The sequence below is a fragment of the Bufo gargarizans genome, unplaced genomic scaffold, assembly GCF_014858855.1.
Source record: "Bufo gargarizans isolate SCDJY-AF-19 unplaced genomic scaffold, ASM1485885v1 original_scaffold_1808_pilon, whole genome shotgun sequence".
NCBI classification, from domain to species: domain Eukaryota; kingdom Metazoa; phylum Chordata; class Amphibia; order Anura; family Bufonidae; genus Bufo; species Bufo gargarizans.
The window spans coordinates 9,469-268,371 of NW_025334526.1; the positions used below are offsets into that span (position 1 = coordinate 9,469).

A 258,903-nucleotide genomic window follows, 5' to 3' on the forward strand; every position below is an offset into this window, starting at 1 on the left:
TGACCCCGATGATCTCATAGAATGAACTCCGGCCATGAAGGGTCTAAAGAAAAGTTGAACTTTTTCTGACAGTACAAAAGCCATCTTGGGGTGAAGGGCTCCTTAGCCTACCAGCCAGCTCCATGCACTTCCTCCTTTGAATACAAATTAGCGATGCATAATCACGGCATATTCATAAGGCCTTTTACCTCTTTTTCTCCAGTGAATGCTGTATAATTCATTGCATGTGCCCCGACCCCGGCGCGCTCCTGTTCTGACAAATCATACTTGATTAAGACAAATCTTTATTAGCTAGCTAGTCAACTTTCTCATTTATCACTTGCAAATCTCATTCTGTGTTTTTTTATTCATTTATATTTTTTGTTCCGGGTGTAATCGGAGCAGACGGCGAGGGGGGGGATTGAAAAATGGCTTGTTACAAAGGAGGGGTGCAAAGTGGGGCAGGACGGCCCGTAATAGATGATAAAACGCCGCTTTAATAGGTAGAAATGACAAGCGGCCGCAGCAAACAAAGCAATTACACCAGACGGCTCAGAAGACGTTAATAAACCACAAATATTGGGATTGCATTTTTCAATGGTTAACCGCGTTCAGCGCTAAAAAGCTAAGAACGAGAAAAATGTGTATTTTTTTTTAAATGATTAAGAAGTTTGATTAATAGAAGAAAAACAAGTTCATTTTGAAAAAAAGGCTCAAATCATTATAAAAGAATAAAATATGTGACACCGATCCTCCGCCGCTCCCTTCTTGATGCTTCCTGGTCTCCCACCGGTTTCTATTTCCCGATCCCTCTTGACACACAGGAAATGACCTCTCATCCAATGACGGGCTGGGATGGGTCACTGCTGTGGCCAGTGATTGGCTGAGTGGCCACTTCCTGGGTGTGAAGAGGAACCAAAAAGTATGACTTGTTTAATACCGTTATGAGATAAAAAAAAAAAAAGAAGAATCATCCCAACAACCCCTTTAATACAGGTGGACAAAGTAATTATATGGAAACAATAATTTATTAAAGAGTTTTTCCAAGAAAAAGGAACGTATCACATGCATTTTGTGTCTATTAGAAATCGACCTAGAAAAAGTTTTCTTTTCTGTTTTTATGCTATTTTCAATATATATTTTTTTCATGTTGCTTGAATTGCTACACAAGAAGATTTGCTTTACATCAGGAAGACAAAAAGAAAATGAACCAAAGAACAGTGGAACGCACAGATTTCTACAGAATCGAGAAACGATAGAGGAGGGAAGGATGAGGCGTCTGAGCCGCGTCTCCACATAACAGCTCAAACCCAGCTATGGACCCTCAGATACCCCGAGAAGAAAGCAATGCTCACAAAGCTTGAGATGACGCGGGACAAAAGACTGGTTAAAAGAAGGAATCATGGACACGTCACTGAGACCCAGAAGATCCAAAAGAGAAATCAGAAATATTGTTCTCATATTCTCTGGGAAACAACTTCAATTTTACATAAAATTGGCCATGCACATGAAAAATAATGCATGCATACTCATCTCTGGCTAGCATGCATGTTTATTTCAAAGAGGCGAGGGGAATAAGCTGCTGTCAGACCCTTCTGTCTTCGCCAGAAACCTTTGTTCTTCTCCAAATCCCTCTGTCCTCCTCCAGACCCTTCTGCCCCCTCCAGATTTCTCTCTCCCAACCAGACTCTTCTGCCCCCTCTAAATGCCTCTATCCCCTCCAGACTCTTCTGGCCTCCTCCGGACCCTTCTGCCCCCCTGCAGATTCCTCTCTCCCAAGCAGACTCTTCTGTCCCCTCCAGACCTCTATGTCCCCCTCCAGACTCCACTGTCCCCTCTAAACTCCACCATCCCCTTCTATCCCCGTCCAGACCTCTCTGTACTCTCCAGACCCCTTTTCTCTGTGTCCTCCTCCAGACCCCTCGTCCCCGTCCAGTGTCCTCTATTACCCTCCAGACCCCTCTGTCTATACAGACTCTTATGTTCCCTCAGATACCTCTGTCTTCTTCTAGACCAGTCTATTACCCTCCAGGCTTCTCTGTCCCCCTCCAGACCCCTCTGTCCACTCCAGACAGTGGCTTATCTTATCTGTATAGGGGTAAGTTGATTCTTCCCTGATGTACACCCAGCCGAGCATGCATATGGGACAGTCAGGAGAACAAGCTGTAGAATGAATGAGCTTTCTGATGACATCTATTGAAGGCGTGTGGGCTCCTTTAACTGCAATATCTACTGGAGTCATAGTTACTCTAAAGTTTAAACACCTCCTTCTGATTCATCACAGGCTTGTGTATTGTATCCCTTTAAATTCTTTATACTGCAGCTCTTCTCATTCTGGTTGGCTCCTTTGTATCAGCAGAAGCCCTGCACCCCTTCAGTGAAAGGAGATTTTGATTATACCAAGAAAAGCCACATGATCAGGGAGCTGCTACACAAAGACTGGCCCCTAAAGGGTTAAATGAAAATATCCCCATTTCCCATTATGACCAAGGCGAAAACAAAATGAAACTCTTGGCCTCACTTTTTCTGCCGTCGTCACCTCTCCAGTTCTTTTACAAATGTGTTAAACCAATACCAGCGCCGTCGTAATTTCCCCAGTTTAAAACAGTTAAGAAAGATAATGAGAGTGCCCTCCCTGATGAAAGTCTTCACACTCCTGATCACAATCTGACAGTCAGATCAAAGATGGCACGCTAAATCTCTCTTCTAATTGCGTTTATAGCGCCACACCTCAGGCCTATCTTTCTATCCCCCGCTTTTTTTTTTTCCAAGTCGAATTCTGCTTAAGAAAGATCTAACGCTCCTTAACAGTTCATTATCCAATAAAACTATTCAAAGCTTGAAAGCAATCTACACAATTAGTCAAGACCTCGGGGAGCCGCCTGTATAGTGTCTATTACAGGCCTTCAGATTAAAACACCTTAATTACATCTGTCAAAAGGATTTCATTAAAACATATCAGTCTCGTCATCCTCCAAAATAGTCCCAAAAATAAAATATAGACAAAGAAAAAACATATATACATTGTATCAAATAAAAAACACGCCAATGCCTGCCTCCTTATTTTCTGGGCTAATTGAGTCTAATTATGTGATAATTGAAGGCATCTAACTGGAATCCCGATCCTTCATTCAGGATATTTATCTCTGTCACCCACAACGGAGCCCCCGATACGGCACAGGAAGAGATGACACAAAATCAGCAACCAACTCAACTTACAGCCTATGTCAAAAAACATACTGAAAAAAATACATAAAATATAGAAGTTAATAAAGAAAAAGAAAGTATACGATGGCAATATAAGGGGAAACACAAAGGGTTAAAAGAAAGAGACAAAAACAACAATTCCTCACGATCATCTGGTCACGATGATCGTGATCAGAAAAGAAAACACAGAAAGGGGGCCACGGCCACCAAGTGGGTTCCCTGTGTTCTCATGAGCAGCTTGAGCATCCGCGACCCCACTCCGGCTGCCACTACAGAGAGATCCCACCACAGTGACTGCAGATCTGCAAGGCTCGTCTTAGACAATGACTGAGAAGAGGTTTCAAGTTTAATGCCTCATTCACACGTCAGTGTTCGGTCAGTGATTTCCATCAGTGATTTTGAGCCAAAACCAGGTGCAGCTCTAAACAAATAAAAGGTGCAGAACTTTCTCTTATTCCTTACGTCTGTGGAGGCTCCAATCACTGATATATGAACGAGGCATAAGACGTCACCAGTCCGGGACAGTTGTGTGCAGGCAACAATCATCATTAGGAGCTTTGTGGCCAACCAAACGGTGGCTCATGTGACAGGCGAGTGCAGGCCTATCATAAGGAATGCCAACCAGCTGCCCGAATGCAGAATTGCCCTATTTCTGCAACCCTGGCTCCTATAGAAAAACAGGCTTATTCCTTAAAGTCCTTAAAGAGAACTTGTCACCACAAAATGCAGTGCAATCTGCGGGCAGCAGAATATAGAGCAGGAGGAGTTGAGCAGATGTAGAGTTTTATGGGGAAAAAATTCAGAATAACTTGTAATTTACACATTTATATCTCTGCTTTACTAATTTGATGATATCAGTGATTGATAGCATTCTCTGTGTAAGTGTGTATACATATATAGCTGTCAGTCACTGATAATTGTACATAGGGAGATGTTATCAGTGATTGATAAAATTCTCTGTGTGAGGCTACATGCACACGACCGTATGTGTTTTGCAATCCACAAATTGCAGATCCTCAAAAAAAAAAAAAATTGATGACGTTCCGTATGGCATCAGTTTTTTTTTGCGGATTAGTTTTTTTTTGCGGATCCATTGTAATAATGCCTATCCTTGTCCGCAAACTAGAAAAAAATAGGACATGCACTATTTTTTTTGCGAAGCAACGGAACGGACATACTGATGCGGACAGCACATTGAAATGAATGGGTCCGCATCATATCCGCAAAAAAAAAACAAACAAAGAACGGATCAGACACGGAAACAAAATACGGTCGTGTGCATGAGGCCTAAGTATGTATAAATAGATAGCTGTCAGTCACTGACAGTTGTACACGGGGAGGTGTTATCAGTGATAATATTCTCTGTGTAAGTGTGTATACATAGATAGCTGTCAGTTACTGATAGTTGTACACAGGGAGGTGTTATCAGTGATTGATAGCATTCTCTGTGTAAGTGTGTATACAGAGATAGCTGTCAGTCACTGATAGTTGTACATGGGGAGGTGTTATCAGTGATTGATAGCATTCTCTGTGTAAGTGTGTATACAGAGATAGCTGTCAGTCACTGATAGTTGTACACGGGAGGTGTTAGCAGTGATTTATAGCATTCTCTGTGTAAGTGTGTATACAGAGATAGCTGTCAGTCACTGATAGTTGTACACGGGAGGTGTTAGCAGTGATTTATAGCATTCTCTGTGTAAGTGTGTATACATAGATAGCTGTCAGTCACTGATAGTTGTACATGGAAAGGTGTTATCAGTGATTGATAGCATTCTCTGTGTAAGTGTGTATACAGAGATAGCTGTCAGTCACTGATAGTTGTATACAGGGAGGTGTTATCAGTGATTGATAGCATTCTCTGTGTAAGTGTGTATACAGAGATAGCTGTCAGTCACTGATAGTTGTACACAGGGAGGTGTTATCAGTGATTGATAGCATTCTCTGTGTAAGTGTGTATACATAGATAGCTGTCAGTCACTGATAGTTGTATACAGAGAGGTGTTATCAGTGATTTATAGCATTCTCTGTGTAAGTGTGTATACATAGATAGCTGTCAGTCACTGATAGTTGTACACAGGGAGGTGTTATCAGTGATTTATAGCATTCTCTGTGTAAGTGTGTATACATAGATAGCTGTCAGTCACTGATAGTTGTACACAGGGAGGTGTTATCAGTGATTGATAGCATTCTCTGTGTAAGTGTGTATACAGAGATAGCTGTCAGTCACTGATAGTTGTACATGGGAAGGTGTTATCAGTGATTGATAGCATTCTCTGTGTAAGTGTGTATACATAGATAGCTGTCAGTCACTGATAGTTGTACACAGGGAGGTGTTATCAGTGATTGATATCATTCTCTGTGTAAGTGTGTATACATAGATCGCTGCCAGTCACTGATAGTTGTACATGGGAAGGTGTTATCAGTGATTGATAGCATTCTCTGTGTACAACTATCTATGTATAAACACTTAGGGTTCATTCACACGTCCGTAGAATGGGTTCGGATCTGTTCTGCAACGTTGCGGAACAAATCTGGACCCATTAATTCTCTATACGGGCAGTAGAGATGCGGACAGCACACAGTGTGCTGTATGCATGTGCATTTCCGGAGCGAGGCCCCGATCTTCCGGTCCGTGGCTCCCGAAAAAAATATGTTCTATTATTGTCCGCAATTGTGGACAAGAATAGGCAGTTCTATGGGGGTACCTGCCGGGTGTATTGCGGATCCGCAATACATGTGAATGGACCCTAACACAGAGAATACTATCAATCACTGATCACACCTCCCCATGTACAACTTTCAGTGACTGACAGCTATCTATTGTAAGGGATCACTCTCTTTCAGGGGGTTGCAATCACAGACTTCTCCTCTGACAACGGCTATCACACACATAAACACATGCCCGTCTGGGCTCTACCTAATACATCAGGCTTCCTCAGCCTTTCTCCCCAAGTCATACACAGAGGGTTGTTTTATCCCTCCTCGATTACAGCAGCAGGCCTCACCTGCGATCACCTCCAGCAAAAGACAATACATGTAGTGGCAGATCCCACTACCAAACCTATCCCCCAGTCCACATTAAATCCAGCCCAGAACAACATCTAAACAAAACTGTCTCAGCAAACTACACTTTGTTGAAACCACTGCAGCTTTCTGGATTTCAGTTATTTCCCTCAGCTGAGGTATCTGGGTGGGATATACACACCTCCTAGCACTTATACTGCACACATCACCACACTATGTATACACACTTACACAGAGAATGCTGTACACGGGGGAGTCTCAACTTCAGAAAAAGCAGAGATATAAATGTATCAATTACAAGTTTTGCTAAATCTTTTCCCTCCTGCTCTTTGCTCTAACATGATGCCTGCAGATTGCATTTTATTTTGTGGTGACAAGTCCTCTTTAAAGGAGTTCTAGGGGATTTACATATTGATGACCTATTTTAAGGATACGCAATCAATCTGAGAATCCCACTGCCTCCGCAGTTAAGCTGTGTAAGGAGGCCGCACTGCTCCGATGAGCGCCGCTGCCTCCTCATTCCTTACCAAGCACAGTGCCGTACATTGCATAGTGGCTATGCTTCGTACTGCAGCTCAGCCCCATTCACTCGAATGGGACTGAGCAGCACCTAGGCCATGTGACTGATGAATGTGACATCACATGGCACAGGAAGAGGCTTAAGTGCTAACCGAGCGGCGCAGCCTCTTTATGCAGCTGATCAGTGGGGTCCTGGGAGTCAGATCCCCGACGATATCATTTTGATAATCAATACTGAGGACATTTCCATATGTAAATCTTGGAGAAACCCCTTTAACAACTTCTGGTACAACTGTAATGGCGATCGTATACTGTCACCCATATTTCTGAAGTAGTCATTTGTCTAAACCTGGCCATACACTAGATATTGTTTACAGGCCTCATGTGAAAAACTCAATGCTAACAGCATCTCTGTAAAGGTGGTTGTTTTAGACGACACAACTAAAGTTAAAATGGGCTTTGCTTCCGTCTCTATCCATGTCCTGTGCTTGGCTTCTTCTTGTATCTCTGACCTGGGCTATTCCCTGATTTTATCTCTGACCCAGGCTGGTCTTCTCCTTGTATCTCTGACCTAGCCTGGCCTTCTGCTTGTATCTCCAATCTGGGCGGCCTTCTGCTTGCATCTCTGACCTGGGCTGGCCTTCTTCTTGTATCTCTGACCAAGGCTGGGCTTCTGCTTGTATCTCTGACCAAGGCTGGGCTTCTGCTTGTATCTCTGACCAAGGCTGGGCTTCTGCTTGTATCTCTGACCAAGGCTGGGCTTCTGCTTGTATCTCTGACCAAGGCTGGGCTTCTGCTTGTATCTCTGACCAAGGCTGGGCTTCTGCTTGTATCTCTGACCAAGGCTGGGCTTCTGCTTGTATCTCTGACCAAGGCTGGGCTTCTGCTTGTATCTCTGACCAAGGCTGGGCTTTTGCTTGTATCTCTGACCTAGCCTGGCCTTCTGCTTGTATCTCCAATCTGGGCGGCCTTCTGCTTGCATCTCTGACCTGGGCTGGGCTTCTGCTTGTATCTCTGACCAAGGCTGGGCTTCTGCTTGTATCTCTGACCAAGGCTGGGCTTCTGCTTGTATCTCTGACCAAGGCTGGGCTTCTGCTTGTATCTCTGACCAAGGCTGGGCTTCTGCTTGTATCTCTGACCAAGGCTGGGCTTCTCCTTGTATCTCTGACCAAGGCTGGGCATCTGCTTGTATCTCTGACCAAGGCTGGGCTTCTGCTTGTATCTCTGACCAAGGCTGGGCTTCTGCTTGTATCTCTGACCAAGGCTGGGCTTCTGCTTGTATCAATGACCAAGGCTGGGCTTCTGCTTGTATCTCTGACCAAGGCTGGGCTTCTGCTTGTATCTCTGACCAAGGCTTGGCTTCTGCTTGTATCTCTGACCAAGGCTGGGCTTCTGCTTGTATCTCTGACCAAGGCTGAGCTTCTGCTTTTATTCCTGACCTGGGCTGGCCTTCTGCTTGTATCTCTGACCAAGGCTGGGCTTCTGCTTGTATCTCTGACCAAGGCTGAGCTTCTGTTTTTATTCCTGACCTGGGCTGGCCTTCTGCTTGTATCTCTGACCAAGGCAGGGCTTCTGCTTGTATCTCTGACCAAGGCAGGGCTTCTGCTTGTATCTCTGACCAAGGCAGGGCTTCTGCTTGTATCTCTGACCAAGGCAGGGCTTCTGCTTGTATCTCTGACCAAGGCAGGGCTTCTGCTTGTATCTCTGACCAAGGCAGGGCTTCTGCTTGTATCTCTGACCAAGGCAGGGCTTCTGCTTTTATCCCTGACCTGGGCTGGCCTTCTGCTTCTATTTGCGAACGGGCTTGGTCTTGTGCCTTCATCCTTGACATAGATTTACAAATGCCTAATTAGGCAATAGAAACCTATCTTGGCCCAGGTTACTTTAATACTTCACTTTTATTGAACACATTGTTAAAAAGTATCACTAGACATAGTGAACCACATTTGTAGTAACACAGACAAAACACAAAATAACTACTAGAGTGTTAAAAACACAGTAGTGGCCCACCACAAAAATGCTATATGTGTCAAAAGGAAGTGATATACTGGATTACTCACTCCAAAAAAGAGAGGGGAAGAACAGAATCAGTTTCATATACCCACAGGGAGTGATATTGGATACTGCCGGCAAAATTTATTTGATGATGGCAAATGTCAATAGTGGGAGACTGATGTCATCATGCCACTTATATACTGATAGACTATTTGCCAGTTTACTATTTGCCAGCATAAAACACTACCCTGAAAGGGTGTATGGACCTGCTAGTACCAAAGAATTGCCCGTAAGCCAGACACAGCCACTATTATTTATTGACAAAGTGGCTGACCACGTGTCTGTGTGCTGTTAACAACACCACATTTTTGGCAGCAGTAGGCGACAAATCGCACTGATTAATGGCCCTTGAAAGTATGGAGGGATTTTTTGACATCCACCCACCATACACTGAACATACTCAAGGGACACTAGCATATGAATGATGGCATTGGCTATGGTAGATGGAACATGTACACTGCTGGTAAATGCCAAACCTGTCCAAACCAGCACTATAAATGCTCACTGTCGATACAGAAAAGTTGTCACTAGACAGGCCAAACCACTACTGGTTGCTGGCTAGATGCGTGCCAACATATCAAAATGCTATTATCAGCGGATTTGCCTAATAGCACCTGAAGTGGCAAGTGACACACAGTGCTACCCTTTATTGAGGAGGATTTATGATATCCACCCTCACTGTAACCAAAACGCCATCACTGTGCAGTTTGTCCCTAAATGCAACCGATCGCTGTACTGTTTGGGCATTCAACTGGTGTATGCAGGACTAGCAGGATTGCTGTTCTCCTAATATGCAACTAATCGTATAAAGAGACTAAGTCACTGGTAGTGATTAGCAGATGGGGGCCACTTGTCTGCTAATTAAAACCTAGAACTGCCCCCCAACATGTTTCACCAGTCTCGCTGGCTTCATCAGGGGTAACGGGCAGCAATGAATGAAAAAAGTGTACCGGAAGGCTAAATGGTGTCCTCGTGATTGACAGAAGAGATTGGCCAATCACCAACGGAGGCGGAACATTTCGGTGACCAATCAACATGTGAGGAGCCGGCTGGCGTCATCACCCTGTGCCAGGCCTCTCCATTAACGTCATCACAGGCGTCACAATATCGCAGAGGGCATGCGCCAGAACTCCGAAGTGAGATCTAAACTGAAGCGGCATAATGCGCATGCGCTGCGCGGCAAAAACATGCGCGCAAACTCAGAATGAAAACGGAACTTTCTGCAGGGTCCAACTTAATAATATCTACTGACACAGAGGTGAGACATAACTGTTCTTATAATCGTGAGAAAGATGGACATAATTCTCTATTAGATATAGGAATAAAGATATGTTATTAATTAATATCCATCATAGACATAGGGAATGTTTCTGCTTCTATCTCTGACCTGGACTGGACTTTTTTCTGTATCTGTGACCTGAGCTGGACTTTTACCTCTACCCTTGACCTGGGCTGGGCTCCTGCCCTTATTCATGAATTGGGCTATGCTTCTGCTTCTATCCATGACTTGGGTTGGGATTCAACCTATATCTGTGATATGGGATGCACTTCTGTCTCAATCCATGACCTATCCGAGACGGGTTTCTGACAGTGGAGTACACATCTATCATAAGACACAAGCAACTTTCCAAGTACTGCCAACAAATGCTCCTGACAAGAGGCAAAGAAGCCCCAAGAACTCAGATGGAGTTTTTCACCAGTCTTTAGTGTCTTGGACAGTCTTTTGTTTCACAACAAGAGATCAACAAATGGCAATAATTGGTCATAAAACAGTCAAAAATCACTAGTGTACAGCCAGCTTTGTGTTAAAGACACCATTTTCTATTAACGACATCTATAAGCTGAAAGGGTCCAAAAGCTGTGTCACCATTGGTTATTTATGTATCTGGATGCACAACCCCAGCAAAATACATGGTATACATTTATAGTTTCATGGTTTAGAGAAAAAATTCCAGTGGAAGTCGGAGAGGAAAAAATCCAATTAGCCGGTTTGATTAGAATGCATTTTTCTTATATGGGACAATAAAATAGGGGGTCACCTGGTCTTCGGAGTAATTATGAAAAACAAGGAAATATTATACCCCAGTTATTCTTTATGACTGGCTGTGAGCTGTGCCGTGGTCGCAAACACTCGCCCAGAATGCGATCATATAAAATAACAATTTATTAACACCTGAACGGAATGGAAAATGCACAATGGTGGAGCCGCCGGCATTACGAGTCCTGTGGTTTCTGCAATGTGTTAACCACACTCCACCTCTCCGCACGCAGGTCCTGGGGGCACACAGAGGCACTTAGCCCGTCTGTGCAGGGCTGGTAGGCTGGACTCTTTACAGCTCTCATGGTAAAAGGTAGCTCCACCAATGACGGAAAAGGTAGACATTTTTGGTCCAGACTCAGACTTATAGAAATGTATTATTGCATGGAAGGTTTCATAAAATGTTTATCGCTGCATAAAAAAAAAAAAGTTAATGCCCAATCAGGGAGTGTGGAGCAGCGGGCACATGGTGCAACGCTCCAAGACACAAAGGGAGTATATGCAAGAGGCTCAAACATACAGATCATAATTATCTGCCGTACATGTCAAGATCCTCGATAACCAGTGACTGTGTTTGCCAAAATCTTAGCACCCTTAATCCTGGCCTACTATTTACCATGTGGTTTTCTGGTAGGAGAGATCTTGGCTCTACAGTCCCAGTGCCTGGACTGGTGCAATGTAAGCATTGTAGGGCATCCTTGTCGGTGATCCGTTACCTGCACAATCTCAATCTGGATTCCGTCTCTTGAACCCAACAGATCCTCATTGGTAGTGAGTTGTGCCAAGCCGGCCATATTTGCTGAGATGGTTCGGTAACATCTCTCGTTCTCAGACCTGCAGCACTACGAGGAGGGATACAATCCATGACCGTGAGGAATATTCCAACATAGTGGAAAATCTCCTTGTGCAATCATTGGAAGAACCTGACATTCCCCATAAATGGTGGCATTCTGCCTATGACCGAAATACGACACTGAGCACAGGGAGCAATACACGTACATATACAGAGACGACCACGAGATGGAACTTATTTTCTGGGAAATCTGAAGGATTTTCTTTTTGATTTGTTCCTCAGTTCCACCCTTGGTCCATATCTCTTTTCATAGTTAGCCCATGATGGACTCCAGCAGTGATGGCCACCAGGTGCTGTCCCCTGAATGCTCGTTTGGCTGAAAGCTACCTTTTATGACTTGGCTGAGTGTCTATGGGGAGAGAGGAGAAAGATGCAGCCAGTTGGGTCAAAATTCCCACCTATTGGCATCTTCAAACAAAAGTTTCTGTAGATGCAGCAAATTTTAAAAAGTGGTGTTCCCCCACAAGTGGTCTCCTAGGGTGGTGACAGCTGCACTGGTTATTAAGGCAGCCAGTTATGGAGCCTTGTTGGGTCAATGTGGTCTACAGAACAAGACAACGTAAATGGCAGCAGGAGACAGCAGGCTGGCTGCTCGTCAGTGAAGAGTCTAACGCTAGTCTTGACTTTTTCTTATCTCTTCTTCCACAATGCGGGTTAACACCGTCTGTTAGACCTAATGCAGCTCTTGTACAATGGTTGGAGACCTACAGACTGTGGAGACTCATCCACTTCACGTTCTTGGGTCTCATCAGTGCAGGTTAGCTGCTTAAAGACTTAATAGCATTGAGCATGACTCGTTGAGAAAAGGTCCCGAAATGTTTCATGTCAGACGCCGCGTCTCTCATCCAGACTGCCTGATTTGTACACGTTTACCATAGCTGGTCATTATACGAGCTAAAACTAACGAGAACCTGGAAGAAATTGGTTTCCGTGAAGAAAGTTTGTATCAATCAGTAAAAGAACATAGAAAGCTGATGAATACACTGTGGTTGGGTCGGCTGATCATAGCTACGCTCTCCAGAGATTCACATAATTTCCTATCCCTGGTCAAGGCAGGTTGGCCCGCCGGCACCCACCACGGGCACCCATGGCACATTCTCAGCCACAGTGACTCAGTAGTCAGGACTTGGATCCCAATTCAACCAAGGGCAACATTCGAGTTCTCCTGGGTTTCCTTTCACAACAATGATGGTAGGTTAGCTTCCTATGACACTGAATGTGTGTGAGCAGGATAGGACTGGGAACCCTGCTGGGGATGAGACGCATGCCGTGTACTGCACTGGGGGCTATGTCAGTGCTATATGTGCAATGTAAAAAGCAATAGATAAAGAATGAATATTCAGAACTGATGATGCAGCAGCATTCTCATCCCTCTGCCTGTGTATATGGGAATCTTGTAGAAGACGTCTGTTGATTTTTCTATATTTCGTCTTTTCCTCTTCACCCGTGAAGTGTTGTAAATCCTCGCGCAGCTGAGAGACTCTCCGCCTAACCCTGGCCCTTCCAGTGAGGAGCCACGAGCCGCTTTATAACCCATCATCATATTTGTTAAACATTATTTTTTCATCGGCTGTAATCCCAGGAGCTCTCAATGTTTAAAGAGCTCCCTCCCCTCCTAAGCTGTGCACTAATATCGATCCTCGCAGACTGACACATACCAAGAGGCATTCTCAATAATCAGCCCAGCTGTTCTGAGCCACTTGGCGCTGGAGCCTCTAACCCTTAGGTAAACAGCCGAAAACAGGGCGACTTCTCCCTTGGCAAACGCATCCTTGTAATCTCTTGTTTAAGCTCTTCTGATTTATTCCTCTCCAAATAAAGAACTTAATTCCTAATTGAAACCGCGCGTTCTAAATTAAGTCACTTAGCTTGAGCCCTTCCAGCAGCCGTGCTGCGGACCACATATAGGTTACTGCCTATAGATAACCAATCTGAACGATGCCTCTTAGGTTACTCATTTAGCAAGACGCAAACATAGAAGAATAATTGCCCTATATCAGCCCGGTGTACTATGCGCAGCGCTGTCAGAGGCGCCTGAATAATTCATCATTGTCTTCCTATTGATTTGCAGCTGTGAGTTTTCCCTTCTTTTTGAGAAGCTGCCGTTATTTATAGAGGGACGAGGCTTCTTGTTTTACGCCTAGATAATTTGGTTTTACTTCTCCGCACAATACACTGCACACAGCACCTTGTGGACTTGTACTTAACACCTTACTCGCTAATGCTCGCTTGTACCTGCAGCCGCTATGACAGCAACTTGATATTGTCAAATTAAAAATCATAAAAAATCCAGGGATAAAGTAAGACAATTAGCAGATGGGCAGAACAGAGGGAGAAATATACAGAGGATAGACAGTGCCAGAGTGCAGTGAGGATAGACCGAGGGCGAGCGTACTGAGGACAGAGTGGGGGTGTACTGAGGACAGACAGAGGAGGGGCATACTGAGCATAGACAGAGGAGGGGCATACTGAGGATAGACAGAGGAGGAGTATACTGGGGATAGAGAGAGGAGGAGCGTACTGAGGATAGACAGAGGAAGGGTGTACTGAGGATAGAGAGAGGAGGAGCATACTGGGGATAGAGAGAGGAGGAGCATACTGAGGATAGAGAGAGGAGGAGCATACTGGGGATAGAGAGAGGAGGAGCATACTGGGGATAGAGAGAGGAGGAGCATACTGGGGATAGAGAGAGGAGGAGCATACTGAGGATAGAGAGAGGAGGAGCATACTGAGGATAGAGAGAGGAGGAGCATACTGGGGATAGAGAGAGGAGGAGCGTACTGAGGATAGACAGAGGAAGGGTGTACTGAGGATAGAGAGAGGAGGAGCATACTGGGGATAGAGAGAGGAGGAGCATACTGAGGATAGAGAGAGGAGGAGCATACTGGGGATAGAGAGAGGAGGAGCATACTGGGGATAGAGAGAGGAGGAGCATACTGGGGATAGAGAGAGGAGGAGCATACTGAGGATAGAGAGAGGAGGAGCATACTGAGGATAGAGAGAGGAGGAGCATACTGGGGATAGAGAGAGGAGGAGCGTACTGAGGATAGACAGAGGAAGGGTGTACTGAGGATAGAGAGAGGAGGAGCATACTGGGGATAGAGAGAGGAGGAGCATACTGGGGATAGAGAGAGGAGGAGCATACTGGGGATAGAGAGAGGAGGAGCATACTGGGGATAGAGAGAGGAGGAGCATACTGAGGATAGAGAGAGGAGGAGCATACTGGGGATAGAGAGAGGAGGAGCACACTGGGGATAGAGAGAGGAGGAGCGTACTGAGGATAGACAATGCCAGAATGCAGTGAGGATAGACAGAGGAGGAGCATAATGCACCATAAAGCAGTGAGGATAGACCGAGGAAGAGCACAGTGAGGATAGACCGAGGAGGAGTGTACTGAGGACAGAAAGAGGAGGGACGTACTGAGGATAGAGAGGAGGAGTATACCGAGGATGGACAGAGGAGGAGTGTACTGAGGACAGAAAGAGGAGGGACGTACTGAGGATAGAGAGGAGGAGTATACCGAGGATGGACAGAGGAGGAGCGTACTGAGGATAGACAGAGGAGGGGCGTACTGAGGATAGAGAGAGGAGGAACGTACTGAGAATAGACAGAGGAGGGGTGTACTGAGGATAGACAGAGGAGGGGTGTACTGAGGATAGACAGAGGAGAGGTGTACTGAGGATAGAGAGGAGGAGTATACAGAGGATGGACAGCGGAGGAGCGTACTGGGGATAGACAGAGGAGGGGCGTACTGAGAGTAGACAGAGGAGGGGCGTACTGAGGATAGAGAGAAAAAGGGGGTACTGAGGATAGAGAGAGGTGGAGTGTACTCAGGACAGAGTGGGGGTGTACTGAGGACAGACAGAGGAGGGGCGTACTGAGGATAGAGAAAGGAGGAGCGTACTGAGGATAGACAGAGGAGGGACATACTGAGGATAGAGAGAGGAGGAGCGTACTGAGGACAGACAGAGGAGGAGCGTACTGAGGATAGACAGAGGAGGAGCGTACTGAGGATAGACAGAGGAGGGACATACTGAGGATAGACAGAGGGGGGATCGTTATGAGGATAGAGGAGCGTACTGAGGATAAACAGAGGGAGGAGCGTACTGAGGATAAACAGAGGGAGGAGCGTACTGAGGATAGACAGAGGAGAAGTGTAGTGAGCATACACAGAAGGAGAGCACACTGAAGATAAACAGAGGAGTGTACCGACAGACAGAGGAGGAACGCATTGAGAATAGATAGAGGGGGGAGTGTAGAGGATAAACAGAGAGAGAGCACACTGAGGATAGACAGAGGGAGGAGCATACTGGGGATAGACAGAGGGAGTAGCATACTGAGGATAGACAGAGGGAGGAGTATACCAAGGATAGAGGAGCAGCATACTGAGGATAGACAGAAGAGGAACATATTGAGGATAGACAGAGGGGGGGGGGCACACTGAGGATAGACAGAGGGAGAATCATACTGAGGATAGACAGAGGGAGGAGTGTACTGAGGATAGACAGAGGAGGACCGTACTAAGGATCAGTGATGGCCAGTTCGCCTTGTTTGCCACGATGAAGGCCCCCGGCGGCTGTTTTTGGAACTGCCTGCTCCCTGTGACCGCATTAGTTTAAGACCTGCTCGCGGCACAGGTAAGGGCTTACCCGTGCATCGCCGGACTTGTGAGTTAAGATGGCAGCCCGCATGTGTTCGCGGGCGAACACGGCGTACTGGCCAGCACTGCTAAGGATAGATAGAGAGGGATGGTGTGTACCGAGGATAGACAGAAGGGGAGCATAGAGAGGTAGGTACTGAGGATAAAAGGAGAATACATTTGAAGAAGGTGAGTGAGGGAAGACTATTGAGGATAGACATGTCATGGGGCTCATTAGCAGTGGAGTTTTGGGGCTATAGTGTCCCTTCATTCTTGCAGTTACTGGCTATATGTCCCTATTTACTAAATAGTATAGTTTATAAATGAGAAAATTTTCTATTTCTGTTACTGAGTCTCGGAAATAACAAGCAGGCCAGAGGCAGCGACTCTCATTAGCTCAGGCTCCCTGCACGTTGTCCTGTGCCGCTTCTGCCAGGCTTCAAAGCCTCCTCCTCAGACTTTCACTGGGCCTTTTGCCCTCTGCTGTCAACTGGTTTACACAAAGCCCAACATATGAGAAATGTGCAGCAGCCTGGAGTGCAGCCGGTACCCAGGTATGTGTATTAGGCCTCATGCACACGACCGTTGTTTTGGTCAGCTTCCGAGCCGCAGTTTTTGCGGCTTGGATGCGAACCCATTCACTTCAATGGGGCCGCAAAAGATGTGGACAATACTCCGTGTGCTGTCCGCATCTGTTGCTCCGTTCTGTGGGCCGCAAAAAAATGAATAACCTGTCCTATTCTTGTCCGTTTTGCGGACAAGAATAGGCAGTTATATCAAACACTGTTCGGCTATCTAGATAGTGTGTGTCTAGTGGAATATTAACACTGCTACATCTGTGCGTTAGACTGTGTGAAAGAATGATGGATGCTTGAAATATAGGGAATTAGGAGCATATCCAACCCATCTATTATAGGAATTTTCTATTTATAAGCGACCATCTGGACATCACTGATTCACCATCAGGGGCCATACCATAGAGTCTAACACATAGTAAGCTGCGGCGCTATTACACAACCCATTATCTTTCTAGTGGATCCACAGTATCTAGCACCTGTTGATCAATACACTGCTAGCAATGAAGTATTTGGTTGGCCCACTACCCTTTAAACAGAGTGTATAGCCTAGTGACAGAGACCACTTCAGATAGACAGGGAACATATCCAAGCCCTTACTGTCTCCTGATAGTTTTAAACCACTCAATAGTATTGTTTTCTCCGAGTAGCATTTTAATTATTCAATAATAAAGTTTGTAGTTTTATTATAAACCCTCCTAGTAGTACATGCTGGATCTGTGTGTCTCTCCCAGTAATACATGCTGGATCTGTGTGTCCCTCCCAGTAATACTTGCTGGATCTGTGTGTCCCCCCCAGTTATACATGCTGGATCTGTGTGTCCCCCCAGTAATACAATCTGGATCTGTGTGTCCCTCCCAGTAATACATGCTGGATCTGTGTGTCCCTCCCAGTAATACATGCTGGATCTGTGTGTCCCTCCCAGTAATACAGGCTGGATCTGTGTGTCTCTCCCAGTAATACATGCTGGATCTGTGTGTCCCTCCCAGTAATACATGCAGGATCTGTGTGTCCTTCCCAGTAATACATGCTGGATCTGTGTGTCTCTCCCAGTAATACATGCTGGATCTGTGTTCCCTCCCAGTAATACAGGCTGGATCTGTGTGTCCCTCCCAGTAATACAGGCTGGATCTGTGTGTCCCTCCCAGTAATACAGGCTGGATCTGTGTGTCCCTCCCAGTAATACAGGCTGGATCTGTGTGTCCCTCCCAGTAATACATGCTGGATCTGTGTCTCTCTCCCAGTAATACATGCTGGATCTGTGTGTCTCTCCCAGTAATACATGCTGGATCTGTGTGTCCCTCCCAGTAATACATGCTGGATCTGTGTGTCCCTCCCAGTAATACGTGCTGGATCTGTGTGTCCTCCCAGTAATACATGCTGGATCTGTGTGTCCCTCCCAGTAATACATGCTGGATCTGTGTGTCCCCCCCAGTTATACGTGCTGGATCTGTGTGTCCCCCCCAGTTATACATGCTGGATCTGTGTGTCCCCCCAGTAATACAATCTGGATCTGTGTGTCCTCCCAGTAATACATGCTGGATCTGTGTGTCCCTCCCAGTAATACAGGCTGGATCTGTGTGTCCCTCCCAGTAATACATGCTGGATTTGTGTGTCCCTCCCAGTAATACGTGCTGGATCTGTGTGTCCCCCCCCAGTTATACATGCTGGATCTGTGTGTCCCCCCAGTAATACAATCTGGATCTGTGTGTCCTCCCAGTAATACATGCTGGATCTGTGTGTCCCTCCCAGTAATACATGCTGGATCTGTGTGTCCCCCCCAGTTATACATGCTGGATCTGTGTGTCCTCCCAGTAATACATGCTGGATCTGTGTGTCCCCCCAGTAATACATGCTGGATCTGTGTTTCCCCCCAGTAATACATGCTGGATCTGTGTGTCCCCAGTAATACATGCTGGATCTGTGTGTCCCCAGTAATACATGCTGGATCTGTGTGTCCCCAGTAATACATGCTGGATCTGTGTGTCCCCCCCCCCCCCCAGTAATACATGCTGGATCTGTGTGTGTGTCCCCAGTAATACATGCTGGATCTGTGTGTCCCCCCCAGTAATACATGCTGGATCTGTGTGTGTGTCCCCAGTAATACATGCTGGATCTGTGTGTGTGTCCCCAGTAATACATGCTGGATCTGTGTGTGTGTCCCCAGTAATACATGCTGGATCTGTGTGTGTGTCCCCAGTAATACATGCTGGATCTGTGTGTGTGTCCCCAGTAATACATGCTGGATCTGTGTGTGTGTCCCCAGTAATACATGCTGGATCTGTGTGTCCCCAGTAATACATGCTGGATCTGTGTGTCCCCCCAGTAATACATGCTGGATCTGTGTGTCCCTCCCAGTAATACAATCTGGATCTGTGTGTCCTCCCAGTAATACATGCTGGATCTGTGTGTCCCCAGTAATACATGCTGGATCTGTGTGTCCCCAGTAATACATGCTGGATCTGTGTGTCCCCCCAGTAATACATGCTGGATCTGTGTGTCCCCAGTAATACATGCTGGATCTGTGTGTCCCCAGTAATACATGCTGGATCTGTGTCCCCCCCCCCCCCAGTAATACATGCTGGATCTGTGTCCCCCCCCCCCCCCCCCCAGTAATACATGCTGGATCTGTGTGTGTCCCAGTATTAGATGTTTTAGAGCACTCACACAAACTGTGCAGATGCAAATTGCTAGGAATTTTTTAATAATTTAGTAAGTTGGTTCACTGTGCATTTAGGAAGCAAGTGAACAATAAAAAGAAATCAGCGTTAAGGTGTCTATAGCCTTTAAATATCGGAGAAAACCTTCCAGGCTTAGAAGGTGAGGATCGTTTTGTAATTTTTCTTATTTTTTCTTAATTTCCTGGTCTTTAACCCAAAGTCCTGGCCAGCGGTGAAGGAATTGGGTCCTGCAGTCTGAAAGGGAGTGTGTATTACGAGATGGAGATATTGCCGAGGAAATCAGCATGCCTGATTAAGGAAGATGAAAGCGTTACTAAGCCGCTCTATGATAGTACATCCGAGAGGAATGTCTCCATTTCAGCAGAGACAGCCTATTACAGGTAATATTAACATATGATCAATTATTTACCAGCCCACCGTTCCTACAGAGGAGATTTTATTTTAATTAGCACAAGCATCTGTCTTTAATTTTCCAGGTGAAAGTATCGAGGCAAAAGGATTTCCTTGGGGTGCAAGATATTACCATAATCTAATGCTGGGTCTGCGCCCGTCTGGAGACGGTTTACTATCCTCCAAGTATGATGATGATGAGGAGGGCTTGGCCCTGGTCTCATCGCAGCTATCAGGACAATGGCTGACTTGCTGGGAGTAGTAGTTGCAGGTTCTTACAGGTGCTGCCTGTGCTCTGGGGGGTGTTGCTGGGAAAGCAGCGCCGGTTACTGGTGAGGGACGGATGCTGCTGGGTGCTGTGGAGTTACTCAACACTAGGACTGGCATTCAGAAGTCTGGGAAAGCTGGATGCAACGGCAGCCATCATGATTGTCACCCAGTGGCACCAAAAGGTACGGTATAGGAACAGATCGTGTTCTCAGTCGTTGACACAGGGTATGCGTCTTCTCCAGTCAAAGTATTAGAAACCATTAATTGTGGGGAAGACGGAGGACAACCAATATGGCCGCTATTAAAGGGGGGGGGGGGGAAGGGGGGCGATGTGATCTCCACTGATTATTAGGAAAGCACCACCAAAAGAAGAAGTGGCTGCCGTTTCATTCTAGCGATAGGGGGGCAGGGATAAATGCATCGGGCCTCAGACATTGGCGCCACATACTGGTTATTACCCCATTAAGGCCGTAGCCGTGTTGCGTCAGTTTTTTTTAGGACTATTGAGCATTTTTCGGCCAAGAATAGGACATGTTCTATCTTTTTGCATAACATACACATGAATGCAGACAGCACACGGATGCGGACCTGTAGAAATGAATGGGTCTCCGTGCAATCCGCAAAAAGTGTTGCTGCTCCGGCCACTGCTGAATTACTAAAAGAAACTGCAAAAAATTCAAAAATATTGGACATCAGGTTATATAAACCGCTCCTTTCTGAAGGTTGTGTCCCTTTAAAGACACAAAGTACAAAAAAAGCTAAAGAATTAAGCTAAAGAGCGAGCTGGCCGGGAACATTCTCAGGTCAAGTAGGAAGGGTCTTATACCCCGCAGGTGGGGGGCTCTCAAGGTTTGGTTGCCATGATATGTGGAGCTGAGCTGTCACAAGCCCTGGGAGCCACTATGCAAACGCAGCAGCGGCCACGGCTCAGACGGGGGGCTTCCCTGCATCCTAACATGTTACCTGCAGCCGTCCAGCATGGGGCAGTCACCCAGACTGATGGGGCAGCTCTCTTGGGTGCTCAGCTTGTAGCTGACAATGGGCCACATCTTCATCCTCCAGGTTCTCCATTCTCCTTGTATGGAGCCTGAACAGCAGCGCATGGGACTGTACGGCCTCTGTGCGCTGCGTGTGCGTGGCGGTATTATCCCCATACGAAATCCAATGGAGCGCGAGGCAGAAGTAATACCACCATGGTCACCCTTGATGCATCTAATGTAACCCTCAGCAGTACAGAGTCAGGCCTCGTTCACACTTGCGTATTTTAGTCAGAAAATCTTCTCAGCTTTTTCTCCACTCCAAAAAAGACGACTCAAGACGTAACCGAGAGGGTCTCAATGGCTCTACATGACATATAGTAGCATAAATAGGATTACTTATGGAGACGCAGGGGCCGTGCTGGAACTTGTATTTCTTCAGCAATTACAGAGCTGGTTCTGCAGCATATGGAGGAATTCAGATGGTCAGCGTGACGATCAGGGCCCGGCAATCGCTTCCGTGCACGAGTCTGTTCTCCGATGCAAAAAAAAGATAAATAGTTCCCAAGTGACTTTTCCCAAACTCCCTCCAGTTTATTGGAAGAGGCGAGAGATTCTTCTGTCACCCCGGTGAATGATGTGGACGCTCTGCTCCTGGCGCGCCGCCAAGCACATGGTTACTGGTTAAGGAGAAAATGTAATAAGTGGTGTTTTTATTGCCAAATGCCTTGTGAATGAGTCATGAGCATTTCCTCTGCCTCCCCAAAGTCTTAAATACTATCACTCCCGAAGAATCCCCCCCCCCCAAGGATTCTTCTACAGGACTTAACGGTCTAGAAGGGTGCGAATCCCCGGTGTCACAGGACGGTCATCAGCACGCTGCGGGAAAACCTTATACAAAAGGATAACAAAAATAAAGATCCTGCTAATATTCATAGATATACAGTATATATAGCAAACAACCCCGCTTTATGGGCCAGCACCTGGTCAGTCCACCCTTAAAGGGGTCGTCCATTCTTGCCAATTCCACAGAGAGATGGAACTAAGCACCAACCTCAGGAAGCCAGGCACTGACCAGCACGACCGCGCTCCCATCGCAGTGAACTGGAGCGTAGCAGAACAATCTACACCGCTTCCGTAACGCCCGAATTTCAGAAACCGCCTCGCTTTCTCTGCTCCGCTCCCATTCACTGCAATGGGAGTTACGGAAACAGCGGAGCGCCGTCCTGCTCAGCAGCTTCCTTAAGCCTGGCTACCTGCGGTCGGTGCTTGGGCCTATCCTGCACTTTCCAACCTCTTTTTAGCTTTTTGTTTTTATTTTTTACTCCCTGCCTCCGCGGAGTCATAACTTTTTTAATTTTCCGCTCATCTAGCCGTATGAGGACTTGTTTTTTTTGCAGGTCAATTTGCACTGCATACAATGTAGTGGGAAGCTTGAAAAAAAAAAATGGAAAAAAAAGCTATTCTACCACCTAGTTTTATGGGTTTTGTTTTTACGGCGTTCTCTAGGAGACAAAACTGACCTGTTCCCGTTATCCTCCTGGTCAGTACAGTTACAGTGATACCACATTTATATCGTTTTTCTTGTGTTAATACTGAAAAAAAAGTTTAAAAACATTTTTTTCTTGCATTGCCATATTCCGACCCCTGTATCTCTTTATATTTACGTCTGTGGGGCTGTGTGGGGGCTCAAGTTTTGTGGGGGCGATCTGTGGTTTTTGTGTATGACTTTTTCATCACTTTTTATTTAACTTTTTTGGGATGTGAAATTTTATTTATTAAACTTGAATACAGTTTGCGCAAGTTTATTGGGCAGACTAGATGGGCCGAATGGTTCTTATCTGCCGACACATTCTATGTTTCTATGAGCAAACAAGGGGGATTTGAATCTTTAGATCTTTTAATTTTTTTATATTTTTAAAACCTTTTTTCACTTTTTACACTCCTTTTTAGTCCCCCTAGGGGACTTTAACATGTGATCGCTTCGCCTATAGTTTGCAATATTTAACACTGTAGCCTATGGGAGTTTCAGTGCCACAGGCAGGCCCTGATAGGAACTACACTATTACAGGTCTCAGAGCCTTCAGAAGGCCATAGCAACCAAACTGCTCCCTCGCTCTTGGCGAAGGGGAACCATTTGGTCCTCGGGAGCGCAGCTCTTCCGGGAAACAACCACTCAACTGCCATGAGCACAACCGACATGGCGTCTAATGGGTTAAATGTCCGTGATCAGCATCATCACCTCCAGGTGTCTGCTGTGTAAAACAGCAGGCCCCCTATGGCTATGACGACCACTCACCTCCTGAGTGGACACCAACTATAAAGTCCCCATACATGTACAGCACAAGTCTTAAAAGCGTTAAAGGACGTCTGTCGCCCCCAAAATCGGTTTCAAACTAATTATTCTGCCATGTAAGGTAGGTAACTGTACCTTTCTCGTGGACATCCTCTCCACTAATCCTGAGATATGCTTTACTTTAATGTAAGGTTTTTGGTGCACCGTGGGCTGCCATGTGTGGTGCACCATCGCTCCTCTATAATGCTGCTCAGCACCTACCATCGGGTTTGACTGACGGCCCCTGAGATTTCAGAGCTGGTAGCAATGATAAAGGCGATGCCAGGTGCACCAAAAAGAACAGCCCTGCCCATGGTGCACCGAAAACCCTAAAAATCTAAAGTAGTAAGGATTACAAGGGCGGATTTTCACAAGAAAGTTTACATGGCAGTATGCTAATTAGAAACTGATTTTGGTGCCTTAGGCTTCTATATAAAAAAAAATTCTATTGGAGGCATCTATCATATCTCCCCCTCCTTCCTCCTGGGTGGGGCTTATGCTGCCGTTTCTCTGGCTGGGAGGGAGTAAACACATCCCACCTTTATGTATAAACTCCACCCACTCTTTAGCAGGGACAGAACCAGTGGGTGAATGACTCCTGACAGATTTGAGGCCCCCGCTCACTGAATAAAAAATTTATATAAACGCAAATTTTTTTTAAACTTTGTTTCTCAGGACGCTGGATACAGCCTGCAGTATAAAGAAGGGAGGTTTACATTCTGTTGGTCATGGCTACGTCCCGGTTTCTGTATATCACTGCACTCATCACACAGTGGTTTTATACTGTATGGCCTTGTCTTAGGGTTCAGCTGCAGAACTCTGGTCTGGGGGGCTGTAGCACCGGGGGGAAGGGGATTCGAGACCCCTTTAAGTTTTAAAGTGATTGGATTAAGTTTGAATCAACTTCTGGGGAGTTGGCAGAGGTCGCTGCGCTCACAGCTGCTTCCACTACTCCACACAGGCGGACATTTTTTCCTTTTCTGTATTTACAGCGTTTTCCACCGGCGTGCCGTACATGATATGGAAATGTGATACAATATGATTTCCAACCATCTGTTGTACTGGAGGGAGCCGCGAGCCGTCAGAGCGGAGTTAACCCTTTCCTTCGGGGAGGGGATAAAACGCGGCGGGCAGCATCCATTATTATCGGCGATGCCGTCTGCTCCCTCGGGAGAAGGCAGCTTTTCAGCTCTCTTAAGGATTGCCTCATTAGCAAACGTGACAGCAGATTTTCCGATTGTCCTGAGCCGCTACAAATCCCTTATGTGTGTTTAATTGTGGTTTTCCTCCATGCTAACGCGCATTAGAATTGCGGCTTTTTTTGTCAGACAAATGATCGGGCCATCAGCAGGGACGCCGGGCCCGGGAACAGACTTCTCTGTATTTCCACTGGTTTCAATTAGGAAGACGGCAGTTCTGGGTTCTGCCGGCCTCCTGAGATACATCAAGGGTAAAATATGCAGATTATTATACGTGTTACCTATATATCAGTGGAAGCCAGGCGCGGCTGCTGAATACATAACTTGACCCATATTCCTGGACTTGTTTGAATTAGGTTTGCCTGCAGTAGAGCAGAAGTGCCGCGCGCTCCTGGTGGGAGCCATTCATTTCAGGAATACAAAGTCCGCTGCCGCGGACGGAGCAACCTCCGCACAGTGTCTGGCGGACAACTCACCGAAGGACGGTCCTGCTGTAGTCCCTGCTGATGTGACTCCAGAGAGGCCCAAAACATCAGCCGGACCACTGTTAAACCAGCAGCGTGCAGGTTAAGGGTACGCCCACACTGAACGTAATTTATGGCGGGGTAAAATCACTACGAAATCCGCATCACTTACATGAATTTTTCCCGAATTTTTCAGTTTGTGGATGAGATTTCTGGAAATCCCCGGTGGCAAATCTGCAGCGTTTCCACAGACACTTCCCAGTTTAATGTCAATAAAATGTAATTAAAAAAATTTCGGAAACCACCTAAAAGAATCGGAGCTTCCGTCTCTCGGCATTTTCAAGACCTCTGCTGGCGGCCAGTGAATATTGTTCTTTCCATCTAGACTCTTACATCTGAGTGTCCTATATAAATAACAGGAGGAGCGGCTGCGGAAAGGTGCGACACTGACCGTAATAAACTTAAAGGCGTTGTCCGACCCCCCAGAAACGGAATGAGCTCCTGAGACACTGTGTGAACTGTGCGCTGTCCGCGGCGGAGGCGGACCGGAAGTGATGACAAAACAATCACTTGTGTGGCCCTGACCAGAGCCAAGCCGATCGTACAGAAACGTGAGCCACTCGGGGACACGTCACAAATAATAACCCTGCTTGCTTTGGGCTACGACTCGCCCATATTTTTCTATTACATTTGCTTCTGCACATTTCAGCAGGCGTGACTTTTCTTTCCGTTTATCGACTTGTGGAATTCATATCAGCTTTTTTGCAACACAAATATCTAAACAGTAATTTGCGCCATTTTTTATACTGTTCATATTTCTAACCTGTTGACGTGATCCTTCAGGTGATGATCGCCGTGATGACCCCTAAGAAGTGAAGGTTTTATGTTTTTAAATAAGGCTACATCCACACCAGCGTTTTCAATTTCGGCTATTGAGATCCATCAGAGGAAAACCAGAATGAATTCCGTTCCGTTTCATTGCATTCCCACAACGCACACAAAAGCGCAGCGATTTTCAGAGCAAGACGGATCCGTCATGACGCGCAATGAAAGTCAATGGGGACGGATCCGTTTTCTCTGACACAATCGAAAACGTCTCCTATTGACTTTGAGTGGAGTTCATGACGGATCCGTCTTGGACATGTTACACATAATACAACCGGATCCGTTTATAATGGATGCAGGCGGTTTTATTATCATAACGGATCCAGCAAAAACACTGGTGTGAAAGTAGCCTAATGTGTGCGCAAGAAAGTGTAATTTACACCAAACCATTGCAATCTTGCTACATTTTTTGTAAATGTTTTTCTTTTTTTATTGGACATTTTATGCTGTATCCGCACACAGTCGCTACGTGAAGAGTCGGCTCAGGGGTCATTCTAGGTCCCCAGACTTCGATCCTTTGCTCATGTCACGGTCACTCTTGAGTATGGCAAGCAAAGAGTTACCTGGCTAGTAATGGAGGGACCATAAGATACCCGAGCACCCGCCCCGGACGGCACAGAACACCCGTGCAGGGCATATATAGACACATACTGGGGGCCATTCAGGGGCCCAGTCCACGTATCCAATGCAGACAATCCTCTGTGAGATGAACTCAGCAGCGGCACAAACAGTTTGTTACAATGTGTTAGGGGAAATGTATCAGCCTGGCGTTCGGGCTGTTTACGTCCCTTATAATAATCTAGACTGGATATAATTGTAACAAAGCCTCAGCTGTGAGACCTATAACAGTATAACAGTCACATAAACAGGGGTGGACGTCTTCTACAATCTCCCTTCCAAACCCAGACAGGAACATGGCGGCACGTTTTTCCATAAGGAGGCAGATTGTGTCCACGGGAAAGAATGGCACAACAGCCGTCGGTGGAGAGAGCCGGCCGGGACGGGGCACAGTGCAATGTACCATGGGCCCCCTCTGGACGGCTTTCTGGGAGGGTGGGAGGAGAAGAATTGGCCGCCTCATTTCTTTTTTTGCTGGATGCGCCTGTGTTTCAAAAAAGAACCAAAAACAATTTCCCAAACTAACGAGGAGACACTTTACAAGCCGAACCCAAGTCTCCTGCGCAGGAACTGTCACCGAACTGCTTTTAATGAAGAAAACTCAGCTTGCAAAGTAAGCGGATTGAGGGGGAGAAAAAAAACTCGGATACCCAGCGAGGAGTCAGCAGATGCTTTTCCAGGCGCCGAGAGATGAGTCTAATTGAGGCTGACGCATGACAGACTCGTGTGTACAGCACTGCCCGGGCTGCGAGCGAGGACGCTGACAAAGGGCAAACGGTGCGTGGCAGCAGGTCCTGCCCTGGTCTGGCCTGGCATGGTACGCTCGCACCGCCTGTCAGGAGGCATCATCAGGGCTAATGAAGGGCCGGCAGATCAGACCGTGCTCCATGGAGCCTCCTCCTCCTCCTCTTGCTGCTTGGTTAAGAGTGTGTGACACGTGTTTAAAAATTAATGCGCTCTAATCAATTTAAAAGTTAGACAAGTCTAGTCCTCTATGCAGGGAGAGGATAATCAGCGGCGCCTGCAACTCCATCTTAGCGCAGGCGAGTGAGATTTGTGGCAGGGAGACGTCAGCCCTTCACGCGGCAGACGCCTCATTAAACAGAGGCAGACATTACTGGCTGCGGCACGGACTTCATTGTGCGTAGCGTCATTGTCTGGTGGAAGGAGAATCTTCGGCCCAGTCTGAGGTCCAGAGCTCTGGGTCAGGTTCTCATTAAGAAGATCTCTGGACTTTGCTCCATTCAGCTTTCCCTCCACCCTGACCGGTCTCCCCGTCCCCCCAGCATGATGCTGCCACCGCCATGCTTTACTGGAGGGATGGTATTGGGCAGAGGATGAGCGGCGCCTGGTCTCCTCCAGACATGATGCTGCCCCCACCATGCTTTACTGGAGGGATGGTATTGGGCAGGGGATGAGCGGCGCCTGGTCTCCTCCAGACATGATGCTGCCACCACCATGCTTTACTGGAGGGATGGTATTGGGCAGGGGATGAGCAGCGCCTGGTCTCCTCCAGACATGATGCTGCCACCACCATGCTTTACTGGAGGGATGGTATTGGGCAGAGGATGAGCGGCGCCTGGTCTCCTCCAGACATGATGCTGCCACCACCATGCTTTACTGGAGGGATGGTATTGGGCAGGAGATGAGCGGCGCCTGGTCTCCTCCAGACATGATGCTGCCACCACTATGCTTCACTGTAGGGATGGTATTGGGCAGGAGATGAGCGGCGCCTGGCCTCCTCCAGACATGATGCTGCCACCACCATGCTTCACTGTAGGGATGGTATTGGGCAGGTGATGAGCGGCGCCTGGTCTCCTCCAGACATGATGCTGCCACCACCGTGCTTTACTGGAGGGATGGTATTGGGCAGAGGATGAGCGGCGCCTGGTCTCCTCCAGACATGATGCTGCCACCACCATGCTTTACTGGAGGGATGGTATTGGGCAGAGGATGAGCGGCGCCTGGTCTCCTCCAGACATGATGCTGCCACCACCATGCTTTACTGGAGGGATGGTATTGGGCAGGAGATGAGCGGCGCCTGGTCTCCTCCAGACATGATGCTGCCACCACCGTGCTTTACTGGAGGGATGGTATTGGGCAGGTGATGAGCGGCGCCTGGTTTCCTCCAGACATGATGCTGCCACCACCATGCTTCACTGTAGGGATGGTATTGGGCAGGTGATGAGCGGCGCCTGGTCTCCTCCAGACATGATGCTGCCACCACCGTGCTTTACTGGAGGGATGGTATTGGGCAGGGGATGAATGGCGCCTGGTTTCCTCCAGACATGATGCTGCCCCCGCCATGCTTCACTGTAGGGATGGTATTGGGCAGGTGATGAGCGGCGCCTGGTCTCCTCCAGACATGATACTGCCACCGCCATGCTTCACTGTACGGATGGTATTGGGCAGGTGATGAGCGGCGCGTGGTCTCCTCCAGACATGATGCTGCCACCACCATGCTTCACTGTAGGGATGGTATTGGGCAGGTGATGAGCGGCGCCTGGTCTCCTCCAGACATGATGCTGCCACCACCATGCTTCATTGTAGGGATGGTATTGGGCAGGTGATGAGCGGCGCCTGGTCTCCTCCAGACATGATGTCGCCACCGCCATGCTTCACTGTAGGGATGGTATTGGGCAGGTGATGAGCGGCGCCTGGTCTCCTCCAGACATGATGTCGCCACCACCATGCTTCACTGTAGGGATGGTATTGGGCAGGTGATGAGTTGCGCCTGGTCTCCTCCAGACATGATGCTGCCCCCACCATGCTTCATTGTAGGGATGGTATTGGGCAGGTGATGAGCGGCGCCTGTTCTCCTCCAGACATGATGTCGCCACCGCCATGCTTCACTGTAGGGATGGTGTTGGGCAGGAGATGAGTGGCGCCTGGTCTCCAGACATGATGCTGCCACCGCCATGCTTCACTGTAGGGATGGTATTGGGCAGGTGATGAGCGGCGCCTGGTCTCCTCCAGACATGACGCTGCCACCACCATGCTTCACTGTAAGGATGGTATTAGGCAGGTGATGAGCGACTCCTGGTCTCCTCCAGACATGATGCTGCCACCACCATGCTTCACTGTAAGGATGGTATTGGGCAGGTGATGAGCGGCGCCTGGTCTCCTTCAGACATGATGCTGCCCCCACCATGCTTCACTGTAAGGATGGTATTGGGCAGGTGATGAGCGGCGCCTGGTCTCCTCCAGACATGATGCTGCCCCCACCATGCTTCACTGTAAGGATGGTATTGGGCAGGTGATGAGCGGCGCCTGGTCTTCTCCAGACATGATGCTGCCACCACCATGCTTCACTGTAAGGATGGTATTGGGCAGGTGATGAGTGGCGCCTGGTTTTCTCCAGAAATGATGTTGCCACCACCATGCTTCACTGTAAGGACGGTATTGGGCAGGTGATGAGCGGCGTCTGGTCTCCTCCAGACATGATGTTGCCCCCACCATGCTTCACTGTAAGGATGGTATTGGGCAGGTGATGAGCGGCGCCTGGTCTCCTCCAGACATAACACTTAGAACTGAGGCTAAAAAGCTCCATCTTGGTTTCATCAGCACAGAGAATCTTGTTTCTCACAGTCTGAGGGTCATTTAGGTGATTTTTTACAAACTCCGGGCGGCTTCCCTGTGTCTGTTACTGAGCAGAGGCTTCTTTCCGGCCGCTCTGGAGGAGGCTGCAGTGATGGTTGACTTTCTGGAAGTTTCTCCCATCTACACACATGATCTTGGGTCATCCCAAGGCCCTTAGTTTGGTGCGGTGGACAGCTAAAGCTAGAGTCCAGGTTCTTCTTCTTCTTCCATATAATAATTATGGAGACCACTGTGCTCCTGGACACTCTCAGTGCAACAGAAATGTTTTGTCCCTTTCTCCAGATCTGTTCCTCCACACAATCCTGTCTCTGAGCGGTACAGGCAGTTCTTTCCTCCTTGGCTTGGTTTTTGCTCTGATATATATATCGTCAGCTGTGAGATCTTATATAGACAGGGCCGTGTCTTTCCAAATCATGTCCAATCCATGGAATTTGCCTCGAGTAAAGGGGCCGAAGACTTGTGTCCCGAGTAAAGGAGCTGAAGACTTCTATCAATGTGAGATGTCAGTTTTGCCTTTGCAGTAAATTAGTAATGATTTCTTCTGTTCTTTCTGATTATGAGGTGTTGAGGGAAGACTGATGGGGGAACTGATAGCACAAGGAGCAAGAGAACAAAATAGGAGAAAAGTGAAAGGGTGCGACGACTTTCCGAATGTATTTTATGTTACAGCGCAGCGACCCATGACCAAAAGACAATCAATCAATGTCGATCAATGTGAGGTACTGATGTACTAAATGGTAAAACACTAGCGGATACTTCCACTGAAAGAGACTCAAGGACACTGGTGAACAGGAAACTTAACTTTAGTGACCAATGCCAGGCAGCTGCTGCCAAAGCAAATAAAATAATGTGACAAGGGCAATCTAAACGTACAAATCTATGAGCGGACAGCACAAAGATCTTCATACCGATTGTATTATATCTTCACCTGTAACCAGGACAAAGGGCGTCCTCAACATCTACAGGTGTGAATCATCATTGACAGGATTCTTTACTGTAAGAGCAGTGAGGTCATGGGTCTCTCTGACACGGCAGCTGGTGGTGGCCAATTCACTGCACAAGGTGTAGAGGGGTCTGGAGGTTATGGGTGCTGGGTTTCTAAGGATTTATTATGATTTGGCATCTGGAAGGAATTTTTTCCCTCATATGGGGCCAATAGCGACCACCTCAGAGCGGTCTCTGCCTTCCTCTGGATATACAGAATGGGATTATAGATGGGACTTGGGTAATATGATGGACCTGGATCTTTTCTTAACTTCTTAGGATACTTGGGGAAGGGACTATGCGGCCATGGCAGCGTTCTGCTCAGTGCAGACTGTCCGCCCCCGTAAGATATTTTATCTCCAAGCTCCCTACACATATCTTTTTTTTTTTATCAGTTAATTTTTTTGACAGAGAAACTGTAAGCATACAGCAAAAATACTTACATCGAGGTACAATAAAGTATAAGTACTACAACGTGCAATAAAACATTCCCTACACAGATATTCAGTGTCGGACCGGGGTATCTAGGGACCACCAGTAAAATGTATTTTGGGGCCCACCGTACGGATACATTTAAATATAAAAAATAATCTAACAAGTTTTTTATATGAACATAAGCTGGTTGAGGTGCTGTACATTGTATATATGTATGTAGTGTACTAAGGCTACTTTCACACTTGCGGCAGGACGGATCCGACAGGCTGTTCACCATGTCGGATCCGTCCTGCAGCTATTTCGCCGTGCCGCCGCTCCGTCCCCATTGACTATAATGGGGACAGGGGCGGAGCTCCGGCGCAGCACGGCGAAAGGCCGCCGGACTAAAATTACTGCATGTCAGGCTTTTTAGCCCCTGTCCCCATTATAGTCAACGGGGACGAAGCGGCCGTCCGGCGGCACGGCGAAATAGCCGCAGGACGGATCCGACACGGTGAACAGCCTGTCGGATCCGTCCTGCCGCAAGTGTGAAAGTAGCCTAAATCTAATGTGTTATGTGCCACTTGTGCAAGGGGTGGGAGACTAGGGGCCCACCTTGCTCAGGGGCCCACCGGGGGATTCCCCTGTACACCCTGTGGGCCAGTCCGAGCCTGCATATATTCACCTCTCTCCACCCTGAATACATCGCTCCCTTCTGATGGTTCATTGTGGCCTGGTTTCCCCCGAGCAGCAGGTTTCTTATATTTTTTTTATCATGACAGATATTTATGACACGCCTTAAAGGGGTTGTCCGGGTTCAGAGTTGACAATATTTAGGACACGCCTTAAAGGGGGTGTCCGGGTTCAGAGTTGACAATATTTAGGACACGCCTTAAAGGGGTTGTCTGGGTTCAGAGTTGACAATATTTATGACACACCTTAAAGGGGGTGTCCGGGTTCAGAGTTGGCAATATTTAGGACACGCCTTAAAGGGGGTGTCCGGGTTCAGAGTTGACAATATTTAGGACACGCCTTAAAGGGGTTGTCTGGGTTCAGAGTTGACAATATTTATGACACACCTTAAAGGAGTTGTCCGGGTTCAGAGTTGACAATATTTAGGACACGCCTTAAAGGGGTTGTCTGGGTTCAGAGTTGACAATATTTATGACACACCTTCAGAGTTGAACCCGGACATACCCAGAATTTCCCCCAGGCAGCCCCCCTCGGATGTTGGCATCAGAGCATTTCGTACCCTCCCTTGCCGAGCGCTGGATTGCACAGGGCAGGTTTGTTTACTTTGCTACACTGCCAGGTGGAGGCTTCCGCCCAGAAGAGTGCTCGGTGACGTCACCGTCTCTGATGGGCCGGCTTTAGCGCTGCCCTAGCCGTTTTACAGGCTAGGGCAGCGCTAAAGCCCACCCATCAGTGCGGTATGTCACTGGATCTCCTAAAAAATGCCTTTTCCCTGCGAGATTCAGCGCAGGGCAAAGGAGAGCATCACATGCTCCAATGCCAACATCAGGGGGGCTGCCTGGGTGAAAATATGGGTATATCCGGGTTCAGCTCTATACCCGGACAACCCCTTTAAAGGGTAATTCCATCTCCATCAAAAATACACAGAATAAAGCTACAGGTGACCTATACTAAAGAGCCAAGGAACCTGACGACTTTTGTATGGATTTTGTGTCATTTACATAAAGAGCTGCTTCACATTCCTGCTGGTGGTCACTGGAGGCCGACTGAGGTTTAAGACATGTGATCTTCTGGCTAAGCTCCCACAATACACTGCTCTATGGTAACAGTAAAACAGCGAGTCAGCATTTAGCTTTAGGTGTGAATGGAGAAGAAGTAACTCAAAACCAGAATAATATACAGTGGATATAAAAAGTCTACACACCCCTGTTAAAATGTCAGGTTTCTTTGCTGTAAAAAAAAAATGAGACAAAGATAAATCATTTCAGAACTTTTTCCACCGTTAATGTGACCTATAAACTGTACAACTCAATTGAAAAACAAACTGGAATCTTAGGTGGAGGGAAGAAAAAAATATTGTGGTTGCATAAGTTTGCACACCCTCTTATAACTGGGGATGTAGCAGAATAAAGCAATCACATTCAGAATCCTGTTAGGAGTCAGCATACACCGGCCATCATGTAAAGGGCCTCTGATTAACCCCAGATAAAGCTCAGCCGCTCTAGTTGGTCTTTCCTGAAGTTTCCTTAGTCGCATATCACAGCAGAAGCCACGGTCCACAGAGAGCTTCCAAAGCATCAGAGGGATCTCATTGTTAGAAGGTATCAGTCAGGAGAAGGGGACAAGAGAATGTCCAAGGCATTAGATCTACCATGGAAATATGGCCCAACAGTGACATTACCAAGAACTGGACGTCCCTCCAAAGCTGATGAAAAGACGAGAAGAAAACTGGTCTGGGAGGCGACCAAGAGGCCGACAGCAACATTACAGGAGCTGCAGGAAAATCTGACAAGTCCTGGCTGTGTGGTCCATGTGACAACAATCTCCGTATTCTTCATATGTCTGGGCTATGGGGCAGAGCGGCAAGACGAAAGCCTCTTCTTACCAAGAAAAACATCCAAGCCGGGCGACATTCTGCAAAAACACATCTGAAGCCTCCCAAAAGCTTGTGGGAAAAGGTGTTATGGTCTGATGAAACCAAGGTTCAACTTTTTGGACATAATTCCAAAAGATATGTTTGGCGCAAAAACAACACAGCACACCCCCCCCCCCCCAAAAAAAAAACATCCCCACAGTGAAGCATGGTGGGGGCAGCATCATGCCAAGGGGCTGCTCTTCTTCAGCTGGAACTGGGGCCTTAGTTAAACTAGAGGGAATTCTGAACAGGTCCAAATACCAGTCAATATTGGCCGAAAACCTTCAGGCTTCTGCTAGAAAGCTCAACATGAAGAGGAACTTCATCTATCAGCAGGACAACGACCCAAAGCATATATCCAAATCAACCAAGGAATGGCTTCACCAGAAGAAGATGACAGTTTCGGAATGGCCTGGCCAGAGCCCAGACCTGAATCCGAATAACAATCTGTGGGGTGATCTGAAGAGGGCTGTGCCCAGGAGATGCCCTCGCAATCTGTGGGGTGATCTGAAGAGGGCTGTGCCCAGGAGATGCCCTCACAATCTGTGGGGTGATCTGAAGAGGGCTGTGCCCAGGAGATGCCCTCGCAATCTGTGGGGTGATCTGAAGAGGGCAGTGCCCAGGAGATGCCCTCGCAGTCTGTGAGGTGATCTGAAGAGGGCTGTGCCCAGGAGATGCCCTCGCAATCTGTGGGGTGATCTGAAGAGGGCTGTGCCCAGGAGATGCCCTCGCAATCTGTGGGGTGATATGAAGAGGGCAGTGCCCAGGAGATGCCCTCGCAGTCTGTGAGGTGATCTGAAGAGGGCAGTGCCCAGGAGATGCCCTCGCAATCTGTGAGGTGAGCTGAAGAGGGCTGTGCCCAGGAGATGCCCTCGCAATCTGTGGGGGTGATCTGAAGAGGGTAGTGCCCAGGAGATGCCCTCGCAGTCTGTGAGGTGATCTGAAGAGGGCAGTGCCCAGGAGATGCCCTCGCAATCTGTGAGGTGATCTGAAGAGGGCTGTGCCCAGGAGATGCCCTCGCAATCTGACAGATCTGGAGGGTTTCTGCAAAGAAGAGTCAAAATGTGCCATGCTGATAGACTCCTACCCAAAAAGACTGAGTGCTGGAATAACATCAAAAGGGGCTTCAACAAAGTATTAGGTTTGTGCAACCAGATTATTTTATTTTTATATTTTCTTCCCTCCACCTAAAAGATTTCAGTTTGTTTTTCCATTGAGTTGTACAGTTTATAGGTCACATTAAAGGTGGAAAAAGTTCTGAAATGATTTATCTTTGTTTTTTTACATCACAGAAACCGGACATTGTAACAGGGGCGTGTAGACTTTTTATATCCACTGTAAATGCAAAGTGACTCCACGTATGCTATGGATGTGAATTTGAGGAGCTCTCCTTTAAAAGGGTTTTCTGAGATTTTCATATTGATAGATCATCAGTATCAGATTGGGGGGGGTCTGACTCCCTGCACTCCTTTTGATCTGCTGATTGAAGCAACTGCAGCACTTCGGTGGGTGCCACGGCGTCTTCCTAGGCCACGTGATGTCACACTCATCGGTCACGTGCTCTAGGCGCAGCTCATTCCCATTTAGTGGGTGGGGTCGAGCTGCAATAACAAGCACCGCCACTTTACAATGGACGGCGCTGTGCTTGGTGAGGGCCCTGGGCCAAATCCATTCAGTGACACTTTGGGTCCACACTCCTACGTACACTCCACCTTTGTCCGTGGACTCTGCGACGTCTTGACTCACTGCTTCAGATTATTTTTCTAAATTTGGCAGAAAAGATTGTGTCGTAAATCGTTTGGTGACTGAACGCAGAGCAGTCCGCTAATGGAAAACATGCCGGCAAATTAAAGTCAAATAGCGTTAAGAACTAATAATTTCACAGAATATTGTACGACGACACATAAAATGCAGCATGTTGGGTTTTTATGTGATTTCTATAAAAAATTTGTGGGGCGTCAGGCAAGCGGCATGGAATGCGGATTATCATTTTATAAAAGAAACAGCTACGTAACAGACATAAATGGCGAAAAATCTACTGATGTCCAACCGACCACTGTGCCAGGCATGAGGTTCTGCGCCAGGCACGAGGTTCTGCGCCAGGCACGAGGCTCTGCGCCAGGCACGAGGCTCTGCGCCAGGCACGAGGTTCTGCGCCAGGCACGAGGCTCTGCGCCAGGCACGAGGTTCTGCGCCAGGCACGAGGTTCTGCGCCAGGCACGAGGTTCTGCGCCAGGCACGAGGCTCTGCGCCAGGCACGAGGTTCTGCGCCAGGCACGAGGTTCTGCGCCAGGCACGAGGCTCTGCGCCAGGCATGAGGTTCTGCGCCAGGCATGAGGTTCTGCGCCAGGCATGAGGTTCTGCGCGCCTCCTGTCTCAGGGCCATCCCTGGTTACTGGCGAAATGATAAACGGACTAACCTGAGGTTTCTCGGTCCTTATGCACAATCTGATCCTGTAAACCTTAGACAAAGAGGACCAATCACAAACAGACCGCTGGACACGTGACTTCTCATAGTTCAGGAGAAGACGCCATCAGGATTTTTGGTCAGAGCCTGTGACGAGGGGAAGCAGCCATGGCGTCCAAGCTGTTTCCGCTCCCATTTCCTGTGAAGATTAGCACCTGCCGCTGACCTAAAACTGGCACCGGTTACTGAAAGCTGCGATGAAAATAGCTCGCCCTCATCGGTGACGCTGCCAAGAAAGAGACGTCGACGCGAGCCCCCGGCAGAATGTGACTGCGGCACGGGCGGATTTGTTTCTGGATAAACGCGCTGCCACCGAGACTGAGTCACTTGGAAAAATAATTATTTTTAGGGGGATGAGGCATTCCCTTCCTGCAATTACAGTAAAATTATTGGGACGTGCTATTTAGAATTCTACAATGTTACTTTTAATTATTTACTAAAAATATAAATAAAATATTGAAATTTAAATAAATAAAGTCCATAAAAATCCATTATCACATGCGGAAACGTGCAGATACTAGACGGAGGCAGCACCAGGGGACAGGTGGCAGTGGGCGGACCCTTGTCATCGGCAGGCTCACTTCTTGTCACGTGACCATTAAAGGGGGCGGCTCTCTGCCAGGGACTGGGTTGGCTCCCTTTTTCATCACATGGGGGGGGGGATAGTTAAAAACAGTGGAGTAACCAATGAATCCAAATCAAACCCACTACATGCACGACTGATACCATTTTCCATGATTGCAACAATGTTTGGAAATCGGATACCAATAAACTCCATGTGTTACAAAACAGTTGATACATTGTTTAGGAACTCATTAACAGGGAAATCATACAAATATTGATCTCTACAATCTTGGACCGCTGCTGACTGCCAAAAACTACGGTGACCCACAACTTCCCTGAGGCCACCCATGCCAGAAAGCCCCTTACAGAACAGACTGAACAGAGTGATGGTCAAATCAGCAGGACTTTGTTAGGAATCCAGGGGTTGTATCATTGTATGGAGTTGTGTCTATGGCTGGACTTCCCCTTTAAATAGTAAACAGGCATAAAAGGCAAGAAATGACCGTACCCAGCGCCTGTCGCCTCTGATACCGAGAAAACATCCTTCATTTTATGTACTACAGCAGACATTTGGCCAGAGCCGCCCTCCCCCATGGGAGCTCTACAACACGACTAAGGAGGGATTCACCACACAAAGAGAATTTAGGATTCTACTCAAATAACCCTCATCGCTCTGCTCCTGAGAGACAAGGGGGTGAAAGAGGAACGAATCAGAGAAAACCCAAATCTGAGACCTCCGACTCCCAGAAAAGGCAATCTGTGCCCCCGATTCTGGAGGATTATCTGCAGTATTACATGGGTAGTCCTGCAGATAAGGAGTCCAGATAACTTTTATTTTGGCCCCGGATCCCTCGAGGTTAACTCATAGCAGCGCAGAAATACATTGTGGGGACTGCAGAGCACGCGCACAGATTGGAGAGGACTCATGTGACGCATGCACAGCAGTCCTCACAATGTATTTCAGCGCAGGACGCAGTGATCTGGACTCTTTATCTGCAGTACTTCAGCCCCAAAACATGGTGATTTCATTTAATAGGGCACCAGCCTCCAAAACAACCTAAGGGTACTTTCACACTTGCGTTTTTCTTTTCCGGCATAGAGTTCCGTCACAGGGGCTCTATACCGGAAAATAACTGATCAGGCATATCCCCATGCATTCTGAATGGAGAGTAATCCGTTCAGTTTGCATCAGGATGTCTTCAGTTCAGTCGTTTTGACTGATCAGGCAAAAGAGAAAACCGCAGCATCCTACGGTTTTATCTCCGGTGAAAAAAACTGAAGACTTGCCTGAATGCCGAATCCGGCATTTTTTTTCCATAGGAATGCATTAGTGCCGGATCTGGCATTCAAAATACCGGAATGCCGGATCCGTCCTTCCGGTCTGCGCATGCGCAGACCTTTAAAAAAAAAAAAAAAAAAAAAAACGGATCCGTTTTGCCTGATGACACCGGAAAAACGGATCCGGTATTGCAATGCATTTTTATGACTGATCAGGCATTTTTCTGACTGATCAGGATCCTGATCAGTCAGAAAAATGCCTGATCAGTCAGAAAAAATGACATCCGTTTGCATACAGTTTGCCTGATCAGGCAGTCAGTTCAGGCAACGGAACTGCCTGCCGGAATCAAACAACGCAAGTGTGAAAGTACCCTAAGGCAGTACTATAGACCGCTCATCAGTGCCGGTGACGTCACCAGGGGTGCACCTAGACTTTCTGCTGCCTGAGGCGAAAACTGACACGGCGCCGCCTTCCCCCTAAACCCTTTACCACAATGAAAGCACTCATTGCCCATGGCCCTTCCGCTGCCCCCCTCTTGGCCCTGCCTGGTGCTGCCTGAGGCGATGGCCTCACCTGGCCTCATTAATGGTGCCCCCCTGGACGTCACCAGACTCGCTGCTAGGCGGAAGTCTCCACTTCCTATAGTGATGTGAAGCCCGGTACGTCACCGGCACTATACAAGCACAGGCTTGTTGCGATGCAGCACGTCAAAGGGGAGCACCGGAACAAGGAAATGCTTCACCCATATATAGTGAAAGGATAAAGAAGATCCTACATGCCTGAACCCCAAGAACCCCTTTAATATTTACTGGTCAATGACCCCTGGGAACTGGTCGGGGGCATGAGTATTAAGGTTTCATTACTGGGCTCTGTCCTTTACTATGACACATATGAAATCCACAGGCAATACCGCACCATTGTGTGCCTCATCCTAAAGTACTGGATTCATACGGCTTCTAACAAGAGAAACAAAAGTGCAGATTGATGAAAACTGTCTGAAAGAACAACTGTCTTTCTTGCCGATAACAACCAATCACAGCACAGCTTTCATCCTCTGCTCCTGAAAAATGACAGTTGTAGTGCGATTGGTTATTTTGGGTAAAAAAGACAGCCCCATAGAGTCCAACATAAACCGTCCAGGACACAGTAGTTCAAACACCCATGGAATTCATGTGGTACTTATAGGGCACTAATATATAGTTATACTCCTGAATATCGGAGCAGTATTATAGTAGTTATATTCTTGTACATAGGAGCAGTATTATAGCAGTTATATTCTTGTACATAGGAGACAGTATTATAGTAGTTATATTCTTGTATATAGGAGCAGTATTATAGTAGTTATATTCTTGTACATAGGAGGTAGTATTATAGTAGTTATATTCTTGTACATAGGAGCAGTATTATAGTAGTTATATTCTTGTACATAGGAGCAGTATTATAGCAGTTATATTCTTGTACATAGGAGACAGTATTATAGTAGTTATATTCTTGTATATAGGAGCAGTATTATAGTAGTTATATTCTTGTATATAGGAGCAGTATTATAGTAGTTATATTCTTGTACATAGGAGCAGTATTATAGTAGTTATATTCTTATACATAGGAGCAGTATTATAGTAGTTATATTCTTGTACATAGGAGCAGTATTATAGTAGTTATATTCTTGTACATAGGAGCAGTATTATAGTAGTTATATTCTTATACATAGGAGCAGTATTATAGTAGTTATATTCTTGTACATAGGAGGCAGTATTATAGTAGTTATATTCCTGTACATAGGAGCAGTATTATAATAGTTATATTCTTGTACATAGGAGCAGTATTATAGTAGTTATATTTTTGGACATAGGAGCAGTATTATAGTAGTTATATTCTTGTACATAGGAGCAGTATTATAGTAGTTATATTCTTGTACATAGGAGGCAGTATTATAGCAGTTATATTCTTGTACATAGGAGCAGTATTATAGCAGTTATATTCTTGTACATAGGAGCAGTATTAAAGTAGTTATATTCTTGTACATAGGAGCAGTATTATAGTAGTTATATTCCTGTACATAGGAGGCAGTATTATAGTAGTTATATTCTTATACATAGGAGGCAGTATTATAGTAGGTATATTCTTGTACATAGGAGCAGTATTAAAGTAGTTATATTCTTGTACATAGGAGCAGTATTATAGTAGTTATATTCTTGTACATAGGAGCAGTATTATAGTAGTTATATTCCTGTACATAGGAGCAGTATTATAGTAGTTATATTCTTGTACATAGGAGCAGTATTATAGCAGTTATATTCTTGTACATAGGAGCAGTATTATAGTAGTTATATTCTTGTACATAGGAGCAGTATTATAGTAGTTATATTCCTGTACATAGGAGGCAGTATTATAGTAGTTATATTCTTATACATAGGAGGCAGTATTATAGTAGGTATATTCTTATACATAGGAGGCAGTATTATAGTAGTTATATACCTGTACATAGAAGCAGTATTATAGTAGTTATATTCTTGTACATAGGAGCAGTATTATAGTAGTTATATTCTTGTACATAGGAGGCAGTATTATAGTAGTTATATTCTTATACATAGGAGGCAGTATTATAGTAGGTATATTCTTATACATAGGAGCAGTATTATAGTAGTTATATTCCTGTACATAGGAGGCAGTATTATAGTAGTTATATTCTTGTACATAGGAGCAGTATTATAGTAGTTATATTCTTGTACATAGGAGGCAGTATTATAGTAGTTATATTCTTGTACATAGGAGGCAGTATTATAGTAGTTATATTCTTATACATAGGAGCAGTATTATAGTAGCTATATTCTTGTACATAGGAGGCAGTATTATAGTAGTTATATTCTTGTACATAGGAGGCAGTATTATAGTAGTTATATTCTTGTACATAGGAGCAGTATTATAGTAGTTATATTCTTGTACATAGGAGCAGTATTATAGTAGTCCACTGACACACGAGGCTGGCACTACTGCAGCTTCACTTTCCTCTCCACTGCTTTGTGAACCAGGTTATGAATGCACCGCAAACACTATGTTGTTGGTGCTCAATGATGTAAAGTCACTTGTAACATTGTATGTAAAACGAATGAAAACTGTATGGCACTTAGTTAAAGGTTAAAACACCTCCTACAAGCCTAATAAAAGTAGATGTTTTAACCTTTGTGAGTGCCATGTAGTTTTCATTCCTTTTACATAGAATTCTTTAAGTAATGGTTGTAGGACAGCAGATTTGGGAAAACTGACTTTAATGCACTAAAATAATTTTTTGGGTGGATTGAGAAACTAACAAAAAACATTAAAAAGAAATGTCAGCATTTGCCAGAAAAGAAACCTAAGCCGAGCCTCTTCTGCTGGATGTGCCAGCCTGCATCTTGGAGCCCAGGATCGGGCCCTCCGCTTTCTTAAATAAATGCGTCCACTGCTCGTTTGGTGTAAGTGCCAAGGAATCTTTCTGTGGTGAAGCCAGTTTTCCCAGAACTATAAATCCGTCGCTCAGCTCGTTCCCACAAGCTGTTAAAAGCGTTCACCGTCTTGATGCTCAATGACGGTTGTAAGCCAAGGAAGCGGAGCATTAGGATCTTACATGGGACTGGCGGGAGCAGGAAGGATCACAGCACGAGCAGCAGAACATCACTAGAAGGATAGGTAAGGATGGGGGGGGGGGGGGTATTTACACTTTTATAAATAAAGCTGGTTAATTAAAAAAGCATTATTTTTATCTCCAAAGACTCACAATGAGTCAGGACTTTTTCTAGAACAATGCAATTCCGACAAAAAGAACTGGAAACCTAATGCAAAACAGGAGTGCGAAGAAAGCCCATTATAAAGTCTACTTCTATATCCTTCTGTCTTCAAGTTGTCTCCATGCAGCCTGCGGTATAAAGAACGGAGGGTTTTATTTTGGTTGCCATGTCCTCGGTTAGAACATAGGGTTCCCATTGTTCAGCATGCCATGGCTAGAGACGCTGTGTGCGCAGCTCCATGGTGCCTCCGTATAGCACTGTACGCCCCTCGATCCCTGTGGATGCCATATGACGGAGCCGTACACCATAGGTGCACTATATGACTGTGTGCATGAGCCGTAAGAGGAAGGAAAAAATAAAAGAGAAGAAAACACTGGACTCGTGGTAATAAGAATGAAGAGTAACACATGCTGAACGCTCGTGGCCGCGGCCTCCACTGCCCCTATAATAAGACCTGCCGGGATTCCTGATAGAATTGTCGGCTCGAGATGCGGATCGGTTAATCTTCATCCACGTTGGTAGCGGTCTTTTATTGCTGCATGTTGAAGCCAATTGTAATCTGATTAGCAGCTCCGGGAGCTCATTGTTAATCACTGTCTACATTCATTTACTTGTAGTGTACGCCTCTTGTACTTAGAAATGAAATGCCACCGAGGTCCCCGGCAAATTAAACCGCTGACTGCTCGCTGCGTCCCAGATTTAACTTCAAGTGATGTTTGTCCCACAATGGGGAAGGTGCATCAAATGCTGCGGAGCGGCTCTCCGGCGGCACGTGCACCAGGCGGCCTTTTATCTCGCTGCAATGAGATTCCGACAGCCCCCCGCTAACGGACAGGTTTTAAGCACGCAGCTCTTCAGGCGGCAGAGCGCGCCATTCTTTACAATAAGCTGCATTAACGCAAGGGGAAAAGTGGGGCCGCTGACTGGATAAAGGCTGCTGCCTTGTGGGTTCAGGGTGGAGGGTTCGATTCCGAGCACAGGCAGGAAGATTCCAGACTTGATTACTGGACAATGAACGGAAGGGATATTCCCATGTTTTACAGCGAAGATTCCATCACGGATTGGAAAAGCCTCGACCTCTAGACCACCAACGGGGGCTGCAGTTTTCCCTTCACAGAGGCGCTCCTGGCCATTCTTTTGGCTTGGGTATGGTGTGCAAGAACAAAGACCCCCAAATCAGCACTGAGGCCCCCAGATAGTGAGGGTCCGATCTCTGGGACCTCCGAGTGATATGTCATCACTTTACAAAGTGGGAAAACCCCTTTAAATCCATTTATTTATTTATTTACTAAATAAAACTCTAGGCAGAATATGTTTCTATTCTATTTACAGGACTATGAAGTAGTGAGCAAGAAGCCGGACAGAGGGCGGCAGAAGATGGAGTATACTGGGACCATCACTGGACCGATATTACAGGGGTCTGTACTGGGACCATCACTGGACCGATATTACAGGGGCCTGTACTGGGACCATCACTGGACCGATATTACAGGGGTCTGTACTGGGACCATCACTGGACCGATATCACAGGGGTCTGTACTGGGACCATCACTGGACCGATATTACAGGGGTCTGTACTGGGACCATCACTGGACCGATATTACAGGGGTCTGTACTGGGACCATCACTGGACCGATATTACAGGGGTCTGTACTGGGACCATCACTGGACCGATATTACAGGGGTCTGTACTGGGACCATCACTGGACCGATATTACAGGGGTCTGTACTGGGACCATCACTGGACCGATATTACAGGGGTCTGTACTGGGACCATCACTGGACCGATATCACAGGGGTCTGTACTGGGACCATCACTGGACCGATATCACAGGGGTCTGTACTGGGACCATCACTGGACCGATATTACAGGGGTCTGTACTGGGACCATCACTGGACCGATATCACAGGGGTCTGTACTGGGACCATCACTGGACCGATATCACAGGGGTCTGTACTGGGACCATCACTGGACCGATATCACAGGGGCCTGTACTGGGACCATCACTGGACCGATATTACAGGGGTCTGTACTGGGACCATCACTGGACTGATATTACAGGGGTCTGTACTGGGACCATCACTGGACCGATATTACAGGGGTCTGTACTGGGACCATCACTGGACCGATATTACAGGGGTCTGTACTGGGACCATCACTTGACCGATATTACAGGGGTCTGTACTGGGATCATTACTGGACCGATATTACAGGAGTTTGTACTGGGTTAAACATTTGCTATAAATGTCCTAAATGGTGATTATGGAGTAAATCTACGTGAAGTTTGGGTGTAATCGTGGATAACATATTATTGCCCTCAATGCCCGTCTGCTGCATTAAAAGCCCACAAGATATTGTCTTATATCAGGAAAAGATACGACTTCTAGAGAAGAAGGCATTCATTTCCCATCTGGAGGATACGGCCCAGGGTGGAGCACCAGTTAATGGAAAGATATTAGAAAGTGTGAGAGCGCACATCACACGAGAGATGGGAGATATGAAGGATATGGAGCCTTCAAGCTATTCTTTTCGTGGACCCCGCAGAGAGAACGGGGTCTCCGACTATAAATCATACAGCATTTCTTTACTGTCCAAACCTACTTACGAATCCCAGTCCCATAGGATTTGGTAATGGCTGCTTTATACTGGAGAAAGGGTCGGACATCTGCCCTCTGAAGTATAACACCCGGTCACTGGTATTAATGTGGACCGTGGACCTATAAGAAATCATGAAGCATTGACCACTACAGGGGGGATTGTGGGCACGCTTAGTGACATGGACGGTGGGACAGGGCTCAGCAGCCGCCATCGCCTGTGCTATACACGGTGCAGCCTGGCAATCAGCTCAGGCGTTACCGCTCATTGTTACCTGATGATAATAAAACGCCTGCTACACAAGCTGGAACATAAAGGTTGTCTCTCCGTCTCTCCTGCAAGTGGTTAACATGTGCCAACCGGGTTAGGGGTCTTGTGGAGGGGCCATTTCTGTCCGATGTAATGTTATAGGGCATATCTAATACAGTATCATATACATATGCCAAGGCCACAGGAGGCGCCGGTACAGGTACTTGTGCCTCTGAACATTTAGGGTGACGTCCATTATTCAGATAACGAACCGGTGACTAATTGGCGGGCAGCGATAGTGGGGGACATTAATAAACAGGCGCTGTAATCAGAAGCTAGCCATATAGCAGGGCATGAATATTTCAGCGAGTTGCCATGTCAGGAGACATGAATGTTTAATCCCCGTCACCCCTGTCACTACAGGTTACAGACATCACCCCGCACCCTCTGCACATATGGACCACATTACAATAAAGGAGAACACCCCCTGTACAAATGGCCACAGACCGGGTCTATAATCTGCCGCTGACTGAACGCAGGTAACTCAAGGCTCAACCAGTGTCTAATGGGATTATTCTCTCCTATTGTATAATGCGCCCATAACAAACGCTAACAGCCCGGCACGCGGCGGACGAGATCCGGACAAATCTCAGGAGCTTGTTATATGGGGATATTTAAAGTAAAACTAAATGGGGGAATCATTTTTTCCATTCACATGGCGAATCATGTGGACTAGGGGGTGATGGATTCTGATTCAATTGTGTAAAATGTAATTTTTTAAACCATACTTTGCACTGCAGCTCTGCTCCATAAAGAAAACTGCTGCAATGAGTGACTCCACCGCAATTTCTGATGGAGTCTCAGGTACTCAAAAATAGATAAAACTATGTTTCCTAAGTTAGGGAGCTACATGTCCTTCTAATGGTAGTATTTCACTCAATGTATAAACCCCCCCCCCCCCCAGAGCAAGCACAGCCAATCAAACACATTATTTGACTCCTCATGGGTGGTATGGCCCATTCTTTGCTTGTCATGGGTGGTATGGCCCATTCTTTGCTTCTCATGGGTGGTATGGCCCATTCTTTGCTTCTCATGGGTGGTATGGCCCACTCTTTGCTTCTCATGGGTGGTATGGCCCACTCTTTGCTTCTCATGGGTGGTATGGCCCACTCTTTGCTTCTCATGGGTGGCATGGCCCATTCTTTGCTTCTCATGGGTGGCATGGCCCATTCTTTGCTTCTCATGGGTGGCATGGCCCATTCTTTGCCTCTCATGGGTGGCATGGCCCATTCTTTGCCTCTCATGGGTGGCATGGCCCATTCTTTGCCTCTCATGGGTGGCATGGCCCATTCTTTGCTTCTCATGGGTGGCATGGCCCATTCTTTGCTTCTCATGGGTGGCATGGCCCATTCTTTGCTTCTCATGGGTGGCATGGCCCATTCTTTGCTTCTCATGGGTGGTATGGCCCATTCTTTGCTTCTCATGGGTGGTATGGCCCATTCTTTGCTTCTCATGGGTGGTAGAGCCCATTATTTACTTCTCATGGGTGGTAGGGCCCATTCTTTACTTCTCATGGGTGGTATGGCCCATTCTTTACTTCTCATGGGTGGTATGGCCCATTCTTTACTTCTCATGGGTGGTAGGGCCCATTCTTTACTTCTCATGGGTGGTATGGCCCATTCTTTACTTCTCATGGGTGGTATGGCCCATTCTTTGCTTCTCATGGGTGGTATGGCCCATTATTTACTTCTCATGGGTGGTATGGCCCATTCTTTACTTCTCATGGGTGGTATGGCCCATTCTTTACTTCTCATGGGTGGTATGGCCCATTCTTTATGATATTCGGTGGTCGCAGCTCCCGGATCTTCAAACCGTGCAGAGACATGCCTCTTCTACATGCACGGCACATTACTGGGGTGCAGTGGCTCAGAGATTAGCAACACTGGACCAATGGTCTCCATAGATTTGAGATGCTCTCCAGCTGCTAGTCTGGACTTCCCCAGAAGCTACATATCCCCCATACACACTAGTACAACAGAAATGGTGTCCTATGGATCTGCGTGAGTGTGTAAGAGGGATTATGATTTGAAGATCAGAATATGTCACCACCATATAAATGAAATGAACACAAATTGTCTATGACAGGACAAACTGAATCATTTATGGCTGTCTGGAAGTGGAGCAGGTAATTGACACGGCTTGTCTGCTTTGTATACAGTGCTGTGGCTTTGGTTATGGGTCCAGCGCTGCACTTCCCTCTGGCGTAAATCCTGGACACTCGGGGCATTTACATGTGCTTACCGGATGCTGGAAGGTGAGTGACTCGTACTGCGCAGATGCTTCACTTATTCAGAATCTTCTCAGCTACTTAGCATCTATCAAGGGTCATTCTGTTCTCTATCATCCCTTCTCGTAGTCGCTCAGGGCACAGTCTGCAGTGTGAAGACCCAGACTCCACACACCCTGCACAATGTATACACCGGCTTCCATCAACCATGCAAAACCACCATCGAGATAAAGGGAATTTCTGCATTTACAAGCCCAGAGCTCCGTCGTCTCCACATTATAATACACCAGGAGAGATGGACAGGCTGATCCACAACTCTACAGATGCAGATTATGTAGGATTTGTTAACATTGTGCATATGACATAAATTATCCATGAGACTCTGAGGTGCGAAGCGGATAAGAGAACAAGGTGCAAAAGAATAGGACCCCCATTAAAACTAATTTTACATTTTATCGGAGTAATTACTCCACATGAAAAATGCTAATTGCAAATGCATTACATGATGTATCCTCTACTGACCCTGAGTTACATCCTGTATTATACTCCAGAGCTGCACTCACTATTCTGCTGGTGCAGTCACTGTGTACATACATTACTTATCCTGTACTGATCCTGAGTTACATCCTGTATTATACTCCAGAGCTGCACTCACTATTCTGCTGGTGCAGTCACTGTGTACATACATTACTTATCCTCTACTGACCCTGAGTTACATCCTGTATTATACTCCAGAGCTGCACTCACTATTCTGCTGGTGCTGTCACTGTGTACATACATTACTTATCCTCTACTGACCCTGAGTTACATCCTTTATTATACTCCAGAGCTGCACTCACTATTCTGCTGGTGCAGTCACTGTGTACATACATTACTTATCCTGTACTGATCCTGAGTAACATCCTGTATTATACTCCAGAGCTGCACTCACTATTCTGCTGGTGCAGTCACTGTGTACATACATTACTGACCCTGTACTGATCCTGAGTTACATCCTGTATTATACTCCAGAGCTGCACTCACTATTCTGCTGGTGCAGTCACTGTGTACATACATTACTTATCCTGTACTGATCCGGAGTTACATCCTGTACTATACTCCAGAGCTGCACTCACTATTCTGCTGGTGGAGTCACTGTGTACATACATTACTTATCCTGTACTGATCCTGAGATACATCCTGTATTATACTCCAGAGCTGCACTCACTATTCTGCTGGTGCAGTCACTGTGTACATACATTACTTATCCTGTACTGATCCTGAGTTACATCCTGTATTATACTGCAGAGCTGCACTCACTATTCTGCTGGTGCAGTCACTGTGTACATACATTACTTATCCTGTACTGATCCTGCGTTACCTCCTGTATTATACTCCAGAGCTGCACTCACTATTCTGCTGGTGCAGTCACTGTGTACATACATTACTTATCCTGTACTGATCCTGAGTAACATCCTGTATTATACTCCAGAGCTGCACTCACTATTCTGCTGGTGCAGTCACTGTGTACATACATTACTGACCCTGTACTGATCCTGAGTTACATCCTGTATTATACTCCAGAGCTGCACTCACTATTCTGCTGGTGCAGTCACTGTGTACATACATTACTTATCCTGTACTGATCCGGAGTTACATCCTGTACTATACTCCAGAGCTGCACTCACTATTCTGCTGGTGGAGTCACTGTGTACATACATTACTTATCCTGTACTGATCCTGAGATACATCCTGTATTATACTCCAGAGCTGCACTCACTATTCTGCTGGTGCAGTAACTGTGTATATACAGTTGCAAGAAAAAGTATGTGAACCCTTCGGAATGAGATGGATTTCTGCACAAATTGGTCATAAAATGTGATCTGCTCTTCATCTAAGTCACAACAATAGACAATCACAGTCGGCTTAACTAATAACACACAAAGAGTTAAATGTTACCATGTTTTTATTGAGCACACCATGTAACCATTCACAGTGCAGGTGGAAAAGTATGTGAACCCTTGGATTTAATAACTGGTTGAACCTCCTTTGGCAGCAATAACTTGAACCAAACGTTCCCTGTAGTTGCAGATCAGACGGGCACAACGGTCAGGAGTAATTCTTCACCGATCCTCTTTACAGAACTGTTTCAGTTCAGCAATATTCTCGGGATGTCTGGTGTGAATCGCTTTCTTGAGGTCCTGCCACAGCATCTCCATCGGGTTGAGGTCAGGACTCTGACTGGGCCGCTCCAGAAGGCGGATTTTCTTCTGTTTAAGCCATTCTGTTGTTGATTTACTTCTATGCTTTGGGTCGTTGTCCTGTTGCAACACCCATCTTCTGTTGACCTTCAGCTGGTGGACAGATGGCCTTAAGTTCTCCTGCAAAATGTCTTGATAAACTTGGGAATTCATTTTTTCCTTCGATGATAGCAATCCGTCCAGGCCCTGAAACAGCAAAGCAGCCCCAAACCATGATGCCCCCCCCCCCACCATACCTCACAGTTGGGATGAGGTTTTGAGGTTGGTGTGCTGTGCCTCTTTTTCTCCACACATAGTGTTGTGTGTTTCTTCCAAACAACTCCACTTTGGTTCCATCTGTCCACAGAATATTTTGCCAGTACTGCTGTGGAACATCCAGGTGCTCTTGTGCAAACTGTAAACGTGCAGCAATGTTTTTTTGGACAGCAGTGGCTTCCTCTGTGGTCTCCTCCCATGAAATCCATTCTTGTTTAGTGTTTTACGTATCGTAGATTCTCTAACAGGGATGTTAGCATATGCCAGAGACTTGTAAGTCTTTAGCTGACACTCTAGGATTCTTCTTCACCTCATTGAGCAGTCTGCACTGTGCTCTTGCAGTCATCTTTACAGGACGGCCACTCCTAGGGAGAGTAGCAGCAGTGCTGAACCTTCTCCATTTATAGACAATTTGTCTTACCGTGGACTGATGAACAGCAAGGCTTTCGGAGATACTTTTATAACCCTTTCCAGTTTTATGCAAGTCAACAATTCTTAATCGTAGGTCTTCTGAGAGCTCTTTTGTGCGAGGCATCATTCACATCAGGCAATGCTTCTTGTGAAAAGCAAACCCAGAACTGGTGTTTTTTATAGGGCAGCTGTAACCAACACCTCCAATCTCATCTCATTGATTGGACTCCAGTTGGCTGACACCTCACTCCAATTAGCTCTTGGAGATGTCATTGGTCTAGGGGTTCACATACTTTTTCCACCTGCACTGTGAATGTTTACATGGTGTGTTCAATAAAAACATGGCAACATTTAACCCTTTGTGTGTTATTAGTTAAGCAGACTGTGATTGTCTATTGTTGTGACTTAGATGAAGATCAGATCACATGTTATGACCAATTTGTGCAGAAATCCATATTATTCCAAAGGGTTCACATACTTTTTATTGCAACTACAGTCATGTGAAAAAATTAGGACACCCTTTGAAAGCATGTGGTTTTTTGTAACATTTTTAATAAAAGGTTATTTCATCTCCGTTTCAACAATACAGAGAGATTAAAGTAATCCAACTAAACAAAGAAAACTGAAGAAAAGTCTTTTCAAGATCTTCTGTAAATGTCATTCTACAAAAATGCCTATTCTAACTGAGGAAAAAGATAGGACACCCTCACATGTATTCCCTCTTAAATTGGCTCAGATCTCACACAGGTATATCACACCAGGTGCACATAATTAGTAGATCGTTACTCTGCATGTTGAATGAGGCTTGCCCTATTTAAACCTCAGACATTTAGTTTGGTGTGCTCCTGACTGTTGAAGTGAGAGTGAGCACCATGGTGAGAGCAAAAGAGCTGTCAGAGGACTTCAGAAAAAAGATTGTAGCAGCCTATGAGTCTGGGAAGGGATTTAAAAAGATCTCAAAAGATTTTGAAATCAGCCATTCCACTGTCCGGAAGATAGTCTACAAGTGGAGGGCTTTCAAAACAACTGCCAACATGCCCAGGACTGGTCGCCCCAGCAAGTTCACCCCAAGAGCAGACCGCAAGATGCTAAAAGAGGTCTCCAAAAACCCTAAAGTATCATCTCGAGAACTACAGCAGGCTCTGGCTACTGTTGATGTAGAAGTACATGCCTCTACAATCAGAAAGAGACTGTACAAGTTTAACTTGCATGGGAGGTGTGCAAGGAGGAAACCTTTGCTTTCCAAGAGAAACATCGAGGCCAGACTGACATTTGCCAGAGATAAAGTTGACAAAGACCAGGACTTCTGGAATAATGTTCTTTGGACAGATGAGTCCAAAATTGAATTATTTGGACACAACAGCAGAGGACATGTTTGGCGTAAACCAAACACAGCATTCCAAGAAAATAACCTCATACCAACTGTGAAGCATGGAGGTGGAAGTGTCATGGTTTGGGGCTGCTTTGCTGCAGCAGGACCTGGTCAGCTCACCATCATAGAATCCACGATGAATTCTACTGTGTATCAGAAGGTGCTTGAAGAACATGTGAGACCATCAGTTAGAAAATTAAAGCTGAAGCGGAACTGGACCATGCAACATGACAATGACCCAAAACATACTAGTAAATCAACCAAAGATTGGCTGAAAAAGAAGAAATGGAGAGTCCTGGAATGGCCAAGTCAAAGTCCAGATTTGAATCCCATTGAGATGCTGTGGGGTGACATGAAAAGGGCTGTACGTGCAAGAAACCCCTCAAACATCTCACAGCTGAAAAAGTTCTGCATTGAGGAGTGGGGTAAAATTTCCTCAGACCGATGTCGAAGACTGGTAGATGGCTACAAGAACCGTCTCACTGCAGTTATTTCAGCCAAAGGAGGTAACACTCGCTATTAGGGGCAAGGGTGTCCTATCTTTTTCCTCAGTTAGAATAGGCATTTTTGTAGAATGACATTTACAGAAGATCTTGAAAAGACTTTTCTTCAGTTTTCTTTGTTTAGTTGGATTACTTTAATCTCTCTGTATTGTTGAAACGGAGATGAAATAACCTTTTATTAAAAATGTTACAAAAAACCACATGCTTTCAAAGGGTGTCCTAATTTTTTCACATGACTGTATATGTGTAGTTTTATATTTTTTACTACTTTTATACAGGAATCATTTATTTTTGAGCAGATGTCACTGTGTGAAGCTTTATTTCTGGGGGTGCGAGATGTAGATTTCATTTGGGCAACTTTTTGGGGGTTCAGGGACTTCTTGATTGACATTTATTGTTTTTGGAAGGCGGGTGAATAGGAAAAATCTATTTAGTACTTTTTGCCTTTTGTTGATGGCTTGATTTAAATAATGTTATCTTTATTATACAGATTCTGTGACACAGTGTGTGGGGTTTTAACCAATTCAACACAATAAAAACACATTTTATGGTGAAATAAAAAAGTTTTTTTTTTTAACTAAACTATATTATTCCAACTATTTTTAGACATCACTTTTCTAATGCAGTGGTATTCTCACATATCCCAAAAGAGATGGCAGCGCAGCACAAGGCAGTGATACGACGCTGTAGTTAAAGTCCAAAAAATTGATCGATATTTCCCTTTTATCACAACGCTGCCTGATCAATGGCTGGATTTACGTAGAAGACCAGTCAATACCTTTATCTGTAAGGACTAAACTATTACGTAATGTAACATGTTATTGCATGATATTACACCCCTCCTCTGTACAATATCTATTCAGTGTCTGCATGGCATAAATAGCTGAGGGCTTGCTGGACTTTGTAGTGCATTTAAGGCTACAGGTTGCTTCTTTAATATTAGCTTCTTGCATGATGCAAACACAAAGCATCACCTGCCTCAAGCAGTGACAACCCTATGTCAGCAGCCAGGGTCATGCACTGCAGGCAGTCACCCGCCCTGAGTAAGGGACAAGTAAGCGTACAGCAAGTCACACTAACCTGAAAACACTGCACATACCGGTGGTGTTAAGCCCCTCCCCCAATGCACTTATGACCAATTAGCGGGCCTCTTAGTACATGAGACAAGCACTGGGATTGTCCGGAATCAGCTGCCTGAGGGACTGGCAATTTACCGATACTGGTGATCCGGGGCGCTGTATCCGTTCCCACCTGGAATAATGGTGCCGGCAGCAGGGACTGAGCAAACATGCTGCAATGATACAGCGTTCCAGAAGAAAGGCTAATGTGTAGAGATACACATGAAACTTTTTTTGGGGAGTAAAATTGCCTGCACAGGAGTCTATGACGCTTGTACAGGCGTTATTGCGACCTCTGTCTGAGGTGAAGAGAGTAGACTCTCGGGTACTCGAGGAGAACTTTGATGCATCTCTTCTTGTAAAGAAGTGTCTGCTTAGATACGGCCTGAAGATGAGGGAGCATAAAGGAGGGGGTACTGTTAGGTCAGCGGTCCGAGCCCACCATGCAGCCGCCCAGTGTTGCAGTCTCTGTCCCCTTAAGATGCACATGCCAGTGCGCGCACCTGCTAATCCTTCCCAAGCCAATTACCTGGGTAATTAAGGCACCTTCTCAGTCAGGGGGTGCCTGAGCTTTAGGTTCCCTGGTGACCAGTAAATGTGCAGTGTAGTCTAGTGCCTTTATACTGCGTTATCTCTGCTTGTACCAGTCTCTGGTACTATCCTAGGAGGCAGCACTTAGGGTCAGATCTACACAAAACCAGTTAGTTGGCACAGTGGGTCCACACTCATTGATCCGTAACACTTATTCAGTACTGATCCTGTATTATACTCCAGAGCTGCGCTCATTACTCTGCTGGTGGAGACTGGAAACAGAAAGATTATGGACACATCTGAGCTCTTCAAATGCAAGTTGTACACAAGCACAAACAAGCAGGGGATGCTAGAGATTTCAGCTCTGAAGCTTGCAGAATTGAAGCTAGTCTAGGCTGTAATAAAGGGCTGTGCAGAAATGTTGAAGCTAATAGACTTCTAGGGGGAGATTTATCAAACTGGTGGAAAGTAGAACTGGCTTAGTTGCCCATAGCAACCATCCAGATTCCACCTTTCATTTTGGACAGACCCTTTGGAAAATGAAAGGAGGAATCTGATTGGTTGGTTGGTGCTATGGGCAACTAAGCATTTTTTACTTTGATAAAGGACCCCCAGAGTTTCTACAAAAACAAAAAGTACATTAGGAAAATCTTCACTTGGAGCGAACATCATGTTTTGAGTGATACATTTATAAACTGCTCAAGAAATTTTACAAAAACGTTGTAGGTACCATCAGGTCCAGCGGCAGGACCTACACGCAACCAAATGAGGAATTTCCAGGCTACGATGAAAGTGATGGACGGGCAGAGGTGCAAAGGGCTGCTGGGTAGATGACTAACATATCCTAGGCAAGGTCACCAATGAAGGCCATGGAAGACTGGAACATGGAAGGCCATGGATGACTGTCTAGTGATACCCGAGGAATGTCCGGAGCTCATGAAAATGGCATCAGGACCCCACAAAATAAATGAGAAGAAACAAAGGATATAATCAACAAATGATAACAAAATGAAGAAAAATCCTGAAAAATTTCAAAAACAGACAAGAAATGGGTCAAAAGGTGGAAAGATTGTAGAAGGAAACTCTATAATTATTGCAAAAATATGTTTGAGGATGGGAAAAAAGGCGCACTATAGATAGTAGCAAGAGGGGCAGGAGAGAAAAATGACAGCATGTGGGGTAAAGACTACATGCAGCGAAGGTTCAAGAGGAGATCGGCCGGCGAGTGCCTCATTCGTCTAAGACTGGCGAAGATTAATCGAAATGTTGGAGGAGGTATTTGTGATCAAGAGGTGTAAAAATGGGGCCTCTCTGCATGTTGTCTCCACTTTGCCCCCTGAAATAATGAGTGAGGTTTTGTGGTGTGGTGGGAGGAGCGGGGCGCGCACAGAAGCAGCACATGAAGAAACTTTAAGATTGTCAAGAAACTGAACGTTATCACAGAGGCGAAGCTGCTCTCCTCGAGAAATAAGACTCTTATAGTTCAAGCGAGGAGGACGTGGGAGGTGGCACCACAGTGGCTTCAGACACAAACAACTACCCAGTAGTATATCCGCCCTTTCATGGCCCCAGCGAAGGGATCTGTCAGCAGGCATGAGCGCCTCTGGCAAGGTGACTACTACACCAGCGGTGGGTTTGAACAGTGATCTGAACCTTTAAGAAGATTTTGGAGTTTGGGGAGTTGTTAACAGGGCACAAAAAGTAAGTGATCCAAATCCTACCACTAAAAAAGCTGCGAAAGTTTGTGAAATTCTCGAAATTTCTCCATAGGTTTTAACAAAAATAGTCCACCTATGGCTCATGGATCAGTGGAGACCCGGGTCGTGTAGCCCTCCCAGGGGTGAGAAAAGCTACTCACTGAAAATAGAAATGTCCAAAAAGTTTCCATGCTGGAGTCATCCCAAAACTGATGAGGATCTCAAGTTGTCCAGGGGTATTGCTTCTCATTAAAGAGACGCAGGGTTATTTTTCAGGCAATGTTCCATGGGAAAAAAGCATGCAAATTAGTTTATACCAGTCAACGTGACAGGCAGATTTGTCACAGATTTATCCGCTGACTTCACCCTGTGCCGAGGCCGAGGGTCCGAAATCTGCAATGCTGCAGAGAGATGGAGGCCATTTCTTAAACTCTCACCTGCTTTGCTGCTATGGTAAAACAATGCTGATTTTTTGCACACGTTTCAGTCCTGTGTGGACAAACCCTTAAAGACAAACATTTCTGTATTAGCTGGAATCATTAATTTCAAACAACTTTTGTATAAAGTGTATGGCCAGCTTTAAAGGCTATATACACCTTTGGGGGCAATTTTTTGTATTATTGCATTGTACTAGATTTGAGCTAATAATCGTTTTTTACATTTGGTCTTTATTAAAGATTTTGAACCCCTGTCTCTGTGCAGCCTTGAGTTTCTGTAGTGGCAGGCTTTGAATTTTATTCCTTATCTCTGAACTCCTAAACACTCATTATAGCTCAATTCTTATCTTACTAAGAATGTGGCTTAAATAAGTGCTTATGACCTTTTAGTAATTTAGAGATAAGGGTTATTAAATGACGGCACAAAGTGAAAGTACAACTAACAAAGCCAGACCAACAGATAATCCTTTGTGACAGAACAGCTCAATATTTTTAATGAAGGCCAATTGAAAAAATTATTTTTAGTCCAAAAACAAGTAAATTGCAATTGTAAAAAATTGCCCCTAAAGGTGTAGCTTGCCTTTAAGTTCCCCAGGAATTGATAGTGGACTTTATATGGACTCTATCACTTTCCTCCTCAGAGATCACAACCTGACAGGGGATCTACCTACAGAGCCTCAACTGTATGCACACTACCTTGTCAAGGCTTCCAGCAGTACAAAAGAGTTGTCATCTCTGGTCCACTAATCATGAGAGGACTCTGCTCATCCTATCCCAGTCTATACAGCAAAGCTGGCAAAAGAAAAAGTATATAATTAATCTATGACAGGGAGAACAGGGCTAGGACAGTGTCCTCAATCTCAAGGGCTTTATTTTAAGAATTGGTTCAGTTTCTGCCTTGAGGTGGGCAGTACGGTCTCTGAACACTCTGACAACCCTGACAGACACACCTACACAAGGTTAACTTTTACTTTCTACAGGCAGACATTTTTATAATAGTATGGAAGGAGTTTCTCACTGTGATTGACTGCCAGAAAGAGCTGAGAGAGGGAGACCAGGAGACTATGAGTGTCTGAAAAATTAACCCCATGGGAGCCAATTAGACTGATAGTGGTAACTACCTCCATATAAGAGAAAGACTACACTAATTCACCCCACAGAAAGCCTAAAGGTACAGAGGAGTCTGGCCAGAGACAAAAAACCTGACCTCCAGAAGTGGTGCCAGAAAGCAGAGATACTGTGCTGGTGCCAGTCCAGAACTGCCAAATACCGCCCAGGAAACAGGGGTCTGAGATATGGTTCTTAAGGGGGCCATATACATTAGATTGTCGGCTGAACCCGAGGTGAAGGGCCAGCATTAGCCTGGTGTCCACCTGCAATGATGTAGTCAGGCTAGAGCAGAATACAGTATGCTGCTGCCTGCCGGGGCCAAAGAGGTCACAAGAATAAAGACCTTAAATGAGAGACTTGCACATGGTCACAAGAAAAATGCACTTTCGCAATACCCAGTAAACAAGCGGCAGGCGCTCGCCCCTTCTCCACACCACAAGCTTCACTGACGCCACAAATATATTTTGCTTCCCCTCCATCTCCTGCCAAAAGAAGACATCATTTAGAAGAATAATTACAAAAAACATTAAGGCGTGCGCCGTGCCGGTCACAAATAGCCGCCAAGATATTTCTGCTCTTGCCGGCTGTGGTTTCTCTGAGCCTCATTTCATGTGATTTGCCTCTGTGCACTGTACACCGAGGACTGACCATGACTCCAGGGCGGCCAACCCAAAGTCGTCAACCACATCCTCTGCTTCCAAATAACAGCGAGACGTCTTCAAAAACAGCAGCCCCTCCCTGAATCTGCACACTCCTTACAAGAAGCCATTCACACCAGCCTAGTCACTTACAGGTGAACTTCCCCATGTGTAACGAGAGACACAATCTACTATACGTCCAGCACCCAGAATGCGTCCTGCAGAAACCAGAAACCCCACGAGCAGAGGAGCAATGTTATATAACTCTGAGTCATTTGTGCAGGAGAATACAGTCTATTGCCCCCTGTTATCAGCCATTTCAGGGGAGAGGATGACTGTAGGACAGGAGAATACAGTCTATTGCCCCCTGTTATCAGCCATTTCAGGGGAGAGGATGACTGTAGGACAGGAGAATACAGTGTATAGCCCCCTGTTATCAGCCATTTCATGGGAGAGGATGACTGTAGGACAGGAGAATACAGTCTATTGCCCCCTGTTATCAGCCATTTCAGGGGAGAGGATGACTGTAGGACAGGAGAATACAGTGTATAGCCCCCTGTTATCAGCCATTTCAGGGGAGAGGATGACTGTAGGACAGGAGAATACAGTCTATTGCCCCTGTTATCAGCCATTTCAGGGGAGAGGATGACTGTAGGACAGGAGAATACAGTCTATTGCCCCCTGTTATCAGCCATTTCAGGGGAGAGGATGACTGTAGGACAGGAGAATACAGTCTATTGCCCCCTGTTATCAGCCATTTCAGGGCAGAGGATGACTGTAGGACAGGAGAATACAGTCTATTGCTCCCTGTTATCAGCCATTTCAGGGGAGAGGATGACTGTAGGACAGGAGAATACAGTCTATTGCCTCCTGTTATCAGCCATTTCAGGGGAGAGGATGACTGTAGGACAGGAGAATACAGTCTATTGCTCCCTGTTATCAGCCATTTCAGGGGAGAGGATGACTGTAGGACAGGAGAATACAGTGTATAGCCCCCTGTTATCAGCCATTTCAGGGGAGAGGATGACTGTAGGACAGGAGAATACAGTCTATTGCCCCCTGTTATCAGCCATTTCAGGGGAGAGGATGACTGTAGGACAGGAGAATACAGGCTATTGCCCCCTGTTATCAGCCATTTCAGGGGAGAGGATGACTGTAGGACAGGAGAATACAGTCTATTGCCCCCTGTTATCAGCCATTTCAGGGGAGAGGATGACTGTAGGACAGGAGAATACAGTCTATTGCTCCCTGTTATCAGCCATTTCAGGGGAGAGGATGACTGTAGGACAGGAGAATACAGTCTATTGCCCCCTGTTATCAGCCATTTCAGGGGAGAGGATGACTGTAGGACAGGAGAATACAGTCTATTGCCCCCTGTTATCAGCCATTTCAGGGGAGAGGATGACTGTAGGACAGGAGAATACAGTCTATTGCTCCCTGTTATCAGCCATTTCAGGGGAGAGGATGACTGTAGGACAGGAGAATACAGTCTATTGCCTCCTGTTATCAGCCATTTCAGGGGAGAGGATGACTGTAGGACAGGAGAATACAGTCTATTGCTCCCTGTTATCAGCCATTTCAGAGGAGAGGATGACTGTAGGACAGGAGAATACAGTCTATTGCCCCTGTTATCAGCCATTTCAGGGGAGAGGATGACTGTAGGACAGGAGAATACAGTCTATTGCTCCCTGTTATCAGCCATTTCAGGGGGAGGATGACTGTAGGACAGGAGAATACAGTCTATTGCCCCCTGTTATCAGCCATTTCAGGGGAGAGGATGACTGTAGGACCGGAGAATACAGTCTATTGCTCCCTGTTATCAGCCATTTCAGGGGGGAGGATGACTGTAGGACAGGAGAATACAGTCTATTGCCTCCTGTTATCAGCCATTTCAGGGGAGAGGCTGACTGTAGGACAGGAGAATACAGTCTATTGCTCCCTGTTATCAGCCATTTCAGGGGGGAGGATGACTGTAGGACAGGAGAATACAGTCTATTGCCCCCTGTTATCAGCCATTTCAGGGGAGAGGATGACTGTAGGACAGGAGAATACAATCTATTGCCCCCTGTTATCAGCCATTTCAGGGGGAGGATGACTGTAGGACAGGAGAATACAGTCTATTGCTCCCTGTTATCATCCATTTCAGGGGAGATGATGACTGTAGGACAGGAGAATACAGTCTATTGCTCCCTGTTATCAGCCATTTCAGGGGGGAGGATGACTGTAGGACAGGAGAATACAGTCTATTGCTCCCTGTTATCAGCCATTTCAGGGGAGAGGATGACTGTAGGACAGGAGAATACAGTCTATTGCCCCTGTTATCAGCCATTTCAGGGGAGAGGATGACTGTAGGACAGGAGAATACAGTCTATTGCTCCCTGTTATCAGCCATTTCAGGGGAGAGGCTGACTGTAGGACAGGAGAATACAGTCTATTGCTCCCTGTTATCAGCCATTTCAGGGGGGAGGATGACTGTAGGACAGGAGAATACAGTCTATTGCCCCCTGTTATCAGCCATTTCAGGGGAGAGGATGACTGTAGGACAGGAGAATACAATCTATTGCCCCCTGTTATCAGCCATTTCAGGGGGGAGGATGACTGTAGGACAGGAGAATACAGTCTATTGCTCCCTGTTATCATCCATTTCAGGGGAGATGATGACTGTAGGACAGGAGAATACAGTCTATTGCTCCCTGTTATCAGCCATTTCAGGGGGGAGGATGACTGTAGGACAGGAGAATACAGTCTATTGCTCCCTGTTATCATCCATTTCAGGGGAGAGGATGACTGTAGGACAGGAGAATACAGTCTATTGCCCCCTGTTATCAGCCATTTCAGGGGAGAGGATGACTGTAGGACAGGAGAATACAGTCTATTGCTCCCTGTTATCAGCCATTTCAGAGGGAGAGGATGACTGTAGGACAGGAGAATACAGTCTATTGCCCCCTGTTATCAGCCATTTCAGGGGGGAGGATGACTGTAGGACAGGAGAATACAGTCTATTGCTCCCTGTTATCAGCCATTTCAGGGGGAGGATGACTGTAGGACAGGAGAATACAGTCTATTGCCCCCTGTTATCAGCCATTTCAGGGGAGAGGATGACTGTAGGACAGGAGAATACAGTCTATTGCCCCCTGTTATCAGCCATGTCAGGGGAGAGGATGACTGTAGGACAGGAGAATACAGTCTATTGCTCCCTGTTATCATCCATTTCAGGGGGGAGGATGACTGTAGGACAGGAGAATACAGTCTATTGCTCCCTGTTATCAGTCATTTCAGGGGAGAGGATGACTGTAGGACAGGAGAATACAGTCTATTGCCCCCTGTTATCAGCCATTTCAGGGGAGAGGATGACTGTAGGACAGGAGAATACAGTCTATTGCCCCTGTTATCAGCCATTTCAGGGGAGAGGATGACTGTAGGACAGGAGAATACAGTCTATTGCCCCCTGTTATCAGCCATGTCAGGGGGAGGATGACTGTAGGACAGGAGAATACAGGCTATTGCTCCCTGTTATCAGCCATTTCAGGGGAGAGGATGACTGTAGGACAGGAGAATACAGTCTATTGCCCCCTGTTATCAGCCATGTTAGAGGAGAGGATGACTGTAGGACAGGAGAATACAGTCTATTGCCCCCTGTTATCAGCCATTTTAGGAGAGAGGATGACTGTAGGACAGGAGAATACAGTCTATTGCCCCCTGTTATCAGCCATGTCAGGGGAGAGGATGACTGTAGGACAGGAGAATACAGTCTATTGCCCCGTTATCAGACATTTCTGGAGGAGGCTGTTTTGCAATGTGTAGAACGCCTTTGCCCCCCCCATGACAACTACTGCATTTTACAAGGGTTTATTATAATATTAGCCCGGGTTTATTCCTGGTGTTTAACTGCCAATACTTTCATTTACTATGTATTTATTTTGACTTGCATTATATCCATGCAGAAATGCATTGTGGGAAGTGTGGTGACCTCTCATCTCATTACAGAATAGTGACTGGCATACATAGCCCATGATGGACTCCTGCAGGCTATGCTTTGTGAATAAAGGGCGAGGTGTCTAATGCACAATGCAGTAAGAGGCAAGTAATGTAAAGTAACTGATTTAAGCTGTGAGGATCAGAAGCCGAGACGCACTTGTTGCTTCATATTTTACTCTCTTCTTAAACACAAAGTCGGCACTGTTTCTTTAATGTGTTTGGAGAGGGAAGGTCAGAGGCCGCTCGGTGTGGACGCTCCTCCTATAAAGTGGACCCAGGTACTGACAAGAAGCCCCCTCATTAGTGTGAAGCCGGATCTCTCCGCACATCTCCATCCCTCTCACATTTGAAGATGTGGATCACGGCTTATACTTTCCAAAAAATGTTTCTGCGAGTGAATGAAGAACTGAGCTGTGTTCTGGGGTCACCTCCAACTCCAAGGGGTAAGACATTTAAAGAAGTATTTCAAGTCTGGATATCACAGCGGAGCCTTCACTTTAAGGCCTGGTGCCCCTGTAAGCGCCGCGCCGATCGCCTATCTCCGGATGATGGACAAAAACCTCTAAGTTAAAGGTACCAAAACCAGGAGTCTCACCATGTGAGGACACAGTGTCTACCATTCATGGTCATGAGCAGAGCATGGACAAAGGGAATCGTCAGACGTTGGGTAATTTCCAGAAGTGGGGTAATTGTCAGACATGAGGTAATTGATTCCGACGTTTTTTCCTAATTCTTGGCCAATAATATGTCAGGTTCTTTTGACAACCATCTCCACAAGCAATTGACAGTCTGGACTGGTCGTCGGTCACAATGCAAAGTTTAGGTAACGAGTGGCCAAATTCTGGATAATCAGACATTAATTAGCCATTTTGCGGGAGGGAAAAGGAGAAGAATGTACTCCAATGGAGGCTAAAGCACCAACCACATGGGGCACCTTTCACACTCCTGCATCCGACTGTTCCCTAAAGAATTCAATTTAATAGATGGAATTAGGGTTCAACGTGAGATTCGACAGCTGTGTACCGAATAGAAGAGAGGAGTAAACCGCTGCCGGACATCATCAGTGGAGGCTTATATGCCTGGAGAATAAAATAATTGGGCAAGATTATATCCAACGGTGACCAAGCCTTTTTCTCCCCAACATCTGCCATTGGGGTTGAGCTGTGTTTCCCTTCAAAACATTAGATGGTAGGCTGGTCCAGCCAAAATCAGCAGGTTCCACCAACATGTGTACGGCCACCTTTAGTGGCCCTTGAAATAAAAGTCCCATGTAGGTTCTCTCCAATTATTAGAAGATGATGGGTCCAAGTGTGGACACCTCTTCTCCAGGGCATGGACCTGGGACCCTCACGTCTCGGAACAAGGAGGCGAACTTCTTTATTCCTAAGGAAGAGGTGACATCCATGGCACCTCAGTAACTACTTACAGTATATAAGTCTTCTGCTCAGTAAATAGAAATATTATTTCTGAGCTTTTCTACGCAAAATAAATAAATAAACTATCACAAAAAAATCCCTGCAGGTCCATTTGTGGCAATGTCTACACTCGCATGTCTCTGACAGGCTTCAGAAATGTGGATGTAGCCTTCAAAGAGCAAGTCAAGGCAATCTCTGAACGGGGTTATCCAGCGGCTGCACAATCTAAATAGTAATCTGGACATTATCATATCAAAGACTGTACTGGAGAATACACCTGACACGGCAGAAACTGATATGGCCATCCAACATAGGTCTGAAAAAAACACCCAGCGGCCGGGGGCAGGTGAGATCTACATTGAAACACATCTCATAGACTTCAGGCCTCTGGTTACATTGTAACACATCTCATAGACTCCAGGCCTCTGGTTACATTGTAACACATCTCATAGACTCCAGGCCTCTGGTTACATTGTAACACATCTCATAGACTCCAGGCCTCTGGTTACATTGTAACACATCTCATAGACTCCGGGCCTCTGGTTACATTGTAACACATCTCACAGACTCCAGGCCTCTGGTTACATTGTAACGCATCGCACAGACTCCAGGCCTCTGGTTACATTGTAACACATCTCATAGACTCCGGGCCTCTGGTTACATTGTAACACATCTCATAGTCTCCAGACCTCTGGTTACATTGTAACACATCTAATAGACTCCAGGCCTCTGGTTACATTGTAACACATCTCATAGACTCCAGGCCTCTGGTTACATTGTAACACATCTCATAGACTCCAGGCCTCTGGTTACATTGTAACACATCTCATAGACTCCAGGCCTCTGGTTACATTGTAACACATCTCATAGACTCCGGGCCTCTGGTTACATTGTAACACATCTCACAGACTCCAGGCCTCTGGTTACATTGTAACACATCTCATAGACTCCAGGCCTCTGGTTACATTGTAACACATCTCATAGACTCCAGGCCTCTGGTTACATTGTAACACATCTCACAGACTCCAGGCCTCTGGTTACATTGTAACACATCTCACAGACTCCAGGCCTCTGGTTACATTGTAACACATCTCACAGACTCCGGGCCTCTGGTTACATTGTAACACATCTCATAGACTCCGGGCCTCTGGTTACATTGTAACACATCTCACAGACTCCAGGCCTCTGGTTACATTGTAACACATCGCACAGACTCCGGGCCTCTGGTTACATTGTAACACATCTCATAGACTCCGGGCCTCTGGTTACATTGTAACACATCTCACAGACTCCAGGCCTCTGGTTACATTGTAACACATCTCACAGACTCCGGGCCTCTGGTTACATTGTAACACATCTCATAGACTCCGGGCCTCTGGTTACATTGTAACACATCTCACAGACTCCAGGCCTCTGGTTACATTGTAACACATCGCACAGACTCCGGGCCTCTGGTTACATTGTAACACATCTCATAGACTCCGGGCCTCTGGTTACATTGTAACACATCTCATAGTCTCCAGACCTCTGGTTACATTGTAACACATCTAATAGACGCCAGGCCTCTGGTTACATTGTAACACATCTCATAGACTCCAGGCCTCTGGTTACATTGTAACACATCTCATAGACTCCGGGCCTCTGGTTACATTGTAACACATCTCATAGTCTCCAGACCTCTGGTTACATTGTAACACATCTAATAGACTCCAGGCCTCTGGTTACATTGTAACACATCTCATAGACTCCAGGCCTCTGGTTACATTGTAACACATCTCATAGACTCCAGGCCTCTGGTTACATTGTAACACATCTCATAGACTCCAGGCCTCTGGTTACATTGTAACACATCTCATAGACTCCAGGCCTCTGGTTACATTGTAACACATCTCTTAGACTCCGGGCCTCTGGTTACATTGTAACACATCTCACAGACTCCAGGCCTCTGGTTACATTGTAACACATCTCACAGACTCCGGGCCTCTGGTTACATTGTAACACATCTCATAGACTCCGGGCCTCTGGTTACATTGTAACACATCTCACAGACTCCAGGCCTCTGGTTACATTGTAACACATCGCACAGACTCCGGGCCTCTGGTTACATTGTAACACATCTCATAGACTCCGGGCCTCTGGTTACATTGTAACACATCTCACAGACTCCAGGCCTCTGGTTACATTGTAACACATCTCACAGACTCCGGGCCTCTGGTTACATTGTAACACATCTCATAGACTCCGGGCCTCTGGTTACATTGTAACACATCTCACAGACTCCAGGCCTCTGGTTACATTGTAACACATCGCACAGACTCCGGGCCTCTGGTTACATTGTAACACATCTCATAGACTCCGGGCCTCTGGTTACATTGTAACACATCTCATAGTCCTCCAGACCTCTGGTTACATTGTAACACATCTAATAGACGCCAGGCCTCTGGTTACATTGTAACACATCTCATAGACTCCAGGCCTCTGGTTACATTGTAACACATCTCATAGACTCCAGGCCTCTGGTTACATTGTAACACATCTCATAGACTCCAGGCCTCTGGTTACATTGTAACATCTCATAGACTCCAGGCCTCTGGTTACATTGTAACACATCTCATAGACTCCAGGCCTCTGGTTACATTGTAACACATCTCATAGACTCCGGGCCTCTGGTTACATTGTAACACATCTCATAGACTCTGGGCCTCTGGTTACATTGTAACACATCTCACAGACTCCGGGCCTCTGGTTACATTGTAACACATCTCACAGACTCCGGGCCTCTGGTTACATTGTAACACATCTCATAGACTCCGGGCCTCTGGTTACATTGTAGCACAACTCATAGACTCCAGGCCTCTGGTTACATTGTAACACATCTCATAGACTCCAGGCCTCTGGTTACATTGTAACACATCTCATAGACTCCAGGCCTCTGGTTACATTGTAACACATCTCATAGACTCCGGGCCTCTGGTTACATTGTAACACATCTCATAGACTCTGGGCCTCTGGTTACATTGTAACACATCTCACAGACTCCGGGCCTCTGGTTACATTGTAACACATCTCACAGACTCCAGGCCTCTGGTTACATTGTAACACATCTCATAGACTCCGGGCCTCTGGTTACATTGTAGCACAACTCATAGACTTCAGGCCTCTGGTTACATTGTAGCACAACTCATAGACTTCAGGCCTCTGGTTACATTGTAGCACATCTCACACTCCAGGCGTCATGTTACATTGTAACACATCTCATATACTCCAGGCGTCTGGTTACATTGCAACACATGTCATACTCCAGGCGTCTGGCTATTTATTTAGGAAAATATTTGGTATGATATAATACTGTCAGGAGTTCAATTTAAAGAGAACCTGTCACCAGCAGCCGATAGTTCTGCTCTTCAAGTCTTAGGAGACGTTCTTTATTGCCCAATCAGATGTCTTATTTTTTCCCAAAAAATTAACATTAATCACTGTATATGGTGAAGGCACTGAGAAGTCAAGTCAAACTCCGGACATCTAAGTCCTGGTCCATCTGTCTTGACTGACATCCCTGAGGACAGGGAACACCAGCAATCTTGCCAAGATCTCAGCGCATGCGCAGTGAAGCTGGGTGCACTTGTCCAGGCTTCATCAGAGGACGCCACAAGCCAGAGCAAGAACACCCTGCACACGAGTGAAGACTAGAACTGTGTGAGATCGCAGCAAGGCTGTAGATATTGTTCCCAGTCCTCGAGAACAATCAATGCAAAAACAGTTTATCAATCATGAAAATCGATATCACAGCAAAATTGGAAAGTTTTTTTTAATATTTACCTACAGTAGTTTATACAAAAGATTATGTAAAGGAACCGTGTCATCAGAAAATGACTGATTGTTTAAATAAAGTTTTTACGTTAAATAATTGTTTTTAGAAGTTTTGGTGATAATTTAGTTAACTTTGTATTTCACTATAGAACAGGATTGGTAAGACCTTTATTAGAATTAGTGTCCAGAGTAGAAAGGATTTTAGGATAAAAAAAAAAAGAATATATAAATATATATATATACACAGTACAGACCAAAAGTTTGGACACACCTTCTCATTCAAAGAGTTTTCTTTATTTTCATGACTATGAAAATTGTAGATTCACACTGAAGGCATCAAAACTATGAATTAACACATGTGGAATTATATACATAACAAAAAAGTGTGAAACAACTGAAAATATGTCATATTCTAGGTTCTTCACAGTAGCCACCTTTTGCTCTGATTACTGCTTTGGACACTCTTGGCATTCTCTGGTTGAGCTTCAAGAGGTAGTCACCTGAAATGGTCTTCCAACAGTCTTGAAGGAGTTCCCAGAGATGCTTAGCACTTGTTGGCCCTTTTGCCTTCACTCTGCGGTCCAGCTCACCCCAAACCATCACGATTGGGTTCAGGTCTGGTGACTGTGGAGGCCAGGTCATCTGGCGCAGCACCCCATCACTCTCCTTCATGGTCAAATAGCCCTTACACAGCCTGGAGGTGTGTTTGGGGTCATTGTCCTGTTGAAAAATAAATGATAGTCCAACTAAACGCAAACCGGGTGGAATAGCATGCCGCTGCAAGATGCTGTGGTAGCCATGCTGGTTCAGTATGCCTTCAATTTTGAATAAATCCCCAACAGTGTCACCAGCAAAGCCCCCCCACACCATCACACCTCCTCCTCCATGCTTCACGGTGGGAACCAGGCATGTAGAGTCCATCCGTTCACCTTTTCTGCGTCGCACAAAGACACGGTGGTTGGAACCAAAGATCTCAAATTTGGACTCATCAGACCAATGCACAGATTTCCACTGGTCTAATGTCCATTCCTTGTGTTCTTTAGCCCAAACAAGTCTCTTCTGCTTGTTGCCTGTCCTTAGCAGTGGTTTCCTAGCAGATCTTCTACCATGAAGGCCTGATTCACACAGTCTCCTCCTAACAGTGGTTCTAGAGATGTGTCTGCTGCTAGAACTCTGGGTGGCATTGACCTGGTCTCTACTCTGAGCTGCTGTTAACCTGCGATTTCTGAGCCTGGTGACTCGGATGAACTTCTCCTCCTCAGCAGAGGTGACTCTTGGTCTTCCTTTCCTGGGGCGGTCCGCATGTGAGACTGTTTCTTTGTAGAGCTTGATGGTTTTTGTGACTGCACTTGGGGACACTTTCAAAGTTTTCCCAATTTTTCGGACTGACTGACCTTCATTTCTTAAAGTAATGATGGCCGCTCGTTTTTCTTTACTTAGCTGCTTTTTTCTTGCCATAATACAAATTCTAACAGTCTATTCAGTAGGACTATCAGCTGTGTGTCCACCTGACTTCTCCACAACGCAACTGATGGTCCCAACCCCATTTATAAGGCAAGAAATCCCACTTATTACACCTGACAGGGCACACCTGTGAAGTGAAGACCATTTCAGGTGACTACCTCTTGAAGCTCATCAAGAGAATGCCAAGAGTGTGCAAAGCAGTAATCAAAGCAAAAGGTGGCTACTTTAAAGAACCTAGAATATGACATATTTTCAGTTGTTTCACACTTTTTTGTTATGTATATAATTCCACATGTGTTAATTCATAGTTTTGATGCCTTCAGTGTGAATCTACAATTTTCATTGTCCTGAAAATAAAGAAAACTCTTTGAATGAGAAGGTGTGTCCAAACTTTTGGTCTGTACTGAGAATTTATATAATTTTTTATTTTTTGGTAAATCCTAAAATCCTGCCATTTTCTACACCGGACACGAAGCCTAATAATGGACTTAAAGGGGTTTTCCAGGATTTTAATACTGGATGACCTATCTAGGTCAACAGTAACTGATTAGTGGGGGTCCGACACCCAGGACCCCCACCGATTAGCTGTTTGGGAAGTCACCGGCTCCTGTGAGAACCTAGGCCTTCTCACAGCTTACGAAGCACAGCGCCGTAAATTGTAGGGTGGCCGTGCTTGGAATTGCACTCAGCCCCAATCACCACAATTCATAATAGGTGATGGTCACAGCTTCTCTACTCCCCCTCCCTGCACAATGGACTTTGCACAGATCTTACAGCATGCCAAGAAAACTCTCCCTCCTGTCCATTGTGACTATTGCCCATGATGGCAGCTGTATAGCATCTCTTTAATTGCCATTAACAGCCCAGGCAAGATGGCCACCCTCACAATCATGTTCAGGAAATAGAAAAAAAAAATCTCTTATCAGAAAATAAAAACAGATTAGAAAAATGTGTCATTATGCAGTTTTAATGGGCAAAAAAAATAAAAATAATTATATGACACATTTCCTTAAAAAAAAAAAAAGTAAATACGCTGCAGGTTCGGCCCTTTTATCACAGGAGGATTCTAACGCTCATCATTTCACTATTCTAATTTATGTTACTTTTTGACCCGAAATAAGTACACTGAGCCGATCTGCTACAAAACCTCCGCGTCCTCACTGACGGATCAGATGCCGATTTATTTATTATTATTTTTTAAATGGACCTGTTTGGATCCACAGTTTATATGAGAAAAGGTCACAATGGCGCGAGGTAAATGCCCCAGTCACGGGTGCAATCACATTTGCAAATTATGGATCCATATTGATTCTATTTTTAAATTGAAAAAAATAAATAAAAATTCTGCCAATCCACATAAATGGTTTATTCACATTTTACTTTTTTGTCTGCAGGTTCCAATGGATCCACACTGGTACCGTTTGTGGGGGAATTTGTCAAGCCCCTGCACCAGAAAAGTGGCATCAAAAAGCTGAACATTTTTACATATCTGCACCATTTTTTTTTTCACCTGCATTGCCGTAAAACAGCAAAAAAAAAAAAAGTTAATCCTGTAAAAAGAAAAAAAATTAATAAAAAATTGATGAAAAACAGACAAGTAGACTTGTATTTCACAGGAGAGTGTGAATGAGGTGCCTATAAAGAGAAGGCTAGCGTCTGTCCTATGTGCGGAGATCAGCGGCGAGCCCTGGCAGCGCCCTCAATCCCATGCATACGCTGCAATCAGGAGACGCCACTCTCTGCGCTTGTAAATTACCCGTCACTTCCCCCGCGATTTGCATCTCATTTCTCCTAATGACTGTAATTTGTAATGCCGGGTTTTGGAGGCTCAGTTAACCCCTATTATCCTCACATTACATAAGGCCGAATGTAGTGTAACATGACATTAAACCGATTAATGGAGCCTTGTGAGTGAGGCGCGAGGTGCCATGCTGACATCGGGCCAGCCACAAAGGTTGTTCTACTGGGATGATGGACATCTCATGCGAACCTATGAAATTAATCTCACATCGCTTATACACCAGGCTCCGATGGGCAGACAGTTCTGTTCATCCTGCACTTCCTGTTTCATGAGTAGAATGTGAGAATACAGTGAAGACCGACAGTGAGACGAGCACAGAAGGACAGACGGAGCTGGGAATAATATTTGAGGCTCAGTGGAAAGCTGGGGTCACCGGTCCTTGGGATCTCCTGGCTTGGTGGCTGCTGAACACCTTGAGGTTCGCCCCACAAACCCCCCTTGATTACCCGTAATTCGCCTGTAATAAACGTACCGGTCTGAAGTTGTGTGGAGCAGCCGCTTCTCCTCTGAAAATCCCTTACCAGGTCTCCGGCCTGGACTACGGAGGTGTCCAGAACTATTACTCCCCCCTGCGCATGCGCAGATGAGGTGGGCCCAGGAGTTTGTGCCTGCGCCAGGGAGGGACAGTTCTGGCCCCGTCCACAGCAGAAGTGACGTCCCGTCCATAGCCCAGGCCGAAAACCTGGTAAGGGACGTGAAGTGTCCAGCGAGAGGCCGATATTACTGAGCCATGTGTAATTAGGACGGGCCTGAGGGACTCATCAGACAGTAATAATAAATCTGCCCCATAGTGTTACACCGCCAGTACACCGCATTCTGGGACTGAGCTAAGCTGCACAGGGTATTAAGTGGCAGTGTTAGAGATGCAGCTTGGGATGTGACTGGAGTATAACTTCGCAGATCAATACAGGATGAGACACGCAAGGTGTGCAGAAAGTCACGGGACATTAGAAGGACAGATGAAGTCACATCTCGCGCCCTCTTGTGACAAAAGCCATTGAAAGAGTTAGTTAACCTTTTTGTGCCATTTTTTACTTAACGTGTTACCATCAAGTTTAGCTCTGCTGCATCTGTAGATTAAACTGGTGCATGCTGGTCCCGGCTGGTATCAGTAGTCCGCCTCAGACAGCTGAGGGCCCGGCCTGCTTCAGTGTCACACACAGGGGGCCACAAGACAGCGCAGGTGCCACGTCTAACCCGCTATTTCTCTTGTGGAACCGCTCATTTTATCATTACTCTAACTGGACGCAGAGTACGGGATCCTGGGCAGAGACGATCAGCAGAGGAACAGGCGGCAGGGGCTGATCCGCCAGGACACGGACTGCAAGACAATGCGAAAATCACAAGCCCCCAAGCAACACATGCAGGAGGGGGGCGAGCAACGAAAACACCTAAAACTATATGTACACCGTCATAGACAGCAGCACAGCGTGTAGTGATGTCTCCGATGTGCAACTATCCTGCCCATAGAAAGATAGACAGATAGTAGATAGATATAAGAGAGAGAGAGATATTAGATAGATATGAGAGAGAGATATTAGATACCTATGAGAGAGAGAGAGATAGATAGATATGAGAGAGAGAGATATTAGATAGATAGATAATATATATGAGACAGACAGATATTAGATAGATAGATATGAGAGAGAGAGAGATAGATATGAGATAGATAGATAGATAGATAGATAGATAGATAGATAGATAGATAGATATGAGATAGATAGATAGATAGATAGATATGAGATAGATAGATAGATAGATGATAGAGGGATGATAGATAGATAGATAGAGAGATAGATAGATAGATAGATAGATAGATAGATAGATAGATAGATATGAGATAGATAGGAGATAGAGAGATAGATAGATAGATATGAGATAGATAGATATGAGATAGATAGATAGATATGAGATAGATAGATAGATAGATAGATAGATAGATAGGAGATAGAGAGATAGATAGATAGATATGAGATAGATAGATATGAGATAGATAGATATGAGATAGATAGATAGATAGGAGATAGAGAGATAGATAGATAGATAGATAGATATGAGATAGATAGAGAGTAGATTGATATGAGAGAGATAGCTACAACAAATTAGAGAGAGAAAGGGGAAAAATCGGGACAGAGAAAAAAAAAGAAAAAAAAAAAAAAAAAAAAAAAAAGAGACAGGCGATGGAAATTCGAAAAAAGAAAAAAGTGTGAGAGAAAAGAGAGGAGAAAGAAGAGAGAAGGAAAAGAGAAATGGAAGAGGGAAATTAGAGAGAGAAAGACAGAAAGATATAGAGAGAGAGATAGAAAAGAAACATGATAGAGAAAAAGAGAAAACGTTAGAGGAGAGTGGAGAGGGAGAAAGAGGACAGAGACATGGGGGAGAGAAATGAGAATAAGGCCTCATGCACACAAACGTTGTTTGTTTCCGTGTCCGTCCCGTTTTTTTGGGCATAGGATGCGGACCAATTCACTTCAATGGGTCCGCACTGTGTGCTATCCACATCCGTATGTCTGTTCCGTAGCCCCGCAAAAAAAAATAGATCACTTCACATTATTACAATGGATCCGCAAAAAAAAATAAAAAATGGATGGCATACGGATGTCATCAGTTTTGTTTTGTGGATCCGCAATTTGCAGACCTCAAAACACATACGTTGTGTGCATGTAGCCTAAGGGTCCATTCACACGTCCGTGTGTGTTTTGGGGATCCACGGACACCGGCAATGTGCGTTCCGCATTTTGCGGACGCACATCGCCAGCACTTAATAGAAAATGCCTATTCTTACAGACAAGAATAGGACATGTTCTATTTTTTTCGGGATCGGAATTGCGTTTTAAAACTTTTTTTTTATTGTTTTATCAGCAATAAAAACATACTCATTGACACTCGGATGTAAATGACATAAGTCTGAGACACAGATACCAGATGTCGTAATGCGTATCAGAAATAATGGACATACTCCACATTCCGGTAATATATCCAAGTATAAGAAATAGGTCATCACGTAAATTCAGAACATTCAGTTAACATCCACATACAAAACAAGTAGTAGCGGACAAACACAGGTAAGCGGGGTGAGGTAAGATAAAGGGAAAAATAGCGGGGGGGGGGGGGGGTAAAACAAGTAGTTGGTGCGTGAGATATTCCCAATAACCTTGGGACCTCGCCATATTAAGGCAGTCAGATGGTATAAACTCGGAATTGCGGACCTGGAAGTGCGGTTCTGCATTTCCGGATCCCGGCAGCCCCATAGAAATGAATGGGTCCACAATTCCGAATTGCAGATGTACGAATGGAGCCTTAGAGAGAGAACGAAAGAACAGTATATCATCTTAAAAATCGGTATGGCCATAAATATGGCGGTTATCAGTGGCGCGGTCGGACATGATGCTGACTTGGGCATTTACTCTAGATACTGCTCCCTGGCTGCTGGGATCCTCCTGAGGAAGGCGTCCATTAGATTGTCACCAGTCATACAAACCGCTGATTATTCACTGGTCAGAAGAAGACATGGCGACCCCTCACATCGCTGGGGGTCGGCGCTCGCCAAGCGCCATTTATATGCCACAATCTTCATAGGGATGAATGATCGATATAATTGTTAGTTCATTTTTGGCAATACTTCCCCCGATCCCAGGAGCTCACAATCTAATCTCAATGCCATATCTGTATAAGAATCGCTCCAGGCACTGGGACTTGTTCTGCGTCTTCTGGACACGACTGGGATGTTTCCTTGAGACTTCACAGAAGACGCTGCGCGGTGTAATTGTGCGCAGTGTGAGCGCGGCCACAGACCTCCAGCCGCCTCTAATAGATGCACTAGGATGGGTTATTCCCCAGAACCCGGGGTCCGGGGCTGCGCGGGTATATCACTTTAAGACTACACAAGGGGTTCACTCATCACCGGGAGGCCTGTAATATAATAGGGTTATAGCGTCACGTCTCGCAGGAATAAACGTTACAGTGTTTGTGGGATAAATCCCCGGACTCTGTGCATTTTATGTGTCATATACAGAAGTATTCGCTGCAGATGGCGGACATGTCCCGGACACAGGTTTGACACCTTCGGTTGCAGGTCAAAAACATCAGAAAACTAAAAGTTCTCAGTTTACGGATTTAGTGAAGCACTTCTGTCCCATAAGGTCTCTGGGCTGCGAAAGGCTCCGGTAAACAAGAAGACGCTTTGCATTTCATCTGAACTGATTTTCTGCTGCCGATAAGCGTCTGGTGGCTCAAGAGCGCGGCCTGTGTGTGGAGCCGGGTACTGCAGGCGGGAGGCTGCTGACCAGGCCTCATCAGTCAGTCTCCTGCACAGGACCATCTGGTGCACCAGGACTAATGATAATGGAGTCATCACCGGCGTCCGCCTGCAATACTCCTGTCTTCTGCTCAAAGCTTCACCCGACAATAACACAGAAAACAGCAGCCGAGGAGCCGCAGACCTTCATTCCCATCACTGGTCCTGCACCCCCTGATAATGGGAAGACAACCCCCAACTTCTGTCTGCACCCCCAAAATGCTGAAACTGTAAGCTCCTACTGAGTATAGCTGGAGCCTGTAATCTAAAGACTGAACAGGTCAATGACCCCCCGACACTCGGGGGACCGGACAATGACGCCGACACTCGGGGGACCGGACAATGACGCCGACACTCGGGGGACCGGACAATGACGCCGACACGCGGGGGACAGGACAATGACGCCGACACGCGGGGGGCAGGACAATGACGCCGACACGCGGGGTACAGGACAATGACGCCCCGACACGCGGGGTACAGGACAATGACGCCGACACGCGGGGTACAGGACAATGACGCCCCGACACGCGGGGTACAGGACAATGACGCCGACACGCGGGGTACAGGACAATGACGCCGACACGCGGGGTACAGGACAATGACGCCGACACGCGGGGGACAGGACAATGACGCCGACACGCGGGGTACAGGACAATGACGCCCCGACACGCGGGGTACAGGACAATGACGCCCCGACACGCGGGGTACAGGACAATGACGCCCCGACACGCGGGGTACAGGACAATGACGCCCCGACACGCGGGGTACAGGACAATGACGCCGACACTCGGGGTACAGGATAACGACATTGACACTCGGGGTACAGGATAATGACATTGACACTCGGGGTACAGGATAATGACGCTGACACTCGGGGTACAGGATAATGACGCTGACACTCGGGGTACAGGATAATGACGCTGACACTCGGGGTACAGGATAATGACGCTGACACTCGGGGTACAGGATAATGACACTGACACTCGGGGTACAGGATAATGACGCTGACACTCGGGGTACAGGATAATGACGCTGACACTCGGGGTACAGGATAATGACGCTGACACTCGGGGTACAGGATAATGACATTGACACTCGGGGTACAGGATACTGACATTGACACTCGGGGTACAGGATACTGACACTCGGGGTACAGGATAATGACACTGACACTCTGTGTACAGGATAATGACACTGACACTTGGGGTACAGGATAATGACATTGACACTCGGGGTACAGGATACTGACACTGACACTCGGTGTACAGGATAATGACACTGACACTCGGGGTACAGGATAATGACACTTACACTCGGGGTACAGGATAATGACACTGACACTCGGGGTACAGGATAATGACGCTGACACTCGGGGTACAGGATAATGACACTCGGGGTACAGGATAAGGACGCTGACACTCGGGGTACAGGATAATGACGCTGACACTTGGGGTACAGGATAATGACGCTGACACTCGGGGTACAGGATAATGACGCTGACACTTGGGGTACAGGATAATGACACTGACACTCGGGGTACAGGACAATGACGCTGACACTCGGGGTACAGGACAATGACACTGACACTCGGGGTACAGGACAATGACGCTGACACTTGGGGTACAGGATAGTGACACTGACACTTGGGGTACAGGATAATGACGCTGACACTTGGGGTACAGGATAATGACGCTGACACTTGGGGTACAGGATAATGACACTGACACTCGGGGTACAGGACAATGACGCTGACACTCGGGGTACAGGACAATGACGCTGGCACTTGGGGTACAGGATAATGACGCTGACACTCGGGGTACAGGATAATGACATTGACACTCGGGGTACAGGATACTGACACTCGGGGTACAGGATAATGACACTGACACTCTGTGTACAGGATAATGACGCTGACACTCGGGGTACAGGACAATGACACTGACACTTGGGGTACAGGATAGTGACACTGACACTTGGGGTACAGGATAATGACGCTGACACTTGGGGTACAGGATAATGACGCTGACACTCGGGGTACAGGATAATGACATTGACACTCGGGGTACAGGATAATGACACTGACACTCTGTGTACAGGATAATGACACTGACACTCGGGGTACAGGATGATGACGCTGACACTTGGGGTACAGGATAGTGACACTGACACTTGGGGTACAGGATAATGACGCTGACACTTGGGGTACAGGATAATGACGCTGACACTTGGGGTACAGGATAATGACACTGACACTCGGGGTACAGGATAATGACACTGACACTCGGGGTACAGGACAATGACACTGACACTCGGGGTACAGGACAATGACGCTGGCACTTGGGGTACACCTTTTCTGAGAACCAGCGACATCACTCTGGGGGTAGTTTGCTCTACAATTAACAAGCTGCTATTATTGATGATTATGATCTCCAACGCAGAACCTGAAGTGGGGGTCCTGCTGTGTGCTCCCCCGTTGCTCCCCGGCCCTGGACGATACTCCCAGAGATGTGCAGCTCTGAGGACAATTTCCAATAGAATCTAAAGCTGTAATAAGAAGAATTCCTGAAGACAACTATGGATGGAGCAGTGCCACCAAGTGGTCGCATCAGGAAGTGCAGCACTGAAGAGGCACTGGCAGGAGGCGGCATGCTAGAGGACAATTGGGGTACAGATTGCAGTGTATTAGGGATCGCCATCCCCAAATTCAGACACGTTATGTACTAAGAGCTGGGCACATTATTCTGAGGTGAGCTGGCGTGGAGTCATATTGGCGTACGCATTTAATTATTCAGCTCAGTTAACTAATATTTGGTGCTTCTCACTAATGGGGGAGGGGTGATATATATAGTACCCCACCCCCCATAATTCTGCAGGCCGCTACTATACAGAATATAATAGGGTGTAAGGTCACCCTGCTGCGTATTATCTGTATAGGGGCCCAGGGCCGAAAAATGGATGCCTCCTTTTTAAAGGGGTTGTTCACCTTTTATTAAGTAATGACCTATTATCAGGTGGGGGTGCGGGATGTCGGACCCCACTGGTCAGCTACTGATGGTCTATCCTGAGAAGAGGACAATATGTAATGAAAGGTGGAAGAGAATTAAGGGGGCTGCCCGGCCGAGGAGCTGACAACGCCAAGGGACGGAAACTGTGTCCAGTGAAAAGGCCTTACCGTCCCCACACACCAGCCACTACTACCCCCAGCTGGAACGGAAGTGTCTTTGCCCCATGACCGCTGTGCCAATCACTGTCCTCAGCGGCCACATTGGCTTGAACGGCACTAGCTGGGTCCCGGATCCGTCCACTACGGTTGTCGGTGCTGAGGCCAGAGAAACCCTTTAAATCCACTACATGAACTACATTGTGATTCACCCACAACTGGGTGACATACATGTGCGGGGCTTGGCCATTACTTGGTTTTTAAATTTGATCTAAAATATACAAAGACGGTGTGCGACAGAACGAAATCAAAGACGACCGGTCCCCGTATGGTGAACGATGAAGGCTACCGGCGGTAACATGGAGCTCGCATCTTCCAGATATTGTACTCTGAGGGCCGACTGCAGCGTCCCGGATCTCCTGGGGCCGCCACACTTCTCTATGACTGGTAATCCAGAACATGTAAAGACCGGTCTAAGGGACTGATGCTACTGGCCACAAGATTACACAGAGGTCACCTGAGCATCTCCGCACTGGGGGCACCCCACGAATGAGTAATGGCACAAGGAGACCCAGCCGTTCTCTACCTTGTGTGCCGCCAAATGGTGCTCCATATTATGTGTGCCGCCAAATGCTGCTCCATATTATGTGTGCCGCCAAATGGTGCTCCATATTATGTGTGCCGCCAAATGGTGCTCCATATTATGTGTGCCGCCAAATGGTGCTCCATATTATGTGTGCCGCCATATCACGCTCCATTTTTATTTTTTTATGTTGGATTTGGTGTGAATCCGTCATCAGAATTTTCTGCATGGAGGTTCAGTACGGACCTATAGACCTCTATGTATTCTGGCTCTGGAGAACCCGGTGTGTGCATGAGGCTCAAACACGGAGAGCTACGTGATGCACCTGCAATGGTTTCATGTCGCTTTCAACCATTCCTTGCGAGTCCAGGGGCTGAGCTCGCAGTGTGTTTGACTAAGTCTCCATTAGGCGTATGTACCTGATGCATTTGTCGCTAACATATCCGTAGGCTCCACTCACCCAAATCCTGTCCTGTTGGCCCCATCAGGCGGGTAGAGTTCTGCATCCATTTTCTTAACATAATGGAATAGTGTAGTTGACTGCACTATTCCATACAGACGGGCCCAATGAGAAAAACGTATACAGCGCGGTATACGGCTTTTAACACGGGAGCCTGTGAATAGACTAACGGATCTGGTGATATGTGCTCGGGTTTTACCAAACTATTGCGCCCGCTTAGAGCGCCATGTTCCCCGCTGCACAGGCACCATTATTCTTTTATAGACCTGCAGATACATGGGCCCCGCGGTGCATCGCTGGTTATTGTAACTGACGGCTGTTTGGAGACAGAAGGGGGGACCCACACGCCTGGGGTAGAGCCCTGCACCCAGCGGTCTTTGTTTGCCATTTTAACGAGGAGCTGCACCTTAGCGACCGCAGTTCAAGCGGAAAAAGACTTTGTTTGCTGCACTAAATAGTATTTCCAGTGACCTCCTAAATCCTTCAACCAACTGGCCCGGCTGTTGTCTCTGCAGATAAAGCCGAATTATTGCGAGTGCCTGTGCGGTGGGTTGATTTTATTATAATTTTTTTTTCCTTGTCCTCATTTTTTAAACTGATTAAAATTAAGCCGTAAAACACGTGACGGAGGAATTAGCACATTGAGAAAAAAAAGGGGGGGGGCAGTTTTCCCTAGATCCCATTTTTTGCGCTGGTTGCGGCTGATCCGTATACGCGGGTGAAATTCTAATGACTTTCCGGAGGTTTTTGATGTCGGTTATGAAAAGGCAGAGTCTGGCGTTTGTGGGGAAGGTAGATAGGAAGGGGCTGTGAGGAGCGCTGATTGAGGACGCGGTGACATCGCCTCTGTTTTTCCGATAGGATCGGTGTCATTTTCCTCTCAAACGATAAGGCGCCACGCTGACAGAGCACGATTAGGGGAGAAGAAATGATTAGAAAATGCACTTTTTTTATTGAACGGGGACAGGAGTGATAACAGTTCAGCCTTGGGGAGAGTGAAGGGAGAGGACTCCGCATACAGAGTCGGGGAGAGGACTCCGCATACAGAGTCGGGGAGAGGAAATTCTTACAGGGGGGAATCTGAGAATAAAATAAGCACCAAGAGATGGATCCAAATGTAACAGAAGCGCAGATGTAAACCGCATCATAGCCTTCGTGCGGGATCATCCTGTGCGGTGCGGCACATTAGCGGGCGGACACTTCAGACGAGGGATCCTGGTACACGCCGCGCAGGCTGCAGGGTAAACACAGTAACAATAAAAGCATGCGGCCGTCTCGGGCTTGACGCTGCATAATGCTTGGAGGGAGAGCATAAAACAAATATTGATTTCTGCTTTTTAATGTGCAGACATCTTAGCCTCTGTGTTTTCGGAGTTCACAGAGAAGACCTTTCACCCGGCCTCTGGTGCAAAAATACAAGTTAGATTCATCCGGATCTGAGATTTTATCCCCTCAAGTTAAAATACAAAAAAATATATAGAAATAAGAAAGAAAAATATTTTATTGAAAGACCAAAAAAAAATAAAAAATCTTCCTGACTCTGCACGCGTAATCTGTGCTCGCTAACCGCGCGGAGACGCCGGGGCGCAATTAACCATATAACTGCTGAAAATGCATTCAGAGGGTAAATAGATCTGATAGTAAAGTCTATTAGATTAACCTCCTAATTACCACAGGGCACAGAAAAAGCCCAAACATGTCTAATCTATCTATGTTATCTAACATCTACCTTTCAGCCAGACAGAAAGTTGTGCACGAAGAGCTTTATGTCTGGCCGAATTCTGGCACGTATTCCGTAAAGCTCCAGGGCCCCTGTGAGATCAATCGGGATCCAGTGGTCGGCGGCATTAGGGTTAGGCAAACAGATATAGAGAGATATGAGATAGATGGATAGATAGATAGATATTAGATAGATAGATAGATAGATAGATAGATAGATAGATAGGAGATAGATAGATAGATAGATAGATAGATAGATATTAGATAGATAGATAGATATGAGATAGATAGATAGATAGATAGATAGATAGATAGATAGATAGATATGAGATAGATAGATAGATAATAGATAGATAGATAGATATGAGATAGATAGATAGATAATAGATAGATAGATAGATATGAGATAGATAGATAGATAGATAGATAGATAGATAGATAGATAGATAGATAGATACAAATTGTGTGTAGTAGTAATAATAATGTGAAATCCTAATACTGCCCTAAAGTGGCAATTGGATGGTCAAGCAATTTAACATAATAAAATATTTATTTTTACTACATTTCTTTGTAACTACATATTGTTCACTATATTTTATTTCTTTACTTCTTATTTATAGTTTTGTTTTATTTTATTATTTTAATCTTTCTTCTCCTAAACTACATGTCTTATTTTTCACCATATATTTTATCTTTTCTACTACATATCTTATTATTTACTACATATTTTAGTATTTTTTTGCTACATTTACTTTATATTTTTTTATATATTTTACTATATACTGTATTGTATTATTTTTCACAAGACATTTTATTTATTTTTTACTATGTATTCATTACTTTTCTACTATTAGAAGTTAAATATTCTTTTCATTATTTATTTAGGCATTTTTCACTACAGCTTTTTTTTTAATTTAATATACTATATTTTATTATTTTTAACAAATTTCTTTTTTTTTCAGACTACCCACCAATTATTGTAATAAATGTCAACACAGATATCATGATCCTGCGGTTTCTTTAATTCCGCATTCATTTACCTATTTCTTGGCCACTGCTCCGAGGGTATAAACCTCATGAGCCATGACAAGTAGTGTTTTGGGCCACCGACCCATTGCCCACAACCACAAGCGGGGAGTGGAGGAACAATGTGCGGGCTAAGCCCCCATCCCCGCCACCGTGCTGCCCCTCTGACAGTCCATTTTCCCCAGGTCAGTTGTTCCTTTCTCTGCTGTAAGACAATATCAGAACTATTCTTGGTTCAGTAATCGGTTAGAAGGATAAAGATGCTGAAACCTTTCACTGGTGACTTTCTGCTCCTCGGCCATCTGCTGAAGCCTGGATACCCACAGACACGGCAGGAAAAGAGCAAAGAACAAGTGCTCGTCTGGCCCCATTGGATTCGGGGTTTTTGTTTTTTTGAAACCGCTTAATATTTGCTTACTGTTGTATTTAACACTAAATGATCCAGACATTCAGTCCACATGTGCAGTGGTCAGCCATAGTAATAGCCTGGGTTCAGATGCTGCCCTATCGGGTGGAGATCGCCTTATATCCAGTCCTGGACCTTTATTACCATAAAAGAATCATTCGTCCAAGACATTCCAGCAAGATATCAAAAATAGCGGAGAGGAAGGAAAGATAAAAGAAGCAAACACTGGAGACATGGCGAAATGTTAATTGTATCGATGCTATACTTACTATAGGAAAAATAGAAGCTCTTTGCCATTTTTGGATAGATAGATAGATAATAGATAGATAGATAGAAAGGAGATAGAACCGCAACACTCCGAGAAGAAGTTTAAATGTGTTTTCCTTTATTCACCAAAAACTGCAACATTTTAAATCTCTTACTGGGACTTTTCTCCAGGACTATTAGGACTGAAACATCACAGTTTCTAATGAATAAAAGACACCACATTGGAATTACTTCTGGGAGTGCGGCGGTATTTCTTCTATCTTCATAGCTTGTGGATGTTGGTCATGTCCTAGGCTGCGGGCACACCATCACTTCAAACTTTTGGTTGGGCTGCTCAAATATTTTTATTCTGTTAGATAAATAGATAGATAGATATGAGATAGATAGATAGATAGATAGATAGATAGATATGAGATAGATAGATATGAGATAGATAGATAGATATGAGATAGATAGATAGATATGAGATAGATAGATAGATAGATAGATATGAGATAGATAGATAGATAATAGATAGATATGAGATAGATAGATAGATAGATAGATAGATATGAGATAGACAGATAGATAGATAGATATGAGATAGACAGATAGATAGATAGATAGATATGAGATAGATAGATAGATATGAGATAGATAGATAGATATGAGATAGACAGATATGAGATAGATCGATAGATAGATAGATATGAGATAGATAGATAGATATTAGATAGATAGATAGATATGAGATAGACAGATAGATAGATAGATATGAGATAGATAGATAGATAGATAGATAGATAGATAGATAGATAGATAGATAGATAGATATGAGATAGATAGATAGATATGAGATAGATAGATATGAGATAGATCGATAGATAGATAGATATGAGATAGATAGATAGATATTAGATAGATAGATAGATATGAGATAGACAGATAGATAGATAGATATGAGATAGATATGAGATAGATATGAGATAGATATGAGATAGATAGATAAATAGATGGATAGATAGATAGATAGATATGAGATAGATATGAGATAGATAGATATGAGATAGATAGATATGAGATAGATAATAGATAGATAGGAGATAGATAGGAGATAGATAGATAGATAGATAGATAGATAGATATGAGATAGATAGATAAATAGATAGATAAATAAATAGATAGATAATAGATAAATAAATAGATAGATAATAGATAGATAAATAGATAGATAATAGATAGATCTTCTGGAGCTTTTACTTTTAATTAGATAAAAAGTAGGACTGGAGGAGAGAGAAGTAAAAAAAAAAAATAATATACAAAGAATAAAATTGTATACAAATCTATACCCAAGGGGAATTAACATAGTAACCTTTCTATTACACTTATGATATAATCCGACCAATGAGGTCACCAAATTAATGAAAGATGTAATGTTTCTATTTGTCGGAATACGACAGCGGAAAAGAACCAGCTGACCCTAACAACGTGGCCGATTTCTGCAGCCAATCGTGACTGCTTGTTGATGACATCATGAAGATATTGTTTAGGTCACAGCCGATGTTTGGATTACTGATATCGTTACCACAAGAAATTATTACAATTGGATGGTGTTTGGCCGGTAAAAACGCTGTCGCCTTGCGTCGCTACTGGCAAATGTCACTGAAGTGTCACAAAGGTGACAAAATGTAAACCCTTCTGTGCAAGAATAAACAGAACTCTCAAAGCGTTCCAAAAATAATCATCCTTCCCCTCAAAACAAGCGGAAAACAGACGAGCAATAAATGCAATTTCAGCGGAATTCTATAACTGGGAAGATCTGTTGTCACAACGTCACGACACGAGCCGTCAGGGAAATCCCCCGAAAGACCGAAAATCATTTTGGGAAAAGTAAGTATGGAGATAAAAAAAAATAATAATGTTCCTGTCAATATTAGCGGATTCCAGATGAAATAAAAAAAATAAGCTTTATTAATCTGTGATCAGATAAAGCAGCTAGCGCCCCCCTCCACATGATAGCGTGTTCGTGCACCAGTGTAATTGCGCACACTCGAGCGCCTGACGTCGGGAAACGCGGAGCTGGAGACTTTGACACAGGCGGACGGTTTGACAGGAGAACAGTACCTAAGTTAATGCTGGATCAGAGTGTGCCAGCTACAAGAGCACTGACGCGCCCATTGGCACAGCAAGACTCAAAGCTCTGGTTGGCTTCAAAGGGCTGATTATTTTTTCTTTATTTTTTTTATTTTTCTCCCCTTTCCAGAACTGTTCTGCTTTCTAGTAAATCTGTAACCATAATGTTCGCTCTCTTAATGCCGCCATCAAAAATCAAAACACTTTAAAACAAATTGATGTCCTCTTTAATACAGTCATCACAGGACGGATGCGCCCTGCGTGGGGACGGCCGAGGGGATGCGAGCCGCGCAGCATTGCCTTTGTTGCCTTTATTCAATGCTGGAGAGAAGAAAAAAAAAAAAAGGGGGCTGACAATTGAGATATTGGCACCTTTGATTGACAGGACGTAATCAGCTTATCATGGCACTAATAAAGTTGGTCGCCTGTGGAGAGAGTGAATATCTTCGGCTGAGTGAACTTCCACTAGCAGCAGCCTTCGGGGCTGGCATTGAGAATTGCTGCTTATCTGGGGGGGGGGGAACTTGAATGAAATCCCAAGTGGACAGTTTCAAAAACGTGTTTGGTCTATGAAGACACAGAAGACACAGCCCAGTGACCCGGAAAGGGCTTCTCTGCCCTAGGAGATGGCAGTGTGGTGTGGATTAGAGAGAAAGGGGGATATTTAGCATAAAAGGTTATATGTCCGTGAGGTGCTTAGCAGAGGAAGAAAGTAAAAGATACCAAAATATAAATAAAATATATAAATAGGAAGAAAAAAACTGCAAAATGTGAAATTCCTGAACTGCAGAATTTCTCACCTTTAAAAATCTATACAAATGAAAATATATAAGACTGTAATATATAACTATGCTGGTCGGTAAGGGTGTGATTTGGGCATGCTGGGCGCCCGGGTGGTTACAACAGCTGGAGATCCAGTTACAACAGCACACCCTGGACAGATGAGGACAGATAAGTTCCTGAAAATGTAACTTCCTTGCAGGGCTGGACGAATAGCTAATTTCTCATGGCGGTTTAATCATACCTTGTAGTAACTAAACCCTTGAATCCTGGGATTTCTACACTGGACCAGTCCTTTAATTCTGGTTTCACAGGGCAGCGGTGGGGACTTTGCATTCCCCGCAGCTGTTTAGATAATTACTGAAAATGTATGAAAAATTTGATACATAAAAAGTAAAAAAAAAAAGTTTGAAAATATTCTGAAGTTTACAGATGTTAGAAAACCTTCTATTAGGTTCTGTTTACATCTAGGTTGTGGCTTCCAATTTATCTTGAAGCAACGTTACTCTACCAAGTCCAATGTTAAGGAACCCCTGCAGGACTCAATTAACCTACAAAGGGATCAGATAAGGTTCTGCAACTGGAGTCATCGTTTTAGATGATAGATAGACAGACAAATACACAGTAGAGTCCATTATTCTGGGCAGTAGCTAATATCCAGAGTAACCTCCGTGTGCAGCACAGACAGCAGCTAGACGGGGCCAGAGTGACTCCATAAGGTCCTGGTAGGTTGTCACAGGGATCTGAAGCCATGCTGACTGCAAAGCAACCCTCCAGCTGCTGGAGGGGACGCGGTGGAGGATCCATAGAGCGAGCACGACCATCAAGGTGGTCCCACAGATGATCAACTAGTTTCAAGTCTGGGGAATTAGTGGACAGGGGTAGTAATCGGAACTCTTGGTCATGCTCTTCCCACCAGTGACAGACATTTCCAGCCATGTGACATGTTGCATTGTCTTGCTGGAAAATGCCATCTGCCCCAGGGGAGACAATCAGCATGTATGGGTGTACGTGATCTGCAAGGATGGATTCATACAAAATTGGCTAAGAGTGCCTTCCACATGGATGAGTGGCCCAGAGATTGCCACAAAAACCTTCCCCCGACCATAATGCTGCCACCATCAGGTTGTGTTCTTTCAGCAGTGGCTGAGTTCCCTCTCCTGACACGCCAATGTCCATCCGTTCCATGAAGCAGAAAATGTGACTCATCAAAGACGACAACCCTTTACCAATCTGTGAAGTCCAATACTGATAATGCCGCCAAAATGGAAGCCTTTTCTGCCGATGTAGCTTGGTTATCAGAGGAGCCGTGACCGTCCGTCTGATCCGGAGCCCAATAGGCAGGAGGGTCACTGCACTGTAGTCTGATAGCCCCCTGGTTCATGTTGGCAGTGAGCTTCTCCATTGTAGCGTGTAGTCCAAAACGGAGCTCCGCCGTTTAAAAGCCGCTTATTCACAATGCCGCCATTTGTCCACTTAGAATTAGTGATGAGCGGCAGGGGCAACATTCAAATTTGTGATATTTTGCAAATATTTGGGCGAATATTCGCCATATAGTTGCAAATTCGTTATCACCAGTCATTATTTTCCTGATTGCGGAAATCGGCAATTAAAATTCGCATTACGAAAATTCACAATAAATACTACTCCTAAAGTCAAAGATATTGCAGCCTTCTCATTGGCGCACAAGCTAGAAGCAGGGAGGGATCATGTGTACTGATTTAAAAAAAAATCTCGAAATTAAGAATATATATATCATTATATTCTAAATATTTGCGAATTCTCGAAGTGCCGATATTCGCGATAAAAATTCGCAATTCGAATATTCGTGATCAACACTACTTAGGATACACCTTCATCACAGTAGCACGAAAACAGTTCACAAACTGTCATAGAAATATCGCCACCTGAGGCCAGAAAACCAGTATCATCCCTTCTTGCAACTCTGATAAATTGCCCCTTTTACCCATGAGAGCACCGAGGGATATGTGTGCAGATAGCCTATCACACACCTTATATACCCACCGAGGGATATGTGTGCAGACAGCCTATCACACCTTATATACCCACCGAGGGATATGTGTGCAGATAGGCTATCATCACACATATCCCTCGTTGGGTATATAAGGTGTGTGATAGGCTATCTGCACACATATCCCTCGGTGGGTATATAAGGTGTGATAGGCTGTCTGCACACATATCCCTCGGTGGGTATATAAGGTGTGTGATAGGCTATCACACATCTTATATACCCACCGAGGGATATGTGTGATGATAGCCTATCAAACACCTTATATAACCACTAAGGTATATGGATGCAGACAGTCCATCACACACCTTATATACCCACCGAGGGATATGTGTGATGATAGCCTATCAAACACCTTATATAACCACTGAGGTATATGGATGCAGACAGTCCATCACACACCTTATATACCAACTGAGGAATATGTGTATAGAAAGCCTATTACACATCTTATATAACCACTGAGGGATATATGTGCAGACAGCCTATCACACCTCATATACCCACCGAGGGATATGTGTGCACACAGCCTGTCGCAAACCTTATACACCCACTAAAGGATATGTGGCAAATAGCCTAGGACACCTAATATACCCACCGAGATATTTGTGTGCAGACAGCCTACCACACACCTTATATACCCACAGAGGGATATGTGTACAGAAAGCCTATCACACATCTTATATACCCACAGAGGGATATGTGTACAGAAAGCCTATCACACATCTTATATAACCATTAAGGGATATATGTGCAGAAAGCCTATCACACCTTATATACCCACTGAAAAATATGTGTACAGACAGCCTATCACAAACCTCTGCACACGTATCCCTCAGGGGGTATATAAGCTACACGATAGGCTATCTGCACACATATCCCTCGGTAGGTGTATAAGGTGTATGATAGTCGGTCTGCACACATATCTCTCGGTGAGTATATAAGATGTGTGATAAGTTGTCTGCATACATATCCATTGGTGGGTATATAAGGTATGTGATAGGCTGTCTGATCACATATCCCTTGGTAGGAGTAAGGTGTGCGATAGGCTGTCTGCACACATATGCCTCAGTGGGTACATAAGATGTGTGATAGGTTTTCTATACACATATCCCTCAGTGGGTATATAAGATGTGTGATAGGCTATTTGCACACATATGCATCAGTGGGTATACAAGATGCGTAATAGGATGTCTGCACACATATCCCTCGGCGGTTATATGAGGTGTAGGATAGGCTGTCTGCACACCTATCCCTCATTGGGTATATAAGGTGTGATAGGTTGTCTGCACCGATATCCTTCAGTGGATGTATAAGGTTTGTGATAGGCTGTCTGCACACATATTTCTCAGTGGGTATATAACATGTGTGATAGGCTGTCTGTACACATATCCTTCGGGGGGATTATAAGGTGTATGATAGGCGGTCTGCACACATATTCCTCAGTGGGTATATAAGATGTGTGATAGGTTGTCTGCATACATATCCCTCAGTGGGTATATTAGGTGTGTGAAAGGCTGTCTGCATATATATCCCTCGTGGGTATATAAGGAGTGTGATAAGAGATCTGCACACCTCTCCCTCGGTGGGCATATAAGGTGTACCATAGGCTGGCTGCACAGATGTCCCTCGGTGGGTATATAAAGTGTGTGATAGGCTGCCTATACACATATCCCTCGTTGGTTATATAAGTTGTGATAGGGTGTCTGCCCATATATCCCTCGGTTGGCATATAAGATGTATGATAGACTTTCTATACACATATCCCTCGGCTGGTATATAAGGTGTTATAGGCCGTCTGCACACATATCCCTCGGTGGGTATACAAGGTGTGTGATAGGGTGTCTGCACATAAATCTCTTGGTGGGTATATAAGTGTGAGAAATTGTCTGTCCGCATATCTCTCTGTAGGTATAAATGGTGTGATAGGCTATCTGCACACATATCCCTTGGGGGGTATATAAGGTGTGGGATAGGCTGTCACACCTTATATACCACCCGAGGGATATGTGTGCAGACACACACCTTATATACCACACCTTATCACACACCTTATATACCCACTAAAAGGATATGTGATCAGACAGCCTATCACACACCTTATATATCCACCAAGGTACATATGATCAGTCACCCTATCCCACACCTTATATACCCACTGAGGGATGTGTGTGCAGACAGCTTATCACACACCCTATATACCCACAGAGGGATATGTGTGCAGACAGCCTATCACACCTTATAAACCCACTGAGAGATATGTGTAAAGACAGCCTATCATACCTTATATACCCACGAGGGATATGTGTGCAGACAGCGTATCACACACCTTATATACCCACAGAGGAAAATGTGTGCAGACAGCCAATCACACCTTATACACACACCGAGAGATACTGTATGTGTATAGAAAGCCTATCACACATCTTATATACCTACAGAGGGATTTGTGTGCAGACATCCTATCAAACACCTTATATAGCCACCGAGGGAGAAGTGTGCAGACAGCCTATTACACCTTATATACCCACTAAGAGATATGTGTATAGAAATCCTATTACACATTTTATATACCCACCGAGGGATATACAGTATGTTCAGACAGCCTATCACACCTTCTATACCCACCAAGGGATATGTGAGCAGACAGCCTATCACACACCTTATATAGCCACCGAGGGAGAAATGTGCAGACAGCCTATTACACCTTATATACCCACCGAGGGATATGTGTGCAGACAGCCTATTACACCTTATATACCCACCGAGGAATATGTGTGCAGACAGCCTATCACACCCCTTACATACCCACCGAGGGATAAGTGTGCAGACAGCCTATCGCACCCCTCATATACCCATCAATGGATATGTGTGTAGACAGCCTATCACAAGCATTATATACCCACTGAGGATTATATGTGCAGACAGCCTATCACTCACCTTATATACACACTGAGCCAGCTAAGCACATGTGGCTTCCTTCATGAGCTACACGCTGCCGACGGCAAAAGCAGGAAGTGGGCAGAATAATGGGACTCCACTGTGTAACAGATAGATATATGGAAAGACAGAGAGTCTATGAGATAGATGGATAGATAGATAGATAGATAGATTTCATGGATCACATAGCGGTGGCACATTACCTGTGTGTCAGGCTGGATGTGCAGTAATTACGCTGCATGTAATCATCTCTTAACGAGGGTGATACAGGGATTAGTTGACCCCTGAGAACTGGTATTGACCTTGTTGGGTATTATCTTTGCAGATCGATGTTTTCTACTATTGGATTGAAGACGAGTCCAATCTTAATTGCTAATTTGCAAATTGCTGCAGGACGGATTGGAGTTTGCAGGGACTGTCCTCCACCTTTTGCTTCTGCATTACTAATGTAATGTGTATGAAGGGGGTGAAAACAACCATAACAATAGCGCAACCAGAACCACAACATACCACGTACAGCACAGCATAGCTCTCCAGCCACACAACATACCCCGTACAGCAGAGCTCTCCAGCCACACAACATATCCCATACAGCAGAGCTCTCCAGCCACACAACATATCCCGTACAGCAGAGCTCTCCAGCCACACAACATATCCCGTACAGCAGAGCTCTCCAGCCACACAACATACCCCATACAGCAGAGCTCTCCAGCCACACAACATACCCCGTACAGCAGAGCTCTCCAGCCACACAACATACCCCGTACAGCAGAGCTCTCCAGCCACACAACATATCCCGTACAGCAGAGCTCTCCAGCCACACAACATACCCCATACAGCAGAGCTCTCCAGCCACACAACATATCCCGTACAGCAGGCTTCTCCAGCCACACAACATACCCCCTACAGCACAGCAGAGCTCTCCAGCCACTCCACAAGCAGAATAGTGAGTGCAGCTCTGGAGTGTAATACAGGATGTAACTCAGGATCAGTATAGGATAAGTCAGGGCTCGACAAATCCCAGGCGCCAGGTCGCCATGGCGATCAGGAATTTTGTCCTGGCGCCTGGGTATTTGCCCCTGCTTGAAAATAGGCCCAGCACACCAGCAGCCGGGCGCAGTAGCACTTTAAGTTTAGAGTAGACGCAGCGTCATGCAGGAGTCCGCGTCTACTCCCGTCACGCTTCCCGCCCCAGACTACAGTGAAGAGGACCGAAACTGGCTGAGGCTCCTCATCGCTGCGGCGCCTCTCCTTCTCAGAACTATGGCGAGTGGCGGTACGATAGGGGCGGCCTCCCCCCATCATTGGTGGGCAGTGCGCCATCCCCCTCCCCCCCCCCCATCATTGGTGGCAGCGGCAGTTCCGATCGGAGTCCCAGCAGTGTAATGCTGGGGCTCCGATCGGTTACCATGGCAGCCAGGATGCTACTGAAGTCCTGTCTGCCATGGTCAGTTAGTCAGCAACATACTTACATGCACTGTGGCCGCCCGGCGCTCCTTATGCTTCTAGCAATGCGCCGCACAGACCTGTGACGAATTACAAGAAGAAGGAGCGTCGGGCGGCCACAGCGCATGTAAGAATGGTAACCGATCGGAGCCCCAGCATTACACTGCTGGGACTCCGATCAGAACTGCCGCTGCCACCAATGATGGGGGGGTCGCACTGCCCACCCATGATTTTAATACAGGGGAGGGGGGGTGCACTGCCCACCAATGATTTTAATACTGGGAGGGAGGGCGCACTGCCCACCAATGATTTTAATACAGGGGAGGAGGGGGGGCTCTAACTTTTATAGCTGGTTCCTAGATTCCAAAGGAAAAATGTCAAGCCCTGGGATAAGTAATGTATGTACACAGTGACTGCACCAGCAGAATAGTGAGTGCAGCTCTGGAGTATAATACAGGATGTAACTAAGGATCAGTACAGGATAAGTAATGTATGTACACAGTGACTGCACCAGCAGAATAGTGAGTGCAGCTCTGGAGTATAATACAGGATGTAACTCAGGATCAGGACAGGATAAGTAATGTATGTACACAGTGACTCCACCAGCAGAATAGTGAGTGCAGCTCTGGAGTATAATACAGGATGTAACTCCGGATCAGGACAGGATAAGTAATGTATGTACACAGTGACTGCACCAGCAGAATAGTGAGTGCAGCTCTGGAGTATAATACAGGATGTAACTCAGGATCAGTACAGGGTAAGTAATGTATGTACAGAATGACTGCACCAGCAGAATAGTGAGTGCAGCTCTGGAGTATAATGCAGGATGTAACTCAGGATCAGTACAGGATAAGTAATGTATGTACACAGTGACTGCACCAGCAGAATAGTGAGTGCAGCTCTGGAGTAAAATACAGGAAGTAACTCAGGATCAGTAATGTAATATATGTACACACAGTATAAAGCATACAACTCGTGACAGCTGCGGCCAGTCACTATCCTCGGTGTTCTAATGCTGTATACTGGATTATCACCACTAAAGTTTGTAAAAAGGCAGCGACAGGAGGACCAGGCGAGAACTGCAGTGGACAATGTCGGAGAATGGGGTGACTATACTATGATGTTTTATTTTGGGTTATTGGATATTTTTAATTATCTCTGGCAACATATTTAATCTTCACGGTAATTTAATTACGGATATTTACAGTTATTTAATTATGGGTAATATTAGGGATTATTGAGAGCCTCTAATTAATATTTAGTGATGTTTAATGATTGTATGGGGGCCGCCACACATGGCAGACATATAATAATTAGTGCGACCCTGTAAGAGGTGTGCGATTAATGAGACCCTTTAATCACTGTATCTATGATTAGGCGCACCCAAAGACTATATCAGTGTACGGACTATATTAGTGAATGGTGAGACCTTCTACGGACTATATTAGTGATTGGTGAGACCCTCTATGTTAGTGGTCACTGACTTCCTGTATGTAAAATCTTCCGCTTTCTTGGCCTCTCTTTGTGCCAGTGAAAGGCCCTCTGTTTTTATTCTCTTCCTTTAGTTCCTTCCTCATCCAGATTGGGAGTTTACCGGCTTTGATTCTCGCACAGACGGAGTGTTTCTGAGTCGGCCTGATGTTCACATTATTGACAGACTTGTCTTTGTCGGGGGCCACAGCTTCACCTCAGCTTGATTTCACAGCAGGTCAGGACTGGCTGCATCTTTGGTAGAACTTCCGACACTACGCCTGGGCTTTCACAAACGCACATTTTTCCTCCTTCTATCTTTTGAAGCGCGAGGCTGCGCTCTCTGCCAGGAAGCAATGTTGTCTCCCAATTGCACGAAGGAACAAAAGAAGCATTAAAAAATAATTCTGACTGAAGAACCGCACGCTCCAACTTATGACGATATCAAAACGAGCGAGAGGCAAAACATCACTGGAAGAACATCAGGATGACCCACGGCACCAGAGGGTGCACAATCCGGACTGCAGACACGTTACAAAATGGAGCGAAAAAGGAGGAACCGTTCTCCTGACCGGCGGCAGCCTGGGCTCCGAACAAGGTTATTACTTTATTTTAACGCTGTGTCATTTGCATATTTCTGTCAGGGGAAGGTTAAGATGCAGGAGGAGAGAGTACAAAGATTCTGGAATCTTCAATGTGGGGGAGAAACACAAAAAATCATCACCGATCACTAATGCAAAAATCAACGTAATTCCACGGAAACTGATGGAAGTGTGGTCCGGTAACAGGAGACACCGCTGCCATGAGGCACTTCCTAAAAGGTTTTCCCTCTAAGATATTCTGCCATCACCTGTGAGCGGTATTATTGTAAAGTGGAAGGAACTGAAGCAACTCAACCACGAAGTGGAGACCACGCAACGGGGTCGGCCTCAGCACCTCAGTTCCAGTGAAATGAAACCTTAATCCTTCAGCAGACGTCATCATGGACAGTTGAATGGTGACAACTTTGTGGGAACAGTTTGGTGAAGGGCCTTTTCTGTTCCTCCATGAGTGCGCCCCAGTGAACAAGCTCCATAAGTATAGGAATCCCTCAAGATACAGTGGCCTCAGGATACAATATTTTCAACACACAATGGTCTTTTCTACCCCATCGTAAGTTGAAACTAGACTCAACATACAATGCCTCGGACTCCGATCCAACCAATCGAGGCCACTTCTCTGATAAAATAGCTGGATTAGTTGCTAGTTAGCTATTATATGTAAGGACTTTTTGCATCCGTCTTAGTTATCTGCTTATTTTTCTTAAATCTTAATTTTCTCTCATCTTGGATGACATTTTAGGGCTTTGGAACCAATTACTCTACAATGGTTTCAACTTACAATGGTCGTCCTGGAACCAATTCATATTGTAACTTGAGGGACCACTGTACATGGTTAGGGGGAGTCTAGAAGACAAGAACCCCGACCACAACTTCATCCAACACTAGAACAGAGACTGCAAGTCAGGCCCTCTCCCCCAACATCAGGGTCTGACATCACAAATCAACTTCTGGATGAAGAGGCAAAACTTCCCACAGACACCATCCAAGATCTTGAAGAAAGCCTTCTGAGAAGAGTGGAAGCGGTTTTAGCTGCTCCTGTAGCTGTACTGTGTAGGTGTCCCAACACTGTTCTCCATATAGTGTACATACAAACATCTGCAGAGACTTCCAGCTCCCCTTCAGTCACGGGCGCTCCTGGTGAGGAGGCTGCCTGCACTTCTATGTATCCTTTCACAGCCATGTGCTCAAGGACCTGATAATTAAATCACAAAACCAGAAGGTCCTTGAGCAGCAGACAGGTAATACTATTATCAGGACATTTGGTGACAGCATAACCCAAAAACGGGTCACAACATACATATTAAAAGCACAATATATCCACAGGGAGCTTCTCAATATTCCCAGTGGTCACTTGGAACATCTATGGATCGAGCAAAGAATTTCCATCACATGCTGCGCGTCAATATGCAGTGTCTGTGCCCAGAGAGCGCGTCATCCTGATGGAGTCGTAACATCTGTGGTGTCCAAGTGGGCGATTCCTCAGCAGCACAAGACCCACATCTCACACATGTAACAAACACATATAACACCTGACATACTATCACTGCAAGCTGCTTGGCACACTGAGGTGGTCCACAGATAAATAACCGCTGAGGAAGGTCCTGCTGGACAGAAACGGTCGGAATATAAGGTGGTCTCTGGTGAAGTTATTTCCTAAATCGGATGAATAACTCTGGATATAAACCTACAAAATGAATTTATGTTTTGCAATTGCAAGTCATAAACCTGTGTGACGCATATTTTTGATGTATATAAGTGACGGCTGAATTCTACTCAGGCATCAGAGCAAAGCCAGCGAGCGGAACTCCATTAAAATTACACGTACACAGTGACTGCACCAGCAGAATAGTGAGTGCAGCTCTGGAGTATAATACAGGATGTAACTGGGGATCAGTACAGGATAAGTAATGTATGTACACAGTGACTGCACCAGCAGAATAGTGAGTGCAGCTCTGGACCAGCTGTTCCTGAGCTGCGATTACCTGTGGGTGTGGTCGCCTGTGGCTGTGTGTAGCTGCTGCTGCTGCTGCTGCTGCTCCTGAGCGTTTGGAGGAAAATCTATCCACCTGAGGCCGGCTCTCTCCTCCCCAGGGGGAGAGTGGGTTCTCAGGCATGAGCGAGGGAAGCAAGCCCCAGGCTCCTGTTCCCAGCGGCAGGCCTTCAGGGGACAGGAGAAGCCAGCGTTTGGCCTGCATGGAGGACTCAGGGGTAAGAAGATCTGGCAGGAGTCGCAGTAATGTGGCTTCTGTCTCCCCTGAGTCTGAGGGTAGTAGGAAGAGCCGCAAGGCTGGATCCGCTAAGGAGGACCCGAATGCCAGCATGGGTGAGAGTGGCCCTTCCGGGGCCCAGCAAAAGCCGAGTGTTCACGGAGGTGAAGCAGATCTTGAGGAGGAAGGCTGGGGCGTACTGAGGGCCCGGGAGTCCATTTCCACCTACGGATCCCGGGTCATGAGCCACCTCCGTGAGTACGAAGACGCGACTAAGACCCTGAGGAGGCTCCGGGAGGAGCTGCGCGGCTTGAGGTCTTGTGTTGGAGTGGCCCCAAAGAGGAAGAAGCAGGGGCTGGAGAGCCAAATAAAGCAGCTACAAGCTGACATTGGCGAGATTGAGCAAAGGCGGACTGTACTCCGAGATAAAAGCGGCCCGTTTAAGGAAAAACTCCTAAACGAGGAACGTTTTCGGAAGATGGCGGAGGAGAAGGGGCAGATGGGGCAGCAGCCTGACAGCCAGGTGGAGAAGGAACCAGTCGTGCAGGAGGAGGATGATGATGATGACCAGCAAGATCCACCTGGCAGCCTGCAGGAGCAGATTCCGTACAGTGGGCCCCCTGCACGCCAAATAGCAAGGTCACCCAGCTGCGGCTCGGGGATGAGTATGAGACCTGCGGCCCGGGAGGGGCCCTAGTGGAGGAGATCCAGCTCCTGGAGTCCCCAGTGCGTTTCCAGGACTTATGCTTTGGTGATGAGTTGCCACCGGAGACGCCTGGGGAAGGAAAGAAAAAGGCTAAGAAGACCAAGCTCCAGGAGCAGGTAAGATATGTATACACCCCCCTCCCTGGGACCCCCGGGTCGACCGCAGGGCCGGCTCACTGTATTAGCCCCTCTTCTCAGCCCAGCCCGTGTCCTGCAGTGGACTCGGTGCAGGAGAGAGGGGAGAGCGAGGTATCCGATATGGTGGTGAGCTCCGTCTCTGTTTGCAGTAACGGGGATGGAGCTGGTGCGACACCGGCTGAAAAGCCGGACAGGAAGGTTACTGCGGAGGATAAGAGAAAAATCTCTGGCGCTGGAGTTTGCTCCCTGATGGGAGGAGGGGGTGGCTCCACGCCACAGATGGCTGCAGGAGCTCCGATGGCTCCAACCGCTGATGACGCTGTTCCCTCGGGCCAGCAGAGGCATGAAGGAGCTGTCGGAGCTATGACGGTTACGCCTCCCAATGAAGGTCAAGAACTGAGGCCAAAGCCTTTGTTTTGTATTGGCGCTGCTGGTCCAGATGAGCGGCGCCATGAAAGAACAGATCAGCAGCGTTTGGATCAGTGGCGCCCGGTAATGGATCAGCGGCGTCCAAAAGTTGTAAATGGTAGTACTGAGGAAGCGGAGGGCAATGATAAAAGTGGGGTTGGGGCTGTGGTCTGTCTTTTGGGGGCAGCTCCGACCCCAGGGCCCAGTGATGCTGAGGTACCAATAATTACACCAAAACACACCGGTTCAGCCAGTATGAGTGAGGGAGCAGGTGGGGGGCAGAAAATTATTTTTAATAAAAATATGTCTGGGGGTTTGGATGGTGGAGTGAATGGTGTTAGGAGGGAAGGAAGGGAGGTCGCAGAATCTGTTGTAAGTAAGGCTGGTTTGGGGATGGAAGATATGGAAGTGGGTGGTGGAGGGTCTTTGGTAAGCGGGGAGGGTGTGGAACCTGGTCCGGTTGCCCCCCCGGCTGTGGCAGCCCCTGTGCGCAGTTTTGCTACTGTCACGGCCGGGGTGAGTAGGAGACCCTCCTTGTCCTCTGGCTCTGGGGACGGCGTTTTGCAGCGGCGTCTTCTGGAGGCTCTAAAGAGAGGGGAGAGCACAATCAATGTAGAGGGGAGGGAGGTTGATCTATCCTTTTGGATAGATAGGCATGGCCTCTCAGCCTTCCGAGAGCAAAGGAGCGGGGAGACCACGTGGTCCCTCCCGACAGCTGGGCAGGGTGCTCTCCGTAGGAATGTGGTCCGTCTGAGGTGGAGGGGCAGTGATACATGTCCTTCAAGATCAGAAGTTGTTGAGCTCCTTCTAAAGATGGGCTTCAAGGCGACAGACATCTACGCCTTGATACATCCCTATGGGACCCCTGAGTTCGATGTCAGCTTTGTTCGGCCGGAGGGACTTGAGCTCTTCTGGTCGAACTATGAGATGGCAAAGGACGAGCCCAGCTGGCGAGATTTTGCCGTCCAGGCAGTGTCTCGTCAGAACAATGTGAAGAGGGTGACCGTTCTAACCCGTAACGAGTCACTCTCGTGTATTGACATCATGACGTGGCTCGGCCGATATGGGGAGGTGGTGGAGGTTCCCAAGAAGAACAGGGATGAACATGGCATCTGGTCTGGGGCCTGGACGTTCATGGTAAAACTTAGGCTTTTAGGAAACACAGTTACTCACATACCATCTGCCACCTTCCTTGGAAGGGATCGCATCCAGATTTTCTACCAGGGTCAGCCGAAGCTCTGTCACAGATGCGGCAGCCCCACACACTTCAGTGCTAACTGCACTGTACAGAAGTGCGCGCTGTGTGGGGAGATTGGCCACCTCGCTGCATCATGTGCAGAGATTAGGTGTCACCTGTGTGGTGACTTAGGTCACCCATTCAGTCGCTGCCCTCATTCCTTTGCCAATGCGGTCAATGCCCCGGCGGGAGGAAGCCGTGAGGCCAATTCTACTGGGGCAGGGGCTGGCAGAAGTGAAGGAACAGAGGGGCCAGGGAAGAAAAGTAAGCAAAAGACGCCTGCCCAACTGAGGCGTCAGGAAAATCGCCGAAGGGAGAGGGAGATGGGTGAATCCCGGGAACCTCAGGCAACTGGGGAAGCTGGGATGACCCCTGATCTCACCCCTGAGACTGCTGCTACTGCTGAGGCCCAAAGGGACAGTGAGCTGGATGAGGAAATTAGGAGGATCCAGGAAGAGGAAGGTGCCATCTCCTCATTATCCCCCCATGACGGGGGAGGTGGGGGATGGCAAAAGCAGGGTAATAAACGTACAGGGAAAAAGGGAGATTTAAGATCTTCTCCCACCCGCCAGATGCCAAAGGAAGGTACAACCAACCCCCCTCTGATTAGTCTCTCAAACCGGTTCCAAGCCATTGGTGACACCTCCCCCTCCTCAGGGGAGGGAGCCGGTGGGGAGGTTTCGGGAGTCGCGGTGACACCTGGGCCTGCGGGGGACGCCGAGCCTCCTTCTACTGGGGAAAACATGTCCTCAGGGGTGGGGGCTGGCTTGGAGTCAGAGCACAAGGGCAGAGGTGAAATGGACACATCTGTTTGTTTGAAGAGGGGTAAGCCATCATCTGATAAAAAAGTTGGTGGGGGCAGTGGGAAAAGAAAGCCATCTAATTCAATCACCCATGATGGCGGCACTCACTCCGTTGACGCTGGCGTCCATTAATGTCGCCAGCATTAAGTCAGATACGGCTAGATTTGCGGCCTTTGATTTTTTCAGCCGGGTTGAAGCTGACATTTTGTTTTTGCAGGAGACCAGGCTGCCAGATTTGGCATCTGTATTTAAAGCTAAAAGGGAGTGGCGACGCGGATCCTCCTACTGGTCTCTTGCGGCCGAGCCGTATAGCGGGGTGGCAGTCCTTTTTACTGCACCGGTAGAATGCCGACGGGTTATTGAATTAGAAATGGGGAGGTGCCTGATCCTGGATGTCCTCATGAGGGGACAAGAACTTCGTCTAATTAACATCTATGGTCCCCAGTCCAAGTGGGACCGTAAGTGTCTCTTCATGAGGATCAAGCCCTATCTTTTTACAAGTCGGCAGGTGGTCTTTGGAGGGGACTTCAATACTGTCACGAGGCCCCAGGATAGGGGAGGTTCCAGGGACAAGCTGACTTACGACAGCATTGCGCTTAATAAAATAGCTAGTGAGGCTCGTCTGGTGGATGTCCACATCCGGCACACCCCAGGCCACCCGGGGTTCACCTATCATAGGGCTAGTTGTAGGTCTAGAATAGACAGGTTTTATTTAAAGGAGGAAGCCGTCTCTTCAGCCGTGTCCGCTGTGGAGGTGGAGTTCTCCGACCACTGTATGATTTTGTTTTCTCTGAATGTTGCAGAGACCCCCCGAATGGGAAGGGGCTACTGGAGGCTCAATTCGTCTCTCTTGGAAGAAGCGGAGATAAGACAGTCCTTTGAGGATTTCGTTCAGAGCCAGGTACCATTGCTGGATCTCTGCGGCAGTAAGTCTGAGTGGTGGGAGATCTTCAAGGAAAGGGTGGGGAGATTCTTCCGCCAGCTCTCGAGCCTCAGGAGTCTGAGTAAGTATCGCCTGTATCAGGGCCTGAGGAGGAAACTCGAACGTCTTGTCTCGACTGGGGGTAGCCGTGAGGAGATCTCCAGAGTGAAGTCTTTGCTTATGAGGTGTCAGTACGATAGGCACGCATCTTTGGTTTTTGAGAGGGATTACGGGAAATACCGCTCGCCCGACCCTTACAAAAACTGCAGGATGTCAGTGAGTAGTAAGATTGTGTCAGGACTGATTGATAGTACGGGTTCTCTGAGAAGGTCCAGATCAGGGATCCTGGAGGTTGTCAGATCCTTTTACTCACATCTCATGGCAAGGAGGGATCTTGATCGTGATAAGATATCGGCTTTCCTGACTGAAACTGTCCCTGAACCAGGGGTAGACCCCTCTCTTGACGGTTTGACGGAAATGATCAGTGAAGAGGAAGTCAGTCTGGTGATTGAGGGGCTTGCTCCCAAAAAATCACCTGGTCCAGATGGCTTAACATCTGAGTTTTACAAGACCTTTAAGGACACCTTAGTTCCCCTCTTGACTGAGGTATTAAATGAGTGTCTCTCCTCGGGTACTCTACCAAAGTCAATGAGGAGGTCGGCCCTGATCATCCTGTCAAAGGGTAAAGATCCTTTCCACATTGAGAATTGGCGTCCCATAGCGCTCCTCGGTGTGGACAGAAAGATTTTGGCAAAGGTGCTATTTAATCGGCTGGTGAAGTTTGCACCCCAGCTCCTTTCTGGGGCCCAGCATTGCTCTGTTCCCGGCCACAGTACTTTTAGTGCTGTGCTCAGTGTCCGGGAGGCCGTGGAGCAGGGCAGGGCAGGTCACTGGAAGGGGTACATGCTGTCCTTGGATCAGGCAAAAGCATTTGATCGTGTTAACCACGAGTACCTCTGGTCTGTCCTTCTGAGATATGGCCTGCCCGGGGGGTTTGTTGATTGGCTTAAGACCTTGTATGCAGGGGCAGAGAGTTTCCCGCTTGTGAATGGTTGGATTGGGCGTCCTTTTGGGGTGGGATCTGGGGTTCGCCAGGGTTGTCCTCTGAGCCCGCTTTTGTACGTGTTCGCGATCGATCCCTTCCTTAGAGGGGTTGATCGTGGGCCGTTGGCGGGCATCGGGATGGACCGGGCGGCTCCGGAGACTACACTGAGGGTGGTGGCGTATGCTGATGACGTAACTATCTTTGTGTCTTCGAGAGGGGAGGCAGAGTGGGTACTGTCTGAGGTAGAGCGCTACTCAGAGTCATCTGGGTCCAAGATCAACCGAGATAAGTGTGAGAGTCTCTGGCTGGGAGGTGGAGATCCTGGTTTTGATCTCCCGGACACCCTTCCAGAGCCCCAGGAATCTACAAAAGTCCTCGGCATTGAATTTGGCCAGGGGGATTACCCCCATCAAAACTGGGATAGCAGGCTTAAGATTGCCGCTCAGAAGGTGGACCAGTGGAAGGGTTGGTCTTTAACCCTCAGGGAAAGGGTGAACATTATCAAAACCTACCTGATCCCTTTGCTGTTATATCTGGGCAGTGTGTGCGTCTTGCCGGAACCTTTCTGGACTCGGGTCTACAGTCTGTTCTTCCAGATGTTATGGGGAAACAGACTGAACCTTGTCAAGAGGGAGGTTACTTACCGTACGAGGAGACTAGGAGGGTTGGGTATGGTCAACCCTGTGGTGTTCCTGGTGAACACCTTTATTAAGATTAATCTCTCGAACCTCTGGCAAGAGAGGGCTCCTCTGTGGGTAGCCTCCTGTCGGGGATGGTTTCGGCCTTTCTTCCAGGAATGGGAGACAGGGGGGCAAGTGAAGGATCTCCGCACACCACATGGGCATCTCCCGGCTTATGCTGCCCTGGTTCTGAAGGTATTACGTCGGTGGGGTCTGGGGATGTGGGAAATCAGGACTCAGTCAAGGAGACTCCTTGACCAGAGGGTTCTGTTGACCCATTTCCAGAAACCTCTGGCCCTCAGGGACTGCCCAGGTCGGGATCTGAGGGTTGGGTTACGGCTTTTAAATTCCAATAGGATCCCCTTGAAGTTCTTTGACTTGACTTGGCGCTGCTTCCATGGGAAACTGTGTGTGAGGGACAATCTGAAGTGTAGGAGCTCTGAGGACAGGGGGTGTCCCCGTGAGGAGTGCGGTGGTGTGCTGGAAAGCATGGACCACTTCCTGCTTCATTGTCCCTTTAACACAGAGGTTTACACCAGGGTGGGGACCTCCATTGGCTGGCCTAGGCTGGTCACTCTCTCCTATGCGGAATGGGCCTATGGAGCATTCAGACACCTGGGTGGTAGGGACCTTTGCACTTTATTCCTAGTCAGCTCAGTGGTCAGGTACTACACGTGGCATGCACGGTGTTTAGTTTCGACGCAACGCAAAATCCTCCCCGAGGATGAGGTGGTTAGGAACATTCTCGGAGACCTGGTGAAGGTGCGCTCTCTGGAGTACGAGAGGTTGGGGGCGGGTAGAGCCTCTCTCCTCTGGAGGGGTTTTGCCTTTAGGGTACCCTAGCCTGTTGTCTCCCCTCCCGGTGGTGGGCTGAAGCTGACACTGTAGATTTTTGTTTTGTTTTGGTGGCTGTATGAGGACATAGGGCTTGCAGGCGCCAAACTTGGGCTTTAATGGGTTGTGTGTGGCTGAAAAGCCTCACGGTGGGTGGTGAGGTTAAGGTCTACTATGTAATGTACTATGTAATGTAGTTTATATGTCTTTATGTCTATATATATTTGTATATTTGTATAGGTTGAGTTGTCGGGTGTAGTGTTAGGTTGGGTGGTGGGTAAATGGGGGGAGGGTTCCATGGAACATTGGGGACTTTGGGACATATAAGAAAATCCTGGGCTGGTTCATGGACGTCTATTATCATGTACTGGGGGCATGGGATGCGGGACCAGCTCAGGGACCCAAAAAAAAAAAAAAAAAAATAAAAAAAAAAATATAAATATATATAATATAAAAAAAAAAAAAAAAAAAATTTGTGTGTTGCATTGGGGTGGTGGTGGGTGGGCTTTTTGTAAGTTTAACTTCTGTATTTGTTAAGTGTAGGTAGGTGCAACCGGATCAGGAAGGTTAGTACATGTACATAGATATTGTAAATATTGTACATAGCTGGTGTTCTGTGGCGAGTGGGCTGGACCGGTGCTGTCTGCGCCGCGCTGAGGAGCATCATGTCCTGTATGGTTGGTTTGGTCTCTGTTTTATATATTTATTTATCTGTTTGTTTTAAAATTTTAATAAAAGAAATACAGGATGTAACTCAGGATCAGTACAGGATAAGTAATGTATGTACACAGTGACTGCACCAGCAGAATAGTGAGTGCAGCTCTGGAGTATAATACAGGATGTAACTCAGGATCAGTACAGGGTCAGTAATGTATGTACACAGTGACTGCACCAGCAGAATAGTGAGTGCAGCTTTGGAGTATAATACAGGCTATACGGTAACTCAGGATCACTACAAGGTAAGGCAATACCCTTATTAATGAAAATACTCAATCTGACAAAATCAGACTTTTCTTAAACTTTATATGTAACTGTCTAGTGATATCATTGAGACATAAGCCTCTTAAACAACCTCTCCCACTATTCTTTTGTTCTGTGACCTGTTAGAAAGGTACATTATGTAAACTGTAGTGAAGGTAACCTTATTACCAGTGACTGTATTTATGAGTTATAACCTCCGTTCTGATCCTCAGCTGTGTCATGTGACCAGCACTCTGACTCTCCACATAACCCAGCAACAAATGTGTGGAAAGGTAGTCAGTTTCTCTATGTATTCCTATGGGACTTTCAATGTCAGTCTCATAGGAATGAGTAGAGAAGTAACTGACTTCCTGTCCTGTGTCAGTTAGAGATCAGAGTTCTGGTCATATGATACAGCTGAGGATCAGAAGGGAGGGGATAATTCACAAATACAGTCACTGGTATGAAGATTACCTTCACTACAGTTTACATCATGTACCTTTCTAACAGGTCGAGAATAACATTTTTTTGAGAGTGCGTTGCTTTAACCAAAGCACGGATTCTACTGTTAAAGAAAAACCATAACCTCCCAAGTAAACACTACATGGTGACATGAAGACGACAAAACCACCCTGACGAGTTAATAACAGTTATCCAAGAGACAAAAAGACACAGTGTAACAAGTTGAGGATAACCACAATCATTAGTAGAAATGTATCAGTGAGCGCCTCATCCTCCATGTGAAACGGTTGGGAGAGAAGCAGATAGGAGTCACCTCGGCCACCTATTACTCCATACCTCTTGACATGCAAAAGTTTAAAAGGGAAATCTCATGCATTTCGAAGTCTTGATAAAGCCGACACGTCTGCTGAGAACAGAGCTTTGTCTTTTACTCGACCACATCAAGAAACTCAATTCTTCACACGAAAACATTTGAAACGCGCGGTTTCAAACAATGATGCTAAAAGCCAGAGGTGTTAATCCTTGATGTTGTCCCGAAATCTACCAAACTACATTGTTAAGGCCTCCGACTACAATATTTACAATGACATGAAGAGGGAAGAGAGGTGCGCGTATCACAGGAGGACTAGCGCGCCCGCCACATACATCCGAATACGAGGGGTTGTTGTGTTGTGATCGGAAACAGCAATAAAAGGAAAATCAGCTCGGCACAGAAAGTAAGAAGATTCCCTTATGGAAGATGTCAAAGATGATAAGAGAAGCGGGTATTATGTACGGGGAGAACAACGCTTATGTTTCATTGACATGAGAAGAGCTTAAATACCGTACATTGTTCTATCCGGAAACAAAGAAAATATTCCAGACTTGTACAGTATTATAGCAGTTATATTCTTGTACATAGGAGCAGTATTATAGTAGTTATATTCCTGTACATAGGAGCAGTATTATAGTAGTTATATTCTTGTACATAGGAGGCAGTATTATAGTAGTTATATTCTTGTACATAGGAGCAGTATTATAGCAGTTATATTCCTGTACATAGGAGCAGTATTATAGTAGTTATATTCTTGTACATAGGAGCAGTATTATAGTAGTTATATTCTTGTACATAGGAGGCAGTATTATATTAGTTATATTCTTGTACATAGGAGCAGTATTATAGTAGTTATATTCTTGTACATAGGAGCAGTATTATAGTAGTTATATTCCTGTACATAGGAGCAGCATTATATTAGTTATATTCTTGTACATAGGAGCAGTATTATAGTAGTTATATTCTTGTACATAGGAGGCAGTATTATAGTAGTTATATTCCTGTACATAGGAGGCAGTATTATAGTAGCTATATTCTTGTACATAGGAGCAGTATTATAGTAGTTATATTCTTGTACATAGGAGCAGTATTATAGTAGTTATATTCCTGTACATAGGAGGCAGTATTATAGTAGCTATATTCTTGTACATAGGAGCAGTATTATAGTAGTTATATTCCTGTACATAGGAGCAGTATTATAGTAGTTATATTCTATTAGATAGGAGGCAGTATTATAGTAGTTATATTCTTGTACATAGGAGCAGTATTATAGTAGTTATATTCTTGTACATAGGAGCAGTATTATAGTAGTTATATTCTTGTACATAGGAGGCAGTATTATAGTAGTTATATTCTTGTACATAGGAGGCAGTATTATAGTAGCTATATTCTTGTACATAGGAGCAGTATTATAGTAGTTATATTCTTGTACATAGGAGCAGTATTATAGTAGTTATATTCTTGTACATAGGAGGCAGTATTATAGTAGTTATATTCTTGTACATAGGAGCAGTATTATAGTAGTTATATTCTTGTACATAGGAGGCAGTATTATAGTAATTATATTCTTGTACATAGGAGCAGTATTATAGTAGTTATATTCTTGTACATAGGAGCAGTATTATAGTAGTTATATTCTTGTACATAAGAGGCAGTATTATAGTAGTTATATTCTTGTACATAGGAGCAGTATTATAGTAGTTTTATTCTTGTACATAGGAGCAGTATTATAGTAGTTATATTCTTGTACATAGGAGCAGTATTATAGTAGTTATATTCTTGTACATAGGAGCAGTATTATAGTAGTTATATTCTTGTACATAGGAGGCGGTATTATAGTAGTTATATTTTTGTACATAGAGAAAGTATTATAGTAGTTATATTCTTGTACATAGGAGGCAGTATTATAGTAGTTATATTCTTGTACATAGGCGGCAGTATTATAGTTGTTATATTTTTGTACATAGAGGAAGTATTATAGTAGTTATATTCTTGTACATAGGAGGCAGTATTATAGTAGTAATATTCTTGTACATAGGAGCAGTATTATAGTTGTTATATTTTTGTACATAGAGGAAGTATTATAGTAGCTATATTCTTATATATTTTGTATTTGCATATAAAATAACGTCATGTGAAATAAACTGCAGTTTTGTCCAACAGCTCAGAAAAAGTAGTAATTATTAATTATTAGCAGATAATGATAAATTATTTAGCTGCTGCTAATATTATCACCATCCGTTCATCTCTCGGTTGCTCTGAATGCCTCCATCATGGCTTTTTCTTGGCTACTGCAGGTAACTCATTAAGTCTATAGAAATCCTCACCTGAATATGTCTGATGTGCCCCCGGGGGTAGATGTAGCACAGGTGGAGAATCTAGGTTGCCGACAAATGGCAAGTGTCTAAATATAACAACTCTGTAGAAGACAGGTGGGTAATGTGCGGAATGAAAGGGAATGTGTTAGGATGACACATGTAGGTAAGAGAACTGTGGTCTCCGAGCGCCGGGGAGTCATAAAACGATTAAACAGCAGTTTACACAAAGCGAGCGCTCAGCGCCAGGGGCGCACTCCTAACTTCTGCGCAATCGCGGACATCTCTCTCTGTAAGCGATGCCCCGACAGCTGCACATGTCACTCAGTGGATACAAAAGACAAGGTATCAGTGAGGAGTTATTAGGAAAATAGGTCATATTAACATAAAGCCTTAGTTCACACCGGTGATTCGCTCTGGTTATACCGCCGCAGACGGAGAACTGAAGTCATCCTGCTTGGGGGCCCCTGATATTTCACTCCGCAGAGAATTCCTCCCTTATACAGCACTAAGAAAATGTTGCTAAAACTCCTAACAAGACGATTTTGATCTATTGTGATCTCAATATTCACAACCGCCTCCTCTGCTGCGGTGGCCTATACGCTTCTAATGGTCCGGGGTCTATAAAGTAAATGGGGGGGGGGGGGGTTCAGTCTATGTCAATCTCCAATTCTGGGACAATAAGGACTGGCAGCTTCTCCACTTGAAGGCCAGCATCCTGGACCAGACCTGTACCCCCTTCTCTTTGCTTGCTATTATGGGGGGTAATGAAAAGCTATTAGGCATGCGATGGGGTCAGCACAGGTTAGTTCCCCTCATTTCTTACCCCCCTTTGCAACGGCACAATCTTCAATATGTTTAATAGCGAAAGCAAAAGTTTCATTTCAAGTAAGTTCAAAGTGAGGAGAAGAAGGGAATCATACCCTGGACACGGTCCACCTGTCATTACTTGCTTCTCCTGCAGGAGGCACTATAAGGAACAAGAAAGCTGCTGATAATGTAGATAACGGTATGTGGCGACAGGGGGTCATCATCTATAGGGGACAATTCCAGAGCACACAGGATGACGTGGACTGATCACACCTGCGAGGAAACTATAGTCAGAAAAACCAGTAGCGGCCAAAGCCAGGGGAACAGAAGACGGACTTCTCTAGAGATTAAACATTTCTGATGTAAATGAATCACGGGAAACAGGGATCACATGTAGAACAATGAAAAGGATGGTGGGAGTATATACAGTATATATAGGGCAGTGATGGCGAACCTATGGCACGGGTGCCAGAGGCGGCACTCAGAGCCCTCACTGTGGGCACTCGCACTCTGGAAAAAGTCTATGGTCTACCAATATGCCTTGGACTTTTCCTGCCATTCATCACCGCAGGCGCACTATGAACAGCACAGGCAGCGCACTGAATGTAGACAGGCTATTATAGCTAAATGATAAAGTACATAGAGGATATACTATACTGGACTGTAGTATTCAGGGTAAATTGCCGTGCTGGCACTTTGCTATAAATAAGTGGGTTTTGGGTTGCAGTTTGGGCACTCGGCCTCTAAAAGGTTCGCAATCACTGATATAGGGTATGTGTGAAGGGTCAGATGGACAGGGGAGGGGGTATAGAGCAATATAACAGTCATTGGGATGTCAATATGTATATTTACATGCATGTGTGGATATGTTAATGTATGCTGATATATATTAACACCGGTACATGGGAGTATATAATATATATACAGGTCCTTCTAAAAAAATTTGCATATTGTGATAAAGTTCATTATTTTCTGTAATTACTGATAAACATTAGACTTTCATATATTTTAGATTCATTACACACAACTGAAGTAGTTCAAGCCTTTTATTGTTTTAATATTGATGATTTTGGCCACAGCTCATGAAAACCCAAAATTCCTATCTCAAAAAATTAGCATATTTCATCCGACCAATAAAAGAAAAGTGTTTTTAATGCAAAAAAAGTCAACCTTCAAATAATTATGTTCAGTTCTGCACTCAATACTTGGTCGGGAATCCTTTTGCAGAAATGACCGCTTCAATGCGGCGTGGCATGGAGGCCATCAGCCTGTGGCACTGCTGAGGTGTTATGGAGGCCCAGGAGGCTTCACTGCGGCGTGGCATGGAGGCCATCAGCCTGTGGCACTGCTGAGGTGTTATGGAGGCCCAGGAGGCTTCAATGCGGCGTGGCATGGAGGCAATCAGCCTGTGGCACTGCTGAGGTATTATGGAGTCCCAGGAGGCTTCGATAGCGGCGTGGCATGGAGGCAATCAGCCTGTGGCACTGCTGAGGTGTTATGGAGGCCCAGGATGCTTCAATGCGGCGTGGCATGGAGGCAATCAGCCTGTGGCACTGCTGAGGTGTTATGGAGGCCCAGGATGCTTTAATGCGGCGTGGCATGGAGGCAATCAGCCTGTGGCACTGCTGAGGTGTTATGGAGGCCCAGGATGCTTCAATGCGGCGTGGCATGGAGGCCATCAGCCTGTGGCACTGCTGTGGTGTTATGGAGGCCCAGGATGCTTCACTGCGGCGTGGCATGGAGGCCATCAGCCTGTGGCACTGCTGAGGTGTTATGGAGGCCCAGGAGGCTTCGATAGCGGCGTGGCATGGAGGCAATCAGCCTGTGGCACTGCTGAGGTGTTATGGAGGCCCAGGATGCTTCAGTGCGGCGTGGCATGGAGGCAATCAGCCTGTGGCACTGCTGAGGTGTTATGGAGGCCCAGGATGCTTCAATGCGGCGTGGCATGGAGGCCATCAGCCTGTGGCACTGCTGAGGTGTTATGGAGGCCCAGGATGCTTCAATGCGGCGTGGCATGGAGGCCATCAGCCTGTGGCAGGTGCCAGGTCGTGCTGAAAAATGACATCTTCATCTCCATAAAGCTTTTCAGCAGATGGAAGCATGAAGTGCTCCACAATCTCCTGATAGCGGCTGCATTGACCCTGCCCTTGATAAAACACAGTGGACCAACACCAGCAGCTGACATGGCCCCCCAGACCATCACTGACTGTGGGGACTTGACACTGGACTTCAGGCATTTTGGCATTTCCCTCTCCCCAGTCTTCCTCCAGACTCTGGCACCTTGATTTCCGAATGACATGCAACAGTCCAGTGCTGCTTCTCTGTAGCCCAGGTCAGGCGCTTCTGCCGCTGTTTCTGGGGAATGCGGCACCTGTAGCCCATTTCCTGCACACGCCTGTACACGGGGGCTCTGGATGCTTCTACTCCAGACTCAGTCCACTGCTTCCGCAGGTCCCCCAAGGTCTGGAATCGCTCCTTCTCCACAATCTTCCTCAGGGTCCGGTCACCTCTTCTCGTTGTGCAGCGTTTTCTGCCACACTTTTTCCTTCCCGCAGACTTCCCACTGAGGGTCCTTGGTACAGCACTCTGGGAACAGCCTATTCGGTCAGACATGTCTTTCTGTGTCTTACCCTCTTGCTTGAGGGGTCAATGATGGCCTTCTGGACAGCAGTCAGGTCGGCAGTCTTACCCATGATTGCGGTTTTGAGTAATGAACCAGGCTGGGAGTTTTTAAAAGCCTCAGGAATCTTTTGCAGGTGTTTAGAGTTAATTAGTTGATTCAGATGATTAGGTTAATAGCTCGTTTAGAGAACCTTTTCATGATATGCTAATTTTTTGAGATAGGAAATTTGGGTTTTCATGAGCTGTGGCCAAAATCATCAATATTAAAACAATAAAAGGCTTGAACTTCTTCAGTTGGTGTGTAATGAATCTAAAATATATGAAAGTCTAATGTTTATCAGCACATTACAGAAAATAATGAACTTTATCACAATATGCTAATTTTTTGAGAAGGACCTGTATACACATACACACACGTTGGATGCATGTGTGGCTGTAGGACCATATTCAAGGATGCACCACTAATGAGGCCAGATCAGGCAGGGGCAAGAGGGGCGCAGCTGAAGGGCCATGGGCAATGAGCGCTTTCATTGTGGCAAAGAGTTAGGTTAAGAAATTGGCATTCGGGGGGAAGGGAGCCGTTTCAGCTTTTGCCTCAGGCAGCAAAAAGGCTAGGTGCACCCTTACCATATATATGTGTATATACACACTAGCAGAAGCACTGACCGTATCCCCCATAACAGTGACCTCTACAGCACCCCGCCCCACTGTCTGCTGAGCTGTGTATCTAATCCTATGTGATACTGCCTGCTGAGCTGTGTATCTAATCCTATGTGATACTGTCTGCTGAGCTGTGTATCTAATCCTATCCTGTGTGATACTGCCTACTGAGCTGTGTATCTAATCCTATCCTATGTGATACTGTCTGCTGAGCTGTGTATCTAATCCTATCCTGTGTGACACTGTCTGCTGAGCTGTGTATCTAATCCTATCCTGTGTGATACAGTCTGCTGAGCTGTGTATCTAATCCTATCCTGTGTGATACTGTCTGCTGAGCTGTGTATCTAATCCTATCCTATGTGATACTGTCTGCTGAGCTGTGTATCTAATCCTATGTGATACTGTCTGCTGAGCTGTGTATCTAATCCTCTCCTGTGTGATACAGTCTGCTGAGCTGTGTATCTAATCCTATGTGATACTGTCTGCTGAGCTGTGTATCTAATCCTATCCTGTGTGATACTGTCTGCTGAGCTGTGTATCTAATCCTATCCTGTGTGATACTGTCTGCTGAGCTGTGTATCTAATCCTATGTGATACTGTCTGCTGAGCTGTGTATCTAATCCTCTCCTGTGTGATACTGCCTGCTGAGCTGTGTATCTAATCCTTGCTGAGCTGTGTATCTAATCATTTCATGTGTGATACTGTCTGCTGTGTATCTAAGTCTATTGTGCGATACTGCCTGCTGAGCTGTGTATCTAATCCTTGCTGAGCTGTGTATCTAATCCTATCATGTGTGATACTGTCTGCTGTGTATCTAAGTCTATTGTGTGATACTGTCTGCTGAGCTGTGCATGTCGTCGTGTAGCCCTAGCCTATGGCCTCATGCACACGACATACACCAATGAAAGTCTATGGGGCAATTCGCCGTTCTTTTAACGGCCAGTGAATAGCGTCCGTCCAAAAATAAGACATGTCCTATTTTTGGCCATTTTCACGGTCAGGCGGACCCATTGAATTCAATGGGACCGTTTTTAACGGCTGATTGACAGGAGTGCAACCGTCTAACGGCTGTTAAAAACGGGTACACTTTACCCAGGCCATTTAGGGGTTAAAAAAAAACCTCACCTCATCCACTTGCTCGCGGTGCGGCAGTCTCTTCTCTCTTCATTGAGCAGGACCTGCCAAAGGACCTGCAATATGCGTGGTGACATAACCACATGGGAGCGCGCAGTGACGTCACCGCGCACTTTCGGCAGGTCCCGTTCAGTAAAGAGAGAAGAGACTGCTGCAGTGCGAGCAAGTGGATAAGGTACGTTTTTTTTTGGGGGGGGGGAGGGGTTTTGCTGTGGGACACTATGGGGGCATTATTTAAACCATGGGGGACATTATAAAGCTGGGGTCGTTAAAAATAAAATAAAAAAATCACACACTATGGGGGACATTATTTAAGATAGGGTCCTACATTGGGGGCATTATTAAAGCTGGAAGCGATAAAAAATAAAATAAAAATCATACACTATGGGGGACATTATTTTATCAAGGGGCCTACATGGGGGACATTATTAAAGCAGGGGACAGTAAAAAAAAAAAAAATCCTACACTATGGGGGACATTATTTTAGCTGGGGGCCTACCATCCTGTGGGTGTTCTGAGAAGGGTGGGTCTAGAAATTACTGCCAATCAAATTCATCCATTTTTCATGTCTGTTTTAACGGACATTAAAAACAAACACATGGCCAGAAAATGGATGCACACACTGATGCAAAATGGCCATGAAAAACTGGCCTAAAGCTGACCTACAGCAGTGAAAAAAATGCCTGGGTTGTTATGGAAACCTGGAGTAAAACTGTGTGTATGTGGAGACTAAGAGCCTGCGAGCTTTTATTAGCAGTTGGGATATGAGTGAAAGACTTGCAGGCTTCTATTGGCTAATGCAGGTAATTATTTGGGAATATCTCAAGAACGGTACGTCTGAGAGAGATGAGACCTGCTCTAAAACCTTCCCGGACACCTGATGTACCTGTGGGCCAAATTTGGTGAAGATCGGTCCAGTCGTTTGGTCGCGCACAGAGAACAGACATCCAGACAGACAAACTAATTTCCTGAAATATTCCCAAAAAATGACCTGCATTAGCCAATACAAGCCCCTAACTGCCATACACACGGTCACATGTCCCTTATCGGCCAATAGAAGCTCAGCTCGCAGGCCCTTAGTCTCCACATACACACAGTTTTACTCCAGGTTTCCATAACAACCCAGCCATTTTTCTTCACTGCTGTAGGTCCGCTTTAGGCTAGGGCTACAGGACGATAATAAGTCGCACGACACATAGGCCACAGCTACATTGCTACATGCATCCATCTTGGATGGATTTTTTACGACTGTTGTGTCGCAGTCGCAGTATGTCGCAGTGCAACTTCATAGCCTATCATTATAAAAGTTGTTGAGAGAAAATGTTGCGCAACACGTCATCGTGTAGCCCTAGCATTAAAGGGGCAGGGCACTGCGGAGGTCACTGTTAAAGGGGCGGGCACTGTGGAGGTCACTGTTAAAGGGGCGGGTACTGTGAAGGTCACTGTCAAGGGAGTAGGGTGCTTTGAAACTCACTGTTAAAGGAGCGGGCTGCTGTGAAAGTCAAAGTTAAGGGGATGGGCTGCTGTGGAGGTTCCATTTTAAAGTGGTGGGGCACTGTGGGGGGGGGGGTCAGTGTCAAGGGGTGGGGGCTGTGGAGTTCATTGTTAAAGGGGTGGGGTGCTGTAGAGGTCACTGTTATGGGGGATACTGTGTATATCTTTTAACGACACACACAAAAATAAAATTAAATAGATGAAATATACCGGTGCGAAGCTACGTCATTCTGCTAGTAAGAGATATATACATATGCACACACACACACGCATTGTGTACGTACAGTGTATGGCTGTAGATAAGTGTAGGTATGTGGGTGTATATGTATGTGCAGATATACTGGTATATATATATATAAAAAAAAAAAAAAAAAAAGAAAAAACACAGGCGGCACCACCCTTAGTATATGGGTGCAAAATCCAAGGACGGCAGCAGGTGCTTACCCCACGTTTGTAGATACAAAAAATTGGACTGCACTCCCAGCAATTCGTGAAGAAAATCTGAGTTTATTCACCCATCTGTGGCAAAGCGACGTTTCGGCTCCAACTGAGCCTTTCTCAAGCTGGTATATATATATATATATATATATTATTTTTTTTAAGGTCTACATATATGTATTCATCCAGCCTAGAATATGGCCATATATGAGAATGTATGACATGTGGAGCAGGTGTGCCCATGAGTCAGTGCAGTATATGGCGCATGCAGTCGGTGACAAGTTTCTGACACCCATGAGTGGGGATGAAGCCCTTCCCAGCTGGCGTCCCCCTCGGAAAGGCTCGGGAGCTCCGGCTCAGCGGGGATATGAATATTGCTCTCGTCCTTCTCACTTACAATTTCCAGGCGAGGCAGACGTTCCCTTCCCTCCCATCACACCGACCTTTGAAATGCGGAGCCTGCCATGCTGCTACCTGTCAGATGTAGTTTTTCTATCAGAATCCGGGCAGAAGTTTTTTCTTTTCGCCTGTTACTTCAGACGCTGGTGCGATGGGAGGGGAGCTCCAAGACCATCTTTGAAAACTGGTTTCAAAGTTAGAGGAGGCATAAAAGGAAGGGGAAGGAGCGATGCCTGCGCTGTAAAGCCGCAGCCATGTACTAAAGACTGAAGTTCTGCTCAGGAACACAGTCCAGGGGGGTGAGAGGAGGGAGTAGGAAGCCACACGAGCATGCCTGCACCTAACATATAGGAGAAGGAAAGGTATGCATAGTGTGTTTACACTGCCGAGCAGCTCAGTGTGGGAGGGGCTACAGTGATTGACAGCTCTGCCCTGCCATGCCACAGTCCTGTGCTGAGCAGAATTTCCAATGATATAATGGAGATGAGTGAGGGGATCCAGAAGGCAATGTGCACCCTCATTCTAGGGCACTGAGCCTTCTGCCCCCTGGTGGCCAACTGTGCATCCAGTGTGAACTTGGCCTAATAAGTACAGAGCCAGTCATCACACGGTGCATGCAGCTGCTCGGGGCCTTCATCAGAGCAGGATGTGAAGACCATGGCTCTAAAGAGGTCAGGTGTAGGGGTGCCAGCAAGGTGAAGGATACGAGGGCGCCTTTATGTAAGAAGACCTCCATGCACACCATTATCTCTTACATGACGGCCTGCACCGCTCTCTTCAACCACGCTGTGCAGTACCTGCTTTTGGCCTGTAGGTGTCACTAATCTTAATAAATTATTATAATAATAATAATAATAATAATAATAATAATCTTCTTGATAATTATGCGTTTCATGAAATGGTTAATGAGTTTGGGATTAGTCGCAGTTCCGACGCTTCGGGCGCACTGACCCTTCAGGCCTGAGATTGGGTTTTCCCGCAATGTAAGAACATAATAGCCGTGCCCGGATGCATAAAATGAGCATTATCCTCCAAATGAAATCATCTCAAGCGTTTTCATGTGAATATCTTAATCCTAATGTAAAAATAACCGCCGTCGCCAGGCTTTACACCCTCGCCGTACGCGCATGGCGTCAATGTGACAGGCGGGCCGCGAGCGCGCTATTTATGAACACATCAGTGAACGCACCGTCATTAGACGCCAAGAGCAAAAATCGAGTGTCAGGCAACTCGCTAATTTCCACACCACGGAACTAAACTGCTCTGCACGTTACCCAGAACCTGCGCATCGGTGACAGCTGATTAGTGAGATGATGGCGCCGGGAGACGCAGCGTGGAAGCGTGCCCAGCGACGGGCGCAGGAGCAACATTTGGTCAATTAATTCATTATAAGCTCCAATTTGGTTCCTCGAGAGGAAGGAATTCAGAGCTCAATCACAATGCACGCTGCTGGAATCATATCATGTCCTATGCTCTAGTCACATCCAGAGCTGCATTCAAAACCTGCCTAATCCGCTGTTTATCTCCCACAATGCAATGTCCCAGAGTGCAGTGTACTGCAGCTGTAAGGACTGTGAGCTCTCATGGCCGACGCAGCAATCAAACTACAGCTTTGGATGTGACTGGAGCAGAAGACTCCATAGAACTCTGTGCAATTTGCATGCAGGATTTAGAATGTCGCTGACTGATATATATATATGTAGATTATAACAGTGATAATCTGCATAAGTCTGTGCCCCCCGGATACCTGGAATATCTGCAGTATGTGTAATTGCACAGTCGGGAGCCATCGCAGCTCAGAGGATTCGCCTTTGTTATGTGCTGGTTTGTTAAAGGGGTTCTCCCATGAAATACGGTATATTCTGCAGATTTCAAACCAGCGCCTGGATCTAAATACTTTAGGAATTGCATGTGATTAAAATTTTAGTATAGCCACTGAGTTATTCAATACTATGCATTGCTAAGGTGGACGCACATGCTCAGTTCCATTCTTCAACTACCTCCTGAGCTGTTAAAGGGAGCAATCTGAAGCAGAAAGGACACGCCCCTGAGGTGCAGAAGAAAGGACACACACCCTGAGCTGTGATAGGGAGAGATCTGAAGCAGAAAGGACACGCCCCTGAGGTGCCAGCTAGATATACATTTATCAAAGCAAGTGGAGCAATAAATGGGGAGATCTCTGGGTCCATATGAGATACAGACCGGCATGTACTATATGATGTCGTATTATCATTATAAGTCAAGGAGGGTCTTCGTGAACACGGGTTCACCTCATACCTAATACCGCCGAGGATCACATACTGAGGCTGTTATGAAGGAACCCATCAACATGCAGGTCATGGCGAACACGCCGGCCTTGTGACACCTCTATTCCCCATACAAGTATTCACTGATGAGCAGCACGTGTCGCTCATCTCATGCACAACTGGCGCCGTCAGGACACTTACCGGTCTCCACGGCTATCTGGTACCCGGCTTCCAGCCTCCGTGATGACCTCTCCAGCCTCTCCGTGTTATCCAACAGATGAGCCCTCTGCAAAAAAAAAAAAAAAAGGGAAAAAAAAACCGTAAGAAAATAAAACACAAATTTTACAAGGATCAAACAAAGGTGTCAGGTTGTCAGGTGGAGGTTCACCAAAGTCGCTTCTCTAATTAATCAATTAAAATGTTAGAATGTAAAACTCCGGAAGGAGGCAAAGCCTTTCATGTGCTAAGCCAGAACAAGTCCCCCCCGCGGGTGCGGGCGCCTCTGATCGATACAGGAGGTGGGTGAGGGCCTCCGCTAGGTAGGATTTAAACCCTTTGGCTTACTTTAAAGCTGCAAAAGACTTTCAATGCCCAACGCTTCTCGGCGGCAAATTATCGTATTTTTTTTATCTTGATTCTTATTAATTAGGATGCCAGATGAAGCTTCCATGTCTGACACTCCCCGGCTGATCTGAGGCATCGTTATGTGTCGCCCGTGCCTCGCCTCTGAAGGGTTCATACATTAAGAGGTCAATGTAAGAGAGAAAATCAGAAGGCAGGCTCCAGAGGTCCTCCACTTCGCGTCAGTGCCATATCTTCATAGGCGACGGGGGGCAATTTGGATTTCTCCTCTCCAGTTAAAAAAAGAAGCTGCCCCTGTGCTTCTTGCCCGTATGTGTAGCATCTCCGTCCTGTACGCTGCCCGAGTGCTCGGGAGTAGCTGCCACCTACTATGTCAGCCATACTAGTGCTCAAAGGACTGCTCACACCGTCACTCGGCCATCCATAGGTCCCTCCTCCTCACCTACTAATGTCAGCCATACTAGATTACACAGGACTGCTCACACCGTCACTCGGCCATCCATTAGGTCCCTCCTCCTCACCTACTAATGTCAGCCACACTAGATTACACAGGACTGCTCACACCGTCACTCGGCCATCCATTAGGTCCCTCCTCCTCAGCTACTAATGTCAGCCATACTAGATTACACAGGACTGCTCACACCGTCACTCGGCCATCCATAGGTCCCTCCTCCTCACCTACTAATGTCAGCCATACTAGATTACACAGGACTGCTCACACCGTCACTCGGCCATCCATAGGTCCCTCCTCCTCACCTACTAATGTCAGCCATACTAGATTACACAGGACTGCTCACACCGTCACTCGACCATCCATAGGTCCCTCCTCCTCACCTACTACTGTCAGCCATACTAGATTACACAGGACTGCTCACACCGTCACTCGGCCATCCATAGGTCCCTCCTCCTCACCTACTAATGTCAGCCATACTAGATTACACAGGACTGCTCACACCGTCACTCGGCCATCCATAGGTCCCTCCTCCTCACCTACTAATGTCAGCCATACTAGATTACACAGGACTGCTCACACCGTCACTCGGCCATCCATAGGTCCCTCCTCCTCACCTACTAATGTCAGCCATACTAGATTATACAGGACTGCTCACACCGTCACTCGGCCATCCATAGGTCCCTCCTCCTCACCTATTGTCAGCCATACTAGATTACACAGGACTGCTCACACCGTCACTCGGCCATCCATAGGTCCCTCCTCCTCACCTACTAATGTCAGCCATACTAGATTACACAGGACTGCTCACACCGTCACTCGGCCATCCATAGGTCCCTCCTCCTCACCTACTAATGTCAGCCATACTAGATTACACAGGACTGCTCACACCGTCACTCGGCCATCCATAGGTCCCTCCTCCTCACCTACTAATGTCAGCCATACTAGTGCTCAAAGGACTGCTCACACCGTCACTCGGCCATCCATAGGTCCCTCCTCCTCACCTACTAATGTCAGCCATACTAGATTACACAGGACTGCTCACACCGTCACTCGGCCATCCATTAGGTCCCTCCTCCTCAGCTACTAATGTCAGCCATACTAGATTACACAGGACTGCTCACACCGTCACTCGGCCATCCATTAGGTCCCTCCTCCTCAGCTACTAATGTCAGCCATACTAGATTACACAGGACTGCTCACACCGTCACTCGGCCATCCATAGGTCCCTCCTCCTCACCTACTAATGTCAGCCATACTAGATTACACAGGACTGCTCACACCGTCACTCGACCATCCATAGGTCCCTCCTCCTCACCTACTAATGTCAGCCATACTAGATTATACAGGACTGCTCACACCGTCACTCGGCCATCCATAGGTCCCTCCTCCTCACCTATTGTCAGCCATACTAGATTACACAGGACTGCTCACACCGTCACTCGCCATCCATAGGTCCCTCCTCCTCACCTACTAATGTCAGTCCATACTAGATTACACAGGACTGCTCACACCGTCACTCGGCCATCCATAGGTCCCTCCTCCTCACCTACTAATGTCAGCCATACTAGATTACACAGGACTGCTCACACCGTCACTCGGCCATCCATAGGTCCCTCCTCCTCACCTACTAATGTCAGCCATACTAGATTAAACAGGACTGCTCACACCGTCACTCGGCCATCCATTAGGTCCCTCCTCCTCAGCTACTAATGTCAGCCATACTAGATTACACAGGACTGCTCACACCGTCACTCGGCCATCCATAGGTCCCTCCTCCTCACCTACTAATGTCAGCCATACTAGATTACACAGGACTGCTCACACCGTCACTCGGCCATCCATAGGTCCCTCCTCCTCAGCTACTAATGTCAGCCATACTAGATTACACAGGACTGCTCACACCGTCACTCGGCCATCCATAGGTCCCTCCTCCTCAGCTACTAATGTCAGCCATACTAGATTACACAGGACTGCTCACACCGTCACTCGGCCATCCATAGGTCCCTCCTCCTCACCTACTAATGTCAGTCATACTAGATTACACAGGACTGCTCACACCGTCACTCGGCCATCCATAGGTCCCTCCTCCTCACCTACTAATGTCAGCCATACTAGTGCTCAAAGGACTGCTCACACCGTCACTCGGCCATCCATAGGTCCCTCCTCCTCACCTACTAATGTCAGCCATACTAGATTACACAGGACTGCTTACACCGTCACTCGCCCATCCATAGGTTCCTCCTCCTCAGCTACTAATGTCAGCCATACTAGATTACACAGGACTGCTCACACCGTCACTCGGCCATCCATAGGTCCCTCCTCCTCACCTACTAATGTCAGCCATACTAGATTACACAGGACTGCTCACACCGTCACTCAGCCATCCATAGGTTCCTCCTCCTCAGCTTCCTTGTCACCTACTAATGTCAGCAATACTAGTGCGCAAAGGACTGCTCACACCGTCACTCGGCCATCCATAGGTCCCTCCTCCTCACCTACTAATGTCAGCCATACTAGATTACACAGGACTGCTCACACCGTCACTCGGCCATCCATAGGTTCCTCCTCCTCAGCTTCCTTGTCACCTACTAATGTCAGTCATACTAGATTACACAGGACTGCTCACACCGTCACTCACCCATCCATAGGTTCCTCCTCCTCAGCTTCTTTGGTACCTACACTAGTCAGCCATACTAGATTACACAGGACTGCTCACACCGTCACTCGGCCATCCATAGGTTCCTCCTCCTCACCTACTAATGTCAGCCATACTAGATTACACAGGACTGCTCACACCGTCACTCGGCCATCCATAGGTCCCTCCTCCTCACCTACTAATGTCAGCCATACTAGATTACACAGGACTGCTCACACCGTCACTCGGCCATCCATAGGTCCCTCCTCCTCACTTACTAATGTCAGCCATACTAGATTACACAGGACTGCTCACACCGTCACTCGGCCATCCATAGGTCCCTCCTCCTCACCTACTAATGTCAGCCATACTAGATTACACAGGACTGCTCACACCGTCACTCGGCCATCCAAAGGTCGCTCCTCCTCACCTACTAATGTCAGCCATACTAGATTACACAGGACTGCTCACACCGTCACTCGGCCATCCATAGGTTCCTCCTCCTCAGCTTCCTTGGTACCTACTAATGTCAGCCATACTAGATTACACAGGACTGCTCACACCGTCAATCGGCCATCCATAGGTTCCTCCTCCTCAGCTTCCTTGGTACCTACTAATGTCAGCCATACTAGATTACACAGGACTGCTCACACCGTCACTCAGCCATCCAAAGGTTCGTCCTACTCAGCTAGCTTGGTACCTACACTAGTCAGCCATACTAGATTACACAGGACTGCTCACACCGTCACTCGGCCATCCAAAGGTTCGTCCTACTCAGCTAGCTTGGTACCTACACTAGTCAGCCATACTAGATTACACAGGACTGCTCACACCGTCACTCGGCCATCCATAGGTTCCTCCTCCTCAGCTTACTTGGTACCTACACTAGTCAGCCATACTAGATTACACAGGACTGCTCACACCGTCACTCGGCCATCCATAGGTCCTTCCTCCTCAGCTTACTTGGTACCTACACTAGTCAGCCATACTAGATTACACAGGACTGCTCACACCGTCACTCGGCCATCCATAGGTCCCTCCTCCTCAGCTTACTTGGTACCTACACTAGTCAGCCATACTAAATTACACAGGACTGCTCACACCGTCACTCGGCCATCCATAGGTCCTTCCTCCTCAGCTTACTTGGTACCTACACTAGTCAGCCATACTAGATTACACAGGACTGCTCACACCGTCACTCGGCCATCCATAGGTCCTTCCTCCTCAGCTTACTTGGTACCTACACTAGTCAGCCATACTAGATTACACAGGACTGCTCACACCGTCACTCGGCCATCCATAGGTCCTTCCTCCTCAGCTTACTTGGTACCTACACTAGTCAGCCATACTAGATTACACAGGACTGCTCACACCGTCACTCGGCCATCCATAGGTCCCTCCTCCTCAGCTTACTTGGTACCTACACTAGTCAGCCATACTAGATTACACAAGACTGCTCACTCCGTCGCCCATTGGTGAGCCTTCAACTTCTTTATAGTGAGAAGATGGAAGGAAGGATTGCTGAAAAGTGTGACTGGGCAATGCTTTTCAAGATAAACACGTTATGACCTGAGATTCACACTCACAAACGGTACGACCTGGGGTTCATACTCACAAACGGTACGACCTGGGGTTCATACTCACAAACGGTACGACCTGGGGTTCATACTCACAAACGGGACGACATGGTTCTCATACTCACAAACGGGACGACATGGTTCTCATACAAACGGTACGACCTGGGGTTCATACTCACAAACGGTACGACCTGGGATGTACACTCACCAATTGGCACAGTAACCCTGTCTGTGCTAAACAGTTTTTTTGTAAATGTCCTGAAAAACTATTTTAGATGAACGTTGCAGAAAACATTAATTAATGGCGAGGTTGCTTATGTAGCATTTCCATTAGTCTCCCTCAGGGTTTGCCAACATACAAACCTACGGGTACAAGTGGCGCAAACGGTGTGGATTCTCTGCAGTGGAATTATGTGCCACATTTTACGTAGCACTACCACTATTCTCTATCCTGTTAGAAAGGTGCATGATGTAAACTGCAGTGAAGAAAATCTTCTCACCAGTTACTGTATTTGGGAGTTATAACCTCCTTTCTGATCCTCAGCTGCTTCATGTGACCAACACTTTGATCTCCAAGGACAGGAAGTCATTTACTTTTTCTTTGATTCCTATGAGACTGACAGTGAGGACCCCAGAGGAATAGAGAGAGAAACTGGCTTCCTGGCCGCACATAAGATGCTGTGTTATGTGGAGAGTCAGAGTACTCGTCACATGACACAGCTGAGGATCAGAAGGGAGGTTATAACTCAAAAATACAGTCACTTGTGAGAAGATTTCCCTCACTACAATTTACATCATGTACCTTTCTAACAGGTCGGAGAATATAATTTTTTTGTGGGAGTGCTACTTTAAGGTTTGTCCACATAGGGGGGTACAGTGAGGGGTAGCCGCTGCTTCCAGCAAATTGCCCGGTGTTTTACAATAGCAGATACTTTAAGAAAGCTCATTTACATCCTGCAAAAAGAAAGCCTGCAGCATAAACTGACCCGTGTGCGGATTGTAAATTTTCAGCAGTCAATTTACGCTGCAGATTTCCACACAGGGCAAAACCCGAAGCAAAGCTGCAACAAAATCCTCATGTAACTCATGCCGATTTTGCTGGGGATTAGTTGAGGGTTTTGCTGCAGATCGATCACAGAATTCTCAGCAAATTGTACCAAATGCCATTCTGCACAGCAGCAGCAGCAGCAGCAAAGTGGGTGAGATTTTCCCACTATAAATCCGCCCATACCTGGATACAGTCTGGACTTTTAATCTGCACCCTGCAGCGTCTATAATTACACATTGTTAAAAAAAGCCAAGAAATAATTTGTTTTGATACAATTTTATAAAATGTATTCATTTAATATATAACGTATTCACTTCCATCTTTGTAGCCATTGAAATGATTATTTTTTTCCCCCTCTTTAAACACATTTTCGGTCTTTCAAACGATCCCAAGTTTCAGCGTCAAAACGCCATTTAAATAGGTAAAATAAAATTTTGTAATTAGCTGTAAATCTCTGCCAATTTTACGTGATGTGGCTGAGATTTTAGTCCTTGCGACTGCAAAAGAAGCAAATAAAAAATGCCCGGAATATATCGAACACTTGAGAAGTGCAAGCTCTTGTGCCAAGTCTTCCCTCTGCACAGCTGCAATATGCAAAGAAAGGCGTAAATCCTAACGCTTCTCAGCATTTCCATTAGTCATGTGTCTTATTGTCTCCGTACTGCGCTCCCTGCTGCGGGATTGAGCGCAAGCTCTGCGTCACAGCCGTGGTCAAACGAAATGCTCTGAACCTCCTCGTACCGATGCATACTAACAAATGCATTAGAAAATGGAAGAAGAAATCCGCATCTTGCAGTCCGTCCCCAGCGCCCCCTCCCCTCTCCTTCTGCTAGGTCTAAAAAAAATGGAAATAAAACTTGTACCGCGTGACAGATGCCATTTCAATGCAAACGATTCCCCCAAAAAAGGCTGAATTCTAATAAATAATAACAATAACTGTAATGACGATGATGAAAAAGGAGGCGTTGCGGATTTAATGTGAGTGGATGTCTTGTGAAGCGAGACCCCCGGCTCTAATGAGCCCCTGCGGATGGCAGGCATGCGAGCTGTATTGACACGCACACTTAAGCTAATACACCTAGACCAGTGTCTCGGAGCTGTAGCAGCTGGGGATGCTGACAGAATATCTCGCTTCCATCTTCAAAGGGAGGAAGTGATTAGTATGTTATCATTACCATTCAAAACGTGATTTCCCCGATTCCCTTCTGGCATAGGTGACACATCTCTGAGATGCAGGCCAGAGCAGGGAGGTAACTGCAGCCACATCAAAGCTCTCCTTGATATTCCTCTGCCGGCTCGGGGTGCCTGTGTGTTGGCTGGGGAGTGGGCGAGAGAAGCAAATCATTAAAACAATGCATTTACATCAGCACAGATAAAATCCGCGCTGAAGGTCAGGAAGCTGCCACAACCGGGCCGGCGTAATTACTTCAATCACCCGAGACAGGTCTATAGTGACGATTGGGAGATACGGGGTCCGTTTATTGGCGCTGAGGACGGTGGTGGGGCTGCAATTAAAAGCAATCATCTCCTAATAACAATTATGTGACCTAATTCATCTCATTTCTCTTCATTGGAAGCGAAGGTGCCGCAGTCATTAGGTTTCATTAGACACCTAAACGCTAACAACTGATACGAGCGATTCCGACGATGACACAGAAGAGTCCAAACTATCAGACGTCCGATAAGGCCTCATGCACACGACCGTTGTTTTATTCCGTGTCCGTTGCGACGTTTTTCTGCAGACCCATTGATTTTCAATTGGTCCGTTGAAAACTCGGCTAATGCACCATTTGCCATTCGAATCTGTGATCCGTGGTTCCAGTTCGTTAAAAAAATATAACCGGTCGTATTATTTCTGCGGAAAACGGTTCGCAGACCTATTCAAGTCAATGGGACCTCTAAAAAACACGGAGGCATACGAGATTGTCATCCGCGCATCCGTTTTATCCCTATCATTTGCATGGTAAATCTGTCTTAGACTTTTTATAACATTCCTTTATGTCTGGTGGTCCTCTAAAAATAACGGAAGACACACGGAAACGGATCACGGAACAACGGAACCCCGTTTTACGGACCACAAAAGTACAGGATACAGGATAATGACGCGCTGACACTCGGGGTGCAGGATAATGACGCGCTGACGCTCGGGGTGCAGGATAATGACGCGCTGACGCTCGGGGTGCAGGATAATGACGCGCTGACGCTCGGGGTGCAGGATAATGACGCGCTGACGCTCGGGGTGCAGGATAATGACGCTGACACTCGGGGTACAGGAGAATGACGCTGACACTCGGGGTACAGGAGAATGACGCTGACACTCAGGGTACAGGAGAATGACGCTGACACTCGGGGTACAGGAGAATGACGCTGACACTCGGGGTGCAGGATAATGACGCGCTGACACTCGGGGTACAGGAGAATGACGCGCTGACACTCGGGGTACAGGAGAATGACGCGCTGACACTCGGGGTACAGGAGAATGACGCGCTGACACTCGGGGTACAGGAGAATGACGCGCTGACACTCGGGGTGCAGGATAATGACGCGCTGACACTCGGGGTACAGGAGAATGACGCGCTGACACTCGGGGTACAGGAGAATGACGCGCTGACACTCGGGGTACAGGAGAATGACGCGCTGACACTCGGGGTGCAGGATAATGACGCGCTGACACTCGGGGTACAGGAGAATGACGCGCTGACACTCGGGGTACAGGAGAATGACGCGCTGACACTCGGGGTACAGGAGAATGACGCGCTGACACTCGGGGTACAGGAGAATGACGCACTGACACTCGGGGTACAGGAGAATAACGCGCTGACACTCGGGGTACAGGAGAATGACGCTGACACTCGGGGTACAGGAGAATGACGCTGACACTCGGGGTACAGGAGAATGACGCTGACACTCGGGGTACAGGAGAATGACGCTGACACTCGGGGTACAGGAGAATGACGCTGACACTCGGGGTGCAGGATAATGACGCGCTGACACTCGGGGTGCAGGATAATGACGCGCTGACACTCGGGGTGCAGGATAATGACGCGCTGACACTCGGGGTGCAGGATAATGACGCGCTGACACTCGGGGTGCAGGATAATGACGCGCTGACACTCGGGGTGCAGGATAATGACGCGCTGACATTCGGGGTGCAGGATAATGACGCGCTGACATTCGGGGTGCAGGATAATGACGCGCTGACACTCGGGGTACAGGAGAATGACGCTGACACTCTGGGTACAGGATAATGACGCTGACACTCGGGGTACAGGATAATGACGCTGACACTCGGGGTACAGGATAATGACGCTGACACTCGGGGTACAGGATAATGACGCTGACACTCGGGGTACAGGATAATGACGCTGACACTCGGGGTACAGGAGAATGACGCTGACACTCGGGGTACAGGAGAATGACGCTGACACTCGGGGTACAGGAGAATGACGCTGACACTCGGGGTGCAGGAGAATGACGCTGACACTCGGGGTACAGGAGAATGACGCTGACACTCGGGGTACAGGAGAATGACGCTGACACTCGGGGTACAGGAGAATGACGCTGACACTCGGGGTACAGGAGAATGACGCTGACACTCGGGGTACAGGAGAATGACGCTGACACTCGGGGTACAGGAGAATGACGCTGACACTTGTAGATGCTGGCCTTGGTCGGATTCAAACCTGGGACCCCAGCGTTATTATATTGGTGTGCGGTGACGCTGATGATATGGCGGCACGTTCCCCGCTCTGGTGACACAGATTACACACTGGCGGTGAGACGCTGTACACTGAAGCACTAATTGTAGAATTCAGGAGAACTGTCAAAGAAGAATCTGCTCTGATAATGAAGAGATGCGCGCGGCTTGTGCTCAATTTTATGCAAATCTGCAATTAAATTATAATCTGCAAACAATCCCAGAAGATGAAACGGAGGCAGATCCGCCCGGCGCAGATAATGGGAGTCTTATTTGTATTTTTCTATGTACAGATATAAGGTATTACAGGACATCATCCGGCGGCCGAAGGTCAGGACCCCAGAGGAATCTGTAATAACACCCGGACCCTAAGATCAGTCACATTACAGCGAACGCTCAGCCGGGAGAAGTGCCAGCCTGAGGATCGGAAGAGAAAAATCAGGGGTTAAAACCTAAAATAGGTAAACAGAGAAAATGAAGAATTAGGGTTGATTACGGAAGGTGCAGGAACATAACCTCACGAGCAGCGACTGTCATGGAGAAAGTAAATCCAGTAAAGAGCGGAAACCTGTCTGCAGCCAATCCTCAAAATCAGCCGCAGGCGTCGGATGAGGTGCAGGTCTGCAGCCCGCACCGCCACGGATCGGCACACCGTCATTCAGTGGGGGCGTTCTCCCTCGGACATGCCACAAATTTCTGCCCAGGCGCTGATGTGGAAACTTTCCCATGCGCATGAGCAGGGTTGTGGAAACCCCTTCACATGCAGCGGATGCAGAATGTGTGCTCGTCAGACCCCTTATTGAGCCCTCCGTGAGGGGCTTAGCATGAGGTTGAGCCGACAGCTGTTCTCCCCGAGATCCCAGTACACATGTACACTGGTCCCAGCGATGTCTGGGAATAAACCACTGCCAGACCCCTCCATCTTCTTCAGGGTCCTCAGTCGCAGGTCCAGATGCCTTTGCCCTCCTCCAGGTTCTTCTATCACCTCTAGACCCCTGTATTCTCACTCAGGCTACTCTGTCACCCTGCAGGTTCGTCTGTCCTCTTCCGGGGCCGCGCTGTCCTCTTCCGGGGCCCACCGTTCGCCTCCAGGCTCCTCTGTACGCGTCCACTGGGCAAACTGAAATCCTTTCCCTCATCATCTACCAGTGGGGGGGAGAGCCTGGACACCCCGATACACACAGAGGGTCAGCCGACCGCACCGACACTGAGCGGGTCTGTGATTGGCAGGGCCAGGCAGTGTTCACGTCATCCAGTTTGGCCCTGTCAATCAACATGATTAGGGCGTGGCCAGAGGAGGGATAACGCAGCCTCTAGGAGGCTCATTTGCATAAAGTAAACGTTTATTTTTCATATAGAGAGAAGGGACAACGACCGTCAGCGTCAGCTGCCATTAGAACATGTCTAAAGTCAGAAGCCCTTTAACACGGTCTCAGACGCCAACACCGCCGGTATATGCCCAATGTGAAGACGTGTAGGAGAAGCTCCGTCCTGCAGGAAGAGTTTAAGAAACTTCAAGAATTCTCTTGAAGCTGGGTCCGGGTCGACTGGAAAGGGGGGGGGGGGTTAAAAAAAAGCAGGCTGCTATTGGGGTGGCAACGAAGACGTCCGACTACGTGTAAAGACAATGATAAGGAGGGAACGGAGACGTCACAAGATGGGTTCATAAACTGTACCTATTAGTTTCGTCGTTTTTGTTTTACAGTAGAAAAGCGCCAAACCCTATTAGTAAAAAGTAATAATATGAAGTGTAGCCAATCAGGTCCAAGTACTAGGATAGTCGGTAGATATTGTTACTGCAGAGTAATGTGGGTTATAATAGTTCTCCACCGTCCTACGTCAAAGACAGGTTTCCCATAGCCGATAATAAACATACAAAATATAAAAGGATAAATAAATAAAATTAGTAACTCACTGCACTGGGGGGTGGCCCCTAGGATAAACTCCAGCCACCTGCGGAGCCCGATACCCCCCGTAGCCCTCGTCTGTCTTGCAGTTTGTTTTAATAATTATTTTATTGCTCCTTAAGAAGGGGGATCCTTATACCAATCCCCCGAAACGCGTTGGAAAGAATCTCTAAATAATGAAATTGATCTGAAGCCACCACTGATTGTGCTGCCATCGATATCTACCATCTTACGGGCTCCGCAGGTGTCTGGAGTTTATCCTAGGGGCCACCCCCCAGTGCAGTGAGTTACTCATTTTATTTATTCTTTAATATTTTGTATGTTTATTATCGGCTATGGGAAACCTATCTTTGACGTAGGACGGTGGAGAACTATTATAACCCACATTACTCTGCAGTAACAATATCTACCGACTATCCTAGTACTTGGACCTGATTGGCTACACATCATATTACTATTCTTTACCAATAGGGTTTGGCGCTTTTCTACTGGGGGTAAAACTAAAACGGAAATGACAAAACTAATAGGTGCAGTTTATGAACCCATCTTGGAACGTCTCGACTGGAGGGACAGACAACATTTAACGCAAAAAAGAAAAAAAATTCCACCTACAACGAGAGGAACAAGAAATGCTGGTAGAAAAGAAAAATAATCACCACCCGACTCAGGGAGGTAAAGCGAACAAACAACGGGGGTGTTTTCAGGTGATTACGGAAGGCGACTGCATGGGGGATATCTTCAAGCCGCCGGCACACTCCTTACCTGCGCACACCTACCCGCCTGTCTTTCATTAAACAGAAACAAAAGGAGAAGGCAGACGAGGCGGTGGCGGATCTGGAGGGAGCGCGGCTTTTCTTTCCCCAGATGGTTTGTGCGATGCCTTTGTACCGGCAGACAGGGAAGGTGATTTACTCTCCAGCTGAAGCTTTACACGAAGCTACCGGGAGGAAGTTCTGACGACCAGTTTTTGCACAGTGAAGCATTTGAGATTTAAGTCAGCCAACAAGCTCCTTCCATGAAGGTCCCTCTGTCAGGATTCAACCTAGATCTTAAAATGAAAGGCCGCGGCGACGCTGTGCACATGGCGCTGGCTGCAATAGGCTCCCATTCCTAATGATGGGATTTCTCGCACAAGCCCCATCGGTCCGTAGCGCCGCATGAACGCGGCTGTTAGCACAATCCGGGTTCCCGACACCTGCGATCCACGCTGATGATTTCTGCACTTCGTACGCTTGTTCCAGGAGCACCATTTAGTGAGAGATGGGTGAACGAACAAGTGGTAGACGGGCTGAGGATGAGCGCAGCCATCGGAACGAAGGTGGCGGATACCCTGAAGGTGCAGCCACACGTCGCGCCTCTGCTCTTTTGGATGAGGCAAAAAAACTTATGTGGTTTTTATAACAACTTATCTGTGGTGACGGTTCCCGTCCTTCCACCGACAATAAAGGCTAATTTGGTAGCCCCCACCCGCTGACATTCAAAACACTTTTTTGACATAAGCGAGAAGTACGAGCGGCACAGCCACAACTTCCGGTACTTTTAGCACCAGCCAAAATCGCCCACCGTACCGCCTGAATCACAACACAGGATCGGTGGTGCACGACTCTGTATCACATTTTTACAGGAATCCACTGAAATCGCTCCAGTCATTCAGGCCGAGCTGACCTAACGCTGCAGTGCGTATTATCCACGCGGCTTCTTTTTGTAATAATAGGCGGGGGATTAGGGTACTTTCATACTTGCGTTGTTTGATTCCGGCAGGCCGTTCCGTTGCCTGCAAACTGTATGCAAACTCATGTCATTATCAGGATCCTGATCAGTCTGAAAAATGCACTGCAATACCGGATCCGTTTTCCCGGTGTAATCCGGCAAAACGGATCCGGTATCTATTTTTTCAAATTTTTAAAGGTCTGCAAATGCGCAGAACGGAATACCAGATCCGTCAATGCAGCAATTTGAATGCCGGATCCGGCACTAATACATTCCTATGGAAAAAAATTGCATTCAGGCAAGTGTTCAGTTTTTTTTCGCTGGAGATAAAACCGCAGCATGCTGACGTATTATCTCCGTCCTGAAAAGGCAAAAAGACTGAACTGAAGACGTCCTGATGCATCCTGAACGGATCGCTCTCCATTCAGAATGCATGGGGATATGCCTGATCAGTTATTTTCCGGTATTGAGCCCCTAGGACGGAACTCAGTGCCGGAAAAGAAAACCGCTAGTGTGAAAGTACCCTTAGGCACCAGTTCTAAACCTGCAAAAGTCTGTGTCTCCACATTACCCCCATGTGTCTCCCCCATGTGCTCTATGAGTCTTGGGCAGCCCTTCCCAGACTTTATGGAGTGTTCTCGGACCCGCTCTATAGTGGCCGGGATTGGCTCGGTGACATTATATTGATCGGCTCCTAAGACCGTTACTTGATAGCGCTCCTGCTTGCATTATGGACGCCAACGATTTCCTCCTGGCGCTGAAAGATTTTCATTGGCAGGAGGGATATCAGTTGGTGTCCCTAAATGTCGAGAGCCTCTACACCCGCATTCCACACAGGGCAGGTGTGATGGCGGTACTCGACATCGTCAAACATGCAGGCAGGGGCGCTCATTTCTGGGACTTCATTCAGGAAGCTTTGATGTTCATCTTAACCAATAACGTGTTTAAATTTGGGAATGACTGGTACAGGCAGAAGTTTGGTACTGCCATGGGGACCCCTGTGTCATGTACATTTGCAAACATGTACTTAGCTAGGTTGGCGGACAGGTTCGTGTTCACAACCAGTAATCCATATTTGTGTCATATAAAAACTTTTCCTGCGGTTTGTGGACGACGTTTTCTTGGTGTGGTCAGGGACCGAATCCCAATACTCGGATTTTGTGGAGCACCTGAATAAGGCTACTTTCACACTTGCGTTCGGGGCTCCGCTTGTGAGTTCCGTTTGAAGGCTCTCACAAGCGGCCCCGAACGGATCCGTCCAGCCCCAATGCATTCTGAGTGGATGCGGATCCGCTCAGAATGCATCAGTCTGGCAGCGTTTGGGCTCCGCTCAGCAGGCGGACACCTGCCTGGCCGTGCGGAGGCAAATGGATCCGTCCAGAGTTACAATGGAAGTCAATGGGGACGGATCCGTTTGAAGGTGACACAATATGGTGCAATTTTCAAACGGATCCGTCCCCCATTGACTTTCAATGTAAAGTCTGGACGGATCCGTCTGAATACAAATTACACTTAGACTGCAGACGGTTCCGTTCTGAACGGATATCATCGTTTGCATTATAGGAGCGGATCCGTCTGTAGAGATACCAGACGGATCCGCTCCGAATGCAAGTGTGAAAGTAGCCTAAGACTAATGATATGGGCATGAAATTCACTTCAATTTTGGTGGATCGCGCCTGGAATTTTTGGATGTAGCTGGCGTGGTGGAAGGCGATGGGTTGGTTATGGAGGGGTTTCGTAAGCCCATGGCGAACAACTCCTCGCTCCACCAGGACAGCTTCCATCCATACAGTGTTAAAAAGTGGGTCACATATGGGCAATTTATCAGAAGGCTATATGAACAGGCCCTCGAGTTGAAGCAGCGTTTGGTAGAAAAAGGTTACCCTGAAAAAATGTTGGACACAGCCATGGAGAAGGTGGAGGGTTCTTCTCAATATGACCTATCGGTTGGAGGAAGCAGAAAAGGGCAGTAGTGAACCTGCTAGAGGGTGCGACGATCAGAAAAGGTTCGCTTTCTCCTGTAGATACAGCCCGATGGGTGATTTAATACATAAAGCTATACATAAAAATTGGGATACTTTAAGGAAGGATGCCGGCTTCTCAGGTTATGTAGAACACAAACCTTTGATAACTTTCAGAAGAAGTCACACTATTAGGAACAAAATAGTTAGAAGCCGGATCACAGGGGAGAAGAGGAGGAATTGGTTTACGTGAAAGGATTCCTAAAAGGAAACTTTAAATGTGGCAATTGTTCCTTTTGTAAACATAATTCCCAGAAAAGGGTCCTAGAATTTGGTGGGTTTATTACCTGCAGGAGCAGCTTCGGAGTTCACCTATTGATGGGCGGCCGCTTTTATATGGATAAAACCACAAGGTGTTTATTTGAGAGGGTCAGAGAGCACTTTAACTCCATAAAGTCTGGGAAGGGCTCATGCACATGAATGTTTTTTTTTCCCCGTTTACGTTCCGTTTTTTGGGTTCCGTATACAGACCGTATACGGAACCATTCATTTCAATGGATCGGCAAAAAAAACAGAAGGTACTCCATATGCCTTCCGAATTTCTGTTCTAAAACAGAACATGTCCTATTATTGTCCGTACTGTTCTATCAGGGGCCAGCTATTCCGCTCCGCAAAAAACGGAATGCACACGGACGTCATCCATAATTTTTGCGAATACATTTTTTACGGACAGCAAGATACTGAAAAGGCCATACGGTCATGTGTAAGAGGCCTTAGAACTTGGTGCCTAATCCCCTCAGGGCGGTGACAGATGCCGCCTATTATTACAAAAAGAAGCCGGGTGGATAATAATACGCACTGGAGCGTTAGGTCAGCTCGGCCTGAAGGACAGGAGCGATTTCAGTGTATTCCTGTAAAAATGTGATTGCGTCTTTGTTTTTTAATGTTGGCATAAAAAAAGTAAAATAAAATAAAATAATTAACTAAAAGTTAAAATCACGCCCCTTTCCTTAAAATAAAAATACTAAAACAATTTAAAAAAAAAATAAACATCATGGGCATCACCGCGTGCGAAAATGCCCGTATATAACAATATTAATGGCATACGGGAAATAGCGTAACTGGAAAAAAAAAAAAAAACAGCCAATTTGCCATTTTTTGTCACTTCAACTACCTAAATCACTGCAAAAGGTGCACCACAAGGATCTGCAACTGACGACACTGACGAATCCCTCAGGCTGATGTTAAGAACTGAGACTTTGGCCAATGTATTCCAGTCAGGAAGTTGTACCTTCGCGCCTCTCAGGCCGTGTTCACACACCGTAGGCAGTCCAGTGGTGGGACCCAGGCCACAATGAGACCTTGACGGTGGAGCAAAAGGGCTCCGATGTGTTCCTGACAGGAATACATTGGCTGAAGTCTCAGTTCTTAACATCAGCCTGAGGGGTTAGCCAGTGCTGTCCGTTGCATATCATTGTGGTGCACCTTTCGCAGTGATTTTTGTATTTTTATATTTGCATCCACACATTATTCCATCTTGTGTAGGATGCCATTGTGGTGCATGTGGTCCGCTGCCGGCGTCCTCCATTGTATGCATTTTTGCTGAGGATTGCATGCGGAGGAATTGCTCCGCCGGTTATAAACACGCCACAGTGTTTGGGCTTTTTGAGCATTTCCTCCCATTTAGGCCACTTTATTTCAGTTAATTCACTTCAACTACCGAATATTTTTTTTATAATCAAAAAGTCGCACACACTTTAAATTGGAATCACTGAAAAGAACAGATGGTCCCGCAAAAAATTTGACCTCACAGGCCCCGTACACATAACTATAAAATGGTTTTATAAAATAAAAATGTCTCAAATTTTTTATTTTTTTTAGTATTAAAAGATTTTTTTCAAGAAAAGTGGCATTGTTGTAAACGTACTGGAGAATGAAGATAACAGATCAATTTACCGCATAGTGTACAGCGTAAAAAAATGAAAATAAAAAAAGTAAGGATTGCGTTTTTCCAAATTCTAACCCATTTTGAAATTTTTCTCCGCTTCCTATTACATGGTATGCAAACATAAATGGTACCATTAGGCTACTTTCACACTCGTGTTTGGCGAGGATCCATCATGATCTGCACAAACGCTTCCGATCAGATAATACAACCGTCTGCATCCGTTCTGAACGGATGCGTTTGTATTATCTTTAACATTGCCAAAACGGATCCGTCAAGAACTCCACTAAAAGTCAATGGGGGGAGGGATCTGAGAAACAATCGACTTACATTGTGTGTCAGAACGGATCTGTGTGGCTGCAGGCAGTGTTTTGGTGTCGGCCTCCAAAGCAGAAAGGAGACTGATCGGAGGCAAACTGACGCATTCCAAGCGGATCCTTGTCCATTCAGAATGCATTAGGGCGAAACTGATCCGTTTTGGACCGCTGAGCCCTGAATGGATCTCAGAAAAGGAAACCAAAACGCCAGTGAAAGAAGCCTTAGAAAGTACAACTTCTCCCGCAAAAAAAAGTCCTCATAAGGCTATGTGAATGGAAAAATAAAAAAGTTAGGACTATGGGAAGGCGGGGAGTGAAAAACGAAAATGCAAAAATGGAAAATTCCAGGATCATTAAGGGGTTAAAATCCAAACATGTCAGGTAAATTCCGAGTTCATATTTGGAATCCGTGCGCTCATTTTAGTAAAAGGCCTCATGCGCACGACCGTTTTTCGGGTCCATTCACTTCAATGTGTTCAACTCCGTGTGCTGTCCGCATCCGGTGCTTCGTTCCGAGACCCCGCAAAAAAAATATATCATGTCCTATTCTTGTCTGTTTTGCGGACATGAATAGGCATGTCTACAATGGGCCGCCCGTTCCGTAAATTGCGGAAGGCAAATGGGGGGCTTCCGTTTTTTGTAGATCCGCTGTTTGCGTACCGCAAAAAACTGAACGGTCGTGTGTATGTAGCCTAAATCACGTGTTTTTATCTCAGTAGCAAAATCATCGTTGCGCAATGTAATAGGACATGTTCTATTTTTTGCGTAACGGAAACACAGACATACGGAAACTGAATGCACACGGAGTAAATTCCATCCTTTTTGCGGACCTATTGAAATTAAAGGTTCCGTATACAGTCCGCAAAAAAAAAAAAAAAAAACGGAAACAAAATAGGTTTGTGTGTATGAGGCCTTACTGGGACTTTAACAAATTCCAGTCACTGTTCATTAGAAGATGAACCATGAAGGAATCTACCCTCCTTCCATGGTAATGACAATTTATAGAGAGAAAAATTAAAACCACCCAATACAAGAATATAACTACTATAATACTGCCTCCTATGTACAAGAATATAACTACTATAATACTGCCTCCTATGTACAAGAATATAACTACTATAATACTGCTCCTATGTACAAGAATATAACTACTATAATACTGCTCCTATGTACAAGAATATAACTACTATAATACTGTCTCCTATGTACAAGAATATAACTACTATAATACTGCTCCTATGTACAAGAATATAACTACTATAATACTGCTCCTATGTACAAGAATATAACTACTATAATACTGCTCCTATGTACAAGACTATAACTACTATAATACTGCTCCTATGTACAAGAACATAACTACTATAATACTGCTCCTATGTACAAGAATATAACTACTATAATACTGCCTCCTATGTACAAGAATACAACTACTATAATACTGCCTCCTATATACAAGAATACTAACTACTATAATACTGCTCCTATGTACAAGAATATAACTACTATAATACTGCTCCTATGTACAAGAATATAACTACTATAATACTGCCTCCTATGTACAAGAATATACTACTATATACTGCTCCTATGTACAATAATTAACTACTACTATAAATACTGCTCCTATGTACAATAATATAACTACTATAATACTGCCTCCTATGTACAAGAATATAACTGCTATAATACTGCTCCTATGTACAAGAATACAACTGCTATAATACTGCTCCTATGTACAAGAATATAACTACTATAATACTGCTCCTATGTACAAGAATATAACTACTATAATACTGCTCCTATGTACAAGAATACAACTACTATAATACTGCTCCTATGTACAAGAATATAACTACTATAATACTGCTCCTATGTACAAGAATATAACTACTATAATACTGCTCCTATGTACAAGAATATAACTACTATAATACTGCTCCTATGTACAAGACTATAACTACTATAATACTGCTCCTATGTACAAGAATATAACTACTATAATACTGCTCCTATCTACAAGAATATAATACTGCTCCTATGTACAAGAATATAACTACTATAATACTGCCTCCTATGTACAAGAATATAACTACTATAATACTGCTCCTATGTACAAGAATATAACTACTATAATACTGCCTCCTATGTACAAGAATATAACTACTATAATACTGCTCCTATGTACAATAATATAACTACTATAATACTGCCTCCTATGTACAAGAATATAACTACTATAATACTGCTCCTATGTACAAGAATATAACTACTATAATACTGCTCCTATGTACAGAATACAACTACTATAATACTGCTCCTATGTACAAGAATATAACTACTATAATACTGCCTCCTATGTACAGGGATATAACTACTATAATACTGCCTCCTATGTACAAGAATATAACTACTATAATACTGCTCCTATGTACAAGAATATAACTACTATAATACTGCTCCTATGTACAAGAATATAACTACTATAATACTGCTCCTCTGTACAAGAATATAACTACTATAATACTGCTCCTACGTACAAGATTATAACTACTATAATACTGCCTCCTATGTACAGGAATATAACTACTATAATACTGCTCCTATGTACAAGAATATAACTACTATAATACTGCTCCTCTGTACAAGAATATAACTACTATAATACTGCTCCGATGTACAAGAATATAACTACTATAATACTGCCTCCTATGTACAAGAATATAACTACTATAATACTGCCTCCTATGTACAAGAATATAACTACTATAATACTGCTCCTATGTACAAGAATATAACTACTATAATACTGCTCCTCTGTACAAGAATATAACTACTATAATACTGCCTCCTATGTACAAGAATATAACTACTATAATACTGCCTCCTATGTACAAGAATATAACTACTATAATACTGCCTCCTATGTACAGGAATATAACTACTATAATACTGCCTCCTATGTACAAGAATATAACTACTATAATACTGCCTCCTATGTACAGGGATATAACTACTATAATACTGCCTCCTATATACAAGAATATAACTACTATAATACTGCCTCCTATGTACAGGAATATAACTACTATAATACTGCTCCTATGTACGAGAATATATCTACTATAATACTGCTCCTATGTACAAGAATATAACTACTATAATACTGCTCCTATGTACAAGAATATAACTACTATAATACTGCCTCCTATGTACAAGAATATTACTACTATAATACTGCTCCTATGTACAAGAATATAACTACTATAATACTGCCTCCTATGTACAAGAATATAACTACTATACCCTAAGAAATGTGCTCAGTGGTTTCATAGTACACATGATTCTGCCAGCAGGGGGGTTAGAATAGCTGTGCATAAATGCCTTCCCTTTAAGCACGTGGCCAACTCGGCAGACCCCGAGGGTAGGTACATTTTTGTAAAGGGGGTACTGGGCGATTCCCCAGTGACTTTTGCCAATTTATACGCTCCCAATAAAGGCCAAGTACCATGGCTCGTTCAGACCCTTGCTTTATCATCCTCCTTCTCAGAGGGTTTATTAGTTTTAGGGGGCGACTTCAATGTTGCCCTGGAGCCAGCGGTGGACACCTCGGTGGGCAGACCTTCTGTGTCTTATAAGCTCTTGAAAAGGCTAAAAATCTCCCTGATAAAACTTAAAGTCTTGGACGTCTGGCGGACCCTGAACCCCAATGGCCGAGATTATACATTTTACTCGCATGCCAAGCTGTCCTTTCACAGACTGGATTATCTGTTCCTGTCTGATTCGCATATACGTAATGTCTCTGGAGCCCGGATAGGTAACATCACATTATCCGACCATGCCCGTTATTATACACTTCTCCCTGTACGGTCCTCAGAGGAAAGAGCGCCTATGGCGTCTCAATGATACTTTGATCTTAGACCCTAAACATGCTTGCAAAATTAAGGCCTCGATTTCGGATTTTTTTGCGCTTAATGACACTCCAGACTCCCCTCCTTCTCCTTCCATATTATGGGAATCCCACAAGGTAGTCCTAAGGGGGGAACTCATTGCCTTAGGGGCTTATGTGAAAAAGCAAAGGACGCAAGCTTTAGATGCCTTACTGGCGACTATTGCTCGCCTTGAATCCTCCCACAAGGAATCACAGGCTATACACACCCTAGCAGAACTAACTGAAGCCAGAACGCGCTTAAAAAATTTATTGAAGGTCACCTCTGCGAAGCTGGTCCTGCGCTCACGATTTAAAGCCTATGCCCATGGGAATAGAGGAAACAGACTGATGTCGGCCATTGCCAAAAAGCAGTTTTCTGACTCCTTTGTTTCCTCTATTAAGGACTCCAAGGGTAAGGTGCATAAGTCCACCCCAGATGTCGCCAAGTCATTTTGCGCCTTCTATGAGACTTTGTATAATTTACCCCCTCCTAGTGGGACTACCCCCGGGGATCTCTCTGAAGCCACAGATAAATTTTTGCAGTCCTTGAACCTCCCTTCCGTATCCTCATCCAAGGCTTCCCTCCTAACTAAGCCCATCTCTGACTTGGAGATTCGGAAAGTTCTCATGTCTATTCCATCAGGTAAAAGCCCCGACGGATTTTCCATCGCGTATTATAAATCCTTTCAGGATGTTTTAATCCCCCCGTTTCAAGAATTTGTGCAACTACCTTCTGACTGGGGGCTCCCTTGCTCCTCACTCCTTATTGGAGCACATTACTGTCCTCCATAAGGAAAACAAGGACCCGACATGCTGCAGTAACTATAGGCCGATATCTCTGCTTAATAATGATGTGAAATGGTGGGCGAAGATCTTGGCTACCAGGCTTCAGGATGTTCTCCCCGACATTGTTCATGAGGAACAAGTAGGTTTTGTCCATGGCAGACAGGGGTCTGAAAACACGGTGCAGCTTCTCCATCTTGTAAATTGGGCCAAGAGATCCTCTAAGCCTTTGGTCTTGGTGAGTACAGATGCGGAAAAGGCCTTCGACAGGGTCAGCTGGCTCTTTATGTCGCGGACCCTGTCAAGGTTTGGCCTCCCAGACCAGTTTATTAGTGCCATTAATACCTTATATTCGGCCCCCTCTGCCATGGTCAAAGTCAATGGAGCATTATCCCCACCATTTTACATCACCAATGGGACTAGGCAGGGGTGTCCTCTCTCTCCTGCATTATTCATATTGGTGATGGAGACACTTTTGTGTAAAATTAGAGAGGACCCGGTCATTAGAGGCCTCCAGGTTGGCTCCTATACTCATGTTACTGCAGCAATCGCGGATGACCTTTTAGTCATGACCTCCAACCCCACAGAAGCCTTGCCCAAATTGTTGAACATATTTGAGGATTTTGGATTCGTATCCAATTTTAAAATAAATTATGGGAAATCCATGGCACTTAACATTTCCTGTCCCCAAACTGTGGTCAATAATCTTAAGTGCAACACCCCGTTTGCCTGGGCCTCCAGAGACATTACGTTCTTGGGGACGCATATTTCGGCTAATGTCCAAGACTTGGCCTCCCTTAACTATGTGCCGCTCTTGCAAAATGTCCGCACCCATCTACAAAATCTGAAACTCCCATTTGTTTCATGGATTGGGAGAAAGAATTACCTTAAAACTTTTATCCTCCCCAAATTTTTATATTTGTTGCAATCCCTCCCTATTTGGCTTCCAAGCTCATACTTCACAGAAGTCCGCCGAGTGTTCACACGCTTCCTCTGGAATGGCAAATCGCCGCGCATTGCTTATTCTATCCTCACAAGAGATAGGAGGTTCGGAGGCTTTGGGGTGCCAGATGTAAAGTCATATTACACGGCTGTTCAGTTGTGTAGATGTGTGGCTACTCTATCCTGTCAACCTAGTTCCCTTTGCTCACGTCTTGAGTCTGTACTGCTCACCAACCAGGACCAGCTTACTTTGTGGGGTGTTAGGCCCTTCTCAGCCAATCACTACGCCTCTTCTCCGGTCTGGAAGGGAATGCTGGTAGAATGGTCCAAAATGGTCCAATCCCAGCTGTTTAGCTTTCCTAATCCCTGTATGTCTCTCAAATTGTTGCAAAGCTATATTTACCCTTCTGTGTCAAACCCCTCTGGGATTTGGTCTAAGCTCGCTGACTTGTCTCTGCGGGATGTCCTTCTCCCAGATGGCAGTTTGCAATGGGACTTAATAATGGACCGTCCCGAGGTTAAAGCTGCTCCCTTTTTCCATCTGGCAGATTTCAAAAGAGATTCTAAATTATGTATTGGATCCTTGGCTGGCAGTAGTTCTCCCTCCTGGCTTGAGAAGAAGGTCCTGGCTGCTAAGCCCCCCCCTTAGACCTTTGTCCCAGATGTATAAGGAAATGCTTTCCTCCTTGCCACCGGAACTCAGATATTTGAACTCATGGGAACGAGAGCTTTCTTTGACCCTAACGGAGCCGGAGAAGGCCTTTGTCCTGGCTCATTCACACGGCTTCAGCCGTTGTGTGAGGATTCAGGAGAATTCCTTTAAGCTCCTTAGTAGGTGGTATAAAACACCTGAGTTCTTACACAAGCTTAACCCTGAAATCCCTGTAGCATGCTGGAGGTGTGGCATAGAAACTGGATCATTGTCACATATCTGGTGGCTCTGCCATAAGATCCAGCCGTTCTGGAAGTTGATAGAGTCCCTGATTAATAGTATATGCAGAACCAAGATCATCTTGGATGCCAAACTTATCCTATTGTGGTGCCCTAATAGCACCCTAACTCCCGCCAAGAACAATCTCCCAACGATGTTGCTCACAGCGGCTAAATTACTTGTCCCCTTTTTATGGAAAACTGATTCCCCTCCGACTCTTCCTATGTGGACTGATAAAGTAGATCAGATCTACCGCTTTGAGGAGCTAGCGCACTGGGAAACCGACTCACGCCGCTGCTTCTTAAAGCTGTGGTCCCCATGGAAAGTACATAGGAATTTTGCATGATAGAGCAGGAATCCTCCCTTCCTTGGTTTTCTACCCCTACCTCCCTGACTGTCCCCCCTCTGTACCCTTTCTTTTCCTTTTGGTGTATATCTCTGATAGATGGCGACCATCACTTGTATCGTTTACACATGATATGTAAGCTGGATGACTATTTTGAATCTTACTGCTGCTGTGTTAATGTCATGTGTAGGCGTGTGGCCTTGATTCTTACCTCAATAAAAATAAATATGGTTAAGAATATAACTACTATAATACTGCTCCTATGTACAAGAATATAACTACTATAATACTGCTCCTATGTACAAGAATATAACTACTATAATACTGCCTCCTATGTACAAGAATATAACTACTATAATACTGCTCCTATGTACAAGAATATAACTACTATAATACTGCTCCTATGTACAAGAATATATCTACTATAATACTGCCTCCTATGTACAAGAATAAAACTACTATAATACTGCTCCTATGTACAAGAATATAACTACTATAATACTGCCTCCTATGTACAAGAATATAACTACTATAATACTGCTCCTATGTACAAGAATATATCTACTATAATACTGCTCCTATGTACAATAATATAACTACTATAATACTGCTCCTATGTACAAGAATATAACTATTATAATCCTGCACCTATGTAGAAGAATATATCTACTATAATACTGCACCTATGTACTGCAGTATAACTAGGGTTGTGGAGTCTGTAAGCTTTAGGAGGACCTGTCATGGGTCCAAACATTATAAAATAAGTGGCACTTTAGGTGGGCTGTGAAGCTCTGGGCTGTGATTGGACAGTGCTACAGCCAGAGAGAAGGAGACGCCCACAGAGAAACCCTGGTGTCTCCTCCTCATTGCACCGATACTAGTAATTAACATACCAGGCGCGAGAATTAACAGGGGCCACAGCGGGCGAACGGAGCGGCGCCCAGGAATAATAGTAAGCTCTATTAGATCCCTGTTTGGTGCCCCACCTAAAGTGCCACTTATTTTATAATGTCTAGACCCATGAAAGGTCCTCTTTACGTTCTGTCTCCTTCATAAATGTCCCATAATTTAGTAATTACAGATTTCTGTACTAAAATAACATTTCGCTTTTTCTCACCATCATGTAAGTAATTAGGCTATTTAGATCAAACATAAGCCATATTTATTGGAATACAATTTCTGAAATTCTAAATTTTAAAACTGGAAAACACTTGAAAATTGCAAGAAATATAGGGATTTGTCCTCAGATACAGTTCAGCTCTGTATGCGTTCTGGAAATATAGAGAATCCTGTGCAGGTCTAAGGCTCCATTTACACGTCCGCAAATAGGTCCGTATCCGTTCCGCAATTTTGCAGAATGGGTGCGGACCCATTAATTCTCTATGGGAACAGAAAAGAAACAGTGTGCTGTCCGCATCTCCGTGCCGCAGCCCCTAACTTCAGGGCCGCAGCTCCGCAAAAAATAGAACATTGTCCTATTCTTGTCTGCAATTGCGGACAAGAATAGGTAGTTCTATGGGGGGTGCCGGCCGGGTGTATTGCAGATCCCCAATACACTACGGACGTGTGAATGGACCCTAAATGGGAATGAAAGAAACCCATAAGAATTGGAGCTGTGATATTCAGTGCTGACATAAAACAATTGTCTGGGAATCCGTAGCCTCCACTATGGAAGGATTGACACTTACCTGCCACCCGTAGTTCTGGTCCTGTGCACTGGCTTCAGTGTGTCCAGGACCAAAGTGGCGGGAAGCAGGCAAGTATGGATTTTTCCATAGCAGGAGGCAGACTAAGGGTACCTGTGAAAAGTTACTTATTCCCTGAAAACCCCTTTAATGCTGTCTTCCTGTTCTGTCTAGCAGTTCTGAGATGACTGCAGACATGTTCAGTGGTGAACTTTCTCCTTTGGTCTTTAGAAGAGGAACTTACTACTGAGCATGGGCTGCACAGATTCAGGCATTGCAACTAAGGGCCTTGGAGCAGCATGAAGATACCCAATATAAAGGACAGGAGAAAACAGAGGAGAAGTGAGAACTGATTATCTATCACCACTAGAACATCCTGCTCATCACTGTGTATAGTATAAGAACAGGAGGAGAATTGAGTATCTATCATCACTAGAACACCCTGCTTATCACTGTGTATAGTATAAGGAGGGAAGAGACCACAGGAGATGGAAGAACTGATTAGCTATCATCACTAGAACACCCTTCTTATCACTGTGTATAATATAAGGACAGGAGAGAACATAGGAGAGGTGAGAACTGATTATCTATCACCACTAGAACACCCTGCTTATCACTGTATATAGTATAAAGGCAGGAGAGAACACAGGAGAGGTGAGAACTGATTATCATGACTAGAAAACCCTGCTTATCACTGCTTGTAGTATAAGGACAGGAAAGAACATAGAAGAGGTGAGAACTGATTATCTATCACCACTAGAACACCCTGCTTATCACTGTGTATAATATAAGGACAGGAGAGAACATAGGAGAGGTGAGGACTGATTATCTATCACCACTTGAACACCCTGCTTATCACTGTATATAGTATAAAGGCAGGAGAGAACATAGAAGAGGCGAGACCTAATCGTCTATCACCACTAGAACATCCAGCTGCTTATCACTGTTTTTAATAATTATGGGCCTTAGATTAATATTACATAAAATATATTTATTATTAAAGGAGTATTTCCATCTCAGACAATGGGAGCATATCACTAGGAAATGCCCCAACTGTCTGACAGGTGCAGGCCCCACCTCTGTGACCTGCACGTATCTCGTAAACTGAGCCAGGAAAGTGAAGAAGGACGCACTGTGCATGAGTGGTCACAGCTTCCATTCACTTCAATGGGGCCAATGGAAATATCCGAGCCAGCTATTTTCGGTGGCCCCATAGAAATGATTGAAGGGCGGCATCACATGCGCGGTGCGCCCTCCTTCACTTTGCTGGCTAGGTTTACGAGATAGGTGTGGGTCCCAGTGGTGGGATCCACAGCTATCGGACAATAAGGTCATATACTAGCGATATCCCTCTATTGTCTGAGATCGGAATATCGCTTTAACATTTCCGAAATTTTATTGAAAGTTATTAAATTATTTATACAATATTAATAACAGATAATATTTTTTCAAGCTGGAGTCAGAGTTGTTACATTTCTATCGACCCCGACTCCACAGCCCTGAACATAACTATTATAATACAATGTCTGGATCAGAAATCCTATTTCAGAATTCCCTATTGTAAGTTTTTGAGCCAAATTTTTTGTTCAAAGTCTCTATTATCTAGGCAGAAGAGCAGCTATTTCCCTGTGGGGGTGTCACAGAACAGAAGACTTGCTGACTGAATCCCCATAGATTTCAGGTATGGGGGACTCTTCTACCAAAAAGGTAATGTCCAAAGCAGAGAACCCCTTTAAGGGTCAGGAGTATAAAGAAAATTAGGGGATACTGTCCTACCCCAGGCTCACTGTGCAGGTCCTGGCCGGGGCATCAGGGTAACTTTCCCTGCTGACAATGTAACAAGCAGTAAGTACATTGTATTAAAGCCGTCAGGTTCTAAAACGCAGCGGTAAGAATAGGAGGAATTCCTTTTTGTTCCTTGTAATTCTCATTAGAAATCATAATAGCGGCGTCTGATTACATGAAGCCGGCTCCTGTTATTTGTATGAGATGAAAGCTGTATCCATGTTACAAAAGACAATGGAGATATTCCTTCTGCTTTTAACCACTTTCATATTGCAAATGATGGAAGACTTTAAAGGACGAATTGTGGACTCCGTTTCGACCATATAAAATTAGATAGGGGAAAGAAACGGAATATATTACTCCAGGAGGAGATTTCAATATCAAACCCAAGTGAATATCTGAAGAAAATGAAAGGAGGACGAGGCGAAATGAGGTGCTGACAACTCCAGTGTCAGGTTCTGCTGGGTTCTGACCCAAAAATGACACAAGTCAGTGGGACAAAAATATCTGCTCTGCAGTCAACTAGGACTGTGTAATATATACTGTGATATTCTGGATAGTGTATACTATGCTGTGTAATATATACTGTGCTATATTCTGGATAGTGTATACTGTGCTGTGTAGTATATACTGTGCTATATTCTGGATAGTGCATACTATGCTGTGTAGTATATACTGTGCTATATTCTGGATACTGTATACCGTGCTGTGTAATATATACTGTGCTATATTCTGGATAGTGTATACCGTGCTGTGCAATATATACTGTGCTATATTCTGGATACTGTATACTGTGCTGTGTAATATATACTGTGCTATATTCTGGATAGTGTATACTGTGCTGTGCAATATATACTGTGCTATATTCTGGATACTGTATACCGTGCTGTGTAGTATATACTGTGCTATATTCTGGATAGTGTATACCGTGCTGTGCAATATATACTGTGCTATATTCTGGATAGTGTATACCGTGCTGTGTAGTATATACTGTGCTATATTCTGGATAGTGTATACTATGCTGTGTAATATATACTGTGCTATATTCTGTATACTGTATACTGTGCTGTGTAGTATATACTGTGCTATATTCTGGATAGTGTATACTGTGCTGTGTAATATATACTGTGCTATATTCTGGATAGTGCATACTATGCTGTGTAATATATACTGTGCTATATTCTGGACAGTGTATACTGTGCTGTGTTATATATACTGTGCTATATTCTGTATAGTGTATACTGTGCTGTGTAATATATACTGTGCTATATTCTGGATACTGCATACCGTGCTGTGTAATATATACTGTGCTATATTCTGGATAGTGTATACTGTGCTGTGTAATATATTCTGGATAGCGTATACTGTGCTGTGTAATATATACTGTGCTATATTCTGGATAGTGTATACTGTGCTGTGTAATATATACTGTGCTATATTCTGGATAGTGTATACTGTGCTGTGTAATATATACTGTGCTATATTCTGGATAGTGTATACCGTGCTGTGTAATATAAACTGTGCTATATTCTGTATAGTGTATACTGTGCTGTGTAATATATACTGTGCTGTGTAATATATACTGTGCTGTGTAATATATACTGTGCTATATTCTGTATAGTGTATACTGTGCTGTGTAATATATACTGTGCTATATTCTGGATAGTGTATACTGTGCTGTGTAATATATACTGTGCTATATTCTGGATAGTGTATACCGTGCTGTGTAATATATACTGTGCTATATTCTGGATAACTTATACTGTGCTGTGTAATATATTCTGGATAGTGTATACTGTGCTGTGTAATATATACTGTGATATTCTGGATAGTGTATACTGTGCTGTGTAATATATACTGTGCTATATTCTGGATAGTGTATACTGTGCTGTGTAATATATACTGTGCTATATTCTGGATAGTGTATACTGTGCTATATTCTGGATAGTGCATACTATGCTGTGTAGTATATACTGTGCTATATTCTGGATAGTGTATACTGTGCTGTGTAATATATACTGTGCTATATTCTGGATAGTGTATACTGTGCTGTGTAATATATACTGTGCTATATTCTGGATAGTGTATACTATGCTGTGTAATATATATTGTGCTATATTCTGGATAGTGTATACTATGCTGTGTAATATATATTGTGCTATATTCTGGATAGTGTATACTGTGCTGTGTAGTATATACTGTGCTATATTCTGGATAGTGTATACTGTGCTGTGTAGTATATACTGTGCTATATTCTGGATAGTGTATACTGTGCTGTGTAGTATATACTGTGCTATATTCTGGATAGTGTATACTGTGCTGTGTAGTATATACTGTGCTATATTCTGGATAGTGTATACTGTGCTGTGTAATATATTCTGGATAGTGCATACTGTGCTGTGTAGTATATACTGTGCTATATTCTGGATAGTGCATACTATGCTGTGTAATATATACTGTGCTATATTCTGGACAGTGTATACTGTGCTGTGTTATATATACTGTGCTATATTCTGTATAGTGTATACTGTGCTGTGTAATATATACTGTGCTATATTCTGGATACTGCATACACGTGCTGTGTAATATATACTGTGCTATATTCTGGATAGTGTATACTGTGCTGTGTAAATATTCTGGATAGCGTATACTGTGCTGTGTAATATATACTGTTGCTATATTCTGGATAGTGTATACTGTGCTGTGTAATATATACTGTGCTATATTCTGGATAGTGTATACTGTGCTGTGTAATATATACTGTGCTATATTCTGGATAGTGATACCGTGCGGTGTACTATATACTGTGCTATATTCTGGATACTATACTGTTGCTGTGTAATAATTCTGGATAGTGTAGACTGTGCTGTGTATATATACTGTGCTATATTCTGGATAGTGTACTGTGCTGTGTATATATACTGTGCTATATTCTGGATAGTGTATACTGTGCTGTGTAATATATACTGTGCTATATTCTGGATAGTGTATACTGTGCTGTGTAATATATACTGTGGCTATATTCTGGATAGTGTATACTGTGCTGTGTTAATATATACTGTGCTATATTCTGGATAGTGTATACTGTGCTGTGTAATATATACTGTGCTATATTCTGGATAGTTATACTGTGCTATATCTGGATAGTGCATACTATGCGTGTAGTATAGACTGTGCTATATTCTGGATAGTGTATACTGTGGCTGTGTAATATATACTGTGCTATATTCTGGATAGTGTATACTGTGCTGTGTAATATATACTGTGCTATATTCTGGATAGTGTATACTGTGCTGTGTAATGTATACTGTGCTATATTCTGGATAGTGCATACTATGCTGTGTAATGTATACTGTGCTATATTCTGGATAGTGCATACTATGCTGTGTAATATATATTGTGCTATATTCTGGATAGTGTATACTATGCTGTGTAATATATATTGTGCTATATTCTGGATAGTGTATACTATGCTGTGTAATATATATTGTGCTATATTCTGGATAGTGTATACTATGCTGTGTAATATATATTGTGCTATATTCTGGATAGTGTATACTGTGCTGTGTAGTATATACTGTGCTATATTCTGGATAGTGTATACTGTGCTGTGTAGTATATACTGTGCTATATTCTGGATAGTGTATACTGTGCTGTGTAGTATATACTGTGCTATATTCTGGATAGTGTATACTGTGCTGTGTAATATATACTGTGCTATATTCTGGATAGTGTATACTGTGCTGTGTAATATATACTGTGCTATATTCTGGATAGTGCATACTGTGCTGTGTAATGTATACTGTGCTATATTCTGGATAGTGTATACTGTGCTGTGTAGTATATACTGTGCTATATTCTGGATAGTGTATACTGTGCTGTGTAATATATACTGTGCTATATTCTGGATAGTGTATACTGTGCTGTGTAATATATACTGTGCTATATTCTGGATAGTGCATACTGTGCTGTGTAATGTATACTGTGCTATATTCTGGATAGTGTATACTGTGCTGTGTAGTATATACTGTGCTATATTCTGGATAGTGTCTGTGTAGTATATACTGTGCTATATTCTGGATAGTGTATACTGTGCTGTGTAGTATATACTGTGCTATATTCTGGATAGTGTATACTGTGCTGTGTAGTATATACTGTGCTATATTCTGGATAGTGCATACTGTGCTGTGTAGTATATACTGTGCTATATTCTGGATAGTGTATACTGTGCTGTGTAGTATATACTGTGCTATATTCTGGATAGTGCATACTGTGCTGTGTAGTATATACTGTGCTATATTCTGGATAGTGTATACTGTGCTGTGTAGTATATACTGTGCTATATCCACTTACTGGACTGGCTGGGCCTTTCCTGGTATTTCCTGTGTTCCAGCCAAAGCCAGGAAGTAGAGAACAGTGAGAACCTGTAAGACTCGGAGGGTCGCTGACGGGGAGTATTGCTTATCTTTTAACCCACTGTGAATCATAAAGAAAAAAATGTAACGCTGCTGAACAACCCCTTTAATTAAAAGTCATGGGAAAAAAGTATTTTTATCCACAGCAAGTTCAGAGCTCCCTGCGCATTCCCTGTAAAGCCATTCTCTGTTAAGCTGTGGAGCTGAAAGTTCAGAGCATAACAGGCATTAAATGTGACGTTGTGGAGCTTCACATTCAGAACCCACTGGGCATTCCCTGAAATGCTGCGGAGCTGCACATTCAGAACCCACTGGGCATTCCCTGAAATGCTGTGGAGCTGCACATTCAGAACCCACTGGGCATTCCCTGAAATGCTGTGGAGCTGCACATTCAGAACCCACTGGGCATTCCCTGAAATGCTGCGGAGCTGCACATTCAGAACCCACTGGGCATTCCCTGAAAAGCTGTGGAGCTGCACATTCAGAACCCACTGGGCATTCCCTGAAATGCTGCGGAGCTGCACATTCAGAACCCACTGGGCATTCCCTGAAATGCTGCGAAGCTGCACATTCAGAACCCACTGGGCATTCCCTGAAATGCTGCGGAGCTGCACATTCAGAACCCACTGGGCATTCCCTGAAATGCTGCGGAGCTGCACATTCAGAACCCACTGGGCATTCCCTGAAATGCTGTGGAGCTGCACATTCAGAACCCACTGGGCATTCCCTGAAATGCTGCGGAGCTGCACATTCAGAACCCACTGGGCATTCCCTGAAATGCTGCGGAGCTGCAAGTTTAGAGCTCAGTGGGAATTCCCTGGGAAGCTGTGCAGCTGCAAGTTCAAAGCTTAATGGGCATTCCCTGAAATGCTGTGGTGCTGCAAATTTACAGCACCGTAACCGTGGAAGTTCACTGTAAAGCTGCAATCTACAGTGCCTTGCAAAAGTATTCACCCCCCCCCCCCTTGACTTTTTTTGTATTTTGTAACATTACAGCTTAATATTCAATGTTTTGTTAATCTGAATTAAGTTGGTGAAGTGAAATTAGAAATATATATAAATAAAACTATTGTTTAGAAATATAAAACAGAAAATTGGCCTGGCCTATGTATTCACCCCCTTTGTTAGGAAGCCCATAAAAAGCTCTAGTGCAACAAATTACCTTCAGAAGTCACATAATTAGTGAGATGATGTCACCTGTGTGCAATCTAAGTGTCACAGGATCTGTCATTACATATACACACCTTTGTTGAAAGGCCCCAGAGGCTGCAACACCGAAGCAAGAGGCATCACTAACCAAACACTGCCATAAAGACCAAGGAACTCTCCAAACAAGTAAGGGACAATGTTGTTGAGAAGTACAAGTCAGGGTTAGGTTATAAAAAAAAAATACCCAAATCTTTGATGATCCCCAGGAGCACCATCAAATCTATCATAACCAGATGGAAAGAACGTGGCACAACAGCAAAACCTGCCAAGAGACGGCCGCCCACCAAAACTCACGGACTGGGCAAGGAGGGCATTAATCAGAGAGACCTAAGGTGACCCTGGAGGAGCTGCAGAGTTCCACAGCAGAGACTGGAGGATCTGTACAGAGGACGACAATAAGCCGTACGCTCCATAGAGTTGGGCTTTATGGCAGAGCGGCCAGAAGAAGCCATTACTGTCAGCTAAAAACAATAAGGCTCGTTGTGAGTTTGTGAAAAGGCCTGTGGGAGACTCCCGAAAATGTATGGAGGAAGGGGCTCCGGTCTGAGGAGACCATCAAAGAAAACGCTATGTCTGGAGCAAACCCAACACATCACATCACCCAAAGAACACCATCCCCACAGTGAGACATGTTGGTGGCAGCATCATACTGGGGGGGGGGGGACTGGGGAACTGGTCAGAGTGGAGGGAAAGATGGATGGTGCTAACTACAGGGATATTCTTCAGCAGAACCTGCCCCACTCTGTGCGTGATCTGAGGCTAGGACGGAGGCTGGACCTTCCAGCAGGACAATGACCCCAAACACACGGCTAAAGCAACACTTAAGTGGTTTAAGGGGAAACATGTAAATGTGTTGGAATGGCCGAGTCACAGCCCAGATCTCAATCCAATAGAAGATCTGTGGTCAGACGTAAAGATTGCTGTTCACAAGCGCAAACATCCAACCTGAAGGAGCCGGAGCAGTTCTGCAAGGAGGAACGGGCAACAATCCCAGCGGTGAGATGTGGCAATTGCTCATAGAGACTTATCCAAAGCGACTTGGAGCTGTGATTGCCGCAAACCGTGGCTCTACAAAGTACTGACTTTAGGGGGGTGAATAGTTCTGCACATTGACTTTTTCTGGTATTTTGTCCTATTTGTTGTTTGCGTCACAATAAAAATAAATAAATAAAAAAACATCTTAAAAGTTGTCGGCAGGTTCTGTAAATTACATGATGCAAATCCTCAAACAATCCATGTTAATTCCAGGTTGTGAGGCACCAAATTACGAAAAAAGTCAGTGGGGGTGAATACTTTTGCAGGGCACTGCATCTCCCACTCTCAATTTCGCATACTGACATGGCTGTGCAATCTGTGAATTCTCTCTATCACAACTCAGGGGGGTGTACTTTCTGCTGCAATCCTCTCCCTGTCACTTAGGGGGCTTCCTGCTGCAGCTCTCTCCACATCACAGCTGGGAAGGGGGGGGGTGCATCCTTCGTGCTGCAGCTCTCTCCACATCACAGCTCTGGGGGTACATCCTTCCTGCTGCAGCTCTCTCCACATCACAGCTCTGGGGGTACATCCTTCCTGCTGCAGCTCTCCCCACATCACAGCTCTGGGGGTACATCCTTCCTGCTGCAGCTCTCTCCACATCACAGCTTTGTGGGTACATCCTTCCTGCTGCAGCTCTCTCCACATCACAGCTCTGGGGGTACATCCTTCCTGCTGCAGCTCTCTCCACATCACAGCTCTGGGGGTACATCCTTCCTGCTGCAGCTCTCTCCACATCACAGCTCTGGGGGTACATCCTTCCTGCTGCAGCTCTCTCCACATCACAGCTCTGGGGGTACATCCTTCCTGCTGCAGCTCTCTCCACATCACAGCTCTGGGGGTACATCCTTCCGGGTGCAGCTCTCTCCACATCACAGCTCTGGGGGTATATCTTTCCTGCTGCAGCTCTCTCCACATCACAGCTCTGGGGGTACATACTTCCTGCTGCATGTGGGTACATCCTTCCTGCTGCAGCTCTCTCCACATCACAGCTCTGGGGGTACATCCTTCCTGCTGCAGCTCTCTCCACATCACAGCTCTGGGGGTACATCCTTCCTGCTGCAGCTCTCTCCACATCACAGCTCTGGGGGTACATCCTTCCTGCTGCAGCTCTCTCCACATCACAGCTCTGGGGGTACATCCTTCCTGCTGCAGCTCTCTCCACATCACAGCTCTGGGGGTACATCCTTCCTGCTGCAGCTCTCTCCACATCACAGCTCTGGGGGTACATCCTTCCTGCTGCAGCTCTCTCCACATCACAGCTCTGGGGGTACATCCTTCCTGCTGCAGCTCTCTCCACATCACAGCTCTGGGGGTACATCCTTCCTGCTGCAGCTCTCTCCACATCACAGCTCTGGGGGTACATCCTTCCTGCTGCAGCTCTCTCCACATCACAGCTCTGGGGGTACATCCTTCCTGCTGCAGCTCTCTCCACATCACAGCTCTGGGGGTACATCCTTCCTGCTGCAGCTCTCTCCACATCACAGCTCTGGGGGTACATCCTTCCTGCTGCAGCTCTCTCCCTGTAACTGTCACAGCTTCTAACAGTAGATACAGTTGGTGGCAGTTGAAGGATGGAACTGAGCATGTGCAACCACGCTCATCCAGCTCAGTAGGTGGGTGTGTACCTTACTATACAGATTAAACACCAGAGGGCGAAATTATAATGTGCATAAAATAAATACCGTATTTTTCTCCCCGTAAGACGCCCCCCCCCAGAGTCTTTACTCCGCTTACACTGATACATCTGCAATGTATCAGTGGGGAGGGAAGAGAGGCTGGAGGCCCAGTCACTGTACTCTATTACACTGGGCCCCGCACACACCAGTATTCATATGTAAACTGTAGGCAATCGATATGTAAACTGCAAGGTAGCGCAATTCACATAGTACTCACTATGAAAAGCCCGCAGGCAGGCTGGCCAGTCACTTACGTCCTCACGCGCGGAGCAGGCGCGTGAGAAAGTGAGTGACCGGCCAGCCTGCAGTGCCTGCTAGTACGGGAGTTTCATAGTGAGTACTATGTGGATTGCGCTACTTTGCAGTTTACATATGAATACTGGTGTGTGTGGGGCCCGGTGTAATAGAGTACAGTGACTGCAACGGGCCCCGCCGAGATTTCAACACCAGTTGCCAGCCTTCACCCCCTGTATTGGGGTCACTATTTACTATACACAGGGACACTGTTATGGGGGATATCTGTGGATGACACATATATAGCATAAGATGCTATATACAGTATGTGTCATCCACAGATGCCCCCTATAACAGTGCCATGCACAGATGCCCCCCATAACAGTGCCATCCAAAGTGTCATCCACAGATCCCCCATAACAGTGCGTCACCCACAGATCCCCCATAACAGTGCGTCACCCACAGATCCCCCATAACAGTGCCATGCACAGATGCCCCCTATAACAGTGCCATCCAAAGTGTCATCCACAGATCCCCCATAACAGTGCGTCACCCACAGATCCCCCATAACAGTGCGTCACCCACAGATCCCCCCAGAAATAATGTCATGCACAAACTACCATTAGTTCAAAAGCCACCAAAAGCACACCTTTTGGTTCAAAATATTTTTTTCTTATTTTCCTCCTCAAGAACCTAGGTGCATCTTATAGGCAGGTGCGTCTTTATAGGGTGAAACACACAGTAATAAAATAATAGTAAATAAATAATTAAGTGAAGAGAATTTGTCACAACTGGAGCATTTATGTAACAGAAAGTAAATGACAAAAGTAATTAGTTTTTCATGCTGATTTATATTAAAATAAAATGTAAGGTCTCATGCACACGAACGTATTTTCTTTCCGTGTCCTTTCCGCTTTTTTTGCAGACCGTATATGAAACCATTTATTTTAATAGGTCCACAAAAAAAACTGAAGCTACTTTGTGTGCATTCGGTTTCCGTATGTCCGCATTTCCATTCCGCAGAAAAAACAGAACATGTCCTAATATTGTTCGCATTGTGTACAAGGATAGTACTGTTCAGGGGGCCGGCTGTTCCGTTCTGCAAAATACGGAATGCACACGGACATCATCCGTATTTTTGCTAAAAATACATACGGTCGTGTGCATGAGGCCTAGGGTTGACCCCTTTGATCCATGCAAAGACATATTATAATGATTGATACCGTTCTCCCACAAGCAAGCAGTAAGATGTACAGTTGTGTCACTATATTTTGGAAATGATCAGGGATTAGAAAGTTGGAGTCTACGGCCCAATGAAACACCATATTATCAATCAGACATGCTGTGGGCCTTGGTCATATTGGATCTATAGACGCCCCAGATTCTGCCACTAGCCCGAACCCCAAGCCTTTCCTCACTTCCGTATGCCAACATCAACACAGCTCTATGGTTTGCATTGGAGAAAATGTAAAAACACCTGGGAGGGAGCAAACATTGGCGGGTGGGATGTCATTTTGTGTAATCTCTGCTCCTTGATGCAGCATACCCCCTTTCAACAACCTGAATGAACAAAGTCAAGTTTTTGCAAACGGAGCTTTGAAAGTCTATGAGTGAGTAGTGGTGGAAAGGGGGTGGCGAACATTGAGCTCGGAAGCACTCACCTCTTCCCGTAATTTTATCAACTGCAACGGGAATGCACAAAGAGAGATAAAAAGGAAAGAGAAGGCAAGAGAGAGATCAGTTGTGTGACAGGATACAGAATTAACACTGACAATTCATCTGTTTACATGTTTAGCATTTACAAAAATCACAGACAAACACATTAAACGGAGCTAAACGTTCACGACGTGCCGGGCGCCTTTTTTTTTATTTTTTTGCCTTTTTTTTGTGAGTGACTAAAGATCAGTTTCTCATACTGTCACATTAAACAGAAAAAATGGTTTGGGATTCTCTTTTAAAGCCACATCTAAGACGCAATCATCAAGTAGAGGGGAATGGCTCGGTGGAAGTCGGTTACAAAGGAGGAAAAAAAGAAGGTTTTAGCCTCCGAATTCTTTATCCTCTAGACTTACACCCAGGCGCCCCGTCTCATGGAGACAAAACCGCTGCTATTCTTGGTGGTGCCAGGGATAAGTCTCTGGCCTGTCCCACAAAAACAAACTGACATGAAGTGGGCATAGCGGCCACGATGAGGTGCCCAGTGGCATATAAAAGCATTGTTCCGGCGCACAGCGGTCACAGTGTAGCGGTTAAGTGGTGCAATAGTCTGTGACACCACAGTGCCGTCAGGATGCTTAGTCCAACCTATAAAATCAACTTATTTTTTCATATTTTTTTATTTATTTTTTGCCTCTTTTTGCATGTAGTTCCGGCTCAGCCTATTCCTGCCAGGTGCTTGTGAACCAAATCCTGGTATTCTCAGATTACCCTCTGCAAATAAAGCCTCGAGCGAAGCACATTTATCCAACTTCTTTCTCATACAGTTCATTCTCGTCTTAATGACGACCAATGGGGACAAGATTGAGGTTTTCAGTAAGCAAATTATTGCAGCTCTGCTGCTCCAAAATAGACTTTAGGTCAGGAGATGGCAAGCAGCTCAGCTGGAGTTTTAGGAGCAGCAGTCAAAAAAAAGAAGAAAAAAAAAAAAAAAAAAAGCTACAATTCCCGTAATGAGCGACCAAATGGAGTGAAGATATCGCGGCGTACAAAATACAACCTCGACTATCGTATCAGTCCGTCAAGGTCTTAAAATCCTCAAATTCATTTTATGTCAGAATTTCTGAACAGAATGATCTCTATATAAAGAGAAATGTAACAATGTAAATCTAAATGCAAAAAAAAGTTAAACAAAAATCTGATTTTGACAACATAAACCGACAAAGCTTAAGATTATGACTTGGAATGAAATATCAATTTTAAATTATAATGATAATTACAGAATTAAATATAAAATTTTGTGCAAATCGATGTACAAAAAAAAACTAAATAATAAGTCTTAATAGATCAGTAAATGTAGCCTACAATATAGAACAGAACACATGTTACAAAAGTCAACTTTACTGAACCAATTACATTACAGAAAATTATTAGAAAACCAATAGAGTTGACAGAATTTTTATCTGCTAACTATATATAGATGGTAGATACCGGAAAATATTTTTACTTTTACACAAATCTGAAAATTCGAGCTACGATCAGTTTCCTTTGTTGTTTTTAACACTTTTTAAGCCACGCAGTCGTCGCCCCACAGTTATGAACCGATCTCTATCTCTGTCCTGCATTCACCAGACTCGAAGAATGAACTGCATTTTGTCATTTTACAACCCATTTCAAATATTATATTTTCTGGGGAAATTCTTCTAAAAAGGGTTAATAAAAAAAATGGGTATTTTTTTCCGGCGATGGCTTCATGACACTGAAGTCTTGCAGGCGCAGGCTCCGCGCCTCAGTCCTGTGCACACAAACGTGTCTCACGTTTTGACAGATATTTATTTTCATTTTTAAGAAATGCTAATTTTCCGGCGGCAATGATCATTTTCAGAGCGATACGGGTAAACGCTGGGTACGGTCTCACTCATCAGCGAGACAGCTCGCAGTGTTTACATCGCCATGCCTTACTTGGCAACACATATTCAACCACATTCAATGGTCTATAAGAGACATCAGGATGTTTTCCAGACACCCCCTCCTCGGAGAAAAAAAATCTTTATCTTATTTGTGCTGGGTGGCTGAATTTAAGCCTTTTTTTGCGGGATTTGTTACTAAGCAAAGTAGCAGAATGCTTCTCCTTTATCATTGTAATCAATGGCACATACAAATCGTATACGAAAAAATAACACATGCAAAAACAAAAAATCTGTATTTTTGTTTCCCATGGTATCGAATGCAAAGTAGTCGCCACTAACTTAGATAAAAAGCCAGAAGGTTCATTTTGCTACTTTTTCCAATATAAAGGTTTTTTTAATTTTTTTTTTTATTCCCGTTGACGCGGAACTTGATGCAAGGGGTAATCTGTTTCTTTGTAGACTTGGGGAGAAGAAGAAAAAAAAAATCTGGTTTGCGCTGGTTTGAGCCAGTAGAATCTCTGGTGGTTAAGCCGTCTGCTGTGACTAAAATCAAAACCTGCCGCGGCGTGTGCGTTGGGGTTGGAGGCGCACGCACGTGACTCCCCAAACCACCGAAAACACATAAAAAAATAAAAAAACTGATAATGTGAGGAGCATTCCTGCCTGCATGCTGATAACAAATAAATGCTGAACTCCATTAAACGCCCCTTCCTTATTATCGCGGGTCGAACAGACAATTTTCTGAACTTATGATGGCTGTCTATTTACTTCTCTATAAACCCTCGCCGTGCGTAGAAGAGATTTGAGCTGGCTAATGATCTTCTCTGCCGGGGCTATATGAGATGATACCGGCCTTCTTCAGATCTCAGGGAATTAAATTGACCAACTTCACCCGCCAGCTCTGTAGCTGAAGACTGGCGTACTTTGTGCTCAGCGAGCCAAATCTCACACCAAAAGAATGGAGCCGGCAAAAATTAAGTATCTTGTGCGATGGCAAATGTGGGGGCCCCTAATCTGTATCTGCTTTAAATATTTGACAATCACAATATCATGGTATTTGTTAAAAATAAATAAAAATTTAAAAATTTGCTGCAGCCAAGAAGTAATTGCAAAAAGGCCATTTCCAATCTTAATTAGTATTTAATATTTGGCAGGTATTAGTCTTATTTTATCATCGCTTTTAGTATTTATGATTCACATGGCTTCTCAAAATTGTTTATTTTTGACAAATACAGAAATAAAAATTGCCAGCAAACGCCATGAAAACTTACTGATTCTATACATTCTTGAAGTTATGACTTTTCCACATTCTCATAATGTCACATAGTTAATATGGTTGAAAGAAGATAGAAATTCATCAAGTTCAACTAAGGGATGAGGTGGGGACGCGAATTAATAAATTGATTTTAGATGTATTTTCCTATTTTATTTCTTTCAAAGAATATTTTTGGCACTTGGAAAAATATGATCTATGGTATAAACATTGAAATGATTTTAGTGTGTGTGTGTGTGTGTGTGTGTGTGTGTGTGTGTGTGTGTGTGTGTGTGTATATATATTCTCCATAAACTGTAATTAAATAAATAAAAAATTGCAGTCAAAATAAAAATAAAACCAATAATTAAAAATGTTAAATTTACTGACTATAGGGATTGTAACCGGATGGACCAATCTTGCAGAGCGAGGGGCTGAGGCACCCGCCATCTCTATTTCTGAGATACGTGGAAGAGGAGCTGCCGTTCGCTTTATAGAGAATATGTCTGAAAAGTCTGAAAATCTCCCAGGTTTTAGCTGTAAGGACATTTACATGACTTTTATGTAATCGATATGGATATGATAATTAGTATAGACAAATGTACATGTTTTTTTTTTATTATTATTTTAGATTTTTTTTAAATGTTTAAAGTAAAAAAAGATTTAAAAAATGAACAAAAAAAAAAGAATGGAAATCAGATTTTTTTTGTTTCTTAACAGTAAAAATGTAATAATACTATATAAATATAATATATATATATATATATATATATATATATACACACACACATACACTTCCCTAAAATACAGTATGTAATTTATAATTTACGGAGACACCCTAAAACATGATCTATCATTTATAACACAGGGATAACTTCACTGTAATTTAATACATAAACTTTAGTATAGATAATGCTGAAATAATATATAACTTGTAACGAGAGTCTCCTAAAATATAATAAATCATTTACGATATAGGGATGCACCAATGCAGTATAATATACAACAAAAAAATGAATATTTCCCCATCCTATAAAAATATTAGACATCTCACTATAATAATCTATAAAAAAGGGATTCTTCCCTTTAACATATACAATACTGATACTCCAATATAACACAATTTATGATATGCAGATACTCCCTAAACTATAGAAAAACTGTCCTCCAATTTATTTTATAAAAATGATACCTGTACAGTAAATAATTTATGGTATAGTAATACAACCCTATAATGATATACACTACAGTGATACTGACCTGCAAAAAATCCAATCTATAATCGGAAGACAATCCCCCATAATATAATCCATGCATAGAAAAGCGATTCTCCCTACTCTGCATGGACCCTATGATACACACATACCTATAATAATCTATATTATAGAGATACCATACAATAATATTGTAATACAATAGAGAACTATTCCTCTATGATATATTAATACTCACCTATAGTATAATTTAGAATGTATTAAAATATATCATCTGCAATATACAGCTAGTACCCTATGATATAATTTATACTAAAGTGATAACTCCCTGTAATATAATTTGTACTATAGTAATATCCCAGCTATAATATAGAGATACTCCCCTATTATATAATCTGTACTATAGTAATACTGCCCTGTAATATAGTCTATAATATACAAATACTCCCGTATGATATAATTTATACTAAAGTGATAACTCCATGTGATATAATCTATAATATAGTTATACTGGTTTATGATATAATCTATACTATAGCAATACTATCCTGTAATATAGTCTATAATATAGAAATACTCCCCTATGATATAATCTGTAATATACTAATACCATCCTGTAATGTAATCTAAAATATACGGATACTCCCCATAATATAATGTATACTATAGTAATACTTCCCTGTAATATAATGTATAATAGAGAAATATTCCCCTATGATATAAATCGATAGTATAGTAATACCTCCCTATAATATAATCTATAATATAGAGGTACTCCTCTATTATATAACCAATACTATAGTAATAGTTCCCTGTAATATAATCTATAATATAGTGATACTCCCTATGATATAATCTATACTACAGTAATACTTCCCTGTTATATAATGTATAATATAGTGACTCTCCTATTATATAATCTATACTATAGTAATACTGCCCTGTAATATAATGTATAATATAATGATACTCCCTTATTTTATAATCTATACTATAGTAATACTGCCCTGTAATATAATGAATAATATAGAGATACTCCTCTATGATATAATCTATACTATAGTAATACCTCCCTGTAATATAAATGTATAATATAGAGGCAATCTGCTATGATATAATCTATACTATAGTAATACCTCCCTGTTATATACTGTATAATAGAGGCACTCGCTCTATGATCTACCTGTATGATATAACCTATACTATAGTAATACTGCCCTGTAATATAATGTATAATATAGTGATACTCCCTTATTATATAATCTATACTATAGTAATACTGCCCTGTAATATAATGTATAATATAGAGATACTCCCCTATGATATAATCTATACTAGTCTATAGTAATATAATAGAGATACTTCCCTATGATATAATCTATACTATAGTAATACCTCCCTGTAATATACTGTATAATAGAGGCATTCCCCTATGATATAATTGTTACTATAGTAATACCTCCCTGTAATATAATGAATAATATAGAGATACTCCTCTATGATATAATCTATACTATAGTAATACCTCCCTGTAATATACTGTATAATATAGTGATACTCCCTTATTATATAATCTATATTATAGTAATACCTTCCTGTAATATAAAGTATAATATAGAGGCAATCTGCTATGATATAATCTATACTATAGTAATACCTCCCTGTTATATACTGTATAATATAGAGGCACTCGCTCTATAATCTACTGATATACCTGTATGATATAATCTATACTATAGTAATACTGCCCTGTAATATAATGTATAATATAGTCATACTCCCTTATTATATAATCTATACTATAGCAATACCTCCCTGTAATATAATGTATAATATAGTGATACTTCCCTATGATATAATCTATACTAGTCTATAGTAATACCTCCCTGTAATATAATAGAGATACTTCCCTATGATATAATCTATACTATAGTAATACCTCCCTGTAATATACTGTATAATATAGAGGCATTCCCCTATGATATAATTGTTACTATAGTAATACCTCCCTGTAATATACTGTATAATATAGAGGCACTCCCCTATGATATAATCTATACTATAGTAATACCTCCCTGTAATATAATAGATACTCCCCTATGATATAATCTATACTATAGTAATGCCTCCCTGTAATATACTGTATAATATAGTGATACTACCCTATGATATAATCTATACTATAGTAATACCTCCCTGTAATATACTGTATAATATAGTGATGCTACCCTATGATATAATCTATACTATAGTAATACCTCCCTGTAATATACTGTATAATATAGAGGCACTCGCTCTATAATCTACTGATATCCCTGTATGATATAATCTATCCCGTCGCCACGCTCAGTCACACGTCACATAACCCGTTCTGGGGTTCGGTCCTGGGAAGGATTTTTACACCCGACGACTAATAACTGAACATCTAGTGGGATCCGCCTCCCTGGGCGCCGAACGCTTTGTTCCGTTGGATCCCTGCTGGATTATGATGGAGATGAAGCCTCAATATAATGGTTATTACACACAAGAAAGATCCTCATAAGAAAAAGAAGAGATTCCTCCTCATATTACAAGGCTCCATCATCAGAACACTAAATGAGGGAATTGCCATTTAAGCAATAAGGAGATGTAGTAATTGTCCTGCCTGTATGGCAGTGGTCCACAATCTGTCCTGAGACTACAACTCCCAGCATGGCTGCAGATAATGATTTAGCGACCCTATCACATCATAGTAAATAATCCAGGGGGCTGACATCTCTGCGCTATAAACATTACCAGGGGAAATCTGCTTCTATTTAGCGGTGATGTAGCGTGTGCGTGATGTGTTATGACATGTATGTAAATCTATGAGGTCACAGTGTGGGTCGGGGGGCGCCGTGCAGGGTGGTGTGGGTGCTGTGCAGCGCAGTGCATGTGATGAAGCCGATGGGCATCTGCATGCAGAACTCGGCACAAATCTAGATTAGGGAATTGCATTATGATCTATTACCTAACTGTAATGACTGGGAGGCAGAGGATTCGGGAATTGCACAGTATCTTCCCTGCAGAAACCAGACACTGCCACAAGCCCAGAGAGGAATATTTAGGGAGCTGCTCCGCCATTTCTAATGCAGTATTATTGTAATATGCCTGCAATAAACTCTCTGGTGGCGCCCCCTGCTGCTGTATTCATAGGTGGACACACATGCTCAGTAGCTTCCCTGCTCCCTTCCCCCGTCAGTGCAGGCGTAGTGATCTCACAGTGAAGGCACCTTTCATTCACCCCCATTTCAGGGCATTACAGGCCAGATGCATTCCTAGGGTGTTGTGCATACGTGAGGGACACATTTCTATGTGGTGAAGAACATGCAAAGAGGTATCGCCCAAGGAAGAGATCCATCTCGCCAGCGCCACCTCTTGGAAGCAGCTCCTGACGAGTTAAAATTCAACTTTCTGACAAGCTTTGGCATTTGACAAGGGAATATGTCCGGACCAGAAATCCCTCTGCTGTCAGATGTCTAGAGGTCCCCCTATATTCCCTTGTAAAGTCGTATTTTAACTCGTCGGGAGCCACTTCCGATAGGTGGCGCTGGCGAGATGGTTCTCTTCCTTGGGCGGTACATCTTTGCATATTTGATTCCCATGGCGCATTCACCTCCATACCCCGGAGAACTTCCAGTAAGACTCTTCAAGAAGATTCAGCACCCTGTCTATGTGGTGAAGGAAAGGGTTAACAAGAGCTAACTGCAAAGAGTCCCGATGCTTGATGAGCTACTGCCCACCCATAGAAAGGGAAGCGAGTCCTGCAAATAAGCAGAGGAGTAAAAACGTTGTCCATGTGTGGGAGAACCCCTTTAAGGATATGCTGGTTGTGTCACTTTGTAATCAGGCCCACAGGGAAGTTACTGCACTTTATTTACCCTCGAAGCAGAAAACGCTGCAGCTAAGGGTCAGTTCGCTTGATGCCGTCGATAGCAGTTTTTGCTGCAGATTGTGACAATCAAGTCAGAACAGGATCTGACTGCAGGGTGTGAATAATAATCTGGATAATTAGTGCTCTCATCTGGGGTGACTGGAGGTGCTGCCAGCAATGCCAGGGAGGCAGTGGGCATCACCGTCCAATCACCGGGATCTTTACAGAAGAATAATTTACATTGTAGCAAACACTGATGTAAACAAGTCAGAATGTAACAAAGTATCGAAAAACAAGTGATAAGAGACATTCCAGCGACCTCCACTGGGTGAACTCACACTCTGCAGATTTCTGTCTCACCACTGGGAATCCAGCAGGTACAACCCCATTCACATGTAGGCAACAGATCTTCCCATTACAGAAATCTGCCGTGTGTGAACACACTCTTGGAGGCCTTGGTTCACAGGCTGATTCATGATGGAGGAGAAGAATAGAAAAATCATTCTATACACAGAGAAGGGCATCCAGAAAAGATCCTGCGCCCTCCATGGTGGCCGCTATGTAAGCGAGCGGCGGTGAGGAGAGCCATGGATTACTATAGGGAGGGTGTGAGTGATGAGGACGGGGATCAGGAGCAAGAACTGTGGAGGAAACCTGCACTTCATCTCCACAGTGGATCACAGATTCACCTGCTCCACCGGAAGCTTAGACAATACTAAGATGAATTCACAGATGAACAGAACATTGTGTAACGTCATGTCTTATCTGTTCTGTACAATCTTGTATATGAAATAACTGTACTGTGTATCAGCGGGTGTTCTGGAGGACGGATCTGATGATCCACCACAGTATATAGTAACCACTGAGCCATCTAAATAACACGGTGCATGTGTCTAATTCTAAATGTATATATGTCTATATATCTATACATAGATGTGAGAGAGATAGATATGAAACAGATAGATAAATATGAGAAAGATAGATCGATAGATGATAGATATGACATAGAGAGATAGGAGATGGATAGATAATAGATAGATAGATGATAGATATGACATAGAGAGATAGGAGATAGATAGATATATAATAGATAGATAATAGATAGATAGATAGATGATAGATATGAAACAGATAGATATGAGAGAGATAGGAGATAGATAATAGATAGATAGATAGATAGATAATAGATAGATAGATAGATATGAGATAGATAGATAATAGATAGATATGAGATAGATAGATCGATAGATGATAGATATGACATAGAGAGATAGGAGATAGATAGATAGATAGATAACAGATAGATAATAGATAGATAATAGATAGATAGAAATGAGATAGATAATAGATAATAGATAGATAGATAGATAGATATGAGAGAGATAGATAGATAGATAGATAGATAGATATGAGATAGATAATAGATAATAGATAGATAGATAGATAGATAGATAGATAGATAGATAGATATGAGATAGATAGATATGAGATAGATGGTTTTCTAAGAATTTATTTCATTGTATTCTTACAGAATACACGCAGCCGTGAAGTGTGAGATCTTCTTTATCGTTACATTATATTACGCGGTATAATACACGGGGTAGCGGGTAACAGACAGTACATCTGATGTAAGACACAGATGGCGGGCGTCTCGGAGGAGTTTCCACTTTTCCTTCTAATTTTCCTCTCTTTATTATTGGGGGGAATAACTCTTTTTACACTGAAATGCAGACACGTGGGGTGTGGGTCTGACACTGGGGTACGTCTATGTGCCGGGCATCTACATGAGAATATATCAGAAAGAATACAGGACGGCCGAGAACATGAAACTAACGGCTGGACGGGCTCCTTTCAATGTGGCGCTACCCCCCGTCGATCTTCGAGCATCTACTGGTTGGCGGCGTCGCCCTGTGTTGATTTAATTATGATATCAAAGTGCATTTCGGGGTTATTAGATCTCTTTTTTATTACATGTACGTGGAGCGAGGCGGTGGTCTTCCTCATCAAATTGTGTCCTAGGTGGCAACTCCAAAAATAGGCCGAGCAGATGGGGGGCAGCGGTAATGAGACTGGGCACTGAAGGGTTAACGGCAGGGGTTTGATGAAAATCTCAGCTTTGCATTAAATAACATCACTTCCACATGAGCTGCTGCTAATGCGGTTATCCCGTGCGCCAGCCCTTCCGTCCCCGGCCGTCGCCCGCTAGCTCTGGCAGATTAGCGTCCTACCTGGCTCTCTGAGGAGCTGCCATCGTCCCCCAGAAGCTCGTTCCGCACTTCGTCACTGTAGGCGATCCGTGACCTTTTCTGCAAAACAAAACAAAAGGAGAGAAAAAAAAAAAAGTGTTAGGAAAAGAAATCTTGGAGTGAAATGTGAAGAGGAGCGGGGTGTTTCCGACCCTGGAGGGCCCCCTAATGGATGTCTATCGGATGCAATCTGAGAGATTGCGCCTGCTAGGAGCGGACTGATTCATGTCTGTCCAAAACCAGCGGGACGATTTGGTGCTACAGAAGGCCGTGCCATTCAAAGGTATGCCTGCCAGCAATGCAACTGTTGTTGGGGAGGCTGTTCAAAGCGCCGGCTCCGGCTTAACAGCTTCCCCTGGAATATTAACCTCACGCCTCACAAAAGAACGCTGCACTGTCCAGCCGGCCCGGTGCTGGGAGCGGCCGACCGGCAAGACTGTCATCTCAGAACACATTGCTGAAGATTCTGACAGTATTCCACAGCGACATGTAAAATAACTTCTCCGATACTTCTGCTGTCCTCCAGTCACAGCCAAAGCCGCAAAAACTGCACCACTCCTGATCACAGGTTGCTGCTGCTCTACCTCATTTATGTCAATGGACCTGAGCTGCAATGCCAGATACAGCCTACTTGGGGGCGCTGTTCAGCGAAAAAGGATTGGAGTAATAGGTCTACTAACGGATCCGGAAAAACATATTTCCGTTCGCTAGTGTGAAAGTACCCTTAAAGGCTACGTTTTGGAGGCAATTATTGTGTACTATTGCATTTTACTAATTTTTGCAAAAAAAATGATTTCCAATTGGCCTTTTTTTGTAACTGTGTGACTGGTACTATCACTTTCTGCTGGCCATCTAATAAACCTTATCTCTAAACTACTAAGAAGTCAAAAACACTTTTCTAAGACACATTCTTAAGATAAGAACTGAGCTTTGATGAATGTTATGTCAGAGAGCAGAGATAAGGAGCCCGTCAGCTCCCCAGATGACGGAAAAGATCCACAGGCTTCTGCTTCAGCATCTCAGCTCTGTACAGAAAAAGGATTCCATGTTGTTAATAAAGACCAATTGAAAAAATGATTTTTAGCTTCTCAAAATAAGTACAATAATAAAAAAAATTGCCCCCAAAGGGCTACATAGCCTTTAAGAGCAGTAAAGCCAGGGTAACATCCTATCAATCAGTGCCTCGTGCCTCAACCTGCTCCTGGATTGCTGCTTTCTTACTGAAGTATGATTGGATGATGCGCCTCCTGTGACTGGTTTCTTATGCCATTACACATTTACCTGCACACATTAAGGGGGAGAAGGGTATGTGAGCAGCAGAGTGATTTCTGCTCCCCCCCCCCCCCCCCCCCCCCCCCACTGTAAAATTACATACAGGGGGTGGCACCGTCACTGGAAAAGATCTCACCCCCATATAACAGACTGGAAATGTTGTGAAAGACACCCAGGGATTAACAGTCAGAAAAGTTTTGGGGAAGACGAATTGCATCATGTGACTTTGTTCTCTTGCTAAACCAAACAGTATAGAAGTAACCGACGCGACTTCAAGTGATTTACACATGATTGACTCCTGCAGTGCATCAAATCATGTCACTGGAATGCACCAAACGCAGCAGCTCTCCCCCCTAGCAGCAGCTCTCCCCCCCTAGCAGCAGCAGCTCTCCCCCTAGCAGCAGCAGCTCTCCCCCTAGCAGCAGCAGCACTCCCCCCCTAGCAGCAGCAGCAGCTCTCCCCCCCTAGCAGCAGCAGCAGCTCTCCCCCCCTAGCAGCAGCAGCAGCTCTCCCCCTAGCAGCAGCAGCAGCTCTCCCCCTAGCAGCAGCAGCAGCTCTCCCCCTAGCAGCAGCAGCTCTCCCCCTAGCAGCAGCAGCTCTCCCCCTAGCAGCAGCAGCAGCAGCTCTCCCCCTAGCAGCAGCAGCAGCTCTCCCCCTAGCAGCAGCAGCAGCTCTCCCCCCTAGCAGCAGCAGCAGCTCTCCCCCCCTAGCAGCAGCAGCAGCTCTCCCCCCCTAGCAGCAGCAGCAGCTCTCCCCCCCTAGCAGCAGCAGCAGCAGCTCCCCCCCCTAGCAGCAGCAGCAGCAGCTCCCCCCCCTAGCAGCAGCAGCAGCTCCCCCCCCTAGCAGCAGCAGCTCCCCCCCCCCCTAGCAGCAGCTCTCCCCCCCTAGCAGCAGCAGCAGCTCTCCCCCCCTAGCAGCAGCTCTCCCCCCCTAGCAGCAGCTCTCCCACCCTAGCTCTCCCCCCCTAGCAGCAGCTCTCCCCCCCTAGCAGCAGCAGCACTCCCCCCCTAGCAGCAGCAGCTCTCCCCCCCTAGCAGCAGCAGCAGCTCTCCCCCTAGCAGCAGCAGCAGCTCTCCCCCTAGCAGCAGCAGCAGCTCTCCCCCTAGCAGCAGCAGCAGCTCTCCCCCTAGCAGCAGCAGCTCTCCCCCTAGCAGCAGCAGCTCTCCCCCTAGCAGCAGCAGCAGCAGCTCTCCCCCTAGCAGCAGCAGCAGCAGCTCTCCCCCTAGCAGCAGCAGCTCTCCCCCTAGCAGCAGCAGCAGCTCTCCCCCTAGCAGCAGCAGCAGCTCTCCCCCTAGCAGCAGCAGCTCTCCCCCCCTAGCAGCAGCCCACAACTGACCAATTTTTCGTTAGATAATAGTTAATGAGCATTCGCATGAACGCTCATTAGTGATCATCTGGCAGTGTAATACTGCCGCCGATTGCCCGGAGCGAACACTTGATCATCGGACAATTCAAATCTTTTGACATGTTTAACAATTATCGTTTGCCGGCGGCAGATCGTGGTGCCTAATAATAATCTGCTGCCAGCAAACCACTAGACAGCATGGGGACGAGCGGTGGCCTAGTGATCACTCCTTCCCATGCTGCGGAGGAGATCGCTGCACGTTATAGCAGGCGATTGCTGGGAAGGAGCGCCTCACTCCCGATAATCGCCTGCCACATCGGGCTGTGTAATACTGGCTTATCGTAGGAAAACCTTCATCACTGCACAGTGCTAAGATCTGCAACTTTCAAATGTAATTTGTGTTTTAATCCCTTAACATAGTTAGTCCTCTGCTTGCTCCCAGTGAATAGAAACCATTGTTTACTTTCAGAGAATGAATCGCAGTCATACCACGATGACATAGCTGCTCTACAATAGTTATTAGAGATCTGTGCCTTAATGAGTTGTGAACCCGTGTGACATTACAGGACGGAGTTTCATCCCCCTGGAAATGAGCAATGAAAGTTTTCATTCACTGACAAAAAGCAAAGATCATGAAAACTGAGCAACTAATATGTGTTACCAAACAAGCACCAGAGTGCGTTATCTGTGGTGTTACATAGGACTGCAGGTACTTGGAGAGTTATTACAGCAGGGCTTATGACAAACACGGCACCGCTATCCCCGGAACTGATGGAAATAAGGATAAATTGATGAATTCTGTCTCAGGACTAATAATATGATGGTAAGGAATGAAAATTTGATAATATTTCTGTTAATAAAAAGGGATTTCTATCGGATTCCCTCGCACACACGTGTTACGTTCCTGCACGGCTAATTTAAAGGGACAATGGCGAGTTTTTCATGTGACGTTTCCTGCGGCCTATTTCTCACTAACTGCGCCAGGCGCGTCTATTAAAGGCTATAAAGCCCTTTAAACAGGCGGCGGAATCAGAGGCGCCTTTAATTATTCATTTCATCACGATGGGAGGCTAACACACCCGGCAGTACGCAAGAACATCATATGGAGATTGTTTTTGTTTTCTGCCTTTTCTCCAAAAAGCGAACAAATTGGCAGCGACTTCTCAATTATACGAATCCATTTCATTTTTTTTCTGTTTCTGGAACATGAAAGGAAAAGGAGAAATTACAGCGGCATTCCCGGGTCAATAAAAGGTAATCAGCCAGAGAGTCGTCCTCCACAATAAAGATAAGAGCTCTGCTGCAGAACATGAATGCGGCCTCCAGACGGAACCGGTACAGCCCCTAATACGGCCGGAGAGGTCTCGTCTGATGGGGCAGGAATTAAAGGGCCGATATCGGTCCAGAATGAGACAGACGCTGGGCACTGACAGGAGGAGAAACAGCTGGAAACATCAGGAACGCAGAGGAAATCACTGGGAGGAACGGCCGGGTGACGGGATGTGGGTGTGCGGGTGCATGTGTGGACAGAGGCCGACACGTCTGTGCAGGGTGTGTGGTATATATGAGGTTTATACACGTGCGCACGCATCTCCGGTAACATGCGTCCGGTAACGCAGACGGATATTTATCAGGGCGTACAGTGCACGTGTCTGCCGGTGGGTTACATACAAATACTTCACACACGTCTCACACAACATATGTACATAATATATATTAGGTGATATATAATACAGTGTATAAAGTATATAATAATGTATATACAGTGTATATAATGTACAGTATATAATGTAACACATAATGCATATACCGCACCTTATATAATGTATATAACGCTCCATATATAAAGTATATAACGCACCGTATATGATGTATATAACGCACCGGATATAATGTATATAACGCCCCGTATATAATGTATATAACGCACCATATATAATGTATATAACGCCCCGTATATGATGTATATAACGCACCGTATATAATGCACCGTATATAATGTATATAATGCTCCGTATATGATGTATATAACGCCCCGTATATAATGTATATAACGCACCATATATAATGCACCGTATATGATGTATATAATGCTCCGTATATGATGTATATAACGCCCCGTATATAATGTATATAACGCAATGTTTATAACGCACCGTATATAATGTATATAACGCCCCGTATATGATGTATATAACGCACCATATATAATGTATACAACGCACCGTATATGATGTATATAACGCACCGTATATAATGTATACAACGCCCCGTATATAATGTATATAACGCCCCGTATATAATGTATATAACGCTGCGTATATAATGTATATAACGCACCGTATATAATGTATATAACGCCGCGTATATAATGTATATAACGCCCCGTATATGATGTATATAACGCACCGTATATGATGTATACAACGCACCGTATATGATGTATACAACGCCCCGTATATGATGTATATAACGCCCCGTATATGATGTATACAACGCACCGTATATGATGTATACAACGCACCGTATATGATGTATATAACGCACCGTATATGATGTATATAACGCACCGTATATAATGTATACAACGCCCCGTATATAATGTATATAACGCCCCGTATATAATGTATATAACGCTGCGTATATAATGTATATAACGCACCGTATATAATGTATATAACGCCGCGTATATAATGTATATAACGCCCCGTATATGATGTATATAACGCACCGTATATGATGTATATAACGCACCGTATATGATGTATATAACGCACCGTATATGATGTATATAACGCACCGTATATAATGTATACAACGCCCCGTATATAATGTATATAACGCCCCGTATATAATGTATATAACGCACCGTATATAATGTATATAACGCACCGTATATGATGTATACAACGCACCGTATATGATGTATACAACGCACCGTATATGATGTATACAACGCACCGTATATGATGTATATAACGCACCGTATATGATGTATATAACGCACCGTATATGATGTATATAACGCACCGTATATAATGTATACAACGCCCCGTATATAATGTATATAACGCCCCGTATATAATGTATATAACGCACCGTATATAATGTATATAACGCACCGTATATAATGTATATAATGCTGCGTATATAATGTATATAACGCACCATATATAATGTATATAATGCTCCGTATATGATGTATATAACGCCCCGTATATAATGTATATAACGCACCGTGTATAATGTATATAACGCACCATATATAATGTATATAACGCACCATATATAATGTATATAACGCACTGTATATAATGTATATAACGCCCCGTATATAATGTATATAACGCACCGTGTATAATGTATATAATGCTCCGTATATGATGTATATAACGCCCCGTATATAATGTATATAACGCACCATATATAATGTATATAACGCACCATATATAATGTATATAACGCACTGTATATAATGTATATAATGCTCCGTATATGATGTATATAATGCTCCGTATATAATGCACCGTACATAATGTATATAATGCTCTGTATATGATGCAGAATGTATATAATACACTGTATATAACGCACTGTAGGCTACCTCACCGCTCTCTTCCTGTGCAGCTATTACTTTCACACCATTTTCTAGACATCAGGAAGATAATAAAATATCAACACAACCAAAACTAGAGACCGAACGGGACTACACTTACATCATACACTACTATATATTATACACTTACATCACACACTACTATATATTATACACTTACATCACACACTACTATATATTATATACTATTACATCATACGCTGCTATATATTATATACTATTACATCATACGCTACTATATATTATATACTATTACATCATACACTACTATAAATTCTACACTATTACATCATACACTACTATATATTATATACTATTACATCATACACTACTATATATTATATACTATTACATCATACACTACTATATATTATATACTATTACATCATACACTACTATATATTCTACACTATTACATCATACACTACTATATATTATATACTATTACATCATCACACTACTATATATTATATACTATTACATCATACACTACTATATATTCTACACTATTACATCATACACTACTATATATTCTACACTATTACATCATACACTACTATATATTATATACTATTACATCATACACTACTATATATTATATACTATTACATCATACACTACTATATATTCTACACTATTACATCATACACTACTATATATTATATACTATTACATCATACACTACTATATATTCTACACTATTACATCATACACTACTATTCTGAGCAGCAGCTAATATCCAGAGTACCCGCCATGGGCAGCACGGACAGCAGCTAGACGGGCCCGGAGTGACTCCATAAGGTCCTGGTAGGTTGTCGCAGGTCTCTGGATCCAGGCTGACTGCAGAGCATCTCACAGCTAGTGGAGGAGGAGTGGGGGGATCCATAAAGCGAGCAGGACCATCAAGGTGATCCCACAGATGATCAATTGGGTTCAAATCGGGGAAATTAGAGGTCAGGGTAGCACTTGGAAGTCTAGGTCCTGTTCTTCCAACCAATGTCGGACATTTCTAGCCGTGTGACATGTTGCATTGTCTTCCTAGAAGATCCCATCCGCCCCGGGAGACAATCAGCAAGTATGGATCATGATGTACGTGATCTGCAAAGATGTATTTATACCGATTGAGAGTGCCTTCCACATGGATGAGTGGCCTAGGGAATGCCAGGAAAACCTTCCCCCGACCATAACAGCGCCACCGCCAGCTTGGGTTCTTTGGTGTTTCTCTGATACCGCAATAAAAACTGAAGCCCTTTCTGCCGATGCAGCTTTGTTATCAGAGGCGCAGTGACCGTCCGTCTGCTCCGGAGCCCCATATGCAGTTGTTGTGTTAGACACCTGTCTGGTGCCCCCTGGTTCATGTTGGTGATGAGCTGCTCCACTGTAGAGCGTCAGTCCGCCCTCGCGCACCTTCATAGCGTATGTGCCATTTGTCCACTCAAGATACTTTCACCACAGCAGCACGAGAACAGTTCATAACATGCGCAGTGTCAGAAATACCAATAATCATCCCATCCTACAACTCTGATAAATCTCCCCAGCAATGAGGATATGTGTGCAGACAGCCTATCACACCTTATATACCCACCGAGGAATATGTGTAAAGACAGCCTATCACACATCTTATATACCCACCGAGGGATATGTGTGCAGACAGCCTGTCACACCTTATATACCCACCGAGGGATATGTGTGCAGACAGCCTATCACACACCTTATATACCCACCGAGGGATATGTGTGCAGACAGCCTATCACACACCTTATATACCCACCGAGGGATATGTGTGCAGACAGCCTATCACACATCTTATATACCCACCGAGGGATATGTGTGCAGACAGCCTATCACACATCTTATATACCCACCGAGGGATATGTGTGCAGACAGCCTATCACGCATCTTATATACCCACCGAGGGATATGTGTGCAGACAGCCTATCACACATCTTATATACCCACCGAGGGATATGTGTGCAGACAGCCTATCACACACCTTATATACCCACCGAGGGATATGTGTGCAGACAGCCTATCACACCTTATATACCCACCGAGGGATATGTGTGCAGACAGCCTATCACACACCTTATATACCCACCGAGGGATATGTGTGCAGACAGCCTATCACACACCTTATATACCCACCGAGGGATATGTGTGCAGACAGCCTATCACACACCTTATATACCCACCGAGGGATATGTGTGCAGACAGCCTATCACACACCTTATATACCCACCGAGGGATATGTGTGCAGACAGCCTATCACACACCTTATATACCCACCGAGGGATATGTGTGCAGACAGCCTATCACACACCTTATATACCCACCGAGGGATATGTGTGCAGACAGCCTATCACACATCTTATATACCCACCGAGGGATATGTGTGCAGACAGCCTATCACACATCTTATATACCCACCGAGGGATATGTGTGCAGACAGCCTATCACACACCTTATATACCCACCGAGGGATATGTGTGCAGACAGCCTATCACACCTTATATACCCACCGAGGGATATGTGTGCAGACAGCCCATCACACCTTATATACCCACCGAGGGATATGTGTGCAGACAGCCTATCACACCTTATATACCCACCGAGGGATATGTGTGCAGACAGCCTATCACACCTTATATACTCACGAGGGATGTGTGTGCAGACAGGCTATCACACCTTATATACCCACCGAGGGATATGTGTGCAGACAGCCTATCACACCTTATATACCCACCGAGGGATATGTGTGCAGACAGCCTATCACACACCTTATATACCCACCGAGGGATATGTGTGCAGACAGCCTATCACACCTTATATACCCACCGAGGGATAAGTGTGCAGACAGCCTATCACACCTTATATACCCAGCGAGGGATATGTGTGCAGACAGCCTATCACACACCTTATATACCCACGAGGGATATGTGTGCAGACAGCCTATCACACACCTTATATACCCACCAAGCCAGCTCACCACATGGCTTCCTTCATGAGCTACACGCTGCTGATCTCGAAAGTAGGAAGTGGGCAGAATAATGGGACTCAATTGTGTATATGCCATTAAAATCAAATGATGGCGCAAATGGCGGCTAGGGATGAGCGAATTGACTTCAGATGAAACATCCAAAGTCGACCCGCATAAAACTTTGTTCTAATACTGTATTGGCCCAGATGAGCCGAAGTTATTGCTTTGTGAAGTCTCGCAAGACTTTGTGCAATAACTTCATAAATTAATTTGTACTGTAACTAAAAAAAAATAAAAAATCGGAACACGGGTTCGGTTCCAAGGTACTACTTGGAACTGAACCCGAGTTCGGGAAATGTTTTTTTACAGTACAAATTAATTTATGAAGTGATTCCTGCTCCATACAGTATTAGAACGAAGTCTTATGCGAATCGACTTCGGATGTTTTATCCAAAGTCGATTCGCCCATCCCTAATGGCGGCAAATGCAAGTGACCAAAAGCAGCAAACGTCAGAGACCGTAGGGACAGAACTTTCAGCTCCTTCATACTCTGTTGTGAGGCTTGAGGTGCAGAGATTAGATTGGTGGCCCCAATGGTGAGAAGATTGAGGTTCTAATTTTTGCACAGCGCTGCTAAACACGTTGGTGCTACAGACGGCGCACATTCACCTGCGATACACGGCAGGGGATTAACTCACATTTCAATACGGGAGAACGTCTACATGTTGGATGCCTTTAGATTTCAATGCATTGGGATAAACGACATTTGAATCGAATGGTCAGAAACACGTCAATTCGCTCCACATAATTGTGGAAAATGTGAAAGCAGCGACTTCCGCACACAATGCCGTACGTTGCGCTACCTGATATTACTGGCGATATATACGGGCTGTGCCCTTGATATGAACAATCAATCAGGATCGGCGGCCACACAATGAGCCACGAGCTGCCGCCTGCCTTTATGTTATAGACACAAGGTCAGAACTAATGTGCATTTCAACGACTCCAGAGGAAGAATACGACCTAAAGCCTCTCAGCCCCATCATCTCTCATTCCACAGGTAAAAAATACGCTTTTTGTGAGGATCCGTGGAGCCCCCAACCTGCTCAATTTTGCTAATCAAACTCGCTGACAGCCCAAACAACCCATCTAACGCGGATAATTAAGAGAAACTGCGGAGGAGGGGGCGGCGGGAGGTGGGGGGCTGTAAGAAGCACCCGAGGTTCCCGCTTCATAACTATCAGCTGTAGATAAATCTGTACTTAGACCAAAATGCAAAGGCTGATGATTTCTGCTGGAGAGAAAATGTCACAGAAGCAGGAGCAGCTTGAAGGAGCTCGATTCATAATGCATTTTATAAATAGTTAATGTCTCCCATACATAAGCCGGGCTGCAAATCAAAAAATTGTCAACATTTTTAGTCCTAGTTGTCAGTTTTTGCTGTCGACTGGAGCTTTGTGTGCGTTTCTGAAGCCGGGAGGAGGCTTGTAATTCCAGGCATTTTCTCTATATAGCTTTAAGAGCTTCTTCAGCCAACTTTCTTCCCCCCGCTAAGACTGTGGCAGATGTGACGGAAGGGGGAGAAAAGTTTTCTGTTTCCTTGTTAAGACTTTATTTTTATGTTTCTTCCTAGCAGAGTAGGTGGTGTATAGGAGGGGAGGTCTGAGCGGGGGAGACAGCCCCTTCTAATGTCAAGTGGCCGCCGACACTAGGAGGGCGCTCACCTTCACTCACTAAAAACAGGAAAGCGATATTCGTGCCAGCGACGTGCTGAATGCAGAAACGGTAAAGTACTGCAGAGCTGTGTGCGCAGGGAGAACATGCAGAACAGCAATGTAGTGTGTGCAGCGATAAAAGTGTGTAAGACCTGCAGTGTTGGGAAAATATGCAGTGTTGGGAAAATATGCATCATTGGGAAAACGGGCAGCGCTGGGGGAAAACGGGCAGCGCTGGGGGAAAACGGGCAGCGCTGGGGAGAAACGGGCAGCGCTGGGGGAAAACGGGCAGCGCTGGGGGAAAACGGGCAGCGCTGGGGGAAAACGGGCAGCGCTGGGGGAAAACGGGCAGCGCTGGGGGAAAACGGGCAGCGCTGGGGGAAAACGGGCAGCGCTGGGGGAAAACGGGCAGCGCTGGGGGAAAACGGGCAGCGCTGGGGGAAACGTGCAGCGCTGGGGGAAAACGTGCAGCGCTGAAGAAAAACGTGCAGCGCTGAAGAAAAACGTGCAGCGCTGAAGAAAAACGTGCAGCACTGGGGAAAAACGTGCAGCGCTGGAGAAATGCACAACCCTGGAGAAATGCGCAGCGCTGGAGAAATGCGCAGCAGGAGGAAATGTGCAGCGCAGGGGAGTAGATTAGATTTACTATGGCAACTTCATCACCACCGGCCCTACGTGCATTGACAATAACCGAGGCAGCCATACTTGTCGCATAGATGTGACCCTCTCCTGAATTACCCACTGCTATTGGGGGGTTATTTTTCCCTCCTAATTCCAGATTTTTTTGCAGTTATATTTTTGGCTATCGCTTGTTGGGCGCCGGGGTTGCCTTCCCTTTAACGTTCGCTATGATATAAATAGTCCTGACACCAGGCTTTATCTGTGCCGCCATCACTGTGTACTCTGGCTATGGAGACGGCCATGTTATGCCTCATTCAAACGTCACTGATTCACGGACGTGTGCTGTACGTGTTCTCCATGGACGGCACACGTCCCTATGCATTATAATGTGTATATTCATACAGCCGTGTTTTAGCACGGTCCGTGGGTCTGCGGTTTTAGCACGAAAGCCTGCTCTTTTTTTCTCTGTGTTCATGGGTCCACCATGCCCATTACAGTCTATGGGTCTGTGAAAACCGCGGATGCAACACGGATGCCATCTGTGTTTTACAGACCATTAGGAGGAGACGCTATGAAAATTAACTTGCAGCCTAGCAGTGTCCGTGAAAAAACGGACACACAGACCAAACACGGATCCTTCACAGACATCTTCACGGATGAATCGCTGACCATCACGGACTATTTTACACTGTATTCTATCCATTCGCTCCGGTGATCGTCCATGTCCCACCTGTATGGGGTGGAGGTGCAGTTCATGGGCCTGGCGTATCTCATATATACGTGACACGCTATAAGCTCTCCATACCCTATATAATCTGCGGTGGGTGTTGAATGCCCCTTCGGTGCCACCACGTGAGAAATGAAGTATTGCACAATGTCCACTGAAATCAACAGACTGTCTGTATAGGGTAAGGACACACTGGGTCCTCCTGTAGGACCCTCTTTCCTGCAGCTAATAAGTGAGGGTCCTGAATGGAAGACACTGGTCAATTAACTCAGAATTCCCCAAAACGATACTGAAAATGAGTTTTAATAACCAGAAGAGCCCCTTTATTTGCACAGAGCTGGGTGCTCCGCCACATCTCTGCCCAGCTTGAATATGCTAATTCTCCTTACCTTTTCATAACCAGTTCCAGCCGCCATCTGTCAGACGCCGTCCCTTATAATACAGCCTTAGGCTACATTCACACGTCAGTATTTTTCTATATCCAGAATTTCGGTCCGTTTTTTGCGGATCCGTTGTTCCTGAAAATGTTTCCGTATGTCATCCGTTTTTTGCGGATCCGCAAAAAAACGGAAACATGTATAAATTTCAGAAAGCAAATAAAGTTGTTTGGATTTCTTTGAAAAAAAAAATGAAAAAAAAAAAGTGAATAAGTGATTTCTGTGGGCAGGATTTAATTTCCAGGAACGGATTCCGCATAAAACGGATGACATACGTAATGACATACGAATGTCATCAGTTTTTTTGCGGAACCATTGACTTTGTATTGTACCAGGATCCGATTTTTGCGGAAAAGAATAGGACAAGTTTTATATTTAATCGGACATGCGGAACGGAACAACGGAAACGGACAGCACACATTGTGTCGTCCGATTTTTTCCAGGACCCATTGAAAATGAATGGGTCCAGAACTGGTCCTGATCTGTTCCGCAAAAAACGGAACAGATCAGGAAAGAAACAACGGACGTGTGAATGGACCCTTAAAGTGATGGCGAGTCAAAATCATCACAACTACAAAAAGCAAAGGAAAAGTGCAGAAAACTGCAGAAACTGCGTCTGAACAGGCGAGGACTCTGATCATGAAATGTGTCACAAGAGCAATTTGGCGATGACACGCTGCCCCCAGTGGCCACCGGAGAGATGACAACTGGCATCTGCACTGGTTGTATGACTGCGTGATAACTTATAACAAAGGATCTCACCGCTTGTTAACACATTTTTTATTTTTTTTTATTAATCCGCCGGCGCTCTCGATGGTACAGTAACTCAGGTGCTGATAACTCGGGAGATACGGACGGGGCAGGTGCCCAATATTTCTCTGATTAAAATGTAATTAACTTGTTAACCCCGCTCTGAAGAAATGTCTTGCCATTTAATTGAGTTTCAATGATCTCCCTCAAAAGCTTGATTTACTCTCAAAAAGCGAGGGCCGACATCCAATCCTGATGGTTAATTAACTGCAGAGGGGGCCGCGACGAGAAGGAGAAACACACAAAACAATACGGACGGCGAAAAGTTACCGCAGGCGAAGAGATGCCTCGACTTCAGAAGTGTGACAGTAACCCTTTAGTGCCCGGGGCCAAATCGATACCTGCACCTTCCCAGGGTTAGGGTCTAGTTAGGGGAGGCATTCCCTGTATATGCCTCCGTCACTCATACTGTGCTTCCATGCCTAAAAGGGGCCAAAATGGAGGCTCTTTTGGCCTGTTAGATAGATGGGGGCTTACAGGTTCATTGTAATGAATAATCTGGGGGCTGTCCCGCCTTACTGCTGAGTGGGCGGGCTCTTACTGCAGTGCTCTGAGCCAATCAGATGTTTAACCTGGCGTCTCTTCCCTCCCACAGTGTCTCTGAATGAGAAGCTGCAGCTTCATCCCCCTCCTCTCCCTCTAACATTCACTGCATTACACCAGATGACTGAACGTTTCAGCAGCAGAGAAAGAGGAGCGACAAGATGCTGGAAGGTGGGGAAGTAAGTTTCATAAACGCACGTGTACAGCCGAGTGATGCAAAACCAAGTATAACGGACTTTATACCGGAACAGTCTAGGAATGCCTCGGCTTTCACAGACATAGTTCTTCACATGGTCGGCTCAGCTATACGGCCACCACTAGAGGGACAGTCTATTCACCTCCTACCAGGCATTGGACTCACTTACATACATGTAGACAATATAATGATGACAGAACTGCGAGGGTACTGACCCTACACCAAGAGGAACTGGTACGAGCAGTGGGAGCCAACCAAACGGTCTGACTTTGGGCACTATCCAGGAAATCCCCTGTTAAAGGGAACCTGTCACCAGGATTTTTTGTATAAAGCTGAGGACATGGGTTGCTAGATGGCCGCTAGCACATCCGCAATACCCAGTCCCCATAGCTCTGTGTGCTTTTATTGTGTAAAAAAAACGATTTGATACATATGCAAATTAACCTGAGATGAGTCCTGTCCCCGACTCCTCTCACGGTAATTTGCATATGGATCAAATAGTTTTTATTACACGATAAAAGCACACAGAGCTATGGGGACTGGGTATTGCGGATGTGCTAGCGGTGATCTAGCAATCCGTGTTCTCAGCTCTATACCCAAAATCCAGGTGACCGGTTCCCTTTAATGACCCTTTAACCCCTTTACAGGTAACTGGTCTTTGCTGTTAAGAACCACCTGGTGTAGTTGGCAACTGACCCACTGGAGTCAGAGACAAAGAAGCAGAGCACCAAAGGGTCAGGCAATACTTATAGTCAGGAAACAGGCAAAGGTCAGGGCTGGCAGCATTTCTGCAATTCCGCAAAACATGTCTGAAGTCAGGGCAGGTGGGTCAGTACAAAAAAAGGCTATAGTCAGCGGAGGGTCAGAGTCATATAAACAGGCAGAGGTCGGTGCAGAGAACAGAAAAACACATCTAAACTGGTCCCTGGAACTAGAGAACCAAAAACTCAGGTACCTTCCCCACTGAGCAAGGCTGGTGAAAATAGGCGCGCTGACAGGCCTTAAACTTTTAATTAAGTTTTTGGTAAAATGTCCCTAATAATACCTTTTTGTAATATACTTTATTAATGCATTTGGTATTTTAATAGAGATATCCCCCCCCCCCCCCCCCAAAGCGCACCTTCCCCTGTGCACTTCTCAGCGGTGTACGGAGTAGGGGCTCTACAGTTTATCAATGGGGCCGCAGCTCATGGAGTACGGGCAGGAGCACACATTGCCTGTCCCCTGCCTGTACCCCCTGGAGGTTTACTAAATCCTGGCATAGCACATGTGCCTGCTTCACTAAGCTAATATCTGACATGCAGGACTCATAGCTTAGTGAAGCAGGCAGGCAGGAGCCGCTCCGCTAATCCTTGCAGGGCACCCATGTGCTATGCTGGCATTTAGTAAACCTCGGGGGGCTCCTGCCCGTACTCCATGAGCTGCGGCCCCTTTGATAGAGCTGTGGATGGACAGCGGAGGCCGAGCACGACCAGACTGCCAGCACAGGAGGCAGAGACGGGTAAGTGACAAGGTGCCGGTGCCCGCCCAAGAGAGTGGCGGGCAAAGGCCACCACTGCAAAGGGAACACAAACTTGGGAGAGATTAAAGTGGTATTTCGGTCTTGGGCATTTATGGTATATCGACAGGTTGTGCCCTAAAAAGGTTTTCCAAGACCTTATCTTGGAAAACTGGTCGAGACCCGGGACCCCCGCCGATCCGCTGATTGAAAAGGCATCAACATCCCTGTGAGCGCCGCTGCCTTCTCCCTCCTCACCAAGCACAGCGCCGTACATAATGGCTGTTCGGCTTGTGCGAATCAACCTTCAGATCATAGATCCGAAGTCGATTTGTTCAATAACTGCGTTGTTAATGCTGTTTCCGTACAGCATTAAAATGTATTGGCTGCGTGGAGCCAAACTTCTTCAGACTTCGGTGAATAACTAAGAGAAGGCCACAGCATTAGGGCTCATGCACACAACCGTATGCCCTCCGAGACATACGGTCCATGAGCGGGAGCACAATTGCGGCACAATGCGCAGGTTACTATGATGCTTGGGCCGCCCGCGGGACTATTGTCCTGCACTCATAAGATCATGAGTGCAGGACAATAGTCCCACGGGCCGCCCGATGCGCATGATGTATGCCGCTCCGGGACATATGGCCCGCTCACAGAGCGTATGTTTCGGAGGGAATACGGTTGTGTGCATGAGACCTTAGTGCGAGCGCAGGTTCCTTCTCAAACAGCTGATCGGTGGGGATAGGTCATCGCCTGGTGCCTTCTCAGACAGCTGATCCTCAGGATAGTCCATCATCAGAGGCCTCGAGATAGGCGCAGAGATGGTGGAAAACGTGCGACGTGCAGAACGGACAAGGAAAAGAGCGCAGCAGGCTGACAGGGATGAGCACCGCGCTGCGTACCAAAAATCTGCTTGGATAAAGATGTTTAAAACTGGAATGAAACAGACAACATCACTTACCAATCCCAAAGCCAAAGTCCCCACTTTAGGTCTATTCACTAAAAGCAATGAAAACTGTGAATGTCCCCTTAAAAAAATAAAATTGTGCGTTGGGTCCTATGCACAGAATGTAAAATAAAGCAAAAGGCCCAGGCCTCAGCCACGACACGGGCGAGGAGAATTACTGGGAGCCTGTGAATTAACGAGCCCGCTGCGCGGATTGTGCATTGCTTCGTGGTGGATTCCTCTGAGCAGCGCCTATTAATCTGTGCCGCTAACAAAGAAGCGAATTCTGAGCGCAGGCGTTTAATTCAGCAGCCGACAACATGGCGAAGCGATTGTGCAAATTGCTCCGTCTGGGAATTAGACACAATGTTATCACTGCAAATATATATACACAATGCTTCCTCGTGTGAGCGGCGACTGATCGGCCGCTCTACCGGGGGGACGAGTCCTGACACCCGGCAGGTGCTAAATTACCGCAGACACAGCACAAACAAACAAAGTTTGCATATTTATTGCAGAATGAAAAAATCTGCCAAACAGATCGACAATCGGCCCCAAAACGGTGGCATTTGTCAGAGCGCGTTATCTCCTCCTCCCATTTAATTACACATCTCCCGTCCAAAGAGATGCACACAGCAGCCAACAGCGCGAAGACGCTCGCCGCCCGCGTCAAAACAAAGGACTGTACAGATAAACAAGACGAAGACGTTCCAGCTGGACTCTGCGCGGGAACCGCTACCACGGAGCAACCAATCAGCCGACAGCAACTACAATGACGTTTCTCTAAAATTCCAAATGACGGTGAAAAGACACATTAATAAAGAGAGCACATACTATATATATATATATATATATATATATACACACCATGCCGGTATAACCTGGGCATCTCCTGTATATAATTATATATGTACAGCTGGTATAACCTGGGCATCTCCTGTATATAATTATATATGTACAGCTGGTATAAGTTATACATCTTCTTGTATACAGTGATATGGACCATGCTGGTATAACCTGGGCATCTCCTGTATATAATTATACATGTACAGCTGGTATAACCTGGGTATCTCCTGTATATAATTATATATGTACAGCTGGTATAAGTTATACATCTTCTTGTATACAGTGATATGGACCATGCTGGTATAACCTGGGCATCTCCTGTATATAATTATACATGTACAGCTGGTATAAGTTATACATCTTCTTGTATACAGTGATATGGAGCATGCTGGTATAACCTGGGTATCTCCTGTATATAATTATATATGTACAGCTGGTATAAGTTATACATCTTCTTGTATATAGTGATATGGAGCATGCTGGTATAACCTGGGTATCTCCTGTATATAATTATATATGTACAGCTGGTATAAGTTATACATCTTCTTGTATACAGTGATATGGACCATGCTGGTATAACCTGGGCATCTCCTGTATATAATTATACATGTACAGCTGGTATAAGTTATACATCTTCTTGTATACAGTGATATGGAGCATGCTGGTATAACCTGGGTATCTCCTGTATATAATTATATATGTACAGCTGGTATAACCTGGGCATCTCCTGTATATAATTATATATGTGCAGCTGGTATAAGTTATACATCTTCTTGTATATAGTGATATGGAGCATGCTGGTATAACCTGGGCATCTCCTGTATATAATTATATATGTACAGCTGGTATAACCTGGGCATCTCCTGTATATAATTATATATGTACAGCTGGTATAAGTTATACATCTTCTTGTATACAGTGATATGGAGCATGCTGGTATAACCTGGGCATCTCCTGTATATAATTATATATGTACAGCTGGTATAACCTGGGCATCTCCTGTATATAATTATATATGTGCAGCTGGTATAAGTTATACATCTTCTTGTATATAGTGATATGGAGCATGCTGGTATAACCTGGGCATCTCCTGTATATAATTATATATGTACAGCTGGTATAAGTTATACATCTTCTTGTATATAGTGATATGGACCATGCTGGTATAACCTGGGTATCTCCTGTATATAATTATATATGTACAGCTGGTATAAGTTATACATCTTCTTGTATATAGTGATATGGACCATGCTGGTATAACCTGGGTATCTCCTGTATATAATTATATATGTACAGCTGGTATAAGTTATACATCTTCTTGTATATAGTGATATGGACCATGCTGGTATAACCTGGGCATCTCCTGTATATAATTATATATCTACAGCTGGTATAAGTTATACATCTTCTTGTATATAGTGATATGGAGCATGCTGGTATAACCTGGGCATCTCCTGTATATCATTATATATGTACAGCTGGTATAAGTTATACATCTCCTGGTATATAATGATATGGAGCATGCTGGTATAACCTGGGCATCTCCTGTGTATAATTATATATGTACAGCTGGTATAAGTTATACATCTTCTTGTATATAGTGATATGGAGCATGCTGGTATAACCTAGGTATCTCCTGTATATAATTATATATGTGCAGCTGGTATAAGTTATACGTCTTCTTGTATATAGTGATATGGAGCATGCTGGTATAACCTGGGCATCTCCTGTATATAATTATATATGTACAGCTGGTATAACCTGGGCATCTCCTGTATATAATTATATATGTACAGCTGGTATAAGTTATACATCTTTTTGTATATAGTGATATATGGACCATGCTGGTATAACCTGGGTATCTCCTGTATATAATTATATATGTACATCTGGTATAAGTTATACATCTCCTTGTATATAGTGATATGGAGCATGCTGGTATAACCTGGGCATCTCCTGTATATAATTATATATGTACAGCTGGTATAAGTTATACATCTTCTTGTATATAGTGATATATGGACCATGCTGGTATAACCTGGGCATCTCCTGTGTATAATTATATATGTACAGCTGGTATAAGTTATACATCTTCTTGTATATAGTGATATGGAGCATGCTGGTATAACCTAGGTATCTCCTGTATATAATTATATATGTGCAGCTGGTATAAGTTATACGTCTTCTTGTATATAGTGATATGGAGCATGCTGGTATAACCTGGGCATCTCCTGTATATAATTATATATGTACAGCTGGTATAACCTGGGCATCTCCTGTATATAATTATATATGTACAGCTGGTATAACCTGGGTATCTCCTGTATATAATTATATATGTACATCTGGTATAAGTTATACATCTCCTTGTATATAGTGATATGGACCATGCTGGTATAACCTGGGCATCTCCTGTATATAATTATATATGTACAGCTGGTATAACCTGGGCATCTCCTGTATATAATGATATATGTGCAGCTGGTATAAGTTATACATCTTCTGTATATAGTGATATGGACCATGCTGGTATAACCTGGGCATCTCCTGTATATAATTATATATGTACAGCTGGTATAACCTGGGCATCTCCTGTATATAATTATATATGTACAGCTGGTATAAGTTACACATCTTCTTGTATAGCGTTCCGCTATGGGTGGAGTATCAAGAGATGAACATTTACGGGGAGAATAACGGATTCACAAGTTGCATCTGGAGCAGAACTGATGACGAGAAATCGATGAGTAAAACAATTAGTAAAACAAACGTCAGAAAGGTAAATCCGGAGGGAACGCGGAGCGGCGCCCCCTGCTGAGACGTCAGGCCGGCCTGCCCCCCGCACTCAGTGACTTAATTCTGAATTATAATGTCTGTGATCTGTAATGAAGGTAATTAGCAGCCACTATACTCCCAGGGCTGGCGCACCTCCCCGGCTGCCATTACCGTCGCCGCGGACATTAAACACTCCGTATAGGATGGAAATTACCGGATCCTTTGAAGTCGCCGTGCTGGTAATATATATTTAATATACCTTTAAGATCCCTGTCATCCTCCTGATGCCGACATTACACAGACAAGCGCAGAACACAAAGCGGTTTGGTTTTACATGTTTCCGAGACAAAAGTTTCCGCCCATGAAAGATGTTTAGTAAAAAGGTGCGAAAAAGGTTTTTATTATAATAGAGAGGGAGAGAAAAAGCAGACGTAAGGGGCAACGCTCCTCCTGCCAGAACCCCCCATAAATGATGAAATATAATAATCTATAGCAGGGGGGCACGGCGGTCTCAGGTGGCAGAGGTCCAATATGGTCACCCACATGGGTCACTGGTATCCAGAGCTCACCCTGAGACCAGATCAGCCGCCTGACGAGACTGCAGTACCAGGCACAGCCACTTCCATCAGTATGGCGCTGTGCCTGATAATGAAGGCAGTGCCTTCACTGATTGGTGGGGTCGTCAGGAGTCAGATCCCAACAGATCGGATAATGATGTTTGCCCCAAGGATAGTCCTTCAATATAGTCCCCAAAAAATCTGTAAAACCTAAATAAACCCTAAAGTCTTAAGAGGAGCCGTCAGCTCTTCTGTCTATTATAGTAAATACGTGTATTGTCAATGAAATCATTCTGGAGCAGCTTTTCTTAGAACCCTACAATGTGCTGTTCCTCCATCACTCCTCCTGGAAATATATATTTCCTCAGGCCTCATGCACGCGGCCGTTGTGTGGGTCCGCATCCAAGCCGCAGTTTTTGCGGGTCGGATGCGGACCCATTCACTTTAACGGGGCCGCAAAAAATGCGGACAGCACTCCATGTGCTGTCCGCATCCGCTGCTCCATTCCGTGGTCCGCAAAAAAAATATTTTGCGGACAAGAATAGGCAGTAATATCAATGGCTGTCCGTGCCGTTCCGTAAATTGTGGAGCGCCATCCGTGTTTTGCGGACCACAAAACACACAACGGTCGTGTGTATGAGGCTTTAGGCTAGTTTCACATCACCGGCATTGTGATCCGGCACCCAGTTTCGGCCAGACACAAACCGCAGCATGCAGCATTTCTGCCGGATCGGCGCAGTTAATGGGCTCGGCCGGCATTCCGGTTGCACCCAGCGGTGCCAGATCCGGAGGATTCTCTGCCGGAGATGTGAAACTAGCCTTACCCAGGCCGTCACTGACTACAACGCAGGGACCGGCTCTGCTAACAAGGGAATAGTAACACGCAGACACCATTTATTCATAGAATTCCAGGAGGGATAACAGAGGGACATCATAACACATAACATCGGCTGCCACTTCAAATGTATGTCCATCTTAGAGGGGTTCTCCGAAGAGACAAGCGGGGACACCCACCGATCACGAGAATGTACTGTCCTCCATTAATCTGGATGGGGCTGTGAAAGGGGAGCCGAGCACAGCGCTCAGCGGCCTCCGCCAGTCACATAGCAATGAAGGGGCAGCGATATGTATGGTCGACTGCCACTCCAATCATTCGGAAACCTTAGGACCCCCAGCAGACGGACTAAACAGATGCTTATCCCCCTATTATATGGGTTTATATCTTGGTAGAACCCCTTCAAGGCGAGGTGTAATACATTTCAAGCATTTGTACAGCGCTGCGGAATATGTCAGCGCTGTATCTGTTCCCATGACATAGGCGCTTGACTGCAGATCCCTTCTCCTTCTTGATGGTCTGCAGGGAGGACTCCCAGCACCAGCTCTCACCCTGCGCCTACAGGGGACCAGTCTGCAGCACAGAGCTCTGCTGCCACCCAGCTGCAGCACAGGGCACTGCACCCGACTCCTCTCACTACAATTAGGAATTATTACTTTGAGATCCCTTTGATGATTATCTGGAGAATTACAATGCAATTAAGAGCAGCTATCAGTGGTAAATATTATAATTTATCTGATCAAAACACTGTGGACCTCTATCTGCCTTCTTCATCTTAATGGTATAGCAGGGAGGGGTCGCCGTTCTTGTTTTCTGGGCTTTAGGAAAACCTTATTAAGATAATAAATATATAATGCAGATTATTACAGAAGAGGAGACGTCACATTTACTATTTTATCTGCTGGTTTTCCGGGGATCACTTACATTTAGGCCTCATGCACACGACCCCAGTGTTGGTCCACACTCGATACAAAGTTTTTAAAGATAAGATGTGAAACCATTGAATTCAATAGCGCCGCAGGAAGGTGCGGTCCGCATCCGCACGCCCGTTCCGCTGTCCCATAAAAAAAAAAAAAAAATGTATAGAAAATGTCCTATTCTTAATATAAACGGCAGCACGTACACTGCAGAGATCCAAGTTTTGTGAATTTGCGGACTACAAAACGGTACGGTCGTGTGCATGAGCCCTAGAGACGTGTTCTCCACATTCCAGACCCTGCCCTCCGCCTCTCATCATTTTATACAAGCTTGGATCTGTCAGGAGTTTATACATTTGTGAATTTAAGAACTTTCACGTAGAAGCTTTTACTGTCCTGATACTTTGGCTGCAGTCAGAAAACCCTGGATTTTATAACAAGACACGGAGGCTCCTATTGCTTTAACCTTTCTTTACTTCTACCATAGCAGCAAAGAGAAAAAATGGTATACAAAACGGAAACCATAGTAACAGACTCCTCCCCCTTATCCCAGTATATCCCTCCTTGTCTGTCTGAGCTCTCCCTCTTTCTTTGCTGCTACCAGGCAGATAAGTACTCTCCAGCTCTGTGGCGTTGCTCAGGGTCTGGTGTATTTATATTTATTGGGCTTGGATTAATGGGATTTTATCACTTTTCATTCGCTTTCTATTAGTTTCTTATTAGACTCTTATCGGAGAGGCGTTTTTTCTCATGTATATATTTATTTATCTAGAGTACGTATATATATATAGGTTTTTCTCCCTTCAGGTACCTTGTCTGGCTGTCTGCTTATGTGTTTGCCCGTTTAACGTTTCTGGCGGCTTCTCCGCTCCCTCCCCCCCGCATGTCCGTTCTCTGCCCTCTCATCCTTGTCCCTCGGTACCTTAGGCTGCGCCGCCATTGCGCGCGCTGTTTCTTCTTCCTCTCCTTCCCGCCCGAAGTCTCGCGAGTTCGAGATTTCGGGCGCTCTTTCCCTATTCGGCTGCTGCTGACGGCGAGATCTCGCGAGATTTCGCCATCTCTCTGCATTCCCCGCTCTGCACGCACCGGACATTCCACTCTGCTCAGCGCGTCTCCTGGCGTTATCTCCACTGCTCTTGATACTTGTAAGTTCGGTTTTATTCCGCTTTCTTTCCACTAGCTGGCTATGTTGGCTTCATGATTCCTTTTTTCTCTTTTTTCCTTTAGTGCTATTCTTGCTGCTCCGGTCGGGGTGAGTAACCCCTGCCTTTGCTTCTTCACAATGTCTGTCAGAAAAAATTCTGTTGCCTCTGTGGCCCCTAGTGAAGCCCCCCAAGTAGATCAGGGTTCCCCTGCGCAGGATAGGAGGTCCGAGGTGATTCACCCGGACGACCATGAGGTGGCCCTACAAAGATCCATATCAAATGCCATTATAACCGCCATGGGTTCGATGTCATCTGCATTGACCCAGTCTATATCTCAGGCCCTTATGGCGTGCCCTACTACTACTGCCCAGGTTTTGGTCCCACCTCCAGGACCACCTCCTATTGTCTCCAGAACACCTCAGATTGATGGGCCATCCCCATCCCAAGACAACGCGCTTCGGTCGCGTAAACGAGCTTGTACCCGCCAGGCAGAGAAAACGCGGGCATGGAAGACTGCCAGGTCTCTACCTGAGCCAAGGTCAGACTCTGATAGGGAGTCAGAGGAGGAGACTCATGACTACGTCTATGAATTGACGGATGAGGTGGAGGACGATTTGGCGGATATTGCGGTGGATCCGGTTCTTAATGTAGACCCGCAAACCCCGTTATTACAGCAGGGGTCGGCAGAGGATCTCTTATTAGATCCGTCTGGGGAACCGTTGTTTAATCCCGAGGAGCTGCATCATCCCCGCTCCGCGGAATGGATGCCCGCCACACATGTGGCGCAATATATGGAGGCTCGCATACGCAATCCGCTTAGTAAGGAATCGCGTAATAAGTTGCGGGCGGAGTGCCCTCGTCCTTTAATTCCCCACAAAGTGTGCGAGACACCATCAGTGGATCCGAAGATGGTCCAGTTTCTGGCGAAGACGGGGTTTAACCCCCGTAAAGGGCTGGACGCAGCCTTAAAGGCAGTCCAAGACAAGCTACTGGACATTACAGGTCCTTTAGCAAAAATTTTCGATTTGGCTGAGTCCGCTATCGCGGCAGGTAGCCAGGTAGACCCGATAGAGTTGAGAGGTTGGGCCCAGCGAGCCATATGCGTAGCGGGTAATACCAATACCTCGCTCGCCATTGAAAGGCGGAAAGCAATACTAATTAAGATCGAGCCAAAGCTCTCGAACTTGGCATTGACTGAGGCGGGCAAGGATGCCCAGGGGTTGCTATTTGGCGACTCTTTTATTAAAGAATTAGGGAAATATGTAGGAGCCTTCACGGCCCTTGATAAAGCCCAGACATCGATGCGTCGAGTCTTTCAAGGGCGTTTTTCCAACAGGGCCGGCAGTTCTAGGAGCCGACTGTCCGGCCGTGCCAATTTTCATGCCAGAGGTACCGGCAGAGGCTCCTTTAATTATAGAGCATCCCTCCAGGATCAGAGACACCAGCCGTCCTTTTTTCCATCACGAGGCGCTCCCTTCAGGTCACGAGGTTTCAGAGGAAATCCAGGCTCCCGTCGACCATTCGGTAAGTTATGTTCTTCGTCCCCCTCCTTTTTTAGACCATTTAGTCGGAGGCAGACTCCGATTCTTTTCTCATGTGTGGTCAGGCATAACCTCAGACCAATGGGTCCTTTCTACTGTGCAGGGGTTCACAATAGATCTGATTGCCGATCCGAGCTCCATCCCAGCCCCCCCTACGATACCACTGTCCAATGCGGCACGGTCCCAATTTCAGAGGGAATTGTCAGACCTTCTGCAGAAGGGCGCGATCGAACGCGCACCGGAGAATCGAGGGGGTGTCATCAGCAGTATTTTCCTGGTGCAGAAGAAAGGGGGCCAAATGCGCCCGGTGATCAATTTGAAAGCCCTGAACAATTTTGTACAATACCGACATTTCAAGATGGAGGGCATCCATCTTTGAGGGATCTGCTCCTTCCAGGCGATTGGTTGGCCAAGATAGATCTCCAAGACGCCTATCTCACGGTCCCAGTGTCTCCCTCTTCAAGAGACCTGCTGCGATTCCTGTGGAACGGTCAGGCCTGGCGCTTCACCTGCCTTCCGTTCGGCCTGTCCTCCGCCCCCTGGTGCTTTACCAAGATCGTGCGCCCTGTGGTGGCTTGGCTTCGCAGCAGAGGTGTTCGTCTGATCGTCTACCTAGACGATATCTTGATCATGGCCCAATCACAGGCTCTCTTGTTGAGGCACCTCCATTTGACGGTGTCGCTCGTTTCAAACTTAGGGTTCATTAGTCAACCAGGAGAAATCCTGTTTGATCCCCTCCAGATCCATAGAGTTCCTGGGGTTCCAGGTGAACTCGGAAGAGTTGTCCCTCAGTCTTCCGCTCTCGAAGATCAAGGCTATCCGCAAGGAGTTGAGACATGCTCTACGCCTACCTCAGATGTCGTTACGGCACTTGGCGAGGATAATCGGACTTCTGGCCTCCTCAATACAGGCCATTTTCCCAGCCCCCCTCCATTATCGGGCGTTGCAGCGCCTCAAAATTGCTCACCTTCGGTCGGGGGCCTCTTACGCAGATTTGGTCTCATTGGATGCAGAGACGAGGGACGAGATGAGATGGTGGATCCACAACCTGTCAGTGTGGAATGGCAGAGCTGATCGTGGGTCCCCAACCGGATCTGATCATAGAATCCGATGCGAGCCTGCACGGATGGGGAGCACATTGCAGTGGTGTGTCCACAGGCGGTCCATGGTCTCCAGAAGAATCCCACCTTCACATCAACGCCCTGGAACTCCTAGCAGGGTCGTTTCGCCATTCGCAGTTTTGCCAATGGTGTGGTCAGCTCAGCCATCAGACTCCGCATGGACAACATATCTGCGGTCAGGTACGTCAATTGTATGGGTGGCACACGGTCGGTGGTTCTGACCCATTTGGCGAAGGATTTTTGGGAATTCTGTCTCGACAGGAACATCTCTGTGGTGGCCGAGTACCTTCCAGGCCTTCACAACACTCTGGCGGACTGGAGTTCTCGATACATATCGGACTCCAGCGACTGGAAGTTAGACGAGACGGTTTTTCTCGGCTATTTCTTCTCTATGGGGTCCCTTTGCAGTCGACCTATTTGCTTCCCGGTTGAATGCCCAACTACCCAGGTTTTTCAGCTGGAGGCCGGATCCCTTGGCGGAGGCAGTGGACGCCCTGCTTCAACATTGTGGAGGAGCGTGGATGTACGCATTCCCTCCCTTCGCGCTCATCCCACGGGTGCTCCTCCAGGTTCGTCAGCAATTGGCGAACTTGGTTCTGATTGTTCCGTTTTGGAGAACGCAGTCCTGGTTCCCTCAAATCCTGGAACTTCTAGTGGACTTTCCGCTTCTCCTTCCCACTCAATTGTCACTGCTCCAAGGGCCTGCAGGAGAATTTCACCCTCTCCTGCAGGACGGGTCGCTACGCCTCCTGGCTTGCAAGATATCGGGAGTCCAGAACGAGGCGCGGGACTTTCAGGAACAGCTAGGTTCCTATTGGACTGCGCTTGGGCGCCCGGGACGAGACGGGCTTATCGAGCCGCCTGGGGTTCTTGGTCTCGCTGGTGCGTCGACCGGACTCTGGATCCCGTTGCGGCCCCTGTCAATTCAATCTTAGCCTTTTTGTCCTCACTTTTTGAGGCAGGGAAGGCTTACCGCACCATCAATGTCTTTAGGTCAGCAATTTCCTCCAGACATAACGGTTTCGACGGCCGTCCAGCGGGTCAACACCCCCTGGTCTGTCGTTTGCTCAAAGGTTCACGTTTGGCCCGACCACCTCGGCCACGTTTTTCGTCTACCTGGGATGTGTCGGATGTCTTACAATTTCTAATCAGTTGGCCCTCGAATGATCTTTTGTCGTTACGTCAGTTATCGGCCAAATTGCTCACTTTATTCTGTTTAATCTCCTGTAAGAGGGTTTCGGATGTGCGTGCTTTGGACTTGGGACGCTAGATCCTTCACCCCGGAGGGGGTCCACTTCAACATTTCCCGTCGCACGAAAACCAGTGTCCGGTCGGTCGCTTACCCCCGTTTTCCGTCTTCACCACAACTATGCCCTGTAGCGTGCTTACGCGAGTATGAGGACAGAACCCGTCCTCTGCGGTCTCCTTCTCTTCCCCACTTATTCATTTCGTTTCGCAGCCCGTTTGCTCCGGTTACCAGTGTTACATTATCTCGCTGGGTCAAGTGGATTCTTTCCCTTTCCGGGATTGATACGTCTATCTTCACGGCACATTCGGTCCGCAGTGCCACAGCTACTTCCATGACGTTGTCGGGGGCTCGCTTGGAAGATGTTATGAAGTTGGCGGATTGGTCCAGATCTTCCACTTTCCGAGAGTTTTATTTCCGACCGGTCTCGCATGCTTTTGGTTCTGTAGTGGCTCAACTTTAAACAAGCAATAGGAGCCTCCGTGTCTTGTTATAAAATTATGGGATTTTACTAAAGTATGACGTAAAGTCATGATTTTATTAAAGACACGGAGGCGAGTATTGCCCGCCCTGGACCCACCCTTTGGGGTTGACGTAAGTATGTAATGTTAATTTACCCTATGGTCAGAATTTTTAAAGTTATTACTGTTTTTCCAGTTAGTGGATCCTATGTTTATGATGCACTGGATTTTGCTCTTAGGGTATTTTTTCTCTTTATTTCCTTTCTCCTAGGTTGAGAGGCTTACGACTTCATGTTTTGGAGTTCCACAGTTCCGGTCGGAGGTCCAGTTGTGGCGGTCCAGGCCGACGAGTTCAAGAGGTTTTTTCGCTACCCGGTTGTTTCGGCGTCTGTTGTTCCGGTTGACCAGCGCTGGTTGAGACGCAAAGAAAGAGGAAGAGCTCAGACAGACAAGGAAGGATATACTGGGATAAGGGGGAGGAGTCTGTTACTATGGTTTCCGTTTTGTATACCATTTTTTCTCTTTGCTGCTATGGTAGAAGTAAAGAAAGGTTAAAGCAATACTCGCCTCCGTGTCTTTAATAAAATCATGACTTTACGTCATACTTTAGTAAAATCCCATAATTATTGTCAGGTACAGGATAAGTAATGTATGTACACAGTGACTGCACCAGCAGAATAGTGAGTGCAGCTCTGGAGTATAATACAGGATGTAACTCAGGATCAGTACAGGATAAGTAATGTATGTACACAGTGACTGCACCAGCAGAATAGTGAGTGCAGCTCTGGAGTATAATACAGGATGTAACTCAGGATCAGTACAGGATAAGTAATGTATGTACACAGTGACTGCACCAGCAGAATAGTGAGTGCAGCTCTGGAGTATAATACAGGATGTAACTCAGGATCAGTACAGGATAAGTAATGTATGTACACAGTGACTGCACCAGCAGAATAGTGAGTGCAGCTCTGGAGTATAATACAGGATGGAACCTGGGATCAGTACAGGATAAGTAATGTATGTACACAGTGACTGCACCAGCAGAATAGTGAGTGCAGCTCTGGAGTATAATACAGGATGTAACTCAGGATCAGTACAGGATAAGTAATGTATGTACACAGTGACTGCACCAGCAGAATAGTGAGTGCAGCTCTGGAGTATAATACAGGATGTAACTCAGGATCAGTACAGGATAAGTAATGTATGTACACAGTGACTGCACCAGCAGAATAGTGAGTGCAGCTCTGGAGTATAATACAGGATGTAACTCAGGATCAGTACAGGATAAGTAATGTATGGACACAGTGACTGCACCAGCAGAATAGTGAGTGCAGCTCTGGAGTATAATACAGGATGTAACTCAGGATCAGTACAGGATAAGTAATGTATGTACACAGTGACTGCACCAGCAGAATAGTGAGTGCAGCTCTGGAGTATAATACAGGATGTAACTCAGGATCAGTACAGGATAAGTAATGTATGGACACAGTGACTGCACCAGCAGAATAGTGAGTGCAGCTCTGGAGTATAATACAGGATGTAACTCAGGATCAGTAGAAGTTCATGGTCCTAATATTAGGGATGCTGTATACAGCGCCATTATCTCTTCCCCGAAATCAATCTGTAAGTCACATCCCTATAAACATGTCATCATGGATTGTCCTGTGGATCCCTGGTTACTCGCTGTGCAGTCTTGGTCCACCACATGTAAAGGGTCTTCCAAGGTAGTTTATGGAAAGCGCCTTTACTGTTATTTCTGGGGGTGACAAGCACTTTGTCATTACCCCTCTACAACTAGTTGTCACCCAGCTTTCCCGGGATCAGATATAACTAGGAACCTGACAGGAGACGACTCAAGGACTTCTAGCCACTGCACAAATCCATAAAACAGAAGTGGGATTTATATAACGTAGACACAAATTTTTCTCTTTTACCATCGGCGGCTGAAGCGATACGTCTTTCTCTTTTTTTACGTCTTGCTCTTTGTAATCTGCCTGACATCCTACGATGGTTGACGCCGCACTCGCCGACATAAGATTCTATTACCGTCAGGGAGATTTCATCTCGTTTTGTTTGTCGCTGATAACTGATCAACCACTGTCCGGAACATTTTCTATTGTGATTTATTCGCCGCTCTCCCCGCGGGCGGCCTGTTAGTGTAATAAGACAGTCATCCATCTTCTTGTAGCTTCCTCTTTATAACTGCACAGAGGTTGCAGCTTTTCCGCTGCTGCAGGGGATTATAATGAATGGTTGTGCAATACTATAAGGTCAACTATGGCAGTCCGCACGGCACAGGCGTATCGCAGGGCGCACGGTTAATATGCAGATGTATTCCACTGAACTTTGCATAGTAGAGCGAGTTAATTGCTTGATAAACGCAAAATAAAATGGTTTCCACGCGCGGACGACACCGGCACGGCTGACCTCTCAACTCCGCAGCCTTTGTTTACAGCACATGATTTATTTAGCGTGTGACATGCAATTTATTCAAATTACGTTTGAAAGTTTCATTGGGAGACAAATTCTAGTGTTTTGTAATCGCTAACAAGTCGAGCCGAGGATGAGGTCCCTGCACAGCAAAGGTCAGGAACGAGGAGAGCGAGGCAGAGATCAGACATCTCCCTGCAATGGGTGGAGAACAGGAGCCAAGGAATTCAAGTTACATAGAAAAAAAAAGCCAAAAATGAAAATTTCGCCTACTTTCCAATAGAAATTGTGTTTAAGTTCCTCGGCATTTTCAAAAAAATCACAGTCTAGTGATCCAATGTATCTGGTCAGTATTTCTACCCTAGGACAGTTACACTATATACCGTACATTCTACAAGGACATATACACCACAGCGTGCGGTCTACCAGGACAGTTACACTATAGCTACTATAATACTGCCCCTATGTACAAGAATATAACTACTATAATACTGCTCCTATGTACAAGAATATAACTACTATAATACTGCCCCCATGTACAAGAATATAACTACTATAATACTGCTCTTGTGTACAATAATATAACTACTATAATACTGCCTCCTATGTACAAGAATATAACTACTATAATACTGCTCCTATGTACAAGAATATAACTACTATAATACTGCCTCCTATGTACAAGAATATAACTACTATAATACTGCCTCCTATGTACAAGAATATAACTACTATAATACTGCCTCCTATGTACAAGAATATAACTACTATAATACTGCTCCTATGTACAAGAATATAACTGCTATAATACTGCCTCCTATGTACAGGAATATAACTACTATAATACTGCCTCCTATGTACAAGAATATAAGTACTATAATACTGCCTCCTATGTACAAGAATATAACTACTATAATACTGCCTCCTATGTACAAGAATATAACTACTATAATACTGCTGCTATGTACAAGAATATAACTACTATAATACTGCTCCTATGTACAGGAATATAACTACTATAATACTGCCTCCTATGTACAAGAATATAACTACTATAATACTGCTCCTATGTACAAGAATATAACTACTATAATACTGCTCCCATGTACAAGGACATTTACACTATAGAGTGCGGTATATCAGGACATTGGACAGCAGTGGGTGATCGGTTCCCCCTGAGCTTGGCTGCGGTGAGGTCAGGGGCCCCTCCTAAAGCTGCTGCCTGGAAGTCGCTTGCAGAAGGTGAGGCAATGCAGCTCGGGGAGGGAGAGATCCGGGAACAATCAACAGGCTTTGGGGCCAGGCCGCTAGCCCCGCCGGTAGGCTCACCTTCCTCTGAGTAACCTGGGGAGCCCAAGGTTGAAGGGGCGCAGCAGAGCTTCACATATGAGCTGCAATAGAGTCCGTCCACCGTAGTACGAGAGACTACACATCGCCATGGACCGCACGCTATAGCGGTACCCATATGGATTTAGAACACACTCCAGGTCCTATTACACCCACTTTCCCTTCACCATCAGCAGTACCGCCGCTGCGACAAAACGCGAGAAGGTTTGAGACTCCACTTTCCAGGGGCAGGTGAGATGTCAGAGGACAAGAGGCGGCAATAACGGAGTAATATAGAAAAAAAATGTGAAATTCAGGGGAAGATAATGGGGCGAAAAACAATGAAAACAATCCTCTGTGTTCCTATTTAAAGTGCCTCTCTCGATGCTATATGCATACAGCCAGAGGCAAGCTGGAAACCAGCCAGGTCCTGGCTGCCAGCAAAAATTTTGTCACCTCCTTTGAACATCTGAAGTATGTTTACCCAATAGATTTCATTAGATTACACTTCCATTAGGAAGCATACAATGTTGATACTCATCTCGGAGATAAAAGGGATCGCTAAGAGGCATGTCATGCGGCTACCCAGCTGATTGCTATTTCTAGGCCAATCAAGGATATACGCCAGAACAATACTTGGTTTAAAAAAAAAAGCATCTCCCCGCGGGCCGCCGCGCTCCGAGGCTACAGTCCCATTACCGAAACCAGCTTATCAATAATGACACTGCTTATACAGCGCCTTATTTTAATACAACTAAACGCGCCGGATTTGGGTCATTAGCTGGATTTTTCTCAGCGTACCTAAAACCTGCTATTCCAGGGGAACAACTTCCAAGGAGGTGCCGCGCCACCAGATTCCTCGCCGTATCTGCTGCGTGTCTGCCGTCGCGACAAGAAAAAAATATATATAAAAGTGTTTACGGCGCCGAAACTAATAGGGAGATATTAGCGGCACAACTTTATTATAAAATTGAGAGATTCCAATTTATATTTTTTTTTTCCGTCCCCCCGTGACTAATATAGCGGGAGAGAAGTTTGGGAGATTAGGAGCACTTGGAGCTGCTCTTACCGGGGTGAAGAGACTAAATCACCATGAAAAGAACACAATTAAAAATTACCACAGCTCCGTAATCACATAATCCCTCTGCTGGGAGCCGAGCATCGAGATGGGAGAAGTAGAAGAAAAAAAAAATATCAAATTTGTTAAAAATAAAAAACACACACCTCGGGGGATACATTATGAGCCGTCACCGAAATGGGAATTCTTGGGTAATTTAGATTTTAGTAAAAATAGACGCGGCTCAGTTTTTGCAGATTAGCACAGATGCTTGAGATGCGCAATGAGTGGGGTAATTACCCACATGTTCTACAGAGCAACAGCAGGCACCCCAAAAATAATAAGCTGTGAGCAATGGGAGGGAGGCTAGCCAAAGTCCAGGTGCATACAGTGCATTACATGGAGATTCAGATGTATTAATGCGCGCCTGCTTCCGTGAGGCTGCTGCCAGGACACTGCGCGGGCCCGGACCAGTGTAACCAATGCGCATGCGCGAGATTACCGCGCTCTGGTAAAAAAAAAAAATAAGCGAGGAGAGGAGTGAATAAATAACTGGGCTCCAAGATCATGGGCGCGGCTGGGATCCAACGGACAGAGGGTCATTGGCATATTAATAAAAGCAATTTTTACCCTAAATGACAGGACAGATGGGGTAAGACTAGTAGATTTTAAACTAAATCGTGGAGACCGATGTGATGGCGTCAAAATCTCTATCGCTAAAATCCAGGTGACAGAATCCCTTTAAAGGGGCACTCTCCTCTTATAAAGCGGTGGCATATCACTAGGATATTCTCTTACTTTGTCATCCTGCGGGGTTCCAACCTCTGGGACCCCTAACAATCTTAAAAAGGTTTTCCAGGAAGCAGCGGGTCCCTCAATCCCACATTAAAGAGCATGTTTCAGCATGATCAACCCTACTAAACCAAGCCTACCGCCAGTTGGGGATGATCCTGCTGTGTTCAACCATCCTATCAGCAGCCTAGCTGAAGAGAAATTTGCACTTTATTGCATATGCTAATAAGATGTTCGGAGCACGGAGGGGTGGGCCTAGCCACTCAATGAACCGCTTCACCGCCCCCTTAGCCCCGCCCCCTCCCCTGGACTGAGAGGGCCAGGCATCCTCACTCTGTAATCCTGTGCATGTGCCGGTGAAGGTTACATTGGAGCATGCGCAGTTCGGATTTCAGCAGGTTCGAATCGCACACTGTGCACTGTTCCTCTATTATTCCAACTAGAAGTTTATAAGTGAATTGGCAGCAGTCTGCAATACAGATCCATCTGGGTGATAACAGTATGGGGGGTGTCCCTGCACAGACTGTATCAGAAGGCGCAGGGATACTCCCACCAACTGGTAACACCCATCAGGACCTTCACTGTAGACTGCTGGCAATGCATTCATAACTTCTGGTAGGAATAATAGAGGAATGTCACAAGATAGAGCCATAAGAATAGATGCTAAAGAATGGGGAATGCAAGTAGTGTCTAACAGACCTGCCAGGAGAGGTGACAGGTCCTCTGTAAAAGTGACGGGGCCACAGTGCGCTGCAGCTTCCCCTATAACTGGTGACCTCAGCACCGGCCGGTCAGACACCCACTGACCCGCCGGACAGCAGCTACGGCAATCTGGTTTCTCATGCACACCCATAACTGTGAGAAGGACTGGGACAGGGCAGGTAAGTAAGAATATTTCCATTCAGTGACAGCAAGCAAAGAGCTTGAAAATGGTAACATTTCACCACATAACAAAGTTGAAGAACTTTCAAGTAGGCAGCGATTAAGCTTTTTTTATTACAGACAAGACCTTTAAGGGGATGAACTATGATGACGAACGATCAGAAAGAAGATAAGTGTTCCGTGAAACCTAAACTTCTGCGTCGCGCTCATCGCCATTGATAATTCAATATGTAATCGGAAATCCGCCGGCCCCAGACGTAATGCCCGCCGCTCCCTGGCACAGCTGAAGAAAACCAAAGGAGAGGATGGTGGGGGCGGCATGGTTCCCCTCTGCTATACCAGCGCTCCTCTATTCCACCGGCGGCTCACAGGTGTGTTCGCTCTCTTTAGACTGACACCTCAATTTGCTCTGTCTCATTTCACGAGGCCGTGTACGAGCCCATATCCCGCGTTGTCACGACGCGCTCCTGTGGAACGGGCTCCGTCAGCCGATGTTAAGCGCTCTCATCAGCTCTCAATACAGCAGGTTTCATTTACGAGGCCGGCCTAATAGTGAGAAGTGACAATCACATGTCACCGCCTCGACGGCGCCACCAAACAGGGACATCGGAACTGTCACACAAACTTCCCTCTTCTCCAATCAAGCCGTCCTTATTACTCTGCGCCTGTCAGCCCCCGTCCATGTCACTTATCCCCGATCCGCAGCAATTTGCGGAGGTCTCATCAGAAAATAATTCCATCGACAATCAGCCCTTTCATGACTTTGGCGTCAGCCTCCCGTCTCCTTTGGGTTTTATTTTACTTTTATATTTTTTGTTGCTTCACCTTAAAAAAAACTAGTCATTAAAATAGTTTTAACCCCTTCTAATCTAGAGGGATTCCTTCTTGGTAAATTTGTAACTTGGTAACTTCCCTTAACCCCTTAAGGACCCTATTTCACCTTAAGAATCAGACAATTTTTTGCAAATCTGACCAGTGTCACTTTAAGTGCTGATAACATCAAAACGCTTTGACTTATCCAGGCCGTTCTGAGATAGTTTTTTCATCACATATTGTAGTTCATGACACTGGTAAAATGAAGTAAAAAAAAAATCATTTTTATTTATAAAAAAATGCAAATTTACCCCAAAAAATTAAAAAAATTGTAAATTTCCAAGTTTCAATTTCTCTACTTCTGTAATACATAGTAATACCTCTAAAAAGTGTTATTACTTTACATTCCCCATATGTCTACTTCATGTTTGGATCATTTTAGGAATGATATTTTATTTTTTGGGGATGTTACAAGGCTTAGAAGTTTAGAAGCAAATCTTGAAATTTTTCTGAAATTTTCAAAAACCCAATTTTTAGAGACCAGTTCAGGTCTGAAGTCACTTTGCGAGGCTTACATAATAGAAACCACCCAAAAATGACCCCATTCTATAAACTAAACCCCTCAAGGTAATCAAAACTGATTTTACAAACGTTGTTAACCCTTTAGGTGTTCCACAAGAATTAATGGAAAATAGAGATACAATTTCAAAATTTTACTTTTTGGGCAGATTTTCCATTTTAATAATTTTTTTCCAGTTCCAAAGCAAGGGTTAACAGCCAAACCAAACTCAATATTTATGGCCCTGATTCTGTAGTTTACAAAAACACCCCATATGTGGTTGTAAACCGCTGTACTGGCACACGGCAGGGCGCAGAAGGAAGGGAATGCCATACGGTTTTTGGAAGGCAGATTTTGCTGGACTGTTTTTTTTTGACACCATGTCCATTTGAAGCCCCCTGATGCACCCCTAGAGTAGAAACTCCCAAAAAGTGACCCCATTTTAGAAACTACGGGATAGGGTGGGAGTATTGTCGATACTAGTTTAGGGTACATATGATTTTTGGTTGCGCTAGATTACACTTTTTGTGAGGCAAGGTAACAAGAAATAGCTGTTTTGGCACAGTTTTTTTTTCTTATTTACAACATTCATCACCCAGGTTAGATCATGTGGTATTTATATAGACCAGGTTGTCACGGATGCGGCGATACCTAATATGTACGTTTTACACAATGATTTATTTTTTTAAACCAAAAAAATCATGATTTAGTGTTTCCATAGTCTGAGAGCCATAATTTTTTCAGTTTTTGGGCGATTACCTTGGGTAGGGTATGATTTTTGCGGGATGAGATGACGGTTTTATTGGCACTATTTTGGGGTGCGTGTTTGATCGCTTGCTATTACACTTTTTGTGATGCAAGGTGACAAAAAATGGTTTATTTAGCAAAGTTTTTATTTTTTACGGTGTTCATCTGAGGGGTTAGGTCATGCGATATGTTTATAGAGCCGGTCGATACGGACGCGGCGATACCTAATATGTATACTTTTTTTCCCCCCTATTTTTTACCTTTTTTTTTTTTTACTTTAATTTGGGGAAAATTACGTTTTTATTTATTTTTACTTGAAAATGTAAATTTTTGGGGGGTAAAACTTTTTTTTTTACTCTATTTTTTGTGGACTTTGGGACTTGAACTTTTGGGGGCTAATCCTTTACAATGCATCCCAATACTTCTGTGTTGGAATGCATTGGCTGTATGAGTAATACTGTGTGTATTACTCCTACAGCTTCCGGCCTGTGAGATCCAGGGGGCTGGATCTCACAGGCTCTTCACCGGAAGGCAGCGCAGATGCCTCAGGAAGGCATTGCGCTGCCTTCCATGCCATCGTGTCCCCCTACAGCCGCATGGGGACCCGATGGCACCGCCACACGCCGCTACAAATCGCAGGTAAAGCCGCAAACCGCAGGTCTAAATTGACCTGCGGTTTGCGGCGATCGCCGACATGGGGGGGTCACGGGACCCCCCCCCGGCGTTGTGACAGGATGCCCACTGAATAATTTCAGCGGACATGCTGCTCCTATTAACCTCCGCCGTGCCGCAATTTAGTTTTAAAGTTATGACGTACCGGTACATCATGGGTCCTTAAGGGGTTAAAGGGGGTGTCCGGCCTGGGTTGGAAGATGAGAACCATTAAAAAATGTAAATAAAATAAAAAAACGAGAATGATCGGACTGGGAGAAAATGTCTGTATGTGGGTAGGTAACTGTCTGAGTGATAAAAAACAGAGGGTGATTATTAACGGTACACACTCAGATTGGGTCACTAGTGGGGTACCACAGGGGTTAGGACTGGAGGGGTCACTGTCACTAGTGGGGTACCTCAGGGGTCAGTACTGGAGGGGTCACTTTCACTAGTGGGGTACCACAGGGGTTAGGACTGGAGGGGTCACTGTCACTAGTGGGGTACCTCAGGGGTCAGTACTGGAGGGGTCACTGTCACTAGTGGGGTACCACAGGGGTCAGTACTGGAGGGGTCACTGTCACTAGTGGGGTACCACAGGGGTCAGTACTGGAGGGGTCACTGTCACTAGTGGGGTACCACAGGGGTCAGTACTGGAGGGGTCACTAGTGGGGTACCACAGGGGTCAGTACTGGAGGGGTCACTGTCACTAGTGGGGTACCACAGGGGTCAGTACTGGAGGGGTCACTGTCACTAGTGGAGTACCACAGGGGGTCAGTACTGGAGGGGTCACTGTCACTAGTGGGGTACCACAGGGGTCAGTACTGGAGGGGTCACTGTCACTAGTGGGGTACCTCAGGGGTCAGTACTGGAGGGGTCACTGTCACTAGTGGGGTACCTCAGGGGTCAGTACTGGAGGGGTCACTGTCACTAGTGGAGTACCTCAGGGGTCAGTACTGGAGGGGTCACTGTCACTAGTGGGGTACCTCAGGGGTCAGTACTGGAGGAGTCACTGTCACTAGTGGGGTACCTCAGGGGTCAGTACTGGAGGGGTCACTGTCACTAGTGGGGTACCTCAGGGGTCAGTACTGGAGGGGTCACTGTCACTAGTGGGGTACCTCAGGGGTCAGTACTGGAGGAGTCACTGTCACTAGTGGGGTACCTCAGGGGTCAGTACTGGAGGGGTCACTGTCACTAGTGGGGTACCTCAGGGGTCAGTACTGGAGGGGTCACTGTCACTAGTGGAGTACCTCAGGGGTCAGTACTGGAGGAGTCACTGTCACTAGTGGGGTACCTCAGGGGTCAGTACTGGAGGAGTCACTGTCACTAGTGGGGTACCTCAGGGGTCAGTACTGGAGGGGTCACTGTCACTAGTGGGGTACCTCAGGGGTCAGTACTGGAGGGGTCACTGTCACTAGTGGAGTACCTCAGGGGTCAGTACTGGAGGAGTCACTGTCACTAGTGGGGTACCACCAGGGCTGTGGAGTCGGTAGATAAATGCTCCGACTCCTCTGTATTTAATATGTGAATGTATTTTTTTACATTCCGTGAAGGAAAGAAAGGCGACATACAGGTCATTACCAGAGAACTACTGGCCAGGAAGCCGCTGCCTTCTCCGCTGATCTTCTGCTGATGATCGGGCAGTGGGGGGATCCAGGACGGGGCATTTATTGTAAAACCTGATTTCCCCAGTAGAATCCCACAGTCCTGTTTAAAGTTTAAGCTAACAATCTGAGTTTACACGTTTTTATCGCCTTAGCTGAATGACAGCAGTTTTTCTGATGGGTTACAGCTTCAGTCTTGAGCTATTGACCATCCTTTCCCGTCACTTATACAAGTCTCTAGTCCTGCAAAAAACATATTTACTTAATCAGTTATCAGTGAGAGGCGAGGATAACCATGGGCGCTGCGTTCCCTGTAACAGCGGAACACAACACAATGGAAAGTATAAGTATTGCCGCTCCTTAACTGTGCGTTGCGTCCCATATAGTGAAGCATATGAAAAGCACACTTCATGGTCACTTAACGTGTTCGTTTGGCGGTAACGTGACGCACTGCATGCATTGGCCTTTATTCTTACAGTAGAGAAGTACCGTATTTTTCGCAAAAGTTGGGGAAAAATAGCAGTGCGTCTTATGGGGGGCGAATGCTGCGACCGTCCGGTGAACAGGCTGAGAGGGAGGAGGGGCTGGGGGCCGGCATCTGTTTCTGTAATGGCAGCGGGGCCCGGTGCAGTCACTGTATTCTACTACACCGGGCCCCGCTCACTGTAGTATATGGTAATCATATCTAACTTGTGGGTATTGGTGAAGTATTCCAATCATCTTAAATCTAGCGCTGTACTACTTACTACTAACTTCTTGGCAGTCAGGAGGCCAGGCGGGCGCTCGTAGCGTAACTCACTGCGTCACGCGCCTGCTCCGCCCACTTTATGAATGAAGCAGGCACCGGGCCCCGCTGCCATTACAGAAACAGATGCCGGCCCCCATTCACTACACAGGGACACTGTTATGGGGGGGATCTGTGGATGACACATAAGATAAGATGCTATATATGTGTCATCCACCGATGCCCTCATAACAGTGCAATCTACAGATGCCCCCACAATGATGCCCCCATAACAGTGCCATCCACAGATGCCCCCATAACAGTGCCATCCACAGATGCCCCCATAACAGTGCCATCCACAGATGCCCCCATAACAGTGCCATCCACAGATGCCCCCATAACAGTGCCATCCACAGACCACCATTAGTTCAAAACCGACCAAAAGCACACCTTTTGGTTAAAAATATATTTTTTCTTATTTTCCTCCTCAAAAACCTAGGTGCGTCTTATAGGGCGAAAAATACGGTAATTAATTATAACTTTTTGTGAATTGGGACATTTAAACTTGCTTGCTTTTTTTTTTTATTCCAATTTAAATCTAGAAGGAGTCGGAGTCGGTTCATTTTTTGCTGACTCCGACTCCAGGTACTCAAAATTGCCTCTGACTCCTCGACTCTGACTCCACAGCCCTGGGTACCACAGGGGTCAGTACTGGAGGGGTCACTGTCAGTAGTGGGGTACCACAGGGTCAGTACTGGAGGGGTCACTGTCACTAGTGGAGTACCACAGGGGTCAGTACTGGAGGGGTCACTGTCACTAGTGGAGTACCACAGGGGTCAGTACTGGAGGGGTCACTGTCACTAGTGGAGTACCACAGGGGTCAGTACTGGAGGGGTCACTGTCAGTAGTGGGGTACCACAGGGGTCAGTACTGGAGGGGTCACTGTCACTAGTGGGGTACCACAGGGGTCAGTACTGGAGGGGTCACTGTCACTAGTGGGGTACCACAGGGGTCAGTACTGGAGGGGTCACTGTCACTAGTGGGGTACCAAAGGGGGCACTGTCACTAGTGGGGTACCAAAGGGGTCAGTATAGGAGGGGTCACTGTCACTAGTGGGGTACCAAAGGGGTCACTGTCACTATTGGGGTACCAAATGGGTCAGTATAGGAGGGGTCACTGTCACTAGTGGGGTACCACAGGGTCAGTACTGGAGGGGTCACTAGTGAAGTACCACAGGGGTCAGTACTGGAGGGGTCACTGTCACTAGTGGGGTACCACAGGGGTCACTAGTGGGGTACCACAGGGGGTCACTGTCACTAGTGGGGTACCACAGGGGGTCACTGTCACTAGTGGGGTACCACAGGGGGTCACTGTCACTAGTGGGGTACCACAGGGGGTCACTGTCACTAGTGGGGTACCACAGGGGGTCACTGTCACTAGTGGGGTACCACAGGGGGTCACTGTCACTAGTGGGGTACCACAGGGGGTCACTGTCACTAGTGGGGTACCACAGGGGGTCACTGTCACTAGTGGGGTACCACAGGGAGTCACTGTCACTAGTGGGGTACCAAAGGGGGCACTGTCACTAGTGGGGTACCAAAGGGGGCACTGTCACTAGTGGGGTACCAAAGGGGGCACTGTCACTAGTGGGGTACCAAAGGGGGCACTGTCACTAGTGGGGTACCAAAGGGGGCACTGTCACTAGTGGGGTACCAAAGGGGGCACTGTCACTAGTGGGGTACCAAAGGGGGCACTGTCACTAGTGGGGTACCAAAGGGGGCACTGTCACTAGTGGGGTACCAAAGGGGGCACTGTCACTAGTGGGGCACCAAAGGGGGCACTGTCACTAGTGGGGCACCAAAGGGGGCACTGTCACTAGTGAAGTACCACAGGGGTCAGTACTGGAGGGGTCACTGTTACTATTGGGGTACCAAATGGGTCAGTACTGGAGGGGTCACTGTCACTAGTGGGGTACCACAGGGTCAGTACTGGAGGGGTCACTGTCACTAGTGGGGTACCACAGGGTCAGTACTGGAGGGGTCACTGTCACTATTGGGGTACCAAATGGGTCAGTACTGGAGGGGTCACTGTCACTAGTGGGGTACCACAGGGTCAGTACTGGAGGGGTCACTGTCACTAGTGGGGTACCACAGGGTCAGTACTGGAGGGGTCACTGTCACTAGTGGGGTACCACAGGGTCAGTACTGGAGGGGTCACTGTCACTAGTGGGGTACCTCAGGGGTCACTGTCACTAGTGGGGTACCAAAGGGGTCACTGTCACTAGTGGGGTACCAAAGGGGGCACTGTCACTAGTGGGGTACCAAAGGGGGCACTGTCACTAGTGGGGTACCAAAGGGGGCACTGTCACTAGTGGGGTACCAAAGGGGTCAGTATAGGAGGGGTCACTGTCACTAGTGGGGTACCAAAGGGGTCACTGTCACTAGTGGGGTACCAAATGGGTCAGTATAGGAGGGGTCACTGTCACTAGTGGGGTACCACAGGGGTCAGTACTGGATTGGTCACTGTCACTAGTGGAGTACCTCGGGGTATACACTAGAGAGGAGAGTATATTGTGTATATATATACATACATACATACATACACACACACACACACACACACATACACACTACAGAGGACAGTATACTATACACACTACAGAGGACAGTATACTATACACACTACAGAGGACAGTATACTATACACACTACAGAGGACAGTATACTATACACACTACAGAGGACAGTATACTATACACACTACAGAGGACAGTATACTATACACACTACAGAGGACAGTATACTATACACACTACAGAGGACAGTATACTATATACAGTGGGATGTGAAAGTTTGGGCAACCTTGGTAATCGTCGTGATTTTCCTGTATAAGGCTACATTCACACATCAGTATTTTTCTATATCCCGAATTTCGGTCAGTTTTTTTGAGGATCCATTGTTCCTGAAAATGTTTCCGTATGTCATCCGTTTTTTGCGGATCCGCAAAAAACGGAAACATGTATAAATTTCACAAAGCAAATAAAGTGGTTTGGATTTCTTTGAAAAAAAATTGAAAAAGAAAAGTGAATAAGTGATTTCTGTGGGCAGGATTTAATTTCCAGGAACGGATTCCGCATAAAACGGATGACATACGTAATGACATACGAATGTCATCCGATTTTTGCGGAAAAGAATAGGACAAGTTTTATATTTAATCGGACATGCGGAACGGAACAACGGAAACGGACAGCACACATTGTGTTGTCCGATTTTTTCCAGGACCCATTGAAAATGAATGGGTCCAGAACTGGTCCTGATCTGTTCCGCAAAAAACGGAACAGATCGGGAAAGAAACAACGGACGTGTGAATGGACCCTAAATCGTTGGTTGTTATGATGTCAGTTAACTATAGGCGACACACACAGTGATATCTGAGAAGTGAAATGAAGTTTATTGGATTTACAGAAAGTGCTATAATTGTATAACACAATGAGGCAGGTGCTACATGTGGGCCCCACAAAAAATAAATGAGATCAATATTTAGTAGATCCTCCTTTTGCAGAAATTACAGCCTCTAAACGCTTCCTGTAGGTTCCAATGAGAGTCTGGATTCTGGTTGAAGGTATTTTGGACCATTCCTCTTTACAAAACATCTTTAGTTCATTCAGGTTTGATGGCTTCCGAGCATGGACAGCTCTCTGTAAGTCACACCACAGATTTTCCATTATATTCAGGTCTGGGGACCGAGATGGCCATTCCAGAACGTTGTACTTGTTCCTCTGCATAAATGCCTTAGTGGATTTTGAGCAGTGTTTAGGGTCGTTGTCTTGTTGAAAGATCCAGCCCCGGCGCAGCTTCAGCTTTGTCACTGATTCCTGGACATTGGTCTCCAGAATCTGCTGATACTGAGTGGAATCCATGCGTCCCTTAATTTTGACAAGATTCCCAGTCCCAGTTTTTCTTGGAATGCTGTGGTATTTTTCCTCCATGCATAACGCCCCTTGTTATGGCCAAATAACTCAATTTTTGTTTCATCAGTCCACAGCACCTTATTCCAAAATGAAGCTGGCTTGTCCCAATGTGCTTTAGCCCACCTCAAGCGGAGAAAAGGCTTCCTCTGCATCCCTCTCGCATACAGCATCTCCTTGTGTAAAGTGCGCCGAATGGTTGGACGATGCACAGTGACTCCATCTGCAGCAAGATGATGTTGTAGGTCTTCGGTGCTGCTCTGTGGGTTGACTCTGACTGTTCTCACCATTCGTCGCTTCTGTCTATCCGAGATTTTTCTTGGTCGGCCACTTCGAGCCTTAACTTGAGCTGAGCCTGTGGTCTTCCATTTCCTCAATATGTTCCTAACTGTGGAAACAGACGGCGGAAATCTCTGAGAGCTTTCTGGATCCTTTCCCTAAACCATGATGGTGAGGAATCTGTGTCTTCAGGTCATTGGAGAGTTGTTTTGAGACCCCCATGTTGCTACTCTTTAGAGAAAATTAAAAGAGGAGGGAAACCTACAATTGACCCCCTTAAATACTCTCTCTCATAATTGGATTCACCTGTGTATGTAGGTCAGGGGTCACTGAGCTTACCAAGCCAATGTGAGTTCCAATAATTAGTTCTAAAGGTTTTGGAATTAATAAAATGACAACAACAACAGAGACCACATGTAGCACCGGCCGGATTGTGTGTAAACAACTATAGCACTTTCTGTAAATCCAATAAACGTCATTTCACTTCTCAGATATCACTGTGTGTGTCTCCTATATGATAGAGTTAACTGACAACAACCAACGATTTATACAGGAAAATCCTGACGATTAACAAGGTTGCCCAAACTTTCGCATCCGACTGTGTGTATATATATAGAATAGGACAAAAAAACGGATGTATATGTGTGTGTGTGTGTATATATATATATATATATATATATATATATATATATACACACACACACACACACACACACACACAGTGGGATGTGAAAGTTTGGGCAACCTTATGGCCAGTGGGATGTACACAGTATGGGGACTGGAAAATGGACACAGTGGAGGCAGCACAGAGGACCGAAGCGGCGGGGAGCGGGTATGTGAACCTTCTGTTTTAGGAGCAGTTGGCGGACACTGGATAAAACACCCTTTTAGGAATCATTCTAACAACCAGGGATTGGACAGCCCCTTTAACAGGATTTTCACAGCCGTGCGTAATATCAATGAAAAATGGGCAACATTTTATATTTCTGTTAAAAGGGTCACTCAATTTACTATAGGAAAGCTTGTAATATGCCTTATCTGTTTACCTCCCCCTTGTTAATTGCTTTTCTTTTTAAAATAAACTTTGATTTCTTCCACCTCACAAAAGGATCATATTGCACATGTCAATACAAGTCTGTGGAGAGGGAAGGCGGAGGGGTGAGCAGGAGCGACAACAAAGGGACTGCTGCATCTACATAGGAAGATTATATCTCAGTCCAAGTGCTTTATTCACAACCATACAGGTCAGTACGTCTCTGAGGGCTGCTTCTGAGTGAGTGAAGGTTAAGAAGCAGAGTCTCCTCCACTTTCTGAATGCAGTGGAATGGAGCTGGCCTGCAGCCACCAGGTCTTGGAAAACTGCAAACTAGACATTCATCATGCACAGAGGATAAGTCATACATTGTAATTCCTCATTCCTCCACACACTGTATTACTGAATAATGCAAAGGTTGTGGAAGGTTAGGTAGGCTTTAACAGATAATAGGGCAGTGGTAGGATGAAGGTCTACATGAAAAGCTAGTCACATCAGATTATGTAAAGCTATGCTCACCCCACATTGCTGGAAACACTCCCAACATACATGCCAAATGTGCTCACTGAGCTATATTGATCCAATAGAGGCCAAGAGAGTGTCCTCCGTCTGGCACATATTTTACCAAAAAACAAAAGGCACGGAAGAACCCAGTAAAAAAAAAAAAAGTTTCGTAATGGGACCTTATAGGTGATGGATGCCACCATATAGAATCTGTTAAATGTACACGTCCCAGTGTATAAATGTAGTAAATAGAGCCTAAGCCCACCAATATTGGTGGACCAAATGTGCCTCCTGACTGCCCCCGATACTCAGGAAAGCAGGATTGAACATGCTGGATTTCAACATGTCTGATCCTTTCTTCCCCCAAAGAGATAAGCCTCTGCCAGATGTATGTATGAGGTCGTGTCTCCATTATAATAGCTTAGGGCCCCGTGCACACTGCCATATCACCCACAGGTCTGAATGCCATGTAGTGGCGGCGCCATCAGGTGGGAACCATAGGGACCTGTGTGCAAAAAGGTCCTGATAGGGAGGTACCTGCCGCTGGCCGTTCACTGGTGACATACAGGAAAAGCACAGGAGACACCGACGCGCCCTGCCCGTGTGTGACCTCTAGGACATCCTAACCCAATTGAAGCGTGACCTCCGCACTTTGTGCCCCCCCCCTCACACTGTCATAGGTTTGAGGGTGGCCCCTATGTGACCGTGTCACCCAATCACCATAGGCGCGGGAGGCAGGTAAACTGGCAGCCATAGGAAATTCCCGACAGGAATTCTCTTTTTATTTTTTAAGCTTTCGTACAGGTTTTTGCTGGGTCTCCTGTGTAGTGGCGGCCATGCTGACGGCCTCCCAGCTTTCCTTGATACAGACACAACAGAAATAAATAAGATTTGTTTTTCGTTTTTTTTTCCCTTTACAAAGAGCTCGTCATCTTTGCTCCTGATAATTCAGGTTCGGAAGAAATATTGGAAAGTATGTGCCCCCCACATCTAATCGCTGACAGGAAACTTATAATGTCATTTAAGCTGCAAATCACTCAGCTTCACACGGGGGTGATGAGACGGCGAGGTGCGAGCCTCCAACAGCCTCGTAGATTCCACGTTATCACTGGAGAGCAGAGCACGGCGAGGGGAATCCATTCATTACCTTCACACATTCACCAATCAGTCACAACGAGACTTTTCATCTTCCTAAATGCCACAACTCTAATCTGTTGTTCATTTAGAAATCGCTGCAGATTGAGCTTAGAATAAAAACCAAAAAAATAATAATAAAAAAAAAAACATAGCAGCGCAACAAACAGCTGGGAAGACAATTTGAGGAAATGGATGTATTCTAGCTTATCCCCTGCGCGGGGTCCACTGGATCTCTTTAATAGGCTGACAGTTGCATTGGGATGGTTAATAAAACATTCAACACCATGTCTTCAGCCAATATAGGAATGCAAATCCCACCAGAAATATATAATTCATCAGACAGTAATATTCAGTCATAGCCAAATAATAATACGAAAAAGCAAAAAAAGCAAGGAAAAACAGCAACACTGCCACCTAGAGGCGAGGGGGGAGCAGTGCGGGCGCCCTTCATCAGCCATTTCTCATGAACGTTCTGCAGATTGTAAGTAATAACCAGGATTATATCCGGAGGGCGGGGGCCGTGACGGAGACTCCTCGCCTCATCGTCGCTATAGCATTAGGCGACAACTAAATAAATAAATATTTAAAAATATATATATATAAAAAAAATAAAAAAATAAAAATCACAAAACCCTCCATTCTTCCCCTTCGATAAAGTTTTTTTAATCCTTTTCAGCCATCAATGAGTTTAGTTGGTGGCAAAGCTGGACGACAACCCATTCTCCGTCATGGACATCATGGGAAGTGGTGGGTCCAAGTTTAGGACACCATCTCTATTACGGCTAATGCACACAAACGTGTTTTCGTTCCCTTTTTTTTTTTGCGGCCCATATGCTGAACCATGCGTTTCATGGGTCCGCAAGAAAAAAACAGAAGTTACTCCGTGTGCATTCCGTTTCTGTATGTCCGCATGTCCGTACCGCAAAAATATAGAAAATGTCCTACTATTATCCGTATTATGGACAAGGATAGAACAGTTCTATCAGCTGTTCCGTTCCGCAAAATACAGACGTCATCCGTATTTTTTGGGGACCACTAAATACATACGGTCACGTGCATGAGCCCTTAGGCAGAGTGGATTTTCCCTTCCACCTGACCTGACTTTCATATCTGGACTGGACCTAGAGCCACGTTCATCCTGAGCCCCCCGGTACATGTGCAGGGCACTAGACTCAGGGAAACTGGCATATGAGAGGTCACTCAGTTTCGAAAACTGATTTCATGCCCCCTGTTGGGGGAAGTCTGCATTAATTGGGGGGGTTCTCTGCGCAGAGCGGTTACATAGCGCCTCTCTCACTCTGGAGGACCTGTCTTGTCCTGCTCAGTGATGTGAATGGACGCCGAGTAATACCTCATTTCTCCTGTGGTGGCGCTGTAGGGAAACGCACATAAAAGCTAATTATTGGGGATTGTGTTTACATTGATTGCACTGAGATTTTTGGACACATGGAAACACCCAAAATACGTGGCAGAAACATTGATGCGACGTTCTACCGTGGAACGTGCAGTAGAAACCCATGGCTCACCCTGCCCGTGGATTTCTGCCATGGTTTTGTAGTTTCTATCGCAGGGGATCTTCCCGTCGATTTAGCCCCATTCAATAGGGTTAATCCCCACTTTAAAATTTTTTAAATTAAGCCATAGAAACCGCAGCAAGAACTGACAATCATAATTTCTTTTTCCAATCTACGATGAATCAGCTGCAAAATCCACAGGTGTTACATGCAGATCTGCTGCGGATTTTGCTGCAGGTTGGCGGCGGATTTCCCCTCTCGTGCTTCAAAGGGTAAAACCCGTAGTATAAACTGAGTGGCGGAGGATTAAAGCGAATGCTGCAATTCCACAGCAGAAAATCTACAGCTCATCTGCCATTATATAATGCACTGCACGTGTGTGGATTTCAGATGACAGATTTTTTTAACCCACAGGATGCCGATTCTTTTTCAGATTTGCGGCGGAATTTCAACTTCGCAACAAGTGGAGTGAAATCTTCAAGATCTGTGAAGTCAGCAGAAGAAAAAAAGTGCAGTACTGGGACAAAAATAAGACTGCAATGTACCAGACTCCCACTAGGTGGCGCTGTGCACTATGAGACTATAATAAGATGCCTGGCCGTACACAACTTTTTCCATGTGCAATACTGTGGGGGGGCGGGGGGGGTGGGGGGCGCTGCAGAAAGAAGCTGCAATTATGCCATAAATGTCCCACACAGGAAAACCCTTCAAAGCAACTCCTTTACACACACTTTTCCAGCCTGTGTTACTGGGAGGACACACACTTTTCCAGCCTGTGTTACTGGGAGGACACACACTTTTCCAGCCTGTGTTACTGGGAGGACACACACTTTTCCAGCCTGTATTACTGGGAGGACACACACTTTTCCAGCCTGTATTACTGGGAGGACACACACTTTTCCAGCCTGTATTACTGGGAGGACACACACTTTTCCAGCCTGTGTTACTGGGAGGACACACACTTTTCCAGCCTGTGTTACTGGGAGGACACACTTTTCCAGCCTGTATTACTGGGAGGACATGTTCACATGAAAAGACTAAAGCTAGGAGCAAGTTGTAAAGGTGAGATGTCCAAAGCCTTTACCATACAGCATACATTATTAAAAGGGGATGTTTCATGAAGACCACATGTCCATGTGCCCTTTTAGGGATCCAGAGGTAACGGAGGGTAACCTACTCAGGGCTCCCCTCTGGCGGAGTCGTCACAGCATCATTTGAAAACTGGCATAGAACGCTACCTGTGGTTCTGCATTTCCCCACCACCATCAGCGATAACAGCTAGCGGGGGATCTGCAGTGATCAGCCAATGGACAGCCGAGACAAGACTTATTTACAGGGTTACAGCCCAGGGGCCCCTTTACAACGCCTTGTCTGTAAGCATTATACAGCATGGACACACATTCACTCATCCAGTGCATCTGAAACTTTGCAAAGGTCCAGATTAAAACTTAGATTAGAGGGAGCGGACTACTATATGACCATAGGATCAGACTACGCAGGGCGTGTTTGTAGTCTGTAACCATGGAGACATAACACTAGATTTTCATGAAATATTCACCCCCTCCAAGACTGTAATTCTGGTGCTGCTTATAATAACACGACCACTGATAACATGCCACGTATAACCCCCCCCACGTGTGTTAACTCACAAAATCGGCCTCCAGCTTGCCCATCTCTTGCTTGTAGCTCCTCATGCGGCTGCTGTACATTGCTCTGCTCTGAGCCGGGATCTCCCGAACTTCCAGGTCCATTTGCTCGAGCTGTCGGGACAGAAATTGTGAGGTGAGGAGTTCTGCTTTATGGCGGGGTTCAGACATGACTACAACATTACACTCTGTATACGGGTCCTGGCAGGGGGCAGTCACACAGGTGAGCTATATTTAAAGGGGTAGTCCTCTCTGTATAGGGCAGAGACAGCAGTACATCAGGAGTATTCCACAACGTATACAGGCGCAGAGGTTGGCCACTGACTGCTTGGTATACGCGTTTTTACTGTGTCCTTCTGTATAGGAAATCGAAGCACATGCCAACACACACCTGCCCAGGTTAAGGGCACTCTTTTGGCATACACTGGGTGCACTGGCAGAGATTTATTAAAACTCTTATCTTCTTGATTCCCCATTCACTGACAGCAGTCAGAGATCTTGAAAACACTGGTGAATTGATTATAAAGAATATATAAAGTAGCACTCCCACAAAAAAAAAAAAACCTCATTCTCTGACCTGTTAGAAATGTGCATGATGTAACCTGTGGTGAATGTAATCTTCTCACCAGTGACTGTGAGTTATAACCTCCCTTCTGATCCTCAGCTGTGTCATGTGACCAGCACTCTGCAGGACAGGAAGTCAGTTACTTCTCTATTCATTCCTATAAGACTGAGAGCTCATCCAAAGGAATGTATGGTCGCCGGGCCTGTGCTGCGGACCCCAAATAGCGGTCTGCAAGACATGGGCACCGGTCGTGTGAATCCCATATTGAATGAGTCCACGATCTCCAAAATACGGCAAAGAAAAGGACTTGTCCTATCTTTTGCAGTGCGGAGGCACTGACCTGAAAGCCCAAGGAAGCGATTCTGATTGTTTACAACGGCTTCCGATCCGTGCCTCCGCTCCGCAAAAGACGTATTTTGCGGATTGCGGACATATTCAAGTCAATGGGTCCGCGTCTGCAGCACGGAGTTCTCACGGCCGATGCCCCGTGCAAATAGCAGCCCGTAATACGGGCACCACGGCCATACGGTCGTGTGAGTGGGCCCTGACACTGAGGCTCTCATAGAAATACATAGAGAAAGTGGCTTCCTGTCCACACCTGGTCACATGACACAGCTGAGGATCAGCAGGGAGGTTATAACTCACAAATACAGTCACTGATGAGAAGATTTCCTTCACTACAGGTTACAGCATGCACTTTTCTAACAGGTCAGAGAATAACATTTTTGTAGGTTTTCCTCATTAAAAGGGTTCTCCGGGCTTTTACTATTGATAACCTCAGATCGGCGGGGGTGGCGGTCCCCCACCGATCTGATACTGATGACAGGTCACCAATAGTAAATGCCCAGGGAACCCCTTTAAGTAGCAGTAGGGGGGGTTATTTGATGCATATAGGGCACAGCGCAGGCCGCAGGTTTTTCCTGTCTGCCCACATGACCAGCTGCCCGCCAGTCTCGCTGCTGTCACCGTGTCATACCCACACACCTGCACGTTGTGATGACAGCGAGGGAACAGCAGCTGTGCACAAACACTGCACCCCGCACACAGACATCAGCACAACAAAAGGCAATATGTCTGCAGCCACTCCGAGGCTGGCAGAGCTCTGTGACCCGCTCATATCCACCGCGCCAGCGCAGCTAAAAGGGCATCATGCCCACAAGTGACAGAGAGGGTGTTGTGTTCAGCCACTGTAATCCTCCAGAAAATCAACCACATCCGATGGCTGGAGCTAATCTCATTCACACAGCCGTAATTTGTTACAATGTGTCAGCGTAGATAAAAACTATGGGGAGATTTAGCAAAACTGGTGTAAAGGAAAAGCGGCTTAGCTGCCCATAGCAACGAATGGGACTCCACCTTTCATTTGCCAAAGGAGCTGTGATAAATGAAAGGTGGAATCTGATTGGCTGCTATGGGCAACTAAGCCGGTTCTACTTTACACCAGTTTGATAAATGACCCCCCTATAGGTCTGGGGTTCAAAACTGAAGGGAGATTTGTGCTGCTGCTTTTTAGCAACCAGTGGCAAAACTACGGCTCCCATCATCTGGCTGCCACCGTCTTGGACAGTCCACCTAGTCTACAATACAGCTACCTCTATACCAGTTTCTGATTCCATTCATTAGCAGCCATCAGAGATCTTAAAAAAGATGGTGACAACAAGGAGGAACGTCCGGCACCAGATCCAGATTCTCATTAAAATACAGAACCGTCAGTTCAAGCAGATAACAAATGTCATGGAGAACCCGGCTCCGGTTCTGGACCTTCCTCCTTTTTTGTGACGCTTTGTTGGTTTGGAGAAGACTGGAGCTGAAAAATGGTGAGGAATCGAAACAGAGGGGGTCATTTACTAACGCCAGTCAGAGGACCTCTTTTTGTGACAATGTTGTGCTGCATGCTGTGCTTTCGGGGAGTAGTCAGGGCGCGTCAGGACCAGAGGAATATGCCCCAGCAAATTATATAACATTTATGACTGGAAACAGTCAGGAGCTTTATCACACATGATCTGCTGGAGGACACAAGGCCTGTGCCTCATCCTCCGGCAGCGCGGGAGCTGTGAAATCCAGCGTAAGGCTAGGGCTGCACAACAACGTCGCGGTAATGCTGGTCTATGGTGTGGACAGGCTGAGACACTATACACTAGCGTTTTAAAATATGTTGCGCGACGCATGTTGCAGTGTGGCTGTATCGCGCAATGTATTGTAGCCTGAACCTGAAAAGCCGGTCCTCAGAGTCTAATAGAAAGCGGAGAAACGTTTATTATCTAAATCCTAGTACAATGCTGCATACGTTTTGCTATAGATTTTACTCTCGTAGGAGCAAAGGCGGTGCAGGCGCAGAAGACACAGGAGCAGAAGGCGGTGCAGGCGCAGGAGCAGAAAACAGTGCGCGAGCACGCGCAAGAGCAGCAGAAGACAGCGCAGGAGCAGGCACAGAAGACGACGCAGGAGCAGATAACGACGCATGCGCAGGCACAGAAGATGGCGCAGGAACAGATAACGACGCATGCGTAGGCACAGAAGATGGCGCAGGAGCAGATAACGACGCATGCGCAGGAGCAGAAGACGGCGCAGGAGCAGATAACGACGCATGCGCAGGAGCAGAAGACGACGCAGGAGCAGATAACGACGCAGGAGCAGAAGTAGATAACGACACAGTGTAGATCTCTGCTTGTTGTCAGCAAATGAAAACATTCACAAGCTCAAAACCCATCCTGACGTACACCATCTCTGATACAATATAAAACTGGTTCAGAGCCGGTCCTACATTAACTAATTATTATAATCTTTCAGCGCAGGACAGTGTGTCAGGGCACGATGGGAGTTGTAGTTTTGCCACAGGCTGAAACGTACTTTTCTACACAATCCTCCATGAGCCTAAAACAGCAGCCACACAAGCCCTCTCCGGTCCTGGACTCCAGGCTGATCACATACACTGTCAGCAACGTGAGCAGGGCTAGGTCATGGTAGGTTTACATTCTTGCTATGTAAACTAGAATGTTTCCGTTGCCTGACAGCATGCAGAGATATGGTGAGAAATCTCAATGTAAAGTCTATTAATACAGTGATTAAGCCAAAATATAAAAAATAAAATATAATCCAGGAGACTTAGTGCACAAGCCGTGGGTCTTTTCCCCTCCCACTGCTCCCCTGTAAAAGAACGCTGGTGGGGGGGGTTAAAGATAGGCGCAATAGCCACCGGGTGCCTGCTCTTTCAAGCAGCAAGCACCCAGGACTAATCTACGGGGCTTTATAGGAACACAGTGTAATCCCCACAGACTCCAATGCTAATGCACGTAAAAAAAAAAAAAAATGGTTTTAAAAATATTAAGGGAAAAAATATATATAAGAATTCAAATCACCCCATTGTTCACAAAATAAAAATACATAAACAATAAAAAAATAAAAATAAACATCATGGGTACGGATGAGCGAACCGACTTCGGATGAAACATCCGAAGTCGATTCGCACAATATTTTGTTTGAATACTGTACGGAGCTCCGTACAGTATTAGAATGTATTGGCTCAGATGAGTGGTACCTTGGAACCGAACCAGAGTTCAGAAAATGTTTTCTTACAGTAGAAATTAATTTATGAAGTTATTACGCAAAGTCTCGCGAGACTTCTCGAAGTAATAACTTCAGCTCATAGGAGCCAATACATTCTAATACTGTACGGAGCGTTCGCTTCATCCGAAGGCATGTAGGGTATCGGCGTGTACAAAAAACGCCTGTACTATTAAAATATTTACCCCATACAGCAAACGCAAAACAGAAAAAAGTCAAAATGGCAGATTCACAGTTTTTTTTGTCACATCACCTTCCACAAAAAAGTTTTTTTTTTAAAAAGTGATCAAAAAGTCATACACACTATTGGCATCAATGAAAAGTACAGATGACCTCACAAAAAAGGAGCGGTCGCACAGCTCCACACACATAAAAATAAAAAGTTATGGGAGTCAAAATATGGCAATGCAAAAAAAATATATATATATTATTTTCCAAAGTTTTTATTTTTTCAGTTTTAAAACGCAAAAAATAAATAAATAAATAAATGTACATAACTGGTTTCGTTCTAATCGTACTGACCTAACGAATGAAAGTAACAGGTCAGTTTTCTGCATAGTGAACGCTGTAAAAACAAAACCCATAAAACTGTGGCAGAATTGTGGGGATTTTTATAATTCCAACCCATTTGGATTATTTTTTCCTGGTTTGTATGCAACCGTAAATAGTGACATTAGAAAGTACAACTTGTTCCGCAAAAAACAAGCTATGCAAATGGAAAAATAAAAAAAAAGTTATGGCTTTGGGAAGGCTGGGAGTAAAATGAAAAGAATTTTTAAATTGTTTGGTCCTGAAAGGGTAAGCCTCTGTCAGCATGACCAACCCTATTAAACCAGGCATACTGCCTGGTAGGGTTGATCATTCTGATTAAAACAATACTTTTTTTTGTTTGTATGTAAAATCAGCTGCTGAGATATCTGTTTTATTCACATGCCAATTAGCGTGGTGGAGCACCAGGAGGAGGGACTGAATCCTTGGAGCACTGTCTGTCCTCTGCACACTCCCCCCTCCCTTTAATTGACAGGGCTAGACATGTGCATGCTGAGGGCACAGCTGTGCCCCAGCATGTACATGATATACACTACCTACTATAGCCTTACCATGTAGAGTATAGAGGTTTTCTCTGCTTAGAAAGCTAACACATAATACTGGTTTGTCCCCAGGCACAATATGGGATTCTAAAAGTACAGGTAATATCTATTAGCTTTCTAAGTACAGAAAACCTCTATTCTCATTATAGTAACGCTATAGACTATTTATGGGTTAAATGAGTTAGAGAAAAAGAATAACTGAAGAAAAAAATCTTAGTCTCTCCTAGTATTTGAATCTGGGACATCTACACGCAAGGCTGACCACTTACCTCCAGGCTATAGCCTTATCATGTTGAAAAGTGTGGTTTTCTAAGCTTAGAAAGCTAACACAATTTACTGGTTTATTTATAATCATATATTGTGCTTGTGAATAAAGCAGTGATATGTATATTAGCTTTCTAAGCATAGAAATCCGCCCTTCTCGATGTGGTAAAAGTATAGTGCATAATGTATGCGATATGTACATGCTAGGACACAGCTCTGCCCTCAGCATACAGATGTCTAGTCCTGTCAATCAAGGGGAGGGGCAGTGTGCAGAGCACAGGGGGTGTGACAATGCAGTGCTCCAATGATTCAGCTCCGCCTCCTGGTGCTCCAACTTCTCATTTCTCTGCAGCTCTTTATTGTACAGACAAAAGAAAGGTATCATTTTAATCAGCATGATGAGCCCTACCAGGCAGTAGGACAGGTTTAGTAGGGTTGATAATGCTGACAGAAACTCATTAAGCTACAGGGAAGCAGAACTCCCTGCATTCCACAACAGCCTCTAGATGACAGAGCGTGCTGGGAGTTGTAGTTTCATGTGAATAATCAATAGGAAGAGACACAGCACACTGGCTTATAACCCTCTGCTTGCTGTACATAATGCGGTTCTCCTGGGCTCGGTACATACCAGCTCCTTGGCCTCCTCCAGCTGCTTCTCCACGTTCATCACCATCTGCTTCTTCTCCTCTGTAATAGATAAAGGCAGGTGTCAGGGTCTGAGCTCAGCCCTCCGCCATACTGCATTATATCACCGACCACAGTGACCGCTGCCCCTTATAAAAGGATCCATCAGCATCACTCCCAACCGGACAGGAGCATCACCCCCACAATACTCCCTTGCCGTCACCCCCTAGACTCACTGTCCCCCATATCTTCATGGTCATCACACTGGCTGGACAGATCCTTCCTCCAGCAGTGATCATAGAGGTGGCCCCACAGACTCCCCCAGAGCTGTCACCCACAGGATTATAAGTAATCCCAACATCCTCACAGCCACTCTCATCATCCTCACGGCCACTCAGCACTCTCGCGGACACTCTCATCTTCCTCGCGGACACTCTCATCTTCCTCGCGGACACTCTCATCTTCCTCGCGGACACTCTCATCTTCCTCGCGGACACTCTCATCTTCCTCGCGGACACTCTCATCTTCCTCGCGGACACTCTCATCTTCCTCGCGGACACTCAGTCCTCTCACTGCCACCCTCATCATCCTTGCAGCCACTCTCATCTTCCTCACAGCCCTCTCACTGCCGCTCTCATCATCCTCCTCACTGCCGCTCTCATCATCCTCCTCACTGCCCCCCTCATATTTCCTCACAGCTACCCTCATCTTCCACACACCCCTCATCATTCTCACTGTCCACAGTCCCCCATGACCTCACCTCCTGACAGTTTGGGGATCTTCCCGATCCTGTTAGTGATCTCGGCTGTGAGGACTCCATAGTCCTGCTCATAACCCTGGAACTCGGCAGACATGTTTATCCTGAGAGCAGAGTGACAACCGGAAGTCTCCTCTCTAACCACTTCCGCCGGTCGGCTCACTCAGCGCTCCGGGAGCCCTTAGCAACCTGCACTTCCTTAGCAACCGGTAGCTGCCTTGCTGCCTGCCTCTCTGGTGCAGGGGTACGGTCACACACCCCAGTCGCCGTGCGCCCCTCCGCCAGGGGAGACACTTGCGCCATAATACATAAGAACAGAGGGATCTGATAACCCTAGGACGTATCCGTGCAGGGGGGCGGAGCCGCGGGCCTGAGCAACCAATCACGTCACAGCTTTCATCTGCCACCACGAGTTAGAAAAATGAGAGCTATATTCTGATTGGTTGCTCTGGTTAATTCCTGTCTACAATAACCAATCAGATGACTATGCAGAGAGCCTTCATAATGGCAGACCCCCACAGTGAGTGAGCGCAGGAATCCCCCCATAATGGCAGACCCCCACAGTGAGTGAGCGCAGGAATCCCCCCATAATGGCAGACCCCCACAGTGAGTGAGCACAGGAATCCTCCCATAATGGCAGACCCCCACAGTGAGTGAGCACAGGAATCCCCCCATAATGGCAGACCCCCACAGTGAGTGAGCACAGTAATCCCCCCATAATGGTAGACCCCCACAGTGAGTGAGCACAGGAATCCTCCCATAATGGCAGACCCCCACAGTGAGTGAGCGCAGGAATCCCCCCATAATGGCAAACCCCCACAGTGAGTGAGCACAGGAATCCCCCCATAATGGCAGACCCCCACAGTGAGTGAGCACAGGAATCCCCTCATAATGGCAGACACCCACAGTGAGTGAGCGCAGGAATCCCCTCATAATGGCAGACCCCCACAGTGAGTGAGCACAGGAATCCTCCCATAATGGCAGACCCCCACAGTGAGTGAGCGCAGGAATCCCCCCATAATGGCAAACCCCCACAGTGAGTGAGCACAGGAATCCCCCCATAATGGCAGACCCCACAGTGAGTGAGCGCAGGAATCCCCTCATAATGGCAGACCCCCACAGTGAGTGAGCACAGGAATCCCCCCATAATGGCAGACCCCCACAGTGAGTGAGCACAGGAATCCCCCATAATGGCAGACCCCCACAGTGAGTGAGCGCAGGAATCCCTTCATAATGGCAGACCCCCACAGTGAGTGAGCACAGGAATCCTCCCATAATGGCAGACCCCCACAGTGAGTGAGCACAGTAATCCCCTGATAATGGCAGACCCCCACAGTGAGTGAGCGCAGGAATCCCCTCATAATGGCAGACCCCACAGTGAGTGAGCGCAGGAATCCCCTCATAATGGCAGACCCCCACAGTGAGTGAGCGCAGGAATCCCCCCATAATGGCAGACCCCCACAGTGAGTGAGCGCAGGAATCCCCCCATAATGGCAGACCCCACAGTGAGTGAGCGCAGGAATCCCCCCATAATGGCAGACCCCCACAGTGAGTGAGCGCAGGAATCCCCTCATAATGGCAGACCCCCACAGTGAGTGAGTGCAGGAATCCCCCCATAATGGCAGACCCCCACAGTGAGTGAGCGCAGGAATCCCTTCATAATGGCAGACCCCCACAGTGAGTGAGCGCAGGAATCCCCTCATAATGGCAGACCCCCACAGTGAGTGAGCGCAGGAATCCCCCCCTAATGGCAGACCCCCACAGTGAGTGAGCGCAGGAAAAGTGAAGTGAACGGTGCAAAATGGAAATCCGTGGCGGAGATGTTCTTTTTTGCGAAAAACATGCAATCCTCCGGCTACATCAATGGAGAAATAAAAACGCACAGCTCTTGGAAGGTGAGGGTTAAAATAGTCGCTTGTCCGTTAAGCCTAAACGGGCCTGGTCACTAAGGGGTTAAAGATTAAAGCATATGCAAATGTGTAACCCACTTATGACATCATAAAATAACAGTTCACAGATTCCAGGAAGTGACATCACAGGGCTGATGACATCACAGGGGTATGAGCACTGCTGCCGGAGCCGCCCCCACAGATTCCTCACTAGTCACCACATTACCAGCGTGAGCTGCTTGTCTTCATCCACCAATTCACGTTGGACTGAACATGGGGCGGGGAGGAAAGGCTGGAGCCAAGCAGAAGAGACTGAGGCGTCACACAATCTGTCCTGGATTCCGTCACGGAAAATAGTCCTTTTCCATAAAAAAATCCGCCCACCGCCTTTCATTGACTTCAGTTGAAAAAAATGGCGCCTTGTGCATACGGTGCACGTTTTTTTCTCTGCTAAATTGAGATCGGCTTTTGAAGTGGCGTGGTGCTTCTTAGGCCTCCTGCACACGACCGCATTTTTCCGTTTCTGTTCTGTTTTTTTGCGGTCTGTATGCGGAACCATTCACTTCAATGGGTCCGCAAAAAAACTGAAGGTACTCTGTATGCGTTCCGTTCAAAGATGGAACATGTCCTATTGTTACCCGCAAACCACCTTCCGAGGCTCGATTCAAGTCAATGGTTCCGCAAAAAAAAAAAAAAGGAATGCATCCGTACGTCTTCCATATCTGTTCTGTTTTTGCGGAATCCTCTATTGAAAATTTAAGCCCAGACCAACTTTTTTATGTACTTACTGTTTAAACATTATTGTATGTTTCCTTTTGAGATCCGCAAAAAACGGATCACAAACAAACCAGGCGGAATGGAAACTGAAACAAAAAAACGGATCACAAACAGAAACCAGGCGGAACGGAAGATGAAACACTACTGAAACAAAAAAACGGATCAGTTTAAAACAAACTGCAAAACCATACGGTCGTGTGCAGGAGGCCTTAGAAGCGCATTGTTACTGGATCTTGTAAGACGCTGCTTTAGAAGCATTTTAGCAGCGTTTCTGCCGCCAAAACGCTTCCGAATTATATCCCAAAAGCCCTGGATAAGAAAAACGCCAGCAAATCCTCAACCAAATACTCCTCTAAGGCCCCTTTCACATGAGCGAGTTTTCCGCACGAGTGCAATGCGTGACGTGAACGCATTGCGCCCGCACTGAATTCTGACCCATTCATTTCGATGGGTCTGTGCACATGAGCGTTTTTTTTTCACGTATCAGTTCTGCGTTGTGTGAAAAATGCCGCAGGTTCTATATTCTGCGTTTTTCATGCAGCCCTGGCCCCATAGAAGTGAATGGGGCTTCAGTGAAAATCGCATTGCATCCGGAAGCAAGTGCGAATTCCATGCCTTTTTCACTGATGGTTGCTAGGAGATGTTGTTTGTAAACCTTCCGTTTTTTATCACACGCGTGAAAAATGCATCGCACCCGCGCGGAAAATACTAAACAACTGAGCGCAATCGCAGACAAAACTGACTGAACTTGCTTGCAAAATGGTGCGAGTTTCACTGAACGCATCCGGACCTGATCCGCCACGCTCGTGTGAAAGAGGCCGAAGACTCTTCTAGTACTCTGCCACCAAGAGACCCGACCTGCTACGGAATGTTCTGCTGGGGATTTTGCCACATGAGTTTAGAGGAAAGAGCTACTGAAGACAGAGGGACCTCATGATCTGGATCAACACCAGCAGTGATCTACTGAGCTGCATCAAAACCACCAGTGATCTACTGAGCTGCATCAAAACCACCAGTGATCTACTGAGCTGCATCAAAACCAACAGTGATCTACTGAGCTGCATCAAAACCAACAGTGATCTACTGAGCTGCATCAAAACCCCCAGTGATCTACTGAGCTGCATCAAAACCCCCAGTGATCTACTGAGCTGCATCAAAACCAACAGTGATCTACTGAGCTGCATCAAAACCACCAGTGATCTACTGAGCTGCATCAAAACCACCAGTGATCTACTGAGCTGCATCAAAACCAACAGTGATCTACTGAGCTGCATCAAAACCCCCAGTGATCTACTGAGCTGCATCAAAACCCCCAGTGATCTACTGAGCTGCATCAAAACCCCCAGTGATCTACTGAGCTGCATCAAAACCCCCAGTGATCTACTGAGCTGCATCAAAACCCCCAGTGATCTACTGAGCTGCATCAAAACCCCCAGTGATCTACTGAGCTGCATCAAAACCACCAGTGATCTTCTGAGCTGCATCAAAACCACCAGTGATCTACTGAGCAGCATCAAAACCCCCAGTGATCTACTGAGCTGCATCAAAACCACCAGTGATCTTCTGAGCTGCATCAAAACCACCAGTGATCTACTGAGCTTCATCAAAACCACCAGTGATCTACTGAGCTGCATCAAAACCAACAGTGATCTACTGAGCTGCACAACATCTGCCAGTGATCTACTGAGCTGCATCAAAACCGCCAGTGATCTACTGAGCTGCATCAAAACCACCAGTGATCTACTGAGCTGCATCAAAACCACCAGTGATCTACTGAGCTGGACGACATCTGCCTGTGATCTACTGAGCTGAATCTCCAGACACTTTCCTGAGCTGGATAATGTCTGCTAGTTATCTATGGAGCTCGGTGGACACCACTAGTGATCTACTGACCTGGATAACATCTGGCAGAGATCTAGAGACTGGATATCATCTATGAGTGATCTTCTGAGTTGGATTCCTATTCTATAAATCTATAAATGGCATGGTTATGGGGGATCTGTGGATGACACTGTTATGGGGGTCTGTGGATGACACTGTTATGGGGGGTCTCTGTGGAGGACACACTGTTATGGGGGTCTCTGTGGAGGAAACACTGTTATGGGGGTCTCTGTGGATGACACTGTTATGGGGGATCTGTGGATGACACACTGTTATGGGGGATCTGTGGATGACACACTGTTATGGGGGATCTGTGGATGACACACTGTTATGGGGGATCTGTGGATGACACTGTTATGGGGGATCTGTGGATGATACACTGTTAGGGGGGATCTGTGGAGGACACACTGTTATGGGGGGTCTCTGTGGATGACACTGTTATGGGGGTCTCTGTGGATGACACTGTTATGGGGGATCTGTGGAGGACACTGTTATGGGGGATCTGTGGAGGACACTGTTATGGGGGGTCTCTGTGGAGGACACTGTTATGGGGGGTCTCTGTGGAGGACACTGTTATGGGGGGTCTCTGTGGAGGACACTGTTATGGGGGGTCTCTGTGGAGGACACTGTTATGGGGATCTGTAGATGACGCACTGTTATGGGGGATCTGTAGATGACACTGTTATGGGGTCTCTGTGGAGGACACTGTTATGGGGGGTCTCCGTGGAGGACACTGTTATGGGGGGTCTCTGTGGAGGACACTGTTATGGGGGGTCTCTGTGGAGGACACTGTTATGGGGATCTGTAGATGACGCACTGTTATGGGGGATCTGTAGATGACGCACTGTTATGGGGGATCTGTAGATGACACTGTTATGGGGGATCTGTGGATGATACACTGTTATGGGGGATCTGTGGAGGACACACTGTTATGGGGGGTCTCTGTGGATGACACTGTTATGGGGGTCTCTGTGGATGACACTGTTATGGGGGATCTGTGGATGACACTGTTATGGGGGGTCTCTGTGGAGGACACTGTTATGGGGTCTCTGTGGAGGACACTGTTATGGGGTCTCTGTGGAGGACACTGTTATGGGGGGATCTGTGGAGGACACTGTTATGGGGGGTCTCTGTGGAGGACACTGTTATGGGGGATCTGTGGAGGACACTGTTATGGGGGTCTCTGTGGAGGACACTGTTATGGGGGATCTGTGGAGGACACTGTTATGGGGGATCTGTGGAGGACACTGTTATGGGGGGTCTCTGTGGAGGACACTGTTATGGGGGGGTCTCTGTGGAGGACACTGTTATGGGGGGGTCTCTGTGGAGGACACTGTTATGGGGGGGTCTCTGTGGAGGACACTGTTATGGTGGGTCTCTGTGGAGGACACATTGACATAAGCAATTTCTTATTTCCCTCCTTTACAGATCACGTGTTCTGGGCGGGAGGAGCCTGTGTGTGTCGGTCGCTGGACTGGAGGAGGGTACTGGCTGTGGTCGGAACCAATCACTGCCGGGCAGAAGTTGATGTTCCTTTGTTCCTGGAGGGACGACATTAGAAGAAACACAACCCGGAAGTGTCTCGTATTTTCTCGAGAAGCAGGGAAGCCGTGTGGAGGATGGGAGTGCTTGTCAGTTGCCGGGTGGAATGAGGTATGGAGGGGGTTTGTCGGTATGAGTTGCGGTGGGGGAGGGGTATAATGACGTCCAGTATAGAAACTGCTCCTGTCCCTTCAGAGAATCCCATTTACTTAGTCAAGTCTGTGGGATCCCATTGTTACAAGTCACCCAGCTTTCCCACAGTCCTGAAGGGCGTCCACCCCCAGATATACAGTATGGCATCCCTCTGTCCTGGGAGTGTGTCCTCCTGTACTTGCCATGTGGGAGCTGTAGTAGCAGCCGTCCCGGTCCTGACCCAGCTTTCCCAGGATACTGAGTGCCTGCCCCATTACTGAGCAGCCTGGCCGTTCCGCAGTCTGGGAGAGTAGGGTGACATTAGTGGGAGCTGTGGGAAACATTGGACATCACCCAGCTTTCCCAGGATACTGAGTGCCTGCCCCATTACTGAGCAGCCTGGCCGTTCCGCAGTCTGGGAGAGCAGGGTGATGATAGTGGGAGCTGTGGGACACATTGGGCATCACCCAGCTTTCCCAGGATACTGAGTGCCTGCCCCATTACTGAGCAGCCTGGCCGTTCCGCAGTCTGGGAGAGTAGGGTGACATTAGTGGGAGCTGTGGGAAACATTGGACATCACCCAGCTTTCCCAGGATACTGAGTGCCTGCCCCATTACTGAGCAGCCTGGCCGTTCCACAGTCTGGGAGAGCAGGGTGATGATAGTGGGAGCTGTGGGACACATTGGACATCACCCAGCTTTCCCAGAGTCCTCTCAGTATTAGTAGACCCAGGAAAGCTGGGTGACGTGTCCTGACAGAAGATGATGACGCACTGTCCTGACCTAACGCAGCGTCTGCCCAGCCGCTCGTTCCAGCGCTCCATCTGCCTTCTCTCCGTGAGTTTTACATGTTCAGTGTGGTTTTTGCTTTGGATTCCCTCTTGATTCTGCCAAGACATCCGCATTGTGCTCGTTCACTTACTGACAGCAAGCAGAGATGTTAGAATTGAAATCCAATTCTATTAGAAGGTTGTCTGATGTCTGTGGGACATGTCAGCCTCTACAATCTATGCCTCAAGTTTGCTGACAGCAAGCAGAGGTGGTGAGGAATGAAAGCACCCTGGGGCAGGTTCTCGGTGTGACGATGGGGCGCCGGCTGGACGCAGTTTACACCACCTCTCTGCACCATATATCTGATCACTGGGCAAGTGAAAAGGGAGCAGGGGCAACATCAGCCGGGCAGATCTACCTGTCAGGAGCCCAGGAAAGCTGAGTGACCCACACCTCATTACTGCGCTCACAGGGTGGTCCTTCTGCTTAGCTGGATGTTTTATGACTCAAGGACGACTCAATGACAAGGAATGTCAGCAAAAGAGACGAGAGGATTCTTCCTGTACTGGGCGGTTTATGTCTACTACTACTGGAAACTCTGCGCTCAGCTCTCTGGTGACCTCACCGAGGTGTGCAGCACAACATCATGTCACTGTATGTGTAAGCCAGCAGAATAGTGAGTGCAGCTCTGAAGTATAATACAGGATGTAACTCAGGATCAGTACAGGATAAGTAATGTATGTACACAGTGACTGCACCAGCAGAATAGTGAGTGCAGCTCTGGAGTATAATACAGGATGTGACTCAGGATCAGTACAGGATAAGTAATGTATGTACACAGTGACTGCACCAGCAGAATAGTGAGTGCAGCTCTGGAGTATAGTACAGGATGTAACTCAGGATCAGTACAGGATAAGTAATGTATGTACACAGGGACTGCACCAGCAGAATAGTGAGTGCAGCTCTGGAGTATAATACAGGATGTAACTCAGGATCAGTACAGGATAAGTAATGTATGTACACAGTGACTGCACCAGCAGAATAGTGAGTGCAGCTCTGGAGTATAATACAGGATGTAATTCAGGAACCGTACAGGATAAGTAATGTATGTACACAGTGACTGCACCAGCAGAATAGTGAGTGCAGCTCTGGAGTATAATACAGGATGTAACTCAGGATCAGTACAGGGTAAGTAATGTATGTACACAGTGACTGCACCAGCAGAATAGTGAGTACAGCTCTGGAGTTTAATACAGGATGTAACTCAGGATCAGTACAGGATAAGTAATGTATGTACACAGTGACTGCACCAGCAGAATAGTGAGTGCAGCTCTGGAGTATAATACAGGATGTAACTCAGGATCAGTACAGGATAAGTAATGTATGTACACAGTGACTGCACCAGCAGAATAGTGAGTGCAGCTCTGGAGTATAATACAGGATAAGTAATGTAATGTATGTACATAGTGACTGCACCAGCAGAATAGTGAGTGCAGCTCTAGAGTATATAATACAGGATAAGTACTATATACACACAGTTAGCTGTAAGTAATGCTCTTTCTATACGTCACGTCCCCCGTGTGCAGCTTACTCTCTATACACAGTGAAGGCCCCGTACACACTAGTGTATTGTCAGCTGACGGTGTAATGTGAGTGGGACGCCCCCGACCCTTCCCTGACAGATGATGTTGGGGGAGAGGATTATTGGGTTGTGTCAGTATTTTTTCTCAATCTTTCTCCCCACTGAATACACATGTAGTCCAGCTGAGCCCAGCATGTACACTATGTGTATGGGGGGGGGCAGCTATAGAATGTGTATGTCCGCCCTTACACAGGGAATGCAATCCCTCAATGATAAGATCCCTGTGCAGCCGGAGAAAGAAATCTGAGATCTAAAGCAAAACTATATATCCGTCTGCCCAGCTCCTCCTGACAGGTTTTCTATTCCGGTTTTAAAATGTTCTCCCCTATCCACCTGATATGGGATGGCTCCTAGATTGGTGGGTGTCCGACTGCCGGGACCTCGGTACATACAATGTGAATAGGGCGCTCCATTCATGCTGGGCACGTCAGCACCTATTTCCCATAGAGAATGAATGTCAGGACACCTGCTCGACCAGGCACTCTTCATTTTGCGGTGATTCGTGGAGGGTTCCAGCAATCGGACATCTGTTGATTTTTCTAGTTAACCCCTAGTCTATGATGGGGAATAAGTCTTATAACTGGAGTAACCCATTAAGATCCTTTACAAATGTCTGACCTGGGGAACTCAAACGTCTCCTGTTTTTTCTGCTGCAGGTGGGACGCTCGCTCCGAGAAGTATGGGCGCGCAGTGTGGTGATCTGAGGACGGCAGGCAGCGGGCGGCATTTCTCGGACTAGAAGTCTCTACCTCAAGAAACCATGGCTAAACTGGACTGGATTGTCAGTTTTGAGACTTTGAGGGATCTGAAGAGACTGTGTCACTGGGGGCCCCTCATCGCCCTCGGGGTCATTATAATCTGCTCCATTGTGGCTGTCCTGGATTCTATCCTCTGGTATTGGCCCCTCGATTCCCCGGGCGGCAGTCTTAATTTTCTCACGCTCATTAACTGGACTGTTATGATTCTTTACAATTACTTCAATGCAATGTTCATCGGCCCCGGGTTTGTTCCTCTGGGGTGGAAACCGGTAAGTAAAATTTACTGATGTGACTTCCATCGGCCGCTGCTCGCCAAGGCCTTTGTGTCGTCTGCTCAGCGGCGGTTTCCTTGCTCTGATATTCGGCACATTAGAGGCCGTTCTCGGCCTCCACTTACTCATCTGTCCCACACGGCTGCCGTCTTCCTCTTCCTAGTAGCCCAAAATGGTGTAACCTGTAGTTTCTGGGCTCCAATGCAAGATCTGTAATGGGGCCCCTAATAAGGGCCAGCTGCTGCCGTCTGTGCTGGTTGGAAGTAAAATAATAATTTACATGATATAATCAAATTATAATAATTCTATAGCCACAATAAAGCCGTCAGCTAAGTCTCCTCACCTCTATATACATGCAAAATGGGCATGGCCGAGGGTCTTCTCAGTAGGAAGGGGAGCAGCTGCCAGGCCCCTCTCTTCCTCCTCCACCTCTCGGACCCTCGTCTCCTCCTCCCTCCTCTCGGACCCTCGTCTCCTCTGCCTCTCTAACCCTGGTCTCTCTCTTCTGTTCCCCACCAGGTCCCTTTACTGGACACTGGGCAACCTGCTGTCATAAAACTCTATCTAATAGGCTTCTGTGTCCATGTAGAGAGCGGCAGATTGTACCGGACACTATAAAAACCAGTAAACGGGACATATGAACCAGAGCAGAACTCTGTCTATAGGGCACGGCCACAAGCAGCAGGGACCCCAGCCGGACCCCGCTAACAATAGGCAGAAGGACGCCTGTAGTATACGTGCGAGAGGCGGCTGCAGAGGCGCTGAGCTTGTGGTGTCAGAGAGGGGCTGATTAATGGAGCCGGGGGCAAGGGGCCCAAGAATAGAAGTAATGGGGTGGGATTCTGTGTGAGGCATACAATAAATGGGAAAGACCCCATAACTCCTTTACAGTAAGGGTAGGGCGTGTTCCCATGGAATGTATAAGTGGTAAAATGCACGATGAATCCTCACGAGTTACTGGAGATTTGTCGCAGTTTTGTAAATGAGTCCTCGCCCTCAGTTTTCTGATGTTGCCTCGTTACGGATTTAAGGGATTAGACTCTAAGCTCAAAAGAAAACCTGTTATTGTCAAAGCAGATTACTACTCCCTCCTCGTTACTGAGGCTCCTCCCCCATATTTAGGCTCCACCCATTACTTTATATGCGTCAGCTTCCGGCTATTCACAGTTTTCACTCTGTAGGTTTAGTTCTTTGTAATTCGGTCTTCTATGATTCCATTACAGCAATCAGCTCCCCCTACAATTGCCACAGTAGATTATTGAAATAAGCAGAGCTGCAGTGTAAAGCATGGGAAAGAGACAGAGGTGGATTTTAGATTACCTTGGACTTCAACAGATAATATAGATAAACTAGAGGCATTGATCGTAGATCTAACCTAATGGAGAAGAGTTGCAGTGTGGAGCATAGAGGACAAGGCAACAACCTGAGCACCTGCCGACAGCAAGTGAAGTTCAGACCATTTAAGGGGTATTCCCATCTTGGACATTTGTGGGCATATCGCTCGCCATGCATCTGCCGCCGCCCTCAATTCATTTTTAGGGGAGTGCTGGATCGGCTACGTCCATAAGCCCCATAGAAGTGAATGGAGCGGCGGCTGCGCTTGTGCAGTGCGCTTCCCATTAATTTCAGAGGGACTTCTGATCCCCATAGAAATTAATGGAGGGCGGCCGCACATGCACAGTGGGTCCACCATTACCTTGTGGGCTCCATTCTAAGTATAGGCGGGGGTCCCAGAGGTAAGGCAATCTGTCGCCCTGATTATTATCAGCAGTGATACGTGAGCAGTTCTGCAGATAAGGAGTCCAGACCTCGATTCCCAGCGCTCCGAGCTGCTGTGCGTGTGCAGAGGAGTCCGTCCGTTATGCTAGCACAGTATCCTGGACCGCGTATTTCAGTGCAGCTTTGAATGATGACAGCGGGGGCAGAAGGAAAATAAAAAATGGTCTCCTTCTCTGCAGGACTGCGCATGTATGACTGTAGATAATGGTCCGGAATCAGCGTGGCTGCACAAAAACGCACATAAATCTGCACTATCGTGGCCCCTTCAGACAGCTGACTGGTGGGGGCCCCTCTGATGGCTCATCCGGAGAGCAGGCAATTAATATCCCGGGCCTGCGCTGTGGACGCCGCTCTCTAGTACCGCGGTGCTCTCAGGGCTCAGTAGCGCCACCCACAGGAATCAAAGCCTCCAACAGCTACAAGTTATGAGAATTTAGAAATTTTTATTTTTCTTATCTGTCCTCACGAGGTTAAAATACAATGGCTTTATGGTATTTCTTCGCCCTCTGAAAAGTCTAACGTGTTTGTTCCATGTGTCTGAAGGAGAACGCCCAGGACTGCAGGTTTCTTCAGTATTGCAAGGTGTGCGAGGGGTACAAAGCGCCGCGCTCCCACCACTGCCGCAAGTGCAACAGGTAGTAGCACGGGGGACGGGGGGCCCCGGGGACACGCAGCCTGCACTCAGCTCTAGTCAGTTGTTGATTTCTTGTGTATCAGATGCGTGATGAAGATGGATCACCACTGCCCGTGGATCAATAACTGCTGCGGCCACCGCAATCACTCCTCCTTCACGCTGTTCCTGCTGCTGGCGCCCCTCGGATGCATCCACGCTTCCTACGTCTTCATCATGACCATGTACACACAGATGTACAACAGGGTGAGTCCGGGCCCGTGCCACCTCACAGCTCTCACATTCTCTTTGCAGTGGCTGTGGCCCTTGAATTGCTCCTATAATCTGTGTGGGGCCCAGTCTTAAAGGGGTCCTCTCACTTCAGCATTTATTATGTAGAGAAAGTTAATACAAACCACTTACTACTGTATTGTTATTCTCCATATTGCTGTATTCATTTTTCCATCACATTATACACTGCTCGTTTCCATGGTTATGACCACTCAACAATCCACCTGCGGTGGTCGTGCTTGCACACTAGGAAAAAGCACCGGCCTTTCTGGAGGCCGGGAGCGTGGGAGCTCTCATGAGCTGGTGCTTCTTCCTATAGTGTGCAAGCACGACCACCACTGCTGGATTCTAGGGTGGTCATAACCATGGAAACAAGCCGTGTATAATGTGATGGAAAAATGAATCCAGCCAGCAAAGGAAGCAACATGGAGAATCACAATACATTAGTAAGTGCTTTGTATTAACTTTCTCTACATGATAAATGCTATTTGCTGAAATGAGAGGACCCCTTTAAACCTTGTCATTTCCTTATTCTTTTAGGTCTCATTTGGGTGGAATTCGGTGAAGATCGACATGAGCATGGCGCGGCGGGAGCCGGCTCCCATCGTCCCCTTTGGTATTTCTGCCTTTGCCGTTACCCTGTTTGCCTTAGGACTGGCCCTCGGCACGACGATCGCTGTGGGGATGCTCTTCTGCATTCAGGTGCGTTGCCGGTTCGCGCTGGTTTCCCGTATAAACTGCGTATTATTTAATGGTCGTGTAATGCCCTGAGACCCATAAACATAAGGGCAAAGTCGAACAGTCCTTCCGATTTTTCTTATTCTGAGGCTGAAAACCAATAAACTGCTGTTTTAACCCCTTCCTGCACCATACATTTACGACACTGGCGAGTGGTAGTTCCCTCGACGGCACTGTACAGCGCAGGAGCTGAGCCTTCCTTATAGCTTCACATTCATTGCATATGTTAGGCCCCCGGCTGCCATGGCAATCCATCGGGATCCCACAATGACATTGCAGACCACCAGTGGCCTTAGAGAGGCAGCCCCTGCCTCACTGTAAAACCACCTGTGGCATCTAATGATTGGAATTGGCTCTGATCCTGGCTGTCGCAGTAGGGTCACGCCATCACTGCACCGTACACGTGCACCACTGTGTGCAAACTACTACCTTACACCATACGCCACATTGCAGGAAAGGGTTAAACAGCAGTTAATGGGTTTTCTTTAAGAAGCCGAACTATGGCAGAAATGTTTTACTACATCTTGATATATATTTTGCTTTGATTCCTCACAATTTATTATTCTCTGCTTGCTGTCAGTGAATTGGAGCATTCTTGTTTTAAAGACAGAAAACTTAGTCTAGACAGGGCTCAACAGACGTTGTGAAACTGCAACTCCCAGCGTGCTCCATTGACTTCTATGAGCGTTCTAAGAACGGCCAAGCGGGTGTGCATGCTGGGAGTTGTAGGTTTCACCAGAGCTCAAGCCAAAGGTTCCAGATCCCTGGTCTAGACCTTATCCTTCTTACAGCTGAGGGTTTGTTACAGTAGCATCCAGTATAGACAATCCCCTTCTTTTTTTTATTTTTTCTTTTTTTTATTTTTTTTATTTTTTTCAGCGTGGACTCAAGACTGATATACTTTACCTCCACTGATACATTGTAACAAACAGAGACTTATCCTGCTGATGTGGTTAGCTTATAGAGCATTGTCAAGACTGGATATAATTGTAACAAACCCTCAGCTGTGATATGTATTGGGTCTGCATGTGTTTTCAGCCTCGGGTGTTCACATTCAATGCCAGCAATCAGAAATCCTGAAAGTGTTGATGACTTGATGCACAAAGCTTATTAGAATGTTGCAGGAGTTTTCATCACACAAGGATTAAAGAGGTTATCCTAGACTAAAAAATGTCCCCTATAGGCCGGAATCTACTTGCCTCGCTCCCTTGTCCACCGCCACTGCTGCTTCTCCCCGTGCGCAGGGGGGGTCAGGCGGGGACAGGGACGAGCCTCGCTAGTGTCACCCGCGATGCTAGGGAAGCTCGTCTCTGTCCTCGCCGCCCATTGGCTGCTCCCGTCCCCCGACACCGGATGTCTTCATCCACGCACGGGGAGAAGAGGCAGTGGCGGTGCGGGGACCATGAGTGGCGCGGGGAGCCAGGTATATTCAGTGTGAGGGGTCCGGGCATATGGGGGACATTTTTCAGTGTCGGATAACGCCTTTAAAGAGGTTACCCAAAGGTATGAGGAGGAACCATTACTTGCGTCATAATACGCCCTCCCGCTGCAGCCCCGGTGGTCCTGCACGGTCCTTGTTTGCCTTCCTACAGTAATGATGCGTCGTATATCCATGTGACTGCTGCAGCCAATCGCAGCGGTCTAGTGCCATCCACGCAAGCATCGTCGCTGAGGCCACTGCAAGAAAATAAGCCAAGGTCGGCAGGACCACCGGAGCCCTGGCGCTGGAGCGATGAGTAACAATTTGTCTTATTTTCTGCAGCTAGTTCAACTTTTTGAACGCTCAGACAATCCCTTTAAGCATTCTGTAGATACGAATGGCACAACCCTTTAAATTCGTACATCGTTGGTGGTTTGTTTCATCAGATGAATGACAATCCAGCGATGCGCGTTGTGGCTTCCCTCTGTACACAGTCGTCTGGCCCCGCGGCTCTGATAAATGCACCTTTTCTGTTGTTTAAACCGTCCACACAATAGCAGAACAAAGCCCGTCCCATCAGATCTCATTACCGCGAGCGCCGCCGCCGCCATGCACCTTGTGCCGTCTTCTGCTCGGCCATTGATGCCTTCATTATGGAGTAATTGATTTCACTCAGGCAGTTAAATGACATACAAAAGAGAGGAGCCCACGCTGAGAAGATCACGCGCGTCCCTCACAAAGCCCCCCCACGCACACTGGAGGCACGGCGCTCGCCCGGGGGCGCATTGTGCAGCAGCCGCTGATTGACGACCGATCAAAACACTCATTGTACCGCCAAATGAAAAATAAAATGCCGCCGCTCGCTGCACGGCCATCATTCTGATGCATTATGTATTGTGTGCTTCCAGATGAAAGTGATCCTGAGGAATAAAACCTCCATTGAATCGTGGATCGAAGAGAAGGTAAGTCCGTCATTAACACGCTGCCCCCCCCCCCCCCAACAATGGCTCCCATGGCGAGGACGCCGAGAACAATGGCCGATCGTATTAATGCTGCTGTCGACATCCGGCTGAATAGTTCTTGGTTTTGCAACTTTTTATTTGTGTGGCAGGGTTTAAGGGGTTAATGCCGGTCCTAAAGCGCCAGGACGCTCTCATATGTCCGCGCTTTATGGCGTCATTGGCATCGTGTATTATACTGTGGACATTAGCTCTTGCCGCAATAACAAGGTGTCTGCCCCCCTTTTATATGCTGCAGCGTCGTATTTTTCTCATGCGGATTATAATCGGATTTCTGCGCCGAGCTTGTAGTTCTACACAGTAGTCACTCTGGATAAGCAGATCTGCAGTGTAAAGCATGGGAGAGGGACATTGCAGCAACCAAAGGCAGGAGGATATTTCGGGCACCAACAGACCATGCTGCTATAGAGTGACTGATCATAGCTGTGCACTGATGGAGCAGAGCTGCAGTGTAAAGTACGGGGGGTAGTCACAGCCATTGAGGAAATGGGAGCAGCTGAGATATATGGCAGCAGCAGAGCAGGGTGTGGACCCAGTCATCATAAGGAGCATTTGCCTGCAGGTGCCCTGTTGCCACTTATGCTTTTGGGCCGGGGCTGATCAGTGACTTAATTTGCGCAGCCAAAAAATATGCACAATATTTCTAACTCTTGGTTTTGCATTGAAGTCACATGACTAATTTACGGTGCAATTTAGAATTTGACCCCCGTTGGGCAACAATAAAAAGAATCCCTGACACGACGCAAGCGATTCGCAGAGCCACGTGTTATATGATCAGCAGAATAATCTGGTGTTAATAGGACCCGAGTTATAAAACCTCAAAGATCTATAAAATGATGTGAATGCGGAAACTCATCTGATAGTCCAGAAATCCTGGTACCAAATCTGGAGAGTAGGAAGAACAGAGCTGTGGTTAGTGGTAGATGATACGTCAGTGGTTAGCGGTAGGTCTATGGTTAATAGTAGATGATAAGTCTGTGGTTAGCGGTATGTCTGTGGTTAGTAGTTAGTAATACACCTGTGGTTAGCGGTAGATGATACGCCTGTGGTTAGCGGTAGGTCTGTGGTTAGTAGTTAGTAATACACCTGTGGTTAGCGGTAGATGAAACGCCTGTGGTTAGTGGTATGTCTGTGGTTAGTAGTTAGTATCACGCCTGTGGTTAGTGGTATGTCTGTGGTTAGTAGTTAGTATCACGCCTGTGGTTAGCGGTAGATGATACGCCTGTGGTTAGTGGTATGTCTGTGGTTAGTAGTTAGTATCACGCCTGTGGTTAGTGGTATGTCTGTGGTTAGTATCACGCCTGTGGTTAGTGGTATGTCTGTGGTTAGTAGTTAGTATCACGCCTGTGGTTAGCGGTAGATGATACGCCTGTGGTTAGCGGTATGTCTGTGGTTAGCGGTATGTCTGTGGTTAGCGGTAGATGATACGCCTGTGGTTAGCGGTAGATGATACGCCTGTGGTTAGCGGTATGTCTGTGGTTAGCGGTATGTCTGTGGTTAGCGGTAGATGATACGCCTGTGGTTAGCGGTAGATGATACGCCTGTGGTTAGCGGTATGTCTGTGGTTGGTAGTAAGTTATTAATACACCTGTAGTTAGCGGTACACTTATAGTTAATAGTAGTATGTTAATAACACGTCTGTAGTTAGCAGTATGTCTGGTTAGTGGCACACCTATGGTTAGTGGTAAGTTAGTAATACGCCTTTAGTTAGTGGTACGCCTGGGTTAGCGGCACAGTAATGTTAGACTTGCCCCTTTCTATAGTCGGGCGCCTACAGACGTGTGTTCATACGTTTTATATACTGAACCTCTGGCGCCTCTCGGGCCCCGCTCCACCAGATTAAAGGAATTGTCCTGTGTTGGATAAAAGCTGCAGCAGGATTCCTGTATGCGAATGAATGAGGTATTTTTCTCCAGCATCAGGGTGGTTCACACATCCCATCTGCTCTTGTGGAGTTTCCATCCATATTTATGAGCGGACAATCCACAGTCTCTTACAGCAGAAGTAAAGTGAAGGTAATCGGTGCAGAAATCGACATTTTGCATCCACGGCACGTCGTCTGTTCTTTGCGTGCGTAAGGTAAAGTCCACGGTATAATCTGCGTACACTGCGCCATTTAACGATCACCCCCTCTACTTCCAGGCCAAGGACCGCATTCAGTACTACCAGACAGGCGAAACCTTCATTTTCCCCTACGACTTGGGCAGCAGGTGGCGCAACTTCCGGCAGGTGTTCACTGGCTCTGGTTCTCCGGAGGGGGACGGGATAGAGTGGCAAGTCCGCGACCGCTGTCATCGGTACACACTGACGGTAAGAACTGGAGGGGAAACCAACTGGACGTGCCAGAAGACATAATGTATATAGCGGGGGGATCGTGACCCCGCGACCTGGAAATGTAAGGGGGCGTTCACATGGTGCAGTCACATTTTGATTTTCACAAAATTGCAGTAAAAAGTGCGAAATTATGGCAATGAATCTTTCTCTCCCCTCCCCCATTGTTCGTCAATTGTATTGGACTCTCAGATAATAATGTTTAACATCAGTGAGGCCAAAACCTGACTGATACACCCTAAAAATGCTTGTAACAGGTTACTAATGTGTTTGCATAGATATTTTTATTAAAGGGGTTTTCTGAGACTTCTCGTGATGAGCTATCCTCAGTATCTGATCCGTGGGGTTCCGACACCTGGGACCCCCGCCACTCAGATGTTTGAGAAGGCACCGGCCCTCGCCGCAGCGCTGCGACCTTCTCTAGGCCATGCCATGTCACATTCATCTGTCACTTGCCTAGGCGTACCTCAACCCTATTGAAGTGACTGTGGCTGAGCTGTGACACCGAGCGCAGACGTTATACTGTGTACAACGTTATGCTTGATGAGCAGCGAGAAGCCCCGCGGCGCTTGTGCCTTCTCAAATAGTTTATTTCTATGGGATTGACGCTACTCTGCTATCCTTACCGCGACACATGTTGTGCGACCAGTGTCGCCATACCCTAAATGTCTCGGAAAACCCCTTTAAAGCTAGGTGACCCTGTTGTCTGCAGTCACCACTAGGGGGCGCTCTCTACAGAGAGTAGTAGATCCGTCTTCAGTGAACTCCCCTAGTGGTGGCGTCTCGTTAGAGGTTCGCTGTCTTGTGTTGGCAGATCTCTGACTTCTTGTAATTACTTCTTATACGTATTCTTTTCTCAGGTGGAGCAGCTGAAGCAGAAAGCAGACAAGCGCGTGCGCAGTGTAAGTACGGATAGGTCTTCCTAAATCTTGGGCCTGATATTCAGGTCTGCTCATGCAGAAGTAAATGGCAGTCTGTAGAGGGGGGCATCTGTTGGGGTATGTTGTTAAAGGGACGGACTTCTTTGGACCTCTTGAGGTCATGGAGGGGGTCCAGCTGATGCGTAAAAGCAGCCTTCATGTTTGACAGGAGGGGCTCTTATGGGTGTAAATTCATTGTGTCCCCCATCTAGGTGAGGTACAGAGCGGTGGAGGACTACAGCGGCGCCTGCTGTCCCGTTACCAAAGGCATCCGCACCTTCTTTACTACACCTTGCACTGAGGAGCCGCGGATGAAGCTGCACAAAGGAGACCTCGTCTTAGCTACCCGAGGCCTGAAGTAAGTACCTCTGCCACCTCCACCATCTGCACCGGTCCCTGGGCGAGCGGGAATACAGTAAATGCTGGCTCTGTCTTGCAGGCAATGGATGTACGGAGACAAGATAATCGAGGGCGATCTCCCTCCAGGTAAGTGGAATCCACATATCATATAGAGCAGCCTTGATTGCATTGTACAGCTATTAAATTACATCATCCCTCATACTCCAGTCACATCCAGAGCTGCATTTTCCTACCTGAGGCTGCAAAATGTCACAGTTTATGTCCTGCACCAGAGCTAACTCAGCCAGCAGGGGGCGACAGTAATTTCATAATCTAGGAATGTTATCACTTCAGTCACTCGCAATGCAGGGCACCGGAGTGAATTGTATTACGGGAGATCAACTCAGCTGCAGATTTGGATGTGACTGGAGAAGATCATCTGATTTTACTTTATATATTTTTTCCCCCCCTCAGATGGAATCCGAATTAGGGGCTGGTTCCCCCGAAGATGTGTGGCGAAGTACGTGTCCGATTCAGGTTCCGACCAGTCAGATGATGAGAAGAAGACCAGATAGCAAAAACTAGGCATTGCTAGTTATCACAGATCTTAAAGGGGAGCTATCGAGACATTACTAGCTGCAGTTACAGACCCATTCATAAATGTAACCTACCTCTTCCATAACCATACTGTGTCTTCAGACTATAAGTGCACCCACATAGTGTTGTCTTGGGGTTCATACCCCTCCTGTATTGCTCCCCACAGCCAGCCTATGTGGGATGTCATCCTCATGATGTACAGACTGGCGGGACGCGGTGCGCCGGTTAATCAGCATTTCGTAGAACGTTCTGCAGCTTTAGAATATATTTTGTGTTTCCGTTCCGCACCATTTTCAAGATCCCTGCTTGCTGTCAGTAAATGGGAATAATCTTGTTTACACCTAGAAGCTTGGAATAAAACTTTCCCCTTTTATAGATCTGCAGACACACAGCTGATGTCTTGTTACAATGTGTCAATTTAGACAATCCTCTATGGGAAGCGTCAACAGCCAAGCGTTAAATGTCGTAAAACCTCCATAGGATTGAGTTGGGCATGCTGGGAGGAGTAGTCTGACACCAGCTGGAGGTTGCTGACCCAGGCTCCGTAGGGTTCTTCAGGCCTGCACAGTGACACACGCCATAGGCTTATAATGCAGCATCAGCATCCAGTTTCTGCTGGAATCTAATGGAAATAAATCCTCTGACGTCACAGCGGTATCATAAAAGTCTGTGGCGGCTGTATCACGGCTCTTCACCACGCGGAGGAAGTGCACGCCTACTGAGACCGTACTCTGATACAATGTAGCAAACCTTCAGAACATGACATTCCAATACTGCACTGTTTTTAAATAAATATATTGTTAGAAAGTGACCTATAGGTTAAGTCAACTTTTTATGTTGATCAAAATTTATATTAAAATCTAAAATCTTAGGTTTCTTTTTTGCACATAATAGGGTTCTAGGGAGATCACTTCTCTGCATTCATGTCCTTATCATCACAGGCAGGATTACAATGACGGGTAACACCTCTACATACAACAAGTTGTGAAGCTGTGTAAATAAATGTGAATAAAAACAGAATACAATAATTTACAGGTCTCGTAGAGCCGTATTTTATTCACATCGGATGATGAAAGTGAGACATTTTACTATTTCATGGGGAAAAAATTATCTAATGTAGAACTCAAAAGCACATCGCAAAGTTATTAAAAGTAAACGGTGCTAATAAAGACACAGCGGAAGGAACAACTTACTACTAAGTCTCGTGGCTGGATATAAAAAGAGCATAGCTGGGCAGAGGGTCACCCGTCTACGAAATGATGCATCTAAAAATTGTGGAAAAATGTTTAGAAAAAAAACTTCCTCAACGTAAAATTGTGAATACGTTGAATTTCCCACCATCTACAGGACATGATATCAAAAGATTCAGCGAATGTGGAGAAGTCCAGTCCAGGGATCGCCGTCTGTGAACACAGTTCGCTGTGCAATCGTCAAACGCAGGTTAAAGCTGAATCGTGCGAAGAAGAAGCCGTACGTCCCCACGATCCAGACAAGCCGCCGTCTCCTCTGGGACAAAGCTCACTTTAAAAGGGACTGAGGCAAAATCGAGAACTTTTGTGGTCAGATGAATGCATTCAAAATTATTTTTTGGAAACCACTGATGCCGTGTCCTGTGGATTGAAGAGGAGAGGGACCACCCAGCTTGTTATCAGCGCACAGTCCAAATGCCTGCATCTCTGATGGTTGCGTTAGTGCCTATGGCGTGGGCAGCTTTCTGTGCTCCCATCCTGACAACGTCTCTTTCAGGGAAGGCCTTGCATATGTCTGCAGGACTGTGCTAAACCATGTACTGCATCCATCACAACTGCAGGAAGGGCCCGGGTGCAGATCTGGCCGCCTGCACTCCAGACCTTTCTTCAACAGAAAAGATTTGATGCATCACAAGAGCAAAAAATCTGGCAAAGATGACGCAGAATCCTGAGCCGCTAGAATCCTACATCAGACAAGAATGGGACAATGTTCCTCTTCCAAAACTCCAGCAATTGGTCTCCTCACTTCCGAGACACTTACAGACTGTTGGTAAAAGCAGAGGGGGCACTACACAATAGACATGGCCCTGGCCCAACGAGATTTTGAGATTAGTTGCTGCCATCAAGATCTAAATTCTTTTTTTTTTTTTCTGAAATGGTAAAATGTCTCCCACTTCGGGTCCATTCACACGTCCGTAAATGTTTCCATTTGGCGCTATAATAGAAAATGCCTATTATTGTCTGTTATTGCGGATAACAATAGGATATGTTCTATTTTTTTTTTTGCGGAGCCACGGAAGTTCGGGGCCGCGGAACGGAAGTGCAGATGTGGACAGCACGCTGCCGTCCGCATCTTTTCCAGCCCCAATGAAAATGAATGGGTCCACACCCGTTCCGCATAATTGCGGAACTGACCTGGACCATTCATACGGACGTCTGAATGGAGCCTTAAAGCCTCATTGACACGTCAGTGATTGGAGCCTCCACAGACATCAGGTATAAGGCTCCATTCACACGTCCGTGGTGTATTGCGGACCCACAACATAATTAATATTCCCTTACGTCCTACCAGCAGCACAGATGGGGTTAACTGCCCCCCGTGGACTGGTAGGACCGGCGGAATTTTTAATGAGCCCAAAGACCTAAACCAATAAAAGAACTCCAGCTCCCTTAAAGGGAGGGGTTCATCCCCCAGCCCACCGTGTTTTTTTCTGTCCTTTGGACAGGTGGACTGGCGAGTCTTCTCCCTGGTTTATTTATTTTAGACAGGGTGTTTTGGGACGTTACCGTGTGACCTGAGAGGTCTCCTTTAGTCCCTTATGGGGGATGCGCTTATTTTTTGCGCCCCATTGCAGTGTGGTTTCCATGCTCACATGTCGTCCCTCCGTCTTCTCCCCTGCGATAGCCGGCAGCGCTCCGCTGAGAAAGTTTGCCTGGGCGCCGCCATAACCGGAAGTGACGCGGCCCTAGCCGCGACGTCACTTCCAGTTTCCCCGGCGTCTGCCGAACGGGTTTTTCGGCTGTTGTTTTTCTTGCGCAGGGGGGAATAGGGATGTGGGGGACACTCTCACTTAGGCTTAGGCCTTCTTTTCCCCTTTTTTAACAAGGGAAGGCTGTTTTGTATAGCTGTTTCAGGGGGAGGTTTAGCCCTGAGCTTCACCACTCCCCTGGGCGGAGCTATCCTATTTAAGCTCCCTGATTCCCTCAGTCGGTCTCTGGCTGCGCTGCTTTAACAAGCTAGCTCCAGAGTCTCCTGTCATTTGTGAGGCATTGCCTTCAGACCGGTCTTTTTTGCTTTAACAGCTATCTTTGCTCTCTCCTCTGGTTCGTGCTAATCTGGAGGGTTTTTTTCTTTATTTCCATTTTTTTATGATGTTTAAAATTCCTCTCCTTTTTGTTTCCTTGTAGCTATGGCCTCTCCTGCAGAGCCCGATCAGCCACGGAAATCAGCCACCAAGAGGAGACACCTGGCTTGCTATGATTGCAATACGCCTCTTGAGGACAGCTGCCCATTTTCCAGATGTAACAGCTGTCGTTCCGCCACTGCTACTGAGCCTTCAATGCAGGATATGTACCAGTGGGCTAAGACTTATGTCGACGACTCCATCAAGGGGGTCTTAAGTCTCCTTAACGAGAGACTACCCGTTCCCTCCCATATACCTATGGAGGTGCCCGCCCCCACCGATAGGCCTATGCCCCTTTCTGTGGGGTCATCTTCCTCGGATGAGGAAGAAGCGACTTCTGGCTTCTTTCCGCCGGAAAAGACCCAGAAGCTTCTAAGGTCCATCAGGTCGGGGGACCATGATGTTGACGTAGGGGAGTCTTCCGATCCTGCCTGCCGGACCCAGCGGGTCTTTAGGGCAGATGAGACCCTTCTCTCTGTGATGCGCACGGAGTGGAAAAAGCCAGAAAAAGGCCCAGTCCTTACCAGGAAGTTCAGACTAATGTTTCCTATGGCTATACCCTTAGTGGAATCATGGGGTTCCATTCCTAAGGTGGACATGGCGATTGCCAAGTTGTCCAGGCGCACTCTGGTCCCTGCAGATGATGGGTCTAGCCTGCAGGACCCCCTAGATAAGAGGGCAGAGTGCACCCTCAGAAGAGGTTACTCGGCGGCCGCAGCCTCGGCCTCGACTTCTATTGCTGCCACAGAGGTCTCCTCCTTCCTCAGAACCAAGCTGAACCAGATCCAGACGGATGTTGACCAGAGTGTCTCTCGGGATGATATCCTCGCTGCCTTTAAGTCCGTCAACCTAGCCATGGATTTTCTCTGTGACACAGCCCAACTCCAATTAAAATTGGCGGCCAAGACTATGGCTTTGGTGTCTGCCGCCAGGAGACCTCTGTGGCTCAAGCCTTGGAATGCGGATAACGCATCCAAATATAACCTCTGTGGGCTCCCCTTTGAACCTAGCCGTCTTTTCGGGTCTGAGCTAGACACTATTATGGAGGGTCTATCAGACAAGAAGGGGAAGAGCCTTCCCCAGCAGCCCTTTCGAGGCAGGGGAAGACAAGCCCGCGGAGGCCGACCAGGACAGCAGGGACGTAAGGATTGGGGGGGGCCGCCTAGAAAGTTTTCTAGGCGTTCCCGCAAACCCACCAGGGAGGCAAAGCCCTCCTGACTATGGGCCTCTCAGAGGCTCTTGGATAAACCCTGCTATCCCTGCCGTTACGCCTCTGGTTTTTCCCGTACCCCTCCCCCACCTTTCTGTGGGGGGGCGTCTTCTCCACTTCAGCCACGTATGGGCCCAGGAAATCCGGGACCCCTGGGTCCAAAATATAGTAGCCGTCGGCTATCTAATAGACCTTATTTCTCCCCCCCCAGGAAGATTCATTGCCACACGCAGTTTTTTGCCAACCAGGCAAAGGGTCTTGGAAGCCTATATCCAAGACTACCTTTCCAAGGGAGCCCTGGAGGAGGTACCGGCAGGGGAGAAGGGTCTAGGGATTTATTCTCCAGTTTTCCTGGTACCCAAAAAGACAGGAGATCTTCGGATGATTATAGATTTGAGATTTCTCAATCGTTTCATAAGGAGGACCAGGTTCCGCATGGAAACCATAAGGTCAGTCAGCCACCTCCTCAACCCTGGGGATGTGATGGCTACTCTGGACCTCAAAGATTCTTACCTCCACATCCCGATCCATCCTTCCTCCCGGAAGTTTCTCAGGATCGCGGTCCAGATATCAGGAGTGTGCAAACATTTCCAGTTTGCCGCCCTTCCCTTCGGAATCTCGTCTGCCCCCCTGATCTTCACCAAGGTGGTAGTATCGGTTGTGGCAGCATTGAGACTCCAAGGTCTGACCATTGTCCCTTACCTGGACGACTGGCTTCTTCTAGCCCCTTCAGTCCCGCTACTTTCCCACCATCTTCATGTCGCAATTTCTTTTCTGCTCCGCCTAGGCTGGATGGTCAACTGGTCGAAGTCGAACGTGAGCCCTTCGACTTCTATCCATTATCTGGGATTCATAATCGACTCTCTGCAGATGTCCCTCCAGTTGACACCGGAAAGAAGAATGCGGATTCAGGACCTAGCAAGGTTCCTTTATGTACCACGACGAGTCTCCATACGGACCCTCATGAAGATGGTGGGGCTCATGTCAGCGGCTGCGGATGCAGTCCCTTGGGCTTTATGGCACCTCCGACCTCTTCAATCGGAGGTCTTTAAGCAAATGGAACGGCAGCCCCAAGGGGCTAGATTCCCTGTGCTCCCTATCCAACCAAACCCGGAATTCCCTCAGATGGTGGTTCCATCTACCAGAAGGGAAGTCTATGACCCAACCAGCTTGGCTCATATTGACCACGGACGCGTCCCTTGTAGGCTGGGGCGCTCATCTAGACGGGTCCCCAGTTCGGGGATCCTGGTCTCCTCAGGAGCGGCATCTTTCTTCAAACCTCCGCGAGATGCGTGCTATCCGGCTAGCCCTCCTTCACTTCGCCCCTCGGATTCGGGGCAAAGCAGTGAAAGTCCAGTCAGACAATATGACTGCCGTGCTTTATATAAACAAGCAGGGAGGCACAAGATCCGTACCCCTTCTTTTAGAGATTGGGGTAATTCTTCGGTGGGCAGAGCTGAACCTATCCCATCTATCCGCCACTCACATCAGAGGCTCCCTCAATGTCATCGCGGACCGTCTAAGTCGCGGCCTACCGACCATGGAATGGTCATTACATCCGGAGATCTTCAAACAATTAGTCCTCAGGTGGGGGATGCCAGAAGTGGATCTCATGGCAACCAAGTTCAACGCCAAGGTACAGAGGTTCTGTTCCCTTTACAGGGAGGACAACCCCCTGGCGATAGATGCTCTGACAATACCGTGGAGGTTCAGGCTGGCGTACATCTTCCCTCCCTTTTCCATGATTCCGAGGGTATTGATGAAAATCCGTCAGGATCAGGCCTCGGTAATAGCCATCATACCGTTTTGGCCCAGGAGATCCTGGTTTACCCAGCTCATTCAGATGAGTCGGGGACAATATTGGAGACTCCCCCCGGAGCAGACCCTGGTGTCGTGGGACACTCATCTCTGCCCAGATCTGCACAGATTCAACCTGACAGCCTGGAGGTTGACCAGTCCCTTCCCAGAGTAGAAGGGCTCTCTGAGTCGGTCCTGAGAACATTATCGCATTCCAGAGCAGAGTCTACCAGAAAGGCCTACTCCCGGATTATGAGGATCTTCACCTCTTGGTGTAGCTCCAATCAGGTGGCGTTTGCAGATCCGCCCCTCGCAGCGATCCTACAGTTCCTTCAGGATGGGATAGACAGAGGTCTCTCCCCTTCTACCCTGAAGGTCCAAGTGTTTGCCATCTCGGCCTGTCTTAACAGACCATATTCTCGGGACCCGCTCATCAAGCGCTTTCTTAAAGGAGCGGAAAGATTGAAGCCTACAATACTGAGACACGTTCCTCAATGGGATTTGTCAGTTGTTCTTAGGGGGCTAGCATCTCCCCCCTTTGAACCCTTGGAGGAGGCAAGTTTTAAACTCTTAACACTTAAGATGGTTTTTCTTCTGGCCATAACTTCGGCCAAAAGAGTTTCGGAGCTTCAAGCTTTCTCCGCGTTATACCCTTATACCATGTTTTTACAAGATAGGGTCCTTTTGAAATTTCTACCTTACTTTAGACCTAAGGTTTCTACCTTTCAAAATATTAATCAGGTAGTCTCTCTTCCTGTATTACTCTCTGCCTCCTCCCCAGATGCTCCTGTCCGACATCCACTGGACATAGCTAGATGCCTTCAGATCTATGTGGATAGATCCAAAGAGTTCAGGATGGATGAAAATCTCTTTATCCTGTTTGCCGGTAAGTCAAAAGGCCGTAAAGTGTCTAAGACGACCATTAGTCGCTGGGTTAAGGAAGCCATTAGGGAAGCCTTCATTTCCCAAGCCTTAGATCCTCCGGAGTTTGTGAGGGCCCATTCTACAAGGGCCGTAGCTACCTCTGTGGCGGAAAGAAATCTTCTCCCCCTAGAGTTGATCGGCAAGGCAGCTTCCTGGAGCTCGGAGTCTACCTTCATCTCCCATTATAGGATCGATGCTAGGATCTCTGAGTTCTCGGCCTTTGGGCAGACAGTCCTTACTTCTGCCGAGCATGAGGACCCTCCCTAGGGGATTCTTCTTGCTATCTCCCCATCTGTGCTGCTGGTAGGACGTAAGGGAATCGTTAATTTCTAACGATAATTTGTTTTCCCTTAGTCCTAACAGCAGCACACAAATTTCCCGCCCTAAAGTACTTTTTTTCTTGTGACATACACGGTGGGCTGGGGGATGAACCCCTCCCTTTAAGGGAGCTGGAGTTCTTTTATTGGTTTAGGTCTTTGGGCTCATTAAAAATTCCGCCGGTCCTACCAGTCCACGGGGGGCAGTTAACCCCATCTGTGCTGCTGTTAGGACTAAGGGAAAACAAATTATCGTTAGAAATTAACGATTAAAAAAACACTGCACTCTATAGCTGCTTTTAAGTTGCTTCTTTTATTTCATTCCATTGTATATTTTTTTCTTTTTTATATCCATCCAAAAATAATAAGCCACCGGCGGACCCTCTATAGAAATGCCTATTCTTGTCCGCAGCTGCGGACAAAAATAGGACATCTTCTATCTTTTGCGGAGCTGCGGCCCTGAAGATCGGGCCGCGCTCCGCAATTTCGGATGCAGACAGCACGCTGTGTGCTGTCCGCATCCATTCCATCCCCATAGAGAATGAATGGGTCCGCATCCGTTCCGCAAAATTGCGGACGTGTGCATGAGGCCTTAGGGAAAGATCAGCTCCTGTTCTGTGGTTAAACAGACACCTGGTTTTGGCTCAAAATCACTGATGGAAATCACTAACGTGTGAATGAGGCATAAGGCCTCATGCACACGACCGTTGTTTGAGTCCGCATCCGAGCCGCCGTTTTGGCGGCTCAGATGCGGACCCATTCACTTCAATGGGGCCGCAAAAGCACTCTGTGTGCTGTCCACATCCGTGGCTCCGTTCCGCGGCCCCGCTAAAAAAAATATAACATGTCCTATTCTTGTCCGCGCTTTGCAGACAAGAATAGGCATTTATATTGCTGGCTTCCGTTCCGCAAATTGCAAAAGGCAACACGGGCGGCTTCCGTTTTTTGTGGTTCCGCGTTTTTTTGGACCGCAAGAAATTGAACTGTCGTGTGCATGAGGCCTAAGGCTGATTCACACAACTGTAGCCGTGTTTGCAGTCCACAAAACACGGATAACAGCCATGTGCATTCCGCATTTTGCGTGACTGAATGTCCGGCCTATAATAGAACAGCTCTTTCCCTGTCCGTAATGTAGACAAGAATAGGACATGTTCCATATTTTTGCGGATTCCATGGAACAGACATGGTGTCCTGTCCACGTCTTTTGCAGCCCCATTGAAGTGGATGCCCCAATTCGACCTGCAAAAAAAACACGGATTCGATAATAAAAATACGTTTGAGCGCTTAACACCCAATATGTTCTATGTCATAATGTAAATAAAATGTCGGCGTGTCCAAATAGATACCCTGCAGATCATTGCAGTCTGTTTAATTTCCAATTTACACAGCACCCCAGCTCTTTTGGAGCTGGCACAGGATCCGTCAGTCCCTGTAGGTGATCTCACAGCTTATCTACTCCCCCTCCCTGCATAGTGACCCCTGCACAAGTCACAGAGCATGCCCACAACACTCTCTCATAGAATCGCCTCCAGACTATGGTTTCCTATGGTCCATGTGGCTGCTGTAAAACAAGTCTTTGAGTGCTGTCATAGACAGACGGCTGCCCCTAATAATCATGTACAGAAAATAGAATTATCTAAATAATAGATAAGATAAAAAGTCTCACAATCTTATTAGTAAACAAGGGTGATACATTCCCTTTAATGTGTCTAAGCTGGAGACATTGGAGCAAGCTGTGCGAGCAGGGTGACTTTTTTGTATCTTCATCCACTGACAGCAAGCAGAGATCTTAAAATACAGGAAATCTATTGGAAAGCTGCAGATTTAGCTGTTCAGAGAGCAGCAATGTAGCAGAGTCTGAAGACGTTGCAGGCAGGAGGAGCGTTGTGTAGTGTCTGGACTGTTTTACTTCTCATCAGTATTTGCAGGATCATGTGACCACAAAGGATTTGTTGGCGGCCATTTTGAATTGAATGTGTGATGACGATGTCTGCCATTCTTCATAATAGACGCCGACCAGCGCCACAGCCGATGACACGGACATCACAGCCGAGACTTTCCAGTGTTCTTTTAAGTTTAGACGATGATTGCCAAATTTTGGGCGTTTTTTTTCTTTACGGCTCTTAGAAAATTGGGGATGGGAAAGCATCGCTCTATTACACTGTGGTATCGGATACCGTGGCCCGCTCCGCCGGATGGGTCTTATTCAGAAGGTTATTGGTGCGGTACAGAGAATACTCGCTCTTTTGAAGCTTTGCTGGTATTTTTCAGTCCTTTTATTTTTCATATAAATAAATCGCTATAATGTATAGTAATCCTGAGAGCGCTGAACTGATTGCTGCGCCACGTTTCGGGGGTCACGCCCCCTTAATCATGCCGCATTACGGACAAGGATAGCAGTGCTCTATTAGGGGCCGGCTGTTCCGTTCCGCAAATAATATATTGCTATATTCCAGCTATCACACCCCACACGTATTCAAAAATATACCAAAAAGGCAATTTATTAGATCAAAACACATTACTGAGGCGACTTTCACACTAGCGTTTGAGTTTTCTGGTATTGACAATGGGGACAAAACTGAACGGAACGGAGCACTCAAAAATGCATTCCATTCTGTTTAGTTGCGTTCCCATACCGTAGAGCAAACCGCAGCATGTTGTATTTTGCTTTCCATCCTGGGATGCGGAAAGACGCGCAATGCAAGTCAATGGGACGGATCCGTTTTCAATCTGATTTGTCCCCCATTGACTTTCAGTGGAGTTCATGACGGATCCGTCTTGGCGACGTTACAGATAATACAACCGGATCCGTTCATAGCGGATGCAGACGGTTGTATTATCAGTAACGTAAGCGCTTTTGCTGAACCATGACGGATCCTGCAAAAACGCTGGTGTGAAAGTAGCCTCAAACGGACCACGAGTATGACCAGCATAAAAAAAACATTAGCTAAAAAAAAACTCTGCGATCGTGGTCACCCAGGGAGATTGATTAAACACATTAGTAGTGAAGCAGATACAATTTCACGTGAAGATCTGAGCCGAGGATAATCGCAGCGTGTAGACGGGGACCTATGATAGACACGCGACTCTCATAACAAATGCTATGAATATTTGGGATTATTAAAACATGATAAAAAAAATATGGCAATTTATTTAAAGAAAAACCTAGTTTTTTATATCGGAGCGGTAGAACGGCAGGGAATGCACTTATCAGAGGTGACATCAGAAAGGACCTTCCCATGTTTGTCCTCCTCTGACTGCAATTTGATAGATCTAATCCCAATGCGCCATTTTTCTACATGTATGACAAAAGGTGTCGTTTACGGCATTCGATGTCCGTGTAGTTTATGGAACGTCGGACAGACAAAAGGAGAAGTAAAAATACGATTAAAGGAACGTAAATCTAATATTAGACGATATACGGAAATGCAGGTGAAACAAAGGAAAGCAAGTATAGCGAAACTACACTGCAACACGTAACTGGCTCCAATACCAGACCAGATGGATGATGGGAATGGAGACACTATGTCCTAAAGGGTTAAATGAAATTTGCAACTTTAAGGTATTTCTATGATCAGCATCTCAGTAACTGAAGCTGTTAATAAATATATGGAAATGATGATGATGATGGAAAGAGATTGTATTTAAAACATGATTAAGGGGGCGTGACCCCCGAAACGTGGGGCCGCAATCAGTTCAGCGCTGTCAGGATTACTATACATTATAGCGATTTATTTATATGAAAAATAAAAGGACTGAAAAATACAAGCAAAGCTTCAAAAGAGCGAGTATTATCTGTACCGCACCAATAACCTTCTGAATAAGACCGATCCGACGGAGCGGATGATGTGGATATAATAGTGGAGCCGGAGTGAGGGGCGGATAGTGGTGGCGGACTACTACAGGTGGAGCAACAGGCCATGATTGGATAACATGAGGACGGGGCGGAGGGGATGTCCATCAGTCATGTCACAGATAATGCAGAGCTGAGCTTGTTATCTGACCTTCCCAGAGCACAGATAATGTAGTAGATGTCACCTGCAGTCCTATGTAACACCACAGATAACACAGTGATAACTCTCTGAGTACAGATAATGTAGTAGATGTCACCTGCAGTCCTATGTAACACCACAGATAACACAGTGATATCTCTCTGAGTACAGATAATGTAGTAGATGTCACCTGCAGTCCTATGTAACACCACAGCTAACACAGTGATAACTCTCTGAGTACAGATAATGTAGTAGATGTCACCTGCAGTCCTATGTAACACCACAGCTAACACAGTGATAACTCTCTGAGTACAGATAATGTAGTAGATGTCACCTGCAGTCCTATGTAACCCCACAGATAACACAGGGATAACTCTCTGAGTACAGATAATGTAGTAGATGTCACCTGCAGTCCTATGTAACACCACAGGTAACACAGTGATAACTCTGTGAGTACAGATAATGTAGTGGATGTCACCTGCAGTCCTATGTAACACCACAGACAACACAGTGATGACTCTCTGAGTACAGATAATGTAGTAGATGTCACCTGCAGTCCTATGTAACACCACAGACAACACAGTGATAACTCTATGAGTACAGATAATGTAGTAGATGTCACCTGCAGTCCTATGTAACACCACAGATAACACAGTGATAACTTTCTGAGTACATATAACATAGTAGATGTCACCTGCAGTCCTATGTAACACCACAGATACCACAGTGATAACTCTCTGCGTACAGATAACATAGTAGATGTCACCTGCAGTCCTATGTAACACCACAGATACCACAGTGATAACTCTCTGAGTACATATAACATAGTAGATGTCACCTGCAGTCCTATGTAACACCACAGATACCACAGTGATAACTCTATGAGTACAGATAACATAGTAGATGTCACCTGCAGTTATATGTGTTGATTGTAGTGTTACATAGGACTTCAGGTAAATTCACAGCAACATGACATGAAACAAACAAACTCGGCTCTACTACACGGGGTTCGCCAGTGGTTACGGTGCATTTATCGTGGATTTTTAATCCCGTTCCGCTTTCAGCGGCATCATGGCCTCCACCTTATTCCATCACAGCCGCTCCTGGCGCATTCACCCGCCCGCGTTATATCATTGTGAATAGGAAGATTCCCGGGCTGGTAACTCAGGAGTTAATTCAGGTCAGCCTAGCGGGCTGTCAGCGGCTTACACCCCGTTATCGCCCTTTCTTCCGGGGTGGGCTCGTCCTGGGATTCTGGGGGAGGAGGCGGCTCTTATTACCCTTCCACCCGGTGACCGCGACGCGGCCGTCCTATCACAGGAGTTATTTTTTTCTGTTTTATGCCAAAAATTCCCGTTCCCTGGATCTCTCCGGGTCATCTTGGATGATGCTTGATGTTATTGTCTAGAGCAGCGGTCTCCATACTGTGCCCTCCAGGTGGTGTGCAACTACAACTCTCATCATGCAGACTGGACACCGTGGCTCTAGACCCCTGGTCGAGTTTCATCGGAGATGTGATCTTTTTACAAATGTTCCGTATGTCACTTGGTAATAAAACGCACAAAAACATCTGATTGAACGCTGCTGCGGCGTCTGTACACACGGGGCAAAGGACAGCGCCACCCCTGTCCATGGGCCGCTTCGGGTATTGCAGCGCTATACTTCTGGGAGAAAGCGGCCATGTCTTCTTTCCTCTTCCTGTACTGTTGTTCTGTACTTACCACAATAGGCTGCAATGGCACAGCATGTCCAGTGGATGGCGCTGCAGCAGTGACATCCTGCGCAACAGCTGGGATCAGAGTTACCGCTAAATCTTCCCCGTAAATACTGCGAATAGTAATGAGTTTGGAGGGGGGGGGGGCCCTCTGTCAGCCCATAGGCTCCCTGTGATGTCATCCAGAGCAGCCTGGAGCATGACCAAGACCCCTGACAGGTAGCAATGGTCTAGACCAGGGATGCTCAACCTGCGGCCCTCCAGCTGTTGCAAAACTACAACTCCCAGCATTCTTGGAAAGCCTACAGCTATCAGCCTGCAGCCGAGCATGATGGGAGTTGCAGTTTTACAACAGCTGGAGGGCCGCAGGTTGGGCATCCCTGGTCTAGAACTGTCCCTCCTGTCATACCTCTGTGGGGGGCACAATCAGCAGTGACCCCCAAAGTGAACCCAACACATCCTTGTTCTTAGTAGGTTTTATTAGCTTGGTATATACAGCACAGGACCCCCACCCCCCTCTTCATCAACCTCCAGCAGCTGTGGACTACAACTCCTAGTATGCACTCGCCTCAAGCAGTCTCTAGGACATACTGGGACTTGTAGTTGCACAGCAGCTGGGGAGCTGCAAGTCATAAAATACATTTAAAAATATTTACAAGGTCCGGAGCTCTGGACTCTGTGCAGCTGACGGGGATGACTGTGCCCAGATGTGCCGCCTGCGCAGCGAGGAGCGGCTCGTCCAGACTGAGACTGTGGCACCAGGAAGGTCGGAGGGGCTGATCCTAGCGGAGCGCCACTTCAGTCCTGGATTTTACTGTACAAGTCATCCATCTGGCTCTTGAAGTATTTGGCCACCTCGGCTCGCTTGGCTTTCATCGTTGGCGTCAGTAAACCGTTTTCAATGGTCAGCATTTCAGGATGGACGTAAATATCCCTCACCTTAAAAACAATAAAAAAAAACATCATGCTGGGGAATTTACCAATCACTGCCAGTACTTTACCTTACAAAGACATACTTCAGAGCTGCATTCAGAAACTGCATTCATATATGTACACAGTGAATAGTGAGTGCAGCTCTGGAGTATAATACAGGATGTAACTCAGGATCAGTACAGGATAAGTAATGTATGTACACAGTGACTGCACCAGCAGAATAGTGAGTGCAGCTCTGGAGTATAATACAGGATGTAACTCAGGATCAGTACAGGATAAGTGATGTATGTACACAGTGACTGCACCAGCAGAATAGTGAGTGCAGCTCTGGAGTATAATACATGATCTAACTCAGGATCAGTACAGGATAAGTAATGTATGTACGCAGTGACTGCACCAGCAGAATAGTGAGTGCAGCTCTGGAGCATAATACAGGATGTAACTCAGGATCAGTACAGGATAAGTAATGTATGTACACAGTGACTCCACCAGCAGAATAGTGAGTGCAGCTCTGGAGTATAATACAGGATGTAACTCAGGATCAGTACAGGATAAGTAATGTATGTACACAGTGACTGCACCAGCAGAATAGTGAGTGCAGCTCTGGAGTATAATACAGGATGAAACTCAGGATCAGTACAGGATAAGTAATGTATGTACACAGTGACTGCACCAGCAGAATAGTGAGTACAGCTCTGGAGTATAATACAGGATGTAACTCAGGAGCAGTACTGGATAAATAATGTATGTACACAGTGACTGCACCAGCAGAATAGTGAGTGCAGCTCTGGAGTATAATACAGGATGTAACTAAGGATCAGTACAGGATAAGTAATGTATGTACACAGTGACTGCACCAGCAGAATAGTGATTGCAGCTCTGGAGTATAATACATTATGTAAGTCAGGATCAGTGCAGGATAAGTAATGTATGTACACAGTGACTGCACCAGCAGAATAGTGAGTGCAGCTCTGGAGTATAATACAGGATGTAACTCAGGATCAGTACAGGATAAGTAATGTATGTACACAGTGACTGCACCAGCAGAATAGTGAGTGCAGCTCTGGAGTATAATACATGATGTAACTCTTACTATTCTTATATTCATTATGTAACTTTCTTTAAAGGCTGAAGTTATTATATTCAGTACCTGTTCAAAAGACTTCAGGCCGGCCTGTTTCCCAGTTTTAATCAAGTCCTCTAGTATGGCTTTCTTCACAGCCTGGTGGAAAATATATTGAAAACATCACTATAACATATCAGAAATCATAGGCTTAGAAACAGACTAGGCAGACTGTATCAAACATGATAGAACTAGATACTGCAGCTCAGCAGACAGTATCACACAGGAGAGGATTAGATACACAGCTCAGCAGGCAGTATCACACAGGATAGGATTAGATACACAGCTCAGCAGACAGTATCACACAGGATAGGATTAGATACATCAGCTCAGCAGACTGTATCACACAGGAGAGGATTAGATACACAGCTCAGCAGACAGTATCACACATGATAGAACTAGATACTGCAGCTCAGCAGACAGTATCACACAGGATAGGATTAGATACTGCAGCTCAGCAGACAGTATCACACAGGATAGGATTAGATACACAGCTCAGCAGACAGTATCACACAGGATAGGATTAGATACACAGCTCAGCAGACAGTATCACACAGGATAGGATTAGATACACAGCTCAGCAGACAGTATCACACAGGATAGGATTAGATACACAGCTCAGCAGACAGTATCACACAGGATAGGATTAGATACACAGCTCAGCAGACTGTATCACACAGGAGAGGATTAGATGCATCAGCTCAGCAGACAGTATCACACATGATAGAAATTAGATACACAGCTCAGCAGACAGTATCACACATGGCAGGATTAGATACTGCAGCTCAGCAGACTGTATCACACATGATAGGATTAGATACTGCAGCTCAGCAGACTGTATCACACATGGCAGGATTAGATACTGCAGCTCAGCAGACTGTATCACACATTTCAGAATTTGACATAGCAGCGGATATCAAACAGGATAGCTCAATCAGCAGCTCAATCAGATGACAGTGTTGTACATGATAGAATTAGATTCAGTTTCTCAATAGGTTGTATCATACATAGGATTAGATAACAAACAGTATCGCACTTGATAGGCTTAGATACAGCGGCTCACAAGCAGTATCATTAAATATGCTCCATACTCACTAAATGTTTGCAGAGTTCTTCAAAGGAACATCGGACACCAAGTTTTGCTGCAAAATCTGGCAAAACCTCTGGATCAGGGACAACTACTCCCACCAAGCAAGACTACGAAAAAAAATACATGTTTATTGAGCAAGGCATAGAGGTGCAGTTCACCCCATCACCACTGGGTGGCAGTGTCACTCTGGCCTGATGGCTTCCCAAGCAGTGCTGTAACTAGCTCCTGTAATTCCTGACACATTACACAGCGCCTGTGGATTTCTGGGAATCGAGGAAAGAGTCGGTGTCATTTGTATCAGTAATTAAGGAGGTGAGACAACTGTATGTGATCCCAAGACACTGAGCCACGGTCCTAGTGTCCTACATTCACCAGATGTGCTATGTGTCTGTCCCTAACAAGTACTGATCTCCATGGAAGAAGAACACACAAGATGAAGATCCAGCATCTAATGCCAGGGGTTATGGGAAGTGGGGAACACGGGGAAGAATATCTGGTTCTTTTTAAGAATTTTTGAAGTTATACAAAATGTTATAAACTCAAAGATTGGATCATGAACAGTAAATTTCAAAACTGTGGGGGAGATTTATAAAGACAGGCACTTTCTGCAGTGGTCTTGATATCTGCCCGAGGATGGAC

The 258,903-nt window shown here is 45.9% G+C and overlaps 4 protein-coding genes across 4 annotated transcripts; 1 reads left to right on the forward strand and 3 right to left on the reverse strand.

Moving 5' to 3' along the window:
• Positions 1 to 7,300: 7,300 nt before the first annotated feature.
• On the reverse strand, positions 7,301 to 8,551 carry LOC122923695 (foot protein 1 variant 1-like). The gene has a single exon (XM_044274545.1). It carries the CDS (start codon positions 8,549 to 8,551, stop codon positions 7,301 to 7,303), a length of 1,251 nt encoding a protein of 416 aa, XP_044130480.1.
• A 73,999-nt stretch (positions 8,552 to 82,550) lies between these two features.
• On the reverse strand, positions 82,551 to 222,338 carry VTI1A (vesicle transport through interaction with t-SNAREs 1A). Its single transcript, XM_044274546.1, has 6 exons — positions 222,088 to 222,338; positions 221,332 to 221,390; positions 215,223 to 215,333; positions 165,390 to 165,467; positions 116,634 to 116,718; positions 82,551 to 82,570 (listed from the first exon to the last, which is right to left on the reverse strand). The coding sequence occupies exons 1-6, from the start codon at positions 222,179 to 222,181 to the stop codon at positions 82,566 to 82,568; spliced, it is 432 nt and encodes a 143-aa protein (XP_044130481.1). The 5' UTR covers positions 222,182 to 222,338; the 3' UTR covers positions 82,551 to 82,565.
• A 5,843-nt stretch (positions 222,339 to 228,181) lies between these two features.
• On the forward strand, positions 228,182 to 242,819 carry ZDHHC6 (zinc finger DHHC-type palmitoyltransferase 6). Its single transcript, XM_044274544.1, has 11 exons — positions 228,182 to 228,284; positions 231,374 to 231,744; positions 234,070 to 234,161; positions 234,244 to 234,403; positions 234,968 to 235,129; positions 237,494 to 237,547; positions 239,747 to 239,914; positions 240,796 to 240,837; positions 241,068 to 241,213; positions 241,295 to 241,341; positions 241,669 to 242,819. Exons 2-11 carry the CDS (start codon positions 231,478 to 231,480, stop codon positions 241,767 to 241,769), a joined length of 1,239 nt encoding a protein of 412 aa, XP_044130479.1. The 5' UTR covers positions 228,182 to 228,284; positions 231,374 to 231,477; the 3' UTR covers positions 241,770 to 242,819.
• A 12,766-nt stretch (positions 242,820 to 255,585) lies between these two features.
• ACSL5 (acyl-CoA synthetase long chain family member 5) lies at positions 255,586 to 258,371 on the reverse strand (the record flags this gene model as incomplete). The annotated part of the gene is made up of 3 exons (XM_044274543.1): positions 255,586 to 256,057; positions 257,202 to 257,273; positions 258,270 to 258,371. Coding segments are annotated over 3 exons (315 nt in total), but the record flags the coding sequence as incomplete, so codon positions are not given.
• Positions 258,372 to 258,903: the final 532 nt, after the last annotated feature.

What these genes read in the sequence shown, in the direction of transcription:
- ZDHHC6 (XM_044274544.1), top strand. Translation starts at nt 231,478, where the DNA reads ATGGCTAAACTGGACTGGATTGTCAGTTTTGAGACTTTGAGGGATCTG. An exon ending in ACACACAGATGTACAACAGG is followed by an intron (nt 234,404 to 234,967) that starts GTGAGTCCGGGC and finishes TTATTCTTTTAG; the next exon opens with GTCTCATTTGGGTGGAATTC. An exon ending in AATCGTGGATCGAAGAGAAG is followed by an intron (nt 237,548 to 239,746) that starts GTAAGTCCGTCA and finishes CTCTACTTCCAG; the next exon opens with GCCAAGGACCGCATTCAGTA.
- VTI1A (XM_044274546.1), bottom strand. Translation starts at nt 222,181, where the DNA reads ATGTCTGCCGAGTTCCAGGGTTATGAGCAGGACTATGGAGTCCTCACA. An exon ending in GATCCCCAAACTGTCAGGAG is followed by an intron (nt 221,391 to 222,087) that starts GTGAGGTCATGG and finishes TATCTATTACAG; the next exon opens with AGGAGAAGAAGCAGATGGTG. An exon ending in GCAAGCTGGAGGCCGATTTT is followed by an intron (nt 165,468 to 215,222) that starts GTGAGTTAACAC and finishes TTTGTTTTGCAG; the next exon opens with AAAAGGTCACGGATCGCCTA.
- LOC122923695 (XM_044274545.1), bottom strand. Translation starts at nt 8,551, where the DNA reads ATGAAGGCACAAGACCAAGCCCGTTCGCAAATAGAAGCAGAAGGCCAG.